Source organism: Emys orbicularis, chromosome 1, assembly GCF_028017835.1.
Source record: "Emys orbicularis isolate rEmyOrb1 chromosome 1, rEmyOrb1.hap1, whole genome shotgun sequence".
NCBI classification, from domain to species: Eukaryota; Metazoa; Chordata; order Testudines; family Emydidae; genus Emys; species Emys orbicularis.
Genome location: NC_088683.1, coordinates 126,607,597 through 126,895,954, shown reverse-complemented (window position 1 = coordinate 126,895,954; position 288,358 = coordinate 126,607,597). Strand labels below are relative to the sequence as shown.

General features: G+C 42.7%; 1 protein-coding gene across 1 annotated transcript; it reads right to left on the bottom strand.

Annotated features, from left to right (window-relative positions):
• Positions 1-84,581: 84,581 nt before the first annotated feature.
• On the bottom strand, positions 84,582-251,617 carry ST8SIA1 (ST8 alpha-N-acetyl-neuraminide alpha-2,8-sialyltransferase 1). Its single transcript, XM_065423402.1, has 5 exons — positions 251,229-251,617; positions 192,683-192,827; positions 140,211-140,320; positions 131,885-131,977; positions 84,582-85,068 (listed from the first exon to the last, which is right to left on the bottom strand). Exons 1-5 carry the CDS (start codon positions 251,615-251,617, stop codon positions 84,582-84,584), a joined length of 1,224 nt encoding a protein of 407 aa, XP_065279474.1.
• Between the last annotated feature and the right edge of the window lie 36,741 nt (positions 251,618-288,358).

Here is a 288,358-nt window from a genome sequence, read left to right as displayed (position 1 = left end):
ACCTCTAAAGCGAACCTCAGTTAGGATAGGTTAAATTTCATGTGCCAGTGAAGGATCTATGCCTTAAGGCTGACGTATACTAAACCTGATTGTCACAGTTTCAGGTGAACTGCATCTTTATTCCTCCTTTGTTGTGCACCACTCTAGGCCTCCCAAACATTATCTATCTTGAGTGGAGACCTGTTTCATTCTCTCCTAACTGGGCATTTTAAGGCTGCACAGTTCCCTCCCTTATGCTGTGGTATCCCCAGTAAGCCAGACAGCCTGGAAGACCAGCACCTGCACTTTCTCTCTGAGGGCTATGACCCATGCATTGCCTACAGTTATAAATCACAGAGCTTCTTCTAAGCAAGCACACTTATTCTCAAGGTAAAAGCATTACAGAAAAAAGAACATTTAAACAATAAAAGAACCTCCATGCATGATAAAATGCTTTCTTGAAGGAGCCCTACATCAATTTCCCATACCTTGACTGATGACAGATCCTTGTTCTCCCCCATAGGGTGGTGGGGGGGGGGAGGAAGACTTGAATCAGTGGTCTCCCATATCCCAGCTACATACCTTAATCACCAGCCTAAAAGTTGGGAGGAAGGTGGTCCTCTTTTTCCTCCGCCTCCCCCCAATTTGCCCCAAGCCATTTTGTGTGAGCTCTGAGTCTGCTTACTGGATTGGGCCCCGCAGGCGTATTATGTACACCTATCTTCCCCTCGTTTGGGCATCCCTTTGTGGCTTATGCATGCAGATGCCTAGAGTGAGTTTGCAGAGCACATGCACAGAGTTAGTAGCATAGGTACCTAGGGAATTTCTACTGCAAAAGTTTAGGTGCCAAGTGAGTTGAGAGGGTTTGGCAGCAGCGGCAGTGGGGTATTGTGAATCCCTGCCTGATTCTGGGATGTAGGAGCCTACATGCATTTGTTAACATAGCCCTTTATCCATTCAGCTTTGTTTCATGAGAAAATGCACGATGAAATGTTTCACTAGATGTTGGAAACTCTTGAGAATTGAAAAAAAAAAAAGAAAAATTCTCAGAACACCCCTGAAAACAGAAGCAATCTACTTTCACGCAGCTCTCATGCCCGTAAATTTCACAGAAACAGGCAGTGTAGTACAGAGGCATAAACTGAACACACCTAAATAAAACACACCTGGCCTTCACAATAAATGCAGCATGAGGTTAGAAACTATCTGTAAAAGGATTTCACCTCCCCCCCCCAAAAAAACCCAGTACTGCAGTGTAAGCTGTTTGTTTACACCATAAACAAACTACTAGATAAAAACAAATAAAAAAAGCTTGCATTACACTCTCTTCAACAGTCTAATTCAGCAAAGAGAGTGAAGTCTAGGGCACAATTTTAATGGCCAGCTTGACAGACTAAAACAAAACCCAAATAGAAACCCTCCAACAATAATTTGGCAAACCAATCAATGTGCACAGTAACTCCACCAATAGTGGCTGCAGAACTAAGAGGACAATTCCGCCTCCTCAGCCAACATCCAAAAAAACCCCACATCATCAGACAGCTGAACCTCAACCAAAGCAGCACCCACTCTCCAAACCAAAGCAATAGGAGATTAAAAATTCAAAACCAGGCAAGATATAACATCAACCCTAAATTCTCAACAACCCTAATCTCTAGACCAGTGGAATAAACAACCTCACCTACAACAGTGATGCTTGGAGCACTAAACCAAAACTTAACGTGGGTCACTCGAGAACAGATAAGCGAACAATAAACTGTGCTGCTAGCAGATGCTTTGGTAAACTAATCTGCTAGCATGAAAGGGAAATGTGCAAATTTAGGCAGCCTTCTTCCAAATATATAATTGGTTTCCATAAACCAGTTGAGACAAGAGACACACATACAAAGCACATAGCAAACTCAGAGGAAGAGCTATAAAATTGAGCTTGGAACAGATGCTTTCTGCTCCCAAGTCCAAAAGACGTTGGGCCAAAAAGTTCATTCCCCAAATGACCAGAAATGACAAGAGTTTATATTAAAATTCAATTTGGGGGGAAAAAACTGCACACCCCTCAGAGAAATGAAAGAACTGGTTTTGTGTTATAGCAACCTGCCACGGAATCAGAAATAGGAAATAAGAAGCTTTATCTTAGGTCATCCGTGCAACAAGCTGCTTAATGGAGCTACACGATTAGGACTATTTGAAAGTCAGGTGACCTGTGTTCTAGTCCCAGCTTTGCCACTGACTCCCTGTGTGATCTTGGGCAAATCACTTAACCTTTGTGTGCCTCAAGTTCTTCGTTTATTAAATACAGAGCCCAACCTATCCTTTGGGGCAAAGGGGTCATCCAATTGTCCCATAGAGCTACAGGAGAACTCTCCCTTTGCCATCCTTTGAATCCCTTACTGGCAAAGACCTAGTGTTGCAGCTCTTTACCTCCCTCCCCTTGAAGCTTCCAGTATACAGGGAGTGGGTGGAGTAAAAAGGGCAGTGCTTTACTTTAGCTATTCCCAGCTGCCGGAATGGCCCCTCGGCCCAAGTTGGACACTATTGAAGCTATTTTTACTTACGCTGGAGGCTGACCTTGTCCCCAGCCAAACCCAGAATAAAGGAAGCCCAGAAGTGGGGTAAAGACACCTTTCCCTTCACTTCTATTCTGATGCTGAGCTGAGGGAACCCTGTTTGCAAAAGAATTACCAAAATAATCTAGGAACTGCAGGCTACCCTAGACTTTGCATGTTGCTGTCAGAGCTAAGGTCATAAAACTTCTGGAAAAGAATTTTGGATATCAGCAATTCCTACATTTACTTTCATGTCACATTTCTGCAGACAGCAGACAGCTGTATCTCTCATAGTGTGCTACATTATAGGGTTGCCAGGTGTCCGGTTTTCACCTGGAACACCCAGTCGAAAAGGGACCCTGGCAGCTTTGGTCAGCACAGCAAACCAGGCAGCTAAAAGTCCAGTTGGCAGCAGCGAGGCAAGGCAGGCTCTGTGCCCGGCTCCGTGTGCCTCCCAGGAAGCAGTGGCATGTTCAGCTCCTAGGTGGAGGAGCGTCCAGGGGAGCTCCGTGTGCTGCCCCTGCCTGCAGGTGCTGCCCCAAGCACCGGCTCTGCAGCTCCCATTGGCTGGGAATCCGCAGCGGGCGCAAATCCAGGACGCCACAGCTGCGGCCAATGGGAGCTGTGGAGCTGGCCCTCAGGGCGGTGCCTGTGGTTGGGGACAGCAGGCAGGGCCCCTGTGGCTGCTCCTCAGCCTACGAGTTGGACGTGACGTCGCTTCCCGGGAGCCGTGCATACTTCCTTTGTCCCCAGGAAATGCTGGGGCAGCACTGGTGTGGCTGCTAAGTGACCGCCTGAGTCAGCACCTCCTGGAGCCCCAGAAAACCGCACCAGCAAGAGCTAGCCGGAGCCCACACCCTGAACCCCCTCCCATGCCCCAATCCCCTGCACCCCAAATCCCTCAGCCCTGGCCCCTCCCCAGAGCCTTCACCCCCAGATGGAGCTCTCACCCCCTTCCACACCCCAACCCCCTGCCCCCTCCTGGACCCCAAACCTCTCATCCCAGGCCCCACCCCAGAGTCTGCACCCCCAGATGGAGCCCTCATCCTCATCCCCACCCACACTCCAACCTCCTGCACCCCAAACTCCTCATCCCTGGCCACACCCCAAAGCATGTACCCCCAGATGGAGCCCTCACCCCCTCCCACGCCCAGGGCCGGCTCCAGCATTTCTGCCGCCCCAAGCAAAAAAAAAAAAAAAAAAGCTGCGATCGGCGGCGGCAATTGGGAAAAAAAAAAAAAAAAGCCGCGATTGCGATTGGCGGCGGCAATTGGGGGGAAAAAAAAGCCGCGATTGGCGGTGGCAGTTCAGCGGCAGATCCTTCGCTCCTAGAGGGAGTGAAGGACCTGCCGCCCCCGAATTGCCGTAGGTGCCACCCCTCTCCCTTGGCCGCCCCAAGCACCTGCTTGTTAAGCTGGTGCCTGGAGACGGCCCTGCCCACGCCCCAATGCCCTGCCCCAGCCTGGAGCTCCCTCCCACCTTCCAAATCCCTCAGCCCCAGCCCAGAGCCCACACCCTCCCACCCTCCAACCCCCTGTCCCAGCTCCCTCCTGGATCCCAACTCCCTCATCCCTGGCCCCATCCCAGAGCCCACACCCTCTCCCGCACCCCCGTCCCCCAGCCTGCACCCTGCTCCCCGTACTCCCTCCCATACCACCAGCCCCAATTACCCTTCTGCTCTTCCTAGGAGCCGCCCCAGCTAGGTGGCCCTGCTCCCCACAAGTGGCCGGTGGCTGCTTGGGGAAGGCGGTGTCAGGTGAAGATTCTCCAAATTTGTGGCTCCATCCCCTGGTAGTCCCTACCCTGGAGCCTCCACTTCATCCCCTCTGCACTCGCTAGGGTATGTCTACACTGCAATTCAGCACCATGCTGGCCTGGCTCAGTGGACTGGGGCTGTACCATTACTGTGCAGACATTTGGGCTCTCTGAGTCCCTCCCGCCTCGGAGGTCTCAGAGCTTGGGGTTCAGCTAACCCAAACACAGCCCCACAGTGAGCTCCAGTCAGGGGCGGCTCCAGGCACCAGCGCAGCAAACGCGTGCCTGGGGCGGCAAGCCGCGGGGGGCAGCCTGCCGGTTGCTGTGAGGGCGGCAGTCAGGCAGCCTTCCGCAGCGTGCCTGTGGGAGGTCCGCCGGTCCCGTTTTTCGGCGGCAATTCGGCGGCAGGTACGCCAAAGCTGCGGGACCGGCAGATCACCCGGAGAAATGCTGCCGAATCCGCGTGACCGCGGATCGCCTGCAGGCATCCTGCCGAAGGCCACCTGACTGCCGTGCTTGGGGTGGCAAAAAGCATAGATCCGCCCCGGCCCCAGTCAGCATACTGGGAGCAGCCAGCGTTAATTGCTGTGTAGACACACACCCCCACACCCCCTCCCAGCAAGTGGGACACAGCAGCTGCTAGCCTAGGTGGCTGTGCAGGCCACAGAGGTTAGTGTGGTTTTGGGCGTCTCTGGCAGTGCATCCAGGGGCAGTGCACTGGGGCTGGGCTGGCCTCTGCCACTGATGTAGCCACTGCAACCCACCCAGCCAACAGGGCACATCGGGAGCCACGCCAGCAGCCAGACATTGCTGTGCACAAAACCTGTCACTTTGCACTGGTGGGTGCTCACCGGAGTCTGCAAAAATTAATTGGGTCATATGGGCTGATGGTGCGAACACCACGGGCAGCACAAAAGGGGCCTGGCAACAGGGAATGCATAGCTTCACTAGGACTGATGTTCCTGAAACAGAAGAGCTAATCCCTGGCTATTGTAATCTCCCTCACACCCATATACAGACCCTTTATGTATCGAATAAAGGACAATTTGGAAATTATAGGAGAAAGTTGATGTGTAAGGGCACCTCTCCAATGATTTATTTGTGACACACACGCATATACAAATAAATAACACATTGTATTACAGTGTACGCTCCTTTGCATGATTATTGATGTATACAAGACAATATTTATTGATCTGATGTGTAATGTGGAACAGTGGGCACCGAACGAAGGACAGGTGGTCACGCTGTGTGTGACATTCTAGCATATTTCCTCTCAACCTGCTTTGGGACAAATCTGGGACACAGTACAGGTGAAAAAACTTTGAAACGAAGAACACTAGAAAATCTGTTGGTTAGCAGGATGGTAAAATAGGGAGGGATCAGTTTCTGCAGCATGAATTACATTTTATGCAATCTCACCTTCTTAACATTAAAGAGATATGATGAATTCATAAAATAACATCAATGCAATATTAAGGTGATATATTCAAACATTAGTATCAGGAAATATTAACATTTAAGACTCCTATGACATTAATTTGTCCACATTGCATGTATTGTCTCTTAAAGCATACATTTAAATAATTTACCTAGTCATTAACCATGGAACAGTATAACTTTCCCCCCTGCTATATAGTTCATTGTCAGGTAGGGAAGGAGTCAGTCAGTGGCTGCAGCACTACTGGAGCCCCTACCAGGACAGTTGGGTGAAGGCAAGAAAAATTAAGCTCCTGCAATAGTCTCTTTAGTCTCGCTCATTGCGAGTGAGTGGGACTCTTTTGAGGGGCAATTAATTTTACAATAGTGTTTAAAATCTCTCCCTGGTGAGGTGAAGAGTAATTGAATGACACATTCCATCTCCCACATTCAAACTGTTGCAGCTCCTGGCCTTCTCCTGGTGCCTGCTTGGGCCCTGCAGTGAAAATGAGCATGTGACCGAGGGTCGGGGACAGCGAGCAACAACGGAGGGAGGGCAATGGAGTGAGCGGGGGTTGGGCCTCGGGGAAAGGGCAGGATGGGCGGGGCATCGGGGAAGGGGCAGGACAGAGAGTGTGGCAAGGGTGTTTGGTTTTCTGCAATTAGAAAGTTGGCAACCCTAATTATACACTATAGGAAATGAATTTATAAAATCAGTCATCTGTACAAGCTGCTAAATGTATGTACACCCTTAAGAATAAAACAGAGATGAAGGGCCAACTTCTGATCTCAATGTGTGTCTGGCTCAAATGATGTCAATGGGAGCTTACTTGCATGTGCTGGAGGGCAGGATTTGGCCTTCTATGGTTGCATCTACTTTACTATGAAGAGCAAGGGAAATTAAAACAACCACCACCACATGTGATAGGCAGGAGAGAAGTACTCATCACATGAACCCCTCACTATTCAGTTCTCCCTTTAGAGAAGGGGGAAGAAATCCTTTGCTTTCCCCCCAGGACTGAGGAGACCTAGACACTTCTCCACAGCAGATATTTACTTTACTGTCCAGTTTGCATGACAGATTCACAGAATCAACAGATTTGTCTTGCAGAACAGATCTGAGCTTCATCAGTCATGGACCTGAAACTCAGAGGCAGGGACTTCTTTCAGTCTCATAATCTCAAATGAGAACAGCTACATGGAGGAGAGGGGAAAGGCTAGGGGTGGAGGAAGAGTTTTTCATCCTCTGCTCTCAAAGGTCTGGTGCCTCCAATGGCAGAGTCATTACAGATGGCTCAGATGCTCTAAATAAAGAAAAAGATGCATGCTATAAGGGTAACTGAAGCAGGCTGCTCATTACATATGAAGGACAGAAAAAACAGCTCTTGATGCAATCATGGAGGAAGAGCTGATACAACCTTTAATAGCCAGCCAGCTATGTTATTTTAAAAAGCTAAGCTAGACCATTGCATACAATGTGATTTTATATATTTCAAGATAGGACATAAGAACAATACTTACCCATGTTAAATGTCTTCTCTTACTCCACTGGGTACACTGCAGATTCAGTTGAGGTCAATGGAGCCTAATGATTATACAGAACCAAATGATAAGCAGGGATGATAAATGGAGCCTAATAGTGATAAGTCTGAGACAACACGCGTTAAAGAGAATGTAACTGTTGCCGCTGCTGCTTGCTTTGCTGACTTATGTGGGGAAGCATGCCAAGTAACTATTTCAAACCAGGAATATGAGATATGAACCATCAAATATGTGATGGCATGAAACATGTCTGGCTAACACCATTTTATTAAAGAATGCTAACAGCCTGCTTGACTCACACTCACACACACACACACACGGCAGAAAGGCAGAGTGTTTACTTTATTGCAGTGACTCTGGGGCAGCAGTGATATAGCACCTAAAGCTTCAGTAAACCACCAGCATCAAAGTTTCCTTTACATCCAAACAGCACTGTCACTTCTGCTGTGATTTGTGCTGCCAAAGGTCCTCTTTAAAGGTTTTATGTTATATATTAAACTTCAGACCATTTGCTTCGGTTTTGTATTTATTATATGCAGGATAATTTTCAAAAATGTGTAAGCAGAGTCAGGATAAGCTCTACCCTGACATCTGGTGGTGAATTATGGTGAGGGTTGAAAAGAACTTCAGGGGCTGACCTTGTTTGCATAGGCACACCTACCCGCCTAGCCTGGGACAACAACAACTGAAAGTGGTTACTTTGGCTGGTGTGGGATCCCCAGTTTCTCTGTTATTGGGGCAGGAAGAATAAAGTGTTGTTACCCTGATTCGGTGAATCAAGGCCAGTGGAACTGTTGTATGACAGAGAGACTCACCAGTAATTAAGTAGCACTTGCTAGACAAGGGGCATGGGTTACAAAACCCAGTGAATTGAGAGAGGATGGGGACAGGTATTTGTATCTGATAGTATGGGTCCTCTTTAAGGGCTCAAAACACCAATTGCACCACCTCCTCTCTCCACTGTTGAATGTCAGAGCTAACTTTACTAGATTCCATTAGGAGTCTAGTTACAGACTGCTGAGCTGAATTCACTTTGGGCCAATGGTGCACCAGCACTGGGGCTCCCCTACTAAGAGCTGCAATCACAAAAGAGCTAAAGTTATTAAGAGCTGAGATCACTGAGTGCTGTGTTAAATAGTGGGGGAGCCTGAAGCTATATTGCTAAGAGGCTGGCGGAGCAAGTTTGCGGGGACGGCTGGAGGAGCGGCGCGGAGCCTTGCGGGGACAGAAGGAATGGCGAGCGGAGCTGTTTGCGGGGACGGCTGGAGGGGCTCACAGGTCGGTGAGCCGAGCCATTTGCGGAGACAGCTGGAGCGGCTCACAGGTCGGTGAGCGGAGCGGAGCAGCTCGTAGAGCAGAGCAGTTCGTGGGACGGCAGGAAGTGGACTGGCTCATGGTGAAGGCTGCGGAGAGATGGCCGGCCGGCCTCGGATCACGTAAGGTGCCCCTTAACACCTTGCATGCCCCCCCTTTTACTCTGGGGCTGCACTGACCAGGGACAGAGACTTTGGGGGTTGTTGGACTTTTGGGACTTTGGGTGGTTGCTGGACCCAAGAGACTTTGGGGGTGTTGGACTTTGAGGACTCTGGGTGATTTTTGGGTTGCTGGATTCAAGAACCAAAGGGAAAGGACACAGCCCAATTTGCTGGGGTGGGTCTTTTGCTCCTGGTTTGTGTTATGAATCCTGTTTGTGGTGTTTTTCCAATTTAATGCTGATGTCGTCTACCTCATGTTATTAAACATTTTCTGCTACACTCAGACTCCGTGCTTGCGAGAGGGGAAGTATTGCCTCCTAGAGGCACCTGGGGGGGTGGTATATAATTGTCCCAGGTCACTGGGTGGGGGCTCGAGCCGGTTTTGCATTGCGTTATTGAAACGGAACCCCTAGATACAGAATCCGGCCCTTGTTGCTGCCAACTTAGATGGGCAGAAGGGTTACAAATGTAACAAATTTTCCCCAGAGATAGGAGAGGATAAGAACAAATACAGAGGGAGGCACACAAAATTATAGGACGTTAAACTGCAATATATACACTCTAGCCTATGGCAGGAGACGTTTGAGGTTTATGAAATAGCATAGACCAATCTCACGCAAAAAAAGCCTTAGCTGAGGCCCAGTGAAGTCAATAGGGCTCTTTGCACTGACTTCACTGAGATCAGGTCCCATAAGAGTTTAAATAAAAGTGAATTAGGCTTTCCAAAAGCTCATCTGGTATTATAATAAATGGCGCCATGTGTTTAGCTTCATAGAAAAGTCTGACAGTCCCAACCAGGCATTATTAGAATAGTGCAACATAATTCTATTTGACCAATGAACAGGAGCGGCTAACAGGGGACTTTAGAGGGAGAACCTGAGGTGGGGGCTAGATACACTTAACATTCCTTAAATTTAAAACCAAAACCACCCCCTGATAAAAACAAAACAACAACAAAGGAAAGAGCTTCAAGGAGTAAAAAGAGAATGCAGGCAGAAGTCAAGCAACAGGGTGGGACCTATCCAGTTTATTGGACCCTGTCATAACTATAAAGGGGAAGGGTAACAGCTCTCCTGTGTACAGTACTATAAAATCCCTCCTGGCCAGAGACTCCAAAATCCTTTTCCCTGTAAAGGGTTAAGAAGCTCAGGTAACCTGGCTGACACCTGACCCAAAGGACCAATAAGGGGACAAGATACTTTCAAATCTTGGGGGGGGGGGGAAGGCTTTTGTTTGTGCTCTTTGTTTGGGAGGTTGTTCGCTCTTGGGACTGAGAGGGACCAGACATCAATCCAGGTTCTCCAAATCTTTCTGAACAAGTCTCTCATATTTCAAACTTGTAAGTAAACAGCCAGGCAAGGCGTGTTAGTTTATCTTTGTTTTCTCAACTTGTAAATGTACCTTTTACTAGAGTGTTTATCTCTGTTTGCTGTACTTTGAACCTGATGCTAGAGGGGGGTCCTCTGAGCTCTTTAAGTTTGATTACCCTGTAAAGTTATTTTCCCATCCTGATTTTACAGAGATGATTTTTACCTTTTTCTTTAATTAAAAGCCTTCTTTTTAAGAACCTGATTGATTTTTCCTTGTTTTTAGATCCAAGGAGGTTGGATCTTGATCCACCAGGAGTTGGTGGGAGGAAGGAGGGGGGATGGTTAATTTCTCCTTGTTTTAAGATCCAAGTGGTTTGGATCTGTATTCACCAGGGAATTGGTGAAGGTCTCTCAAGGCTACCCAGGGAAGGGAATTAGCTTTGGGATGGTGGCAGCGGACCAGATCTAAGCTGGTAGTTAAGCTTAGAAGTTTTCATGCAGGCCCCCACATTTGTACCCTAAAGTTCAAAGTGGGGAAGCAGCCTTGACATGGTGGCAGAGCGGTGGGATCATTTTAAACCAAAAGCCAGTAAGATTTTTTTTTCTCCTTCTAGCTGCTTGGAAAGCAGAGCTGAAGGTAGATGCATATTTTATCTCTCCTTGCCTGGAAGCAGAGGTGTTAAGTTTTTTTAACAAGGGTCTTTGTTAAGAGAAGGGTTCAATCAGTGAGCAAACAACTGGTAAAAGGAATTTACAAGCTGAATTGTTTTTTTTTTTCTTTCTACTCGGGGATAGCCAGTTAGAAAGTCTCTGTTACCTCAGCAGCAGCCTGAGCTGAGTGCATCCCAGTTTCAGTCAACTGCAGAGGGGTGTGGCCCAGCACAAGAAAACAGGAAAATGACTACCAAAGAAGTAGCTAACAAAATAGAACTGGCCAGACTAGAAGCAGAAGAAAATGAAAAAAAACATCAGAGACTGCTTCAATTAAAAAAACTTGAGCAAGAAGCTGAAGAGAAAGCCAAAGAGGAGGCCCACAAGAGAGCTATGGAGCTGAAAGAAAAAGAGATGGAGCAGAGAGAAAGAGAAGAGAAAGCCAAAGAGGAGTCCCACAAGAGAACTATGGAGCTAAGAGAAAAAGAGATGGAGCATGAACTGGAATTAGCACAGGCTAGGCCGGCTATACCAGCCAATTCTAACAACCCCTCTCCAGGTACCCTTTCCCATCCCAGAAAATTCCCCACCTACAAGGCAGGCGATGATACTGAGGCCTTCTTAGAAAATTTTGAAAGGGCCTGCCTTGGATACAGCATTACTACAGACCAGTACATGGTAGAGCTGAGGCCGCAGCTCAGTGGACCCTTAGCAGAGGTGGCGGCTGAAATGCCTAAGGAACACATGAACAGTTATGAACTTTTTAAAAACAAGGCCAGACTCAGAATGGGGCTAACACCCGAGCATGCCCGTCGGCGGTTCAGAGCCCTAAGGTGGAAACCAGACGTGTCATTTACCCGACATGCCTACCACATTGACAAAAATTGTGATGCCTGGGTATCAGGAGCAAATGTTAAATCTCTGGAAGATCTGGTTTCCCTAGTAAAAATGGAGCAGTTTTTAGAGGGTGTTCCTGAGGAAATAGAAAGGTACATCCTAGATGGGAAGCCCAAAACTGTAACCGAGGCGGGGGAGATTGGAGCCAAATGGGTGGAGGTGGCAGAAAAGAAAAAAACTAGTAGCAGTTGGAGCGAATATCAGAAGGGGCAAGCCGAAACAAAACCTTACCACCAGGGACAACCCAAGGCCCCACCCACATCCCAAGGGAAACCCCAGACGCCTTCTCACCCCACCACACCAGTCTCCACCAACCAACATCGCCCCAGTGATACCTTAGCAGGGCGATGTTTTAAATGTAATGAACTGGGACATATAAAGGCTCACTGCCCCAAGAACCCCAACCGATTACAGTTCATTACACCACAATCACACCAAAGATCCCCAGACCCAGATGCCTCTCTCATACCCTCAGAGTGAAGGGAAACCTTGAGAGTGGGCGGAAAGAAGGTTATTGCTTGGCGGGACACTAGGGCACAAGTGTCAACTATCCACCAATCCCTAGTGGACCCCAAACTCATCAACCCGGAGGTTCCAGTGACAATTCAACCCTTCATGTCACAGTCTGTAACCTTGCCTACAGCCAAGTTGCCTGTCCAGTACAAGGGCTGGTCAGGAATGTGGACTTTTGCAGTCTATGACAATTATCCCATCCCCATGCTGCTGGGGGAAGACTTGGCCAACCATGTGAAGCTAGCCAAGAGGGTGGGAATAGTCACCCGCAGCCAGACTAAGCAAGCTTTCACCCCCATCCCTGTTCCTGAGCCGTCCACCAGGGCCCCGTTTGTGTTACCAGAGACCCAAACAAAGGTGGTGGAACCAGATCCCCTGACAACAACTGCAACAGCCGTAGTGGATCCAATCCCAGAGACCCAGCCAAAGCCAGTCCCAGAACCGGAACTGGCAACGCGACCAGCAACAGAACCATTGCCAGCACTGAGTCCAGCGCTTGCAAACCTGTCTACCACTCCAACGCCAGAGGGCACCAGCGAGCCTGAACTGGCAGAAGCAGCAGATAACCCTACCCAAGAGGCTCAGCCAGAGCCTGAAATACCACATAGTGCACCAGCGGACAGCGGTTCACAGTCAATGGAAACAGCCCCAGCACCTGCATCGCTTCCAGAGGGACCGAGCCCCAGTCCACAGTCCAAGGAGGAACTGATGTCTCCAGCATCAAGGGAACAGTTCCAGGCCGAGCAGGAAGCAGATGACAGCCTTCAGAAAGCTTGGGCGGCGGCACGGAGCATCCCACCGCCTCTCAGCTCTTCTAACCGATCCCGGTTTGTTGTAGAACAAGGACTTTTATACAAGGAGACTCTTTCTGGTGGGCACCAGGAAGACTGGCATCCTCAAAGACAGTTGGTAGTTCCCACTAAGTATCGGGTAAAGCTCTTGAGCTTAGCCCATGATCATCCCAGTGGCCATTCTGGGGTGAACAGAACCAAAGACCGGTTGGGGAAGTCCTTCCACTGGGAGGGAATGGGCAAGGACGTTGCTAATTATGTCCGGTCTTGTGAGGTGTGCCAACGAGTGGGAAAGCCCCAAGACCAGGTTAAAGCCCCTCTCCAGCCACTACCCATAACTGAAGTCCCATTTCAGCGAGTAGCTGTAGATATTCTGGGTCCTTTCCCAAAGAAGACCCCCAGAGGAAAGCAGTACATACTGACTTTCATGGATTTTGCTACCCGATGGCCGGAAGCAGTACCCTTAAGCAACACCAGGGCTAAAAGTGTGTGCCAGGCATTAGCAGACATTTTTGCCAGAGTAGGTTGGCCCTCCGACATCCTTACCGATTCGGGAACTAATTTCCTGGCAGGGAACATGAAAAACCTGTGGGAAGCTCATGGGGTGAATCACTTGGTTGCCACCCCTTACCACCATCAAACCAATGGCCTGGTGGAAAGGTTTAATGGAACTTTGGGGGCCATGATACGTAAATTCGTAAATGAACACTCCAATGATTGGGACCTAGTGTTGCAGCAGTTGCTTTTTGCCAACAGGGCTGTACCACATCCCAGTTTAGGGTTTTCACCATTTGAACTTGTGTATGGCCGCGAGGTTAAGGGGCCATTACAGTTGGTGAAGCAGCAATGGGAGGGGTGTACGCCTTCTCCAGGAACTAACATTCTAGACTTTGTAAGCAACCTACAAAGCACCCTCCGACACTCTTTAGCCCTTGCTAAAGAAAACCTAAAGGATGCTCAGGAAGAGCAAAAGGCCTGGTATGATAAACATTCCAGAGAACGGTCCTTCAAAGTAGGAGACCAAGTCATGGTCTTCAATGCGCTCCAGGCCCATAAAATGGAAGCGTCGTGGGAAGGACCATTCACGGTCCAGGAGCGCCTAGGAGCTGTTAACTATCTCATAGCCTCCCCCACCTCCAACATAAAGCCTAAGGTATACCATGTTAATTCTCTTAAGCCCTTTTATTCCAGAGAATTAAACGTTTGCCAGTTTACAGCCCAGGAAACAGATGACGCGGAGTGGCCTGAAGGTGTCTACTACGAAGGAAAAAGGAATGGTGGTGTGGAAGAGGTGAACCTCTCCACGACCCTTGGACGTCTGCAGCGACAGCAGATCAAGGAGCTGTGCACAAGCTTTGCACCAATTTTCTCAGCCACTCCAGGACGGACCGAACGGGCATACCACTCCATTGACACAGGTAATGCTCACCCAATTAGAACCCCACCCTACCGGGAGTCACCTCATGCCCAAACTGCTATACAAAGGGAGATCCAGGACATGCTACAGATGGGTATAATCCGCCCCTCTAATAGTGCATGGGCATCTCCAGTGGTTCTAGTTCCCAAACCAGATGGGGAAATACGCTTTTGTGTGGACTACCGTAAGCTAAATGCTGTAACTCGTCCTAACAACTATCCAATGCCATGCACAGATGAGCTATTGGAGAAATTGGGACATGCCCAATTCATCTCTACTTTAGACTTAACCAAAGGGTACTGGCAAGTACCACTAGATGAATCCGCTAAGGAAAGGTCAGCCTTCATCACCCAGGCAGGGGTGTATGAATTCAATGTACTCCCTTTCGGGTTGCGAAATGCACCCGCCACCTTCCAAAGACTTGTAGATGGTCTCCTAGCGGGATTGGGAGAATCTGCAGTTGCCTACCTCGATGATGTGGCCATTTTTTCTAATTCACGGACAGAACACCTGGAGCACCTGGAAAAAGTCTTCGAGTGCATCCGGCAGGCAGGACTAACTGTTAAGGCTAAAAAGTGTCAAATAGGCCAAAACAGAGTGACTTACCTGGGGCACCAGGTGGGTCAAGGAACTATAAATCCCCTACAGGACAAAGTGGATGCTATCCAAAAGTGGCCGGTTCCAAAGTCAAAGAAACAGGTCCAATCCTTCTTAGGCTTGGCCGGATATTATAGGCGATTTGTACCACACTACAGCCAAATCGCCGCCCCGCTGACAGACCTAACCAGAAAGAAACAGCCAAATGCAGTTCAGTGGACTGATGAGTGTCAAAAGGCCTTTCACCAGCTTAAGGCAACACTCATGTCTGACCCTGTGCTAAGGGCCCCAGACTTTGACAAACCGTTCCTAGTAACCACAGATGCGTCCGAGCGAGGCGTGGGAGCAGTTTTAATGCAGGAAGGACCGGATCAAGAATTCCATCCTGTCGTGTTTCTCAGCAAGAAACTGTCTGAGAGGGAAAGCCACTGGTCAATCAGCGAAAAGGAATGCTACGCCATTGTGTACGCGCTGGAAAAGCTACGCCCATATGTTTGGGGACGGCGTTTCCAACTACAAACAGACCATGCTGCGCTACAGTGGCTTCATACCACCAAGGGGAATAACAAAAAACTTCTTCGGTGGAGTTTAGCTCTCCAAGATTTTAATTTTAAAATACAACACATTTCAGGGGCTTCTAACAAAGTGGCTGATGCACTCTCCCGGGAAAGTTTCCCAGAATCAACTGGTTAAAAATTGTTCTTGAAATGTGGAACATATTGTTAGTTTTTATATAATCAGTAGTATGTCTAAAGGTGCATGTGTCTTATTAACTCTGTTTTCTCCTAGAGCTCCAGGAAGAAATCACAGCCAGTGTGGAACCGGCTGTCCAACACTATCTGTGATTTGGGGGGCGTGTCATAACTATAAAGGGGAAGGGTAACAGCTCTCCTGTGTACAGTACTATAAAATCTCTCCTGGCCAGAGACTCCAAAATCCTTTTCCCTGTAAAGGGTTAAGAAGCTCAGGTAACCTGGCTGACACCTGACCCAAAGGACCAATAAGGGGACAAGATACTTTCAAATCTTGGGGGGGGGGGGGAAGGCTTTTGTTTGTGCTCTTTGTTTGGGAGGTTGTTCGCTCTTGGGACTGAGAGGGACCAGACATCAATCCAGGTTCTCCAAATCTTTCTGAACAAGTCTCTCATATTTCAAACTTGTAAGTAAACAGCCAGGCAAGGCGTGTTAGTTTTTATCTTTGTTTTCTCAACTTGTAAATGTACCTTTTACTAGAGTGTTTATCTCTGTTTGCTGTACTTTGAACCTGAGACTAGAGGGGGGTCCTCTGAGCTCTTTAAGTTTGATTACCCTGTAAAGTTATTTTCCCATCCTGATTTTACAGAGAGGATTTTTACCTTTTTCTTTAATTAAAAGCCTTCTTTTTAAGAACCTGATTGATTTTTCCTTGTTTTAAGATCCAAGGGGTTTGGATCTTGATCCACCAGGAGTTGGTGGGAGAAAGGAGGGGGATGGTTAATTTCTCCTTGTTTTAAGATCCAAGTGGTTTGGATCTGTATTCACCAGGGAATTGGTGAAGGTCTCTCAAGGCTACCCAGGGAAGGGAATTAGCTTTGGGATGGTGGCAGCGGACCAGATCTAAGCTGGTAGTTAAGCTTAGAAGTTTTCATGCAGGCCCCCACATTTGTACCCTAAAGTTCAAAGTGGGGAAGCAGCCTTGACACACCCGCTGCAGCATGTATGATTACCTGCCCTATGGGCAGGTGGTGTACGTGTGCATTCGGTGCAAGGAGCTCCTGGCCCTCAGAGACCGTGTATGGGCTTTGGAGACTGGAGTGGCTGAACTGGAGGAGCTAAAGGACAGAGAAATAAATAGATGAGACTTTCCAGGACACAGTGGAACAGTCCCTCCCCTGGTCTGACAGTCTCTATGCTGTTGAGGAGGATGCAAGTCTCAGGGAAGGAGAACATCCAACTGGAACAGAGGGAAACAATCCCATCATCTGGAAGGGACCCTCCTTCCAGATGATGTTGTGGTATCCTTTCGCACTGAGGATACCTCTCCCTTCCCACCCAGTTTGTGTATTCAGGGTATTGCCTCACTGCCATGTTGCACTTGGCCATCTGTGCTCCATCCAGACAGTTTGCTACCTAACTTTGTGTGCCCAGGGCTGTGGCTCGTGATCCAAATGAAGAGAAGAACCAGCTGGTCACATGGATTCAATTATGTAACAGGAGTTGGAATCAAAGATAAGCAATGGGCACAGAAAGAGGAGTGATTGATTGTTGACTCTGCTCACTGATCCATTAGAAGCCAAATGCAGCCAGAGAGGTGTTCTAGAATGGGGGTCACTGATAATGGGTGGAGAGGGAAAAACTCCCTGCATATGAACACATACCCAAAAGTCATCAGAGGAGATCAGATGACAAGGCAGCAAACATGCCAAGTAGCCAAACATCTACCTTATGGCCACCACAAATAGTTTCAATTATTGTTTTTTTTTTTATAAAGTGCAAATTGGACAAATTCTTCTTACCAACTACAACCAAATGTTAGAAACCTGGGTGCTTATGAATAAATATTTAGGTACTTGAGTAGAATTAGTCTGATTTTTCAGAAGTGCTGAGGACTTGCGGCTCCTAATCGTGCCGAAACATAGATTTAAAAGCTTAACTTTTAAACATCCAGCTTTGAAAATGTCGGCCTATGAGAACAATGTTCTACCATACTGGATGGATAAATAAATATAACACAAATTGGTCTTCACAGATTACTCTTTGTGGATGTTATAAGAAAATCAAAATGGGTAACCCCCCCCCAAAATGTGCTCAATAATATTGCATCCATATTGCAAGACTCAGATGTGAGAAAATTCTAATATAGGACATCAAACCATTCCAACCTATGATTAGATTAAAGGCCAAGGCCCTGATCCTGAAATGAGCTCCGCATGGGTGGACTCCTGTATTCACGCGGAGTATCACTTCTGCAGGACTCCGTGCAGGCTCTGGGGTCCATCCATGCAGATCTCATTGCAGGATCAGGGCATACGTACGGAAAGTTACCCAAAATTGATTTAATAGAAGGTACTCAAGCACACATCCACACCATGACGTAACTAATAGACTTTTCGTACATGTAAATGGAGTATCAACAGAAGAAAGTAATTTGGCAAGTGTTGAAAAAGATCAATATGGTCAATGAAGATTTGCATTAGCTACACAAACATATCGGTTAGTATGAAGACAGAGCACCCCTTGCTGATCTTATCTTGCCCATAGAGGATGCAACAGTACCTTAGACAAAATCATTATTCAAAAATTGATTAGTCTCATGGAGCAAATGTACAATGAGTATAACAGACAACTCCCAGCATTAAAGCCCCGATAGGGGACAACATGAATTTGTACTCAGTGAGACAGGTAACTAATTAACCACTCAGTACTTGGAAGAAAGCTTGCAGTTTGAGATTTCTTTCCATAGGTAGAGTAGAACAAAATGATAAGGAAATTGACAGTCTAATTCTGCATATCCAACATCCAGACTTTTCCCCCCCATGTATGTTCAACGTGTACAATACTGTCAAAGTCAGACTCGGGACTCACAATTTGTCAGACCACTCTCTTTATTAGCAAAAGTGCTCTGCTAATACACCCAGATAATGTGAGTGCCATGCAAGGCCCAAACTATCTTATTTATACAGATAAAAAGGGCGTGAACTTAACAAGATGACAAAGGGAGCAGAACTGATAAGTTTACCTGGGGTTAGACACACACAATTCTTATTTCCTTATTAACTTTTACGGATCTCCTGTTAATGTTCCACCATCAGCTTAAGTGGACCCATTGTTCAATACCTTAATGTTTCTCTTCCTGTCAACTTTATCTCAACATTCCTCATTCCTGCTTAAAGGAACATACAGCATTTCTTTAATCCATTCTACTTTTACAATATAATTCATTCTACTTTCATAATACCCTTTCTACTTGCTGTGGGTAAATGATAGCTATGGAAGTTTTCATTGCAAATGAGATGAGCTTGGTGTCAAACTTCATGTTTGCATGTATACTCCTTCAGCTGCAAACATCAGAAAGTATGTTATTTATCCACAAACAAATTCTCCTGCTTGAATGATGACATAATGCAGTAAATCCCTGTGAATGGAAAGCCAATATTTAAACTGCTCATATCTAAAGTTAGCAAGAATCTACAGGTAGCACAGGAAATATAGACCATAGGCAACTTTTTTTACATATAAAAAGCTCACCCAAAATGTGTCAGTCCAGTGATCTATACTATGCCAAACTGTTAAAACAAACGAGAATTGGAACCTTTACTAAAACGGCTTTGCTCTTTATAATCAAAGAGATGGAAACCACAGGTTGCAATTGTACAATATTTACAATTCTTGGTAGTGAGGATAGCTTTTCTGTTTGTCAAAAGTGCCTATTAAAATCCTATTGTCATTTTGATAAGAGAACACCACGGTACAAAAAGCATTAACAAACTAGATGCTGAGTATTTTACAGACACAATCATTCAGTAAGCTGAGCAAAAAAAAATATTGCACTTCCACAATAAATCTGAAAACAATATTTAAACCCGCCCAAAAAGTATCATGTGTTGCTAAAACAAGAATACTAGGACTGGTCAGTGGTCCAATGGGAACAATTTAAAATTTCCAAACTAGACCAAAAAACACATCAGCAGAGGGTGTTAACACAATTCAGCAATATTTCCCATCAAGGATCGAGGTAAAGTTTCAACTGTTGTGTGTCCTCTTTGTGATTGGACAACAGTTTCTGTTAACAGCATCGTACTTGGGGCTGGATTGTGATCTTTGGGGCTAACAGGAAGAAGCAGATTGACAGAGGCCGTTTTTGCTGAGAAAGGATAGAGGGCAGCTATTGAGAAGAAAGACATTCACTAGTCTCCTGCTGTCTGAATGTCACCAGGATCCCAGAGGGTCCTGTGGCACCTTTAAGACTAACAGAAGTATTGGGAGCATAAGCTTTCGTGGGTAAGAACCTCACTTCTTCAGATGCAAGTAATGGAAATCTCCAGAGGCAGGTATAAATCAGTATGGAGATAACGAGGTTAGTTCAATCAGGGAGGGTGAGGTGCTCTGCTAGCAGTTGAGGTGTGAACACCAAGGGAGGAGAAACTGCTTCTGTAGTTGGATAGCCATTCACAGTCTTTGTTTAATCCTGATCTGATGGTGTCAAATTTGCAAATGAACTGGAGCTCAGCAGTTTCTCTTTGGAGTCTGGTCCTGAAGTTTTTTTGCTGTAAGATGGCTACCTTTACATCTGCTATTGTGTAAGGATCCCAGACACAGTGAACCTCAGGCACAGGTCCAATTCCAGGGGATTCAGAGCTGGTTACAAACCTTTCAAACAGCGCTAATAACTCATGTAGCAGAGTGATAACATATGTTTAGAAACATTTTGTTTCAAGTAATATCACCACACTGCACACAAAGATTTTTCACCTCGGTTTTAGCAGATGGCTCTTGCTGTTCTATAACTATCTTTTTCTTTCTCTTTATTTTTCAAGATTTAGAAACATGAAGTCTTTAGGGACCAGATGACCTGTACTTTCCTGAAATGCTTTATTTGTACAATTGGCAGTCTAGCCGTCAGCTAAGGTAGGTTAGAGCATTAGCAGAAATAGACACACACCAAAAAATCTGAATAGAAAATGCCATCTACTTTGAAGTCAGGGCAAAAAAGTATGTATAAATAAATAAAAATGCAGCAATCATCCATATTAAAATACATGGGGGCTGTGCTGAATGCATTTTAAATTTAATGGAATCCAACTGGAAAGTTATGCTGACTGTTACACAAATTTAGACTGATCCTAATGGGCTGCAAGTTCAGCTGTCACTGTCAAGCTGACATTCAGATTTGAATGTTACAAACCTCACTGACACCCCTACATTGCACATTACCTCTGCAAGTTTAAACTCAGAAGGCCAGATCTTCAGCTGATATCAGTTTAAATCCATTGAAGGCAATGGAGCTATATTCATTTACATCAGATGAAGATCTGACCTAGAGTTTTCCCAGGTATAATTGGCCTCCTAATATTTTTTATCCTTCTTGCCACAAAAAGCAGGGACTAGTCAAAGAGTATTAAAGCTGGAAAGACTTCAGAATACTTTAAGTAACTTGTTCTATGTTGAATGTACTTCTTCACAGTATTACTGCAAACTAGTGTGGGGGAGAATTCGGCTGGCTCTATTAGGGTGGGCTTCTGCGTGCTTGACCTGGGCCTGCCTTACAGCCAAACCGGCCCCAGACCTCTGGCTAAGCTAATAGTTGAACTCCGGCAGCTACGGTTGGGACACTGGGGGAGCCTGGGGGAGGCGATGAAAAACCCCAAAAGCAAATGTTATTTGCAATATGTGCCTAATGCTTTTGAAATATATAACTGCTTCTGTGAAGCAATTAATGAAAATGGATGTAGCGCGTGATTCCCCTATACCAATTGTATAACCACCCCCCATTGTGTAACTGTATCATGTAATGGACAATTGTGTAATTAGCACCCCATAAATGGCAAGGTTGTAACCGCATTGGAAAGTACCAAAAAGACCATAACTCAAATTGCACCCATCCCGGGCAAAGTTGCAAAAGAATGCTGGAAAGTACCAAAAGATCCTAAGGCTCTTATTCCTAATAAGGTCACTATTACTCAATATGGTTATCATTACTTAACTGTGTGTAATTTGTTTGTGCTTTTAAGCTTTAAAAATCTCTGTGTGCTTTGTATCGGGGGAGCAGTTCCTAATGGCTGCTACCCCCAATGCGTTGGTGTGTATTCAATAAACGGGCCTCAGGCTTGAGTCTCTGAACTAAAATCAATGCATGGGTGACTTTTTCCACCACACTAGTTAAGTACTTTCCAAATAATGTAATTAGTTCTGGACTTAAAATTCATTTCCATCATTGGGTGTCCTCAATCCTAGATAATGTTCTCTGATTTCCAGACATCAACCTGTTTGAATACTTTCAGGTGCGAAGTATGAAGAAAAGTATAGCAGTCACTTATGATAAAGTATTATTGTAGTTGTTGAGAATAAATATGCCCTCTGAAAATGTCTAGGAAGTAGAAAGCTCTCTAGATACTTAGCGTATGTGCTCACTTTCCAAAGTATTTTTCTATACTTAGTGGTTACACTGGATCACTTTTCTTTTGTTCATTGCATGGCTTATCTTGAAATATGAAAGAAACTAAGATGATAAACTCTTGATGATGATAGCAAAGCATTCTTACTATATGTGAGTTCTCTGTTCTCCAAGACCAAAAGAGATGGGTCTTTCCCAAAATGCTGGTCTACTTAAGATCCAGATAAGACTTTTGTTTTAGGCTGACTTTGTGAAGAACCACTACTCTTGGGAAATGGAAAAGTAATCTCCAGAAAGATCTGAGTGCTTTTTAGAAAAGTTTCCTAGAAAAAGCCAATTCAGTAAAACCCAATCCTATTCCAAGGTAGATCAATGGGAGCTTTTCCATTGACTTCAGTAGAACCAGGATCCGACTCTTACTTAGCACTGTTGCAGCGACAGGCACTTGTGTGACTAATTTTTTTGGCCACTTTTTAGCTCTTCCTAATTCCAATGAATAGTGTTTCAATAGTGATCATTTATTATCCTCACCTTGTACATTACGATCAAGCATCCAACGCACATTTCCTCTTTTTGGCCTGCTACTTAGACTGACTTCAGAAAGTAATGTTTATTGGATGGAACAGCAATGCAAAAGTTACTGTGGGTATAAGGTTATATTTAATTTTTTTTAAATTGCAATAAAACTGAACCAGAAATTGTCAGGAGGTTAGGTTTCCTTGTGAGATTTATGGCAAATCCCTTCCTAATAGTGACACTATATAAAAACAATCAATTACTTCATATCAAGTTTAATGTGAAAGTTTCCCCATGCTGCCTTGCTGATGTACCTCAAACCTGACCTGGTGGGACCACCTCTAGGAGCAAGAGGAGTCTCCAGGCATATTCACACTCTGGCTTCTCTACTGAGACTCACAATGGTGCCAATTACTGAGGTGTCTTTCGTTTTTCTGATGTTGGCACCTGTCCACTAGGAGCTGGACTGTGGCCAGATACTAATTTCACATTAGTGAGCTCCAGAAGTGAAAGGCCACAACTGAATACATGGAAATTAGGCTGGCAAGAAGTTAAAAATCATGAAGCAGTATTATCACAAAGAAGAATATCCTTAAGGATAACGTATTCATTTCGTACTTACACTTAATGACCTGGGCAGAGTTTTCCTGCTTCTCCATGCCATCTGTTGTGTCTAGTTTATTACAATTAATGGTGGTGGGACTCATTGCCATAAGGGGTGCAGATTAGTTTGCATTAATTATTATTAATATTGTGGTAGTGCCTAAGAGTTCCAGTCATGGACCAGGACCCCATTGTGTTAGGTGCTGTACAAAGACAGAACAAAAAGGCTGTCTCTGTTTCCACAAGTTCCTAATCATTTCAGCTGTTCTTGAGTAATGGGAGAGTGGGGAAAATATACCACATTTTTCTGTTTGGAAGAAAAAATAATGTAACTGTGCTTTCTAGATATAGGTGCAGCAAAAATGGCTGAAATATGACATGGGTGTAACTGTGATTGAAGGCCAGTGCCGTTGTTTGGCCTGGGGATGGAGGAAATGTAGAAGTAGTTCTAAGCATCTAAAAAATCACTTCTAAGTTTGCTCCATAGGCATCTGCTAAGAGACCATCACTGCACAGTCTCCCCGACTGTCTTGAGCAGGGGGTTGGGCAGTGTTGCTGGGATGGCGTGCCCTTTTGGGATGGGGTGAGAGTTTTTAGAACTCCTAGTCTAAATGTGCACAATCACTCTGGGTCCCGGGATAATGTGACCTAATGGCCTAAGTTAATATGGCTTCTTTCTCCTTCCGGGCTGTGTGGCCCAAAGGCCAAAGTCAATATGGCTGCCCTTCTGCTGGGGTGGGATGGCCTTATAGCTGGAGTCAATATAGCTGCCCTCCCTATCAGGGCAGGGTGGCCTAACAGCCAGAGTCAATATCTCTGCATGGCCTAGCGAGCAAAGTCAATATGGCTGCTCTCTTCAGCCGGGCTGAGTGGCCTAGTGGCAAGCTGGGGGAGTGGGCCATCACTTAGGGGTGGGTGGAAGCCACGGTAGGGGGACCTGAGCCCTCCCTGCTCCACCAGGTCCCAGCTCAGGGCCCTGGCAGTGACAAGCATGCTCAGCATTGAGTCAGCAGGGAATCCAACTAAAACAAGCCAATGCCACCCAGCACAATGACTAATCCCCCTGTGCTATTTCCTACCCTGTCCCTGGTGCAGTCATCCAGACATCTCCAGGGTCTCTGGGCTCCTCAATCTGTGCAGCTCTCAGCAACTCCAACACTCTTTGGGCATCCGCAGGTGCTTGGGCATTTATCTGCCTGGGTTTCAGCACCATGTTGCAAGCTCCAGCCCGGGGCCTCAGCAGTTTCGGGGCTGGAGCCTGCAACATGCATCCTCCCTCCTCGGTGGTCAGCCCTCAATGAGCTGGTCTGCTCCCTTTCATACCTGATCTCCAGCCGAAGCATGCCCAGCAGGGCCGAGGGGGCGTGGCCTTCTTGGCCCAAAGGGAGGAGTTAACCCCTGCAGTACCAGTGTGGGGCAGGCACGTCCCATCACAGGCAGAGACAGGGACTGCTGCTGGGAAAAATTGCATTGCAAATGTCTCATAGACACATAGTCCCACCTTGTATTTAGTTTGGACCCTCTGGTTACTTTCTCCAGTCCTGAAGAAGAGCTCTGAGAAGCTCAAAAGCTCATCCTTTCCACTAACAGAAGTTGGTCCTCACCTACCTTGTCTCTCTCATAGAGCCCCAAATCAGAATATTGCCTTAACGTTAGTGGCAGGAGAAAATAGTGAGCACCTAAATAAATAAATATCACGTATCCAGTGATTTTTAGGGTCGGTCTTGTCTAATCTGTCATCCATTCAAATTTTAAAAGACATTATGCTGGCTTCCAATTTGCTTTTTGGGTACAATTCAAGGTGTTGGCATTGATCCATAAAGCCTATATTATAGGACTCCCAACAGTATAATGAAAGCTTGACTTCAGTGAACTTTGGATCAGTCCCTTAGCACACTGCAGTTATCTGTAACAGAGACTGGTCTCCAGAAGAACAGAACAAGTTCAAGAAACAGAGCACAGTGGAACAGTGACTGGAAGCATCTTTGAAGAGGGCGTGAGCTTCATGAAGTTCTTGCTCTTCTAAAGCTAAAGCTTTGTAGGCAGCACGGAGACACATATTTGCTTCCTAGAGTGCCATTTTCCAAGTGGAATATATTGGCTCAGTTACAGAACTAAAGAGTGGATTTTTATTAAAGCCGGAATACTTTGTAAACATTTCTAGTTGGAAAATCCTGTTGTTTAGAAATGTTTTAGTGGATGTGCAAATCAAAATCAGGGTTCATAAAAATGATTAGAAAGTACAATTGCATGGTATTGTGCTGGGGAAGGCTAATAATACATAGTTCTTTTCATCAGTAGATCTCAAGGTGCTTTACAAAGGAGGTTAATATCACTGATGCATTCCACGGATTGGGAAACTGAGGCACGGCGATTTACCCAAGGTCACCGAGCAGTCCAGTGGCAAATCCAGGAATAGAATGCAGGTCACCTGAATCCTGGTCCAATACTCTATCCTCTAGGCCACACCAGCGTTTCATAAAACTGGAGTTTGTAACATTGAGGTGTACCCTTAAACACTGGCATTTTGGGTTTCTACAGCATTGTCATTCTAGGCTGCTAAAGCATTTTATAGATAATTAAGAGAGGGATTTTCAAAAGCACAAATGTGCGTTAAGCACCCACTGCCCATTAACTTTCAATGGAAGTTGGGTGCCTTGCTGCACTTTGTGCCTTTTTGAAAAATTTCCTCCGAAAGATCATAGCCCCAAGGTGAGGAAGATATTTTAGAGACTGAGGCATAAATAATAACTTGTCCAAAGCCACACAGTGAGACATTGGCCTTAGCAGGGAAAGAATCCAAAAAGATTTCTGGCTCCTGGCTCCTTGATCTACCAATAAGACAACACTTCTTTCCTTTAATGTAATGTACATTTCTTTAACCTCATTAGATAAGAGCCAGTTCTTACCATCAATGGAAACTAAATAACTAGCAGATTTTTTATGATGCTCGTGATGCTGTGCTAGTGGCATGGCTGACACACATTTGCATATTGTGCTGTCGCAGCAAGCAAAGCGTTTTAGGTTGTAAAGCAGCATGAGGAGAAAACAGTTTGGGAGGCTAGTGCAATGCTATATTATCAAGAGAAAACAGCACCGCAAGAACAGGTGACAGTTTTGCATAATGTTGCTTTGTATTCTATCAAGCAGGCAAGAAGTCATTCTGACAGGGAGACACAAAATTATGCTAGAATGGTTGTATTAGAAAAAGTGGGGTAAAAACAGAATTAGGAAACAATGTATAACCAATGTACACACACAAACACAGAGAAAGAGAGAGATGCTGGCTGAGGTTTTTGGCACAATGTGTGTAAGTCGTTAGGGGTCCATTGAAGTTAATAAAGCGATGCTGATTTACAGCAGCTGAGGAGCCGGCCTGACATACGGTACGGCAGAACTGCAGGGGTCAGAGTCTTCAGAAGTAGAGCGCAGAACTCACAGCCCAGGAGGAGGATGAGGAATGAAGGTGACTTTAGGCCGCCTTTATGCCCTCACAATTCTGGGCTGCTCTAAAGGGCCAAAAGAGCCCACAGTGTAAGTTAGACAGCCTGCAGGAGCTGCCAAAATTCTGCCAGCCCATCCCTACCTGTCTATGGGTGATTACAATAATCAGAGTCCCCACACCATTGTACGCTGTAGCCCTCCACAGCACAAACCTCCTGGCCCTGTCCTCCTGAAATGCTTGCTGTACTGAGGCTTGCAGGGGGTAGCAGTGGTCCTCTGAAAAGAGCCTGTTCCTGTCTTCCTTAGTCTCACATCGGGGAAGTTCTCCTCCAGCCGGATCCAGGGCTTTTAGAGCCCCTTTATGCTGCAGTGGCTCCTTTGTCCAGCACACAGGGGCTGGAGCAAGGATGAGAATCTCACCCAATGTACTCAGCACCACTACTTTTAATAGTCCCTAAATGTAAATTTAGGTACCTACGTTTGAATATCCCTGGGCTAATTTTTGTTCTGTCAGGTTCAGAAATGTGAGAAGAGTAAGTCGTTTTAGCATTTATTATCCATGGTCCATAATAGTCAGATATTAAATATTGAATTGTGTGTTATCTGAGGCTGATTAGAAGATGAAAAGTATCTATGGATCAGAGTGGATGTTTAACTGAATATTGTCACAAAAGAAGATAAATGCTCTTTGTGTTGTATCAACAGGAGTACCACATATAAAACAAGCATGGTAATTAGTTGCTCTTCTTGGTTTGCCATCAGACTACCTATTGCATTCAGTTCTGGGCACCTCACGTTAACAGAGACAAACGAGAGAGAGAGAGAGATCAGAGCAGAGCAGAGGAACAAATATGAAAAAAGGCACAGAACATGGGCCCTTTCGGAAAGGACTGAGGATTTTCAGTTGGCAGAAGACTGAAGGGAGAGATTAACATTTTACTAATGTATAAAAGGATACTTTAGAGAGGACCAGGATCAGTCTCTCTCATTAGCAATGAGAATAGATCAAGAATAATGAGCTTCAGCTGCAGCAGGGAAAATTTAGGTTGAATGTAAGTAAAAACTTCATAACCAAGCTGCTAAGGGAGGCTGCGAAATCACTAAAACATGAAGCTATTTAAGTCTAAAATAAACATACATCTGTTAGAGATGGGATGCCCAGATATTGTCACACTGAAAACCGCTTTGGCAACAATGGTTTGCACCTCATTTGTAGATAAACTTACACACTTGTAAATAAAAAACTAAATGCACACCACCATAGCACTTACCTGCATTTGAAACTCCTTTGATTGAGTACACAGCAATAAGTATTTCCTGTTTATTAACAAAGAGGAAATTCTTTATATCTCACACATAACTACCCTTATGGAAAAGTCCTATATAATGTATTAAAACTGATTTATTTTCTACAGGATTTTATATCTAACGTGCCTTATAAAGTTTAATGGAAGATTTTATCCGTGCTGGATGATTCTATACAATGGTGCAAAGGAACCTATAGCAAGGACTCCATTTTCTTTCATTCTTTAGGTTTTCAGATTACTTTCTGTAGAACCCTATTACATTCTATAGAACTCTTGCATAAAGGAAATTCTTCCTCTTCATGTAGAAAATTCTTGATAATTGAATCACATTGGTGGGAACCTGTAGGAGGGAAAGTTTTAGTCACAGGAAAACTAGATTTGTGAATTTTTTCTGGTTTGTGCTCCTTCAAACTACTACCCAAAAATGTAGGGCAAAACTCAGTCTTGTGTTATACTGTTGAAACCTTTCAGCCTGCAACTTGTGCTACAAGCCCTGAAAAAGTGAACATGACCATTACCACCACCCATCTCCAAACCAGCAATAAGTCAACCAACCTGTGAACAAACGCAAGATATCCCAGCAATTCTACATCTATATAGCATATTCACAGTCTGTTGTTGCCAACTTGACTGACAGCACATTTAAAGGCAGCCTGTAATTTACACTGTAGAATATTACTTTATTTCCCCTGTAGAGCATGTTCGCCATATATTATCTGTTCTTTCTGTACTGTATTAAAATTAACACATTGTTGGCAAAGCAATTGGCAATAGCAAGCTTATCAGAACAACCCACTCTATCGTACAACAAAGTCCTTCACAGCCTCGCTAGTACATCCGGGATGACTTGTGTCTGAATTTCTCATCTTGCACTTCTGTCTAGCTCATCTTCATTAGGGAAGTGCCTGATGGTGTCTCATGAAAATGGATTACTTGGATACAGACTACAAGATGATGCCAAACAACTGCACAGCTATAACTAAATAAGACGCACCCATTAGTTACCTTCATCGTTTCTGGAGATTGTTATGAGGTAGGCTGAAAAAATTCTCCAAGGTGACATGGAAATCTCTGTGATTTTTAAGGGAAAATATTGGTCCTGGATTTGCCAATACTTGGCAGTCCCCGTCCTACTCCTGCCCTCCAGAGCTCCTGCCACCACTGGCTTTTACAGTTCTAGCTTCTAGCAGCCAGTTTATATTTCACTTACACTTCAGCAGGCTTTGTGTGCATCCCTGTCCATCACCATTAGAGTAGCAACATGCAAAGCAAGTGGAATAAAAGCTAGTTATCAGGAGCTGGGACTAACTATGACAACTACGAGGTAGAATCTCTGGTCACCAAAGGCTGGGAGGTTGAGGAGAAGAATGCATAACTGGTGGGAAAATAGAAGGAGAATGTTTTTGTTTTTTAATTTCTTATTTCTGTGACCTCTGCTGCCTGCTGCAGAAAAGATGAAAACTGTGTTAAATGATCAGGAATTTGTGACTGCCATGCACTCCAAGCTAGACTCGCTCCCCCAATTAAAAGCTGTGAAAGCTGAGTTGTAAGGTTAGATGGCAGATGCAACTCTGCCAAAACACTGCTGCACTTTTGAATATCAGGCCACATAGTCCCTGATTCAGTTAAGTACCTAAGCATGTGACTAGCTAAGCATATGAGGAGTCATATGGGCTTTGGGAATGGCAGAATATAATATGGGGCCCTTAAGCTTAATGTGTGCAATAATAATACATAATGATCAATACGGTGCTCTTATGGCATGGCCTATTAACCTAAGGCATTCCAAAGTCTGTATTGATTAATCAATCACCATAGTACTCATCGTGTGTGGTATTACACCTATTGCTTGGTGGGTAAATTGGCACACAGGTAAATTGAGTGAATTATCCATGTTCTTATCTATAGTTAGAGGAAGAATCAGGGATAAATCCCAGGAGTTCTTACTTCAAGGTCCCTATTTTAACCACTAAACAACATTTCTTCTCCGTTTAGGTTGTCTGAGTGTGACAGTTATTGTTCCCAGATTTCTGTGCTAACAAGGAAAGAAGGAACTTATAAGTTTTGTATCTGTCTGGTTCTCATTTTTACATCCCTTTGATATGATTAGCTGGGAAAATTCAAATCAGCTGCTACTGCTATGTCATATATTTTGAACTGAGTGGGAGCTCTATTTCTCTGGATCATATCCCAGAAATGCAACTACTTCCTATTAAAATCAAACCAGAATCAGATGAGCTGTATTTTGCTCATATGTCTAAGTAATAACTCTTTCATCTCAAGTTAAATCTGCAGTTTGACTGAACCTCCACTACAGTATGATTGGACTTGTACAAAGTAACCTGTACAAAAAATTCTACATGAAGTGGCCAGATTCCTTCTCATCTTATACATATATCAGGAGTGTGTTAGGAGAAACAAGCTAATTACTTAGAGTTGGTTAAAAATTTCCTGTTGAAACTTTGCCAAAAAATGGCCTTTTTTCCCACCCAAAATACGGTGTCCATGAAATTTTTATTTAATTCAAAATGGAACTACATTAAAAACCAGAAATTTTTAGCAAAATGTTTTGGAAAAAACCCGTGAAACTTTTCAGTTCTTTTGACATTTTGTGTGGAAAATACTTACTATGTTCCTATCAGAAGTAGCAGTTACACATATTGACCCTTCATAACTGTTAGTTTCCCCATATATAAAGTTTATTTGCTCTCTACCTGCCTCTGGATCCAGCAGAGGAACTCTCTGAAATGCAAAATGACAAAGGTTGGCAGTACAATGAAGATCCCTTATAAATATTACAGATAAAAACGAATAAATGTTTAATTAAGTATAAATTCTCTTTGTCCCAGATCATTTATATGTCTTGCAGCTGTTAAAAATAACTCTCACATGCATAAAATGGATACAGTGATTTTGTAAAACCCTTTATTCACTTGGAGAAATATGTGATTCTCCAAATCACACTTTTCACACAAAATCCTTCCTACTGTGGAAAATTGGGTCACATTGCAGCCCTTTCAACTGGGAATTTATTTTAAAGGCAAATTTTCAAAGGTGCTGTAATCAACAGAAGCCATAGGTTCTCAACATCTATCACTGGCCAGATTTTCAATTAGACTGTGCAAAATTCAGATTCAAACCTGTATCTGAACTTCTGAAAAATCAGCCTACTAACAACTAACTATCCATAACTAACTTGGAATTAAAATTAAACTTCCAACTCTTTTAGCCATATGCAATTCACTTGCAATTCACTTTCCCACAGCTTTACTGTTCACAAGAAGTATGAGCACAGTGGAAGCCAATTCTTTTAAGGGGAAAATGTTTCTGCACCACTGAGCCAGCACGGTTTAACTACACAACCTCAGCCTTGCATTATGCTAGTGTTTTGCATTAATTTATTCTAAATCAGCTATAACTCTGTGATGCCATTTCTTTCATCTCTTATTCCCCTTTTGTCATTCCCCCATCACTACTTTTGATATTGCACGTTCTGATTAGCTGTCCATTTAAATAATAAAGGCCAACCAATCAAATAGTGAAAAGTCAAGGTTCCATTGTGAGCCACACTAATATACTTCTGTACTTGGCAGATGACAGCGGGCATTATGATCCATATGACAAAGATTAACATAAGGAGGAAATAGGACATTTTATCTGTTCTTTGTGACAATGATTCTAACTGAAGTGGGAAATATTCCAAAGTGGAACTCTTAGTCAAAAGGGTGTAATCTTTCTGTGGGTATCTGGTAGTGGTGTATCGACACTTCACTAATTTACATGTCAGATGAACATATATGATATGAGATTGAAGAAAGATTGAGTTGTTGCATCACATGGCTGAAAGAGTTGGAAGTTTAATTTTAAATAAAGTTTGAGAGATTTTAGTGCTTTTTCAGCCAGTTGTACAAACTGATTGTTCTCTTCTTTTAGCCCAGGACACAGTCTCTGGCCAGCTTGTCTTCGTTAACAAGTTTGCATAAATCCATACAAAAATAACTATTAAAGATTTCATGTTAGAATCTCCAGGAGTCTATTAACAAGAGGGGAATTACAGCTGACTCATAGAACTTTTCCTCATCAAACAGACAAACATCTGGTACGCAGCAGATGAACAGGCTTTTGAAGGATGAGAGTTTACATGTACAGCAAATCAGCAGGAAATTAGCAGGTCAAGATAGACCAAACTGGAACCAGAAATCCAAAACCCTTCAAAAAGGTGATTCAGATCTGAACTTTCCAGATAGAATTCATCCCTACAGGATAGATTCCAGGTCAGATCTAAAATCAGAAAAGGCTGTTTTCTAGTTCTGGTTTGGATACCATAATTCTCATGAGACTTTGACCCATGAATACAGAAGTCTTTTTTTTCCCTTCTCCACAGAATCTGAATCCAATCTATAGCCCTGACTTGCCTCAAAACCAAATCCAAAGCTTAGCCTAAATCTAGTCAAGCTCCCAACACTGCATAGCTGGCTGTTCTATTATGCTCCTAAAAACCTAAAGGGTTATACATGTACTATTGTCCTCAATACAGAAAAGGACTACACAATAGAAATGCTTTACTAGATTATTTAAGAGAGGTGCTTTATCAACCGGCTTAATGTGGACTTATCATAATGGACCAGTTGTACTGGTTGTATAAATACTTTTTGCCACCACTACCACCTCTTCTCTACTTTTTCTCTTCTAGCTATCAAGGGTGGCTTGTACCCATCATGGTAGCATTCTAGTGGAGAGAATCATTTTGACAAGTTTATTTTTCCCACAAAAAAGGTCACATTCTCTGTCACTTGGCATCGTTTCCAGTTCACCTTGTCTATTTCCACACTCCTTGCAGACAATTAGAGCACCTAAGAACAGCCATACTGGTTCAGACCAAAGGGCCATCAAGCCCAATATCCTGTCTTCCGACAGTGGCCAATGCCAGGTACCCCAGAGGGAATGAACAGAACAGGTAATCATCAAGTGATCCATTCCCTGTTGCCCATTCCCATCTACTGACAAACAGAGGCTAGGGGCACCATCCCGGCCCATCTTGGCTAATAGCCATTGATGGACCTGTCCTCCATGAATGTATCTAGTTCTTTTTTGAACCCTGTTATTGTCTTGGCCTTCACAACATCCTCTGGCAAGGAGTTCCACCGGTTGACTGTGTGTTGTGTGAAGAAATACTTCCTTTTGTTTGTTTTAAACCTGCTGCCTATTCGTTTCATTTGGTGACCCCTAGTTCTTGTGTTATAAGAAGGAGTAAATAAGACTTCCTTATTTACTTTCTCCACACCAGCCATGATTTTATAGACCTCTATCATCTCCCCCCTTAGTCGTCACTTTTCTAAGCTGAAAATTCCAAGTCTTATTAATCTCTTCTCATACGGCAGCCGTTCCATACCCCAATCATTTTTGTTGCCCTTTTCCAAACCTTTTCCAATTCTAATATATCTTTTTTGAGATGGGGCAACCACATCTGCACGCAGCATTCAAGATGTGAGCGTACCATGGATTTATATAGAGGCAATATGATATTTTCTGTCTTATTATCTATCCCTTTCTTAAAGATTCCAAACATTCTGTTTGTTTTTTTGACTGCCACTGCGCAGTCAGTGGATGTTTTCAGAGAACTATCCAAAATAACTCCAAGATCTCTCTCTTGAATGATAACAGCTAATTTAGACCCCATCGTTTTATATGTATAGTTGGGATAATGTTTTCCAATGTGCATTACTTTGGATTTATCAATATTGAATTTCATCTGCCATTTTGTTGCCCAGTCACGCAGTTTTGAGAGATCCTTTTGTAGCTCTTCGCAGTCTGCCTGGGACTTAACTATCTTGAGTAGTTTTGTATCATCTGCAAATTTTGCCACCTCACTGTTTACCCCTTTTTCCAGATCATTTATGAATATGTTGAATAGGACTGGTCCCAGCACAGACCCCTGGGGGACCCCACTATTTACCTCTCTCCATTCTGAAAACTGACCATTTATTCCTCCCCTTTGTTTCCTATCTTTTAACCAGTTACCAATCCATGAGCGGACCTTCCCTCTTATCCCATGACAGCTTACTTTGCTTAAGAATCTTCGGTGAGGGACCTTATCAAAGGCTTTCTGAAAATCTAAGTACACTATATCCACTGGATGCCCCTTGTCCACATGCTTTTTGACCCCCTCAAAGAATTCTAGCAGATTGGCGAGGCATGATTTCCCTTTACAAAAACCATGTTGTCTCTTCCCCAACAAATTATGTTCATCTATGTGTCTGACAATTTTGTTCTTCACTATAGTTTCAACCAGTTTTCCCGGTACTTATGTCAGACTTACTGGCCTGTAATTGTCAGGATCAACTCTGGAGCCCTTTTTATTTATTTGTTTATTTATTTATTTCAGTCATCAGATGCTGCAGATAAAACCCCTGTTTTCTGTCATCACCTGGAAGTGCCTGAAGTGGAAATATAATAAAGTGCCAGGGATGGGTTGTTTGGTTTTGGTAAGAAAAACCTTCCCTGCTACTCCTTTCTTTCGGTGTCTAGTTTAAAGCCTAATGAGCCTTGTTAGTAAAATAACGACATGGCATCATTGTCATTTTGGCAGGTGTCATAGCTTTGTATAACAGTAATGTCTAGAGGCCTCCGCTAAGCTCACACTCCACTGGGCTAGGTGCTGTACCCATGTCTAGTAAGAGTCCCTGCCCAAAAGAGGTCACACTCTAGACAAGAGAGACAAAGAGCAGGAGGAGAAACAGAGAGAAGTGAATTACTTAAGATCACGCAGCAGGTCAGTGGCAGACCCAGTCCATGGCTCTAGCCCCTAGACCACACTGTCTCTCAATCAGCTTGTCCCTGACACAGTGTGATATTTACAGGGTGGTGACAGTGGTGGATACTGACTTTATCATCATACTCATCATCAGCATTGATAATCACTGTGCTCCTCTGTATAAAACAGTTTCTTCCAGAATGGAAGTGATGACCTGGCTTCTTTCAATGCCAAAACAGGGGTTCTATAGTGACAGAAGTTGAACCGAGGGGCAGGAGAGGAAGAGAAGGGCAGGAGGGAAGTGTAATAATTAGACATGTAAAGCTTTCTTTCAGCAGCCTAGATTAAGATTTAGAAGATCTATTGTAGATGTAAATATCTTCAGTTATAGGCCTGTTTCCAGTGACAGTAAAACCTTTAAAAACATACACCACAAATGAATCATGTCCCCCCATGCTATTAAGTTACATTATGTTTAGGACCCTACCAAATTCATGGTCCGTTTTTATCAATTTCATAGCCAGAGGGTTTTTTAATTGGTCAATTTCACGTTTTCAGATTTTTACATCTGAAATTTCATGGTGTTCTAACCGTGGGGGTCCCTGGTACCTGGAGGTGAGTCTGATCACGACCACCCCAGAGCAGCCGGGTAGGGGAAGGACAAGTCCTGTCCCTGGCTGGGACTTGCAGCTAGGAGCCCCCTGGCTGGGGCGCTCCCAGCAGGACAGGTGAGATCGGACCCATCTCCACAAGCCTCTTCTGACTTCAGGAACTGCCGGGGCTGCTGCCCAGCCCCAGAAATTTGTGAAGCAGGGGGAGGCACTCAGAGGTGAGTCTGATCTCCCCCCGAGAGTGGCCTTGCAGGGGAAGGACAAGTCCTGTCCCTCCCCAGCCCGGCCAGGACTCGCAGCCAGGAGCCCCTGGCTGGGGCACTACAAGCAGCACAGGGGAGATCAGATTTCACCGAGAAGGACTTATTTCATGGTCCATGACACATTTTTTATGGCCGTGAAATTGGTAGGGCCCTAATTATGCTGCTCTAGTGAAATGAATGCTTTGTAATGATATTATTTAGCTTTAAACAATCAAGACAATTTCCATTATATTTTATGTAAAAATAAGTTATTAAGCAGTAGTGATTTAAAGCACTGTAAGCATTTATTTATTTATTTTACTCCTGGGGGGTTCTGCACCACTGCGCAATGCTGAATTAGCGCAGAATTAACGTTCTGCACAGAATTCCCTTTTTCCCTGCAGAATTGGTGCTGCAGAGCTGCTGGCCACCACGAGGGGCCATTGGACCAAGCAGAGTCCACAAATTGAAGATTGCCAGAGAGGTTGGGGATGAGAAGCTGGAGGGTTCCCAGCAGCTGCAGTTCCCAGAACGCCCTGAAGAAAGGAGACGGCATGCGGGTAACTCTGTATAAACCAGGGACCCAGCATTAGGCTGTTTCTCTCTCTGGATCCCTGAGCTCTGGGGACTAGGGGGTGTGAGAGTCTGGGCTGGGGGACACCCTGCAGCTGGGCTCTTGGGGCAGGAGGTGTCTGGCCCTCCGGCTGGGCTCTGGAGGGGAGAGGGCAAAGAAACAGGAACTGGGTTGTTGTAGGGGTTTCTTTAACTCTCTACTCCTCGGGGAAATTTTTGTTATTGTCTGTATTGTTGTCTGTATTGTCACAGACATAGCTGCTGACAGGTATTTTGAAATAAATTACCAAAATCATTGTAACTGGTGTGATTATATTCTGTTATTTTGACCAATAAAATACGCAGAATTTTGCAGAATTTTAAAATATGGTGCCCATAATTTTTAATTTTTTGGTGCAGAATTCTCCAGAATATCCAAATTCCCCCAAATATCCAAGAATATTAGAGAGACAAGGTGGGTGAGGGAATATCTTTTATTGGACCAACTTCTTTTAGAGAAAGAGACAAGCTTTTGAGTTTACACAGAGCTCTTCTTCAGGTCAGAGCTCTGAATAAGCTTGAAAGGGTGTCTCTTTCACCAACAGAAGATAGTCCAATAAAAGATACTAGTATTATGATCTTTTGATAGTAACACAAGCAAAACATTGTTGTGTATAAGACTTAAATCAATTTTGGAGCTTAGGTATAGCCCTGTACGCTAAAGACTTGAACCTACAAGATGCTGATTGACCTCCACACCCACTTGGTTAAATGGGAATGGAGGGCACTAGCATCCCCCAAAGTATTCAGCACTCTACAGGATTGGGCCCTTCGTACCAAATTCTGGTCCCACTGAAACCAATGATAAAATTGATGCTGAAATAAGGTCTATTGAGAAAAGACTTAATAAAAAAAACTAGCAGCCAACATCAGCCAAGATGCTCTTCTTCATGAGCAGATGTACAAGGTTTAGGACAGTGAACTGTGTGAAGCAGGGAGGTCTGTTGCATATGAGCAGATAACCTAGTAATTTTATTATTACGTGATCTATAATTCTTACCAGTTCAATTGCACGAAGTTTTGTGCTAATCCTATTACTTCATCCTTATGAACTCTTAATCCGAAAGCTAGGCAAAATCAAACTCTAGAAGAATTCCTGTGCACATGGGTGTCTTCTGGATAGCTCAATATACAGCATTTGAAGGCTGCAAGAAAGAATTTATAAATGAATTATCCAGGGGCATGTTAGTCTCACATATCTATTTTAACAGAATGGAAGGATTTTATAATACTAGCATTTCACTCAGGCATGGGGGGGAGGGGGAAGTCTGAACTCAAGCATAAAGGAAAAAGAAGAATATATAATGTTATGGGAATGAGCATTGACATCGAACTTACGTGTGTGCGGATAGGAAACATGACTGTTCAGACCAGTACGTGTACCATGCTACTTGTTGGGCAGATATTGGATGGGACTAATCATCTACATCGCTGAACTCTAGCCACCAGCTGCTGATTTTTTTTTTTTTTAAAGGAAAAGGCTACCCAGCTGTAAACATTCATAGACTGTTGAATAGAAGGGGCCATTAAATCACCTAGTCTGACCTCCTGTATTACACAGGAGGTAGCATTTCATCCAGTTACTCCTATATTGCGCCCAATAACTTGTGTTGGCTAAAGCCTATCTGCGAGAAGAAACATCAAGAGATGGAGAATTCACCATTTCCCTGGTAGTCAGTGCGATTCATCGTGATTAATTTTTTTGATCACAGTTAATTTTTTTGAGTTAATCGTGTGAATTAACTGCGATTAATCGACAGTCCTACCAAAAGCATTTGCTAAAGCCCTAGCTTGGAGACAATTAAATTAGTTAGATACACATCTATCTGCACTCTTCGTGAGCAGGACAATCACTTTGTTTAAACTGCACTGCATAAACATGTAGGCTTGCTGTCACAGCTGGTGACACTCTTCTATTTTAAAATGGCTTAACACACACTCTTGATAAATGCGGTTAACATAAACCCCATTGGAAATTTCTCTCCTCAGAGGAATCTCTCTCTCATAATACATTAATAACTGCAATAAAACAAATGCTATGGAGGGGGTATTGTCCAGAGGTGTTAAAAGTTGTCTTTGCAAGGGTTTTCAGCAAGATATTATTTAGAGGGGCATAGCTCCAAAACATTCTAGGTGCTTTTTAAGTACAATGAGTGGACTACATCCTCCTAAAATCAGGTTGTGCCCAACTGGTGCATGAGACTGCAGGGGGAGGGCACAACAAGCTAGGAACAGTCACATGTCCTGCACTTCCTGAGCACAGGGACTGTTCCCTCCTAGCATCTCTACGGCACCAGCTACCCCAAAGGTGGTGGGAAGGGTCATAGAGTTTAAGGCCAGAAGGGACCACCAGATTATCTAGTCTGACCTCCTGTATATCACAGGCCACCAACACCACCCAGCACCTACACACTAACCCCAACAACCAAAATTAGACCAAAGTATTACAGCCCACAGGAGACTAGGCTTTTATGTGCCACAGGCAGCAAATAGGAGAAACTGAGGCCCCTGCAGTGGCAAGGAAATGATTACCTGAGACATACCCAGATAACCCTGACAAGTGACCCACAGCTGCATACTGCAGAGGAAGGAAAAATATCCCCCAAGGTCACTGCCAATCTGTCCTGGGGGAAAATTCCTTCCATCCCCACATAAGGCTACATTAGAGAGCTCTGAAAGACAAGGCGCTCCTGCTGAGGCAGTTTAGCTCCGCTCCAGCGCCAACCTCCACAGCAAAAGGCAAGTGAGTGCAATTGCCACAGTCTTCCAAAGCAGAGACTGATTTTCGAGAAACGTTAATCGGCTTAGTGTGTGTGTCTGCTCATTGCACAAAAAGGAAAGAAGAATGATACAGATTGTGTCAACTGCACATATAACTCGGAGTCCCTTTGTTCTCACCTGTGATGGAGGTGACCCCTAAAACCAGTTGCGGCAGTACGTTACATCAGTCAAGCTGTAACAAGGGCCATTAAAATATTTACATCTCTATAACAAGGAGAATAAGGTAGCTAAAGGCTGGATTTGCAAGTTGGCTGGGTTAGACTGCTTAGGGCAGTGATTTAAAATTCTAGTAGGAGGGTCTATAAGACTTGGGGTTTTGGGGTAAAATAAAATGTAAATATTATTCCTAGGGTTACCATATTTCAAGGTCCCAAATAGAGGACACTGCTGGGGAGAGGAGGAGCTGGAGGGAGTTGGGGGTGCAGTTTCTACTGTACAGTTTATTTCTACTTTGAATATCTAACATTTATAAATAAGTGTAATAGTCTCAAAAATAAATGTAGATATACCATTTTACATGCAGTCAGTCCTTTCCTACTGCACTTCTTTCTGTTGTGCCCATGCATATTTTTCCGTAGTCATATCTTTCTCAGCAGCTGTTGATTGCTCATCAAGTAGCCATGGAAGTCTTTGTCAGATGTGTGCCTGACGTTGTACTGTACAAGCAGGATCCCGTTCAGTGACTCAACAGTCAATACCAGGCCACGTTTACTTCTGCACCACTGCTGGCGGCGGCGCTGGCTTTGTAAGGGTGGCAAACCAGTAAACAGGCATGCCACTATTAGGGCACACCGGGAATCGTAGTTCTACTAGAATCAATGTTGGGAAAAGGACGACCAAGTTAAAATCACAGGCATTTGTTCATATTTCAAAAATCTGTCCAGATGGAGATTGGAGGACCAAAAAAGAGGTCATGGCCAGGAAAACCTGGACAGATGGTAACCCTAATTATTGGAATATTTAATATATGGAACCCCAAGTTCCTTTTGTCATAATATTAAAACCTTTTTATCCCTGCAAGCCCTCAAGTTCAATGTATGGCCCCATACTTCATCTGCAAGCTTCTGTTTATTAGACTTATTAGACTAGATAATTGTAATATATTAGTTTAGTTTATTTTTCAATATTACCAGATTATACATAGACACAGGAATGATAATCAAGGCTCCCAGAACTTGAGCTCTTAGTAATCATCAGCGAGCACAGAAGCCCTACTCTATCGTCTTTGCTGTTTACAGCCTCTGCAAAAAGATCTGGGTTATAAAATCACAGATGGACGGTCCACTTTCTATGCAGACTTCTGAGTAAGAACAGTGTAATATTTTGCTAAATCAAAAATTATCACTGTACAGGGAATGCAGCAGTGAGCAGAAAGATTTGGGACTGAACGCTTCAGCTGGTTCACAAATAAGAAATGAGGGATTCTTTTAGGGAACTGTTTCAGAGTAGCAGCCGTGTTAGTCTGTATCCGCAAAAATAACAGGAGTACTTGTGGCACCTTAGAGACTAACAAATTTATTAGAGCATAAGCTTTCGTGGGCTACAACCCACTTGAGCAACTCAATGTTCACAGCTGTGAACAGTCTTCAGCAGTGGCTCTGACAGGGGAGATCTTCTCTCTCATTGGGGTGTTAACTCTATAGTTTAATTATGCCATTTTAAATAGCAACATTAACTATTTCATTGGGAGTTGTTAGAAAATGGAATTGCACAGGAGAAAAAGGATCAAAGACCTCATCTACATGGGAAAGTTACACCAGTCATACCGGCATAAGCCCCTTGGGAGGCACTTTATTCTAGTCAGAGTGGCTTTTTTAAAAATTTAGCTTAAACCCCTTACAAGTGACCTTAGCTGAACAAAACAAAACAAAACAAAAAACCACAGAAAAACAAACAAACAAAAAAAGCAGCCCACAACAACACACCATTCTTCTACCAGAAGAAGAGTGTCTGCATGGTTTTTCTTTACCAGTTTAACTATATCAGGTTAAATTCATACCTTAACTTCTACTGAAATATTTTTGGCCGTGTAAACAAAGACAGGAAAAGGGAAGAGAAACAAAGAAAGGAGGGTTTAGAAGGCAGAGAACCAAAGGGCAGAAATCGTGGTGGTGACATTGGCACTTAGCAAACACTAAGGGTATGTCTACACAGCAAAAGCAGTGCACGGGGGCCTACCTGAGCTAGCTTGAATCCAGCTTCTGCAGGTAACAACAATAGTGAAGACAGAACAGCACAGGCTTCAGAATGGGCTAGCAAATCCAATACCTACCCCGGGTCCATGCCGGGTTTGTAGTATCCACTCTGAAACCTGCACTGTGCTATTACTGTGAATCATGCTAGCTGTATAGACATAATCTAAGGGTCAGATGCTCCCCTGCTTACTCATCAGTAGCACCGTACTCCACAAGCAATTCCTTGAAATCAGAAACACTTAGCCACCTTTGTAAAGTGCTTCCAGACCTTCTCATGAAAGGTGCTGCAGTATACAAGATGAAGGCCCAGCCAGGGCTGCCAAACCCTGAATTGTGGAGTGGTGGTGTTGCCACCCCCTGCCACTTCAGAGGCCCTAGGACACATGCAATATCCCACCTCCCCAGAAGCTACAAAGACTTAGGGGAAAAAGAAATTCCAAGGAGGAGCCTGCTCTGGGAGCCAGAGAAACTCACCAGTCAGCAGGCACAGTCAGTCAGCCGGTGCTCTATGACACTGATGACGTCATTGAATGATTTCCACAGTTTTCAGTCCAAAGAGTCTCTTCCCTGCACTGATTGGCTGATCTCCCTTTCAGGGCTGTTCAGGAACTAAAATTCAGCTTGGTTCCTATGTGGGGCTCACAAGAAGTTATTTATTCTGTCCCGCCCACTAAATACCTGCATACGGGCCAAGAAGAAACTGGTTATTAGCTGGAGAGAACCTGATATGTCAGTGCACTATTGAAATGGTTACTGATGTTCTGACAAGGGTCACAAGTATTGAATAACCCTCATCTAGCCACCTGAACCTACCCAAACCTCAGCGAGTTTATGTTTGCACTATAGGTTTGCATCATCCCATTGCAATGCCAGATCAGAAGAGCTCTGTGCTTCAGGAGCTCAATATTGAAAAGAATTTGGGTTCAGTTTGCCATCCCATGTGGGTAGAGCCCAAACTTCTCATTTCACCGCTCCTCACGATGACATCCTTCTGCTTTATAATAGCATGACATGAGGGAACTTAAACTTTTTCTTATGGACCAAAACTCATCAGATTGAACAGCGACTCCACCTTCTTCACCAGGTTAGTTCAGAGCCTTTGTATTGCCAGTTATTGCAACATTGATATTTGGAATTCTTTTTAAGAAGGGAATAGAGTAAGTGCCTCAAACAGTAATTCTGGTGTGGATTTGCTGCACTGAGTCTGGGACTGTATCAGTGTCCCCTATGTGGCATTTCAGTAGCACCCTAGACAACTACAGCTACCTCTGCTATCACAATCATAATATCACAGGCAACCTGGGCCTGTAGCAAGTTCTGTCTCACAAGACTTCTCTTGGAGTGTATCAAAACCACTTTTCACCACAGTGTTTCCACTGCTCGGCTCTACCCAACAGAACAAAGTAAACCACGATGGATCACAAATGATTTAACTCTGCCTTCTAGGTAATTGTTCATTGTGTAAGGATTCGTTTAGAATAATGATCGCCTCTGGCTGCTTCTGTTTCTGCCTGAGTCACATACAGTATCTCCTAATGTCACGTTTCATACCAATCCTGGTAGGAAAAGCAGATACCCACATCACACGGGTAGCTGCTCTAGCAGTCTCCGCTCTGTATCATTGACTGCAGATTATGATAGCTCAGTCTTTACAACCTTTGAAGTAACCCCATCCCTTCTCCCTTATTGATATTTGTTTTTAGCAATAAATGTGTTGAGCCACAGATAATTGGTGTAGCCTGCATACTGGAGCACCAGAAGGTCAGTGACATTCACAGCCATCACAGAGACTCTGTTTGCCTTTCTGCTATCAACAGAGCCTCGCTAAACTACACCATCTGGTAGTGCATCTGCTTTAAGCAGAAATGCCTCCAACAGACCTTGCGCTTGGAACAAATCTTTCAGAGCATGACCTCAGGTCCACCGTGCAGTGGGCTGCCTTGAGGGATTATTTCACTCTAATCAATTATTCATAGGTGGCCTGAGCAGAGCAGTGCATCTCTCCCATTGTCAGACTCAGCAGACATTCAGAGATCAGATTAGAGGGCTGGCGATGGGATGGAGAGGTGGTGTCTGGGTTAGGATAGGCTAGGGTGTACTCCCCTCTTTGGAATACAAAGTGTAGCTAGGGATTGGATATATTGATACAGAAATCTCACGAGTTGTTCTTATGGAATGTTTGGACCCTCATCAGGTGAGAATTATTCCATCTTGAATATGCATATCAGATTTTTCTTTTTTTTAAACTAGGCCCTTTCAGGTTTTGGACCCAAGGGAGGGGGTTGAATTTGAGTTTTCAATTGGGGTCCCATCTCTAATTGTTATTCTTCATTTGTCAAGATGCAATATAGTGCCCTCATAAAGGGGCCTCGCCATTTATAGCACCATTCAAGCAATCATGCCTCTCACTACCCGAAAGCCCCATGGTAGGTTCCCTCCACAACACCTTCAGTCAGTAAGAACCACTTTTGACAGACTAAAGTTGCCATGAATTCCTGTACTCAAAGCAGCAGTGCAAACTTTAGTGAAATGTCTGTTAACATATGCAGTTTGGAAAGTTTCCTCATATCATACGATTTTTACTTAAACTGAACCCGGTGAAGGTGCTGGCTGTACTATGGTTTGAACCACGGAGGTACAATGATGTTTGTAAAAGGTTATCGAGCACAGTTATGATCAGAGGTGAACCGGGCCAGGAACATGTGAAATGCCAAAAGCATCTTGACCTGTCTTGTAAATGTTCAGGAAAGGTGCCTGGCTAGTGGCTGTTGTTAAGTTCTAATAGTCCCCAGACAGGCAAAACATAGGCCATTTATCAGACAATAGAAGGGGGCCACTGGTGGGCATGGACTGCTTACATGTCCAAAGGCTGGTAATGGGCTTAAAGGGGCATAGAGATGGGCACTGGGAGGAGGCTGACTGGAGAGCTTGAGGGGATTGGGATCTGGTGAGGCAATATGTGTGGTAAGGCTTGCAACTCAATCGTGGGCTAAGAGAACATGACTGTAGTTTTCAAATATGGTTGTAACTAACAGTCATAGAATGGATAGTACATGGCTTCCCCTGTGCCATAAAGACAGGGTGTGTCTTTTTATTAAATAATCTTGCTCCACACTTCTCTTCTAAGTACACACCTACCCTGATATAACGCTGTCCTCGGGAGCCAAAAAATCTTACAGCGTTATAGCTGAAACTGCATTATATCGAACTTGCTTTGATCCACCGGAGTGCGCAGCCTCCCCCCCCCCCCCAGAGCGCTGCTTTACCGTGTTATATCCGAATTCATGTTATATCGGGTCGCGTTATATCGGGGTAGAGGTGTACTATCGTCGGTCACACAATGTCTTCATACATTTTAATTGGGGTTCAGTAGGAAACCCTAATGTGGAAAGACCATAAGACTGATTGCTGTTTGCCCAATTAACATCTGACATCTACAAGTTCAATGAAGCCAACAGACTTGGGAATATTAAAGTAATTGTCCAAACAGGTTTGGATAATCAAGGGAATTCGTTGCACATTAGGGAACATGGCTTTGTTTCAGATGAAGGAGATTTGGGGGAGAAAAATCAAGGTTTGGATAATTGAGATCTGACCGCATAGCACTAGCTTTGTACATACTACACTTTTTTTGCTGGGGGGGAGAGGCGGGATCTACAAAACATTTTACTTTGAGGTGCTAGCTAATTTAGCCACAGTTTGATGGTAAAATTGTAATTCTGGTACTATCCACAGCTGAGCAATCATGAAAGCTTCAAGTAACTGTAGGGAACAATAAACAGACTTACAATAGATCAGAATGAGTAAGACATAAGAAAAAAAAGATAAATCAATAGGACTATAAAATAAAACAAACATGGTACTCATATTGAAAAGCATAAAATATCCCTGTTAAACCAAGAGACATAGCAAAACAGATATGGGTAACATTAAAAGAATGGGGTGAAAAACAGCAATTATACAGTGTAATAGAATGGGTATAGTAGCAGAAATATATAAGAAGCAGCAGACTAGCTGTGACATGTCACTGAAAAGTCACAGGAGGGAGACTATTGGGTCAGAGAATTTGTAATGGAGTACATGATCTATCATTGCTTGTTTGCAAGTCTGAATCCAGACCAAGTCTCTGCCCCTGCAGTCTGATCCAGGTGGGTGCATCCTTGTGTCTCTACAGAGACCATTGACTTCGTAGGCTCCCCACAGGCATATGAATTTAACTCATGCAGATTTGATGGCAGGATGAGGGGCCAAATTGCTAGTAACAGTAAAATAATCCTATCTGATGCTTCTCTGGAGACCTACTGCTTTGTGAAATAAGCTGGTGGTTCCAAATGCTCTTCCCAGTGTATGGGTTACAAAAAGCCGCACACCACTAGTGCTACTGATTTGCAGTGTGAGTACAGAGGCCAAAGATTGCTTGGCCATGGAGATTGATCTATTCTTCCAGCCTCAGCTGGTCCTGCCAAGACAGGAACATTGCAAGAAATATGAAGCGTATACAGCTGCTGCCTGTGCTCCATCAGCTCTTTGGATAGAAGACCAGGACTCTAGGGTTGATGTTCTGACTCTTCTCATATGAAATAAATTCACATTTATAAAAATAAAAATAAACCAAGCCTGAAGCAAAAAAGAATAAAGAAAATAGCAAAGCAAATGTTGACAGCAGCAGTATGTGCATAAAATATCAAACTAAAATGAGGATACACCATGGTGCATCAAAATGTGGGGTAACTAATTTTAGACAATTCTCAGCTACTACTAGTGTAGAACCAATGAAGTCAATGTTACACTGGCATAAAATTGGTGTAACAGAGCAGAGAATCAGGCCCATTATTCAATCTCTAAATATTCTAGCAAGAGCTTTCTGAAATTACTAATTATGCCTCTCAGCAGTAGAGTGCACTTCCTACCGTTATTCACATTTATTCATCAATATCAGTGGTTACAAGTTGGTTAAAGAAATCTTTGCTGATGTTTTCACTGTTCATGCTGATTTATGTAGTCGTTGTAGAATGAAATTAAAAAACATTTCCCAGAAGCCTTAAGTCCAGAGCTAAACCATCACTTTAGAAAGCTTCATGTTCTTCTATATTGCAAGGGTCAGAATGTTATTTTAAAAGATCAGACAAGAATTAGAGAGAGTAATTCTTTTAATAATCTAAAATTGCCCTTGGATAGAGTTAGAGTACCTAATATAATATAGGATCATTCAAAGTGTTTAGAATTGTGAACTATTTGTATTCCCCTGTGAAATGTTGTAAAAACATTGACACAAACATTCAGATACCAAATAACTGAGCCAAATATTCTAGTGAGTGTTAGGATATTTACGACAACATGAATGTAGGGCCTAAGTTTTCAACAGAATCTAGTGCTATGGGAGGTAAAATTTTTGGGTTCCCAACTTAGGACTCCTTAAAACAACCTGATTTTCAGAAAGGCTGCTCGGCACTTTCTTTTATTCAAGCCCCTGTTTTTTCCTGAAAGATTTCTCATCCAAATTTTGATTTTTTTGGAAAAATTGCCACCATCCTCTAAGCTGGTTGGGAAACAGCAACAATTTTTTATGAAACATTTCAGTAACATTTGTTGAAAGTTCAAACATTCAAAATTGTTGCCCAGCTCTGTCCGTCCCATTACTATAGATTACTATAGTATTTTTAAGTAAAGGAGGGGGAGGGGGAGAGCCTATTATCAAACTTCCAAAAATGTATTGTCTTCTGCCATATTTTCTTTGGTGGAACAAATATCTTACAGCCAGATTCTTCTCCCATTGAAGTCAATGGCAAAAATTCCTATTGACTCCAATGGTGCAGGATCTTGTCTTCTATATGTAATGTTTCAAACATATATTTTGTAATCAGAAGATTTTCCCTACAGGACCAGACCATTAGTGCACCAAGTCCAGTATTTTATCTCCATGAGAGACCAACACTGGATGCCTCAGTGGCAGTTGATAATTTCTGTGACACGCTTTCATTATTGGGGAATATTGTACAAAGGAATGGAGAGGATTCTCGTCTGATCTCTGAAAGTGATTGGCCTCTTTTCAATAAAGAAATCCAACCACGGCATTTGAATCAGTGACTACCTGCTGCAAAGAATTGCATATGTGCCCAGAAATACATCCTGGTCGCAAGGGGATTTTCAATACAAATGTAAACTTGCTTTTTTCTACACAATTAACTTGTGGAACTTGTTATCACTACATATCATCGTGGTTAAGAGCTAAGTAGGATTTCAGCACACAAAATTCCCACCAATTCCAATGTTGGTACTGCTCCCACAGCCAGAACTGGTTTCGACGACTATTTTGATTAGACTTGACATTTTGCTGGTTAGCAGGTTTAACAAAAATGGGTCCCACATGTGGGACCAATATTAACACCAGTTCACCTGAACAAGATTTTTGGATACATTTCCCCACTGTAGACACAGCCTCCCTTTCTATACTTTTCATGTTGAATGTTTGCCTTTGGATTTTTAGTGAACTCAGCTTGAACTCAGCTGACATTTTTATTAAGACTGTGTAATTTCCTCACAAATCCTACTACTCATCTCTTTTAATCCAAATCATCTGTCTCATTGTCTGACAGAAAAATGAACTCTTCTTACTCATCAGTTTCACACGGTTGGTAGATCAATTTGAAATCGGAAAAATCTGGCTTTTATTCTATTGATTGCATTTTGAGTATCGTACATGCTATATGTAATTGATTATAATATGAATACATTTCCTCTAATTGCATTGTATTTTGAGACATTTCAAATTAGAGACATCATTTGTTAATGGGAAACGGCAAGAAAGAAAATTTATCCTAAAAATGTGTAAAATAATCACAACAACAAAAGGTGTCTTATCAAATGCCCAATATCCCAGCAAGCTACAAGAAGAGTTTTGCATACTCCTGAATTCTGTATGCTGAGTTCCTTCCCCCTTACAGAGAATTGCTGAGTGCTTTCAACTCCCATGACCTTTAGTGTAAGTTGAAGGCATACCGCACCTCTGAGGATATAGGCACTCAATATCCTGCAAGACTGGATCAAAAACTCAAGCATGCTAAAAAATTTAAAAGACAGGTCTCTTTTCATTAAAGCTGTGATTTTCAAAGTAATGAGCTGCTTACCTCCCACTGACTCCTCTGAAAAAGAAGATCTCAGGATCAAATAGAAAAGGAATCAAAGTTTGGATGAAGAACCAGATCAGTTCTTAATTTATCCAAGCTTGGAATGGCTCCACATCAAAGCAGTTTTAGACATTCAAAAAAGTTAAACAAACATTTTTAATAGTGTTGCCCCTTTTTGACCAAAGCAACTAGTCAAAGTTGGGGGCCTTGTAGATTGTTCTAATTGGGAATAGAAATTGATGGTCTGGTATTTTCTTTGATGCAATCTTGTTTATTTGCAAGGAATGTACAGAAAACCAAAAACAAAAGGAGTAGCTTTTTAGCTTACAGGCCCAAGCTCCTTTCAGCCAGCCCCTGCACCCAGAACATCTCCCTACTTTGCTCCCAAGGTTACCGTGATTACAGGCCGTTGCTTGGCTTTTTTGTTCTCTCTCCAAGTCTCTCTTAGTTTCTTTTCTGCGCCACTCCCAGCTAGTCTCTTTTCCACAGCCCCACTCTCTCTCTCTGACACACACACACACACACACACCCCCCACCAGGTCAGAACAATACCTAGTAGAACCCCATCCTCCCACATGGTGCTATTTTCTAGGCAAATTCCATTATGCCTTGTTTAAGGTCTGGCACCTTGACTATCTCCTACAGCTATCTTAAATGAATGGCATGTTCAGACCCATCCATTTCAATGAATGTTTAACCCAGCTCATAATATATAGTTTTCCTAGTTCCATCTGGGACAATAATTTGAAATGCCAAATAACTAAGAAGTGATTCTTGCAATATTTCCAGTCCAAACAGGAAGCATGACATGTAAGAAATCTTATGAAAGAGCCTGTTCTCCTGAGACTTCCAGCCCAAAACCTCGATTCTGCGAACACTTATGCACATGCTTAACTTTAAGTACATGAATAGTCCCATTGGCATGATTAAAGCCAAGCAGATGGCGATGGGATTGCAGGATCAAGGTGCTGATTTGCCTAGTCAAGAGGACTGGAGTTCAAATAGTTTGGATAAGCAGCTGAAATTTTGGTACTTATCTGAAGAGAACCTCAGAACTCTTTGGATATGTCTATACTGCAATTAAAAACCCATGGCTGGCCGGTGCCAGCTGATTCAGGCTAAGAGGTATGGGCTAAGAAGCTATGTAATTGTGGTGTAGACATTTGGGCTCGGGCTAGAGCCTGGTTCTAGGACCATGTGAAGTCCCAGAGCTCAAACTGCAACCTGAGCCTGAATGTCTACACTGCAGTTAAACAGCCCATTAGCCCGAACCCCGTGAACCCAAATCAGCTGACGCGGGCCAGCCACAGGTGTCTAATTGCAGTATAGACGTACCCTTTGAAGTTCACCCATGACAAAGGGTTATGTTTTGGCTAATAGAGCTGATCAACATTTAATTTTTGAAATCGATTAAAAAAATTGAGGACAAATGTTTGCAATTTTTTAATCAGCTTATGGAACTGGTTGAAGTGTTTTGAAAATTTGATTTAATATTTTATATACTCTAATGACTGACATGGAAGTGGTAGCATAATCTGCACTCCCAAAAAAGTGAACAGAGAAATGGGACCCCCATTTTCAATGCCAATTCAAAAATTAAGGGAGAGCAAAAGGAAACCCACTAGAACTCCTGGATAATAAGAATTTTTACTTTAGTCTGCATCCATATTTGATGAAATGTGTCCTCTTTTCCTTATCCACATCAGCAAATGAGCTTCAAGAAATTGTTTAGCTTGGTTATGTGAGAAGTGTTGGTGGCATCAGTCCAATTCTTAATCAGCATATGTACTCATTACAGTTGTCTCTCGTTGGTTGTGATGGCAGAGAAGCCAAGGAGTGAATGGATGTGGAGAATGACCAAGAAAGGAATTTTGGAGGATGCTTGCATAACTACTGCTGTGGGTAATTAGGGGATTTCAGAACCCAAGACTATTAATCCAGCTCAAGCACTAAATGCACACAATGGTAGGATGATATATATTTTTTTAATTAAAACAAGAAAAACATACAAAGACTTTCTTGCAGTTACTGTTGCATTATCAAGAGATTGCTGATGCAATAAAACAAAAATGACTTTTTACATATCCAGTATGGCAAGAGCTCAGATACCATGGTGAGGTGCTCAGCGATGGTAGCAGTATAAAAACCTGGATATAAAGCAAGGAAAGCCTAAGAGGCAACAGCAGTAGCACAACATGCTACAGCATCAGAGCTTCTCTGTACTGAAGTTTTTCTATTTTAGGTCATATAATCTCAGTCGGTTGCTAGCAGGTCAATAGTTTAATTTTAAAAGAAATGGACTAGCTAGACGTGCAAATAATGCAAAAACTATTTTAGGCCATAGAACCAGCCAGTAGAGCCAAGAATGACCATGGATGGAACCCAGTTTCATTTTACTGAATTTGCAGAACTACTCATCATTATTTCCTGTTCACTAATGACTTAGGGCAGGTCTACACTAGAAGCGCGACATTGGCGACAGCTGCACCGTTGTAGCGAGTCTGGTGAAGATGCTCTATGCTGATGGGAGAGCGCTCTCCTGTCGGCATAATTACTCCACCTTTGGAAGAAGTGAAAGCTATGTTGCTGGGAGAGCATCTACTGCCAGCATAGCACCAATGTGGACAGCGCTTAGGTCGCTGTAACTTGTGTTGCTCAGGAGGGTGTCTTTTTCACACCCCTGAGCAATGTAAGTTAGATCGACTTAAGCAGTCGTGTAGACCTGCCCTTAGACTCAGAGTCGGACTTTAAGGCCAGAAGGACCATCATGATCATCTAGTCTGACCTCCTGTGCATTGCAGGCCACAGAACCTCACCCACCCACTCCTGTAATAGACCCATAACCTCTGGCTGAGTCACTGAAGTCCTCAAATCATGATTGAAAGACTTCACGTTATGGAGAATCCATTTACACTAGTTTAAACCCTGCAAGTGACCTATGCCCCATTCTGCAGAGAAAGGCAAAAAAACCAACAACAAAAACACAACAACAGGGTCTCTGCCAATCTGACCCAGGGGAAAATTCCTACCCAGTCCCAAATATGGCGATCAGTTGGACTCTGAGCATGCGGGCAAGATCCACCAGCCAGACACCTGGGAAATAAAAAAGTAACTCAGAGCCCTCCCCATATAGTGTCCCTTCTCTGGCCATTGGGGATATTTGCTACTAACAGTCACAGATGGGGACACATTGTAGTCTCCCCTTTAACTAGTTCCTTATCCACCATTCAATTCTCCTCTTAATCCCCATCTCCAATTTAACTAAAAATTTCCCATGTGGAACTGAGTTACTGAAATCCAGGTAGATTAGATGTACTTCATTTCCTTTGTCTAAAAAAATCAGTTATCTTCTCAAAGAAAGATCAGATTAATCTTTCACAATCTACCTTTTGTAAAACCAAGTTGTATTTTATCCCAATTACTGTTTACTTTCTCTTTTAAAATTTGATTCAAGACCTTGTGTACAATTGAGGTCAAATTAACAGGCCTGTAGTTTCCCTGATCACTTGTTTTCCCTTTTCTTAAAAATAGGAACTATATTAGCAATTCTCCAGTCAGAGGGTACAACCCCCGAGTTTACAGACTCATTAATAATCCTTCCTATTGGGCTTTCAATTTCTTGGGCTGGTTTCTTTAACATTTTTTGATGCAGATTATCCAGGCCCCCCCGATTTGGTCCCATTAAGCTGTGAGTGTAGGGCCGGCGCAACCCATTAGGCGACCTAGGCGGTCGCCTAGGGCACTACAATTTGGGGGGCAGCAACCATGGCAGTATTTCGGCGGCAGGACCTTCCGCCACCTCTGTGGGGGGTGGCATTTTGGGGCGGGACCTTCCACCGCCTAGTGCGGCAGAAAAGCTGGCGGCGCTCCTGTGTAGGTGTTTGACTTCCACCTCAGCTGTGGTAATTTCTACTTCCAGATCCTCATAGCCACCCTTCCACTACTCCTAAAATCCTTATTACTCTAATTAAAAAGTGAAGCAAAATATTTCTTTAAGTGTTGTGATTATCTTTAATCTCCACCTCATCCTCAGTGCTTAGTGGTCCCACTTCTTTCCACTGTCTGAGGTTGTAATATTATTGCATTCCTTCGAGTATATTCTAACCGTGTATATTTTTATTGATTGCGATTATATGTCCTCCAGCCATCCCATGTCATCATGACTAACAGCCCCAAAGTGAAAAGTAAAGGTTGTGAAGGAGGACTCCCTGGCATTTTGTAAGATACAAAGGGGCAGAGGGAGAATTCCTTTGTAGTTTTTTAAGGGGTGCATAGCAGGCAGCCTAGCCCTGAGAATACCTTTGGCCTAGATCCTCAGAGATATTTAGGTGCCTAATTCCCATTTGAGGCTCAGGGCCTTTACAGCAATGCTGTATCCTTCAAGGGGCCAAGTACTGTGGCCCCCATGTAGCAAAACGTTAAAGCAAGTGAATCACTTCAAGAAGCACACAACTAGTTCAGATGGCTTCAGTGGGACAACTCATAGGAACAGGACTTTCCAACAGGCAAATGGTTCCTTAAGTACTACTCCAGAGTTTTTTGCATCTTCATGTGAAGTAACTGGTACTGTCCACTGTGGTCAGAGGTTAGTGCATTGGATGGATCACTTGGCCGATCCCACGTGGCAATGCTTTTGTTCCCAAGCTTAACCTCTCAGTCTTCATGCTCCCTTCATTTAATTTACTTAGATAGATCAAAGGACATTGTCAGCAAACCGATTTGTTTCCCACTAATCCAAGGATGTAATGAATAAAACGAACAAATAGTGTCCAGAGCATTGAACTTGGATTCAGGAGACCTGGGAGCTATTCCTGGCTCTGCCACTAGTTTAATGTGTGACCTTGGACACATCATTTCACCTGTGCCTCAGTTTCTCCAGCAGTTAAAAATAGGGATACTGATACTACCGGCTTTGTAAAGTGGTTTGAGCTCCATGGATGAGAAGCACTGTCTAAAGTTAGGTGTTGCTATCATCACTGACTCTATTTCCCTATGTAACATGCTTTCAGCAACAAGCACAGGAAATCAAGGCAAATTTTCTTTAAGGAAGTTGGTATAAAGTTGTTACTGATTCAGCAGGTACCAAAGTCAGTTTTCCAGGGGCCTTATGTACAGTAAGACATGCAGGTCCTACCCTCAAGTTCCCTCCCTAGCCTGGGATAACATCCTGCGATGTAGACATCTGCCTGCGTACTCACAATGAAACTGTATATGCCATGGCTGCTGGGGTGTAAATATCTACCTGTATGCCAAGAGCACCGGAAGTGAAGCAGGGAGGGGAGCTGGTGGGAAAGTTCTCTGGCATGGTGCCAGACTGCAGATGGGCAAGGAAGAACGTCTGAGCAGTGAGGAAGGGCTGCAGGGTGCTGAGAAAGTGTGTGATCATTGGTGGCCCTATTACTCTAGCTCTGAGCTGTTTAGCAGTGACCTGTTGCACAAGACTTTGTGTGAACGCATAAGCCCAAGGCCACCACTGACTGTAAAACACACATGCAAAGCCGGCTATACAGCTCTGAGGAACACAGAGGGGTTGAGAGAATGTTTAACTCAATCTTGAAGTGAGCATTGTTCGATGACCATGAGTTGAATCTAACCAAGTTTACTGATCTGTAATTAGGTTATATAAGAATAATTACATGGCTCGTGCACTTAAGATGGAAGGATGTATTTGTCCCTGTAGGTTTCAAAAAAGGGAACATTAATACTACCTCTGTATTTAATTAGTACAGTACCTGTAGGGTATTTGCCTGTTGGCCCTGCAAATTAGCCATTGTATTTTGACATTAATCCTAATGTGGCTGGACATCTGGGAATGATGTAGCAGTGTCAATCAGGGCTGATGTGTATTGTGACATCCCTCTCGAACGAATTGCTTTAAGGGGTAATTCAGCTGGCAATGCACACCGGTTCACAGACAGGTCACTCACAAATTCAGAAATACATGATTTACGATAATCCTGCTCCTGGCATCCTAAAGAGGGGCCAGGAACACACATTCTTACATAGAGCAGAGGGAATTCTCTGGGTACCTGGCAGATCAGCTCTTTACGTACAAAAATCATGCAATAATAACTTGCACGTTACAGGGCCTGATTCTGCAACTATTTTGTTGAATGATATTTATTCATGGCAGTAATTCCTTTCTGCCCGCTCGGACTATGTTCATGTGAATAAGTACTGGAGATGGTTAGAAAATTACAGAAATTTATATGAAAATGAAGGAAAAAAGCTTGCAAAATATTTTTTTTCTGTAGCACAGAGAACAAGAGGGACCGAGATGTACCAATGCTCATGGCCCCTACATTGGCAAGGAAACAATTGAGTGAAGTATATGCAGATGATCCTGGAAAGTGACCTGCACCCCACACTGCAGAGGAAGGCCAAAAACCCCAAAGGTCACTACCAAGCTGACCTGGGGGAGATTCCTTCCTGACCCCACATATGGTGATCAGTTAGACCCAGAGAATGTAAGCACCAGCCAGATGAACATATGAAAGATAGAATGCATGGTATCCCCTCTGAGACCTGGCCCATCTAAGTCCAGCATCCCATCTCCTGCTAGGGTCATCTCTGATGCTTCAGAGGAAGGAGACCAAAAAACCCAGAATACATTGTGCAGGATGGGGGTGGGACATCCTTTCTTGATCCCTGGAGGTTAGTGGCTGAACCCCTGAAGCATGAGCTATTAGGGACATAAAATAATCTGAAAAGGACACCAAAGTATGATGAGCCCTACCCTGCTACCATCACAAACAATCCAGTCATACAATCCCACTCATAAATGTATCCAGCTCCCTTAAATCTAACTAAGTTGTTTGCGCCAACACCACCTACTGGGATGCTTTTCCAGAACCTCACTTCTCTAACGGTTAGACACTTCCTTCTAGTTTCCAATCTGAATTTATTCGTTGGCAGTTTATTTGTTCTTATTAGTCCTTCACCCACTATGGTGTTTACCTCCTTGATCTGTTTACAGAGAGTAGTCATATCCCGTCTCACACTTGCTTTTGCTAGGCTAAATAAGCCAAGTTCTTCTCTCATAAGATAGGCACTCCATTCTCCTGAGCATCCTAGTAGCTCTTCTCTGCACCTGTTCCAGTTGGAATTCATCTTTCTTGAAGATGGGTGACCAGACTTGTACACAGTATTCCAAATGAGGTCTTACCCATACCTTGTACAATGGCATTAATATTTCTCTATCTCTGCTGGAAATGCGTCGCCTGATACATCCTAGCATTGCATTTGTCTTTTTCTCAGCCATATCACATTAATGGCTCATAATTATCCTGAGATCAACCAAGACACCCAGGTCTCTCTCCTTTTCCTCTGTCGCTTCCAGCTGATGAGCCCACAGCTTGTAGCAGAAATTCATATTGTAAGACCACAAGTGCATGACCTTGCAATTTGTACTACTGTATTTCATCGGATTTCTGTCATTCCAGTCTTCCAGCTCTGCCTGTACAATATTCTGATCCTCCTCTGTATTGGTGATACCTCCCAACATTGTATCATCAGCAGATTTCATTAGCACTCCCCTACTTTGTGTGCCAAGGTCATTAATAAAAATATTGAATAATACTGGTTCCAAGACCGATCCTTGAGGGACTCATCTGATACCATCCCTCTAGTCCAACAGTTCACCTTTCAGCACAATCCGCCACCGTCTCCTCTTTAGCCAGTTCTTTGTCCATCTTACAGTTCTTCTACCAATCCCCATCTTCTCTAATATAACTAACAGTTTCCCATGTAGTACCATGTAAAATGCTTAGGCCAAAGGGACAACTTTATTTGAGTTATTAATAAAGCCAAACTGCAGGTAAGGAAGAGTTTGGATTACATGCCATGGATAGAATACTGGTCTCATTGAAGTCAATGGCAAAACTCCTATTGACTTCAGTAGGGCCAGGATGTCATCTCCTGTGGATATTCTGCTCAGAGCAGAGTGGGACTTGAGACTCTACCTGTTTACAAACACTTAGAGCAGGGATGGGCAATGGTGACCAGAGGGCTGCATCCAGCCTGCCAGATCATTTTATTTGGCCTTCCACAGCCGATCTTGGGGCAAGTGACCCAGTGGTGCCAGGGCAAGGCAGGGGGTGGGGCATCACAGTGGGAGGGTCCCGCTCACATGACACAATGACAAGAGCCAATGGGCTGGAGCAGGAACCTGGGAACAGGACAGAAGCTGCCACTGTGGGGTAGTGTGGGGCAGGCTCGCTCTCCAACCCCCTCCCCAAGGTCTCCCATTCACCAGGATTTAGTTCATTGTGTGGCCTTCTAATACCTTAAATTTTCCCATCTCGGACTTAGAGCAAAAGATTTATGGACTGAAACAGTAGTTTTTATAACAGGGCATGGAAAGGATTAACAGAAGGGAGAGCAGCACGTTCTGAGCCATTTATTTGACTCCACCCACAAATCAAGCTTCTGTTAATAGCAATAGCAATTCCATTCCTGCACTGGAGGAAATGTATGGCCTTTTTCTGGGTTAGAGAGAGGGCACAGAGTTTGGTATTGCTTGAGTGATCACTAGGGTGACCAGATAGCAAGTGTGAAAAATCAGGATGGGGTGGGGAATAGGCACCTATAGAAGAAAAAGCCCCAAATATCGGGACTATCCCTATAAAATCAGGACATCTGGTCACCCTAGTGATCAACGCCCTCGAATGGAAGGGTTTTTTTCCCCCCTCTGCGAAAGACACAAATCAAAGAGATGAGGCTCAAATACTCACCCTACCCACAAAGTTTTTGGTGAGTATCAGACTAAAGAATGTAATCAAACGAACCAGGATGTGGATTTTGCCACGCAGCTGATTTCACAGTTCGTCCCTGGAGTTAGCAGGCTGAGATATACAGAATGGGCTGATGAAAGATTTACTGTGAGATAGCTTGAGGTTTCACTTTAAATCTCAAGTTCCGTTGTGGTAACTGTAATTACTGCCTGTCACTAATGAAGCAGACATTTTGAGTTTTACAGTGCAATGACAAGCTGAATATAGACAGCACCATGAGAACTTTTTTCTCTCCATAGTTTTTCCATCTCTCTCCCTGCTTTCCTAGCGTCTTTAACGGATAAGATCAACAACAGGATTTGCCAGTTGGATAAAGACAGCCCAGTTCTGGGTTTGCTCTCTTTACCCCTCACAGCTGAGGGGGAAATTGCTACCACTCAAGGTGGCACGTTGAAACTTAATAGTTCCAACAAATCCAATTTCTAAAAATGTTGACTGGGGAGAGATTAAATTATTCCTAGAGTCAGCAAAGATGATGATGATTCAGATTACCTGCTCTCAAAAGGTACCTGATCTGCTGGTTGCCTGCCAAAATTTTGAATCTGATTCTGTCTAAGGGTTTTATCCTGCCATATCAGGTTAGTATCTGAGCACCTTTCACAGAAAATAGCAATCGATCCCAAGTATAGAATCCAAAGATGTTTTATTTGCCTCTCAAGATGTCATATTTCTCCATGTCCCAATAGCTGGTGTACGATTTTGTACTGGGAGCAGTTTATTTTCGATAGTTTGAATATGAATTGAGCTTTATAAGACAATGACATTTGGATGGTCATAGTGCTGCCCTTTAAAGCATCTGTTTTGTAAGATTCTACCATTTTGAGAGATATCCCCTCTATTTAAAATTGAGAAACTACTGCTGCCAGCAATAGCTCTCATAATGGAAGAAATTTGTAAATATGACCACTGTCCATTATGTTATGTCATCTTATGACATGTTAGTATTATTTATAGTACACTAGCACCGAGCCCTCAACTGAAATTAGAGCCCCTTTGCACTAGCCTTGCACATACACCTATCGAGAGGCAATCTGTGCCCTGAAGAGTTTACAATCTAAATAGACAGACAAAAGGTGAGAGAAAGGAAGATGGGGAACTGCTCACAGTTAGGTTACCATACAGCTCTTCTTAAGCAAGCATGTTTATTCTTAAGGTGAAAGCATTACAGAGAAAACATATGAAAACAATTAACCTACACACATGCTAATAACAAACATGCTAACGACCTTACCAGACAATAAGACTTGCCCACGGTAGTGCAGGGAGTCTGGGGCAGAGCTGGGAACTGAACCCAGAACTCTTGCATCTCATTCCATAGCCCTAATCATATCTTTTCTCTCTCATGTGCTGACATGTGAGAGCTTGTAATATGTGGTTATTTATTCAATAAACATACAGCATTTAATTGGATCCCAATCCTGCAAGATGCCAAGTATTTCCTGCAAGGTCGGAAATTCCTTTAATTTCCATTAACTTCCCTGGGAGTTGGAAGACACTCCGCACTTCACAAGAGACCCTTGCTACCATGCAGAATTGGATTGTTTATGACTATTAACAGTGCTTATTGTGGAGGTATCTGGGTGCCCTTCACTGACTAGAAAGGATCTTTATATTAAAACAAGATTCTGAAACAAAATACTTGAAGGTTTGTAAGTTATTCCCCAATTGCAAGAACTTGGTAAAATAACTCTTTGGTTTTATTTTTTTAAATGTAAATATTTGGAAATTTCCAGTTAAGACCATCATGCCCTCAGGGAGCTTTCTGGTTCATGTTTAGATAACTTGGGGTGATTAAACTATCTTTTAAAAATTGAATCTAGTTGGCCAAGTTGAGGGACAGGTTACAGGGATTTATGTCTTTAATCAGGTCAGTCTATCTCAGTGGAGGTGGTAGATAACTGGCATCTTTGATGAGACTATCAAACTGTCCCAGGTGGACAAAGACAGTGCTGTAGGAGGGAATGAAGACTTATGTAAAGTTAATCTTATTTACTCTGACTTTCTTTGAAAATTTCATCATCTCTTTCCTTCATGTGCCAGCCCTCCATTCAGTATAAGAGCCATGAAAGCTCCTTGTCACAGCTTCAGGATAACTACACCTTTGTATCTGCTCTGTGGTCCCTCCAGGGAACTCATTTAAGGTTTCTGGCTCCCAGTCATCACTGCTCTTTGGTGGAAACCCATGTCTGTCTCCCTTCTAATCGGGGTATATCCAGGCTCCAGAGTTTCCTGCCTACACTGTGAATTCCCCAGCAAGTCTGATTGCCTAAGCAGGCCTGCTTTGCATTTTCCTTAGAGGCTACAAACAGTGTAATTGCTCACAGTTAGGTTACCATACAGCTCTTCTTAAGCAAGCATGTTTATTCTTAAGGTGAAAGCATTACAAAAAAAACATATTAAAACAATTAACCTACACACATGCTAATAATCTTACCAGATGTCACCCCAACTCTGACAAGGTCTCTGGTAGGAGTCAGTCCTTCAAACCCCACCAAGGGGTTTTTCTGTGAGCACAAGTTCATAATTGCCTTGGCTCAGAACAAGAACACCCGTGAATCTAAGAGTTACTCCTTTATATAGCGTGAGCCTCTGATCTCATCTTCATGTAACAGGTGATCAGCTGGCAAATGTTCCCTGCTCAGGGCAGAGCGTCTTTCATATCGGAGGGATTACTTTGCATACACCACCCTCTAGAGGTTTCCTGGGAACCCTGACCTAACTTCAAAAGTTCATTATTGTCTGACACATTGTTTGAAGCTCATAACACTTCCCAGGGTTTACATTAATCATGACTCCCCTGCAGAGACGTTACATACAGTCCCACGGTAATACATAAACATGTATTTTTAATGCAATGAACTCCTCAGATACTTAATTCAGAAAGATTTAATATAATTCAGTAAGGTTTGTCCAGGATATTTCAGGGAATTGCAATATCTGTCACACCCCTGACATTTTCAAACCTGCCACTCAGCTGCCGCCTAATCCCTTAGACACCTAAGCTTCCACTGATAGGCATTCGCCAAGCTGCACAAGTGGTGATGCCACCCCACAGCTAACTAGCAAGGGCCCCAAACTGCTCAAGCCAAAGCCTGGGAGGTCTGAAAGGGGATTCTCAAACTAGGCTGGGGAACACCTCTCTCTCTAGTAGGTCCTGATCCCTTAGGCATGCTCTGGGCATGCCAAGGACCTGATACCTATCGGACCCATTAGTGGGAGGCTGGATACAGGCTATTGATGGGGCTGGGAGACAGGGAAGACAGCAGTACAGCACCCACACAGGAGACAACCAAGTGTCCCGGGAAACAAAGGGAGAACGTGAGAGAGGTATCAAGCATGAGCAAGAGAGAGAGAGAGACTGTTTCACCTGCCATGTGACCTGCTTTGGTGCCTAATTCCAGGAGAGGATTTGTAGCTGAGGATACCAAGCAGAGAGAGGCACCTATCTCTGGCCCACCCCCACCACCAGGTGCAACAGGACAGCTGTTTAGGTGCCTCAGACCCCTTGTCAGTATTTCACACCTCGCTAGCTTAGGTGGCTCCCTAATCATTTTGCTGGCTTCTAAAGAGCCCTTTCTCAGGTGCCCAAATCTCCCCGTTCATGGTATGGGGAGCCTGGGCACCTAGTTCAGGGCTGGGGATTCCACTAAGGGGAAGACCACCCACAGGTTAGGCATTGCAACACTGACTTGACCAACACTTAACTACCTCTGAGACAGAGATATTAACACCTATATGGTCAAAAGTTTCCACTGACTTTGGGTGCCCAATTTGAGATTACTAGAATCTGATTTCTTAGCGTTATACAGCACTTGATATGTTCAAAGTATGGCTCCCAATGACTTCAGTTGCAGCTGTGAGTGCTCTGCACTTCTGCAAATCAGACTCCAGGGTCTCCAGGCAGGCACCCAGAAAATGAGCAAGGTGCAATTAGTCACCACCTATGAAAAGTTTAGTTTAAGTCACTTGCCCAGCATCACACAGGAACTCCTTACCAGAAGCAGGCATGAAATCTAGTTCTCAAGGCAGCTTTCAACTGCCTTAATCTCAAGACTGTCTGGGACAGGCTCACTTCTGGGGTCATGGCCAACCACTACTAGGTTCTCAGTCAGGCACACAAGGAAAAGGCTGTTACCGCCTTCAAGCAGGGCATCACCTGCAGCAGTGTGACCCCTACAATAACACACAAGGCACTAGTAGCAAAATCAAACAATACACAGCCATGATTCAGTCCCAGATCACTATTCATCCTGTGCACTGAATGAGGCAGTGGGCTTGTGTGTGTGGGGGGGGGGGGGAAGTATGCAATCATATAATTAAAGACTGTCTTGTAATGCATATGCCTCATGGGGCTGAATTAAGGTTCTAGAGGCCACCTTAATGCTGGCATTTCCTAACCTTTGAATGCTTGACTTTGCAATTTTAATGTTCTTCTAACCTAGTTTAAAAAATAACTGAAATTCTATCCTATGGAACCATATTATCCACAAACTTGAGGCATGAGTAAGACTTTTGATCCATAGTACAAACTTCTTCCACTTGAGCTAGCAGAATAATGGTTATAGTAGCTGGTGGTTGTCCTCTGTGTGGACCTATCATGAGAGGAAGGATGAGATATACACTTTGCAAGTGGGATTTACAGCTATTTGCTGAGAGCAGAGCAATATAGACACTCAGGATTTGTGGGTTTGATTCCAGGCTCTGGAGGGGAGTGTGATCTAGTGCAGTGGTTCTCTACCTGGGGTACATGTAACCCCTGGGGATATGCAGAGGTCTTCCACAGGGTACATCAACTTCTCTAGATATTTGCCTATTTTACAACAGGCTACACAAAAAGCACTAGTGAAGCAGTACAAATTACAATTTCATACAGTCAATGACTTCTTTATACTGCTCTATATACTATACACTGAATGTAAGTACAATATTTATATTCCAATTGATTTATGTTATAATTATATGGTAAAAATGAGAAAGTTAGCAATTTTTCAGTAATAGTGTGCTGGGACACTTGTATTTTTATGTCTGACTTTGTAAGCAAGTAGTTTTTAAGAGAGGTGTAACTTGGGGGTACACAAGACAAATTGGACTTCTGAAAGGGGTACGGTAGTCTGGGAAGGTTGAGAGTCACTGATCTAATTGTAATAGACTCTTCTTCCCCTGTACTACCCAAGCCTATCTCTATCCCCATCCCCTACCATCATCTCCTGCCCTCTTCTCCCTGGATCATGCTCCCTAGTCATCTCTCAGCTCCTTCCCCTTTACTCCTATTCACTCCCCACCTCTGTCTCCCTGCCCCTTCTCCTCTGATTCACCCTCTCAACTTGACCCCAAGCTTTTCAACTAAGCAGTTGTCAGTATGTTTAACATGGGCAAAAGAATATCTATTTCCCTAATGTTGGTCTCAGAAACTGCTGAACCGTTTTACCTGAAACCTCAAAAATAAATAAATAAAAATTATCCAGAGGCAGATACCAAGCATGGAAAATTTCAGCCAGAATGGTTAAGGTTTGGCAAAGTTATAAGCAACTGAAAACAGGGTCTTATAATGGAAAGTGTTGAGCAACCTTAACGATAGCATTATAGGTGGAGCTCGTAACATCATCTATCACTTAACTTTCCTCCACCCCTTCTGGTGAATGGCTTTCACTACTAGGCTGTAATACTGGATCCCCATAGAAGAGATTTACCCCTACTGACCTTACCAGCTAAACTTTTCTTCTTAATACCAGCCTTGAGCAAAGGAAAATGTAGACTGACTAATAGGAAACGATGCAAAACACCTTAAGTCCACTCAACTGATAAATGGTCTCACAGGGGAAATAACGGCAGCTCCAACACATGAGTTGTTTAAAAATAGACTGGACAAAGGTATTGAAGGAGCCAACCCTACATTAGACTCAGCTGGAATAGAAACGATTACTTAGTAGGTCTGTTCAACCATGTCTAGTCATTGCAGTCATATTATTAACACAGTATATTCATTCTAGTCAACTGCAAACAACTCATGAGTGACATGGAAGAGCAGGTTCTCTCACCACAGTTTCTCTCATTTAGCCAGGACATGTCAGATACCACAGGGAAAAGAGGCTAAAACGTCATTGAGTAACATGTTCCAAGTTTCACCATTGGGAACCTGCACTCCACACCACACAGGGATTGTGTTGCCATTTGTATCATTTGCGCATACAATTATTAATCTAGACATTTAATCACTAGCAGCCAAACACATTTGACGGACCACACATAATTGAGTCATGTCTGTCAGTGAACCCATGGGCAGGTCACTGTCACACACTCTTTCCTTTTGTATTATGTTGTCATTCTGCCCCAGCCCCTGGACATGTCTGGTCTGTCACCAACAGTGGTTCTTCTGCATGTAGCATCTGTCAGCAGCAAGTGAGTGTATCCAATAGTTGTGAGTTGAAGATTGTTGTGATGTGTGGTGTGTGTATAAAGCATGCTATTAACTTATAGGGAGAAAACAGGAGCAGAAAACTTTGATCACACTTTCAGCATATGAAGCAAATAGGTGAGCAGTGAAAGCCAGATGTGTTTATTTCAAAAAGTATAAGATTGGGTCTGATTCACCACCACGTTACTTTAGTCTGGCACTGGTGTAACTTTGCTGAATCAAGACAAGTATGTGCACATACGTATCTGTGGTCCTGAACTTACTCCCATTGAAGGCAATGGTACAACCCTCACTGACTTCAGAGAGTGTATAATCAGACTGGAGCATTGCACCTGAGGGAATTGTTAAAAATTAGTAGAAATTAGTGCATACTTCCACCTCTCTACCTTCATTAGCTGTAAACCAAATGTCTACAATGGCAATAGTCCTTGTTATGGACTAATGACATGATTAACACCCATTGAATTGTTTCCTTTGACTTCAGTGCATGTTGGATTTGGCCCTTGTGACGTTATGAATGCAATATAATATTTCATTGGAAGGTGACAGGGTCAGAAAGAGTTAATTAACTCACAAACTGACCTGACCCATGGGTGAACCTTAAGGACTGGTAAGGAAGATATGTAAATGAATAGAGCTTTGAAATGCAAGTCTGCATTGTTAGAGATCTCAAGGGTAAATGTTTGCTCAGGTCTTGTGATGTAAGCAAACAAGTCTTGTCTATTGCTATAACTTTAATTCAAAGATCAAAAAAGGAATATTAACATTTATGATAATACTTGAGTGAAATAGTATTATTGTCTATATGTCTCTTTGAAGGTTGTGGTAACCTGTATCTGAACTGTTTAATGGATAAATTACCCTGTGCTAATTGCCAGGATGTTTGGAAGGAGAGTTAAGCCTATTGTTTTCTCAGGCCAAAAGGCTGCTGGAAATGTATAAGAACCCTGGGACACGATCCTACTTCATCTCAGATCTGCTTTGGGTTTCAAGAGGGGGAAACCTTAAACTATAAGGATTGAGATCCCCAGTCATCGACTGGGGCCACCCTGAATATGGACATCGGACTATAACCTATGGACTATTTCTACAAGGACTTTTGGCAACTACAAGCTCACCTCTGCTATGTATCTGAACCTCAAGAATTGAATTCAAGTCTGTCTGTATATTGATCTTTTAACCAACACTCTCTCTCTTTTCTTGTTTAATAAATTTTAGCTTAATTAATAAGAATTAACTATAGCATGTATTTTGGGTAAGATCTAAGTTATAATTGAACCTGGGTATGTGGCTGATCCTTTGGGATTGGAAGAACCTTTTCTTTTATATGATGAGATAAGATTTTCAGTAATCATCATCATATCTGATGTGTGTGTCTGGACGGAGGCCTGAGGCTGGGTACTTTAAGGGAACTGCGTTGTTTGGACTTCTGAGTAACCAGTAAGGTACTATAGAAGCTGTTTTGTGCTGGCTTGGTAAACCTAAGTATTGGAATATCCACCAGCTTTTGGGGTTTGTCTGCCCCATTTTGTTTGCAGTTCACCCTAATTGAATGACCTCAGCAGGCTCCTACGGGCAGCACCGTCACAGCCCTACATTTTGTTGGCTTTTTTTAAAAATAATCAATCCAAAGAGAACTATTTGAGTGATGTAAGTTGATAAAGGGCATCAGAAAAGTGTTTTAACTGATAAAATTACATTTGTATACATAGAGATACCAAAACTATTCTAATGGAATTATGTTCAGCTTTCTCTTCCCTTTCCTATACCTGGCCACAGGGAGAGAAAATGCCCTGCCTGCTTGCCAGGAAGTGCTGCAGTCAACTGCTTCTCAAATACTTTCTTTCATTTTAAAACTCACTTATTTCTAATATTTGAACTCCAGGCATAGTCTGTCAGTCATTTGGGATCATACACAGTTTCAGTTCATTTTTTAAAGCATTTCAGATCACCTCTGAACATAAATTCTGAATGTTTGTTCACTGTTACCTACAACGTTGACACTGTAGTACAGTTAGCTAATACATTAAAATAAGCTTCAGTATCCTTTATACTAACTCATGGATCAAATTTCTCTGTATAATAATGTATCTATTGGTAAATTTTAACAGGTACATTTGTTATTATTACTACTATTATTTCTAAATGGCTCCTCGTAATCTGAGTACATACCCCATTTGAAAATTTGCTCTTTTTTGCAATACTCCTTTGGCAGCATATGCAACATGCACATGACTAATGTATTCTGCACTTTATCTACATTGCTGGTATTTATTGTTCATGAACAAGTCCATTTAATTAAATGCATTTACTTGATAAGTATATGAGAAGGAGTAAAAGTACCTAGCAGGTGAATGGATAGATCAGGGAACTGGAAATAGGTCAGAGGATCAAATCCAGCTTGAGTGGTAGTGACTGAAAATTGTTAGCACTTGATGGCTGTTCAGTGCGTATGTGAAATAAGTCTTTAGTTTGAACTGAGTTCCTAATGGACTAGTATCTTCATCAGAATTGCAGTTATTAGTATTATCAGAAGGGAGGTCAGACGGACTGGTCATCTGACTTGACCAACGCCTCTTTAAATCAATGGAAAGACTTCTGTTTACTTCAGTAGGGATTGGGATTAAAGTTGTTGAGACTGAACTGATATATAACCCCGGGGGGTTCCTTCCACAATAGGAATGGGGCAATGTTAACTTTGCAGGATATTTTCTGTTGATTTTTTAAGAATGTTTGCTCTATGGTAAAATTGTTAAAAGCAGCCAGTGACTTAGAAGCCTACGTCAATGGAACAGAGGATCCTAAGTGCCTATGTCACTTTTTAAAATGGGTTTTAGGCTTCTAAGGCATTTAGGCACTTTTGAAAATTTTAGCTTAGAGCTTTACCACCTCTCACAAGAAATGGGTTAATTTAAAAATAACTATATGGAGACAAGGTACCAATTGTAAAACAACTTACTTTAAAGTACCGGGGCACAAAAAGTCAAACACAAAGTTGTTTTCAGATTCACCAGAACTTCATTTAAATTAACCCAAACATCCTCAAGATTACTCGCTTTTGTAACATTTTAAGTTTTAGTATTGCAGATGCACAACGGGTAAATCACGTTTGTTTTGAGGCTTGAAAATCAGAATCAGCAGTCTCGTAACATTGCTCTATATTATATGTAGTATGTCAGGCTACATGTTCAATACAAAGAGTTGCAAGCCTTATCATTATGTTAAAGACCAGACTGATCTAAGGATAATACTAGTATTTTGATACTTAGACATTAGTCCATAAATGATTCTATCTGGAGATAGGCCAGAGCCAGAACCCCACAGTCAAACCACCTGCAAGTTGGGAGAAAGGAGGGTTGAATTCTAAACCCTGATCTGAATTTTAGAACTGTCCCTTTTCTCTAAAGGCCCTGTCCAGACCCTAGATTCAAACACCCACAAATTGTGGAGTGAAAACCCTTATTTGATCTGAATTTGTACTTTGCATCCATCTTAATTTACTTCTAAGTAGCCAGGCATTAAATCTCCATTCATTTTTTTTTTCTATAGAATTTGGCCTTTCTGCTCTTTTGCTCAAACTGAGCTCTAGGCACTTAACTTTATTCTACTTCTCTTTGCTTACAAACATTCAGCTAAGTACCTTTTTGTCTATTCTCAAAATGATTAGCAAACTTATTTCCATACTTTAAGATCTCTTAATGGAAACATTTTGCTGGGTTCTCCTGAGAAAACTGTCCAGTCATATGCTGGAAGATGATCAAACCAAGCAGAGTTGTGGTTTTCATTATGTGATGCATGACCAGAAAGAGTTAAGCATCCTGCAGAATAAATGACCCAAATTCAACCTTTAGAGACATTTTAGAAAAGTATGTAAATTGTAATTAGGGCCATTCCATGTTAGATAGGCTAGAACTTTGAAATGCAAACCTGTATTGTTAGAGAATTAGAAGTGATACTGATTGTATGTGTTTACTTATATCTTGTTAGATGTTAGCCATGTAAACAGACAGTTCCTGTCTATTACTATAGCTATTGATTCAGAGCTCAAAAGGGAATATTAACATTTAGATGAATCTTGGGTGAAATAGTATTGTTTATATGTCTCTTTAAAACTGTATATGAGCTACTTAATGGATAAATTAACGTATGTTAATGCATGTGGTTGATTACCAGTGATGTTTGGGAAACAGAAGGTTACATCAAAAGCCTATTGTTCACCCAGGACTGTATGGTCAAGAGGCTGCTAGAAAACTGTATAAAAGACTCTTGGGTCCTGATCCTTTTTATTTCAGATCTGCTTGATGCTTGATGCAGGGGAAGCTTAAATCATAAGAGGACATTGGACTATGACCTATGGACTAATTCTGAAAGAACTCTTTGCAACTGCAAAGCTCACCATCTCTACTATGAATCTGATCGCAGCACTGTACTCATGTCTGTATGTATACTGATCTTTTAACTAATACGCTCTCTCTTTTCTTTTTTAATAAATTTTCGTTTAGTTAATAAGGATTGGTTGTAAGCGTGTATTTGGCTAAGTTCTGGAATATTCCTTAACCTGGGAGGTAATGTGTCCGATCCTTTGGGATTGGTAGAACTTTCTTATATGATGAATAAGATTTTCAGTAATCCCCATCATATTTGACTTGGGTGTCTGGGTGGAGGCCTGAGGCTGGGTGGCTTTAAGGAAACTGTGTTGTTGGCTTCTGGGTAACTAGTAAGGTACTACAGAAGCTGATTTGTGCTGACTTGGTAAATCTAAGTATTGGAATATCCACCAGCTCTGGGGATTGTCTCCCCCATTCTTTGCAGTTTACCCTAATTGAGTAACTTCAGTGTGGCTCCCCAGGACTGCCGTCACACATTATATAACTGAAACAGCAAATACAACACCTGAGAGCGTGAGAGATATCTGAACTGCAAGGCCAGAATCTAATCACCACTCTATATACTCCCCAGCACTGAAAGGACAATGCAGGGGAAATCGCACTGGCAAAGCATGAAACTAATCAAGACAGAGTTAATGCAGCTGTGCATAGATGTGGTCTACGTTAGCTCTCTCTGGCTAGATATGGTAAAATTGATTGCCATGCTGACCTCTGTGGCATTCAGTCATGGATTCACTTGTGTGTGAAACGGCTTATACCTCTTAGAGTCAAGGTCCCCTCTGTTAATACTTCTACATCTTCTTTCATCTGAGGATTTCAAAGTGCTTTAAAAATATTTAGCTTCAGTGTCTGTAAGATAGGTAAGTATTATTCATGTCTGATAGATGGAGCAGCTCAGGCACAAAGAGGTGAAGTGACTTGCTCAAGAATATACAGGATATGCAGAGCCAGAAATAGCACCTTCACCTCCTGACTCCCATTTGTGGAAACTGTTCTTCCAACTTGGTATTCATGCTATACTTGGAATGCCTCATCATCAGTCATTTGCATGGCAGCATTTTCTGTGCACCTGCTTCTTATTTGTTAATATGTCTAGGAACTTTATTGGGCATATCAAAGTTCCCATTTTAGATCCTCTCTGTGAAAAGCAGGAGCAGTTTGGTTCCTGTACTTCAGCATTCAGGATTAGACCCTCAGCTGATGTAAATCAGCATAGTTCTATTGAAGTCAATGTTGCTATGGCAATTTATACTGACCGGGAATCTTTACCACAAACTATAGGTTGTAACATACTCTGCAATGTCTAAACTGGAGTTCTTATGTCTGTGCCACGGTAAATCTCTTAATTTTGGATTGTCTCCTTCATTTGACCTCCAGTCTCTGCTTACGAGAGCGATGGAAATGATACCTTAGGGAATTATACTTCCATTCAGTTAGCATGCCATGGAGATAGAGGCTGTGTAACTACTTTTAGATTAGACAAACAGGCGTTCAAAGATTAGAATACTTAACCAACCTATCCAAGCCAATAAGTCTTCAAAATTGGGCTGGGAAATCTTGGGAGACCAGGATCTCATGTGGGATATCTAACACTTCCCGTGTCTGTCAAGGCTGTTCTTGCAATATTTTCAGCCTATGATATTCTAGCATCTCCATTTCTGATTCTGATTCAGATTGAAGAAGCATAGAGAAACCCTCTACTACTGCTACTGCTGGCACTTTGCATTTCTATAGATAACTTTCATAAAGGATTCAAACCACTTTACAGATATTAAAATCCTTACAACAGCTCGGTGAGGTGTTATCCCCATTTTACAGATGGGGAAAATGAGGCACAGAGAGGTTAAATGACTTGATTTTAAGATCACACAAGGAATCAACATCAGAGCTCATGGAACAAGCAAGTGGAGCACACAGTCAGAATTTTCAACTAACACTCATCTAGGTGAGTGTTGAATCTAGCTACAAGGAGTTGCCATTTTGTTTTGCAACTTATTTGTATTGCTGTAGCAACTAGGGGCCCCAGGCAGGGACTATGTCTCCAAATGTGCTAGGCACTGTACAAACATAAAACAAAAAAAGAGCCTCTGCCCTGAAGAGCCTCTACAATCTATTGAACACTCAATTGACAAGAGTGCTGAACTGAATGGCGTTCTCAACCAAACATGCCCCCAACTCACATGCACATCTGACACAGACACTCTCTCTTTGGTATAAATAGACAAGTATAGAAAATTAGTAGGTGATCAAAGGTGTTGGAGACAGTACACTGAAAACTGAAAAATTAAAAAAAAAAAAGCAAAGTGGGCAATCCTGGTTTCTCATCAGTGAGGGAAGTCAATTTTGGGAGTCTGATCTTGACACAAAGCCAGGGAAAAGTGACACATCTCGGACACAGCACATCTTCTGGGTAATTTCTAAACAAATTAACACACACCTCATTGCAAGGGCTAGAGTCTCAGATGATGTAAGTCATCTTATTTCCATCGACTTCATTGATTTACATCTAAACATGAGTAACTGAAACATTGGTTTTAGTAGGCTGCTTTCTGGATAAGGCCATGCTGTCCCTTCAGGAATTAAAGAAAAGGGAACTTTTCTCCTTTCCTACCCATAGAGATCAGCACCTTTGCTGAGCCATGGTGTTCCAGTAGGTGTCAAATGGGGATGAACAAAGATGGTTAATTCCTTACTTCCAGCAGGTTCAAAAATCTCAGGAACTTTGCATCAATGAAGTGGGGCCTATCTGGAAAGCATGTTGCTGTGCTGACTATCACCAGCAGCCAGTTTATGAGAGGATTAGACTGTCTGGCAAACTGTGGGCAAAGGCTTAAAGGAATGGGATTTCTGGGGAGGATTAGGGGAAGCAGTGTGCTCAGGGCAGCAATGAGACACATATTGGCTGGAAGGCAGAAAGTGGCAAACTGATGTTCAAAGTGGCCATTTTAAATCTGCTTGTTTTGCCTGCATGTAAAGGCCCAGAAAATACATGCAAAGAAAGACCCCTGTAAAAAGACATGAACTAGGGTGAGAGGTCAGTTGTAACCAGCTAAACAGAGACATGACTGGTCAGTACTTTTGAGAGAAGCTCCTGTCAGGTATTGAACACCCTCAACTCCTGCTGAACTTTTTGAAGAGTTCTGGGCCCAACCCTGCTGTCCTTCTGAATCCAAATCTCACACTTGCTTCAGTAAAAGTTTTGTGTGTGTGCAAAGACTGCCGGGCTGTAGGCCTAAATTCCCAAAACTTAATCCAGAATTTGGATGGCCAACTTCAAACCCCTTGAAGGGACCTGGTCTCCAGAAAGTGCTGAGCACCTGGCCTTAGAAAATGTGATCCCTTTAAGGGGTTGCATGTTGGGTACCCAAAAGTCCAGATACCCGGAATCACTGGTGACTTTTGGAAATGTACGGCTGTGTGTGATTTTTAGTACCTTTGGCCCTGATCCTGTAATCTGATCCATGCAGGCAGACCACTGACCAGCACCCATACACGCTGATCCAACTGCAGGATCAGGACCTTTTTCTATCCATTTAGTTGTATCTCACTGGAATTTTGTGTTCATCTGAAGTGGTTTGGTGGGTTTTCCCTGTTAACTAAGTGCCTGATTGAACTCCTATGAAAGGCAGCAGAAAAACTCCCACTGAGCCAAATTCAGCTCTGGTTAGTCAATTAAATTACACCAGGGTTGCATTTGTCCCATTTACTTTGGTGAGTGTTGGATCAGGCACTAACCTACAAAGGAATGAAAAAAAAAATAGATAAAATAGTAGAGATGACGAATATCAAATGGGGACAATGGATGCAAATCTTAGCAGAACAACAAACTATGCAGAACATAAAGAGGAAGTGGAAATGGCCTTGATCTATTGAGCATATAGAGACAGATGATGGAGAAAAGAAGAAAAAGAAGTCCCACAAATAATACTTTCATTTTTGAAAATGGAGATATTTATTGTTAAGTTAAATAAATCCAAATTATAAATAACGTAACATTTATTTCTGAAAAAGTTCCATCAAAATTAAACAAAACAATGAACTTGTTCCTTCTGATCATGCATGTTATGACTCAGGCTATGAAAAAAAGGCATGGAGTCCTATAAAATCTAGGTCCGTTATCGAATATTACAAATGGGACTTCGCTAAAAATCACAAGAAATGCTTATGGTATGTTTTGTAAAACGCGACTAGAAAAAAGACAACAAAATACGGTTGTTCAATAAGTTCTATCACAAAGAACTCTTTGCTACATTAAGTCGTCTAGACATTGTTTGGGCACAGTCACCATAGCCATCTTGAAGGTAGACATTCTTTAAATCAGCACAGCACGCTACTCGAAAATAAATCGATTATACTGAAAGAACAGAACATATGTTATTGCCAGGCAAAGAAAGGTTATACTTTAGTCCTTGTAACAGTTTTAGCCATCAGCAAATATTTGCTACATTGGAAAGGATTAGATTTAAGCCCTAATCACAAGACTCTAAACAACAACACATTTTGTGATGTTTGAACACTTTGCACAAGTACTTTTGCCCGAGCGTGCCAAAATGATGCTGATTCAAGGAGATAGTCACCCAAGCATTCATGTCATTCTGACACAGCATCCAGCTTGTAAAGGTTACATACATTATAAATGACGCAATAAATATTACATTTCATTCACAGGGGGGAAATGAATCCATGGCATTATACAATCTCAGAGGCATAATTGTTTGCTTATCCACTTTAAATACCATGCCAAGAATATGAAATATTCCATTACCATCACACTTTTCAATGAATTGGGCAAAACAGGAAGGAATGCAAATCCACCAATGATTACAATGGGAGTGTGAAATTAAGCACTGTGCATAATATTGAAGATCCACATAACTCTGCCCCTTTGGGAATGGCTAGTATCACTAACCCGGAACTCTTGTTCTGTGTGAACGAGCAAGTACTGCAATTGTGGCCAGCCCCTAATGGCCAGATACAAGAAGAGGGAGGCTCCCTGCACCAATAGTCCCTTTCCCTTGTGTATAAGATATCAGCCGCAAACTGGTCCAGGTCAGCTCATCTTGTACCATTGTAACCACACACTACATTCCTGCTGACTAAAAATATGCAAAATTTCAAATCAAGCTTCAAAAGTACTCAAAATCAGCCTTGGTTTGAGTTTTGCCTGCATTCATGCTCTGTAAAGTTCCACAAATAAGGACTATGATTGTTCACCCAGCTGGGAGGTTGGTGAAATCCTTCTCCATCTAGTCAACCCTATTTCATTGCCATCATTGGGACACCCCTCTGCAAATACATTAAACTAAAAAGCAGAAAGTCCAAGGCTTGTTGAAAGGCAAAAAAGAGGCTGGAGGCAGGGATGGCTGTGGAGAGAGTCCCCTGGTAGGTTAGAGTTCACAGAATTCAAATCTACAAAGAAACCTTTATGGGCTGTTTCACGTCTAGCTCCTGAGGGCCAAATTGCACTGTTTAGTTCACAAACAGAACACAGCGTGGGTCACACAGCCCTGTCACTGATCTCAGTGGGCCTTCTGTGCAGCGTAATCACCAAGAGCAGAACTGTTTCCATTAAAATCAACGGAAGGTAGGAACTTTTGAAGATTTGGGCCTTAATCATATTTGAAAAAAATCTTGGCCCCGGTTCATTTGACAACAGTGACACATTTTTGCCTTTACCTGAATTCACAAATTCTTACCAGATTTATGGTTGCGTATACAAAATATCTATAATGAAAACACAAATTGTTGATCTGTTTTACCTTTCAATTTGGTTTACTTACTAGAAGCCACTAACAATGCCTATTTGCATTCACTTATTTCCCATCCCTAGAATAGAATACTTGATTCTATGTACTCAAAATATACAGTATGGAATTGTTGTGATTATGTTTAGACAGAGGCCTGAGTACAAAAAATAAACAAAAAAACAACAACATGTTGTCTCGTGTCCATCTAATTTGTCTAACATGATACAATCTCAGGCCCGCGAGATTTTAGAAATACAAGAAATACAAGATTTTAGAAATACAATAACCATAAAGAAACTTGCAAGGAAAACAGATAATCTCTTCAGAAAGTAAACACACTTGTTTCCTGCCTTAGAAATGCCTTTTCTAAGGCAGGAAACAAGTGTGTTTACTTTCTGAAGAGATTATCTGTTTTCCTTGCAAGTTTCTTTATGGTTATAAAGAAAAAGCTTACGTTGCAATCTCCAGAACCATGGCAGGTGTCATGGAGAAAAAGGTAAATGGCCTGAATTGTAGTCCATTTTCAAAAATTGCTAAAAGAAATCTTTCCTTCCTCATTTAACCTCTCTTTTCAGTATTGTTACAAAATAGCCCAGCTCATGGGCACAACAGTTTTAACAATCACGTACAATCTTTTACATTCATCATCATCATCCACATGCTAAATTTCACATTTCATTATTTAAGTGGCTTGCCACTATTTCTTTTATGTTAAATTTTTTTTAAAAATCACTAGGCACCTTTAATCTGCCCTGTTTGTTTTTCACCATGGGCTTTCAGTGATAGCCAGAGGAAATCAGTAGTGACACATTACAAAATACAAGCATAAAGAAAATATATTGTACATATATCTAACTGAACAATTTAGAAGGCCTTAAAGTTACACATATTTTCCACGAGATTACATGTCACCACTACTACTGTTTAAAACCGGGGAAAGTAGAAAATGACTTACAAATGCAGATCTCATTTTTCTGATTTAGGAATAAGTGCTTATTCTTCAAATGCAAAATAAACAAAAATCTAGGTCTCTGAGCGACTGAAAATTTGTAGCATTTCTGTGCTATACTGGGTACTGTTTCATGGTTTTCAGCACTTTGACCACATAATACACTTCCTGATTTTTAAGTGTCTGGAAACACATGGGAATGCTTTGAATCTTCTTCAACCCCACTTGTAACAAAAAAATATTTGTAGTCCCCATGTGACTGCTACACTTTAAGTTTCTTCTGTTTTGAAAGAATCAACCTGTTTCAGGGATATTCCCTGAGCCAGATTCTCTGACTCAGTTCTGACCACATGGTGCTCCCTTAGTAGCACAAATAACCCAGAATCGAGTCACAGCTGGCTGGATCGGAATTCCTTAGAGAGCTCCACAGGTGTAAAGCTGGCCAAGCCAGTTCCTATGCCAACTGCCTCTCCACTCTGGCACAGGGAGGATGTCAGGAAAGGGAAGGGCAGGGATGGACCAGAGTGCAGCTCTGCTAATTCACAGCTGGTGGTGTATGAATAGTCTAGGATCTATTGCTGGTTGTCATAAATAAGACTAGCCATTGGGTACTCAAAACTTATGCTGGGGAAGTTTGAGAATCAGGCAGCAGTAATTGACTCCTTCTGTTCCTGTGCCATGTGGATCTCAGTGGACGAGATAATCCAAATTTATTCAAAATGCAGAATTATTGGTTATCTCCTTTAGATCAGTAGAAGCTTTATAAGGTGCATCTACTGTGTATAAACAGCATATATTTTATCTATTGGACACGCATACGACATATATAAACTCACACGTGAAAAACTATGAAAATATTTCTTTCATATATTATACTCCACACAGATACTTTACACACATAAAAACTTGGCAGCATGCTAACGATGTCTATGAAACATGGCTTTCCACAAAGGACCTAGGGAGGTACTTGCAGAGACTGATGCAAAATAAAAGAGATCCAAACAACAGAAAAAAGATGCCAAGAGTAGAAAAACATACAATAAAACCAGGCAAGGTAACTAGAATAGACAGAACAGAGGATGGATAGGAATTATGATGAGCTGTACAATAATAATCAACAATGTTTTTCTATTTCCAGTATTATAGACTATCGTTAAGTCAAGTTTATAAAGGAGGCCTAGATCTTTTCCCCAGAACTTTTGAAATTGACTTGCATTTCACTGATGCCGTATTGACTGTGAGTACATTATGATTATTATACAGATTCACTATTTGGTTGCACTCAGTCAAGGCTAAAACCAAGGACTATGTTACAGCCAGTCTATTTTCTAGTTCCTGATGAACACTGGTACTCAATGATCAAAACTAATTCCGGAGGTCCAGGGTCTATCGCCATACATTAGTATTGTGATGAAGAGAAATGGCACAGAGCACGGGAAGAACAAACAGCAATTATATTTTCAAGACAAGTAGCATCTGAGATTAGAATTGGACCTTTGATATAAATTACAGAAAGAACTTCCTAAACAATAAGTTTATTGCATGCAAAAGTAACCAGAAAAGGGGAAAAACACCTCCCCTCCCCCAAAAGCAAACAGTTAGGTACTAGAAAAAACGATAATTGCCTCATTAAATTCTAACAAAGTCTTTTGACAATGAGTGGAAAACATTAGCATGATTTGAATTCATCAGAGACAATCTCTTATTTGAGGGTATGTATTTCTGTGAAACAGGTATTTATTGGTAAGTCTTCATTGCTATGATGAAGGTTTTTGTCTTTTTACTTGGTTCATAGAAACTTTATTTTTAACATTTTTTTCACCTCATGCACGATACAGTACTTGAATACACAGAATATTGTATGCTCCATTTATTTTACATATATATTGAAATAGGGCCTCATATTGGAAAACACATCCTGTCCCACTCAAAGTATGATTTGTTTTTGCACTATCATACCTTGATGTGGCAGAATTGTAAATTGCAATAACATGTCTGCTTCACAGTTGCAACCAACATATACTCATCCAAAGGAGCCACTTGTTCTTTGTATTTATGGAAAACTAGTTTACAGAAAAGTACCTTTAACTAAATAGCATCATCTTAGAATAGTTTAAAAACGTATGAGTTTGAAAGGTTTGTAGGCTTATTTCCATCAATTTTATAACTGTACAGCCAGACCCTTGGCTGGTTGAAATCTGCATAGCTCTATTGAAATGAAGGGAGCTACAATGATTTATGCCAGCTGAGAATCTAGCTCATAATTTGCTTTTGTGTTTTATTTGGACTTTCTTTTTTCCATTAAAAAGCAAAAACGGTCACTTGCTGAGAGGGGTGGAAAACCCATATGGTCTGTTAAAATCTCTGACAGTCTGAAGGCAGTATCCTCACTGTACCCTAAAAGTTAGGGTGGTTCTTAACCAGGAAGGGTGAACTGGCTGTTATCAAATAGGAATGATCTAAATTGCCCACAAAAACATCAACCAACTTTTTTTAATTTTCAAAATAGTTAATTCTTGCCATTGCCCACTCCCTGGTTCTGATCAGAATGGAAGTGCTGAAATAATAAATCAGTCATTTGTATCGTGATTTTCATTTTTAAAGCACTTCACAAACATCAACTAATTAATGCTTCAAACACTTCTAAGGCAGGTAAAATATTATTGCCATATTCCAGGGTGGGATACCCCAGCACAGAGGCAGGTCAGTGTCAGAACTGGGATTAGAAAGGAGAAGTTTGTGGCTCTGATGTAATCATGCCCCTCTCTCTGCATTACTAGCTGTATTTCCAGATTGACTGATAGCGGAAGGACATGAAATCTCACATGGAAGCTTTTTCTTGCAAATTTCCAGCTCTATCTAATTAAACCTGAATCTTTTCCAGTGTGACTATCACTATTTCTAGATTTAGGGCCTGGACCAAAGCCCACTGAAGTCAATGGAACATCGGCTTTGGATCAGCCCCTTACTGAAATGCTTTTGAGCATCTTTCTTAGCTGTTATGGTGCCACTGTGATGTTTGCTGACGAGATGAGAAGTTAACTGCTCTGGGGAGGAAAAGACAGCTGGTAGTCTTTGACTAATTTAGGCCCTGATTCAGCAAAGCATTTAAGCATCTGTGTATGCCCCATTGCCTTACTGTGTCATCATATATGTTTAACTCCACTACAATCCTGACTGGAATCTTTCTTTGCTACTGCAAGACAGTATATATAATGGTAATGGATGTTCAGTGCCAGGGAAGGAGGATCAGGACCACAGAAGAGAAGTTATCATTGACCAACATTTGAATTGTTCAACTTTTAGATTGCACCCGGGGGAACAAAGCAGGTTTTCCATTATCCTGTGCATGTCATTTTGCATAGAGAGGCCCCAATCCAATAGGCAAAACTCCTAATTATTTAAATGAGACTAAAATCCTTACTTGTCTCAGTCTCAAGAAGCGCTTCAGAGCAACAAAGAAGCTAATTTTCATAGGTGATAAGCTACTACCTCTCCTATTGATCTCAGGAGGAGCTGTGGTTTCTTAACATCTGTGAAAGTCAAGACAACAAAAAATATATTGTGACAAGTTCCTCCTCTATCTTGGTGGGTCCTTACTGGCGGATTTTCTTGCCTTAGAGATTCACCATGTGGGTTGGGGAACAGCCCAGAGACCTTCCCCTCTGGAAGAACCCATAGTCCAGGTCAATTGGGAGGTTTGGGGGGAACCCGGGCCCGCCCTCTACTCCGGGTTCCAGCCCAGGGCCCTGTGGACTGCAGCTGTCTATAGTGCCTCCTGTAACAGCTGCATGACAGCTACAACTCCCTGGGCTACTTCCCCATGGCCTCCTCCAAACACCTTCCTTATTCTCACCACAGGACCTTCCTCCTGGTGTCTGATAACGCTTGTGCTCCTCAGTCCTCCAGCAGCACACCCTCTCACTCTCGGCACCTTGCACCTCTTGCTCCCAGCTCCACACTCTCACCCCACAAACTGAAGTGAGCTCCTTTTAAAACCCAGGTGCCCTGATTAGCCTGCCTTAATTGATTCTAGCAGCTTCTTTTTAATTGGCTCCAGGTGTCCTAATTAGCCTGCCTGCCTTAACTGGTTCAAGCAGGTTCCTGATTACTCTAGTGCAGCCCCTGCTCTGGTCACTCAGGGGACAGAAAACTACTCATCCAGTGACCAGTATATTTGCCCTCTACCAGACTCCTGTACCCCATTGGTCTGGGTCTGTCACAATATATTAACCTTGCAGTCACTGTATACTTTATAATACTGGTGGTAAATTAGGATCTGGTATAATATGCTGGTTGCAGAGGTGTGGTGAAAGCGGGGCTAGCTCCAGCCACTAAGGTCACCCAATTCCCAGAAGCACTCAATGGAAGCGGGGCTTGTATGGTGCCATCCTGAGGCTGTAATTAACCCATACTCCCTTTGAATCAGGCCAAACATTTTCACACTGTTGTGCAGAGAACAAGGAATGCTGTTTCAATGTTCACAGAGTTCCCCATGTGGTTTGCTGGTTGGAGATACTATACCACAGCTTCATTTAGACATACTATTACTTTTTATTTTCAAATGTCCACCATTTTGGAGATAGTCCTACCAGGGTCAATATAGCCCAGTGAAAACAATTAACAGAAATCAGATAGCAAATGATATTCTGTCTTCCAGTAGTTGTATACCGTGTATAAACAAAAGGGAGTAAGTATAACTTCCTTTTGATATTTGAGGTTCTTTTAGGAACATTTGCCAGTTTATGTTTATTAAACAGGCTAGTAAATTTGTTAGTAATTTTATAATTTTCAACTATCAAAATCCTGTTTCAATTACATTTTTAAAGAATTCACTGTACAAATGCCCGATGTCAACTGCCAAAGAGCAGTCCTAGTGACAAAACATTCTTGCCAGCATAAAACATTAAAATAATGGAAATAAATTTAAAACTAATACAAAAATATATCTGGAATTCCCCAGAAATCACCTAGAAATTATTTTAAAATAATATCCTCTATGAAACATAGTCTCAATACATGCTACTTTATAGCCAAATTCTCCATTTGCTCCAATCATATTAACGGGCGTAAGTCAGCACAGAATTTGGACCGTCATCACCAAAATCCAGCCTTTGGTTAGTTGGTAAGATTTAGAATGGATGATAACATCATTTATAAAAAGGTATGATTTAAAATGGCAGTTATTTATGTAGATATTTTTCCAAACTCATTTTATTATTATTTATTATTTTAAAAATCATAATAAAAAGAGTTTGGAAAAATCTGACTTCAAGAAGGTGACTGCACGGGAAAAAAAGTGGAGGATTCCTTTAGAAAACCTTTACTTCTTAGTGAACCCAGACATGACAAGGAAATCTCTCAGACAAGAGGCCACGTCTACACTACCTGCTGTATTGGCGGGTAGTAATCAATCTATCGGGGATCGATTTATCACATCTCGTCTAGACGCGATAAATCGATCCCTGAATCGATGCCCGTACTCCACCTCGGCAGGAGGAGTAAGCGGAGTCGACGGGGGAGTCGTGGCGGTCGACTTGCCGCCGTGAGGATGGCCATACTCCACCTCGGCAGGAGGAGTAAGCGGAGTCGACGGGGGAGTCGTGGCGGTCGACTTGCCGCCGTGAGGATGGCCAGGTAAGTCAAACTAAGATACTTCGACTTCAGCTTTGTGAATAGCGTAACTGAAGTTGTGTATCTTAGATCGATTCCCCCCTCTCCAGTGTAGACCAGCCCAGAGAGATTAAAACCTGGGCATCCAGAGAGGGAAAGTCTGTACAGAAGCAGGAAGGGAACAGCATCACATGGCATCCAGAGCCATCATTCCATAAAGGGCCATAGTGGTAGGTAACATAGCCCAAAAAATGGATGGCACTGGACACAGTGGTGTGGCCAGGGCACTCTGAGGATATGCCAAATTCAGCACATCTCCCAGGAAGTATTTGCCAACAGGACTCCCACGGAGCCCCAGCAACAACTTAAAGCTGCCCTCCCATGGAGAAATTACTGGGTGAAGGCAGCAGTGCAAATGTCACCTATCCAGTGGAGTGAATGAAGCCTATAGTGGTGCATCTGAGACATCACATTCTATTCCCGGAGCCATGACTGTGATGTTACAAACTCCTTGTTGACTAATTGCAGACTCAAGCAGAAGGTGGCAATGAGCTAAAATGAAGATATCCCAAATATTCTTTATAATACATACGGCAATACTGTAGAGTAATGGTCCAAAACACTACAGCTTACAAAAGGGATGCTGCAGAATTTGGGGATATTCATTATAAGCATACTCTGATATCTAGATGAAATGGCAAAGAAAATGATGGAAAACATGAGCGAGAAATAAAGGTTCATATTGTTACTATGATACTTTAAAATGTTCTCCACTTTATATATTTCGGACCTGATCCAATGCCCATTGCAGTCAATGGAAACACTCCCTTTGCCTTTAGTAGGCATTGGATCAGGCCCTTAAATAGGAAAACAGTAGATCTGCATAACCTGTACTGTAAATTTATACAGATCATCTGAAAAAACAAGACTCAGACTGCACTGCAGATTGTTTTTAGTGCCAGACTAGTGCTTCCCACAGCTCCCATTGGCCGGGAACGGTAAACCGCGGCCACTGGGAGCTGCAGGGGGCCGTGCCTGCAGATGGTAAATGTAAACAAAATGTCTCACGGCCCACCAGCCGATTACCCTGATGGGCCGCATGCCGAAGGTTGCCGACCCCTGCAATAGAGTTCCTCCCTGCAGAACCAAGAGGAGAAGTTTGTTCTGTGCCTCTGAAGTTATGTTGTCCCTATTTCCCGAAACCACAAACTACTGAAACTTTAAAGCAACTTAAAAGAGAGTTCCTTAGAGAGACAGTCTACCCTTAATCCATAGTGGCATCAACAGGAACTCTATGTGAGCTCTCCCAAACCTCACCAACTGAGCAAAACTGTGTGACAAGGAGGCCCTCACTTTTACAAATACCAAGTGCAATGGCCTAACAAGATTCTACCATCCACAAGAGAGCTCTTGCTGCAGAGACATAGTGTAGTTATCTAGGGGAAGAAGGGTGGAATGCTTTCTTCTTCATCACCACCATCTACCTAAAGCATGAAGTTGCCTTCATGAAGGAGACAGTAACACAGGATATTAGCTTGTTGGAGGTGATATATGAGGGGGGACCTAGGATTTCATCAACTTCTTCATTGTGGCATGACTTCCCTTTCTGTTATAAACCTCTGCTCTCCTCTCACACAGCAGCTGCAGCAACCATGTTTTCCTTTCTTCCACTGGGACAGTGACAGGTAGCTTTTCCCGCAACATGGCAGCTTTCTGCCTGGTCACTACAAAAACACAAACAAACCCATGCAGCCTAAAATAGGAAGTCTATATCTGGAATTCTGAACTTTAATTATGCTTCAGGGTAGATCAAAAGCACATGAGGGAGCTTTTAGTGCACTGCAGCAGGGTCTACGTGGACACTTAGTGTGCGTCGGGTTAGCGGGGGATAGATTCACAGGCCAGCTCGTTGTGAACTAAGTGTTCATGTAGATAAGCCTTTAGAAATTTATGGGTAGAGATATTACTGGGTCCAGCAATATTCCTTATTCTTAAATAGGGAATACAGCTAGAACTGGTTAATAGTCCCAGTACCAGAATGAAGATTTTAAGTGTACCAAGTGTACCTTGGGCCTCCCTGGTTCCCTCAGCATTTTATAGGAGATCTCTCAGGATTCAGTATGATAGATTTCAAATGTCAGGAAGGACCCATAGAGATCATTAGAAAAAGATTCAGTAAGTCTGCTGCTTTAATAAAAACAGAGAGGGAATGGGATGTCCCCCATGTACAAGACAATTGCTGAGGATCCCATCGGTAGCTCCAAGCCATAAGGTACGAACCACCATACTAAGTTTTCCAGTGAAGATACTGATTTTCTCATGACCCTGATCAGATTATTTCCCCAAAGCATGGGAGAACAGAATTCCAAACTGTTTCACGTTCCTACAGACAGCAATTTCTCAAGAAATACTTGGCAGTCCTGACATGTACAATAAAACGACAGTTATCTATTCTGGTCCAAGAAAAAAACAGCTTCATAACATTTGCTACAACTTGCAGTAAAGAAACTATTTGATTCTCTGAAATCCTTCCTTACTGAATACCCTTGCATAAATAAAATGAACAGGTCCATGATGAAAGAATTACCAGGTTATGTAGCATTCTATCAGATTTGTTGATTGTATCTTCTTAATATAGACAAAGATAAAGCAAAATATAGAACCCAGTCAAATTTGATCATACAAATTTCTAAAACACTATGTAAGCCAAATAATCCCCCACCTTCTTTTAGGACTGTAAACCTAAATAATGATGCCCATTTCATGTTCTGGAATATTAATCTTTAAGATGATTTTATTCTGAAAGGTACAGTTAAAAATTTCAGAAGTGTGAAGACTTCTCTGTTTCTGTCCTACACAGACATTTGAGGGATTTTTAAACCATTATTTCCATATTGCAGGCAGCTGACACTAAAAATAAAAACATCATCAAAGCATGCTAGGACATAGCCCCCCATCCCCCAAACCAAAGCGTTGCCTGTTTGGAACTAATATGTATAGCACAGGAAATACTTGTGGCAAGCCAATGTCTGTTGTTCTCGTTTTTTGCTGTTTTGACAGTTTGTAGCTGCTAGTGATGGAGTAGAGCGCAACAAGGATGCAGATCTGAATTTAAAAGGCTAATCTTGCAGCCGAAATTGCAACAAAGATGACGTTCCAATATTTTATTTTTGTCACAGTCCTAAAAATCAGAGTACTAACTTACACTGCATTAGAAAGGTTCCAGGACCATGGGCCAGCTGAGAAATAAACAAAATGAAAACTGTCTGTGAAGCGATGAAAAGGCTAGAGCAGCCTAAGTGAAATGTACACACTTACATAACTCACTGATTTCAAGGACAGTGACTGTGTTACGTAAGCACCTGACAGGGTCATTTACTCTTTGCTCACTATGTAGTTTTTAAAGAGTGCTCCCAAGGGCTGGGTTTTTTTTTTTTTTTTTTCAAACAATGTCTTGGACCAGAGATGATCTGGGGAGAAAAATAAAAAATAAGACTTTACGGCCAGCATTGCAAACAGGAAGGGATCTAATCGCAGAAACAGAACATCGCTTCAAGGAAAAAGGATTTTCATTGTTTTAACAAATTTTAAAAGACACCTGTACTCACTGTGTACCGTCTGTGCTACAAGTAAATTAAGAACCTGGGCCCGCATACCTTTGTGTGCCTCAAACTCCCATTGAGATCACTGAGCATTTGACATAAGAAGGAATACAGAATGAGACCCAAAGAATGTACAGTAAATTGGTCAGGAGCAGCCCTTATTACAAAACTTACTATTCTACAACAATAGGCCAAAACCAAGCTACTTGAATTGTTTTTAGCTTCAACATTTCCCAAAGAATTTGCCAGTGTTTCATTAAAATGTATTACCATTTTTCAACCATCTCTAGTCCATAATACTACATTGACATGGTTGTAAATTGCAGAGTTCTGGACTACCACTGCTAAATACTGTGGTTAGGTAGGGGTTTTCCAATATTCCCAATAGGGATTGCTCTATTACAAAAACTGGGCACAGTTTCACTAGAGTCTAAGCACCCTTAGCTCTGTCCCTTGAAGTCCCTGGGAGCTGGTGACACTCAGCACTCCTGGCTTGAAGGAAGGTAGTAAGAAAGGAAGGAAAGAAAGGGGGTCGTGCTAATCTGGAATTAAATGGACTTTCAACAGCGAGTAGCATTTAGCACAGTCGGCCTCCATCCAATCCTTAATGCCCCTTTTAAATCGATCTTTTAAAATGGGAACCAATCAAGTTCAGGGGTGCTGCTTCCAATAGTAATTTCATAATTATGTGGTAGTGAATTCCATGAGAGCTACTTATTTCTCCATAACACTGTGTGTAAGGACATGTCTCTTGTTTGGCCTTCACGTTATCAATGGAACAAGTAGCATCTTTAAGGTCTCTGCAAATCCATAAATATTTTCCCCTTTCTCTTTTAATTTTCTTTTTGGAGAATATGGAAATTATAACGAGGAGGATTCCCCCATGCCCTTCCTTATGGTCCTTAAGCAGAGGACTGGAGTAAAGGGGCCTCACACTGTTCTAGCTGCATTCTCAATACACCATTTTTATGAAGAAACCAGAGCTGTAGAAACTCCTCTGGCATGGCATGGAACCAAGAATCAGGCAACACGTTGTCATAGTAATGATGGCTGATAAACCTCCCATGCAGGTCCACTGAAAAAGGCCAGAAGCCATAGATGGTTACTTCTTCGCACAGACCTAGGGCTGCGCTGGCAAGGAAGAGACCTGTTGAAAGCCGCTTGGCATGGATTCCTCTGCTCTTCCAAAACTTGCCAATGTCACGGAGGAAGTTGGGATTGGCAAAGAGCACCGTTTGGTTGGCACCAAAGTCCTCCAGGGTGTAGTAAACCCGTAGGGATGGCTCTGTCCCCGTCTTCATAGAGAAGGCTGGCATATAGATGTAGCTATGGTTATAGACTTTAACACTATCCACAAAGGTTTTTCTAGACCAAAGCAGATTCTGGAATCTGTGAAAACAAAACAAAGGCATGGGGGTTACATATATTTTCCTGTTCATTTCAGAATCCAGCTCAAAGCTAACCTTCCTGTATTTTCAACTATGCGTGGATTTTCTCTAGCCAACCGTGTGGACTGTTTCTGCCATCGTGCCTATCCATTCCCTTTGCTTGTTAACACTGGTCTCCTCTGTCCCTTTCTCCAGTGTCATCTGGACCTGTCTTCCTGTATGTCTCCATTCCAACTCTTCACTTCTTTTCAAATCTCATGTGAAAACGTACCTTTTCTCTCTTTCTTGTGCCTCTGAATTTCTCTGTCCCTCTGCTATTGTTTATTATTTAGCTCCAGGAGAAAAAATGGGTTTGCAGTTGAGGCACTGGACTGTGACTCAGGAGAGCAGAGTTTGGTTCTTAGCTCTGCTAAAGATTAGATTTCCTGTGTGACTCTGGGCAAATCACTGAGGGTGTGTCTACACTGCAATAAAGAACCTGTGGCTCCGAGTCTCAGAGCCCAGGTGAATTGACTCAGGCTTGCAGGGATTGGGCTGCAGGGCTAAAAATTGCAATGTCGATGTTCAGACTCAGGCTGAAGTCTAGGCTCTGAGATCCTCCCGCCTCGTGGAGTCTCAGAGCCCAGGCTCCAGCATGAGCCCGAACATTGACATCTCAATTTTTAGCCTCCGCAACCTGGGGCCCATGAGCCCGAGTCAGCTGACCCGGGCCAGCCATGGCCATGTTGTAGTGTAGATGTACTCCCAATCTCTGTACCTTAATTCCTCCTCTGTAACATAGGATACTTCTGTGCCTCCAAGGCTTTGTAAGGAAAAATCCATTACTGTTTGTGAGGCACTCAAGTACTACAGTAATGAGGGACATAAGTCAGGTATAGGTATAACTGAAATATGAAAAGCATTTTGGGATAGGGTTTATACAAAAGAAATGAAAAATAAGCAAGTATATTGTAGCAATGGGTTGTACCTGTTTAGAGAAGAATTAGATCCAGTCAAATTTTTTTTTTTACCCTGTGAAAACTGACAAATTTTATTGAAAATTTTAGCAGAAAGTTAACATTTCACTAAAAATGTTTTGGTTTTTTAGCTGAATTGTCAAAAACTGAAGAGTTTTCAGTTTTCTAAGGGTGGGGGTGAGGGGTGAGGATTTTTCAGGAAAACAGATATTTTCTTTTTACCCAAAACCCAATTTTCTGTCTGAAAACTTTTGGACAAAGAATTTTTTTTTACCAGCCTTAGTAAAAATCCTTGTTGTTCTGGCTCCTTAATAGTGCTTAAAATTAAATTAAAAGGATCTCAGTCAGATTCTACATCAGCAGCAGTAAGAAATATTTATATAACCAAAATGCATATATAAAGCCACAAGACATCATTTGTTTCTGTTATATCTTTATGATTGCTTAAATATGGTGTTAGAGGTTAACATTCTGTTTCTGGAACTACATGGACTCTTAGGACCTAGCACTTAGCAAAAACAAGTCGCATGGAAACCAATGTGTTGTTTAGGATAAATGGCACCACAGACCAAACAGACTGAGCTGAACTCCAAATTAATGTACAAGATGGAGCAATGTTGTTAAGTGGGTTTAAAGGTCACTTATATTTCTAGATTATAAGTTAAGGAGCCAGAAAAAGGTACAAGTTAAAGTAAAAAGGCTCCTGTTGGCAGCTCCCAGGATGGTTTAAAATGGTGTAGATTTTTATTCTGCTAAACCACTCCTCTGACCTTTTGGCATTAGACTTTTAAACCACTGACAAACACTTATTGATGAGTAAAGTTCACATCACCTTTGACTTCCACCCAGGGTATCTATTCCAAAGTACTATTCTTTGATGAAAAGTAACCTCTCTATACTGAGGAATTAAATACTTCCAGAGATGCAAGATGAATGGTGACTGGCAGAAAATTCTAGGTTAGTTTTGGAACTCGCATCCACTCACCATGGCTCACAGTGGCAAAGTACTGTTGTTTGACACTGAATAATGCCACTGAAATGCCCTACTGAGGCATTCTGACAGGTCAGGGACTTTTCATGGATGATATTCAGGACCCAGTGGAAAAACCTGTTTAATTACAGGAGTCACTTGCTTGGTGTGGGAATCTGGACTGCACTGCTAGGATTCCTCCCTTCATCAGGGAGTCACCATAAACTCTTGATAACTTACATTTGCTCTCTCCTCAGAGTCATAGGCACCTAAGTTGTGCCAGTAAAAGATCTTGTTGTCTTTATCAGCATCCCATAGTGCCTATGTCTTGTCTTCTACATGAATTCTAATTGTCTCAGGACAGAGTAAAATTTTTTCTGCACAGACCTCAGAGAAAGCAGCCCTAATATTACCTCCTTTTCTAACAGCTGGGTTATTTTCTCTCTCACACACAGGCACCCTATATACATAAAAGCTATTGCTGATATTTTCTCAGAGGCAGAATTGATATTGTCTTCTCTCTACCACTTATAGCACCCTACCCCTCTCAAACACTGAGCAGTCTTAAAAGTGTTATATTATATAGGAATGACATATCAGGTCCAGTTTAATACTGGCATTGTATAAGACTCCGAACAGCAGAAAAACTAGGATTCCTGATTACTCTTCCTCACTCTGCCACGGATATACTGCAAATCACAATCTTTGTGCCTGAAAGATGGGTGTAAAAACATCTCCTTCACAAGGGTATTAAGAGATCTAATTTTGTGTAAACAGCTTTGGAATGAGAGGCACTACACGAGCATACAAACAAACAAACAAAACCCATTGGTCTGAATATGAAACTAGCTGACCTGGAGCAGTTGATTAACAGATCTTATCAGATAGGGCTACCTAAACATGGATCCTCCATGGGCACCAACATTGTGACTGCATTTGAGCCTAATTCTAAAAGGAAATCACTTTCTTTTGAGCATTTACCACTTAGTTGTTTGTCTAGCAATGGGGTTAAGCACAACCGAAATAAACAAATAGGACAATAAATTCATTGAATAACTTATTGCATTTGGCAGCCCCTGATAAAGCATGTGAAGATCAGCCAGGACTGAAGTGTACTGGCAGAGGAGTGCAAAGCGGAGTTGCATTTACCTTTACACACTGATGTGCACAATAATGATTTGTAAAAGCCAGTATCCAGTGCTATTAGTTCTTTGTTTTCATGAGTAAAGTGCAAGCCTCCCTGAATGAGGGTTCACCTGCTGCCCATGTGGAAAAGCAAGAATCCTGGCCAGTTTTGGAACATTTGGGCTGATACATTTTGAGGCAAAAAAAATAAATAAATTCCCCTTACAAGCACAAGCTCATGTAGGTAGAAGTGCAAACCCCACGATCCCAGTGCGAGCTTTGGGAAGCATTGCATATTGTCCATCCAGGATGCAGGGGAAACACACCTCCTGCTACAACCTCACAGGGGCAGAGTGTGCACTTCCCCAGTTCTGCTAGCCATTGCAGAGGGAGGGGTGGGGACATGTCTTCTCCTTGCTCCTTTTAGGGATTCTAGCAGCACCAGTGTTGCTAACCTAGTGCAGGCGTTGAGCTCAGGTGAGCCCAAGAATGCATTTGTGGCCAGCCCCTGCACACCCATGAGGAACTGGCCACACATTCTGCATCTAAACTGCACCAGATACAATAGGGGCAGCAAGGTTGGCAAACGCTGACTGAGACTCCTGATATAAACAAATGGCTGCATTGTTTACCTCTGCAACACTTTGATCTAACAAAGCAGAGCCAGCTAGGGATTAGCTTATTTCCCAACCAGCTATGCAGCTCCTCCCCTTACACAGCCACCCACTGTTGTTACTTTCTCCCCAAAATGGCAGCTCTGACTTCAGCATCAAAAAGGTAAAACATCATATCAAGAGCTGGAGATACAGCTGCATCACTGGAAGGGCTGAGCTTTCACACACGCCCTACCCAAGTATGATTCAGCACTGAACAAGAGCAACCGCTTCTGGGGTCAGCAGATTTTTCAGTCTCCATACACATTCAATTCTTGACTCCTCTGCTGGAATTTCTATATGAATGGAACCCCTGCTTTCTCAAAGCTGCCTACCTTCCTAAGGATGGAGTTGGAGTTTTCCTGTGCATTAGTTCTTTTAGAACCACCTTCCTTGACAGTGTTGAAAGCATGCTGTACAATCTCTCTCTCCATGTGGTTAAGCTGCCAAGCTTCCTCCTCAAGAACTTGTACAGTCAGTACTTCCCTGGAATTGCTACAGCTAGATCATCATCACCAAAATATAGACAAAGGAAGGATGGGTGAGCCATGAGGAGCTGGAGGTTTTTCAAATCTCAAACGATCCTGACTTTGGCAAATCACTTTGAGTTCAGAAACCTTTTTCCCCCCTCTTATAATTGTATTCAAGAGGGATACAATATAAAAAAAAACAATCAAACTAAAAGCTTTTATTTGAGCTAAAGGGAAGCTGGAACTATATATTAGAACAACCTCCCGCCTCCAAGCCAGACTGGAAGTGAGTGCCCACTGTGTGATGTACAACACCATATTTCTTAGCCAAGCAATGTCCCACACTCAACCTGACAGCATTTCTCTGTCTGTATGCAATGAGATCATTTTTGAAAACTGCATCCAATAATTTCTTCAGTTTCAGGGAATGTTCTAGGTACCAATGGCCAGAAACGTACTGATTTTGGTAACAATTAGAAAACCAGAAAAGCCTGATTTCCACTAAAATCAGGCCCATAGAGTGCCCATTTGGTCCTGCAAACTGATGATCTCTAACACCCTCTACTGTGGCCTGCACGTATCACAGGCAGCCCTTACTCAGGATCATATAGAGTTCCCTGTTTATGTCGGCTGAGCTGTACATCCCGCAGGACCCCTGGCCCCACTACATTCCCTCTCCCCACCCAGGCAACTTGCCCCCCAGTTCCGGCCAATCCCCCGGCCACGCGTCCATTTGCACTTGAAAAGTTGGATAACACACAGAGCTCGGCCTACAGGAGCAATGGTGTGAACCCATTTGGGTTTTTTCTTTCTCCTGCAAAGATCCATACATTTGGATACATAGTATCTTACCTTACATGGTAGCTAAGGCCTCTGACTCTACATGTGCAGGAATATGAAAAATAGTCTGAGTAAAATGTTTAAAGCCTCTCTAAACCAATGTGTTTTCTCTGAAATATGAGGCATGTTGAGAATGGTGTGATAAAAAGGTTTTATTGGCTTTCACTTAGGATGATCTGTATAAATCAGCTGTGATTTCACCATGTACACGTACACGTACACACACACACACACACACACACACACACATATAACCCATCTCTGTTTGAGGTTTGAAAGAGGACAGATACTGTATTAAAAACAGAGGGTTACAAGAATAATAGATGTTCCTGTTCCTATGCCCTTCCATAATAATATCTTGTTGTAGGCATCATAATTAGTTACCAGGGAATCAGATAGTACACAACAAACTGTTTCCTAGACTATAGAATGTATGCAGCCATTTCTAACATGTCTCTAAATCTTAAAGCCAGGGGATCAGATCCTTGGTAAATTGTTCATATTAACGCCAGCTGAGGATCTGTCCCAGAATAAATAAAAGAATATTTGGCCATACCCTATTAGTCTGATAATACTTTACCCTATATCGGCTTTATATTTAGATCTCTGTGCAACAGAAGGTTGAATGGGTTTGCTACCATACTATCAGGGCCGGCTCCAGGTTTTCTGCCACCCCAAGCGGCGGGGGGGGGGGGGGGAAAGCCGATCGGCGGCACTTCGCGCCGCTCCATTCTTCGGCGGCAGTTCGGCGACGGGTCCTTCACTCCCTCTCTTCCTCTTCGGCGGCACTTCAGCAGCAGCTCAAAGAGGAAGAGAGGGACCCGCCACCGAATTCCCGCCGAAGACCCGGACGTGCCGCCCCAATAGCGGACGGAGTGCCGCCCCTTTTTATTGGCCACCCCAAGCACCTGCTTCCTTAGCTGGTGCCTGGAGCCGGCCCTGCATACTATGCCAGCACCTTACTAATGGTACTTGGTGATTTTCCTATCTCATGATTACACTGTACAATGCTTATTGTTCAGTATTAAAAATACAGACTCAATCAATTACCTTCAGCCAAATTATTATGATTGTGCTTGGCACTATCCAAACAAATAGAAAATCAAAGCCTCTGTCCCAGAGTTTATAATCTAAAAGAGAGGATATACACGTGGCTCAGTGTTGGGAGAGTGGGGAAGACAGGAACAAAAATAACAATGTGTGCAATACTTGCCAATCAGGAGCCGTTATCATGATGGATGATTCTTGGGGTGGGAGAAGGATCTTATCATAGACAACACCTTGCCCCTTCCTATTTAAATCACAGGGCTGCTAGCTCCAGTGCCTTTGCCGCTTGCAATCAGGTTGTCATCTCATGGGTTGTCCTTGAGTTAGTCAGATTCCAAAGCATTTAACGATTTATAGATTAAAACCAGATTCTTAAATCCCACCCAAAAGTTGATTAAACATTACTGCAGGCTTGAGAGTACAAGTGCTGGCCAGTCTTCAGCAGGCAGCCCACCCTTCCTCTCTCTGCTACAGCAGAACAACCATTAACCCCTCTGCCAGGTTCCAGTCTCTTGGGCTTCCCTAATACTAGCACCCAAGAATGCTCTATGTTACTGTGAAACACAAGATGCTGCGTGATTTCAAAAGCCTCAGTGTCAGCTGGGAAAAAAAAGTTGCAGCCGCAGAGGGAGGTCGGTCTGCCTCACAGCAAGTCTGTCTGCCTCTACTGAGTCTACTGAGGCCTGGTTTACACTAACCCCCCAAATCGAACTAAGATACGCAACCTCAGCTACGTGAAGAACCTTACCTTACCTTAGTTCGAACTTACCGCAGTCCAGACGCAGCAGGCAGGCTCCCCCGTCGATGCCGTGTACTCCTCTCGCCGAGCTGGAGTACCGGCGTCGACGGCGAGCACTTCCGGGATCGATTTATCGCGTCTAGACAAGACGCGATAAATTGATCCCAGAAGATCGATTGCCTGCCGCCGAACCAGCGGGTAAGTGTAGACATACCCTGAGTCACAGAACAAGTACAGCAAGAGCAGTACCCGTGCAACCTGCTCAGAAGTGACCTGCCAACGTTTTTGAAACCGGAACAGAACTGAGAAGCAGATTTTGTCACTGTGTCCACTCAGTCGTATGCTGAGACAGCTAGGAAGGCGGAAAGTGGGGAAAGTAGCTGTGTGTGATATGTACGTCTATCATGAAAATGGGTGAAAAAATGTGGTCGAAATCTATTTCTGGCAAGAAATGCATATTCAGTGGCATCCAAACATTTAGCAAATTTGTGCCAATTTCACGGAATGGTTCATGTGGAAAAAAATCAGAAAAAAATGTCAATGTTTGTTTAAACATTTTCTAAAAGAAACATTTCAATTTTTCAGTTTGAAACGACTTCTCATTTCAAAGTTTCCATTCATTTTATTTTTAAAAAACAAAAGATGTTTTTAAATGGTTAGAAGTGAAAATGCTTAGTTTCCCCCAGACCTTCAAAAGTTTCAACTTTTTGACTCACCAAAAATTTCAATTTTTTTTTATTTTGGTCTGACTTAAAATGAATAGTTCAACATTGCCAATGATGAAAAATCCAATACTCGCCCAGCTCTACTCTGTGCTATTTATTCTACTCAGTTCCCTATATAATGCACCAGGAATTGGACTGAAGTTGCAATTAATATCGCATAGGCCACTGAGGAGCCATTACATGGTAATTAGTAGGAAGAGTGGGATTTGAAACAACAACCTACAGGTAAAAAGCCTTGGATGCTCTTAACAGTCCCTTCTGCCATGTGTTCTCCTCCCATAGGAACAAACACTCCATCAGCCTCTATGAACGACATTTCAGATGCTCACATTTTGAATGCTTGGGAAAACAAATTCTCATAATTTACAGAATAGGAAAGGGATTTTCTAATTCGTATAGCACAAAGAATCATCTGGCCCCCACTAATGGTCTGCGTAATTAATACTGAATTACAGCAGAAATTCTATCAAAGTACTTAGGACAATCATATTAATACTAAATGAGTTCCACATGCTTAATGCTATTACAATAAATGACCAAGAACTGAACAAAGGTTAGGTCATTCTTTTAAAGCACTGCTCAATAAGCAAAGAGGAATAAAAGCCACCCATTAGCAGTTCTTATCTCTTGTCTCTCTGACACAGTGGTAACCAGTCACATGGAAAAGACCACAGAGAAGGCCCTGATCCTCACCTGTGTGCGGAGTACACAGTTAGGGTTACCATACGTCCGGATTTTCCCGGACATGTCCGGCTTTTCAGCAATCAAACCCCCGTCCGGGGGGAATTGCCAAAAAGCCGAACATGTCCGGGAAAAATACCGGCCGGGCACTTCCTCTCCCGCGGCTGCTCTGCTCCTCCCCTGACTCAGACTTCGGCTCTGTTTAAGAGCCAAGCTGCCCGAGCCAGCGCTACCGGCTTCGGGCAGCCCCCGTGCCTCCGGACCCCAGCCGCCGGCCGGGCACTTCTCCTCCACGGCTCCAGCTGCTCTGCTCCTCCCCGGACTCAGACTTCGGCTCTGTTTAAGAGCCAAGCTGCCCGAGCCAGTGCTACCGGCTTCGGGCAGCCCCCCTTGCCTCCGGACCCAAGCCGCCGGAGCAGAGCAGCTGGAGCCGGGGAGGAGAAGTGCCCGGCTGGGGGCGCAGGGTCCGGAGGCATAGGGGCTGCCCGAAGCCCGAGTGCTACCGGCTTCATGGTTTGCCGGGCAGCCTCCAGACCCTGCGCCCCCGGCTGGGCGCTTCCCCTCCCGGGCTCCAGCTGTGCTGGGGAAGCGCCGGCCGGGGGCGCAGGGTCTGGAGGCTGCCCGGCAAACCGTAAAGCCGGTAGCGCTCGGGCAGCCCTTTTCGCGTGGCTGGGAGGGAGGAGGGGGAGTTAGGGCGGGGACTTTGGGGAAGGGGCGGGGAAAGGGCGGAGTTGGGGCGGGGCCGGGGGTGGGAAAGGGGCGGGGCCAAGGCCCGTGGAGTGTCCTCTTTTTTTATTTTTTAAATATGGTAACCCTAACACAGTACAACTCGGAAGAGGGAATGCAAAGTGGTTTTAAGCCGCCATTATGCTTCTCTGCTCCTGAGCTAACTGGCTTGAAGGCTTCTCTGAATGACACCATTAGGGATCACTGATGCACAGGATAGCCACTGCCATGCTCACTAACTCACCTCGCCACCCTGAGTGACACAGGCTGCTGGGAGAGATGGCGGGACAGAAGCAATTACACTAACATTATGCTTCTGAAGTATCATCCAATGGTAGTTATGTTGGCTGCACAGCCTGTCACAGCAGAGCAGGGCAAATAGCACAAAGGCAGCTGAGTATCAGGACAGTAGACTTGACTGTTAGCATTTCATTCAACAGGAACAGTCCATAATACATCTTAAAATAGCGATGCATCTGGGGTTCTTGCAGTACCTTACTGAAGTTCCCTTTTGTTTTACATACAAAGATGTGGTATGGGCAGTGGCGGGAGAGAGACTACAGGCGGAAGGGGTGAAGAGTGGCCCCCACTTGCTCTGGCCCAGGGCCCCACAAAACCCTAATCTGCCTCTGGGTGTGGGAGGGGAACAGAGGCATTTTTACATTATTAAACTCTGTCTCGAAGCCAGCCTTGTCTTGCTTGACTGCTGCCAAGCCAGCATGCTGCTGTGTGCATTCCATGAGGTTTATTGGCTGCTTTGTATTGTCAGAGCAGTGCAAAGAACCCTGAGCATTCTGATGAATCTGTCCCTTAACTTGAAACACTAACAGAGAGGGGATTGTTAGTTAGAAAACGCAGGAGCTTTCTTCGCCCTCTCCCCTCCTAGAAAATTAATATTTTTTAAATGTTAAAGCATTTTTCATAATGCAAAATCAAGTCAGAAAATGTTATAGTTACAATTCAGGGCTAGTGTAAATCAGCCTCGCTCCTCTGGAGCTACACTGATTTAAATACACTGAGGATCTGGCCCTCAGTCTATAATTACAAGATCCAAGTTATTTTAGAGATATTCATAAGTATCTAAAATTGTAGAACACACTCTACTACATTGTATTATCTGAGAAGCAATTTGTGAACATGTACTAAAAGCCTGTACCATAATGCATGCACACAAAGGAGTGTTCATTCAATGTTAACATTTACAATTCCTGAGTGCTTAACTAGACTACTAGACAGCAGAAATGTGAAATGGCAATGACAGAACTGAAGCATGAAGTGAGGAAAAATATAGGGGCCATCACAAGGAAGTTGAATGTGTGCCAGATGTTCCACTGGGTTATTTCTCATGCCTTTCTCTGCAGTTTTAGGTGCTAAAGTACTAAGTGCATGCAAAGCAGGTGTCCAATATATTGCACCTGCAATACACCGCCAGAACCAATCAGGAGATCAGCAATTTCTTCTTAAAGGTGACCTGCAAGTTGTTTACACAAAATTCCCTCACCTGCAACAATATGCCCTGAAGCTGCCCAACAGCCAGGAGAACATTATTGGTTTAAAACTATTTTCCCTTTATATCTCATAATATTCAAACCTCAGCCCAACCCTTGACTCCCACCCCACTGCAACACCCATTTTAGATCTGTGCTAAACTCAATGGTTTCAGCTGGCAGGACTTTGTGCAAACCTTGTGTTTGGTTTTGACCTGCACCACATCATGCCACTTAATTTCAAGCTTCAAAGCCAAAGGCAGGCAAAATTGTCTTCACTACTACCACGTTTCATATGGTATCCATATGAAACCATGAATGAGCCCAGAATTGCTTTGAAATCACAGGGAACCTGGGCTGAGCTTTGCACAGTATCGGCAGGAGCGCCGCCAGCTTTTTTGCTGCCCTAGGCAGCGGAAGGTCCCGCCCCCGAAATACCGACGACGACCAGGGTGGCCGAAGATCCGGCCACCGCAGTCGCCGCCCCCCAAATGTTAGCGCCCTAGGCGACTGCCTAGGTCGCCTAATGGGTTGCGCCGGCCCTGAGTATCAGGTAAAACATTGAGAATTTTGCAGAGTATAATCTGTTAGGTACCACAGCAATGGTGTCACATCAGCAATAGGTTTCTGCTGAGAGAACTATCCCCTTATGGTCTGGTTTAAGTGCTCAGGTAAATAGTTTTGCAATTCTAAAAAAACGGGGATTTTTTAAACTTTAATTATTGCACACGCTTTGAAGTATGAAATTCTAACAGGGTACATTATGCCATTGTCTTACTCAGCCAAGCAGGGGAGTAGGACCCCTCTGCATTCCCATGCTGAGCCTGCTGGGAATCTTAGGTCCAAGCCTGATACAGAGCCCTGCCCCCGCTCTCCAGATCCTCCTCCTGGCAAGCAAGTGGGCAGGAAATGAGCAGGGAGGGGTGAGGAGTAGACAGAGCATTGCTCTCTGGACAGGAACAAGGAGGGAAAGTAAGCTGTTCCCTTTGAAGGGCTGCAGTAACTTGTTTCACTCCGGAGCAAGACGGGAGCAAGGGAGGAATTGTGACTCTCTGTGAATAAGTATTAATCCCAGAGCTCTTGAGGCAGAGCAATTACTTGGCCCAATCTAACCTAATATTAACAATACCAATTTTTTGATAACTTCTCCTGGTACGGTCCTTCCATATAGATTACCTTCTTTCAGTTATTCAAACCTTTCCAAAGCTCGGAAATTTTTCATGTTTGGTCTCAGCCTGAACTTTATTTCCCTTCCTCCCTTGGGTAAATCTGTGCAAAATCCATGTAGCCACTTTTCATTTACAATATTGAGAAAAACAAAAATACCTTCTTCCACAACCAAATTTTGAAACCTCTAAGCTGACATATAAATAGTCCTCACCAAGGAGTGGATGCTTTCTACATTTGAAAAATACGGATGCTAAAATACCAAAGCTATATGAAAGTTTGCATTTGCACAGTAGACAGTTTTAAGTCTATGCTACGCCTTCTAAATAGGGGGTAAAATTTTCAAAATTCAGAACACACTGAGTAACTTCAGTGCATAAGAGTAGTTTAAATCATACAACATTTTCCTTCACACTTATCCAGCTCCTTCATTGGCATAAGAACCATAAGAATTTGTATTGCTATTTATTCATTAGGTGACAGATGACTGGTTACAACAACTAGTGAGGTAAATGCTAACAAAGAGCTGATGTAAAAGTTAACAGGATCATTCTAGTGTACTTTCTGTTCATATTCTCTTTGTGACCAACAGGACATAATTTGATTATTCAAGAAAACAAAACAGTGTTTAATCAATTTCTCCACCCACCTGCTCTGCCTGTAGAGCATTATCATTGTTAATTTATTTACTACTGGCAGCATTCAGTGAGTGGGCTTAATTTCCACTTGTTATTTCTTACTGAAGGAATTCTTCCATGAGAACGACCTACACTCTCCTCCATTAATCTGCACTATGCACAATAACACTTTGATTTTCTTCAGCTCATTCTTTTTTTTCATAGCGCAGATTTGTTCTGCCCCAGTGAAACGATGGCATTTGCCAAGTTTCAGTTTTCTTCTGCAACAAAAAAAGCTATTATGAATAAAGACTGGTCAAAGTACAAGCAAATCAGTTTAGCTATTTAACCTTATCCAAGGGTATGCATATATCTTTGGTCTGGAAATCTCAGTGATCTCAAGATTTCCAGCATCCCTGCTTTCAGCAAGCCAGAAATAGGAGAATAGTCTTTTCTGAGGTATTTTGGTGGTACTTTTCCACATTCTAATCTAATTCTATTTAGGTTCTTATCTCTGAGGTGTCTGAGCACAATCCAGACCTGGATGAAACCAAACTTTCACAGACCTAGTTGAGCTTTGTGCAAAAAAGTTCATGTGAGTAGTTATGTTACTCAAACCAATACACTCATAACTAAATGTGTTGGCTTTCCATCAAGCCTGTGTAACCTACAGTAGTCTCTCTATAAAAGTCAGTATTTGCTAACTGTTACCATAGAGTGATATTTGAAATGCCACCGTTTTTTCTCTGATATTTAAAAAAGAAAATAATTATAGTACTGTCACTGTTAGCTCACCTTAACTTTTTAATAATGATCACATTCTGTTTATTTTATGAATGGCTGCATCTAAGTTTATATTGGTACCATGATACCAGTTCTGTTATCACATAATACTGATCCTGAGTATCAACTGGTCCATAAAACTAAACTGCTAAGCCACAGAGACTTACTAAGTAGCACTGTGGTACCAAAGGACAATATTATCGTAATGTTATTTATGATAAGGAGGATGCTGGCCCTCTCTCTGGAGAATTTTTATTATTTGAATAACATTTTGTCTTTTTGTATGTTTGCTATTGGTTGCTGACTTTTCTGCCTTTTTAAGGTCCACTTGAATTTAAAATGCAAAATCCCAGGCCAGTCACACTTACAAAATTTTTCCTCCACAGAGGTAAAGGATCAACCTCTTCATCTTTACTAGCGCTTCATTCAAACTGCTGTTCCAAACCATGGCACCACAACACTTGCTACCAAACCTGTCACACCAGAAGTAATAGCAAGGAGGCATTCAGATATATATGTATGGATGGGGATCAGGGTCATGCTGATCAGCTGCCATGGACACAGGACTTAGGTGAGTGGACATGATACCAGCAGTTAGAGTTGATGTTCCCAAAACCAATATGATTTTAGACACTTTTTTTTCTGTAGTTCAGTACCGTAAAGGGTATCCCATAAGGAAGTACTAAGATGACACTATGTCTAAGATCACTGATATATGCCATGTACACCCCATGAACAATAATATATTACTAACTATACTTTATTCTGTAATGCTTTATCCAGTATGTCAAGATGGCTAAGATATTAACTTAATCATTATTTATCAATGTTACTGTAGCAGGGTGGACACCTGCTCCGGCCTGGAAGGGCCTGAGATAGCCCAGGGAGAAGGCAGCTTGAAAGCTGAGCTGATTGGGGGAAGTGGCTGCAGCTGGGGCCACGCCCCAAACAGACTCAGTTGGTCCTATAAAGGCAGGGAGCCAGGAGCTCAGACACAGACTCTCTCTCTGGCTGTAGAAAGAGGAGGACTTGGCTGCAGGGAGCTAGACACAGGGTACCTGAGTGGAGCAGGGCTGGGGAAAGACAGAGGAGCTGGGGAGCTCCTGCCTGGAAAGCCCCAGGCTGCGGCCTAGGAGAAGGCCAAGGGGTACTGGGGGTTGCAGAGGGCAGCCCAGGACTAGGCCAAGGCAGATGGTCCAAACCCAACCTTGCCGATGATGAGTGGCCTATACTGCAGTCTGCCCCAGGGAGCGGGGGCTAGTTGGTGACTGGCAGTGGCCTTATCCTGAAGCAAGGTGGGGATAGTGGGTGGGGGTTCCCTGGGGAGGGGAAACCCAGAGAAAGGGGTTCTGCCAGGGGGCAGCCCCCCAGATAAGGGCACCAGGGTCCTGGGAGGGACATGGGGGCCAGAAGAGGCAAGGTGGATCACCGGCCTGCAGAGGGCGCTCCGGAGGCTGGATCGAGCTAATTCCCTGAGAGACCAGCAGGAGGCGCCGCAGGGGTGAGTCTGACCCCTTACAGAGTAGTGGAGAATGCGGGCATAAGCGGTACGCACCTGATAAAAAGGGCAAGGCAAGGACTGGGGTATTGCCTGTACATTAAGGTGGAGAAACTGAGGAACAGGACAATGGATCCCATATACACCGGGGTATATTATGCAGAGACCCTGGGGGTTGTCCCTGGGTGGGGCCCAGCGTCAGCGGCCCAGTGGAAGGGGGCTGACGGCCTGAAGGGAACCCGAGAGACCCAGGACAGACTGTGGGAGGCGCTATGGGCCCTCCAGGTGCAGGTCGGCCAGCTGGCGGAGGAGCAGCAGGCCGTGCAAACACTCCTGAGGAGGGAGTATAAAAGATACCGCGGAGGGTGTGGGACACAGAGTGCCAGGGCCAGGAGGCCCGTAGCGAAGGCCTGTGGTCGGGCCGGACATTTAAAACGGGACTGTCCCGATGGGGCTGGAGGCGGGGGACCTCACCCCAAAACGAGACAGTGCCTGATCCCTCAAGTAGGCCGTGGGGGGAGGGAACCTCGGCGGCTGAGGGCATGTTGGGCCTGTGGGCTCAGGGGGCACCTGAAGCGGGAGTGCCCCGGCTGCAGGAATATGGCCCAGGGCAACCCAGGGAGGGTTGGCCCGGCGAAGGACAAAAGAAAAATACCAAGGCCCGGGGCGGCACGGAGGTGGGATGCCTGCTGGGGCTTCAGGGAGCCCGGGCATATAAGGAGGCACTGCCCCCTCAGAAGAACCGAGAGAGCGGAGGAGGTGCCTGTAGGCCCAGGAGGGTCAGGACTGGAAGTAGAGGCGGAAGCCGGGATGGAGGGGATCCCGAAGAAGGTCGAGGCCCAGACCGTCGCTGGGCCGGCCTCCAGTGAGGAGACCCAGACTGACTGGGCCCAGCACGAGGCCGGGACCCAGTCTGTAGTGGGGCAGGTCACTGTGGGAGTCGGGCTTGCGTGCACAGCTGGAGGCTGCAGAGCGGGCCCTCCGCGAGGCCAAAGCGAGAGCCTTGGACCTCGCTAAGGAGTATGAGGCTGTCGTCGAGGAGGAGACCTACGTGCGGAAGCGGCTAGAAGACAGCGAGAAGAAGCGGGCAGCTCTGGAGGCGCACGGGCAATTGGCCCAGGCCAGGAGACACCCCTACCCCCAGGGGTGGTGATCTTGAGGGGGGGGATGTAGCAGGGTGGATATGCCTTATCCTGAGGCAAGGTGAGGATAGTGGGTGGGGGTTCCCTGGGGAGGGGAAACCCAGAGAAAGGGGTTCTGCCAGGGGGCAGCCCCCCCCCCCCAGATAAGGGCACCAGGGTCCTGGGAGGGACACGGGGGCCAGAAGAGGCCAGGCGGATCACCGGCCTGCATAGGACGCTCCGGAGGTTGGATGGAGCTAATTACCTGAGAGACCAGCAGGAGGCGCCGCAGGGGTGAGTCCGACCCCTTACAGTTCTTACTTAAAATCAAAGCATGATAGCAAAGGCCTGTCAGTCAGGTTGGGGATAACTAAAGTGTTCAGCTGATACTGTAGGAGCATCTTGTAAACCATTCACTGATGGAAAATAACACTCAGTGAAACTGTAATTAAAGAAAAACAATTCTTACCTGTCATTCCAGATTACAGGAAAGCTCACCACAGAGGCATGGGAGGAAGGCACAATGCTCTCAGTTTTGTTCCAAGTGTGCTGAGTAACCTCTAAGTATATGCAATACAATATACCTCTAACCACTGCTCTTGAGGACACTGTGTGCAACAGAGCCTGGGAGATCTTAAAGGGAACATAAGAATGGCTATAGTGGGTCAGACCAAAGGTCCATCTAGCCCAGTATCCTGTCTTCTGACTGTGGCCAATGCCAGGTCCTTTGGAGGGAATGAACAGAACAGGTAATCATGAAGTGATCCATCCCTAGTCACCCATTCCCAGAATCTGGCAAACAGAGGCTACGGACACCATCCCTGCCCATCCTGGCTAATAGCCACTGCTGGACCTATCCTCCATTAATTTATCTGGTTCTTTTTTGAACCCTGTTATAGTCTTGGCCTTCACAACATCCTCTAGCAAAGAGTTCCACATGCTGACTGTGTATTGTGTGAAGAAATACTTCCTTTTGTTTGTTTTAAACCTGCTGTCTAATAATTTCATTTGGTGACCCCCTAGTTCTTGTGTTATGAGAAGGAGTAAATAACACGTCCTTATTTACTTTCCCCATACCAGTCATGATTTTATAGACCTCTATCATATCCCCTCCAATCTCTTTTCCAAGTTGAAAAGTTCGTCTTATTAATCTCTCCTCAAATGGCAGCCGTTCCATACCCCTAATCATTTTTGTTGCCCTTTTCTGTACCTTTTCCAATTCCAATGTATCTTTTTAGAGATGGGGCGACCACATCTGCACGCAGTATTCAAAATGTGGGCCTACCATGGATTTATATAGAGGCAATATGATATTTTCGGTCTTATCTATCCCTTTCCTAATGATTCCCAACATTCTATTAGCTTTTTTGACTGCCGCTGCACATTGAGTGGATGTTGTCGAAAAACTATCCACAATCACTCCAAGATCTCTTTCATGAGTGGTAACAGCTAATTGAGACCCCGTCACTTTATATGTATAGTTGGGATTATATTTTCCAAAGTAAAGAAATATTTTACCTCTGCCTTTACTCCATCAAATGCTTTTGCTGGCATGAATCATTAAGGCAAAGCTAGAGAGGTTTGCTCATGTTACGGAGCACCCAAGATGGAATTATAGCCTTAAAAGTGCAATTCTACCCAAAAAAGTGAGCGTACATAAAAACAGTAACTTATTATTCAACAGACTGGCTGTATTTAGAGCCATAGCTACTGATTTTAAGGACAAAGTTAAGTTTTTATTGCTTGTTTACTCCTGTTGGCCCTGAAAATCACACATCTGAGAGGGAATGCACTGGATTCTATTACACTTTGTGCATCATCAACATTACTGATAAGGGATTGATCTAGCTCCCATTGACATCGCTGAACACTGGACCAGACTGTCGCTGCAATCAGTTATGTCTGTTGAAGGGAATCAGAAGAGAGCAAAAATTATCAATCCACTCTTTATATCCTTGAAAGCACAGGATACTGAATTCACTGTGTTTTAAATATCCAACAGTGACGAACAATCTTATATTGAGATGGGTGGAGGTGTCTAGCAGGGCAGCACAGCATTTGTGATTTGGAAGAGAGGATAAATGGTGACATTTCCAAGTGGTATTAAATTTGGATGAGTGTCACTAGGACAGAGAAATAATACAAAGGCACCTAAAGAGTTTAGAAATATGAGCAAAAATTAACAATTCAATGCAGACATTTCCTGAGGGGGAGAAACACAGAAAGGAGAAATGGCAAAGGAGACCATGGAAATCAGAAACATATATAATTCTTAGTGCTGTCTATTTTGTAATGAGTTTAGTTCTTAAAGATACAGACATGCACTTCTGATACTTCCTACCAGAATGACCTTATAACAGTCTTAGGAAATGAGGTTACAACGCAGAATATTTCCACTAACATTCTTCCTTTTGAGTTTGTCTGTTATCATCTTTGCCACCCAATGTTATTTCCTCTCTCTTCCCCAGTCTGTTTTGTCTCAGCTGCTTCTTCCTTTCTTTCTTTCTGATGGTTCTGGAACAAATTGCACATTAATGCCTTTCTCCTTACATTCCCTCCCCCAACATACGTGTGTGTGTGTGTGTGTGTGTGTGTGAGAGAGAGAGATCTATGTACTCCTTCAACAAATACCTTAACAACTAGCTCCTTGCAGAAAGATTCTCTTCACTAAAACTTATAAGTGATGCTACAGGACTTACTCTTTAAAATGCCAATCATTTTCCATACAGTACAGATAAACGAAAGGCTTTGCATTTGTTTTACATGTAGAGAAAGAAATAGAAAAACAAAGCAAAATAATTTGAACGGGCTACATTCTTGAGTATTAGAGATTACTAACAAGAGGTTTTAGATCCTGCAAATGTCCTTTCTATGACACGGAGAACCCCACTTACAAACACAGGACATGCAAATATTACATTTGGATGTTCAAAGGGATAGGGAAATTATGTAAAATGACCATGCATGTAGAGTTCCACAAATTGTTTTGATAAAAACCTAAAAAAACATTGTGCAAAAATCTAAATGTTTTGTGTGGACTTTTTTTTTTTAAACCAAATATTTCAATTTGAAACAACTTTTTGTTTCAAAATTTAAAGGTAATTGTGTTTTTTTTTAATTTTTGAAAAAGAAAATCTCAAAATAGAAACAAAACATTTTGTTTTGACTCAAACAAAACATTTAATAGGACCCAAAATTAATTATTTTTCAACTTTTCGATTTGTCAAACATTTCATTTTCAGGTTGACCTAAAATGATTTTTTTTTAAAGTGCTAGTGAACTGAAAAATTCATTATTCACACAGCTCTACTAGAAACATGTATTTAAAAAAAAAAAAAGTTTGGGCCCAGGGCTGCAGGCTTCCCCTATCTAAAGGCTGGCTCTGCCAAGTCATACAGTTATTAATTGACTCTCCTCTGTGGTACTGTACCTGAAAAGCAAAGGCATAAGAGAGGATAGAAGGGGATACAGTCATGAAAATTAGAATGACAAAGGTTATGCTGAGACACAAAGGATAATGGGGCTTGAAATGACAGAAAAAAAACATGGAGCTGAGAAAGGGATGAGCACAGAAGAGTCAGTGAAATACACACAGGAAGCCCGACAATCCCACCATGCATACAACATGCACCAGTGAGGAACATGTAACACACGTGCCATCCTGCAAAACAAAATTAGATGTGGCACAAAACAACGAGTGTTGCTCTGCCAGGCAACACCAGGTCAGCCTGTGCACAGATGATGCTCATACAAGGAGAATAATCAGGAGCCCAGCCAGCATGTCATGCTCAGAAGGTGGGCTTCAGTGCAGAACCCTGAAAAATATGTGCATCCCCAGGCAGGAAATTGTGTATAAACTAAAAAAAAAAAACCCCAAAAACCCAAACCCCAACATCAGGCATCTTTAAAATGCACATCATGCTGCTGGGACCCAGGGGAGCATGAACAACAGAATCAAGCCAGATGTGCACAGCAGCTGGTGGGATCTGTAAGTGAGGTGCACATCCCTGATGGATTCTCTGTGTACAGACGTTGTTCGTGAGGGAGTTGTCACTATAATCCTGAGCAGGGCCCAGTTGCATGCTCTGAGTTGTGAGCTTGGTTTTCTCTCTCTTCTGTCCCCTCAATTATCCCCACTCCATAGTGGGGACAGATAATAATATTTAGATCTTAGACAGTGCTATATATCTTCAAAGCACTGAGAGACAGCTATAATGAGATATAGGGATGGGACCAGAAGAGGCAGGGAAATACACACACACGACAGGTGGAAACTTGGAAAATACAGCAATGGTGCACTTAAAAAGATACAGCCAGAGGAGAAAAGATATGACAAAAAAACAACTACCTACTCCTGATCTCATAAAATTCAATGGCAAGACTGTCATTGTGCAGGAAGAAGTAGCACAAATGCAATATATCATAACACTATTTGAGGAAACTGAAATGATCTTCACTTGATAAGAGTGGATTCATTATACACTTGTACGTCTACTGCAAAAGAAAATTCACTGAGTGATGGAGTTATCCCAACCCAGCAAAGATTAATTCAGTATCGTCATGATACTTATCCCATGTGTATGTACTTCACAGAGGATATATATTAGCTTAGCTTGAGGTATGGCATTTATCTCCATAAATTTAAGGGATGATGTATAGTGCACTAATGGTGTACTTGCAAGTGTGCTGTGACAAGAAATCTTCTAGCAGGCAAAGAATAATGCGCTATCTATGGCTAAAAATCTTACACAGGATGAAACGGTTATTCGACAGAATTATTAAAAATGACAAAGGCTGCCAGTGAAAATATTGACCACATACAAGGTACTATGCTGTATATAAATTGCTGAGAACACACTAAAAGTATTGAAATATTTCAACACAAAGGTATATTATATTATTTCAGAGCTGTGGAACTGTACTATGTTCAAAGAATACTGGACCGAATTCTCTCTTCCTGGCATAACTCTATTGATGTCATGTCTAACATCAACAAAGTTACTCCAGTAGAGAATTTGGCTTAATATGTTTTAATCAGTTTATCTGCAGAAGTTATGTAACACCTGCCCTGTTGGAGAGGAGGAGAGAAAAGAACACCTTTTATAGGGCCTAATCCAAAACCCATAGGAGTCAATGGACATTTTTGCATTGACTTCAGTGGGCTTTGAATTGGGCCCCTTGATAATAGAAATAGAAACTGGGAGTGTGTGTTTGTGTACAATAGTTAGAGAAGAGTGATAAAAGGCTATAAAAATGAACACACAGCCATCAGTTTTTTTAAAATAAACACCACGGTCACAATCTCTAAGAGAAACAAAGCTCCATAATCATAATCTGACAGCCCACTTGTGAAGCAGGAGTATAGGTGGTCACACACCATGTATAATACGTCATACCATTTTTAATTTCCTCAGGCAACATTTCCTATTGCAGCTGGCAACTTCTCTTTGTTCTTCATTACTTACACACATTGCTTGATCTCTTTATCTCACTGTCCTCACTGCATGCATTGGGATCACTCACACAAAGCCATATCTACCATGGAAAATTATGGGTATGTTATGAATTGAAGTTGCAGCACAGACTGACGTTAGCCAGGATATATAGGTAATTCAGATTTCTACCTACACCCTTGTTGTGAGGGCAGGGGTTGGAACATAATGAGGGAGTGCAGAAGGTAGAGACACTAAAGACATATCTAGGGGGTGCCTGAGGTCATAGCCAGAAAAAAGTCGTTTTTGAGAAATGCAGGCTAGAGGCAGAGAAGAGAAACTTCCCAATGTATCATCAAAAAGTGGTGAGGTCAGAATTAAAGTATGAAACTAGTGATGGGAAAACTCTGTATGATTCAGAGTTCAGTCCGGGCCAAATAAGGGAAGGCAGAAGGACAAAAGTGACTTCAAAACATTTCAGCTATTTTTGAACAGAGGCTTGATTCAAAACCCAGTGAAAGCAATTGGTGGGAGGAAGGGTTTTCTGCTGCCTTCACTGGTTGGATAAGGCACTAACTGTCCAAATGTTTCAGAGTTTATCTGAACATCCAAACTTCTTGTGGTTTGTTCATCGCTATTTATAAGATATTTATCTCCTAGCTCTGATAAGCATTGATTGGGCAGTTTACTGTAAAATCATTATCTCTATAAACTACATAAGGGCATCACCCACCCACTGAACAGTCCCATGATCAAGCACCTTCTGACTTCATTAAACTGAATCTCAAGACTCATCAGCTGATGACAGTATAATTATGTACAGTATGTGCCTTCACCAGTACAGCCTTATGCGGCAACATACAATTGGAAATAAACTTCCCCCTTAGCCCACTCTTCATGGAGGGGAGAACAAGATCTACCATCCAAGGATCCTGTATCCCCTAGACCCACCAGCCTCTCCCTTGCACTTCTCTCCTGTCCTTTTAACTTCACAGGTTGATTGCTCACATTAGCTCATCAGCCTCCTGCCTAATTAAACCACTGAGCACCCATCACCCCAATTAAATCCACTTGAGGGGCCAAATAGCTAGTACCTTAGTGACCAGAGAGCTGGGTCATCTCTAGGCTGCTAGCACTCTGTCACAAAGTGGCATAAAGAGGCCTCAGTGTAAATGAGAATCTGGCCCTTAATGTTCGGTTCTGACCGGCACTGAAAATACTCTCTCGAGCATGCTTACTCAGCTATTCCTCCATTGGAGAGATCAGTATTTCCTGCACTGAAAGCAGGGGAAGTAAGAACAGCTTCTCCCAAGCAACCGTCATCCATGGAGGCCAATAGAGTTTGTCTACTAATTAAAAAACCTTGATCAATGCCCTGGGCATACTAAGTTGCACGATCAGGTCCAAACCAACCAGGAATAGATAAACCATCAATAAGTCACCACCACTAACACCATACATTTTATGTTGTTCTGATTTTTTGGGCCAGATCCTCAGCGTAAATCAGCACAACCCTGTTTTTTTCCCCTCACCATTGTGCTTTTTATGTTATTTTAAGGGGACTTTGAAAAATGTTTTTCATGCACCTGCAGTTGCAGATGGTGCAATTTTCATCCTTAAAACAAAACAGACATGATGCATTGCATATAAGTCCTGTTCAAAGAGAGCTATTCATATCCACCTGTACTCATTAGGCATTATCTGATAGCTCATCTGCCTGTAATTGAACTGGAATGAATTAAAATTTTATTATTCCTCTAAAGAAGGAAACAATTTCTCTGTTGTAATCTCCATCTTCACAGGAACGGCAAAATATGGTGGAGCAGATCTTCAGCTGTCATCACTATGGAGAGCTAGAACAATTTGCACCAGCTGAGGATCTGCCCCTATATGTCTCTGTTTGGGCATCTCCTTAAGGAAGTATCCATCTGTGCGAGTGTTACTTAGTGGTTACAGTGGTGGCCTAGTCTAGTCAGGTGCTGCACATCTCTTGAAAGTTACTGACCACCCTTCACTCCCATTAATTTCACTGGAAGTGGAGAGCATTTAGCACACTATAGGAGATGCTCAGCACTTTCCAGAATTGCACCCGCTGGACACAAGTAGTGCATTAGAGAGGAATGTTCAAAACAGCAAATAAAGTCTGAGTGGTATTGTATTTTAAACGCTGCACAAAAGATGGGTGGTTCAGGAGTTTTCTGGAGAGAAAGGAGGAGAGTGAGAATTGAATATCCCTTAGGAGGCTAATTGAAAGAAAAGTTGCTGTAAGAAGAAGGTTGAAGGTCAGGGGTCATCAAAGGAGACAAAAAGGCTGGTCCAGGGGAATGGGGGCGTAGGATTGTTTTGGAGCTGGGAAGGGGGGGCCATTGGATCCATTTTTGTGTTTTTTAACTACTGATTTCTTTAAAAAGAAAACTGTACAGTACCTAGGTGTTTTGATGACAAATGCTTAATAAACCATATAAACAAATAAAAGTAACACCTGCGTTTTTGCACATTTTATTACCATAATGAGAGTTGTTTTTTAGTGGGGCCAAATATTTCCTGCTGACAACTTTACATTTATACAGTATAGAACAACAGGCCTAAATAAGGTTATTGGAGCAGTGCATCTAAAAATCAATAGTCTCTCTACTGTAAATTCAAGAGAACTGATTTCTAAATTTATAGATAAGATTTGCCATTCATAGTAAGAGTAAAGGGAGAAAAAAGGAGAGAGTCCATCTTCAGATCTGAGTTTTCAAACCCACCTAATTTCAACTACAGAGCCATAATCAATCAATATTTTGTGTGTGTCTATTCAACCAAGTACACTTAGACATAACTAATCATTACTTTATGCATGTATTCATTCATCCACTATTTCTTCTTTCACCATGGTTGTATCTGAGCACCTTTCTTCTCCAACCCCTCAAACAAGCCCCAGGAAATACCCTACTTCTCAGCTTAGATGTGTCTGAGGTGAGAGGGGTCATCCTGGGAATTGTTTCAGGTGGAGGGGGAAAGCTGATTATAGAGGGGGTTGGCTATTGATGTATTTCCTTGGAGATTCAAGTTGGTGAAATGTGAAACTCCAGCTGAATCTGCCAGGGCTGATTCACTTCCAATTTCAAACCTCCAAGCAACTTTCACTGGCTTCTTATGTTAGTGAAAATCATCCTCTGCCCACTGAACTTTCATGTGCATAGACTGAGGCTCATGACTGCATCCAATCTCAGACCCAAGGGTCAATTCAAGTGGATTGAAGTTCTGCAAAAAACAGTCGCATAGCTCAAGAAGAAATAACTGAACCAACAGTGAAATCACTGGACTCACTATTATTCAAGGGTGTCTAGTTCTGCTTTGCTGAGATTTATGAATATGTAAATAACACCGTTATTTTATTTCTCACATTTAATTCAATCAGAAATGCGAGTTACAGCCAGCAATGTAGCAAACATTTGTTTTTCTTATGGGAACATTAGCAAAGTAATAATTAAACCCTGACAGTTTGATAATATGTTTTTCCCTTTGGGAATGCTCATCAACTGCATTCAGATACAAAATACAATCTGGTAATGTCTCCTTACAGAATAAAATATAACAAGCTGGTACCAAGGAAAAATTCATGGAGCTGTGATGATATTGGTAGTTTTCCCTTCTCCTTTCCTCCTCATCTTCCCTATTCATCCTCATACATTGCTTAATGAATAGTTTATATCAGGGGTCGGCAACCTTTCAGAAGTGGTGTGCCGAGTCTTCATTTATTCACTCTAATTTAAGGTTTCGCGTGCCAGTAAAACATGTTAACATTTTTAGAAGGTCTCTTTCTATAAGTCTATAATACATAACTAAACTATTGTTGTATGTAAAGTAAATAAGATTTTTAAAATGTTTAAGAAGCTTCATTTAAAATTAAATTGAAATGCAGAGCCACCCGGACCAGTGGCCAGTACCCGGGCAGTGTGAGTGCCACTGAAAATCAGCTCGCGTGCCGCCTTCGGCACGCATGCCATAGGTTGCCTACCCCTGGTTTATATGCTCTTCTCCTTCTACCCATTTCTCTCCCCCCACACCCAACACTTTTTTTCTTTCCCTCTTTGTTCTCTTCCTACATTTATTTGCATAGTGAAGTCCTACTGGAAATAAAGCAAATAATTTCCTGATTTACATACTGCAATCATATTGGCTGCAATTAAATAAGACAGCAAACAACAACAGTGAGCAGCCTAACTGACATATTCCTTATTGGCTGCATGCACACATGGGTATTTTTAGTTCTCCCCAGTAAATAATACACCACAGGAACCAACATATGGTTTAAAGAAAATGAAATGATCATTTTCAAGCTCATAGAAAATGGTTTCCCTCATCAACTCCCTTATGCATACATTTCCTCTCCATAGAACCTCTTTCTATTTCATTCACACTCAGAAGAAAAAGCAGGTGCTGAACAAAATCTAGAAAGCCAAATACTCTTATCGGCTTAAACAACAAGGAGTCTGGTGGCACCTTAAAGACTAACAGATTTATTTGGGCATAAACTTTCATGGATAAAAACCTCACTTCTTCAGATGCATAGAGTGAAAGTTACAGATGCAGGCATTATATACTGACACATGGAGAGCAGGGAGTTACTTCGCAAGTGGAGAACCAGTGTTGACAGGGCCAATTCAATCAGGGTGGATGTAGTCCACTCCCAATAATAGATGAGGAGGTGTCAATTCCAGGAGAGGAAAAGCTGCTTCTGTAATGAGCCAGCCACTCCCAGTCCCTATTCAAACCCAGATTAATGGTGTTAAATTTGCAAACGAATTTTAGTTCTGCTGTTTCTCTTTGAAGTCTGTTTCTGAAGTTTTTTTGTTCAATGATAGTGACTTTTAAATCTGTAATAGAATGACCAGGGAGATTGAAATGCTCACTTACTGGCTTATGGCTTCATAGTCATCTTTGAACTGTTGCACAGAATACTTTTTTACTTGTGACGGATCTATAATTAAAAAGCAAGGTATGTGAAACAAGGTGCTATATTGCCATTGCCTCTGCAAAAATATGCCTGAGCATCTCGGTCCAGATTGTTGTTAGCCCTGTGCGGGGAGCAAGAGATAGGGAGGCCATACAAGGAGACCATCGCCCTTCTTCTGATCCTGTTCCAGTCCTTCAACTTCCTGAATTGTGCCAGACTTGATCTGGATACAACAAATAGGAGAGTCTAGCACCACCAGCAGCACAACGACCCTATGCTGGCAAAGAAGGGTAATGAAAGCCAGGATCATGGTTCTGCCTTCATCTTTTCAAACTAGCCACCAAAAATGAATAGTCTGAGATGTGCACAAAGCAGCCTCCCGAAGGGTACTGCAGCCCCTGTTCTGGGATAGTCTCATGCAGTTTCCTCAGAGAAACTGGTTGATGCCTTCAGAGCTTCTGCTTATGGAGATCTTCTCACCCATGCAGGCTGTGACATACATAGTTCAGTGGTCTGAGCATTGGCCTGCTAAACCCAGCGTTGTGAGTTCAATCCTTGAGGGGGCCACTCAGGGATCTCGGGCAAAAATCAGTACTTGGTCCTGATAGTGAAGGCAGGGGGCTGGACTTGATGACCTTTCAGGGTCCCTTCCAGTTATAGGAGATGGGTATATCTCCATATATATAAATAAAAAGTATCTCAGTTCCCCCCCCCCCCCACCTGCAAGATAGATAGGATTATAGCTGCTTTTGGTTCACAAGGTGACCAGTTCTGCAGTCCTTGTACCATCAAAACTCCTATTGACTTCAGAGACTCAACCCCCCAATCTTCTTGTTCACTAGATTTTTCTATTTTTTTGCATTTCTGGTAATAGAAGTAATGAAAAATTGAAAAATAAATTGATGTAATCAAAAAATGGAGGAACTGCTTATGTCAAGAAGTACTCTGCTGACACTGCTACTGACCTTCACCTGGATCTGGGGAGGAGGGATGTCTTTTTGTAAAGTCAATGAACTGAGATTCAGGAGGTCTGAGTTCAATTTCCTTGGATCTACCACAGACTTCCTGTTTGACCTTGGGCAAATTATTTAATCTCTGTGTCTCAGTTCCCTATTCATTAAAAAAAAATGGGTTAATAGTACTTCCTTTGTCTGGCTTGTCTATTTGGATTGCAAACTCTTTGAGCAAGGACCATAGAATCAGAGAACTGAATCATAGAACTGGAAGGAACTTTGACAGGTCATCTAGTCCAGTCCCCTGCACTCATGGCAGGATGAAATATTATCTATATATTATCTTGACAGGTGTTTGTCTAAACTGCTCTTAAAAATCTCCAGTGACAGAGATTCCACAAAGTCCCTAGGCAATTTATTCCTGTGTTTAACTACCCTGACAGTTAGGAAGTTTTTCCTAATGTCCAAGCTAAACTGCCCTTGCTGTAATTTGAGCCCATTGCTTCTTGTCCTAGCCCCAGAGGTTAAGGAGAACAATTTTTCTCCCTCCTTCTGGTAACAATCTCTTATGTACTTGAAAACTGTTATGTCCCCTCTCAGTCTTCTCTTCTCCAGACTAACCAAACCCAATTTTTTCAACCTTTCCTCACAGGGAAGGACTTTAATAATTTTTCTTGATCTTCTCTGGACATTCTCCAATTTGTCCACTGGACTTTCTCCAATTTTTCCACATCTTTGCTGATATGTGGCACCCAGAACTGGACACAATACTCCAGTTGAGGCCATATCAGCATGGAGTAGAGCAGAAGAATTACTTCTCACGTCTTGCTTACAACATTCCTGCTGATACATCCCAGAGTGATGTTTGCTTTTTTTGCAGCACTGTTGCACTGTTGACTCATATTTAGCTTGTGGTCCACTATGACCCACAGATTCCTTTCCGCAGTACTCCTTCCTAGGCAGTTATTTCCTATTTTGTATGTGTGCAACTGATTGTTCCTTTTGCATTTGTCTTTATTGAATTTCATCCTATTTACTTCAGATCATTTCTCCAGTTTGTCCTGATCATTTTGAATTTTAATCCTATCCTCTAAAGCACTTGCAACCCCTCCCAGCTTGGTATCATCCGCAAACTGTATAAGTGTACTCTCTGCGCCATTATCTAAATCACTGGTGAAGATATTGAACAGAACTGGGCCCAGAACTGATCCCTGCAGGAGCACACTTGATATGCTCTTCTACTGATAACTACTCTCTAGGAATGGTTTTCTAACTAGGTTTGCACCCACCTTATAGTAGCGCCATCTAGGTTGCATTTCCCTAGTTTGTTTATGAGAAGGTCATAAGAGACAGAATCAAAAGCCTTACTAAAGTCAAGATATATCACATCAACCCCTTCCTCACTATCCACAAGGCTTGTTACCCTGTCAAAGAAAGCTATTAGGTTGGTTCGACATAATTTGTTCTTGACAAATCCATGCTGTTACTTATCACCTTATTATCTTCTCAGATGCTTGCAAATCGATTGCTTAGTTATTTGCTCCATTATTTTTCCGGTGTCAGAGGGGTAGCCGTGTTAGTCTGTATCCACAAAAACAACAAGGAGTCCGGTGGCACCTTAAAGACTAACAAATCTATTTGGGCATAAACTTTCATGGGTAAAAACCCCATTTCTTCAGATGCATGGAGTGAAAATTACAGATGCAGGCATTATTATACTGACCAGTGCTACTTCTGCCGTTTCCACATTTCTTGTTATTGTTCCTCCCTCCCCCATTGAGTAAAGGGCCTACCCTGTCCTGGGTCTTCCTCTTGCTTCTAATGTATTTGTAGAATTTTCTTGTTACCCTTTATGTCCCTAGCGAGTTTACTCTCGTTTTGTGCCTTGGCCTTTCTAATTTTGTCCCTACATACTTGTGTTATTTGTTTATATTCAACCTTTGTAATTTGACCGAGTTTCTACTTTTTATAGGACTCTTTCTTGAGTGTTAAATAATTGAAGATCTCCTGGTTAAGCCAGGGTGATCTCTTGCCATACTTCCTATCTTTCCTACATGGGGGGATAATTTGCTCTTGTGCCCTTAATAATGTCTCTTTGAAAAACTGCCAACTCTCTTGAACTGTTTTTCCCTTTAGACTTGCTTCCCGTGGGATCTTTCCTACCAACATTTCTTGTATATGTATATGTACAACACCAAACAATCTCAAGGTGCTACTGTAATACAAATGATTAATAATGCACTAGATGCTGGAGTGCTGTTGTCATTTGATAATCATCTTTTTGCTTTTGCTGGCTCAGGTAAGCAATCATTGTGAGGTTTCACTTATACGTAAAAATTGGTGAAGGTGAAACGGATACATTTATGACACTCATTGAAAAATACAGTCATTTTGCACTGTTTGCAGTTGTACACAATAACATCGCTTCTAGAGGTAGGGTCAGGGGCTGCCCTTGCCTCGTGTACTTAAATCCCACTGAATGACTGTACATCTGATTTTTGTGTAAACAACACACCTCTTAGCATTAACCATTACTTGTTTGTTTATTTGAATATATTTCAGGATTTTTTTTTCCAAATTGCTGATTAATGCTGTAAGAGAAACTGATGTCAATGGAGGTAAGTTCGCAGTCAAGGACAGCAAATTCAACAGTAACAGGACAGCTTCTCTGTTTGGTGTCTGATAGCAAGGGGGAAAATATATGTATGTTTAAAGGTGATTAGAATATGTTTAGGAAGGGTGACTAGAAACACTGGCCCCAAATCTCAGTTTCACTAAGCCTCTTTTATAATGCCCTATGCTAGGTAGAGCTTTAAGATGATAAAGCCAGGACCAAAGCTAAGGCCAATTACTGTATTCAATCTTTTTAGTCAGTGCATAACCCATTAGAAGAAAGCATATTGTGAATGAAATCTTTTATGGGAGCCTGCAAATGCATTATGATGACCTCTAGCCATTCACAGAAAAAGCACAACGCAGGCAGTAGCAGAGCAAATTGCCCAAAATGGTAGCTCTGATGTGGCCTAGAGCCCTAGCCTTAACCAAAACCAATCCAAATTGGGATCCCAATCCCAATTTATCACCTTCTCTTTTACTTTTTATCATGATTATTTAAATGGTGCTAGTGTCTAGAGGCCTCAGTCATGGACTAGGACTGCATTGTGGCACTGTGCAAATTACATAAAAAAAGACAGTTCTTGCTCCTAAGAGTTTAAAGTCTAGGTAATCTCTAGTCAGTACAAACCGAGGTTGGATTTGAACAGGTAAAAGTGATAAGACCCAGGGCTTTTCATCTCCTCAAGCCATCCAGTCACCTATTTGAAAAATGTTTGATACACAAATGGCAGCTGCTTTCAAATGTTACAAATAATTCCAGATAAACAAATTCAGTCCGAAGTAATAGTACTATTCATTGTCATTCAAAAGCTTACTAGATGTGTCTCATCATGCGCTTGCCACCAGCTTACAAACTGAAAATCTCTTTTTTAAAAGCATTAGAATGATTTTAGAAAGAGAATCACAATTCAGATACAGCTACAGATACAGATCTAGCTACAGTAGATGAACATAACTATTGAATGAAGCATGTCTATTCACTGGCTCATGAAGCTCAAGGTTAATATTTTCTCTGTTTTTAAACATATGTTAAAAAAATCATCAAAAACTTAACATAAATGAGAATATCCTTGACATTTACTGTACAACCACAATCCTGCTTCCACTAAGTCAATGGGAGTTTTGCCATTGACCTAACTAGACATTAGAGAAGAAACAATTAATATTTCTATTATTGTGATTCACATTTACTGATTTTATAAAAGACCCTTGCACAAGCATCAAAGCACTTCACAGAAGGTGACATTTTCAAAACTGCCTAAGTGACTTAGGACCCTATGTCCCATTTTCAAAAGTGACTTGGGCACTAAGTCCCATGGAGTTTCAAGAGTCTTTGGCTGCCAAGTACCTAAGACATTTTTGAAAATGGGACTTAGAAGCCTAAGTCTCCTAGGCACGTTTAGAAATTTTACCCAGCATTGCAAACTAATATAACTTAAGCACTTGCCTAAATGCTTTACTGAATGTAAGCAAAAAGGCCCAGTCCTGTAAGGTGCTGAGTGGATCCCCACAAGGTGTTGAGATTCCACTGAAGTCAATGAGAATCAAAGCTGCTCAGCTTCTCACAGGAAGCATTAGCTACCTTGTAGGATTGGACCTTAAAATGTAGTGTTTCTGGTGTCACTTCCTGTCAGTTCTTTCTCTGCTTCCACAACAGGAAGTGAAGAATATCATATGGAAATGGAACTGCAATGAGAATTTAATAAGGCAGAAGGTAATTTACCCAGGCCTTGATTTGTCAGTGTATTTTTTCGGTTTTATTCTGGTGTTACTGCTGTGGTGAATCAGATCCTAAACTGGTAATTAACTAAGAAGCTAGGAATAATAAACCTCTTGCAAAACCTTCATAGTGTTCCCTAGTATACTGTGTCTTTAAAGACTATGGGTCTGATTCTCCACTGCCTTGTGTAGTCATTTATATCTGGTCATGTTGGTTGTAAATCTCTACCACTGATGGTAGCAGTTTACCCCCAAATTGCAGTCAACTTGCACAGACGTAAATGACTACACAAGGTGAAAGGCCACAGAGAATCAGTCCCCATTAGATCCTTGGTTTTACATTTTGAAATAGTCTTATCAAAATACGAAATTCAGATCCTCTTTTACTTACCTATCAAAATGTGAATGCAGCATTTTTTGCATTTTCCCTGAAACAGATGATAAAAACACAAGCGCCTAAAGTATTTTGGGTCTGAACCCGCAAAGCATCAGCTTCGGAGAAAGCACTCAGCATCCTGGTAGGAAACTCCCAGGACCACACAGAACTGAGCTTATTGCCTACACCCTATTTCAGGTGTAAGGGATGCCATCAAGTATAGCAGAAGAAACACAAAGGCCTGAGCTCACATGTTGGCAGGAGAGAAAAAAGAGTCAGGGGGCTAGATACTCACCTGGTATAAATTAGCATAGCTCCACTGGTTTCAATGGCCCTATACAGATATATATCAGGTGAGAATCTGACCCATTAGCTGTAATTTGTGCTGTGCCTGCATTTCTAGTCCAATTGAATCCTCAAGTCCAGACTAGTTGAGAAAGAAGCAGATTGTAATATGCAATTGAATATGAAAAAGAAAACATATAATTGCTGCCCAAACTTACAGGGACTAGAGCTGGGCAAATAATTCAGAGCAAATAATTGACAACTTATGTTACGTTTTTCAGTTTTTGAGTTGGTCACAGACAGATTGAGATTTTTTCAAATATATTGATTATTCAAAGTTATTATTAAAAATTATTCCTGTCTGCAAATAATTATTTGTCCATATCTTGCTAGAGAGCAATTCACTGTGAGTATTGGATATTAAAAATTCAAGCTATTTTGAAGCCACAATGGTGGTTTTTCATTCCCTAAGTATGGGGGTTGATCTACATTTTCTGTTGACATCATACACACACTGACTTCAGTGGGCTTTGAATCAGACCCCAAGAAAGCAGAACTCTTTGACACTGGTTTCTTGTGCAGATATTTAAATTGTGAATTCAGTATTCACTTTTCATTAGTATTCTTCACTATTCACTTAAAAGTTACTGATTCAGTGAAAACTCCTGCCAATAAATATGAATATTTGTGGAAAGTGAAAGCAAACAAGACACAAACATTGTCTGGGTGAATTTGTTAAAAAAATTGAATGAATATTCACAGAAATATTGTCACAACGTTTGCCCAACTCCATTACTGACCCTCCTTCCTGAACACAGCCTGCATAGCTTGGTGTATTAAGATGTCTTTTACTTTGAGGCAGTGAGGTACTGTCATGACAGCTGACTGAGATGTTTGCACTTCACAAATGCTTTGTGCGTACAACTGTTCATTCACTTTGCAGGACTCAAACTGCTGGCAAACTATGTAAAAGTAAGATGCATAGATGTGCTGATCCATCCCAGCCAGTGGAGGAAGGGTGATGATCACTCCAGTCTACATAACATATGGAGAAGCACAAGGCTAGCTCTCAGCAGAGACATATGGTAACTGTGTTGCAACCCTTTCTCTGGTTAGGTTTCACTTCCAGCATGCCATCCTTTCATTGCCAAGTTATCGAAAAAGAAGCAACTTTGAACTTACATTTGTAAGAGTTGTTTGGGTGCTTGTTTTGGACTTCTTTTGATACCCAGTTCAGCTTGTGGTTGTTGAAAAATCTGGCAACCCTCTGTAGCCTCGTGGGTGGGACTAATGGGGTCAGATGACAGCCTGATGAACACATGGGCCTTATAAAAAGGGTGGAGAAAATTCATGGAGACAACCTACAGGAAGCAGGTTAGGCTCATGTGGAAGGTCCTGAGGTAGGGTATGCAGGATACAGGGAACACCAATGAGTGATAGATTGCAAGAGGAACTTCAGGGAAAGCAGCATAGGAGTCAGCACTCTGTGACAGAACAAGGAAAGATTTAAAGGTAGCTCAGGAGGGGCAGAAAAATCTTTTGGATATTTGGCTGGACTTTTGTTACCCTGAAAGGGGTTAAATTTGCTTAGTAACTTGGATGGGGGTCCAAACTACATCATGAACACCTTTCCATGTGAGAAAGGCCAAAGGGACACACCTTGGAGAAGGGGAAATGAGGCAGGAAGCACCTGCAAATGTCATGTTTGTCCAGAAGGGGTGCAATGGGATGACATATAGTGTAAAGAGTGTATAGTGTACTATGACCTGTCAGGATAGCAAAAGAAAAATCATTCACAGAATATGTAATAATACTTATGCAATGCATTCAAGGACTTGAACATTTGTTTTAAAAAATCCACTCTCATGCCAGAAAATATAATTGTTAACCCGTTTTCTAAATGTGTAATTTGAAGTGAAGGTGGGCTTGTCCACGGTCATACACCTAGTGAATGACACAGTTGGGAATGGCTTGATTCCCAGCTCCCTGTCCTAACCATTAGACAACATTCCCTCTGCTTGCAGCAACAAATGTAATACAGTAATTGGAAGAAACTTTCTGAATTTTTCATACCTCTAAAACAAAATTAAATTGAAAATGTTGAACCACATCCTCATGTGACATAATTCACAGTTAAGATGATTTAAACCAGCTGAAGATGATTACACCCTCCAAGACATGGCATGGCTTCTGGTCAAAAATCATCGGAGGGTGGAATCTGTCCTTTAAAATACAGTTCTCCCTAAGGAACAAAATTATGCTTTGTAACAAATAAGTGCAAAATAAAAAAGGACATTAATATCTTATGCCCATCTTGTGGTTGTTTCTTAGTCTAAATGCAAATACATTCATCACCACCAATCAATTTTTTTTTACTCCAGTTTCCAGGGCTGCAACTTCAGGTGGTTATTTAAGCTTTTAAGTATGAGAAATTTGCCAGATAGGATGACCAAGGGCAATATGTAAGGAAGTAAAAATACTACAGAACTGAGCTGACCCAGCAATATATAGAAACACTGGCACAGAAAACAAGAAGGATGTTCAAGGTCTTTCAAAAGGACTCCCCACTGCTCTCAGTGATTGTGGAAAATTGCCAGAATTGAGTACTCTCCCCTGAGCCTAATGGATAATCCCTACTCCACAGGAAAGTGAAAACCACAAGGTCCCTGCCAATATGTGCTGGAGGGAAAATTCCTTCTGACCACAGATTTGCTGAATGATGTAACCCTGTGCACATGGGCAAAGGAGCACCATGGATAAGAATCTAATGCCACTGTGCCTTGCCATAGCATTGGTATCTGACAGTCAACAGCAGCTGGCAGCTTTTCAGACAACATGGGATCTGTAAGTTAACAGCATCCATCTAAAATTCTGTATGTGAATTTAGTGCTGAATAACTATGCTGGATGGACAGGCCTGGACATGGAAGTCTATTGAGAACAGGTACAGTGGCCAGCTGTGGTCCAATGAATTGAGCATTGGGTTAGGGGCCAGGACGATTCTATTCTGGACTGTAACAGAGACTCGTTATGTGACCTCGCACAAGTCACGTAACTTCTTTGTGCCTCTGTTACCCCATTTGAAAAATGAGGATGATGTTGCTTACCCACCTTTCCAAAGCACTTACACCCCATACTGGCTTGCCCCCGCCGCCGAATTGCCGCCAAAGACCCGGCACTTCGGCGGCGGGTCCCGGGGCGGAAGGCCCCCCCGCCGCGGGTCTTCAGGGCACCTCGGCGACGGGTCCTGGAGCGGAAGGACCCCCCCGCTGCCGAACTGCCGCCGAAGACCCGGAGCGGAAGAAGCTCCGGGGGCCCGGGAGCGAGTAAAGGACCCCGCTCCACGGGCCCCGAAAAACTCTCGTGGGGGCCCCTGCGGGGCCTGAGGCAAATTGCCCCACTTGCTCCCCCCCTCTGGGCGGCCCTGCCACCACCCTCCACTAAGGTCTGAAGATGCCACTGTCCCCCAGCAACTCTCCTGCTAATAGTCTGATACCCATCCTAAAGTCCAGCCATCAACTCCTGGCTGAGTTACAGCACCCCAGTACTGAACTCACCCACACACATCTTCCCTGAGATTACTTTATACCTGACAAAGAAACATGGAAGCAGCTTAAATAATCATATAATGAAAGATCAGACTGTTGTAATTCATGTGTGCCTTAGGAGAGGATGGACATGAGCAAGAAGACAAGGTTAAACCCGGTGAAGCAAATTTAGCACTGAATCTCATGTTCCAATGTTTTTTTTAAAATTAGCTTTCAGATGCTGTAGTACTAAGCGAAGGTGAAATCGTTCACAACCTCAACTGTGCTTTCATGCGGTTTGTAGTCAATGGGCTAAATTCACTCCAAGTTTACACTAGCTTCTGCCTGACTAGATCATGGTGCAGGGTCCCCCTCAGAGGAAATCTGCAAGGAAGGATTTGCAGTGCCACCCCCTCTTTGCTGGGAGGTGTTAAAAACAGAGTGCTGCCCCAAAATGGGGGGTGCTGGTGGTGAAGGAGGAATGACTTGGACTCCCTGAGGATGTGTCCATTCAACACATCTGCATTTCAGCCTCCAGCTGCAGGATTCTTTAGGTGTTTCTGATGAAAACTAAAGCTACCTGCCCCTGGCAGAACTCGAGAGAGGACAAAAGTAGAACTCCCTGCCATTCCCCTGTGGAGAATCATCCAGAGCATAACAGGCTTCATTGGCCCATGAAGTAGTGTTTTACACCCAGCAGTGTATGTGTGAGGGTAGGGGGTAGGGAAGACCCTGGCCCTGTATATACAGTGTGATCAAATTCTTATTTAACTGCTCTGCTCTCTTTACTCCTGACCTTTTCAGTTTTACAAGGCCATCATCCAGGCTATTCATCCTGTGTATCTTCCACAAACAATGAAAACTAAGAATAGCTCTGGTGCTGAGTCAGAATCCATGCTTTAGCTGGTAGCCTTTAATGGTGGGTCTCAATGGGATGCTCTCTCAGCTTCTGGGAGTGTTTCCTCACAACTAGCAGGGGAAGGCCAGTGTGGGAATAAACACTGGAAATGAATGAGCAAATAAGAATGAACCATTTGAAGGGACACCAATAATGGGTCAAATTTCCCCTAACAGAGCCAGCAATGAATTTGGCCCAGCGTATTTAAGAACGAAAACCTCTCTTTGCCACATTGAAGTGTAAGTGGCATCTCAAAGTGAAAGACATTTAAAAAAAATACTTTTCACCACATATGTTGCTTGCTACCTTTTGTCTTTCATTCAGTTTTGAGAGTGACATTCTGTTTATACTGAATTTCAATTTATTTCTGGTTCTGATCTGCCAGTGCAGTGTTATTTAGCTTCCAATCCAACAGGGAAATGAATAATACACTCCCGCTGCAAACCCGAAAACTTAAAACTAAAACCTTCCCGACTGTCATTGGGAAAAAAAAGGGATGAAAATATTTCTATATGTATTAAGACTGACTTAAATAAAAGCAAAATCTTTAAACAAAACAGACCTTAAATTTCAGAACAAATGGATAGTGTCCCTTTAATGTGTGTACAGGAAGTGGGCAGAAGAGTGGGCATGAAGAAAGAGGCAGAGGCTGTTATGCAGAGACCAAAAATGAAGTTTAAAATCTCAAAAGAAAAAACCTCTAGTTTTATAAAGAAACAGTAGATAGAGAATCAATCTAGCTAAGCCCTCATCAGACCCCAATCACTGTAGTGTCTGAGCACTTCACAAATATTAACGCATATATCCAAACCACACCTTTGTGAGGTAGGGAATTTTGATTATCGGATTAGGAACAGAGGCACAGAGAGAGATTACAACCAAGATTCTTCCGTGTCCTGTACCTTGTGTAGTCATTTAAACCTGTGCAAAGTGGAATCGGATTGGATAACATTTGATTGGTGACCATTCTGATTGGATAGTATTTTACAGCCACTTTCCAAAGGTGTTATTACACAAGGTGCAAGACAGTAGGAAATCAGGACCCAAGGCCCAGATCCTTAAAGGTGTTTAGGTGCCTAACTCTCATTGATTTCAGTTGAAGATGAGGGCCTAAATGATTTGCACAAGGTCACAGAGGAATTCTGTGACAAAGGTTGGACTTGAACTCTGATCTCGCAGTCCCAGGACAATTTCTTAACCACAAGGCACAAACAGGGGGCTTGATCCTCCACTCTGTTACACAGATTTTATACCAAAATAATTCCACTGAAGTCACTATACTACCATAAAACCAGCATGACAGCGGAAAATCAGGCCCAGAGTGTTTTCAAGTAGAACATAAGAATGTGCATACTGGGTCAGACCAAAGGTCCATCTAGCCCAGTATCCTGTCTTCCAACAGTGGTCAATACCCGATGCCCCACAAGAAGAGGATGTTGTGAAGGCCAACACTATAACAGGGTTCTAAAAAGAACTAGATAAATTCATGGAGGATAGGTCCATCAATGGCTATTAGCCAAAATGGGCAGGGATGGTCTCCCTAGAGTCTGTTTGCCAGAAGCTAGGAATGAGCGACAGGGAATGGATCACTTTGATGATTACCTGTTCATTCCCTCTGGGGCACCTGGCATTGGCCACTGTCAGAAGACAGGATACTGGGCTATATGGACCTTTGGTCTGACCCAGTATGGCTGTTCTTATGTTATGTTCACAACATCCTCTGGCAAGGAGTTCCACAGGTTGACTGTGCATTGTGTGAAAAAATACTTCCTTTTGTTTAAAACCTGTTGCCTATTAATTTCATTTGGTGACCCATAGTTCTTGTGTTATGAGAAGGAGTAAATAACACTTCCTTATTTACTTTCTCCACACCAGTCATGATTTTATAGACCTCTATCATATCCCCCCTTAGTCATCTCTTTTCCAAGCTGAAAAGTCCCACTTTTATTAATCTCTCCTCATATGGTATCTGTTCCATACCCCGAATCATTTTTGTTGCCCTTTTCCGAATCTTTCCCAATTCCAATATATCTTTTTTGAGCTGGGGCGATCACATCTGCACGCAGTATTCAAGATGTGGGCATACCAGGGATTTATATAGAGGCAATATGATATTTTCTGTCTTATTATCTATCCCTTTCTTAATGATTCCCAACATTCTGTTTGCTTTTTTGACTGCCGCTGCACATTGAGTGGATGTTTTCAGAGAACTATCCACAATGACGCCAAGATCTTTTTTGGGTGGTAACAGCTAATTTAGACCCCATCATCTGATATGTATAGTTGGGATTATGTTTGCCAATGTGCATTACTTTGCATTTATCAACATTGAATGTCATCTGTCATTTTGTTGCCCAGCCAGCCAGTTTTGTGAGAACTTTCTGTGGCTCTTCGCAGTCTGCCTGGGACTTAACTATCTTGAGTAGTTTTGTATCATCTGCAAATTTTGTATCATCTGTTTACCCCTTTTTCCAGATCATTTATGAATATGTTGAATAGGACATATGTGAGATAGTTTAATTTGGGGAAAATGTATTTAATTTTTCTTTAAAGATATTTACAAGTATAAACATTCTACACCTCCAAAGAAAAGGAAGTCCTAGAACTTTGTAACCTGAATTTTCTCCTACCTTCCCTTTCTGAGGATGCAACATGGGGCAAAAATAATTTTAAAATATTCAAGTATAGATGATTTTATGTGCTCCAAATTGTTATAACATCAGCTATTAAGTAATTGAAAATCATTCATGTATGACACATTTTAAAATAGCTTACATTAGGATGGAAAAATGTAAACTTAAAAGCCTGATCTTGCAAATATTTACACAAGTAGCCCCAAAAATTTCAGTGAAACTCTTTCACATAGGTAAAGTTACTCATGTGCATAAGCATTTGCCAGATGGGGCTCTAAAGTTGTCCATTTAAGTACCCAAAAGTCAAAAAATGACAGTGGTAAAGTTGTATGCTGTGTTTTTGTAGTCCCGTCAGTCCCAGGATATTAAGTGATAAGGTGAGTAAGGTAATATCTTTTATTGGACCAACTTCTATTGGTGAGAGTGTCAAGCTTTCGAGCTTACTCAGAGCTCTTCTTCAGATCTGGGAAACGTATTCAGAGGGTATGTCTACATAGCAATATAAGGCTCAAACCTAACCCCCCTTCCATCCACACACCAATTGTGTTAACCTAGGGCTCGAACCAATGGTCCCAGGACCCTGCAGGGCTGGAGGGTGTGAGCCTGTGTTAAGCTGGGACCAAGGGTCTGAGCCCTATTGCTTTCCTGTATGCACGAGGCCCCAACTTGACTCAGGTCCTAGAAGTCCTCTGACTGTATCCCATAGTTCCTTGGGGCAACGTCCTTAATCCTCTCTATGCTGACAATCATGGTGCAGTGTATTGCACTCTATTGCAAATGGAAGCCACACGTGTCTTTGCAAATTGCAGCAGCTGAGGTCAGCATGAACCCATTATCTGCAGAACACCAGTCTGCAAGCACACTATCAGAGAGCCTGCAGGGTTTTCAAAGGACAGCGATCAGAAGCTTTTTGCAAAGAGAGCTGCTTCCTGGTCACAAGAGCACAGCCAGATTTTGGTGCATGCTTCCTGGGCAACCCTGCACATGCAGCTCCAGGGAGCACCACGATAGGGTGAGGGGGGTGGAAGAACCTGAGAGCAGAGTGGGGACTAAGCCATGGCCCTGCAGCTCTCGGCTCAGCACAGCTGGGGGAGGGATGACCCCCAACACCCTGGCCACTCCCCCTCCCGCAGGGCAACCATTTGGTCCTGCTGCACTCTCTCTCCCTGGGTCCTGGGTCACCTCCCCCTTCAGGGGCTACATGTGCAGAGGCGCCTGGCCAGCATGCACCGTGAGGGTGGTGAGTGGGAGCCAGCCCCAAAACTTCCCCATTGCCTCCCAGGGATCCCTTATCTGCCGAGGCACTTCACCACTCCGCAGCCAGCGGCAGCAGGCGAGGGGTGGGGGTTTTCCTCTGAAACCTACATTTTATATCAAACTTCAAAACAAACAGACAAAAATCAATACAAAAACAACCCAACAAAAACACCTTCATCGAACATCCCATTTTAAAAAAGCACTGCAGTTTTGTTTTAATAGTTGACAGCTCTGGAGACTGATGTCTAGAGCCCTGCGGATATCAGCTTTATATCTGCAGACATCCACATCCACGGATGCGGATATCCACAGATCATTTTTGCAGATCGGATGCGGATACAAATTTTGTATCTGTGCAGGGCTCTACTGATGTCTTAAATATCCTCAAAACAAGGGCAGCTGGGCATTTTCCTGCCATTGTGACTCAGCCTAGAGATGGAGAGCCCAGTTCTCAGATTAGATGGTAGGCTTCTCAAACTGTGCAGTCATAGGCCTAAAACACTTGGGCGGGAGGGGGGGTGCTAGCCACTCTGGGATAGGGTTACTTTGACTCGGGTCTGTACACTGCAGTGTGGACGCCAGAGTCCTAGGTTCAAGCACGGGTCAGAAAATCCTTAATCTAGGGTTAAAATGCAGTGTAGATGCTCAAGCCCAGGGTTCCCTGACACTGGTCAGCTGACTCAAGTCCCACGAACTAGAGGCTTACATTGCTGTGTAGGTTTCAGAGTGGTAGCCGTGTTAGTCTGTATCAGCAAAAAGAACGAGGAGTACTTGTGGCACCTTAGAGACTAACAAATTTATTTGGGAATAAGCTTTTGTGGGCTATTGATTACTCTTGTTATAGTTAGTATGGCAACACCCATTTTTTCATGTTCTCTGTATATATATATATACCTTCCTACTGTATTTTCCACTGCACGCATCCGATGAAGTGGGCTGTAGCCCACGAAAGCTTATGCCCAAATAAATTTGTTAGTCTCTAAGGTGCCACAAGTACTCCTGTTCTTATTGCTGTGTAGGCATACCCTGAGCGTCACAGCTAAATACAAGGTGGAACAGATTGTTTAGCATAAGTAGTTAACACATATTTGAAGGGACCATTCAAGGTAAAGTGGCCTGTTAGCACCCCTACAGTCATAGGCGGGAATGAAGGGTGGGGAAAAGGCAACTGGAGGGCAGCGGTTGTTAGTGGTTTATAGATTCTTGTAATCCAGCGTCTCTATTCAGTCCATGATTTTAAGTCTAGCAAATATATGAATTTAAGCTCCCGCGCTCGTCTTTTGAAAGTGTTGTGCAGGTTTCCTTTGAGGATGAGGACTGATAGGTCAGATATAGAGAGTGATCAGGATTAGGGCTGAGGAGGTCCCAGAGAGGGCACAGAGCCTATGTGCTGATGACCCTTTCTCTTCTGAAGATACCAGAGATCTGCAGATTTCAGGGACTGAATCCACCACTTGTCTGAGGAGGAAGACCAAACCCACCACAAGATGAATGAATCAGGAGGAAACTAGTTTTGTTAGTTTCCTTTGTTAAGGGAATATTGTAGGATTTTCTTGCCCACTGCAACTCCTCCAGTTGTTTTTTCCATTAAAGGGTATGATAGGCTCACATGTTATTAAGTTCCTCATTTTCACGCATATTAGATTCAGTCACAGATTTAATTAACTCACAAAAAGAAAAGGGCAATTGAAGAAAGAAATTAATCTTCACTAGGCATATGTTTATGTCTATAACATATAATGTTACTCTGATGTGCTTGCTACCAAGAGATTGAAAAAGAGAGTGTGTGGGTTTTTTATTCTCTCAGTTTGTAAGGAGCATAAAACACAATTATGCCTGCAATACATTTCAGAACATTTTTTCCAATGACCTTTTAGGGCACAGTAAAAAAATTTTGTAGGTAGAGCTGGTTGAGATGCGTTTTTTTGGGGGGGGGGGGGGAGGGGGACACAAAATATATATTCTGAAGTTTTCAAAATAAGATTTTTATTTGGGGGGGGGGAAATCATGAATTATTAAACAACACAGGCACTAATGCAGAATCTTGAAGCACCTCACTGTTCACCTTTCGCCACGATAAAAGTTGACCATTCAAATCCAACTTTTTGTTGCCTGTCTCCTACCCAGTTCTGGATCCATAACTATACTTTGTCTTTAGCCCCATGACTACTTAGTTCCCTTAGTAGCCTGTTGTGAGGTATTTTGTCAAAGGCCTTTTGAAAGTTTAAATAAATTATATCAGCTGGTTTTCCTTAAACACCTACTTTATCGATCCATTTGAAAGACTTTCCTTTGCAGAAAATGTACTGGTTATACCCTACCATGACCTTCCAGGTTTTTAATTCTACTTTTTGTTATAATTTCTACCAATTTCTCTGGTACAGATATAAGGGCTTATTTGTCTATTTTTCAGGATCACCCCTAGAGTTTTTTTAAAAATACATGTACATTTGCTTCCCCTCACCGCTTTCCTATAGCAGCAGTAAGAGAGAAATTAAGAGACATAGATTTTCTCTTAACATACTGTGACAGCTCATGACAGAGCCCCAGGCCAATTCACTTGTGTATTAGAATAGATCAAAGTGATTATTAAATGTATAAGAGTATTTGATGTTTAAACTTCATGAAAACTAGTGGGATGTTTCTTGCATCCTTTTCACTTATCTGGATCCCATTATAATGTAGTAGCAATAATAATGATAATTCTCCTTTCCTTTTCTTTTAGCTAATAAACCTTAGTTAGTTTACTACAGAATTGGCTGCCAGTGTTGTCTTTGATGTAAGACCCCAGATTAATTGGTACTCTAGATAAGTGACTGGTCTTTTGGGACTGGAAGCTACCTAAATATGGTGTGATTTTTGGTTTAAGTAACCTTTTATCACAAAGTCCTGTTTGTCTGGGTGACAAGACAGGCTGAAGAGTCTAAGGCAGTGGTGGGCAATCTGCGGCCCATACGTGGCGTGGGCCTGGCTGCCACTTCCTGCTGCTCCCATTGGCCGGGAATTGTGAACCGAGGCCACTGGGAACTGTGGGCAGCCATGCAAATGTAAACAAATGGTCTGGCGGCCCACCAGCGGCTGGCCCGCAGTCCGCAAGTTGCCCACCACTGGTCTAAGGAGACTGTCTGTGACTCCATAGTAAGACTGATATAGCGTTTCTCTGGATTGAGGCCAGAGATCTCAGCACATTGCAGAATCAAACCCTACAATAAGAAAATGAGGGGAGGGTGTGGGGGAGGGAGAAATCACAATCTTTTTCCAAAACATTCCAAAACATGAAAACCCTCCTGTTTCACAAACCTAATAAGGGAAATCATGCAGCAAGTTATGTTACTAAGAAAGGTTTCAAAGTAGCAGCCGTGTTAGTCTGTATCCGCAAAAAGAACAGGAGTACTTGTGGCACCTTGGAGACTAACACATTTATTTCAGCATAAGCTTTCGTGGGCTATAGCTCACTTCTTCAGATGCATAGAGTGAAACACACAGACAGAAGATATTTATACATACAGAGAACATGAAAAGGTGGAAGTACGCATACCAATTGTAAGAGGCCAATCAATTGAGATGAGCTATCAGTAGCAGCAGAAGAAAAAACCAGTGGGAGAACACTTCAACCTCTCTAATCACTCAGTGACAGACTTGAAGGTGTCAGTTTTGCAACAAAAAAACTTCAAAAACAGACTCCAAAGAGAGACTGCTGAACTCGAATTAATATGCAAATTAGACACAATTAACTTAGGTCTAAACAGAGACTGGGAATGGTTTGGTCATTACACTAATTGAATTTTTTTCCCCCATGTTAAGTTCTCCTCACACCTTCTATGGGTCATCTCGATTATCACTTCAAAGGTTTTTTTTTTCTTCTGCTGCTACTGATAGCTCATCTCAATTGATTGGCCTCTTTCAATTGGTAAGCGTACTTCCACCTTTTCATGTTCTCTGTATGTATAAATATCTTCTGTCTGTGTATTTCACTCTATGCATCTGATGAAGTGAGCTGTAGCCCAGGAAAGCTTATGCTGAAATAAATTTGTTAGTCTCTAAGGTGCCACAAGTACTCCTGTTCTTGTTACTAAGAAAGTTTGTTTGGTTTTGCCAGCTGTCTCTTCAATACAGTCTCTGGAGGAGACAGCGGGAAACAAGTTTTCCTGCTACAGTTTGCCAGCAAAATGAAAACGTGAGAAAGTGACAATGAAAAAGAGCACATATGGGCGATAGCGATGAATTTGCTAAGACAAAAATTTGCATTTAAAAAACAACGCCTTTTCCACTAGTGATTACTATTATGATCACTATCAAACCCCCTAATTTAAATGTGTGTGAGACATACATACACATAAAATACATGTATTTATTCATACAAAAACTACATTAAAATAACCCCTAAATCAGGAAATTCCATGGACAGACTTAATCCTGCTTTACAACAGTCAAAAATTAGATGCTACTGTTCAACTAACAGAAGATCACACAATACTTCCTACAACCTTAGATATACATGTGGGGAATCTTGAAATACTACAATTAAAAACAGAATAAAAGTAATTTATTATCAGAATGGTTCACTATATCATTACGCCATAGACATGGTATATGATAAGTTAACTTCTCTCTTAGGTAAGTGACTTGCTCAAAGTCACACAGGAAATCTATGGCAGGGATAGGAATTCAACCTAGATCTCCTGAGACCCCTTCCCGTACCTTTATCACGAGATCATCCATAGATGGGTATTCAGACACTTTTGTTAGCATCCATTTACTATATATTTTCTTTGCAACAAGCAGTGCAGCGTCTTTAGGTGCAAGTTAGCCAGTTAAGAACATAAGAAAGAACATAAGAAAGGCCGTACCGGGTCAGACCAAAGGTCCATCTAGCCCAGTATCCTGTCTACCAACAGTGGCCAATGCCAGGAGCCCCAGAGGGAGTGAACCTAACAGGCAATGATCAAGTGATCTCTCTCCTGCCATCCATCTCCATCCTCTGACAGACAGAGGCTAGGGACACCATTCCTTACCCGTCCTGGCTAATAGCCATTAATGGACTTAACCACCATGAATTTATCCAGTTCTCTTTTAAACTCTGTTATAGTCCTAGCCTTCACAACCTCCTCAGGTAAGGAGTTCCACAAGTTGACTGTGCGCTGCGTGAAGAAGAACTTCCTTTTATTTGTTTTAAACCTGCTGCCTATTAATTTCATTTGATGACCTCTAGTTCTTGTATTATGGGAATAAGTAAATAACTTTTCCTTATCCACTTTCTCCACATCACTCATGATTTTATATACCTCTTACAAAGTTACAAAGCTAACTTAGCTGTGAATTGAGGTGGTCAATATGCCAGCAAATTGACATATAGGTTGTATGTCACATATAGGTTGTATAAGTAATGTTCATGGTGTCCTTGCCATACAGTATAAATGACTTTCTCTGATTGTCTGGCACTCACAGAGCAGTAGGTGATACTGCAAGAAACTGTCCCTAGGTAACTAAAGCTGAAAAAAAAAATATGATGTTATATTGAATGTTAATAGTAGTATGTGGGCATGAAATTGAAGTAAGAATTATAATGTACTGCAAATACAAAAGGGTGCAGAGTCCAAGTCTGCACTTGCAATGTTAACTTTGTTACTTCCTAACTTTTGAGCACTTCATGGTTCAATAGCAATGTTCTCATTTCAAAGCTTGACTGGCTTGCAAAAACTATCAATAGCGCATGAAGGGCCTAATCTTTGGATGCTGTAAGTCAGCATAGGTCCCTTGACTTCATTGGAGCTATGTCGCTTTACATCAACTGAGGATCTGTCCCATAGAATCCATTGTCTGGGACGGTTTGATTAGATACCACTGAAAGACTCTGTCCAGTGTGTCTTAGGAGGACCACAGGAGGGAGCCCCTCTCCTGCAGAGCCAGAAAGTGGAAAGACATTACAGAGTGCCATTAAAGCCAAAGCCTGCAACATTTTAAAGGATAAACCTCATAAACCCATGTATTAAGAGGGTAGAAGGAAAACATGAAGGAGCGGTTTGTTTACTCCTACTTCTTTTGTTTCATCCATTTAAAATAGGGCTTGATCCAGCCCCCATTGGTAAATGGGGATGGGGGAGTGAGTGGGATCAGACAATGTAAAACTTCCGTTACTTAAATGGGGCAAGACTAGGCTCATAATATGGCAAAGTGACTTTCATCTACTTTTTATGGATGAGATTTCAGTTATTCACCAAGTAGATGCATGATGATGACATCATCAAAGAGTCCTAATCGGAACATGGCCTGGTTCTGGCCCTGAGTGTTTGCACCCCTATGCTCATACACTGTAAAGTGAATCAGGAATTTGGGGTTCTATTCCTGGTTCTGCTTCTGGCTTGCTGACCTGGGGCAATTCACCTTTATCTCTGTGCCTAAATTTCCTCATCTGTTAAAGTGAGTACAAGAATATGTATTCCTCACAGAATTATTCCTAGGCTCGAGAACCTCATATTGAAAATATTTAAAGAACATAACTCTGTCACATCAACATCTATGATATAGATGAAACCTTCTCCTTGCTGAACAAGAAAGAATGTGCTTTCTACCTTTTCTCAATTATACTGGGATTAGCCGTCACCAGCTGGGTCTTGGATCCAACATCCTTGGTGTATTCACTGGACAGAGGAGGAAGGTTGCATCTGCAGAAACAAAGACATCCAAGATTTTTAATTGTCATGTTCCAGTTTCAGACTGTCATGTTTAATTGTCATGTTCCAGTTTGCACATAAGGTCATGCAAGCTGACAGAAAATTTACAATACTAATACTGGGCCAAATGACAACATGATTATGGGCTAAATCTTCAGAATTGCTTACACTTTATTTAAGCATCAAACTCTCCCAATATGTGTATCTACAAAAGGGTATTTTTGCACTAAAATGTGGGTAAGTGCAAATTTATGCACTTTTGAAGAGATGGTCCTATATCAGTGTATTGACAGTAAACTCTGAAGCAAATAATGAAAAGTGCCTAGATTTATATATTGAATGTCCCTGCTAATAGGCTACAGGCAAAAGGGGACATTATGCACAGAAAGACATTTCAGCTAACTTTTTTAAAATTCCATTCCCCTCTGTACTTTTCCTTGTTGGCTGACTGTGTCCCAGAATGCATCATTCTGTGACATCACAACCATCATGGACTACATATCTTGCAAACTATGAAACACGTGGTATTTTTGATGTCACGTTCTGAAATCTCTTCAGTGGAACAGAAAGTACCAACTGGACTCCAAAGGTGGAGGAAAAAAATATTTGTTAGTGGTTACTTAACATGAATTTCTGTGTTTGAATGCATCCCACAACCTGGCTGCAGGAGACATTAAGTACACTACTCTACTTTGCAGGTCATTTTTAGGAAAGAATGACTGCCTTAGATAAAGGGGAACACTGAGAGAAACAAAGTGACAGAAACTACTGTCACTGAAACTAGACCCAACTGCTCCACAATGAAGAGATGGAAAGTGGAAATAATGCTAAATGTAGACCAAAGTGCACCAACATCCATGCATTGTTATAATCCCTATGAATACAGCCTGTGCAGAACCATGTCACTTGCCTGCTTCACTCACTGAAACTGCAGCATAGGGAAACAGAGTATGATCTAAGGCAGCATTTCTCAAGCTGGAGGTCCTGACCCAAAAGGGGGTTACAAGCCTATTGTAGGGGGGTTACGGTATTGCCACCCTTACTTCTGTGCTGCCTTCAGAGCTGGACGGCCGTAGAGCGCTGGCGGCTGCCTAGGCACCCAGCTCTGAAGACAGTGCCGCTGCCAGCAGCAGTGCAGAAGTAAGGGTGGCCTGGTCTGCGGGAAGATGGTCACTTCTTTTGGGGGGAGGTCATCATAGCCTGAAATATTTTCAAAGAGGGTCCCAACAAAAAAGGTTTGAGAACCCCTGATCTAAGGGAAGGAAAGGGGGCATGGCCAACTGTAAAGCCCTGCTTATTATGCTCCCCCCAAAAGTGCGTGCTCAGAAGAGGTGCAAGCCAAGCCAAAAGTAAAACAGCCTCTGGCTGTTTTAACCTACACAGGCAACTGCACTCAACCCAGTGGCTATGGGGACTCAAAAGTCAAGCAGGGCAGGCTCCAGCATAGACAGCAACATCATTTCATATTCATTCCCTTTTCTCCTGTTACCAGGATGACACAGATTTCTTTGGCCCAATTCAGATCCTCTTGCTCCTGTGAAAATCTACCTTTTTTGTGGCACTATACTCTTCCCCAACTCTCTTTAGCTCCCCTTTCCTGGATGTCCTGTGTTTATAGGACTGACCAGATATAAAAGTGTGCTCCACCAATCTGTTCCTTTGTGCACTACTTCCAGGAAATAGGTGTCATGTACCTGCAATGAACACTGGTTGCTCATTCCAAGTATCAACTAGATTCAAATTGCATGGAGCCTATAGCCTGCCTCAGTAAAAGGTGGGAATTTGGGGGAATAGGGAACGGAATGAGCTCAGTTTCTGTGCCAATTTCTAGTATTACCGTAGAAAGGATTAATGCTGTAATGTTCACAAATTCTAAAGACCAGAAGGGTCATCTAGTCAGACCTCCAGAATAACACAGGCCATAGAACTTCCCTGAAATAATTCCCGTTTGAGCTAGAGCATCTCTTAGAAAAACATCCAATCTTGATTTAAAATTTGCCAATGATGAATAGTCCACCAGGATCCTTGGTAAATTGCTCCAGAGTTTAATTACCCTCACTGTGAAAAATTTTGCACCTTATTTCCAGTCTGAAAGGTTGTATGCTGTAGTACGCATTCATTGCAGAGTGTCAATCAGGGCCAAGTAACAAGGGATGCTATTACCATCGCAGTCTGACTGCTGTCCTTGGCAAGTGTTTTCACTGCATTCAATGAACAGCCCCAAACCCTTATAACGAGGAGGAAGTACTGTGGCTGATCCCTTCTGCAATCCATACTGACCATGTGTGCAGTGTGTTATGTCCAGAGTTGGTGGGTGGGAGGATATATCTGTGTGCCCATTACACCACATTGTTTCTGTGCAATTTCAAGCATATTTATTACTAATGCAAATCTGCCAACATCCTCTAACAAAAACAGGACTGTGCAAATTTGCATATATTTGCATAAATTTAGATACAAGCCATCAGAAGCATGGGTTTATATTCAGGCTATCCAAAAATTCCAAGGTGAGAAGATAGTGTAAGTCATTTGTAGAGAGCCACGTGTCCCTATTGTTTTCTCTTTTTCATGGTTGCAATTCTTAAAAAGAAGAAAAGGGGAATATTGACCCTTGAGCTGGCTGGGTTTTTGTTTGTTTTGATAATTGTTTTCTCATTAAAAAAGGGGGTTCAATAACAACATTTTTCTTGGAAAAATTTCTCTGTCAACATTTTTCAATGACATTCCAAACAAAGAATTTCAATAAACATTTTTTTAAATGTTTCAAAACTTTCATGTCAAAACCAGCAGGAAAATCCCACTCTGTCTTTCACTTTTTTGAAGTGGGAAGTAGAGGGGTATAAAAAGAGAGAAAGTGTGAAATGCAAGATTTCATGAACTTTTTAATTACATGGAAAATCTTGGGGTTTGGGGTCGGCGGGTTTCTTAATTTTCTATAAAATATACGTACGTCCTTGTAAACAAACTCTAATACCCCTTAGTTATTATTTCATCGCTCAAAAAAATCCCAACAAATGTAGAAAATCAAGCCACTTTCAACCCTCTGTAGTGGTGCTTTCAGAAGATCTGGTAACATATTAATAGATGCTAGGACCACCAGGAATGAAAAAAAATGTTATCTCCTTTTATTTTCTCAAACATTTTTCTGTGCAGCTGCTGTGGATTTTGTCTGATGACAGAGAGCAAATTTAAGACCTGAATAAAATGAAATCTTAACTATGAGGAAAGCATCATTAACAACAAGATAAATATTTGCTTACATTTCTGTCTCGCAAGGGAATCTGGGGAACTTGGATTTTGGATTATATAATGATGACAGAAGTCAAGTAAACAGAAGGTGACTTGGAGACATTTTAGTACCAGAGCTAATTCTTAACTCTCACAAATCACTTTCAAATTGCGTGCGAGCCCTCCATCAGGTCAAGTTCTGCCACCCTCATTGATGTTGCATAATATCTTAGCAGAGCAATGCGACTGCTTGAAAAGTAAGGTAATTACTCAGTGTGAGTAAGGGTGGCAAAATGGAGCCCCAACTGAGCACCAAGCACATCAAAAGAAATAATAGATTGCTCCAGTTTCCCGGTAAACCTAGTCATCTGTTGTTACAGGGAAATACAACAGATTGGCAATCCAGCTAATGGACTTTTTGCATTTGGGAGGATAAGTCTCAGTATCTTTATATTTAAACACACATGCACAGGCAGGTCAAGTTTTCACTGAATCAAGGTACACTCTCTCTCAATGCTTGTTTAAATCATTGTCCTTTATAATTGCATCGCCATAACTTTATCACCCAAACATATGAATAAATACGCCTGCTTTTATAAACCAGCCCCAGATGCATCATTTAAAATCAAGTTCCCTTCATCCGTAAATCTCTCTCCCAGCTTGTGCTGCAGCATGGAACATTAAGAAATTGGCTGAGGACCCAGCTGGAAATTCAGCAAGAAGCCAGCTGGTCAGCAGAAGCCCCTTTGCTTTTTTCAATTATTTTTTAGGCTGGTTTGCACAATGCCAAGTCCCAGACAGGTGTTGGACAGACTGTGAAGTGGAAGTTTCATACTAGCGAGGAGCATGCATTTTTAATTATACCACAACCACTTATTAGTCATTTAATGAATCTTTTGGTCTTGGGCAGGGGAAGGGAGAGAAAAGAATTTCTTGAGGCCAAGAGCTTATATAAATCCTCTGACTGTTGGCCTCTACGCAATATGGATTTGAATACACTGGTATCTGTTGTATCTTCTCACTGAAACCAAGGCAATAGAAAAAATGTGATCAACATGCAGAGTTCCCTATGAGGTGGTACCTGTTTCACAGCTGAGACCCTCATGCTCTATAGGTAGCTGGTGAATCAAGAGGAAACATAAAACTACCCAAGGCAGTAAGAACTGTACTATGCTTATCCCACAAAGAAGTCACTCTTTCCATATCTTACTGGTAATTCTTACAATATTTGTTCTCTGTACTCCAAAATCTAGATGGGTGCATTGACCATAGAGAGGCACTGGGTGTAATTCTTTAGACAGGATTAGAGGCTTCACTGAGATTTAAAATTCTTGTTTTCAAAGCATGGTCTTTTTGCCTTTCAATTATTAAACAGATGGAGGAGCAGCCAGGCCAAACCTGAGTGGCACTGTGACCCCAAGCGCCAGGTCGTAAGCGCCAATCTTTCAAATTTGGCTTGGTGCCATTCCCCTCCTGCTGTCATGATGGAGGGGCAGCTGGGCCAGACCTAAGAGCTGCTGTGACCCTTCACACCAGGTCACAACATATGGAGCAGGGAGCGAAGCTCAACCCCACAGGGCAGGAGCTGCTGCTGCAGGGTGAGTTTATTAAAATCATGGAGACAAACAGGAAAAGCACAGTATCCAAGAAATTTTCACCACTGTAATAAACCTGCATCCCTAATGGTAGTTAATGATACTATATGGTACTATATAGTCTTACGCTCCTGGAGGAGCCATTGTAGGTGGACCCTGCCAGGGGGACAGCTCTTATTACGAAACCAGCTCAGATAAACTCAATTGGTTGGCTCACTTTTGGACAGGCCAAGTAACTGTCTTGCAAATTAGGCTTCAGGTGCACAGGTAGAGTTGAAGAAGGGAGCAGAAAGGGTTGCACAGAAATTGATGCAGTATATTTGGTTCCATCTACAGTTCTTTAATAAGCACCAAATTTAGCAAAATTTAGCTGGGGATGGGAAATGTAGCAAATAGCAAATGCACACAGTGCTTAGCAAACTTATTTTTATCGGGTGGCCATGCTCACTACTTCATTCTCTAGATAATCAAATGAAGAACAATGATTGTCTTGAGTCCTTGCAAGAGATCATTTAACCCATTTTCCCCCTTTGAGTGACCATGCAGAGGACAAGTACAATCATGATTACTTTTCCAAAAGACTTTCAGGGTGTTCCCCTATTTTCAGGCTACTAAGCAGCATAATAAAGCAAGAACAGGAAACTGGTGATTGATTGGCTTTATGATCAAGATGCTTACACATCACTCAAACCAGCAAGGAACCATATTGAGGGGAAACGATATAATTATTATGGATATGGATGGGCAATGGCAAGCTGATGTGGTAGACAAGCACGATGGTGTATAATCTGTATATCTGTAGAGGGATAAATGTGCTGTCAATCTGGCTGGAGGTCAAAAGGACAAATCTGAATTTTTAAATGAAAAAATGTGTTTGAAAATGTTCATTTATGTTCTTTATTCTAATGCACTGATCCACAACTGTAGTACACATACCACTAGTCACTAGTGGAACAAAAGCCACCAACAGGTGGCACCTAGGTTGGTTTAAAGCAGTGATTCTCAACTGGTGGGTCACGACCCCCTGAAGCAGCTACGAAAGTGATCATGGTGCATTGAAAATTTTATTTCAACCTAAAGCAAAAAAAAAATAAAACCCAAACCACCTCACTCCCCTTCTGCTGCCATGCACGCTTTCCCTTCAAGGTCAAGTACTCTCTGTCAACATCTCAAAACACAAACACAAATAAATTATATAGGCTTATTGTTATCACTGATATAATTTCTACTCTTACTCTTACAGTAAACTTAAGGTAGGGTCACAAAAATGTGGTCTTCAAATAAGGGGTGGCAAATCTGAAAAGGTTCAGAAACACTGGTTTAAGGTATATTGTCAAAATAAGAATCCATAATGACTACCCTGAGTACAATTATGAAGGTGATATGCCAAATACTTTTGAGTTTTAGGTGTGGTGGGCTACATCTTAAAGACTGAGATCTGCTGCTCTAATGCAATCTTTGTATTACTGCAACATTATTTAGTGTATGTTCAAGCAACTGAATGTGTTTAAACTCCTCCATTTTCCACATCACTGTGTAATTAACTAACTTCAGTGATTACAATATATCAAAGAATATAATTGTAATCTTGTGACAGAGTTTATAGGAGGTGGATAGCAACTGAATAAATTTAAAATAAAGACATTTTGAACAGGAAAAAACAGCAATATGTTTAAAATCGGTGTAATATTTGATGTTATTGAAGAGATATTTTAAAGGAAGCTGCACCAAGATCTCTTATTAGCAAGCTGAAGCAACTTCATGTAATTTTTGGAGTCATTACCAAGTAAAATATATATATATTTTACACTCAAGTATAGAATTACAGCAATTAGATATGGAAAAGGCCAATTAAATCTAACTTACTCCACCTGCTAATGAAAAGCATTTTACCACCTGTATATTATCCAGTACACTTAAAAGATCTTAAACCTTTCCCCACAAATATGACAGTGTATGACTAATGCAATCCTGCCTGCAATCAGCTGCTAGACTTTGCAGGATTTCCCCTTACCACTTCTATCCAACTCACAATACACTAAAAATAGCCTATGGCCAAGTTCCCCTTTTGGTATTGGAAAATGTTTTCCTATCAGTCTACAAGAGATGCCCTTAAAATTTTCTAATTGTCTTTGTAACTAATTTTAATTACTGAAGCATTCCTTAGGTATTCCATAAACTAAGTATAAGGAACTTTAGGGAATACTGCAATAATGTTATCTAGTTGCAAATGCAACATTTAAATGTTTTAAGAGCAACCATGCACCGTCTCCCTCCGTGCCTATTTTTTTTCCTGTATATATTTTAAGTGTACAGTACATATTTCCTTTGTCTGTAGTTTACTTCTCTGTTCTATTAAGGAAGGTATTTGGTCTCTTGGGTGCAAACCAGAATTATGGTAACAATGTTTGTTTTTTCACAAATTAGTACAGTTTTATAATGAGCCATCAAAATCTGATCAGGGAACTCTTAGAAGTGGGAGTTAATTTTGAATCCATTTCAAAGCCATGAAAAACTCCTATAGAGATGAGAAATGGAATGCTTAGCTTTCCTTCCTCCTCCCCTCCCCCCTACAACGTTTTTCTTGTTCATGTTTAACAAAGAGGAACTAATTTCTTCCCCCCCTCCAATATCTAGAGTGCAGATCTAGACAGTGCCAAATTCAATCAAGAAAGCACTATATAGCACAACATCCTGCTTGACAGATCCTAATACCTTCAGAAAGGCAGGAGCAAAAAGAGAACGAGGGGAGTTTAAAGAAAACTGTGTCAAGGAAAGAAGTCTGCTCTATTTTCAGATGGTCAGAACTGAATCTTAGGGGAGAAAAATCACAGGAAAACATTTTAGCCCGCTCTGTCTCATTTTTGGGTCTCTCCCTATCAAGTGCTATCTACTCAGATTGACTTCAATGGGGTGGGGATGAGGATATGAGTTTCAAAAGAGGACACTCAGCACCTCGTAGGATCAGACCCTGCCTAATGTAATTAGAAAGCAAAAGAAAAGGCAGCTTTCTCTCTCACTGCCATTGTGTTTGTCAGGCTAACATCTAATTAATAGGATTCATCCATCTATAAATCTCCCAGAGATAAGCTTCTGCATAGCCAGGGAGGGCATATAAATCTGCCACTGCTGCCCTCCCCTAAGGTGAACAGACAGCAAATGTGAAAAATTGGGACAGGAGTGGGGGATAATCTAAGAAAAAGACCCAAAAATCGGGACTGTCCCTATAAAATCGGGACATCTGGTCAGCCTACCCTCCCCCCAAATCACTTGTGTAAATCACCCTGAAAAAGAAAAAAAGGCAAGATACAACTGATTAATCACAAACAAACAGCTTTGAAGGGTCGTAGACTTAGCGGGGGTGGGGGAGGAGGCAGTGCTGCAGCAGGGTTCTGTCTTACCGCATGACAAAATCTGCTTGATCTATTTGTCTGCCACAGCCACTCTTCTTCAGAATCCCACCATTTCCCACCACGGAGCATTTCTTCAATGGGAGCTGGAATGGGGTAGCCTAGCAACAGAAAACAAGGCCAGTTTTTACAGAGGAGAACACACAATCTTTGTTTGTAGCAGCCACTCCTGAGGCCTATCGGGAACTAGGGAGGGGTTAGGTCTTGGGATAGGGACAAGAAAAGGGGAAAGAGGAGGGCGAATTAAGCTTGGAAATTAGTCCAAAGTATGAGCAGTCTGATTCCCACCCCCATTCCCAAAAGCAGACTCCATCACTATCCAGCACTAGGATAATGTAGTTATTATATGAAGCAGAATTTCCGAGTTACGAATTCCTGGTGTTCACAAACAGTTGTGCAATGGGATGTATTTTCTATTCAAATTACCAGGGCAGAGTACAATAGAAGGAACACAAAAAAATATGAGAGAGACAAGGTGGGTGAGGTAATATATTTTATCAGCCAACTTCGCTTGGTGGAAGAGACAAGTTTTTGAGCTTCACGGAGCTCTTCTTCAGGTTTGGAAAAGTTAACAAGAGTGTCATAGCTATATACAAGGTGGGACCGATTGTTAAGCATAAGGGTTTAACACAGGTTGCAAGAAACCACTTAAAACAAAGTGGGCAATTAACACCTCTGCAATCATAAGATAAGGAAGGGTTAAGTAGGTTGCAAATTGTTGTAATGAGCCATAAAACCAGTGTCTTTGTTGTTACCATGATTTTTAGTGTCTAGCAGAATTATGAGTTTAAATTCCCAAACTCGTCTTTTGAAGGAGTTGGGCAGGTTTCCTGTAAGGATGAGGACTGAGAGGTCAGATATCGAGTGATCACTTTGCGAAAAATGTTTGCCCATGGATGATAGGGTGTTTTTCTCTTTTATTTTTCTGTGGGCGTTCATTTGAGAGCATAGTGATTGTCTGGTTTCACCTACATAGTTGTTGTTGGGGCCTTAGATGCACTGGATGAAGTACACCGCATGCTGTGATAAGCATGTGTAGGACCCATGGATCTTGAAAGGTTGTCTCTTCCACCAACAGAAGTTGGTCCAATCAAAGATATTACCTCACCCACCTTGTCTCTCATATCCTGGGACCAACACAGTTACAACACTACAAACCAAATAATATTAAAGGCACCTTCATGAGATTATACACAAAAGACACATGGGGGGAAAGGAATAAATGAGGAAGAAGTGTAGTTAGAGCAGGGTACTGGCAGCCAGGGCTCCTCCTAAATTCGATTCCTGGCCCTAGCACTGATCATTCTGTGGCCTCAGGCAAGATATTTAGGGGTTGACTGCAGCTCCCTAAAACCTGAGCCAATCAATCCTGGCATAAATTAAAACTGCGGAGGAACAGCCTTTATTTACCACTGGTTTAAGATCCCTCCTAGCACTTTCACAGTGGATCACAATGAAGAGTCAAGGTATCATGACGATGCTATGTGTTAACATTGCAGCAGTGCATGACAATGATAACGTAGTACATATAGACTAGTAGCTGAAAGTGCTCTCACATAGGTGTAATTCTTAAAGTCATGTGTGTGCAAAAGCCAAACATGGGGGCATGCATGGTGTTCTAGTGAGCAACGTTGCTGTGGGAACATGTTCCCCAAATTTTTTTGCACAGAACTGCCCCCTGGCTGGAGGCACAACCACCTGTTTGTTACCCATGCAACTGTTACTCCCACTTCCTCTGATCAGCTGTCATGTTCCAACTGCCACGGAACCTTCGGATGCCAACATTCCATCTGGTTCTCACAGGGCCCAGTGATGACTGAACCTGACGATATTCTGAACAAAACCAAGCTTGTAGTTGTTTCATGCTGACTCAAAAGACATTCTAGGCTTCAGAGTGACATACAGAGTAACAATCCTGGAATCTTATTACATATTTCCTTTCATTCAGAAGGAAACTAAACTACATGTAGAAGAGGTCTTTCATCTGCCTCTGAAATACATCCACCTGTGGGATCAGTTGTGATAGTCATTTAAACAGCACACAGTAGCACTATCAATCAGTTTAGCACAGGAAATAAAAAATACTGCATTGAATTGAAAATACCTGGGGAATTCAAAGTAGGTAGGATGAAGTTACCATTAATAGAATTGGTCCAGAAAACTTGGGTTAATATTCCCATAAAAAAATGTGCAAGGATTTTTATCTACCAAAGTTGTCAGAACCTCACTCTACAATAAAGACAGAATCATTCTATGCATCATCCTATGTGAACGCAAATGTCATGGTGCTGTGATGGAGCTTCACAAGACAATTATTCTTCCCTTCAGGACAAATCAAAATGGTGGCAGTACTTATACTTGCCTAAGTATTGGAGGGGATGTATAGTGCAACATTATGCATTGTGCTAATATCTCCATAATGCACACACCAGGCATAACAGTATAGTGAAGTACAGATAACCGACCCAGAGTTTCAGTCTGAATTATGAATGTGTCAGGCTTTTATGTTTTAAATCCATTATTTAGTTTCTTCCCTGCAATTAGCTTTTTTGCCCTCAGCAAACTGGATTCTATTCAGCTGGTTATAAAGCCATCGCCTACTTTTTAATGAAGTATATCAAAATGATTTGTGTATGTTAATCCTGGATTACAATATGTTAAGGAAGAAAAATATGTTTTGGTTTATTGATGTCTGGCTACTGCTAGGAACACAGTGATAGCACAGAAAAGTGACACTAAGTATGCAACCATGTTCTTGCTTGTGCATCTGCTTTCTCAAGAACATTTTTTAATTTACACATTTATTGAACTAGGAATGTATCTCACTTCAAAGGTGACCCTGACCAAATGACATCCTGCAGGCTGATTGAAAAAACATGTATAGAAATTTAGAATTGAAATTGTTAGTTTTATTTAAATAGCAGTGCCTTTCTTACTCAAGGTATCTCACAGCCCTTTACAAGACAATTAGTTAAATAATGATCACTCAGTGATGGTGTATAGGCAAAATGCAGCAACCATTAACTCTTCATTTTTAAGAGCTGTGAAAGACTTCATTACATAATTCCTGTTTTAATACATGTCACGGGGCTTAATCTTAAATTATAGTGAAAATCTAGGAGTTTTCTAAATGTTTAGCAATAGACTGTAGATCAGTCTTTCCAAAAGTGCAGTCCTTGGACTCCTAGGGTCCACTGTGGGTTATGCAGGGGCCCTTGTGCCAAGGCCAGATTGCACCAGAACAGCATTCTGGCAGTTTTGCCACATGGCAGCTGCCATTTTGTTTTCTGCACAGTGTGACCTCATACTCACCATACGTGAGAGGTCACTCTGGCAGGGATGTTACAGTAGTACTGGAAATGAAAGTGGTCCAGGATATTTAGTCAGATACCAAAGGGGTCCTTTGGCTGAAAAAAGTTTGGGAACCACTGCTGTAGATTATAGTCTGCCCTGACATTCAAACCTATTTTATCGAGGTGGATTGTTGGCCAACACACAGGGGTTTTCACTTACTGTGTCTAAAAGCAACAGTAATGTTTTACATTTGAATAACACTTTTTATTTCAAAATGCTTTATAAATGTCACCTACCACTGAAACACAGTGGTGAGGGAGAAATTTTGGCCAAAGACACCAGGGCAGACCCTTAGTTACAAAGAATGCCATGAGACCTTTAACATCCACGCAAGCCAGATAGATCCCCCAGTTTGACATTATCAAAGGAGACTAGGGGATTGGCCACATAAACTCCCTTCGAAATCAATGAGGCTATAATCCCCTTGGAAAAGCTCATCCTCAGTTTTTAAGGCCTGATCTGAAAGAACCCCGCATGGTAAACTGAATAGATTTCAAGACCCAAGAAGGACAAATGGGTAAGACTGAAGCACCAGGATAGCAGTCTGTGTTTCCAGGGAGTCCAATAAAAGAGTAGAGAGGTGTGTGTGGGAGGCAAGACATGGCTGCGCCCTTCTGCACCAGCCTGCAGAAGAGGTCAGTCACACCATCCAAGGAGGGAAGGGAGCAGGTGATGCTTTTCCTAAATGATGGAGGAGGATTTTGTGGAGAAGCTGTGGAATTCCACTTAGCTAATTGAGGCAAAATCCCTCCTCATGCTCCCCATGTTTGCACCATTCCACGCACTAAATGTGTGGTGTCATGTTATTTGACATACCTTGTGAAGGCATTGTACAAAACACCTGACTTCAACACCTCAGAGATGGGAGTGTTTATGAAGAGCTGAGGATTAAGTGTCCCTGCTGTTCTGAGGTATTTAAGATATTCTTTAGCTTAATGAAGAGCAGTTGCTTGCTTAGGAAACTCCAGGAGAAACCTCTCTTTCTTGTCATACACATGACTTTCCTTCATAAATAGTTTATATTACAGGCCTGTATTATTGTTCAATTTGTAGAGTCTTTTGAGGGTCTCTGGTGTTAGCCTGTTGGTACAGAAAAGCCCATCTGTTCATATAAATATCATACAAATCAAAATGTTGTCCATCACACAGTATGAAAAACAGTTTCTTGGTTTCTATACACAGGCAATTTTATTTTTCATCTCAAAGAAATGGGTTATAGGGCATAAGGTTAAACTTTGAAACCATATTTATGTGACCCCATCAACATGAAGTCTATTTAGAATTAGTGTAAGCATCCCCACTGTAAGGTGTCAGTATGAGTGCTGTGCTATCCCTAGATGTCTGGTGGCATACTTCCTGCACCACTAGCTTGGAGACAAGTACTGTAGCTGCTCCAAGAACTAGGCTTTAGCCATCAATAGGTTCCCAGGCTCTGAATACTCCATTTTCAGACCATTCCTTCCTTTGGGCTGCCAAAAATACAAGGTACAAATGCTCTAGGAACAATTAATTTAAGCTACAACATAAAGATCAAAACAACAGTTCCTAGTCCAGTCCCAAGGGGTACTCCAGTAAAAGGGCATACAGGTCAGAGCCTCCTTTCAACCCTTCCACTGCACCATCTTACTTGCAGGCTGCTTCCTGCATCCTTCTGCTCCAGCTACCGCTGGCCCCTTGTCAGCAACAAGATGAGTCTCTGTCCAGCTCTCAGGCCACCTTCTACCAGTCAGCTGCCTCTATTTGACTGCTCCTGTTCTCATGCAACCTTCAACAACCTCATCAGCTTGGTCTCCCCTCACCTAAAACTGTTCTTTTTCCTCTCCTGGAGGGATTAGAGAGCCCTCTCCCAGCTGGACATTGAACTGGGTAATCCACTAGGTCCATTCCAATAGCTTCAAGCACTACACCTGCCCTATGTCAATGTTTGTGTTTTTACAATCATGTTTTCCTAATTTTGATAAATGTTTTTACCTCCCTTTGTTGCCGCATGAAAGACCCACACAAACAGCAGGGGAAATTGACTAGAGCCCCAATTCTGTAACAGATCCCACCAAATCAGTAGATTTATTGGAGCTCCGTGGGGGCACATGGGTCAGCTAAAATGAAAAAAATCATGATTTTTATGCCAATCTCATGATTTTTTAATGCTCAGAGTCAACAATACTAAGCGTGTACAGTGAAAATGGAAATACAAATGGCCATGAATTTAAATTAAGCAGTTTTTCCGTCATAGTAATCTCAGGTGTTACTTGTAACTTTGGTAGATAGATAACAAAAATTTAAACAGAATGTTGATATTTAAGTTGATGGTGTCCCTTTAAAGGGAAAATGACAAGTAGAACGCATGTAGTGTAGTTCTAGCTGTATCAGTCTCAGGACCAACTTTATTGGACCAACTTCTATGGGTGAGAGAGAGACAAGCTTTTGAGCCACACAGAGCTCTTCTTCGGGTCTGGGAAAAGTACTCCGAGCGTACCTTTCCCAGACCTGAAGAAGAGCTCTGTGTGGCTCAAAGCTGGTTTCTCTCACCAACAGAAGTTGGTTCAATAAAAGATATTACCTCACCAACTTTGTATCTCAAATAGAACACATTTGTTTGTTTTAAATTCCAAATCTATTTTGCTAACAGCACCAAACACATTAACAACAAACCCCACAGAAATTAAAAGCAAAAACAAAAAACACCACATGGATTTCCACCATTTATGCTCCATATTTTACTTGTTGCATTTCACTCATGGAGATAGCAAAACTTGACTGCTCAGTTCTCAGCCAATTTCACTTAAGTTCTCATGTACTAAGGAGCCTGATTTTCAGAAGAGTTGAGTTCTCACAATTACAGTTTAAGTCAATAGGAACTCTGTGTACTTAGAACATCTAAAAAAATTACCCCTAGTTGCTCTTCGTTTTGGGTATCCAAAAGGGCAAGGGATAAGCTTCATTTTAAATATACAGTTACAAAATCATGAAAGTACTCATATTAAAATTACTCTTCTAAAACTCTCATTTAATTTTTGTAAACTAAAAAAACCTAAATGTTGGGACTAATCTATCGGACTTCCCTTTAAACAAGGTATCCATAGTAGAAAAAATATATTTGACATCAGAAACACAGAAGGCCTGGTCTTTCCCACTGGTTCAAAACCAATGGAATCAGTGAAGTTTCTTTGATTTACCCTAGCGTAAGCATGAGAAAAATCAGGTCCAGAATGTCTAATGACAAGCAAGCACACAAAACAGTTCATTAAGAGACTCCCATTCAATCTGGGGCTAATTTCACAAAGCCTCTATCCAGCAATTCACCAATTAGCTTCTTCATTCATCTAGCAAAAATAAATCATTGTCATCCGTTTAAAGAATTATGATAAAACCCAGAGAATGTTACACACTACTAAGGAAATAGAATTCATATTAGATAAGGCTAGTCCAATTCACTTCAGTTTCATTGTTATTTTGTTAAAACATTAATTTTTGTCCACTCACTGATAAAGACTTTACCCAGCAGCCAGAGCCTTGAGGGGAAAATAAGAAATACTAACATATTATGCAAACTCTCTGTCTTAACAGGGAAGAAGTTAAAAGTATCGGGAACATAAATGACAATAGAAAGGGTTTCTTTTTAATAAACATGGTTATAGAATTTGCAAATGATGCTGCATTTTACTCTGTCCCTGGTGAGAAGCCAGCATCCTTATGAAAATAAGAAATTTCAAGTTGTTTCCTTTAGGGCCTGCTCCTATTGAAATCAATGGCAACACTTCCCTTGCATTAAGTGGGAGCAGAATTCAGCCCTTAGTTCTATTTTTCCTGCTCATTCGCTGAAAGAGAAATAAATGATACCTTTAATGAGAATTCTCTTTCTCCTGGTGTCTACACCATTTGACATGGCTTTAGTCCTTACACCTTCCTGTCAGACTTCCTTCCCCTCTTATTGTTTAGGAATAATCTTCAGTCTGATGGGCCCTTTGTTTCCTGTGGCAGAGCGTCAACCAGGGAGAAGTGACAACTTTAGGCTGATTGGCCCTTATAAAAAAAAATGTTCCTAGCTAAAAATGTCAATCAGGGACAGCATATTCCCCATTTGGGAATGTCGAGAGTAGTTTAGGCTATGCTCAGTGGGTCCCTCCAGTGTCATTCTTAGCCAAACTGCCATTGTACTATATATTAATTGCACAGGGCCACAGGGCTGGCCCTAAGGAAAACTACAGGAGACTCTATAACAATCATTCTGGGATTTCACAGCCACTCTTGTGAGGAATTCCCCCCTTCCCTCCTTTCGGAATAGTAACTCCACAGTTACTGGCCTGGGAGGTAGGCTGAGTAGAGCCGGTCAAAATTTTTCATTCAAAATGTTTTTTTGATTAAAAATGACTTTTGAGTCAAAACAAATGTTTCTACAGAAAAAGTACATTTGACATGCACCCTTAACTAGAGATGTCTCATATTTGGTGACTTGTGTCTGATACTCAAATCCTTTTTGTATTGAACTCCACTTTTTAGTCTCACTTTCTAATTTTGCAATAGTGATTGAAATAAATACTGGGAGTATTAAATACAGCCAGTAAGACATATATAAGCAATAAACAAGATCTCGTATTTTTGTGTGAAAAACAGAAGTGATGTGGGGTAGAAAGAAAATGTACTTCTCGGAATGCTAGGGAGGGAGAAGAGGTTTTCTACATGACAAAATCATGCATCTTCCAGCCCACCATTTGACAATACATTATTAGTCACCAGTAACACAAAACGCATTATCATTTTAGCATCCTCATAAACAGCTATTATCTCTATTTCACAGAGAAACAAGAAGACCAAACAGCCGCTGAATTTGAAATTCCTCCTGGAGTTTTGAAAGATTCCTATAATGATTCTCCAGTTAAAGACTTTTTTTCTTAATTGTGCCAGTGATCTTTAAAAGGCATTGACTGACAGCTCTAGGTATCTGAAACACTCTGATTATGCACAGAACAAAAACAATACAGGCAAAAGCTTCCCTGTACTTTCAGGCTACAGTGTTTCAGCTATGACCTGGAGTATCCATATTAGGGGGCGAGGATAGTAAAGTCTTCAAATCAGTTTAATCCTTGTGTTCTCCAGAGACTGTTAAGTTATTGCCATTTATGGTGCTAATTTTTATGATCCTTAGGGGCAAAAACAGGAATTTAGGCGGGAAGGCTATGACAGGTACAGAGGTAGCAGTGGTTGTGACCAAAGCCATGGAAGAGACATTGAAGATGACCGGATGTGGAAGCTGCGGGATGTATATGATCCTAGAGCAGGTAATCTGAAAAGAGCTTCATTTGTATGAAGTGCCGCCTGATAGAGCTGATGGAACAGAAAATCTAAGGCTTGGAGATGCAGGTGGAAACTATGGTTGAGTTTTGAAGGGGGTTCCAGCAGATGATGAAGCAAAGGCAAGAGGAGGCTGAAGGGAAAAGTCAAGACTCGCAGATGCAAACTGGACTGAAGAACTCAGAGGGGAGACTGCTGGGTGAGGGAAGTGGCCAGAGAAAGCATGTGACTACAAAAACCAGGCAGAGGAAAAGACCGGCTAGTGAATGAGAAATAGAACTCAGGAACAGGTTTGCTGAGTTGGAAAATGAAGGAGCAGCACAGCAGGCTGTAACCAAAGGAGGGAAGGCAAGGAAGACGACAAAAGCAGCTACCTATAAGAAGAAAAGAGCCAATTGAGATATACAGAGTTCAGAGCCCCAGGAGGATACAGTATGACTCACAGAACATTGCAAGACAGAATAAAAGACAAGAGGACATGCAGCCAGAAAGAACAGGAGGAAGGCAAGATAATCACACCATCGCCAGAAAAAGGCAGATCTACATGACTGGGGACTCCCTACTAAGAAGAACAGACAGGCCTGTCACCAGAGCTGATCCCAAGAACAGAAGGATGTGCTGTCTGCCAGGAGCTAAGATACTGGAGGCTGAATGGGAGCAGGAAAGTATCCACTGATAGTCCTTCATGTGGGAACAAATGACACAGCTAGATTCTCGCTGGAACACATCTACGGAGACTATGCCAGCCTGAGGAAGACGTTTAAGGAAATGAAGGATCAGGTGATCTTCAGTGGGATTCTGCCTGTCCCTAGAGGAAGAGAGTGAAGGCGAGACAAGATTATGATCAACAGATGGCTCAGGCAGTGGTGTTATAAGGAGGGCTTTGGGATGTTTGACCACGGGAGGCATTCATGGACAGAAGACAGTTCTCATAGGATCGGCTCCCCCTGAGTTGGGAGGGAAATAGATTTATGGGTTGGAGGTTGGCACAACTCATTAAAAGAGCTTTAAACTTGGAACTCAGGAGAGACCATTGGGAGATGTTAATGTAATCTCCACCACTAATTTTAACTTGAAAGGGAGGAAAATCGAGTAAGAAAGGATACAGCAATGGAGAAAGGAACAGCAGTGGGAGGAGAATGGACATTAAGAGGAAGGATAGTGCTGATACCAGTCAGACAGGCGACACTGGCAGTAGAATGATTGTACCCAATTGGGCAAGGAATGTGGGTGAAGCCAAGCAGCAAGAGTTAAGATGTTTGTACCAATGCAAGGAGCCTGGGTAACAAAAATGAGGAACAAGAACTACTGGTATAGGACATGAAACCATATATTATAGGGATAACAGAAACATGGTGGAATAGTAGTTTTGACTGGAGTACTTAAGCAAAGTAAGCAATCATGGGATAAGAGGGAAGGTCCTCTCATGGATTGGTAACTGGTTAAAATATAGGAAACAAAGGGTAGGAATAAATGGTCAGTTTTCAGAATGGAGAAAGGTAAATAGTGGTGTCCCCAAGGGGTCTGTATTGGGACCAGTCCTATTCAACATATTCATAAATGATCTGGAAAAAGTGGTAAACAGTGAGGTGGCAAAATTTGCAGATGAAACAAAACTACTCAAGATAGTTAAGTCCCAGGCAGACTGCAAAGAGCTACAAAAGGATCTCTCAAAACTGGGTGATTGGGCAACAAAATGGCAGATGAAAGTCAATGTTGACAAATGCCAAGTAATGCACACTGGAAAACATAATCCCAACTATACATATAAAATGATGGGGTCTAAATTAACTTTTACCACTCAAGAAAGATCTTGGAGTCATTGTGGATAGTTCTCTGAAAACATCCACTCAATGTGCAGCGGCAGTCAAAAAAGCGAACAGAATGTTGGGAATCATTAAGAAAGGGATACATAATAAGACAAAAAATATCATATTGCCACTACATAAATCCATGGTACGCCCACATCTTGAATATTGCATGCAGATGTGGTCACCCCAGCTCAAAAAAGATATATTGGAATTGGAAAAAGGTCAGAAAAGGGCAACAAAAATTATTAGGGACAGCTTCTGTATGAGGAAAGATTAATAAGACTGGGACTTTTCATCGTGGAAAAGAGACAAGGGGCGATATGATTGTGGTCTATAAAATCATGATTGGTGTGGAGAAAGTAAATAAGGAAGTGTTATTTACTCCTTCTCATAACACAAGAACTAGGGGTCACCAAATGAAATTAATAGGCAGCAGGTTTAAAACAAACAAAAGGAAGCATTTTTTCACACAACGCACAGTCTGTGGAACTCTTTGCCAGAGGATGTTGTGAAGGCCAAAACTATAACAGGGTTCAAAAAACAACTAGATAAATTCATGGAGGATAGGTTGATCAGTGGCTATTAGCCAGGATGGGCAGGGATGGTGTCCCTAGCCTCTGTTTGCCAGAACTGGGAATGAGTGACAGGGGATGGATCACTTGATGATTACCTGTTCTGTTCATTCCCTCTGGGGCACCTGGCATTGGCCACTGTCGGAAGACAGGATATTGGGTAGATGGACCTTTGATCTGACACAGTATGGCCGTTCTTATGTTCTTATCAGTTGGTAGCGATAGAGGAGGAGAAAGACCTGTGCGTATTGGTTGATCATAAGATAGCTATGAGCAGTCAATGTGATGCAGCTGTGAAAAAAGCTTATGTAGTCCTAGGATGTATCAGGCAAGGTATTTCCAGCAGAGACAGGGAAGTGTTAGTACCATTATACAAGGCACTGGTGAGACCTCATCTGGAATAGTGTGTGCAATTCTGGTCTCCCATGTTTAAGAAAGATGAATTCAAACTGGAACAGGTGCAGAGAAGGGCTTTACCTTCCTGGCCTAGGATTAGATTTTTATTGGTAAAGGTTAGTTAATGCTGACTTCACCATATGCACACAAACGGATGAAAAAATATTTCCATAGATGATGACTGAAATTTACAGATAGACAAAATACGAGAAATGCTGCTTGAAAACTTACTAGAGTTTGATTTAAAAATATTTCCTTTTATATATTGATATGTGATGTTGACAATGTGTTTTAAAAGTTATCAAGCTTTTAAAGTTCTGAGGGAGTTCTGAGGGAGCTTAAGTAAAGTGGCTGAGCTAACAAGAATAAGCAATCTCATTTTTAAAACAGCCACTGTTCCAGAGGATTGGAGGTTAACAAATTATGTACCTATATTTAAAAAGGCTCCAGAGGTGAATAACAGACTACCAAACCTTATATCTGTACCAAGCAAAATGGGTGAAACTATCATTAAAAATAGAACAACAAAACATCTGGAAAATCCTAACCAGCACAGATTCTACAAAACAAAATCACCTTTCACTAATCTACAATTCTTTGAGCATGCCAAAGTAGCAGATAAAGTAGACCTCAATTTATTTAGGCTTTCAAAAGGCCTTTGACAGGGTCCATCATAAGAGACTACTAAAAAAGGCAAGTAGTCATGAGGAGAAAGATAGTATTGTCATGGATCAAAAACTGGCTAGCAGACAGAAAACAAATAATAGGATTTAATGGTCAATTTTCATCGTGGCAAAAGGTTAACAGCTGGGTGCCTGAAGATTCTATACTAGGTCCTGTGTTGTTTAATAGAATTATTAATACTTTGGAAAGGTGGGTGAGAGGTAAAGTAGAAGAATTTGCAGATAGTTATTTAGGTTAGCTAGGACTAGAGAGGACCATGAGGAATTTCAGAGACACAAAACAAGCTAGTGACCGGGCAATACAATGGTAAATTAAATTAAATGTCTAAAAATGAAAAGTAATGCACATTGGAGGGGGAAAAATTAAACTATTAATACACCTTACAAGGTTCTAAATTAACAGGATCAGCTCAAGAAAGGGACCTGGGTGTCATTATTCCCACACAGCTCAATTAAGACCTTGGTTCAGTGTGCACCTGTTGTCAAAAAAAACCCAAAGAAGATGTTAGGTTGCATACTGAATGGGATGGTGAATAATACAGAATGCAGTAAGAGTTTTTGTTATCCGGCATGTTGGGGGAATGGTGCATGCTGGTTAATCAAATATTCCAGTTAACTGAGAGATATACTTTTACCAATGGAATACCAATTTTCGAAGACTTAGAATACAATAAAATGAATAAAATATAAAATACAGTAGTAAAGTAAACAAGTGTTCACCAATCCAGTAGTAGTACTGCATTGCAGAGTGGTTGGTTTCTTGAAGCACTTAGATGTATACAGGTAATGTTTTCTATACAGTAGGTTATCTTATGACACTACATATCACTATGGGCAGCGCATGGCGTGCACCCAGATCACTAAAAATACACTTAACACTAAAATTATACTGAACATAATTTAATCTTTCTTTGATGATTCAGAAGGCACTTCAGGATCTTGCAGTGCCTCAGGGTCATCATTATCAATCTCAATTATCATTGTAGATACAAAAGGTGTAGGAGATTGGGCTGAATCTGTAATGACCCTATGACACATCCTGGAAGCTGCTTTTTTGAATAAATCCCTGATATCAGCTTGTTTACTTGTCTTCTGCTTCTTTTGCATAAAAGTAGAGGGCAGTTGCATAACCTCCTGGGCAGTATACTAGATTTGTATGGGGAGATATCAGAAATAACATTTAATAGATTTTTCTGGTTGATAAAGTGTCGGATAACACAGCTTTTACTGTATAAAGATTTTATATAAAAGAATGGTGTGGCCTCATCTGGAATACTATATGCAGTGCTGGTCACCCCACCTCACAAAGGATTACAGGGGTTCAGAGAAGGGTGACAAGAAAGATCAAGGGGCTGGAAAAACTCTCCTGTGAAGAGAGATTGAAAAGATTGGGATTGTTTACCTCAGAAAATAGAAAAATATGAGAGGACTTGTTAAAAATATATAAAACAATGAATGGTCTATAGAATGTAGATTGGGAACTTCTGTTCTCCCTGTCTCATAATGCAAGAACTAAAGTATAGTCAAAAAATTAAAAGATGGGAAATTCAGAAATAAAAAAGGAAATAATTTTTCACATGAGTACTGTAATTAAACTGTGGAACTTGTTACCACAGGAAATCATTGAGGCCAAGAACTTAACAAAGATTCAAAAAGGGGGTGGACTTTTATTTTGATATCAAGAATATCCACAATTATCATAATTAATGTTAACAAAACATTCATGCTTCAGGTCATAAGCCAATCTCTAACGATCAGGATGAGACCTAATGTGGGGGAGGGGAACAGATAACTACACATTTGCCTATGTCTGAAACGCCTGGTGCTGGCCTAGGTCAAAGAGGGGGTATTGGACTAGATGGACCTTGGGTCTGATCAGTACAGCAACTCCCATGTTTCTAACTGGACCACACAAATCAACAATATCCCTAGATTAGTACATCAGAGGACTGGAAGCAGGATATTCTTTGTGGTGGGATCACAACTATGGAATTTGTTTCACTCATTACTCCAAAGAAGTCCATATCTGTTGATCTACATAGTGCACGGAAAAGTACATCTATTCACTCAGACTCATTCTGAGGACAAAGCCTTAGTTGGTGGAGAGGAGTGGGGAGAGGAGGGTTTTTTTCAGTCTCATTTAGCTGTTAAATTATTTCAGTTATTTACAGTATTTAAAGGTTTTTTACTGTTCGTTCATCTGCAGAACTGCTCATGGGGGTATACTGTGGAAAGTGAAAGAATACATAAAAAGTTGTAAAGCAAAAATATGGTTTTTGTTGAATTTTACAAAGCCTAGAAAGAAAAGAGACAGTTTAATGGATTTCTATTCTCCCCGCAGTATTGGAAACACACATTTTAACTGAGTTATGTTAGTGTATAAAAAGTTATAAGAAAAACTGAATTTTACCACAGATCCATTCCTGCATACTTTGATCATCTGCAACTCCCAGGGAAGTTGAGGGGCCTGAGGACACATCTTTCAAGGTGCTGAGCATAGTCAGCGCCCACTGAATTGAAAGGGTCTGCCTGTGTGGATCAGCTTTCAGGAACGAGGACTTAATTCGTAAGCTCCTTCTTCTATATCTGGTAGAACACCAAAAACCCTTTGAACTTCACAGATAACAGTAATGGCAAGTGCCAAACTAAACCCAGAGCAAGAAAAGGTTTTTAATTTTAATAAATTAGCCTAAATATGTTATTAGTGATACAGGTAAGGAGGTTTTTTTAAATGTGATTTTTATCAGGACAGGGATCCTTTAAGACATAGGGAGGATTCTCCTCTCTGTACAAGCCAAGTACACCACTGCAGCAGTGGACAGGGACCATAAAAGCCCTAACCGACTGAAGGAAAATTCTCTGGTGCAGATATGAAAGCTGCCATCTTGGCTGACTGTACACATGAAGGACTGAACTTGGGTCTGCCAAAGCTAAAAGAATGAGCTACTACAACTCAAGATAAAGAGACAAGGCTCTTTTGCTGGAATTGTAACAGATTCAGCCTCTGTCAATTGAGCAAAGAAGAGGACGTGTAGTGCACCCTCGTCATCATCGGGTTACAGGGGCAATACACAGAACAGCCAGAGGATGCCCTAATGCAAACCTCTTCTAAGTCTTAACTTAGGGGACATGCCAGGAATGGAGCTGGAGAGAAGAGGACATATCAGGGTCATTCTACAGTGCATGCTGAGGGGCAACTCCAGGTTACAGAGCTGGGCATAGGCAACCCAGTGAGCTACTCTAAGTTATACTGGAGGCTGTTTTAGCCCCCAGCCAGTCCAGAAATGGGAGGGTTCACAGATGACTTTGCCTCCCATCGCCTGGGACTGCAATTGTGTGTGCTGCCCTAGAGGAACAGCCCACAATCTCACCCAGAGTGGATAAAGGGCAAATATAATGTGTCAATTCCCTCAAAAATACCCTGGCCATATTTTTTTAAAATGTATTTCTAGAAGTAGGTTCCTAAATTCATGCATTTAAGCACCTGAATAACTAGCCTGATTTTGAAATATGCTGAGCACTCTGGAGTGCCCACTGACTTCAGTGTTTGAACACAGGAGCCTAACTTTCAGCATCCATTTTTGAAAAGCTTGGCCCTGCTCTCTTCTAAACCTGTCCTATGCCTCAGCTGAACAGATAATGCTAACTATATCAAACTGTATTTGATGTTATGCTGATTTAGCACCCTAAGCTCAAGCTGAAGCCATAAAGTTCATTTTACTACGTTTGGCTTCAAAATGTGTATTTCAGGGAAATTGAGTCAGGAAACTACATTATCATTACTAGTCAACACTGGTTCTCCACTTGTAAGGTAACTCCCTTCTCGGCATGTGTCGGTATATTTATGCCTGCATCTGTAATTTTCACTCCATGCATCTGAAGAAGTGGATTTTTTACCCACAAAAGTTTATGCCCAAATAAATCTGTTAGTCTTTAAGGTGCCACCGGACTCCTCGTTGTTTTTGTGGATACAGACTAACACGGCTATCCTAATACATTATCATCAGTTCAGAAAAAAACATTTTTTGGTTTTTATTTTAATGTCATGATATTAAGTAAATAGCAAAATACAGTATCCTTTTGTGTATGTACCTTAAATGGTGTTATTTTTAGGCCTGGAAAAATCTAGTTAGAAATAGAAAACATTAAAAATAAAAGAATTAAATCCATTTCATTGCAGCATTGGATTTTCCTAAAGAACCAAGTTACCACAGATGGGCTAAAACAATTTTAACTAGTAACACTTTCAGAGATGGCAGTCACTGTTAAAATTAATAACTAATATATTCAGTTAGGGCATAAAGACACAAAAACTAATTGCATAATCATCCAAATACAGTTTCCTCTAACTCTTAATGTATTTTCTACCTCAGTGATTACCGAAGAACAGTAATAAGCTCAAATCAAAACAGCCTGGAGAAGTTTGCCACATATCTGCTTTGCTGTACCTGTTATATGAATAAATAGAAAATGCAATCTTATGTGGCGCTAATCTCTTGTGAGAGCACGAGAATGCCAATACAGACAACACATTGTCAGCTAAGGCAACAAAATATTTGGAAACTCTGTAAGACTGACTGTTGGCTGGTAAAAGCTGCAATTTACTTATTTTCGCAGAGAAACAAAGGACCAGGAGAAAGGTCTTCATACATTCATAAGATTACTACCCAGAACACATGGTCACTTACACATTTAGGGCCCAATCCTGGCCCCATGGAAGTCGATGGCAAAACTCCCATTGACTTCAATGGCACAAGATCACCTCTAGTTCCTACAGTGTCACAACTAGAATTCACAAGAAGTCTGTGAATAGTGTAGCAATTCAGAAGATCGGTACGGAACAGATTTTCCTCCCTCAAGCCACTGAACAGTTTGGCACAGCCCTATTTAAAAGCCTTCTGCTCTTGAGCAACAAGATGAAGATTATATACATATAAAGTAAATTTAAAGTAAATGTTGCGAGTAAGGAAGCTACTCCAGTTGGATAGTTGTTGTTTAAAACACCCCTATGTAATAAAACCAGGCCTGGAAATTATTTCCCCAGAGTTCCAGGTTAATACATGTGCTAATTGGTGGAAATGCATTCTTGAAGCATGAGAGTTGCCCTGTTGTACATGAACAGACATATTCCTCTATGGAAATGTGCGTGGAACATATTCACAAGCATGAAAGCCTCTGATGGCATTCTCTTACAGTCAAAGGCAAGCAAGCTATACAAGCAAGCTGAGAATAGTAATCAACGTGTTTCCAAAATCAATTACAATCATTTTCAAAGTAATAATTGTGTAAAAATAAGGGCAATACATACTGGGCCAGATTCTTTCTAGACCCAAATCTGCCTCGTACATGAAAGAAGGTGCCCCACGGGGAGCCATTTATGAATCCCTGGCTCTCTGCCCTGCACAGCTGTGGCCCCAGTATAGGTCCCCAAGGTAACTTCCAAAAGCTAAGAATTGTAGGAACACAGCTGTGTTCTGATCACACCCCACCAGCCACTTCCAGTTATTTCACTCTCACTCCACCTAAGAGCTCCCCTTCAACTAGGGGAAAATCTCAGCTGGCTAAATGCAATCAGTACAACCAGAGCCACACAAAGGGGCCAGATCAGTGGAGAGAGTTTGACCTATTGTTTCTATTTCAAAATAACAAAAAAAGAAAAATAAACATCATTATATTTAACGCATTCTGGAGCCCATAAAAAATTGAACAGTTTGCTTTTTCTCATGCAATAGAAGGTTTGTATGTCGAAGTAATTGACTCTCATATGCAAGAGTCCAAGGTAGTTAGTTTGAGAATTGGAATAAATCATAAATTAACCTCAGTGGCACTCTTGTGTGCAGTGAATTGAAGAAGAGGGGCCTAAATATTGATTGAGGAGTTTATATTTAGGCTTCTAATGTTGAAAATATTGGCCATGATGGGTCTGATCCACTGTACATCCTTTGACACCAATATGATTCCTCCTGATAGATATATACAATTGGCACCAGAATCAGGCCATTTTTTCTTGTATTTTAGAAATTATACATAAAATGAAAGAATGTAATCTTGTAAATTTTTAATGTTTGCACTTATAGAATTAATATCATATTCAAATAATTAGATGCAATGTTATACAAATATTGCTGGATGCTTTATATATGTTTGTAAATATGGGATACATTTGCTAAACATTTTGTAGAAAGCACCTGAATCACTCTAGCAACTCAGAACCAGAACAAAATGTAGGTGGAAGGGCATCAATATTAGAATATTAAATGAAAACACAAAAATTGTGGTCCATTTACGTTAATGTCAGATTTCTGGTCTGTCCAGCTGTGCCAGATGTTGCATGCGTGAGTGTGTCATAGCTGAACAGACCAGAACATGTATTGGGTCAAGTGAAAAGTCTAAGTGTATCAAAACATAATTGTTTTTCCAGAACAATGGGTTTGGGTTTTTATAAAATTGTGTTAGGAATATTATCCAGTCTATATTGAATAATATAGTACAATGCCAGCAGAGAGATCAGGTCCAGGAACTGCCTTTAATTAAACCATAGCCTAGGGATATTTAGTGATTGTGACAGAATTAGAAATGTAGAAGATATGTCTGGTTTCTAACTGGAAAGGTGTGTGAATATGAACAAATATTATGTCATAGCACAAGGAGTTTTCAGTAAAAATTTTATCAGTGTACATAAAACTGTTAATTACTTCCAGGATGCTGAATGGTGTTGTAAATGCATTAGCTTATACAGTATAATATCAAAATTCCACATGGCTCAGTGAAGTATAATCTCAGAAGAGCAAGAATGGGAGGTATATTTAAAAAAGGTCTGTTGTGGCTGGAGCTAAGGAGCTGTGTGGAGTTGCATCTAACTGAAGTGAGATAACAGGTTAAAAATAACTGAAGAGATATTGAAATAACATGCATAATAAGAAGAGTTACAGAGTTGTCACTGGTGACCCTCTAGGTGAGGTGATATCGTACAGTGTTGGTACTAAACACAAGAGGTCCTGATTATCATTTGCACAAAGTATAAATGTAACTTACACCTGCTTATGCTGCCTGTGACAGAGTGGACTAGGCCCAGAGGGCCTCAGGGTCATGCCACAGCCATTTCAGGAAAGGAGCAGTGGAACTAAGTCCTCTGAGCAGCCTAGAGAGACTGCGCAGGAAGCAGCCAATCAGGGCCCAATCAGAGACAGTCAGTTCCTTGCTGGAGCCAGAGAAGTAGATCAGCGGTCCCCAAACTGTGGGCTGCGCTCACCTAAGGGGGCATGAAGGAACATTCGGGGGGGGCATGGTGTTTAGGCGTGATGTTTAGGTTTGGGGGGGCCAGGAGGGAGTGCCACTCAGCCCCACTCTGCCCCCAGCCCTGGCCTCAGCCCCAGCCACAGCCCTGGCCTTGCCTCCTGTCCCCAGGCTCAGCTCCCAACCACAGCCCCCAACCCCAGCCACAGCTTTTGCCTTGCCTCCCAGCCCCAACCCACGGCTCCAGCCCCACTCCCAACCGTGGCCCCCGACCAGGCATGGACAGGTTCTGTTATGGGTAAGGAGGGAGGACAGAAAAAGGTTGGGAACCATTGGTGTAGATGGTGCTCTTGGCTGGCCAAAAGGAACTGCAGTACCATGGACAGCTCAGTGCTGGCATGGAACAAGAGAGCAAGAGAGAACTCCTGGCTGGCTGCTGAACCTAAACACAGAGGAGCCCTGAGCTAATGAAGCATCAGTGAAGGCTGGGGCCACGGGGATGTGGCCCAGGGAACTGAAAGCAATTTCATTAAAGGGACACAGCGGCATGTGGCTGCTATTCTTAGGGTCCCTGGGCTGGGACCTAGAGTAGTGGGTGGGTCCAGGTCCCCCCATAGACCACTGGGGAAGTGGCCTACAATTGGACAGTGATTAAACCCCCAGAAGGGGATCTGAACTACTTACTGGATGAGCTGGGGCCAGGAGAGCCCAGACAGTGCGAAACCAGGGAGGAAGCCCTGGGGGTATGGCCTGATACCAGGGCCAGGACTGTTTAAAGAGGGGCAGACACATACCCGGCCAGGGGGTGCTTGCGAGAGGTGGGTGCCATGCCATTACATTGACAGAGGGTGATAAAGGGCCTTAGTATAAATGAGAATCTGGCCCAGGAGTGTTTCAATTATTCAGACAAGCAGCTTTGCAGACAGGAAGAGGAATTAAAATATTTTCTGCATAGAGTTATATTTACTATCAGTATGGTTTCTATAATTAACTTTTGTTACATTATATGGCAATGACAGACTCATTTCTCAATGCATGGTATCCATGTTGAATGTGTGCGTTGTTTCTTAATTCAAGTCATTCATATTTTGATTGTTTATATGTCAGTGAATTTGCCAGGTTATTTCTAATATAGTCACATATTTTATCCAGGAGGCCTGCAAGGCAAACATATTAAACTGCGCAGGTCAGAAACTGAAAGTTTCAAGGTTTTAAAATTTGGTGACATGTTCGAGTATCACCAGAGCTTGTCAGGTAAAGTTGGCAGTTGTTCTCCTACATTTATACTTGTCATCTGAGGTAGTTTTCAAACTGAAAATAAGACAAAGATTTTTAATAACGAGGGCTATTAATCACAGAAACAGATTAACAAGGGATGTGGTAAACCCTCCATCATGAGGAGTCTTTTAGAAAGATATCCAGTGGAAATTAAATATATGCTCTAATTCAACCACTAGTTGCTGGGCTAAATGCTGGAATTGTTAGATGATATTCTATGGCTTGTGTTATGCAGGTCAGACTGGATCACAATGTTCCCTTTGGGCCTTAAAATATATTAAATCAATGGCGATAACAATTTCTCTTGTAAAATACTTTGAGATCTACAGATGCAAAGCTGTATGTAAGAGCTACCTAGCAGTAGTATAGTCTGTATGTAAGAGCTACCTAGTAGTAGTATAAACTGATGGGCCTGATCCTAGGTATATTCTGTTCACACCATGTCCAATGAAGTCAATGGGAACTCCATAGCAACAAAGCTTAGGTAGGATCAGGCCCACAACAGAAAGTACCGGTATATTATAACTGGTTTTCTATGTCTCTCATAAAATGAATTCCAAATTATCCTACAAATGCAACCATCACATGTAATTTCCTACATTTTCTTAAATTTAACTTGCAGCACAGTGTTATCAATAGTCCCTGTAATTTCCATTTAACAACTTTCTAAAATTAAATCTAAAACTCATTTTTACAGAGAAGGTATTTCCTTCCCTCTCCCCACCCCCACTAAGTAGCGGGGAGAGGGAAGGAAACACCTTCTCTGTAAAAATGTAAAAAAACAATACCACAGCTGATGTCTGTGAAAGAAATATCTGGAGATATGACAATCAAACAAATTTAAAAGTTAAAGCCCTGGTTTTGAAATAGACTCCTTCTGACAGGCATTTGTACCTGCACTGCCAGTGAACAATGGCTGTGCATATTTAGCAAAACATAGAATGCCCTGGAAACACAACTTCAAGAAAAATATTGTTCCTCTCTTTTAAAGAAGACTTAAGAAATATTTCCCATCAGAACTCATAATACACATGCACCTCTCACATTTTTGCATATTAATATACTGTATCTTGTTTATATGGAAATACAACAGCATTGTATGAGAGTTCAACCCCATTTGCCTGACGATCTTAAGGAACATCCTTAAACCTTCAGATAAATGGGCTTTTGGATGAATGGGAAGCCTGCACGTAAGGACTGCCACCCATTCTGGATTTTCTAGGTTCACGCAACATTTTAAAGGGATTTGGGCATCTTGCAGTACCAGTCCTGCAAACAGGACACAGAGTCATCTTGATTTTTATGAGGTTTTCAGAAGTGCTACTTGCAGGATATTAAAGTAGTTCCTAAACCACTTTGAATTCCCATAGAGAAATTCATGCAGTATTTGTTTACTGACAATGTGCTTAACCCTGTACAAGTCAAATAGGAGGCACAAACACTGCCCCGGGTAATTTTGCAATCTAAGCAGACAAAAAGTAGACACAGAAACACGTTGATACAACCAGAGGAGGAAGCTGATAACATGTATATATTTTTAGATGATGATTAACGCCATGGAGTGATGCTACAATGTTGCAATGCTGTATCTGAATGTGCCAAAGAAATGCACTGACATAATATTATACCATAAAACTCAACCAGATGCCAATTTTGGAGAAATAAACCAAAAGAAAAACATAACTCAGCTTTAGATAGGCAAACCCCAACTAATCAAACTTCCTGCCTGTGTGCTGTTATTCTGTACAATGAAAATCATTTTGCTTTTGATTTTCTATAATTAAATCTTTTACTATACCTATTATAACTTTAAATTGTTTGATGGCATTTAGAAACAAGTCTGTTGCATTTTAGAGTTTTGTTGGCTATGTACAGTCGATGTTCTTAAAAAGTTCCACCAGTTTGAAAGAAACAGCAGACTCTTTCAGACTTGTGGACCTTTTCAAAGGTTATTCTTTTGTTACTGTATTTTACTATATGTACTGGGCAAAACTGGAAGCCAAGTAAGTTAAATGGGTGCAAATGAGCGTAGAATTCTGCCAATTCTACGCTCTGAATTCATGATCTGAATATTTATAGATACATTATTGTGTCCCAAAGAAACAGTGTAATAGGAAGGAAGTGTGGCCTATTGGCTAGCGCAGTGGACTGGCATTTAGGAGACCTGGGTTCGAGTCTCAGTTCTGCCAATGACCTTGGGCAAGTCAGTTCCTCTCTCACTTTGCCTTAGTTTCCCATCTGTAAAACAGAGATTATGATGTGACCTCCATTGTCAAGTGCTTTGAGATCTATGGGTAAAAAGCACTCTAAGTGCCACGTATTATTATTGTATACAGTATTATAGCAAAAAAACTAATACCAGATAATAAAAAAATCATTAATCAAATTAATCAGTTAATTGAAAGTTCCTAAACAACAAAGTGTTGGTAAGGTGCTGAGGTCTCCAGCACAAGGATTTTCTTCCCTATTTACCCAAAGTCCTATTTCTTAAAACATTTTGGATGTCCCCAGGGAGGCAATAATTTTTTGGTCACGGGACTGGGAGTCCAGATTCTTGGGCTCTGTCCCAGCTCTAATATTGATCTTCAACAAGTCATTTAACCTTTCTATGCCTCTTTACAGTTCACAAAGTAAGCATGAAAATAGGTAACTCAGTGGGTTATTTAATGTTTCTATGGCACTTTGAATTCCACTACAGAAGTGCAAATCATTCTTACAGTTTTTGACAACTGGGCTTGCACTGGATTGGAAGAGCACTGTCCTTCCCTTCTTTGTGCCTCATTCAAATCTCACTTACACTTGCGTAAATCAGGCGTAACTTCGTAGAAGCCAGTGGAGCTACACCAATATAAAACTGGGGAGGGATTAGAATCAGGCCCTTCATCCTTATACTTATAATGGCTGTTGGTAGTTTTTCTTTCTTAAGAAATAATACTTGAAATATGTTTGAGATTTCTTGTTTGTTTATTAAGTACAGAAGAGTTAATTCCCACCTTTCCCCCGGGTTGTTCATAGTTTAAAAAATCTGTTGGGTTGACAGAGAGGAGATTAAAGTCCCGCTACTGCTACTATCAAAGAGTACATGACACTGTGGGATATTGCTTTTATTCCCTCTCAGTGGGCTGCCAGATCAAATTTCAGTTTACAACTGAAGAGTTTATTTTTCTTTTCCAATTGACAACTTTCAAACTCCAACTGGGACCTGAAAGTAAAGTTTTGCTCTTTCTGGTTCACACGGACCCTCAGCAGCAGAGGAAAGAATCTGCTATTGGAACTTGTAACATTTTAAATCAAAGATCTCCCCCAGTGCATCTGGTCCCATCGAGGTCTGCCTTGCAAACTGTAAACAGCTTGGGGCAGGTAACTGTGTCTTGTACAAAGTCATTTTTATTATTTATTTGTCAAGTGCTGAGTAAGCTGGCAATTCTGCTTAGGAGAGAGGCAACATAAAATCCAGCTTGCTCTTCCCTAGTTGAATGAGCTATGCAGAGTTGACTGGAGTGAAAATTTTCTTTTGGTAGTAGAATGAGCAGATATGGCAGGGGGTGGGAGGGGGGCACACAAAGGAGAAGTTCTGTTGCGTGAGAAGGTGCCATTTTTACAGTCACATTTCTGAGCATAACTGCCCTCCTATGTGACTTAGTGTGATAAATGTAAGGGGGGGTAGCTCCCTTTTATGGACACCCAGCCAGTTAGCTAGCTATAAAATCCCTCTTAGTAGTCGTTCTCTACTTACTTTACCTGTAAAGGGTTAAAAAGTCTCTCTACATAGGTAAAAGGAAGGGAGTGGGCATCTGACCAAAAGAGCCAATGGGAAGGCTAGAACTTTTTAAAATTGGGAAAAAACTTCCCCTTTGTCTGTCTGTGTGGTTCTCCCGGAGAGAAGGGACAGAGCAGCTATGCTGTAAGAAGCTTGGGCCAGGTAGGAAAAATCATCAGATCATACCTAGAAATTACTCATTTAAAACCCTAGATACGTAAGTAGAATCAGGAAATGTCTGGGAAGACGCTATTAGGTTTATCTCTTTTTTTATTTCTTTATGGCTTGTGGAGGCCTCTGTGCTAACCCCAAATGCTTGTGTTTTGCTTGTAACCTTTAAGCTGGACCTCAAGAAAACCATTCTTGATGCTTAATTATTGTATTTGCTCTTTTTAATAGCCTAAGTTTTCAAATGTATGTATTTCTTTTTGTTTTTAGTAAAATTTACCTTTTTTAAGAACAGGATTGGATTTTGTGTCCTAAGAGGTTTGTGCATGTTGTTTAATTAGCCGGTGGCAACAGCTGATTTCCTTTGTTTTCTTTCTCAGCTCTTCCCCAGAAGGGGGGGAGGTAAAAGGGCTTGAGGGTATCCCACAGGAAGGAATTCCCAAGTGTACCTCCCTGAGTTCTCAAAGGGGTTTTTGCACTTGGGTGGTAGCAGCATCTACCCATCCAAGGTCAGAGAGAAGCTGCAACCTTGGGAGTTTAATACAAGCCTGGAGTGGCCAGTATTAATTTTTAGAATCCTTGCAGGCCCCCACCTTCTGCACTCGAAGTGCCAGAGTGGGAAATTAGCCTTGACACTTGGTTAATATCCCTCAGTGAGTGCGTGTTAGACAAATGCCTTTCAACTCAAGCACTCTGATTCCCAGCATTTTGATCGTCACTAGACCTCACTGCTCAGAGACAGGCAGCCATTGCTGCCTTTGTCAGGTTAAATCCAGTCTTAATCTTATCTTACATCTGGTTATTTGTCTATTGATAAATGTTACCCCCCACATAAAACCAGTAAAGACAACCATTACTTCCAGAGCAAACACAGCAATACAAGAAGACAGTGAGAATGGAGGGAAGGATAGTGAGACTTCAAAGAGCAGTTAACACACATCACACTTAAACCAAGCCAATATGAAAATCCAGTTTGCAGGTTTAAAAGGAGTTAGTTAATGGAGGATACAGCTGGGATTTTCAATTTCTGAGTGCCTCAAAAAGTGGAAAGGTGGGTTTGACGCTAAGCACCCATGTATTCACACCCTACACTCTGTTGTAATAATCTTGGTAAAAATAAGGCTTGTGAGTTATCATTTAAAAATTAATAACTCACAAATCACTAATATTCTTGCAAGATGTATGTACCTGGTGGATAAAGGGTTATAGATATAGGACAGAATTATAACTAAAGTGTGTTTAAATCAGGCATACCAGGGGATTCGTACACAGGTCTGCACTAGACAAAGGAATGTGTTGACCCTATATGGGAGTTACTTCCAAAATACTTTGAAAATTAATGAAAATGTATTTTCATATCACATAAACAGACCCATCAAGCTAACAAGGGTTGAAGGCAAACCTCACACAAACAAGTGGGAGAGAAGATGGCATGGCATGTACCCCCAACAGGCGACAGAAGCTTGGGCTCAGTTTTACTTCTCAGATAATACATTGCAAAGGTTTATTGGTCTGTAATGACAGGGAAGGCTGAACTTCAAGTAATATGTAAGACTGTCAAATGATTTTTTTTAAATCGCAATTAATCGTGAGATTAAAAAATAGTCATGATTAATTGCCATTTTAATCGCACCGGTAAACTATAATAGAATACCAATTTATTATAAATATTTTGGATGTTTTTCTATACTTTCAAATATACTGATTTCAATTACAACACAGAATACAAAGTGTACAGCGCTCACTTTATACTATTATTTTGGATTACAAATATTTGCACTGTAAAAAAGATAAACAAAAGAAATAGTATTTTTCAATTCACCTCATACAAGTCCACTCAGTCCTACTTCTTGTTTAGCCAATCACTAAGAAAAACAAGTTTGTTTACATTTGTAGGAGATAATGCTGCCTGCTTCTTATTTACAATGTCACATGAACGTGAGACGAGGTGTTTGCATGGCACTGTTGTAGCCGGCGTTGCAAAGTATTTACATGCCAGATATGCTAAACATTCGTATGCCCCTTCATGCTTTGACTTGTAGGCTCTAAAGTTTTACATTTTTTTACATGACTGCACTCAAAAACAAAACAAATAATTCTACATCTGTAAGTTGCACTTTCACAATAAAGAGATTGCACTGCAGTATTTGCATGAGGTGAATTTGTTTTGCAATAATTTCATGCATTAACTGCAATTGATAGGCCTGTAAATAAGCAATTGAATCATATGATTTTATATAATATTACTGTATTATAAGACTGTATAGAGTAAGGTTTCTTCTGAAAGCTAATGATACTCATGTATAATAGCATTGTGAAATGTATGTATTAACATTATATAAGGAGTTATGGATATTCACTGATATTAGGCTATACAGTCTGTACAGGAGGGAATGTCAAGCTGTCTACCTGTCTCCTCTGTAAATGAAGTATGGTATGACCTGAAATAATGGAAGCTCCATTCACACAGAAGTCAGCAGTGGGATGGGAAGACAACAGGAAGGGAAAAGCACCATGAGGTCATCATGCCTCTTGAAACAAAGTCACTGAACTTTGGAAGATATGAGCAAAGACAGAAGCTCTTTAGCATTCATCACTAGACAGACCCAAGAAGCCAGAGCTCTTGCAAGGAGAGAAAGATGAGTTCTTCAACCAAGGTGGGGAAGGGTGTTGAAGTCTCTGGAACTGAACATAGTTGAGAAATCTGTTTAGGTAAAGATCTTTCACCCGACAAGGGAAGCCAGCATGTTGTATTTTTGTGGAAAGTCCTGACTGAAGGAAAGTCAGCCACGGCTGGGAAGAAGAATGACTAGTCAGAGAAATCATTTTGAATAAAGCCTGTATCTTGCTGGATTAAGTTTTAGACTTTCACATGCTTGTTTTCACTTTTATTTGCTTATAAGCCTTTCTGACTGTATTCCTTTTACTTAGGTTAGTGATGCTATGTCCTATTGTAAATACATTTACTATAAACCGACTCAGTGCTGTGTTAAAAGGGAAGGGTGTATTTACCCACAGTTAAGTTAATAAATTGTGATGTCATTTTGTCTCTTTACTGGAGCAACGTACCTTATTATTTCTCTGAGCTGTCCAGGAGATGGCTGGACACTTCAGGGCACCCTGTTTTGGGGAAATTCAGTACTAGCCATGTGTTGGTTACAACCAGCAAGATGAACCCAAGGCTGGGGCTGTAGACAGACTGCTAGGGTCAGAGCTGCTGAACCAGGGCAGTCTAAGTACACAGACACTTAGGATGTGACCCGCATGCTTGTAGGCTGGAGTGAGTGGCCAAGATTGGGATCTACAGTAGCAAAGCATTGTGAGGCACCCAGGGTTACAGGGTAAGTGGTCACACAACCTCTCACTGGTCTGGATTGCCCCCCAAAAGGCTGTCACAGTGGGTACTTCAGCTCCCTTACCCCCAACCCATACCATCTTATTGCAGAAATGAAACTGATGTGCTTGTTCCTTTCAAGCCTAGTGATTGTGTACTTTTAAAAGGCTATTTATGGGCTAGACGCTTGCATTTTTAGTCATTTATTTTTAAATGAAAGTGAGTTTCTCCTTTAGATTTCCAGTTACCCTAAATCAGGAGACCAACAGCTGTGGTCATTGCAGGGCCTAAATGTCAGCTCTGAAACAACATACCATAAACCAATCAGAGAGAAAAAAACACAAAAGACTTCCTTAATCCAGGGTTGGGGAGGTATCACTGATGGTAGAGGATGTCTGTGGAGTCAAGGAGATGAAGTTCCTGGTCTGCAGTAGAGAAGGTTTTTGTTGGGTTGAGCTCATTCTGTGAGGGTAAGCTTCAAGCACACAACATTTGAAATGCTTACTGGGACCAGACATCAATCTTTGAAGAGGATCACCCATCTACCACAACATAGCTTTTGTTAGTATTTCTTTTCTCCTCTCTCATATAAATTCACTGGCTGTTCTTGATCACTCCCTGTACATAAAATCCTCTTGGATTCTACTTCTCCTTTGGATTTCAGCCCTGCCTTACAGGCTAAAAAAGAGTGCATTTTTCATTTGCATTAGTCAAGTTATCTTAACAAGTCTGTAAAGCCCCATCAAGATGCAGGCAAATACAACTGAACAGCACACTCTTTTTGCCCATCAAGATGGGGCCTGAGAAACTAACCTACGCATCCTTAGCAGAATTTTGGGATAGATGCTCAGTGAGACGGTACTATGGATGAAATCCTGACCCTTCTGAAATCAGAGTTTTGCCACTGACTTTGGTGGGGTGAGGATTTAATGCTATGTCTCTTGTAGTACAGCATTAGTGCTAATCTTCCTACAGTGTTTCCATTCGGTTAATAATATAGCATCAACAGTTTCTTGCTCAGTGAATGCAATGAATCCTCATGGAACACACTAAAAATATGGGTGGTGTTAACATGCTACTTATTCACAGCAAGAAAGAGAGAAAGAGGGGAATGGCTGTTCCCTTTCTTGGAAGTCTGCTTGCCACCGAGGAGAAGGGGTTTGTGGTTCTTTTTTTCCCCCCCCTTAGGCACGGAAAGTGTTACAAACACTCTTTTCAATCGTCTCTAGAGATTTATAAGCTTTTAACTGTGCAACAATACCCTGCATTTGGATTTTAATGTCCGTAAATTGCTTAGAGATGTTAGTCTTAAAGGCATTGTAGCAGTATAAAGCATTATCTAGCTTTGCTTTTCTATTTCTTCTTTATGGCACAAAGATTAAAATCCCTGTAGTGGATTTTTGTGGCATACATCTGGCATTTGAGTGTACACTCTCTTTTCACCTATACTCTCATTTTAAGCCTAACCCTGCCTCTTTAATTTGTGGCACTGTGCTTGTCTCAATAAATTGAATTGTGCGTAAACCAAGCCTTACTGTTAGAGAAAAGGAAGTAAGAAAAACCAATTGGCTTTGGATTAAGGAGGAAGAAGATGATGGGCATTCCCCCGTACACCTGTAGGGCCCTGCAAAGAATTAGCTATGTTAATCATTTGATGGCTTACCCCAATATTGCAACCCATCCTTCTTTTCAGCAAGTCCAATGCAATATTCATAGACAAATAATTGTGTTAATAATGTCAGGTTGCCTGGTGCTCTCTCATGCCCTTCCAGAACACTGACTTCAGCTAAGCTCTAACCCTCTGAAAATAGAAAGGAATACAGTGTTACGGTACATGCCAATGCAACCTTAATTCTGCCACCCTGGAGCTGGCAATAGCCATTGGGAGTTACATGCATGCATTCCAGCTACGTACATTGTGTTAGGCATAGCTGTATGTAATGGTGAAGGGATTCATTGGAGAAGCTTGGCAGAGTATTGATAATAATATAAGGAGATTGGTGGGAGGCAACGCTGCCCCTCTGGGTAGCTCCGAACCCCACTTACTATCCTTCCTCCCATGCATGTGATCAAAGGAAAGAGGTGTGTGTATATCTTGAGGGATCCAGTATGCCTCATTTTGGCCCTGAGTTCTGTAGGTTTCATCAGCACTGGTGCATGGGGTCTCTTTGCCATGAACATTTTCAGAAGTCAGGTGGGATATGAGAGTGGTCTGTGGCTTAAGTGATGGATAAATGAAAGCATAGTGTTAGATGGAATCCTGTGCATAAGGTGGAGGGGTAAAATGGAGTGAAGAGGTTGTAAAATTTAGCAGATGTGATGATGTTCCCATGGTGAAGGGTCAGTGGTTAAGTGTAGGACAGATGTAGGTAGTTTTTGTTCAGCGTACCTCACCTAAACACAAGTTTTGCCTAACCAAAGAGAATACATTAGAATTTGTTCTAGAGAATACATTAGAATTTGTTCTACAGTGGTCATGTGCTCTGTTATCTGAGTGTTCTGCATTATCTGCAAAAGCAAAGGACAAGAATCTTATGGGCGTGTTGAGTCATCGCTCAGTGTTGGCGGAATTAGGGTTACGCTGGCACATACCTTAACACTGGATTTTCTGCACCATAAGAATGAGATGTTATGTCAGTGCAACAGTGTCTAACATCAGTGTATGAGGGTGTATGGTGTTTTTTATTTTTAACAGTAATTTTTAGCCCTAACTGTGGGCCAGAAAAAGGCCAGGCTATTAGGTAACTTTGTAAATGGTATTTTCTGGGCACTGTATCTTAGGATTGTGTACTGAGGTTGACCACACTTGTCTCTATTGTCTTCCTACTAGGAAGAATATATGTAGGAACTGTGGTAGGTGGGTTAAGGATTTTGCTCTTTCATTGAGTAAATTATATTTGCTCTTAAAAGAGCCATTTTTCATGCCATGATGTTCAGATCGTAAACTATTGATCACCTTACTTAAAAGAGAACCTATGATTTCTAAAAAAATCCCTGGTCCTCTCTCTAATAAATGGACACCATCTGCATACAAATGGCTAGGCCCCCCAACTTGGAGTAACTCCGTGCCGTACACTGAACACTTTTCTTCCTGTCAGGAAACCTCCAATCTCACAGTTAACATTTCTCCAGCTTTTATTAATTCCTGCCATATTACTGCTGCAGTGATTATTCCTATGCTCAGCCAAATCAGACAAGAAAAAAATCCCACCACTACTCCTGGGCACAAATGTATGATGCTGTCCAAATCTGCCTTTATGGCTTTAATGAGCTGTACTCTTGGGTTACAACCCAGACTATTTCCTCCTGAGTTAATGGCTGCTAGCTCAGTGCCCCTAACGTGAGCACTTAGACTCTGCAAAGTGAAAAAAATTAATCCAATACATGCCATCTCACGTGAATCAAAAGATCTTGCGACCAGAAATCTCCATATCATGCTCTATACTTTGCTGCTCTGCAAAGTTCTTCAACCACATGATCCAGGAGTCCCTCAGAATCCAGACATTTCAAACATTGGTTGTGTATGTTTCTCTTCAATGTCCTACCATCTCCCGACTTCAAGTTCCATGGGCACTCACTCTCACAGCTGAACCTTAACTTTCTGGAAATATGTTTAAACTACATACTGTCAACAGAGATACTGAACTGACCACTCCAGCCCTCCCAAATGCTGTTGCCAAAATTCACCAGCCAATCCCAAGGCTGGTATCTTTCCTCCTTTCAAAGATCAACTAATGGATCTGAGTGTATAAATTCCCAAAACTTTTCAGAGTCCCTTTTAATCCATTTTTAGTGGTTGAACTTCGTTCAGAATTTTACAGTGCCCATTCTTGTTAGAGTGCCTTGCTGTGCACTATGGAGGGTTTTGTTTGTTTTGCACAATCTTGATTATGGGAGCCTCCTGGACCCAACAACTGAAGCAGCCATCAACCATGAAATGTCCCTTGACATCATGGTGCCCATCTGAGCAAGTTGCAGAGTTTTGAAAAGCCTACACTGAACATCTATACAACTTCATTCTAGCAGTCCACCTCCAGATCTCATAGTGATACACAGCAGAACCTCAAGTACTATCATCAAGATGTCAACTGGCTATACAGTCAGGCCAATATTGTGGGATCTGGCTCATCTTCAGCAGCAGTATCTAGATACTAAGTTCATTCTGTCCAGTATGGTGGAGACTACCACACCAGGGAAAGGAATGCTGCAGCTCTGAATTGGACAGGAGGCAAATCAACGCTATGCTTGCTGAGCATTTCAGCATGTGGCATGTCTGGCACTGAAACACCACCACCAGGGACCCTTTACTGTGTGAAGCAAGTGAAATTCAGCTCTTGGAGAAAGACGGGTTACTTCTTAGCTGGCATTCGGGATCTTGTTATCAAACCTGGATTGTTGGGTTTTTTTGTTAGTTTCCCCCTCTCTCTGCCAGAAAAAAAGGGGGGCTGAATCTCTCCATATCACTGATCCAGTACACATCACTTCAGACATATTCACCCAATCCACTCTCTCAGTATTTTGGCACCCATTCTGGAGACAATGCACCTCGCTTCCCCTTCCCCACCCCCATTTCCCCTCCTGCAATCCCCACATATTTCCTCCTGGCACCTTAACAGCCTACATCACAGAACAGTAGGAAATCCCCGCACTGTCTCATGCTCACGATATACTACACCCATGAGCATTTCCACACTGTTGTTAATGTCAGACCTCCTGTTTTCTGGCTTCTACATGCTGGAGCTAGGAAAGCTGGCACAGATCACGATATCAGAGCACCAGCTAAGTGTAATACAGCTGGAGGTGTGGGAACCATAATGGGAAACACTAGGGTTGCTGGAGAGTGAGAAAGATGCTGAGAAGCTAAATTACATTTAAATTACTGAATTCACAGAGCAATCTTCATGTGGACCTATTATAAACACTCTGCTGATACAGCAGAACCTCAGCGTTATGAACACCTTGGGAATGGAGGTTGTGCATAACTCTGAAATGTTTGTAACTCTGAACAAAACGTGATGGTTGTTGTTTCAAAAGTTTACAACTGACAACTGATTTAATATAGCTTTGAAACTTTGCTATGCAGAAGAAAAATGCTGCTTTTTCACCATCTTAATTTAAATGAAGCAAGCACAGAAACAGCTTGTCAAATCTTTTTTTTAAAACTTTCCCTTTTTTTACTAGTTTACATTTAACACAGTACTGTACTGTATTTGGTTTTGGTTGGGTTTTTGTTTTGTTTTTTTGCCTCTGCTGCTGCCTGATTGCGTACTTCCGGTTCCAAATGAGGTGTGGGGTCGACTGGTCAGTTCGTTACTCTGAGGTTCTACTGTATGCCAAAAATCCCCCTAACTCTGTACTCAGCGGTTGTGAGTGACTTTCCACCCAGGTATGAAGTGTTCACTTTGGGGATCATGCACAAAACTTTGCAGGCAATAGTGTCAGCACCGGCAGCTGCACTAGCCCCAGACTCTTCCACTTTGCAAACATGTCCACAGCCCCCATGAAGAAGAAGAATCCACCTGTCACAGCCCCCACGTGAACTACCCCTCCCCCCCCCCCACTCACAAAGAAAGAGGCCACCACTCAAGATCTTGGAAACAGATTATTACAAAGCAGATGACAAATTGTCTGATATTGAAGAGATGTCCTTTGGTCACCATGAAAAGCCATTCTACAATCATAGCTACTGGAAAGTATGTAGCCTTCCCTGCACCAGTAGAAGTTCAAATACCTGCAGCTCCAATCCAGACTAAGACTACTATCTGTCCAGCCACAGTACAGACTACAGGAATTACAGTGACTATTGAACAAACCAGGAAACCGAATTCTCCTAGGTGGATTTCCACTAGAGACAGTCTCTTTTAAGAGCCACCACATTTCTCCTGGAAAAAGCTGGTTTTTGAATACTTCCAGACTGTGGGATTCCTTCTTACAATAGTCCTCTCCACAAACCACTACAGCAAACACAATAATTGCCCCAGCACAGCATTACCAACAAGGTAGCTGCAGCTTTCCCCCATGCTAACTGTCTCACACATATTACCCCATAGAATTTTTTACTTTAATCCAGATATAAGCCCCCCTCTCTCGCTCTTGTATGGCTCATCATCCCTTTGGAGCAGTGTAGAAAAGTGTCTCTGAGTGTACGAACACGGCACCATGTGGCTTTACAGAAAGTAAATATAGAACTACACCAAGCAGAGGTTGGCCATACACACTGCAGCCTGAGACCTGTGTTGGATCAGCACTTATACATTTCTATTACCAAAAAAATTGGTTACAGATAAAATACTCTCTCCTTCAGAACTCTATACATTGTGATCGCTCTTGACTGTATGGAAAAAGACCACCTGCCCTTTTGCTGTAGAGATGCCAAAGACTGCATTGCTGCTGACCCATATCCCTCATCTTTTCTCCTCTCGATCTAATGTAAAACTGGTTGTAGACTATGCTCTGGCTAGCTAATTAGGGTGAGTATCCAATCTGTGACATGCCCAGTGTCCTCTTTCAGAAGCTATAAAAGCAAAGGACACATGTCACTCCTCACACTACAACCATTAGAACTGTCAGATTCACTTTTTTTCTTGTAAATGTCCAAAGGAAACTCCCAGGTGTATACAGGGCCGGCTCTAGGCACAATTTCAGGGGCGGCACTCCAGCCACCTTTTTTGGGTTTTTTTTTTTTTTTTTGCTTCAGCAGTTGCGCTCTCAGAGGGTTTTTTTGTTTGTTTGTTTTTGTTTCGGCAGTTGTGCTCCCAGAGGGTGGTTTTTTGTTTGTTTGTTTTTTGCTTGAGGCGGCAAAAAACCTAGAGCCGGCCCTGGGTGTATACACATCCTGGAGACTCCTTTAAGAAGAATCCATCGGCCACAAGACAAACCCCCAAGAAATAAAAAGCAGCTCCAGATCTTGACAGACACCACCAGCAGGACAGAGGAGACTCTAATGTCCCCTCCCCCAAAGACAGACAGACTACAAGTCTGAGAATGAATCCTGTGACACTGAAGAAGTCATTTCCTGTCACCGTGTTTCACAGCATTTCTGTCAGTACAGAAGGCCATTTGGATACATAAGTGCACCTCATGGGAGTAGTTTGGCTGGTGAAAGCCACTGCCACATGGCCCTTCCCTACATCAGACCAGAGCAATGCCTGCTATAGTAACCCTGAATCAATCATGCTGGATTACATCAGTCACATCCTTGAGTCATAGTGCAGCAGATCCAAACCTTCTTATAGCAGACCTCATATCCTCCCTATGCAAAAAGACACGCAGGCAATTTCAAGAACCACTACATAATCTTGCAGATGAACTGTGTCCATAATTCCCTCTGTGGCAGGGTGCTGCTAGAGAGGCCTTAATCAACTCCTGCCACTCCAGCCCCTATCAGGGGGATTGGATTGGGGCTGGTAGATAGCCTGATGCCAGCCTCGTTAGCAGGAGCTATAAGGCTGGGAGGAAATGAGTGCAAGAGGGGGGTGGAGACCAGGAGGGGAGGTCAGGCTCAGAGGAAGGTGGGAGTCTCCTAGTCTGTTGCTGGCCAGGCCTGTGGTAGGCCAAGCTGTGATAAAAAGCCTGTATATAGTTGGAAACTGGTGGTGGGGACTTGATCACAAATAAAGACCACGGGTGTTGAACCAGCCTGAAGTGTCTCTGAGAAGAGGGGGAGAAGGGCCGGACTGGAGGGGCATCGCGTGCGCCCCGTTACACCCTCACTAACACCTCCATAGCCAAAAGAAACCTTCACAACCATTTTGGAGTCTACAAACTCAGCTAGAATAAAGCACACAAAGTCCTACCCTACCTATAGTCCACACACAATGCCTAACTCCTCTGTGCCTCTCCCCCACATCCTCCACCACCTCACTCCTTTGTGAAATAGAGAGAATGTGTGGGGGTTGTTTGTTTTAGGTGGGAACCATAGGCTCCTTGGGTGCTCTGGGGCTCAAGCACCTACCAAAAAAAATAAGGGGGTGCTCACAACCATAGGGCCAGATTAATCTTTTGTGGGCCCCGGTGTCCGGACCATGGCCCTGTCCCCGCTCTGCCCTGAGGCCCTGCCCCTGCTTGGCCTCTTCCCCCTGAGGCCCCACCCACCACTTTCATGGCACGGGGGGAGCAGAGAGGAGCACCCATAGGCAAAAACAAAAGTCAGCACCTGTGGTGGGAATGCTACATCAGGAATGGACGCATGTTTAAAGAGGAGAGGGAAGCTGCATTATTCTTGACAATGGCACACTTTTGGGGCATAAGCTGATCTCCACATGTCTGAGCACTTCCCTGCAGTACAAGATTTGAATGCACGGTCAATGAGTATGACTGGAGTTCAGTCTCTAGAGGGCACCACATGGAGCTACTCCATGACTGTGACATCAAATGGGCTTCCACAGAGTCTTCCCCATCTCAACAAAGTGCAGCACTGTTTCACTTTGACGAGTCAGTGTTTGCTCTGTTCCCATATTTGCTTTGGAAACTTTGGTTTGGGAAATTCCTCACCATCAAGTTTGTTTGCCCACTGCTAAGACACCACGCACAGCATTGCAGTATTCAGAGCCGTAGTGTAGCTTGAAATACTCATAGAGCCTTCTAAATTAGCTGTGCTACTGGAAGCTACTTCCCAAACCGTGTTGAAAACAGTGGCCCTTCTGTCTTACCTGTACTACTCAGGGCATATTGCCCAAAAGTATGAACCCCGGCCCCTTGACAAAGGGAGATTGTCATAAGTCCATTGATCACTCACAGAATTCAGTCAATGGTAGGGTTTGAATTCACAGTGCATAGTTGGGGCTCAGGTTCAGTGATCACAGCACACCCCCTTGAGCCAGCCAGTCACTGTGGCAATGGGCTGCCTGAAAGCCTTTGGACCTCATATGGCTGAACATTAACATTTCAAGCTCTTTGGTGCATGAGTTTTGGCACATTCCATTTCAGAAAGCTAAACTCTTCTTTTATCAACTTTTTCAGTAATTCCTCCCTCAAAGGGCAGTAGATGCAATGCAGCAGCTGAGATAAATGTCAAGCAAGCAAGATCCGTTGGGGATGATTCAAGCCAGAATTTTAACCTCAACTGTGAGGGTTAAAAAAAAAAAAGGTTATAAGAACGGGTTGATTTTGTAAAGTGCTATGAGGTTTTTTTGGGGGGAGGAGGGGACTTTCATCTCAGTGAGCACTTGAGGAAATTACCCCAAATTTGGGCCATTAACCCTATCCCACCTTCCCTGCATCATAGCAAATTTTAAGACCATTCTAATAAGCTTGCAGATTTGAGATGACTGAGAAAGTACTGCTCAACCTTAACTATAGCAGAGTGTGCCCTCTGCTACAAGAAATCTAGCCTGAAGGAGCTGATCACAATGCCCCATATTTCTTACTCTCTCATTATTGATCAGTAACCCTCACAACCTGAAAGCTGAGCCGCCTGACCACCTCCAGGACTCCATGTACCAGACCTCCTCCATCACTCATGAAGTAAAAGGAAAGGAAACTTTGCATCTACCAAAACGGGGCCTCTAAAGGGTGCAGGGGAGAATCTTAAAGCACATTCCAAAACACTGGTACTCACAGCAGCATTCAAGGGAGTGGGTGGCTCAGGGGATTAGTTATTATAAACTCAAGGCTATTTAGGTTTTAATCCAGCACGGACTGGTAACAGGGATGGGACTGATCTCCAGTATTTAGAATGCTGAGAGCATCATGAGCTGTCTAGAAAATGCACCAACATTGCAGGAACACCAAACATTTATGGCTGGTGGGAGGACACTTCTGTTACATAGGAAAGAAAATGATCAACACAAGTCACTCTCCATAATTGCTTTTCAAATCTGCGTTACACACAACAGAACATGGTGTTGTGGGCATAGGATTAAAGCTATCATTCTTTGCCTTTTGGCCAAGTTGACACTTTTCAACCTAATCCCCTCTTTCCCCCTCTCCTCCCTCCCTGCTCCCACACAAATCTCCGCCACCTCTATTGCATTTGGAAAGATCAATACTTATTTATGTATTTGCATTAACTGAGTTAAACCAAATTTGTCATTTGCGTTGTTGCAGATAAATTCCAGAGGAACAGGAGAAAACAAATACACTATGACAAAGCAGCTCATCTGACTAGGTTTTTACAAGCCTAATCAAGACAACACATACAAGGGTTTTGATCAACCAATACTCCCACTCTCACCCCTGCTGTAGCCTGGCTTTGAGAGTTTTCTGCTTTATGAACCGCAACTTTATGAACAACAACGATCTTATGAATGACCGGTTATATGAACCATTTTTCTGCCACAGAATGTGACTTCAATCCTTCAGCCAACATTTGAGCGGCTGCACGGGTGTGACAGTGCCATAGACACCAATGAGATCATGGACCGCCAGTCTGACCAGGACTCTGAGAATGGGGAGATGTCTTTGGAAAGCCAGGATTACTTCCCTACATAAAAGCCTTTCTCCTTTCTCCTAGCCAACCGTTCTGTAAAAGGCTTCATAATTAATGTCCATTGTGATCATGGGAGCAAAGGTTCCATTTTTCATTAGAGAAAACAGACATGAGTTTTGAAAGATCCTAACATCAAGGACCTTTCCAGACCACCACACATTAATATTAATGAATCTGCCATGGTGATCAAGCAGGCTTTGGAGCACCATGGAAGCACCATGGAGCAACTTTCTGTTTATGAATGCTGAGGTTTGGTGTGGAGGGCAGAGAACAGGCACATGGGTCAATCAGTGACCCCAATACAATTTGGAAACCCTACTCACGCAAAGCTGTCAGTAATCTCCTGTGCATTGCCAAGCTTTATGACCCGTGTCACATCACCTTCTTTAGAGCAGTGCACACATCCATGACAATAGCCTCAACAGTCAATCTACCAAACCGGTTAGCTTCTGACCAGCAGCAGTCAGGACTGGTGACCTACCAGATGGCAATGGCCACATGTTTCTCCATGCAGAGGGGAGCTGTCATATTGGTGTGATGCAGCTGCAGATCTAGGGTGAGTTCCACACAAATCTCTAATAAAATGCCCTTTGTCATCCTGAAATTCTGCTGCCACTGCTGGCCATCCCAGGATCACAACACTATCCAATAGTCACCACTAGTTTTCCGATTCCAGAAATGTACTGCACCACATGAAGCTGCTCCAGGAAAAGATCAACCACAAATAGATGCTCAACTTCACCCTCCTTCTCCTCCTCCTTTAGCCAATCTGGCTCAGCAGTGTGACAGTTGGCCTCCAAGTACAAAGCCACCCAAGTGACATGATCTCAAATACATGTGCAGTAGCCTCTGTGTATTAGCAATCCCCAAAATCATGGCATGCAGAAGTGTCCTCTCCATGTTGGCTGACAGCAGTTTGAAAATGGCACCAGCTCACAAAAGAGAGATGAATCATGGGACACCACGAGAAAAATCATGGGAATCGGTAAGTATACCAAGTCTCGGAATTCCAGTGGCTTCCGGCAAGTATCCCACAGTGTGCAGGAGAAATGTCCCAGAATGCACAAGAGCCCATCAGTGGGACAAAGCACCATGGGACACCTGCCCAAAATGCTGAGCTTATTTTGAAAAAAGTCAGTGCCACATGTATGCACACGTTCTGAAGGAAGTAGGTGACCGCTGGTTGTGTGGACGCAATTATTTCAGAATAGTTATTCCGCAACAGTTTGTTCACAAAATGATAATTAGCAAAAGCCCTCCCATGTAGACAAGCCTTTACCCAGTGTTAAACAAGAGAAGATTCAGGCTCTATAAGTGGGAATTTGGAGTGTCTGATCTTTATGGGTTATTTATGTCTCAGTCTAAGACTAGTATCATTTCTGGATAAGATACAGATACATCCTCTCTTGTCTTAATAAACAAAATATGATCTCGTGTTTCTAATTATAAATCTTTTAAATGATTCTCCTTTCAAGTATATAGATATATCTCCACTCCAGGACAAAATAAAATGTGGACCATCACTGGATAGCCCATCTTCATAACGGTCTGATGAGAAAAGAAACATCAACAAAGCACAGAAAAAGTTTGGGGGCAATACTAACTAATATTCATTAAATGCAGCTCAAAAAAGTCACCAGACTACTATATGTAGATGAAAGTTAAGGGTAGTAAGGAGAACCCTAACTATCTGGGTATGTCTTCACTACCCGCCGGATCGGCGGGTAGCGATCGATCCAGCGGGGATCAATTTATCGTGTCTAGTCTAGACACGATAAATTGACCCCCGAGCACTCTCCTGTCAACTCCTGTACTCCAGCGCCCATGAGAGGCACAAGCAGAGTCGATGGGGGAGCAGCAGCAGTCGACTCACCATGATGAAGACACCAAGGTAAGTCGATCTGAAGTTACGTAACTTAAATCAATCCGCGCCCTCCCCCTCCTCCCAGTGTAGACCAGGGCTAAGAAAGAGCCTAGTCAAAGAGGAGGAGCAAACTGTCACACAAAAGGAGAAAATTACAGATCTTACATACAATTCCTTTTCCAAATCAGCATTTTCTGAATGTATTTTCAATTGACTGTACAAATGGCATGCCATGAACAGGCCCATAGGATTTGCCATACTGGATCAAACTATTTGATCATCTAGTCCAATTTCAGAGAAAGACAATAAAACTCTAGCTAATTAAAGAATACTGTAAATGTTTAGGGGAATTAAAAGTCCTTCCAGACCTCTGTTAATGCCCTGAATTAAGGAAATGTGTTCCCCATATTTTCATAGCTACAATTATTAGTGCTCATAAACTTATTCAGTGCTATTACATATCCAGCCACAATATATTTCTTGGTAGCCACCTGGGGCAGAGAATTCCAGAGGTTTCCCATACACTGCATTATTTAAAAAGTGTTACCTTTTATTTGTTCAAAATGTACAGACCTTTAACTTCACTTGATGTAAAGTTGGATGAATCATTTGTTAAATGTTACCTTTTTCCTATTGGCTAATTAGCCAGGAACAACTTTTCTCAAATCCATCTGTGGTTTGAAATTATTCACTGGACATCTCTAGCAAATATTTCTTGGCCTGTAGATTATTCACAACAGTCAATATTCAAAACTCAAGCATGTGTTTTGATTGGACATAGAAGTTGCATGATAAGTTTTTGTACCCTGATTGAACAGACATTCTGAGCATCATATTTATGGTGTGAAAACTTGTTTGGGGGAGTTTAAAATTCTCTTTCTGCAAATATCTGTAAAAGTGGGCTTTTTCCAGTCACTGGCCTCAAAGCAGACTACTTCTAATTCACTTTTGTCCCTCAGAGTTTTGAGTTATATCTCAGCTATTTTCTTGAGCTGAACCAAGTTTGCTTAATCTTTCAAAAAACTCCTGTCAGAGAGTAAAAAATATATTGCCAGTCTCCTTTCAGTCCAGTCAAACAATAAAGGGCAGGAAATGCCAGCTACCCCTTACTACATACAGCTTCATCCCTAACAGAGGGTTCCTCAGTCCCTGCAGAATCTAACAAGCATTTTCTTGTCCCAAGTTCTGTGGGTTCCTTTGATTTGTGCTGAATTAGGCCCTGGCTCTTACTGAAAGTGTCCTGCCCCTAAGGAGAGCCCCTTTCTTCTGAGAGACAATTCTTATCTGCTGGAATATTCCTGTTTCCCTCTGATTTAACCCCTGTTGTGGCAAGCTGCATGCAGGATTTATACTCTTCCTCACATGCTTGCAGTTAATGTTTCCTAAGAGGAACTCAAAAGTGCAGAGCCTGTCAGTATACCAACAGTCTAGACAATTTTTTCCCCAGTGTGTTTGACCTTGCATTTATTCAAGTTGAAGTTCAGTTATCATCATGTTCCCCATTCTCCCAAAGTATTTAGGTCCACCTGGAGTTACCTCAGGGTATGTCTACACTACGAGAGTAGTTCGATTTTACTTAAATCGAATATGTAGAATCGATATTACAAAGTCGAACGTGTGTGTCCACACTAAGGACAGTAATTCGACTTTGTGAGTCCACACTAACGGGGCAAGCGTCGACATTGGAAGCGGTGCACTGTGGGCAGCTATCCCACAGTTCCCGCAGTCCCCGCTGCCCATTGGAATTCTGGGTCGAGCCGCCAATGCCTTCTGGGTAAAAAAATGTGTCGAGGGTGCTTTTGGGTAACTGTCGTCATCCAACCGTCACCACCGCCCTCCCTCCCTGAAAGCGCCGGCGGGAAATCAGTTCGTGCACTTTTCTGGTCAGTGACAGCGCGGACGCCACAGCACTGCGAGCATGGAGCCCGCTGCGACCATCGCTGCAGTTATGGCCGTTGTCAACACCTCGCACCTTATCATCCACCTTTCCCAGAGGCAGATGCTGAGAAATCGGGCGAGGAGGCTACGGCAGCGCGGTGAGGACCTGAAGTCTGAGAGTGGCACAGACCTGTCACAAAGCACGGGACCCCGCGCCGAGGACATCATGGTGGCAATGGGTCATGTTGATGTTGTGGAACGGCGATTCTGGGCCCGGGAAACAAGCACGGACTGGTGGGACCGCATAGTGCTGCAGGTCTGGGATGAATCACAGTGGCTGCGAAACTTTCGCATGCGGAAGGGGACTTTCATGGAACTTTGTGAGTTGCTGTCCCCTGCCCTGAAGCGCAATGACACCCGGATGCGAGCAGCCCTGAGTGTCCAGAAGCGAGTGGCCATAGCCCTCTGGAAGCTTGCAACGCCGGACAGCTACCGGTCAATCGCGAACCACTTTGGCGTGGGCAAATCTACCATGGGGGTTGTTGTCATGCAAGTAGCCAACGCAATCGTTGAGCTACTGCTCTCAAAGGTAGTGACCCTGGGAAACGCGCAGGTCATCATAGATGGCTTCGCCGCGATGGGATTCCCAAACTGCGGTGGGGCTATAGATGGAACTCACATCCCTATCCTGGGACCGGACCACCAGGCCAGCCAGTACATTAACAGAAAGGGCTACTTTTCAATGGTGCTGCAAGCACTGGTGGACCATAGGGGACGTTTTACAAACATCAACGTCGGATGGCCGGGCAAGGTTCATGACGCTCGTGTTTTCAGGAACTCTGGTCTGTTTAGACGGCTGCAGGAAGGTATTTACTTCCCGGACCACAAAATAACTCTTGGGGATGTGGAGATGCCTATAGTCATCCTCGGGGACCCAGCCTACCCGCTAATGCCCTGGCTCATGAAGCCCTATACTGGCGCCCTGGACACTGAAAAAGAACTCTTCAACTACCGGCTGAGCAAGTGCAGAATGGTGGTGGAGTGTGCTTTTGGATGTCTCAAGGGGAGATGGAGAACCTTACTGACTCGCTGTGATCTCAGCGAAACCAATATCCCCATTGTTATTGCAGCTTGCTGTGTGCTCCACAATCTCTGTGAGAGCAAGGGGGAGACCTTTATGGCGGGGTGGGAGGTTGAGGCAAATAGCCTGGCTGCTGATTACGCCCAGCCAGACAGCCGGGCGATTAGAAGAGCCCAGCGGGACGCGCTGTGCATCCGGGAGGCTTTGAAAGCTAGGTTCCTGAGTGAGCAGGGTAACCTGTGACTATTAAGTTTGTTTACAGAGAAGCTGAACCTGCCCCCGTTTCTTTACCCAGTAAATGTTCACTATCCTCTCCAGTTACATACCCCGTTCACCCCATTCCCCCCCTTCCAACACACGTTTAAAAATAAAATCACTTGAATTTTGTTAATGAACACCGTTTTCTTTATTACTGTTTTCTCGGTAAAGTGTTGAACCTGGGACGCAGACTGTGGTGGGGAGCGGGTGTAGTGTAGTGATGCAAAGGACGCTTCTAAACTCCAGGAATGACAGGCTCCGCACTGGTGGACTGGTTGTTTCAACGGAGCCTGCCACCCCTCCTGTTCGGGACTCTGTGTGTGGGGGCTATGTGACTTTGTGGCAGGGGGAGGACGGTTACAGATCCCCTGCTGCGTGGCTCTGTGATCCAGGATAAGGACCGCTGCATAAGATCTCTAACCGCCCTCCCCCGCCACAAAGTCACATAGCCCCCCCCCACACACACAGAACATGAAAACCACCTCCCAGACTGACCAGGGTAACTAGTGACTGCAATGTGTGTGTGCCCTGCTGCTGAACCTGCCCCCGCCTCTGTACCCTGGTAAAGGTGACTGTCCTGTCCAATTACCAACCCCTTTCCCCCCCTTCAGACAGACTCTCCTCTAAAAGAACATGATGGAAACAGTAATTAACAGAAATGTATTTTTTATTAACAACTACACATGAAACTGGGGGATGAAACTTGGACAGGGGCTTGGGTGAGGCGGGAAGGAAAGGACTTATCAAATTTTGGGGAATGAGAGCCTTCTGGTACTTGAGCAGTCTGCAGGGGTGGAGTGAGAGTTTTCACGGACTCTGCCGCCCCTCCTTCTTGGGACTTTGGGTGAGGGGGGTATGGGACTTGGTGGCGGGGGAGGGCGGTTACAGATAGACTGCAGCGGGGCTCTGTCCTCCTGCCTCCGGTCCTGCAGAACATCAACAAGGCGCCGGAGCGTGTCCGTTTGCTCCCTCATTAGTCCAAGCAGCGTTTGAGTCGCCTGCTGGTCTTCCTGCCGCCACCTCTCCTCCCGTTCCATGTGTGATCGGTGCATTTGGGACAAGTTCTCCCTCCACTGGGTCTGCTGGGCTGCCTGGGCTCGGGAGCAGTCCATAAGTTCTGAGAACATGTCCTCCCGTGTCCTCTTCTTCCTACGCCTAATCTGCGCTAGCCTCTGGGAGTGTGATGCCAGGCTAGGTCGGGAGACAGTCACAGCTGTGGGATGGGAAAAAGGGAGTGAATTCCTCAGAAAGATAAATTTAGTTGTGAACAAAGAACATAGTCTTTCTCTGTGAACAAGACCATGCACAGCACCTATCACATGCCCACTCAGGACAAGGTCGAATTTTCGGCCTTCGCATTCAGTGCCTGGGGTCTTGCAGTGCAGATCAGAGAATTTGTGTAGCAGGCTGACATGGTAATCCGTAGACTTGTGGCTGCTTAAAACTTTAATAATAGCACTGGCCTCCTTTCACGGTCAAAGCAATGCCAGTCCCTGCTGCCAGCAATCCGGCAAGCATGAACTCTGCCCCTGTCCCACCCCCTCGCGGCTGTCCCAGGGAAAGATCCCTGTATGCTGCCCCTCTCCCGCCTCCACCGCGTGGCTGTTAACCGCCGGTTACAGTTCTGTAAAGGAACAGGCAAGCAGTCCCAATACTAACATTCCCCTACCTAATTCAAAGCAGGTCACCATGAGCGACATCACTCTGATGAGGATTTCAGAGACGGAGAAAGAACGGATGCTTCGGGAAAGCCTGCAAAGACCAGGGCCGTGTGCCGCCATGCTCTGCAAGGCAATGATACCCGAGTACTTGCTTGTCTCCTGGCGCGGAAACGTTTCCTACTACGGAGGACCCAATAAGGCCGCTCTCCCAAGGAACCTGATGCAAAGGCTTTCCAATTACCTCCAGGAGAGCTTCGTGGAGATGTCCCTGGAGGATTTCAGCTCTATCCCCGGACATATAGACCGGATTTTACTGTACCTGCACTGGCAGGGACTAAACAGTAGAGCGGCTAGGGCAGAACAATCATGCTAAACCGGACATTGTTAGATTTTTTTTCAGTAGTTGCACTGCCAAGGACTGAAACGTTAAGCGCCTAGGGCAATCTAATCATGAAAAACCCATTGTTAATATTGTTAATATTCCTGTTCTGTTAAAAATAAATGTTTACATGTTTAAAACACTTACTGACTGATCCTTCCCCTGATTCTGTGTCCGGGTTAACGCCTGGGGACGGTTGGTAGGGGATCTCTGTAAGGGTGATGAAGAGATCCTGGCTGTCGGGGAAATCAGCGTTGTAAGCGCTGTCGACTGCCTCGTCCTCCTCATCTCCTTCCTCATCTTCCCCGTCCGCTAACATGTCCGAGGAACCGGCCGTTGACAATATCCCATCCTCAGAGTCCACGGTCAGTGGCGGGGTAGTGGTGGCGGCCGCACCTAGGATGGAATGCAGTGCCTCGTAGAAACGGGATGTCTGGGGCTGGGATCCGGAGCGTCCGTTTGCCTCTTTGGTCTTCTGGTAGCCTTGTCTCAGCTCCTTAATTTTCACGCGGCACTGCGTTGCATCCCGGCTGTATCCTCTCTCTGCCATGGCTTTAGAGATCTTCTCGTAGATCTTTGCATTCCGTCTTTTCGATCGCAGCTCGGAAAGCACGGACTCATCGCCCCACACAGCGATCAGATCCAAGACTTCCCGATCAGTCCAAGCTGGGGCCCTCTTTCTATTCTGAGATTGCATGGCCATCTCTGCTGGAGAGCTCTGCATCGTTGCCAGTGCTGCTGAGCTCGCCACGATGTCCAAACAGGAAATGAGATTCAAACTGCCCAGACAGGAAAAGGAATTCAAATTTTCCCAGGGCTTTTCCTATGTGGCTGGTCAGAGCATCCGATCTCGGACTGCTGTCCAGAGCGTCAACAGAGTGGTGCACTGTGGGATAGCTCCCGGAGCTATTACCGTCGATTTCCATCCACACCTAGCCTAATTCGACATGGCCATGTCCAATTTAGTGCTACTCCCCTCGTTGGGGAGGAGTACAGAAGTCGAATTTAAGAGACCTCTATGTCGAACTAAATAGCTTCGTGGTGTGGACGGGTGCAGAGTTAATTCGATGTAACGGTGCTAAATTCGACATAAACTCCTAGTGTAGACCAGGCCTCACAATCCTCTGCAGATATTACTAACTGAAATAACTTTGCATCAGTACCAAATTTCAACAGCTTTCTCTTAACTACCATCTCCAAGGTATCAGATATATTAAAGAAAACAGATCCCAGTGCCAAAACCCCACCATTAACTTCTCCACTGCTCTGTTTCCTATAATTTTTATAACCTGCTTTCCATCCATGACAAGAGTTTCATCCCTTACCCTGTCACCACATGGGACTTTATCAAAGGCTTTTTGAAAATCCCAGTGTATTATGTCTCTTGGGTCGCCATTATCTATTAACTTTTTCAAAGAAACAGGTTAGATATCTTCTGTGATGGAAACCCACTACAGAAGAGGACTACAGCTGTACCCTCCAGAAAATGCACTGGTGTGACCTGATCAAGTTATGCTAACATCCATCCTCACTGATAGTATGCGTGTTACCTATTCTGTCTCAGATAACTCCTGTGTCTTCACATTAAAGTTCAGGCAAACAGTATGAATTAATTTCTTTAAAAGTGAACTGAAATCTTTAAAAGAACCCTGGACCAACCATAATATAACATACCACTGGATGTGCAAAGATCAGCAGCTACATCACAGAAAGAAAACTACATTTTAAATGCTGCATCCTCTCCCTTTGCACTGCAGGGATCCCACTTAACTAAGCTGTCCCAGCATGCACTGTCTTAGTATCATCGGTATACTCTGTGATCAGCTCTGGAGCAGGGAGTCTGCTTGCCAGTCAGTTTTTCACTCAACAGTCTGTGGATTGCTTAAAACTTAATATTTTTACTTTCTATTCCTCAGAGGGCACCTGGGCAGCAATCCGGAGTACAGCACAGGGAGTGTGCCTCAGTGCACAAGAGGAAGGCAAATGGTGGTGGATCAGGAGAGTGACCATAGGACCTGCTGAGGTCCTCTGTCCTGCCCAGAACAAACACACAGAGGGCCACTTCAGCTAATGGGCTGGAGCGTGGTAGCCTCAGAAGATCAACTCTGCAACTGCTTGTTCTATGTGGGTCTGACTCCTGCCCATTCCTGCCATCATCATCATCATCATCATCACAGAAGCCCAACCCCACCTTTTAGGCCACAGACTTGGCCAATAGTGAAAAAAGAAGATTAGGCCAACATTTTCAGAAGCGGTCACTGGAAAATTTTTGACCAGCTCTAGGGATGAGTTTGTCTACAGGTATTACAGAAAAGCAAACATTCTACCAAGTTAGGTAATACAATAATTTTTATATCAATGGCCTGAGAGCATTTAAATTACATTTATATCAGTATCCATTACTGCTTAATTTTTATGCATTTTATTTTGTGTGTGTATGTATATTATATATGTACGTCTGTGTACATATAATCACTAAAAGTCAGTTTATTCTAATGCATCAAGTATGGCAAGTTCCCTATTTGGGCTGTGAGTTAGTTCCTACTGCAAACCAATGACTTGGTCATGATTTGAGGAGTGAAGTCTTTTGCAAGCCCGGAATGGCTTAGCACAGCAGACGGATGGTGATGGAGTGTTTTTATTCATCCTGGAGGAAATATTTCTAAGATTATATCAACATAGCTGTGGTCCTTTACATTCCTGCTATATCCACTGAGCATTTCAGAGTATTACCCATATTTTATAAAGTGGTTTTTAAGCTTCTGAAGACTTCTGAAAGGAATATTCATCTTTAGCTCACTAGCAACTGGCAAGCAATTTTCGTAATGGATGTCATTCTTCAAAGTAGGGGTTTGAAGTATTTAGTCCAAGGTTTTGCCTGAAATATGAAGCTAGAGAAATACTTTATTTATGAATTCACTATAAATAAACCTTCCTAGGCTTTTAAGACCAGTGGGGTTTCATCTGATAAAGGTTTATGAAATTCCTCTGTGGCAAAATGCACAGGGATAGCAAACCAAGTTACAGATGTTGCCAGAGTTGTGAGTTTTGTTCCTCTATGTTTTCCTTTAGTTTTTCTTCCTCCTTTCCCTTTATGGTATGCTTACTGAGTGAGACTATACATATTAATCATCTATAGACTTGATAAGTAGATATCAAATTTGGTCAGAAAAATTCCAATGAAATATTTTTTGCTGGAAATTGCTGATTCATAAAAATGTCGCATGGAGATGATTTGATTTCAGCAGAATTCCAAAAGAACCAAGGAGGGGTCCAATGGATCCCTGCCTGCCAGGGTTTCCATCAGCCTAGTTTCCTGTTGGCTCACCTGCCTGTATCCTCAGTAACTTGGGCTTTGAGACTCCCAGCTCCTCAGCAGCTCATGTAGCCAGCTCTGGGGAGCTGGGAGGCCCAGTTCCCAAACTCACAGACCCTTGGCAACCCAAGCTCCAAGGGCTTCCTGGGACCGTGGTTCCAGGGCTGTCAACTAGGCAGACTGCCCCATTGGCAAGGCTCCACTCCCTTTGACAGAGAAATTTGAAATTTTAGGTTTTCATTCTGAATCGTAACGGAACCAAATCTGAAAATATCGAAATCTTCCCCAAAAGGGAATTGCCTCTCTCTGCCCAGTTCTGGTAGATATATGTTTAAAATCAATATGGCTATCTTTTTTAAAATGTTAAAAAAAAGAGTGGTTGTGATTGCTACAAAATTAGCATTTTTTTAAATGAAGAAAGCTGTGAAGATTCAGCACAGCTTAGAAGGCTTAACAATGCAAAATGGTTCACATTCAAGCTGCTCGCACCATTACTGACAGAAGCGAGTATGTCTAAAACCAAGCTGACCTATCCAGGAATATATCGGTGCCTTGAAGAGAATCTCTAAAAATCAAACTGACATATCCAGGAATGTATTGATGTCTTAATTTGAATCCATAGCAATTTACAATATCTCTGCACCAAAGAATGACAGAAGTCAATATAATAAACTGTCTCTCTAACAAATACAATTTGTTTATTAATCCAGTAAAATATGTAACAACCTTAGATCAATGTTACAAATTCTATGGGCATTCAGAATTCAATAGGTATTTTTCTTTTTTTCCCCCAACATATTTTCCAGACAAAAATAAAATAAATCTTAATAAACAACAAACTAACAACAACAAAAATCAATCGAAGGAGCCTGTTAGGCGTTTTTCAAATCACATGATGGGCTGTGCTTTGTAGTTTGTAATTTAACAGTAGAGTCCCAGAAAAGAGAGTTGCCAAGAAGTGAATAACCGGTAAGTGGAAGTCGGCATTGAGGGTGAAATCCTGGCCCCCTTAAATCAATGGAAGTTTTGCCATTGATTTCCATACAGTCAAGATTTCACTGTAAGTCTTTATGGGGAAAACTAACCATTTCTTATTATATTTACTAACTTCATCCTATTTCAAATACACCCATCAATTCTGGTTACAAATACAAAATTTATCAATAATAGGGTGACCAGACAGCAAGTGTGAAAAATCGGGACAGGGGGTGGGGGGTAATAGGAGCCTATATAAGAAAAAGACCCAAAAATCGGGACTGTCCCTATAAAATCGAGACATCGGTTCACCCTAATCAATAACAAAACCATAAACAGTATGATGAGGCCAAAGTCCCAAAATGAATTACCTTTGTGATACCCCCTAACCAAAACTCTCTCCTCACCCCAGTCTATCAATCCATCCCTCTCCACCAGAAAACAAAAACAAAACAAAAACAAACAAAACTGGCACAACAGAGAAGCTCTGTAGTGTGACCATTAGTGTGTTAAGGCCAGATTCTGATACTGTGGATCAACTTTACTCAGGATGAATAGCTCCTTATTCCACAAGAAGTCCCATTAACTTCAGTGGAACTATTTGTGGAGCAAGGTGTTACTAACTATGGTAAGTGACACACAATTTGGCTCTTTGACTCTGTAGGATCAGCAGGGGAACCAGAATTCAATACGTATTTACAGAATTCTTCAGCAAGTCCTGAGGTTGAAGGCCTCATACACTGATGGTGCCCTACCTCCAACAGAAATGAGGAGGTGGCCCCAAAAGGATCCCAGTGAAGAAAGTAATTACACACAGGAGGTCATAGGACCAGGAGCAACTGGAGGAAAAGAGGCTTTCTGGGAGAAATGGAGTAGGGTGTTCCTTTGGAGATCTGAGTTGTCAAGCTAACAGCTAAGAGAATTTGGAGGCACTGGTTGATGGCCAGCCTCTCGCAAATGAAATCACAGGGTTCAACTCACAAACAACACAGGCCTCTACCCAGGAAAGTACTTACACATGTGTTTCAGTCTTAGTGACTTCAGTAGGATTACTCACATACATAAAATTAAGCACATTTAATTGTGCTGCTGGATCATGCTTAGCTCAGAAAGTTCATACAGCCCTAGCTCCAAATGTATCACTCTAATTGATCCAAAGGGGTTGTTAATCCCTTTTGTACCATTTAGAACAGAAAATTTTACTCAGCAGTTTAGTAAATTCCTCCATCATTTTTCACCATATCAAAATGAGATCAATTAAAAAAAATATTTGACCACGGGACACTTTGGCACTTCACTATTAATATTACTTAAGTGGAAAGAAAGATCTCTGGGGTTTCATTTACACTGGAACTCAATTTATCAATATACATTTTTCATAAGAGAATAAGAATCAGTTGCCAAATTTTGAAATGCAGAAATCTAAGTTGCAGCTGCAAAACACAATATATGTAAACCTATTATACTTGCAAATCCCATGTTTGTGCTTGTAAGCAGTTAGGTAGGTGCACAAATACCCAATTTGAAAATGCAAATGCCTGTTTTTTATGGCTCATTTATTTATTGTTGGGTTGTGTGTGCCCACATGCTCCACAATCCTTTTCTGGAAACTGTGCTCCAATTGTCCTTAATAATAGCCTCTGGTGATGGTAGGCTAGTTGTTTAGGGCCCAATCTTGCAGTCCTTAAGACCTGAATGACAATTTTGTTTTCTTAGGGAATCCAGAATTGAGCCCTTGAAAATAAATAGCCAGAATATCTTTTTTTATAACTACGTCGTGGACCATCTGCTATACTCAGTCAAACTGATGACAATCTAAAGTAACATCAGAATTTGGAAGAATTGAGGTGTTACTCCAGATTTAGACCCATGTAACTGAGATCAGAATCTAGCCCATCATATATATTTTGGGGTCTTTTAATTTAAATGCTATGGACTAAACTTATCAATAATGTAAATGGGTGAAATTCCAGTGACTTTAACGGAACTGCTCCTGTTAACACCAGCTGTGAATCTGGGTCTAAATATTATAGGCCAGAAGCGGTCCTTTTGGAGGATGGGGGGAACAAAAGGCTTAAGCCAAAAGTATTGGCAAATCTCTGCATGCTGTATAAGCAAGGAGAACTTTAAGATTCTTCACTGTATGTTTTGTAGTGTTGCCAACTCCCGTGATTTTATCACTAGTCTTGACATATTTGAGGTTTTATTTAAAGCTCCAGCTTCTGGAAATGTGAGAATTTAAGCCTTTATTTATTTAATGTAAGTTCCTAGCCCTCATGGTTAAATAGAAACGGTTGAAAATAAAACCTGAGTGCTCCCTGAGGGCTCAAAACCCAATAGGCAAATAAAAGGATCCGATACATTTATTTTTTAAAATATCATAATTTTTATGTTAATCTCATGATCATTTGGGTCCTGACTCATGATTTGTAAACTTTTGGGGTGGGCAATACTGAGAAGTGGCCATGGGAGGAATTCAAACTATAGCTACCCCCTGATACTTGAAATATGACTAGTCTTCCTGCTGTATATGCAATTGGTGGTGGGGGGAAGAGAGAGAGGTTTGCAATGCCTCTGGCTAAAAAAAAGGATTACAAGAAAACATTTATCATGAAGAAGTGAAGTTACAGATTACTCCTTACAACTAGCCTTTTAGCCAGCCTGATTTAACATGTACAGTTTTATTGTCTGGAGAAGAAATAGAGGGGGGAAATGAAAAGAACAAGACAGTTACTGACCTGTGGGAAAAGGGAGTAAGTTGCATTGTCAATAGTGACAGAATGTAAAAATTCCCCATCAAACCAGAGGTTCTTTCCCAGCGGAGAGTTCTGTTTTGTCATAGCAAAGAGCTGACCGGGGTCACAACAGTCTTCCAGCTGTTTCCTAATAAAGAGAGAAAGGAAGAAATGTATTAATTAGGGCTCAGTTATGGAAATCTCATAGTGACACTTCCCATCTTTACTTGAATCTCCACCCAGCTGAGACTATGTAGATGCTGTTAAGTCAAGCCTCTTCTACTAATAAAGAGCCAAATAATAGGAGATTTCTACTCATTAGTATGATAAATTTCATAGAATATCAGGGTTGGAAGGGACCTCAGGAGATCATCTATTCCAACCTGCTGCTCAGAGCAGGACCAATCCCTAGATAGATTTTTGCTCTAGATCCCTAGGTGGCCCCCTCAAGGATTGAGCTCACAACCCTGGGTTTAGCAGGCCAATGCTCAAACCACTGAGCTATCCCTCCGCCCTGCACTTATGGAGGAACTAATCATTGTGATTTTGTTGTTGGCATTCTTAGCAAAAGCTAATCCAAAATTTTCCATCTTTTTTTTTTTATATAAAAATGGGAACAATTTTTAGCAAAAAATATGCCCATTTTCAGCTAGTTCTAATTAGTAAACATAAAAACCACAGGTCTCTGGTACCCTTTTAAGAGTCACAGGCATGGAAATTAAAGAAGCAGTTTTTAAAACTATGATTTAATTACATAAAGGTTAAATGAAATGTTGTATTGTTTATTACCAGGCCTATACAAAACCCCACAACTGAATACTCCCAAACTTTGGGAAAGTTGAGACCCAACTCCTAATTTATCAGTTCAGGTTTATTTCTAGTTACTAAAAATCCTTCTGCTACTTTTTCACAGCTCCTGCAACCTGACTGAAGTTGGATAATTGCATTCTGCTATATTATATATGCCATGTAGTTTTAATGGGATTGGGCATTCTCCTTTCCTCTCCTATAAATTGTTGTATCATTGTGCACTATTAAACAAATGTTGTGTTCCACCCAAGAGGCAGTTGTTTTTTTATGAGAGGACAAGGTTTCCTATGTACGGTATATGGGCCCAATTCTGAAAGTGTCAAAAAGAGTAAACCTTACTGATAGGATTGGAGGATTACTCCCATGAGGCAGGCTCTCCAGTATTGGTGCCACAGTTTGCAATAGTGTTGTTGGGCACTTTGAGCAGAACCGATGTCACAAAATTGCACATCAGAGCAGGATCTGCTGGCGTGGGCTTCTCTGCATTGAAGCAGACAGGCAGAGAGCTCTAATTTCTATTCTAATTAGATTGTAAAGTCTTCGGGGTAGAGACTCTCTCTTAGAGGAACTAGCACAACGAGACCCAATCTCATTTGGGACCTTTAAGAGCTACTATATTACAAAAAATAATGGGCCAGAGCCTGCAGTTCTCATCTTCAGTGGAAATCTGGCCTGAGCACCAACTGCAATTAGAATAGATATGTTCATCAGTGAAAACCAGCTATGAAATGTTTTATACTCATTGGCCAGATCCTCAGCCAGTGTAAACTGGTGTAGTTCCATTGCCTTCAGAGGAGTTACACTGATTTATACCAGCTGAGGATCTGGCCTTCATAGACATTTTTCCTCACCATTTGAATACAGTCATGTACATAAAGTTTCTGTAGGAGTCATCTTCCCAAAAGAACTGCTGTTGTAGCGTATCTTGTTAGAACTGGAAGACCTGAAAAATGCTAGCTGTGTTGCATATGTTATTAAAGCCTTCCATTCTTATTATCTTGTTCAGTACATAAGAAATTACCCATTCCTCTGCCAACACCGTGTCTTGACTATAACTAAGCATTGTGTTGTAACAAAATGTTTTTAGAGAGACAAACGTTACAAGCAACTTTATGCGTAAAATGAAACCCTACTGGCAACAACTTATATGAAAATCCTGCATCTGACAGGGGAAAAAATCCTCTTCCACAGAGTCTAGAGCCTGAACTTTTGGTTTACAGTGAGTTTTCTGAACCTTTTGTTTCTGTTTCAGTTTACACTGGCTTGAACCCAAAGCAAAACTCAGAAAGTTGAAATGAATCTAAAACTCAGAAAAATATAAATGTAAAATTAGAATATTTTCCAAGGTTATAAGTCAAAACCATAAATCCCTTCCATGCATTAAGATGACTTGTGGGCATAACTGAGGTCAAGGTATGGGTGGGCTCTTGGGCTTCAACAGGAAAGGATTACTAAGCTCTACTTGAACTGCACCACCTAATCACGTCCATCTAATCATTACACAAACACGGAAGTGCAGACATACTGGTAGGCTGTCTGACTATCTTTGTTAACTGAATATCGAATGGGGGACTGTTGGGATGGTGCTGGATTGATGTGGCCATACTGAATGAATGGTGAGAACATGGCTTGACATGACTGAACTGCAAAAGAGGATTCTGGGAGCAGAATCCTTCTCATAGCATCAGGCAGATGCCAGAGGTGAGACTGATTAGCTCCATGCTGTGTGTATCATCAATACTGGTCTTTGAGTCAGCAAATATGTCCACTTGAAAGCAAACAACATGTGTAGAACATCCTGAGTGGAGCATGGGCTGACTCATCATGCAGGGGGCTGAAGTGAATGATTGATAAGGGAGTGAATGTGGGGTAATGTTCAGTTGGCACCACTCTGCAGTCTCCTCCTAAAGTATTAATTCAGTAAAAATCAGTAGCCACATGCCCACTGGGCATGCTTTTAAGACATGTGACTCCTTTGAGGAGAAAGAGTATAAAAATCAAGCAAATTATATTACTGTTGGGGGAATTCCTTAATTGATGCTTGAAGACGCTGCTAGACAGAGAAGCCAAAACCCTGCTCCATGGGCTCAAGTAGAACTGTGACCAGAGGGGTTTCCAGGCAGCCAAGGCCTGGCCTCGAGGGAATCCGAGACAGACCAGAGGGCTGAGGAGACCAGACCTGGAGAGAAGAAGTCGTCCATAGAATTTGGTAACCACCTTCTCTATTTGCCAAGCAGGAACTGTGTGAGGCTAGCACAGGGCCCGTTTGTGTACATTTGTGAAAGAAAGGGTCACTAAGAGGAATGTATAGCTCTTACTGTATAGTTCTTTAATGTCTAACATAGGAGTTATGTGCTTAATGTAACCCTTTACCATTTGTGTAATTCCTTCTCAAATAAACTACAGTGTATGCAAGTTAATTACTGTGAACCTTTTTCACTGGTATGACAGTAATCTGCTCTACTGGGAGCCATTAAAGATCCATTCGGGGTAGTAGCCCCCTGGTGCCAACATTTGGTAGCAGAGGATGGTTACTGTCGTGTCCAAGAAAAAAAGGTCTTTAAACTGAATCAAACTGTTTTCTGAACTGGTGGCCTTTGAGGAGCTTGGTATCCTGAATCACTGGTGTTAACCAACTAATTTAAATACTGTTCTGAATCAGTTCTGACTTATATTAATTTTAGCTCAGGGGACCAGATTTAGTTACAGTACACAGAGAGGGAAATATACCAGTGAGCAGGGTTGTATTGGTCGTTCCTAGAGTCGATGATGTTTCACAAACGCAGACAGGGAAGCGTTGTCGAACCGGAGGACAAGGGAGACACCCCGAATCCACCGTGTGTGGTTGATGAGTGTTTGTTAAGACAGGTGTTTAAAAGCTTGGGGTCTGATCCATGTCTGGCTGATGCCGTCCCCACACTGCATGAGAAAGTTTTGGACAACTTGCTGTTGAGGTACTGAAAGGGTTACACTCCCGAGAAAGCCCAAACAGAAGCTCGTGTCATCTGTGCCATGTATTGTGCTATAGATAAGCTTGTAAAGGAGCGAGATGTTGTGCAAGAAAGTTTGGAACAGGAACTGGATAAACTAAAATTGCAGAACGAAAATCTGAAACGCGACTTGCAAACTGCTGTAGCACAAAATGTAACCAAGGCTCAGCAGATAACAGCTTTAACCCATACATGTCTGGAAAGAATAAATATACAGGTGGAAGAGAAAGAGAAGCCCCTGCCAGTCCCCCGGCAGCCCAGTCGGTAGTGATAGCAAAAATGCCTCAGCCTTCACGGCAAATAGGAGAAGGAGTAAATCGTCCTCTGACTGAAACTAAAAACAGGCACTGGCTAAACAAATGGACTCTTTGACTAAGAGAACATGTTTGTCTTGGCTGTTGGAATACATGGTTAGAAAACATTTAGATCTTGAAGATTTAAAAGAACTGATAATAACTTGTGCTGGCCCTACGGAAGGAACGGCTTTGTTGGCAGAAATCGAGGCAGAGTTAAACAAAGGTGACTGAGATGGTGTTATCCTGAAGGTAGCCCAATACTTTCTGACCCCCTCTGAATTGAGGAGGACAACTTTGTTGATACATCAGAAGGAAGGAGAATCTGTTATGACTTCTTGTACTAGGCTGTTGTTGGTATGCTCTCTGGCTGAAATCGAGGAGAAACAGCTGACAGATTTAATCTTTGATGGTTTAAGGAAACCTATTAAGGTGTTCATAGGATCCTGGATGGATTTAGATCAGTTTGAACTGATTAAAGCAGCTCAGGAGGCAGAAAGGGTAGTAAGTGGAGCAGGTAGTTCTTCTCAGAAAGTGATTAGTGAGGCTCCTGACAGCAATCAAGCAGGCTATAATGGCGCCAACCACACTGATATGGGACGTGGTAGTTGCAATGAAATAGGACAAGGCTGAGGACGGTATGGTAGGAGACGTGGAGTGTTTAGTGGGGGATCATTGTGAGCACAGATGGGCTCAACTTCAGGAAAGAGGGGCAGATATGGCCCGTTTGGATGGGCAACTTCTGAAGACTTTGCTAACTGCTTTAAGTGATTTGATGGCAAGGACTAGATCACAGTCATTGCTGCAGCCAGGAGATAAGGCTGTTGAGGCCGTGGGAACAGGTACAGAAGATCTGCCGGTGAGTTCTTATGGCTTGTTATCCCCTGTCAGGGTGGCCCCACATTTCAGTAAAAATGCTTCGCCCTTAGCAACCCCTGTCCTCAAAGGTAAATGTTAGTAGCCAAATTACAGCCCCACATAATTGGTAAATCTTACGTGGAAGAGGGGACAGAAGGAAACATATAATGGTTCCTTACATTAATTAATACAGGAGCAAAGGCAACTTTAAGTATTAAAACATCTGCCGTGGGCAGTAGATCAAACTACATTTTAAATAAATACAGTGGTCTGTAACAGCATAACTGAAAAAGCTATATTAAAAGTAGATATGGTGCAACTGGAAAAGTGAATGATTAATTTGGCAGAAAGGTTGTGAAGAAAGAGACTGTAAATAATCAGGTTGTTTCAGAAGGATTAAGAAAGTGAGCCTGTAAAGCTATGGCAGCTGTGGCACTGCCAGACAATAAGTGAATAAGGGAAATTTCTCATGATTTGGGCTAGAAAGAAAAGGCAGTGATAAAGATAGCGGGGGGGAAAATGTGTAAAGCAGCTCCTCAGTGTTCCTATCCAGCATAAGCTGTTCCCCACATTAAAAAAAAAACCTTGTTGCAGGATCTAAAAGCACAAGGGGTAGTAGTAAAGTGTCAATGCCCCTGCAACTCTGCCATCTGGCTTGTACAGAAACCAGATGGCAGATGACATGCCATAATATTATAAAAACATAATTGTAAATCTACCCTTGTTGTAGCCAACCTTCCAACTATAATGGCCAGAGCAGTGGCCAAGGCTAAACGGTTCTCTATACTGAATTTGTTCATTGTTTCCTTGTTATGTTATTAACCTCTTTGAATTAATAACAGGCTAAATTATAAGAACTCCTGAGTTCCTGTTAACACCAAAGAAACAAATGCCTGAGCAGGTACAGAAGAAGATCTGGGTAGCAAATTTGATGCAAACGATGGAAAACATTTGGACAGAGAAATCAACACAAACAAAAGGAAGAGCAAAGGAATCATTAAAATATCAATGAAAAATAGAAAACACAGTGATGCTTACAATTGGTAAACAAAGGTAAAAAATAATCCCTATATAAAGGAAACCCTTTCCAGTTAACAGATAAGTATATGGCCGGTCCTGTGGCAGTTTTAGTTACCACTCCGGATGAAGACGTGTAAAACATTCTGATCAAATCCAATTATACTTGCCAGAAAATATAACAATTTTCAGAAATGAATGCACAGTATGTACTAACCTATAAGGTCCGGTCAGAGGCCTTGTGTGTTTTGTTTTTGTTTTGGTTGCTTATGTTTTTGCAGGTTAATCTATAAATTTAGAGTCTGTTTTGGACTTGACTATCTTGAGGTTTTGTGTCATCTGCAAATTTTTGCCACTTTATTGTTTGCCTTTTTAATATTGACAGTATTACCTTTTCCCTGTACAGACCCCTGGAAACGCTACTGTTTACCTCTCTCCATTCTAAAAACTAACCAGTTATTCTTGCCTTTTGTCTCTTATCTTTTAACCAGTTATTGATCCATAAAGAACTTTCTCTCTTATCCTATAACAGCTCACCTTGCCTTAAAACCTTCAGTAAGGGTTCAAAGACTTTCTGAAGATCTGAATACACTATATTCACTAAATCACCTTGTCTATATCCTTGTTAATCCTCTCAAAGAATTCTAGTAAGCTAATCTTTAACTGTAAAAGATAAATGCAAATTTCTTTAGTTCTTCTACATTGGCTTTATTCTTCTTGGGCATTCCAAGGTGCTAAAGAGACCTTAATTACCCCGTGGCCTCACTGGTTCTGTAGTAGGCTTCCTGCTTTTGATATACTATCAGTATAGAAAAATCTCAAAATCTGAAAGCAGCCTCCAGGTTTAATTCTCTGAAGAGGAGAAAGTTGTTGTTGTTTTTTAAAGCTTTTGGAAAGTCTAAATTCCAGTATTGGGATAGATAACAGTGCAGATTTATTCAAAGTCCTAGCCAAAGTAAACCTTACTGTGGGCAATAACTTGAAGCTAACCTCCGCAAAATGTCCTGTACAAAAGTCATGTTAAAGTTGTTTCCCTGATAATGTTTACTCTAGCTGCATTTAAAAAAAAAAAAGGCTAAAAGAAAGCAAAGTAAAAGGGAATAAAAAAATTCTATCCCGGTAACTGATTTTCCAGTACAAAAGCTCTCCACAACTCAATAAAGGAATATCAAGTTGCTAAACCCGGTAAAAGGGATGATAAGAAGGAAGAATGTGGAAGATGGGGAAATCTGGCACTCTATGGTAACAGAATCTGCCATTCCCTTTGAGGCCATAAAAGACACTCAGGGAATGTGGACATTCCATGTACCAAATAAGGCATGTATTTCTGTGTGGGTACAGGGATTAACATCCAAGATATTAACAAAAGGGTGGCAAGAAGCTTCAGTAAAACATGCATTAATTAGTAGTTAAGAGGTAATATAATCCAACTAACAAAAGGTGGTTAGGGATCTCAAGTGTAATGAATGGTGCATTTGCATTGGGGGCCAACGTATCCCAAGCAATTAATACCAAAACTGGGGAATTGTGGGACCCACATAAGCCACATTAAAAAAAAACCCTCAGACACACCAACATCGTCGTAAAAAAGCACCCAAAGAATACATAATTCAAGGGGCTTGGGTTTAAAAATAAAACTAAAATTCCAGTCATAAATATAGAATCAACTGTAAAATTGTATAACATCACTGAGAATATAAAAATGTGTCAATAAAGATGTAATTGGTGCACATAGAACACATGTTTACGGGGGTATGGTAATAAATCTGTATTTAAAGTGTCCAAACAAAAGTACCCTAATATAAATGTGCTTTAAGATGCCATACCTCATATGGGGACAATATGTAATATATGGAAAGATAAACATGGGTTAATGTAACCTAATCAACACAAAGACGTCACAATGTTCCTAAATGTATAAAATGGTTAATTCGAAATTGTAATCATAGTGTATACACACACACACACACACCAGGAATCTAAATTTAAGATTTCTGTAATCTTAGTTCCTGAGGAATGGATAATCAACAGTCTGTCACAGAGTCACCAGGCTAATGCTCTAAAACTGATCTCTAAAAAGCCAGTCAAAACCCTGGTGAGGCATGCCTCCCCTCACACTGCTGCCGGGGCAAAAAAAGCCTAAGTGGTCTTGGTCTTCCTGTGTCTGACCTCAGGGAATTTAGCATCCCTGCAGTGAGTCTGCCTGGGCATGGCTCCTGGGGAGCCAAAGAGTAACTCTTAGCCAACATGGTAAAACAGAGGGTTTATTAATTAACAGGTACACAGCGTGGAACAGGCTTGTTGGCACGGGAATCAGTAACTTTTATCCAAATCCATCTTGGACCCCCCGCCTCTCTCCCAATCATAGACTGCTCAGCTTCTAGCAACCCGACCTCCAACACACCCATCGCCCTTCCTCCTGGTCTTTGGCTCACTTCCCAGGCAAAGTGGCACCTGGTCGCATCCCCCCCTCGTAGGTTTTAGGTTATGAGGGACACCTTCTATAGCTTACATGTAGGCAACTGGAGTAGCCTTACCTGCCCTCAAGGGTCTTAGCAAGTCACATGCCCTTGTTCCTACCACCTATGCATTGGTGCAACAGGAAAACTAAGGCACCACACAGTATTTATGCAAAACAGTCAAAACTCACGTAGACTCACTTACAACAAAAAATGTACCAGGTAATATATGCCAGCACCTGGAAAATAAAACAGGGTACTATGGAATAGTAGGAAATGGATTATGGTTAATACCCAAAGAGAAATTATACAAATTGGGATATGAAAATATAAACTAATCAAGGCACACTAGACCAAACAGAACAGTCAACTAGACTGATAATATCTATAAAAGGTATGCTAGCTCGAAAATATAAAATTGTTTTAAAAGCTGTAGGAAAAATAAGATCTCAAATGTGTGCTTGGTATAATGATGTATGTCAAGTAACAGCATAAAATGGAGTTAAATGGGCAATGTTATTTTAAATTTCTGAAACTGCAGCATTATTCCTTGTATGTTTCTGTTTTGAATACCAAATGTGTAAGCAATATAAGAAAAAACAAGCTTTACGGAAAACTTATAAGATTGAGCTGTTGGATTATGCTACTAAAATCATAAAATAATGCTTTAAGTTTTATAAAAACCAGAAAAGGAGACACACGATCTAATAGCGTACAAATTGCGGGTATGATTGATGCGATATTACAATTATCTCAAGGGAATCCGAGACAGACCAGGGGGCTGAGGAGACCAGACCTGGAAAGAAGAAGTCGTCCATAGAATTTGGCACAGGGCCTGTTTGTGTATGTTTGTGAAAGAGGGGCTCACTAAGAGGAATGTATAGCTCTTACTGTATAGTTCTTTAATGTGTAACATAGGAGTTATGTGCTTAATGTAACCCTTTACCATTTGTGTAATTCCTTCTCAAATAAACTACAGTGTATGCAAGTTAATTACTGTGGACCTTTTTCACTGGTATGACAGTAATCTGCTCTCCTGGGAGTCATTAAAGATCCATTCAGGGGTAGTAGCCCCCTGGGGCCAACAGGACTCACTCAAAAGGACCCCAGCAAGAGCCTAAACCAATAATGGCATAGGCACAATTAAACAAAATATCTTACTCTCCTGACTTTGAGTGCTCTAATGTGTTTCTGTAAGGCCACCATACAGCTGTAACCAGAGAACCCCAGCACCGCTAGAATCAGTCAATAGGACATAAATTTATCGTAAAAGACAATATGGTGCCCGACAGGCTTATTTTTAGCATTCAAGAGCCAAAAACCAACCCAATTCAATGGTTTATGGATTTGGGACTGATCTGAGTTGAGGATTACAAGGGTTTCAGACACCTTTTCTAGATTTTGTATCCTTGGTCCCCAACATGAAAGTCCCTCTTCCTCCAATAAGAAGTAAACACTACCACCCAAATTCTTTAGCAAAAAGAACTAACCCGAAAATTAACCCCACTCTGTCAGCCACCCAGGTTGGAGGTGTTCAACAATATAGCACAGAATCGCCGCTCCTACAGGGTTCATAGACTATGAAGTCAAAAGGAACCATTTTGATCACCTAGTCTGAGAAGCTGCATAACACGGCCATAAGATTTCCCTCAATTAATTCCTGTTTGAGCTAGAGCATATCTTTTTGAAAAAACATCCAATCTTGATTTTAAAGATTGCAAGCAATGTAGAATTCACCACAAACTTGGTAAATTGTTCCAATGGTTAATTACTCTGTTAAAAATGTTAACCTTATTTCCAGACTGAATTTGTCTAGCTTCATCTTCCAGCCATTACACGGTGCTATACCTTTCTCAGCTAGACTGAAGAGATTTCTCTATGGTGCACTATTCTGGGACTGACTTAGCTAACTTTGATCAGCTTCTTAAGATTTTGGAAATACTATATGTGACAGAACAACAATGTTTCTTTTTCAGAAACGTTCAATGTATCACAAAGTTTTTTAAAAAGCCAATTTAGTGCTCCAAATTTCTGCAGGCTGAAGTCTTCCATTCATACACAGAAAATATACAGCATCAATATGAGTTTCCCAACAAAACCCCATCCATATGCCTCATCTCTGATCTACAGGGGCCACTTCTCAAGATGAAATAGTTATAGCCCTTGGCTTCTGGCCCTTCGGATAACTCCTGATTGTTTTATCTATGGCACAGACTTAGGGTATGTCTACACTACGAGAGTAGTTCGATTTTAGTTAAATCGAATATGTGGAATCGATATTACAAAGTCGAACGTGTGTGTCCACACTAAGGACAGTAATTCGACTTTGTGAGTCCACACTAACGGGGCAAGCGTCGACATTGGAAGCGGTGCACTGTGGGCAGCTATCCCACAGTTCCCGCAGTCCCCGCTGCCCATTGGAATTCTGGGTCGAGCCGCCATTGCCTTCTGGGTAAAAAAATATGTCGAGGGTGCTTTTGGGTAACTGTCGTCATCCAACCGTCACTCCCGCCCTCCCTCCCTGAAAGCGCCGGCGGGAAATCAGTTCGCGCACTTTTCTGGTCAGTGACAGCGCGGACGCCACAGCACTGCGAGCATGGATCCCGCTGTGACCATCGCTGCAGTTGTGGCCGTTGTCAACGCATCGCAGCTCATCATCGACCTTTCACTGAGGCAGATAGAGAGAAATCAGGCGAGGAGGCTACGGCACCGGGGTCAGGACCTGAACTCCGAGAGTAGCACACGCCTGTCTGAAACCACGACACCCAGTGCCGAGGACATCACGGTGGCAATGGGTCTTGTGGATACTGTGGAACGGCGATTCTGGGCCCGTGAAACAAGCACGGACTGGTGGGACCGCATAGTGCTTCAGGTCTGGGATGAATCCCAGTGGCTGCGAAACTTTCGCATGCGGAAGGGGACTTTCCTCGAACTTTGTGAGTTGCTGTCCCCTGCCCTGAAGCGCAAGGACACCCGGATGCGAGCAGCCCTGACTGTCCAGAAGCGAGTGGCCATAGCCCTCTGGAAGCTCACAACGCCGGACAGCTACCGGTCAGTCGCGAACCAGTTTGGCGTGGGCAAGTCTACCGTGGGGGTTGTTGTCATGCAAGTAGCCAAGGCAATCGTGAAGGTACTGCTGTCAAAGGTAGTGACCCTGGGAAACGCGCAGGCCATCATAGATGGCTTCGCCGCGATGGGATTCCCAAACTGCGGTGGGGCTATAGATGGGACTCACATCCCTATCCTGGGACCGGACCACCAGGCCAGCCAGTACATCAACCGAAAGGGCTACTTTTCAATGGTGCTGCAAGCACTGGTGGACCATAAGGGACGTTTTACTAACATCAACGTCGGATGGCCGGGCAACGTTCATGACGCTCGCGTGTTCAGGAACTCTGGTCTGTTTAGAAGGCTGCAGGAAGGTATTTACTTCCCGGACCACAAAATAACTCTTGGGGATGTGGAGATGCCTACAGTGATCCTCGGGGACCCAGCATACCCGCTAATGCCCTGGCTCATGAAGCCCTATACTGGCGCCCTGGACACAGAAAAAGAACTGTTCAACTACCGGCTCAGCAAGTGCAGAATGGTGGTGGAGTGTGCTTTTGGCCGTCTCAAGGGGAGATGGAGAAGCTTACTGACTCGCTGTGATCTCAGCGAAACCAATATCCCCATTGTTATTGCAGCTTGCTGTGTGCTCCACAATCTCTGTGAGAGCAAGGGGGAGACCTTTATGGTGGGGTGGGAGGTTGAGGCAAATCGCCTGGCTGCTGATTACTCCCAGCCAGACAGCCGGGAGATTAGAAGAGCCCAGCGGGACGCACTGTGCATCCGGGAGGCTTTGAAAGACAGTTTCCAGACTGAGCAGGGTCACCAGTGAATTTTAAGTTTGTGGACTCAGAACCTGAACTTGCCACCGTTTCTTTACCCAGTTACCGTTGACTATCCTCTCCAGTTACATACCCCCTTCACCCCCTTCCCAAAAAATAAAATCTGTTCTGTTTTGTTAATGAACACCGTTGTCTTTATTACTGTTTTCGCGGGAATGTTTTAAACCTGGGACGCAGACTGTGGCGGGGTGCGGGTTTACTGTTGTGATGCAAATGATGCTTCTAAACTCCAGGAATGACGGGTTCCGCAGTGGTGCACTGGTTGTTTCAACAGAGCCTGCCAGCCCTCCTGGGCGGGACAGCGTGTATGTGTCGGCTATGTGACTGTCTGGCAGGGGGAGGAGGGTTACAGCTCCCCTGCTGCGGGGCTCTGTGATGCATTAGATCTGTAACTGCCCTCCCCCGCCACAAAGTCACAGAGCAACCCCCCCCCCCACAGAACATGAAAACCACCTCCCAGATTGAACAGGGTCACTAGTCACTGCACTGGGTATGTGTCCTGATCCTGGACCTGACCCCGCCTCTGTACCCTGGTAAAGGTGACTGTCCTGTCCAATTACCATGCCCCTTCCCCTCGTTCAGACAGACTCTCCTCCAAAATAAAATCATGGAAACAGTAATTAACAGAAACGAATATTTTATTATGAACCAGACATGAAACGTGGGGGTTGAAACTTGCACGGGGGCTTCTGTGAGGTGTGTAGGAAAGGACTTTTAAAATTTTGGGGAATGAGAGCCTTCTAGTGCTAGAGCAGTCTGCAGGGGTTGACTGAAAGTTTTAACGGCCCTTGCCGCCCCTCCTTCTTTGTACTTTGGGTGAGGGGGGTGTGGGACTTGGTGGCGGGGGAGGGCGGTTAGAGATAGACTGCAGCGGGGCTCTGTCCTCCTGCCTCCGGTCTTGCAGAACATCCACAAGGCGCCGGAGCGTGTCCGTTTGCTCCCTCAGAAGTCCAAGCAGCTTTTCAGTAGCCTGCTGGTCCTCCTGACGCCACCTCTCCTCCCGTTCCATGACTGCTCGGTGCATTTGGGACAAGTTCTCCCTCCACTGTGTCTGCTGGGCTGCCTGGGCTAGGGAACAGCTCATTAGTTCTGAGAACATGTCCTCCCGCGTCTTCTTCTTCCTCCTCCTAATCTGCGCTAGCCTCTGGGACTGTGCTGACAGGCTGGGTTGGGAGACAGTCGCAGATGTGTCTGTGTGAATGGGAAAAATGGAGTGAATTCCTGAGACAGATAAATGAAGTTGTGTACAAAGAACCTAGTCTTTCTCTGTGAACAAGACCATGCACTGCACCTCTCACATGCGCACTCAGGACAAGGTCGAATTTTCGGCCATCGCCTTCAGTGCCTGGGGTCCTGCAGTGGTCTTGCAGTTATCTGAGAAGCGTGGCAGGACACCTGAACTTCTGTAGCGTGCAATCATGGTAAGCCGTAGACTTCTGGCTGCTTAAAACTGTACTAGTAGCACTGGCCTCCTTTCACATTGAAAGCAATGCCAGTCTCTGCTGCCAGCAATCAGGACAGCATGAACTATGCCCCTGTCCCACCCCCTCGCGGCTGTTCCAGGGAAAGATCCCTGTATGCTGCCCCTCTCCCTCCACCGCGTGGCTGTAAAGCAGTCCCAATACTAACATTCCCCTCCCTAATTCAAAGCAGGGCGTAATGAGCGACATCACCCTGCTGAGGATCTCGGAGTCCCAGAGGGAAAGGATGTTTCGAGAAAGCCTTCAGAAACCAGGGCCGTTTGCCGCTATGCTCTGCAGGGCGATGATACCAGAGTATCTGATGGTGTCGTGGCGCGGTAACGTGTCCTACCACGGAGGGCCCACTAAGATCGCCCTACCCAGGAACCTGATGAACAGACTGGAAATTTACCTTCATGAGACCTACGAGGAGTTCTCCTATGAGGATTTCGCCTCCATCCCCGGCCATATTGACCGGATTTTCGCGTAGGTGCACTGGGACTAAAGAGTGGAGCGTCTTGGGCAGCATAATCATGACTTACCGGACATTGTAAAAAAATTTTTAAATACTTGGGACTAAATTGTGAAGAGCCTAAGGCAGACAAATCATGAAAAACCCTTTGTTACTATTGTAAATATTCCAGTTTTTTTGCAGATAATTGTTTACATGTTTAAGCACTTTAATAAACAGCCATTGTTAATATTATAAATATTCCAGTTCTTGTAAAAATAAATGTTTAGATATTTAAAGCACTCACTGCTTGATCCTTCCCCTGATTCTGTCTCCGGGGTAAGGGATGGGGACGGTTGGTAGGGGATCTCGGTAAGGGTGATGAAGAGCTCCTGGCTGTCGGGGAAATCAGCGGTGCCAGCGCTGTCGACTGCCTCGTCCTCCTCATCTCCTTCTTCATCTTCCCCGTCCGCTAACATGTCCGACGAGGAACCTGCCGCGGACAATATCCCATCCTCAGAGTCCACGGTCAGTGGTGGGGTAGTGGTGGCGGCCGCACCTAGGATGGAATGCAGTGCCTCGTAGAAACGGGATGTGTGGGGATGGGATCCGGAGCGTCCGTTTGCCTCTTTGGTTTTTTGGTAGCCTTGTCTCAGCTCCTTGATTTTCACGCGGCACTGCGTTGCATCCCGGCTGTATCCTCTCTCTGCCATGGCTTTAGAGATCTTCTCGTAGATCTTTGCATTCCGTCTTTTGGAGCGCAGCTCTGAAAGCATGGACTCATCGCCCCACACAGCGATGAGATCCAAGACTTCCCGATCAGTCCATGCTGGGGCCCTCCTTCTATTAGATTGCACGGCCATCTCTGCTGGAGAGCTCTGCATCGTTGCCAGTGCTGCTGAGCTCGCCACGCTGTCCAAACAGGGAATGAGATTCAAACTGCTCAGACAGGAAAAGGAATTCAAATTTTCCCGGGGCTTTTCCTGTGTGGCTGATCAGAGCATCCGAGCTCGGACTGCTGTCCAGAGCGTCAACAGAGTGGTGCACTGTGGGATAGCTCCCGGAGCTATTACCGTCGATTTCCATCCACACCTAGCCTAATTCGATATGGCCATTTCGAATTTAGCGCTACTCCTCTCGTTTTGGAGGAGTACAGAAGTCGAATTTAAGAGAGCTCTATGTCGAACTAAATAGCTTCGTGGTGTGGACGGGTGCAGGGTTAATTCGATGTAACGGCGCTAAATTCGACATAAAAGCCTAGTGTAGACCAGGCCTTAGAAACTTGTCTATACCTTGAATCACTGTACTGCAAGACCGGGTGTGAATCTGCAGTGCACAAGCTTGCCATGTGTGAACATTGCTACAGCCAAGCCATACTCCAGGACTTTCAATGTTCACAGCAGTGTTCACACAGGATGTTACTGCGCAGCAAGTTAGCACACTATAGATTGCTGGCTTGCCACACAGTAATTCAATGTTTAGCCAAGCCCTGAGTTTCTTGGGAGCTGTGGGAGGAGTGGGGAGAAGGGTGTTTAAACTTAAATTTCTCATACTATAATAAAAGAGCTGGATTTATTTCAGTGATGATGCTCTCTCGCTGTGATCAAAGTTCTCTATTAAAAAAAAAAGTAAATTAAGGGACAAATTTCCCACCTATGTAAATAGATGAAACGTCATTGGCTTAAACAGAGTTGCACCCACTTACACTACTGCTGAATTTGAATTAATCTCACAGGTGCAACAGAGAGAGAGAATTTCTAGACACTAAAATTGTACAGGTACAGCTGAGGCCACAGTTTGCCATACAGTATCTGCTTTATTATTAATAAAGATGCATGAGCCACAAAGAACCCAGCTTGTGTCTCTGACCCTGTGCTAAATTTGCGGAGCAGGAAATTACTAATCTCCTTTTCTACCAACCTTTTTAGTTCTGAACTGAGCAAGTTTGATCTGGAAGCCACTGAGAGAATAAATATGGAACCCCACGGTGTAATTGTTAGACTCACTTTTCAGAGCAGAATCACACTCTAATATACTTTGATTTTGATGTAGTTTATTCCTACAAGTCTGTTTTAAACTGCTGTGTACAAAGAGTGCTTATGAGCTTTTGAAATATGAATTACAACGCATGAATTCTAATTCAATTCATTACTAGGCTAGATAAAGCTTTTCCTAAATTGTTATGTCAGACAGATAAAGGGCAAAAAACTTCCTTCGGAAAAAAAAATCACAGTAATTTTTAGCCATAGCTCAAGAACCCTATGGCAGCACCATTTTAGGCCTTGATTTTCCAGTGAAATCCACTAGAATGAAGCTATACATGCAGGTGGAGTCCCACTGAAGTCAATGGGACTTTATGTAGATTCAGGGATATATGCTAATAGAGCCTGATAAAGCACCTAAAGCTTAACTTGTAGCAGTTAGGGCCATGATGCACACAAGATAGATCTGAGAAATCAGTTTCTCTCTGCTATAAAGGAGAAATAGGGCTTCACCAGATATTTCTATATTTCAAATAAAAGGCCTCTGCAAGTATCTTACAGCATATCAATGTTGACCTCAAGAGCTCTCAGGCTCTGATACAAAGCCCATTGAAGTCAACAGGAGTCTTTCCACTGTCTTCAGTTGGTTTTAGATCAGGCCCCTGAAGAGAACAGGGACTGGCCAAAAGGAGGTGGTTTTGTACCCGGCACCACTAGCACAGACTTTAGCATCTTGAAATCTGTGAAAACTCAGGCTCTCCACCACACGCATGCATGCACACACACAATCCTGCTGGGGTGAAGTGAAGAAACAGATTGACAGAGCCAGAAGGGTACCCAGAAGTTCAAGTCAGCAACTACAGGACAGGCCCAACAAGGAAAGTAACAGAACACCACTGGCCATCACCTACAGCCCCCAACTAAAACCTCTCCAGCGCATCATCAAGGATCTACAACCTATCCTGAAGGACAATCCCTCACTCTCACAGACCTTGGGAGACAGGCCTGTCCTCGCTTACAGACAGCCCCCCAACCTGAAGCAAATACTCAGCAGCACCTACACACCACACCACAGAAACACTAACCAAGGAACCAACTCTGTTGCCAACTCTGTCTGCATATCTATTCAAGGGACACCATCATAGGATCTAATCACATCAGCCACACCATCATGGGCTTGTTCACCTGCACATCTACCAGTGTGATATATGCCATCATGTGCCAGCAATGCCCCTCTGCCATGTACATTGGCCAAACCGGACAGTCTCTACGCAAAAGAATAAATGGACACAAATCAGACATCAAGAATTGTAACATTCAAAAACCAGTAGGAGAGCACTTCAATCTCCCTGGACACTCAATAACAGACTTAAAAGTGGCAATTCTTCAACATCAAAACTTCAAAAACAGACTTCAACGAGAAACTACAGAACAGGAATTAATTTGCAAACTGGACACCATCAAATTAGGCCTGAATAAAGACTGGGAGTGGATGGGTCACTACAAAAAGTAATTTTCCCTCTGCTGATACTCACACCTTCTTGTCAACTGTTGGAAATGGGCGACGTCCACCTTGATTGCATTGGCCTCGTTAGCACTACAAACGTAATTTTCCCTCTGTTGATATTCACCCCTTCTTGTCAACTGTTGAGAATAGGCCACTTCCACCTTAATTGAATTGGCCTCGTTAGCACTGACCCCCAACTTGATAAGGCAACTCCCATCTTTTCATGTGCTGTAATATATATACTGCTTACTGTATTTTTCACTCCATGCATCTGATGAAGTGGGTTTTAGCCCACGAAAGCTTATGCCCAAATAAATTTGTTAGTCTCTAAGGTGCCACAAGGACTCCTCGTTGTTTTTGCTTATACAGACTAACATGGCTACCACTCTGAAACCTAACTCCTTTCATTGCTTCTACAGAGGCATAGATATGCGAAAGCTAGGTGGTCATATGTCTGTACGTGTAGTATAGAGAAGAAAATGTTAAATTATCAAGTGAACAGTCTATAATAACCATATGTTTTCATGGGCAGACAGCTGGGTGCTTGGGAGAGTTTTATCCACCCACGCCCGCCCGCCAAAATGCATTAATAAAAAAAGAAACACTGAATCTGGAACAAAAGCTCATTTATTATTTCACTTTTAGTAAAGTGGGAAAAATTAGCCACAGTATAAAATTACAGATGAAAGCATTACTTTTTAAAATATGAGTAAAAGGAATGACTGAAAAAATTCCAAACAATGATCTTCATCCTGGGTATCTTGAAATGAACTATTCTGCAACATCTGTAAGCTGTGAATCATCAGTCATGTCCTCATGTACATATAAAATCATACACCGGCTGAGCTGTGATTGCCCCATATTGGATTGAATCCATATTTTAATACAATGTAGAGCACTGAAACTATGCTCACTTACCGTAGTGGTTGCTGGTACCACTAAAGTCATCTGATTCAACTTCAGCACTTCGGAAGACAGCTGACATTTGGTATAGCTGAGCAAATAGAGATATTTCCGACTGGACTTCAGTGATCTTTCCTTAAAGTGACAGTTGGCTTGCAACAGAGGAAGCTGAGTATTCAGTCAATTATGGTTGAAGTTGTAACCATACACCTGAAGCATGTCTTGAACTTGCATTTCTGTTACGTTCGGGGTTATGAAAGTTTGAAGATTTTGAAAAACCTTGTAGCCTTTCTATTCAAATCTCAATTGAATACTGGACATTGTAAAATCAATTACTTCAACATAGATGTACATATAAAATTCCTTTGCTGAATTTGGGTAGCTGGGTCCCTCTTTGCATTTTCTTGGGAATTTTCTTTCTTGGAAGCTCTGGCTTTCCAACTCTCTCCAACTTTAAACTTTTCTGGTGGATTTGCTCCCAGAATAAGTTGCAGCTTTCATCCGATCAGAGGGACTGAAGTGAATTACATGTCATTTTCATGAGAGATTGGCCATCTGTTGCTAAAATATCTGACCCTTGCAGAGTTTAGGACAGGTTGTCTACGATGTTTAGGACTTGTCGACCTAGTTCAATGTCAAAGAGGAAGTCAGACTGTTCCATTTAATTTGCAATGCCAGCAATTTGAGCTCTCATTTCAGGATCTTTTGTTGCATCCTTCACAACCTCTCAAGTTGCACACACTGCATGGCAGTTCTTAGAAACTGAAGCCAATGCTTCTGCATGGAGAGTCCAGATGCCTGGTAACCTACTTAACATTTCATATTTTATATCCTGAAATATAGCATCTCATTTGGGCGATTTTTCAGTTAATTTAGTGATTTCCTAAACAGTTTCATGAGTATCTCTTAGGAGAGTGGTTTTTTTAATAGTGTCCTGGCATACCAAATTCAAAGCATGCCCATAGTAATGAGTATATGCAGTTCATGGTTCCTCCTGTTGCAGTCTGGTTTCTACACCTGATACTAAGCCTGTCATATTAGTGACATCATCATAGTATTGTACACAAAGGTTGTTGCTCCTCACATTTAGAGTCAATAATAACTTTCGTTACTGAGATGATTACCTCTGCTGATGTACAGGCTACATTATACAGAGCAGTGAACTCTTCATAAACATCCACTTATCACAGACATAAAAAGACTAGCTCTTTGTTAGAGGAGTCTGTTGTTTCGTCTACCATAACAGAAATTTTCTTAGATCTCTCTCTCACACACAATTTTAAGAGCCATGACTTTCCATGATCTCATTTTGAATAAGTGTACTTACGAATTTGCCTTGACTGTTTTTCAGCCACTTTGAAACATCAGGATCATATTCTTCCAAACAAAACAGTTGAATAAAGTTGCAGTCAACTATTCCACTTATGGGCATAATTTCAGATCATTCAGTATGATGGCATTGTAGTGCAAGTCCTTGTCTGGAAAGATAACATATACTGCTTAGTATTTCCTTTAGGATCTTCCTGCTTTCTTTGGGAAAATACTGCAAACTCAGCATGTTCTTTGCTATCTTTTGAAGAGTATCAACTTGCTGCCTCTCAAATCTGTCTCAAGTCTTTTTCCAATTAGACAATCCAGACTGTATGAAGTGTCATCTGTGTAATTAGTCAAAAGTAGCTTGCATCTAAAAGTAGAAACTAAGTATGTCTCTAACAGCCACTAGCTTCAGAATAATGGAGTCTTTGAGTCATCATACCAGGATGAGTTGCAAGAATAGCCTTGTTTTCCAAGGTTACACACAGAGAAAGGTTTAAGTCCTGGTTGATAAGATGTCTCAGAAATGCTAACAGTATCAGGCAACTGGTGTTTGGTTCCTTCTTGGTGCAGGTGATGGTGGAGACAGCTCAGTACTACAATCAGTAGAAGTTGACCCACTCCTTGTTGGAAGTTTAGTTTCCTCCTTTCTATTAGCCATGGTTTTAAGTGATGTTATTTTTGAAAATATACAATTTATTTTTCTACTTCACTCAGTCACTACTCACTTAGTAAGAATGGTGTAGGATTGCTGAATTAAAACACACCCTCTTCCCCACTCTCTGACAAAACCAAAACATTTGGCCTCTTGGCTTTAAATAATCACTGCGTTCTTTGCAGAATGATCTAGAATGTGGCAAAATGAAGAAAGTGAACAGCCCCTGATTCGTTGATTACACTAGAAAATGATTGCTTTTATGTTTTGCTTATGTAACCCTCTGGGTTCCTCTCTCACTCAGACTCTGACAAATAAAATGGCAGCTGGAAGTCCTTTGACCCTCAGGCATGATGGAACTGGGATAAGAGTCTACAAAACAACACCCAAAGAATCACAGCCTCCATGATGTCTGAGTTCCCCTTCCCTTTGTGAAAAAAGCACACGACACTCGGGGAGGAGGCGGGCAGAGGAAAGAAGAGAAGAGCTAATCAGGAGGCTCTGGGGGTAATCCCCAGAGGACTGACAGGTGGCTGGATGATCCCAGGTCTCCCGGGGGGGGGGGTGAGAGGGGCTCAGCAGTCCTTGTGCACAGAGAAGGGGGGAATCAGTAGCCCTTGAGAGAGAAGGGAGGGAAACAACCAGATAGTTGCAGAAATAATGGAAGCAGCACAGACAGGTGAGCCTAACCCAGGTACACCGAGTTCCCCTTCACAAGGAGACCCTGCTTCCTGAGTCAATTCCCAGCCAGGGTAGAAAAGAACCAAAGCCTGCTGCAGGAAAGACCTTCCACCTGTCCCTGGCTACCAAGAGCTGCTGATCCCTGCAGGGAAAGAGGGATTTCAAGCAGTAAGGACCATCAGAGAACTGGGCCCTCCTTGTGCTGAACAAACTGAGTTATTAGGGGACTGCCCCCCTACAATAATTAGATAGCGTATTAAACAGCTTTTATTATTTATGAACTACACACACACACACACACACAAATGCACCCGCGGTTTTAACAAGCATATTTCGTCTTGAACAATGGCAGAGTTCATGGACAAGAACCAGTCACTTATCCCACTGAGCCTAGCCAACATCCTTTCAATCATGTTACTGAAAAGGACATTTCAACCCTTAAACAGAGGCCCTGAATCTCCTCTCACTTACAGCAATATAAATCAGGTATAATTCCATTTAAATCACTGGGGTGATGCCAATGTAAAACTCTTGCAAGTGCAAAGAGAATTAGGCCCAGGAACTTTTAACACTATAATGTCTGAGTCTTGACTTTCTTAAGGCCTGATCCAAAGCCCACCGAAGTCAATGGCAAGACTCTCATTGACTTCAGTGGACTTTGGATCAGGACCTCAGAGTCCAGTCTAACAGTGGACATCAGCTTGAGTGCTTTGGTTAACAATCCCATTATATGAATTGTGGGAGCTGGAGGCAGGGTGCAGTCAGTGACGGTAATTTGCTTCCCTTGTTGGTCCCATGACCCAAAGTTTGTTGACCCTCAGGGCACACTGCAAGACCTCTCTTTTGATTCAGGTTCTTGCCTGAGGGGATGACTTCAGGAAGCTGAATTTCTTTCATAGTCTGGGAAGTTTCTGAGTCAACATTCTCTCATCCTGGTGTCCATTAATGTGTGATGCTTTGAAACTGATGCATATGCACCAAGAGGCTTCAATAGGCAGGCATTATTGATGTATTTATTCATTCATCCTTCATATACATCTATATTAAACTCTAGGTGCAGCGCATAGAATATAAAACACAAGCCTTGGCCAAATAAAAAAAATAAAAATACATCCATAAAACTTCAGTGGAACTGAAAGCTTAAAAGGAGAGAAAAAAATTTTAGAGGAAAAAAAGTAACTCTCATGGACACCAGGGATGGCTCCATCATGGCTTTAGTCAGAACTTCTCATCCATCCCATGCCACCGCCCACCCACACCATGAAAAGCATAGCAATAATTACAATTTTGAAAGGATGAAAATCTCTAAAGGGCAAAAGCATTTAAATAGAAAAACAAAATCCACTTACAATGTACAAGTGAGAACAGACGGCTCCAGAGAGAATCAGACAGAAGTTCCTTTTCATCTCCACTGTCATTCAAACACATGATGCAATCAGAAAAGCCTGCCAAATTTTTTCAGCAACTACTTTATTCACCAAAAAATGCTTCAGTTGACCTGAAACGATTTGCAATTTATGTCAAGTTCGCCAAATAGTTTTGACTGAACCAAAAATCTGAAATGTTTCAGAAATGTTGAAATGAAACATTTCATTTTCACCCAACCTGAAATATTTTGTTTCGGAATCAAGCATTTTGAAAAAAAGCAAAGGAGGACTAGATTCATAACATGACAGCGATCTCACTTGTAATCTTTAGCCCAGTGGTTAGGGAACTCATCCAGAATGTAGGAGAACCCAGTTCAGTTCTGCCTTTTGCGGTGAAGAGATTTGAGCACAGGTGTCCCATACTGCAGGATAGTGCCCTAGCCACCAGGCTATGGGATATTCTTGGATGGGTCTTTCTCAGTCTCCTCTGTTGAAGCTGTTCTACTTTCTATAAATAATGAAATAGTTATTGGAGCAGGGACTCTGGTCTCCCACATCCTAGGTAAGTACCCTATAAGGCTATAGAGTCATTCTCACACTTTCTCTCTCTGACCCAATGACTATGCATTGTCAATATGAATTGCCACTATAAACGGCAGTGAAGTTCTCCTCCTTTGATCTGGTCAAAATACCTGAAAACAAAACAAAAAATGTCAAGTCAAAATGAAACATTTCAGCCTGACTCAAAATTGTTTTCACTGTTTGAGTCACCAAAAATTTGGGGGCGGGGGGGGAAATTGACCCAAAATGTAACTTTTTTTTTATTCTATTTTGGAATTGCTAGTGAACTAAAATAATCTATTATTCACCCAGCTTTAGACAGAGCCCCTTAAATACATTACAGTCTGCTTCTACTTTGAAGTGGTGTAGGGCTGAGGGTTTTGGTTTTGTGGAACATTGGTCCACCTTCTATGGGGATAGGAAGCTGCATAGTTTGAATGGCCTCCACCTCAGTAGATGGGGAACCAACTTCCTTGGGGAAAGGCCAACTAGAGTAGTCCAGAGGGGGTTAAACTAATAGAAAAAGGGGAGGTTGACAAACATGAGCACTCAGCACAAATTTGAGAGGTTGAGAACAAAGGACTTGAAGAGAATAATTTCTGAATTGCTATACACCAATGCTAGGACCCTGGGTAACAAACAAGAAGAACTGGAATTGCTCATTTCTGAGTATAAATTTGATCTAGTTGGTATTACTGAAATTGATGGGACAATTCACACAACTGAAATCTTAAAATCAATGGTAATAACCTATTTAGAAAGGATTGAGTGGTCAGAAGGAGAGGGGGAGTGGCGCTATGTGAAAAATGGCATTACCTGTTTCCAAGTCACTGATAACTCAGAAGAAAGTGCTCTTGAATGCTCATGGATCAATGTCCTAACAGACAAAACACAAGACTGGATACTAATTGGTGTCTGCTACAGGCCACCAAATCAAACTAGGAAACAGGATGATTGGCTCTTTACACACTTATTGACAGTGTGTAGGGGGGGAAAAAGCTGTGTGGTCATGGGGGACTGCAATTTGAGTGACATATGCTGGAGGTCTCAGCTTCCAGTACTAAAATATCCAACATAAGAGAATTCTATATTAGACCTTGTCTTGACAGATAAAGAGGAAGTAAATCACAGAACTAAAAATTAATGGTACAAGTGATCATGACTTGATCATGTTTACAATGTGGAAATATAATAAAGTCCAGACAAGTAATATATATTCTTGGTTCTTCAATAGGGCCAATTTCTCAAAGCTGAAAAACAATAATCTGGAAGGAAGAATTTATATCAGAAAAAGTGTGAATGATAATTGGGAATCATTTCTGGAAAACCTTACTAGAAGCCACAATCCTACAATCAAGGAAAAACACTGTACTGGTTAAAAACTGGCCTGGTTTAGAGGGGAAGCGACGGCAACTGTAAAAAAAAAAAGTCTATATTACATAAAAATCAGAAGTTAGGAATTGTAAAAAATTGATAAGGGAAGTCAAGGGATACAAGGAAAAATACATGGCCAGCAAAGTTAAGAACAATAAGAAGAGGTTTTTTTAAATATATTAGGAACAAGAAGAATGCTGACAATGGTACTGATCCATTACTAGATGGAAATTGTAATATTATCAATAATAATGCAGAAAAGGCAGAAGTGTTCAATAAATATTTCTCTTTTGTATCTCGGGAAAAACAGATGGTATAGTCTCATCATATGGTGAAGATAACACTCTTTCCATTCCACTAGTATCTCAGGAGGATGTTAAACTGAATCTACTGAAGTTAAACATTTTTAAATCAGCAGGTCCAGAGAGCTTGCATCCAAGAGTTTTAAAAGAACTGGCTGAGGAGCTCACTGGACCATTAATGTTGATTTTCAATATGTCTTGGATCACTGGGGAAGTTCCAGAGGACTGGAAGAAAGTTAACGTTGTGACAATTTTTTAAAAGGGTAAATGAGATAACCTGGGTAATTATAGGTCTGTCAGCCAGGCAAGATAATGGAGCAGTTGATACAGGATTCATTTAATAAAGAATTAAAGAAGGGTATGGAAAATAGATCTTGTCAAATTAACTTGATATCTTTTTTTAAATGGGATTATAAGCTTGGTTGGTAAAGGTAATAGTGTTGACATAATACTTAGACTTTGGTAAGGCATTTGACTTTGTATTGAATGACATTTTGATTGAAAAACTAGAACAATATAAAATAAACATGGGTGCACGTTAAATGGATTAAAAACTGGCTAACTGATAGGTCTCAAAATGTAACTGTAAACAGTGAATCATCATCAAGCGGGTGTGTTTCCAGTGGGGTCCTGCAGGAATTGGTTCTTGGCCCTATGCTATTTAACATTTTTATCAATGACCTGGAGGAAAAGATAAAAACACCACTTATAAAGTTTGCAGGTGACACAAAAATTGGGGGACTGGTAAATAACAAAGAGGACAAGTTACTGATTCAGTGTAATCTGGTTCACTTGATCAACTGGGCACAAGCAAACAAGATGCATTTTAATATGGCTAAATGTAAATGTATACATCTAGGAACAAAGAATGTAGCCCAGGCTTACAGGATGGGGGGATTCAATTTGAGGAAGCAGCGACTCTGAATAAGTTTTGGTGGTCCTATGGGGTGGGAGGGTCCCAGAGCTTGAGCTCCAGCCCAAGCCTGGAAGTCTATACACCAGTGAAACAGCTCCACAGGCCAAACCTCACGAGCCCAAGTCAACTGGCACAGGCCAGCTGCACGTTTTTCTTTGCTCTGTTGACATGCCCTTAGGAGGCCCCAGCCACAAAAATACAACAAAGAAACAGGCCCTGTCCCAAATAGCTTACAGTCTGTTGATCCGGCTCCTATACTCTGAGATATGGAGTCTTTTATATCTCTATTTAAGTCTGGCTAAATTCAGCAGTGACTATAAATCATTATTATCTATTGTCTATTCAGTTGCTTATGTGATAGGAGCTGATGGCCTCAAAGCAGTTCCTTTTGGACATATGTCTACATCACAAAATACCAGCACAACTGACCCTTTTCTAGATTCCCAGCAGAGGGGACAAAGTGTCATTACGGAAGCATCAATTCACAAACTACAATACTGCCAACCTTAGAGAACACAGTAAATATGCCCATAAGATACGTTTCCAAATTGAACATGCACAAACCCATTCCCAGTATTTATACATCTGTCTTGTGCATGTTTGTTGCTAGGAGCATCATGTCCTATAAAGGACTGGAACATTACAGGAAAATAGTGTAAGAACAGTCAATTTTGAATTCCCTCTTTGCCAGTTGAGTTATATTGTTTCCAATTCACATCATCTCCTCACCAGCAACTATATATGGAACAACTCTCTTTTGCGGGTCTGCAATCCCAGTTAGTCCCTAGCCCAACTTTATGCTTTTGCAATTGTCAGGAAGTGCATATAACTTCCTGGAAGAGAATTAGATGACCCTAGACCTAAGTTACCATTATTTCCCCCAGAATCCCAGGAAGAAAAACATTCTATTCCCATTCGGGGGAGGGATAGCTCAGTGGTTTGAGCATTAATCTGCTAAACCCAGAGTTGTAAATTCAATCCTTGAAGGGGCCACTTAGGGATCTGGGGCAAAATCAGTAGTTGGTCCTGCTAGTGAAGGCAGGGGGCTGGACTCAATGACCTTTCAGGGTCCCTTCCAGCTCTATGAGATAGGTATATCTCCATATTTTTTTTTTTTAATTATTTTTTTATCTTTGTTTTGTTTTAAATGATATACACATGCATATCTGAGAGACGCTAGCACTGAATCCCAGCTTATAGGATTCCCCCACACACACTTCACTTGACCAAATTTATATTGATTTCCCAGGCCTGAGGGCACTAAGAATAACCATGTAGTTAGATGTTGATAGATGTTTGGCTGCACGTGTGTGCGTTCACTGTGTGTGCTGGCCCAGCCCTGAGCGGACAGCTGACAGACCTTGAGCGAACCGCCCAATGACCACAAGACCCATTAAGGGACAAAGGCACCCAGCCAGGTTTATTGACGACGAAGCACAGTACTAGTATCCCGCAGACTCTAGCGGACCAGTAATATATGTATGCCAGTAACAATGGACCAGCTCAGTGAATTGCGGGACTTTCTGTTCCTCCCTAGGCTAGACAAAGATACTCCCTCTGAGATGCATCTTTATACCCCGATACAAACAAGTTAGTACTGCTCCTCTGACATAGTCACTGCCCCCTGACATGGCTACTTATTACCAACCTTGTACATGTTGTTTCGTTAAAACATCTCTACTACGTACTGTCATCCTGACCTTATCTTTTAGGAGGGGTCAGTGTGTTCCTGTTATCCTTGGGGAATGTTTTTGTACCATCCTTGATATCGGGATGTTCTGGTACCACTCGATATGGGGATGTATTTGCGTGAGTACTCTGTGACTGGCACTTCTTAGGAATGTGTATTTCTGCAATATCAGCCCTGTTCTTGCCAGGTTCTGTGAGCAGGTCCGGTCTCATACCAGGCCTCTGATACAAGGGCTTATGTCTCAGGCTCTACCATCTACAAACCATGATCTACTGCAACCAGAGAACATAAGCCTGGCTTTTCAGGGCAGATGTTCAACTGGAACTGAAGGTGGAAACAGTAAGGCAAGCTTCAGACCTCTCTCAAACTTTCAAAATAGCCCTGGTTTTCACAGGCATATCCCACATCCTGCCAGGGCTCTTAAATATTTTCTAACATAATCCAGCCTTAAAATCAGAACACAGCATCAACCACCTGCATCACCACACTTTAACATTAGGCTACAGCACCCCACACAGAATGTTGCCCTTAGCGTGACTTTTTTTACATATATAATATGTAATTATTAACTGTTTATATCCCAAAGCAGCCTAAAGGGAAGGTACAAACACTGCAGCACCGCAGCACTGCTATTTGGTCTGTCAAGACAGAGAGGATAAAGGGAGAATCCCTATGCAAGCAGCTGCTGGCATAGGAGTAGGTGAAGTACCACCAACCACATTCTATTCTACTCTAGTCCAGTCTACATAGGCTCTTATACCATGCTCATCACTGATTACCCAGAGCAATAAAACAGCTTCCCTGTGAATAAACCTGAATCATCTAGGATGTCTGTTTGGATCTGAAAACCTGAAGTGAAAGCAGCATATTTAGCTTTGCCTCCTCTATCCAACGTGACCTTTACAAGTTAACACTAAAGAGAAGAGAATATAAAATTGCACCAATTACTACATGCTGCCACTTCTGCTTAGCCTTGTTGAGATGCTCATTTGCCATCTACCTTCTCACCCACTGCCATCTGCTGAAGATGGCCTCTGCTATGTAATTTCTTTCCCTGCCCCCTCCACACAGCAATTTGTTGGCATTTTATGGTTCCAGTTCTGTGAAATGGCCTTCCTGTGGCTATTGGAAACACTCCTCCTCACAGAATACAATTTTGGAATTTTCTTTCCCCTTCCCACATTAGAGTCACATTTTCGCATTTCTTAGACCCAGAAGACAGGAAGATGCTGTCAGTGGGATGATAATCTGTGAGTTGTTGTTGTTTAGTTGGCTGCCTGGCATGCTACATTAATGCGAAACATGCTACCGTGTAACGCTTGAGAGAATGTATATTGTGGCGCATTAATGAAATGCCAAATAAAAAACGAACCTGAAGTGTTTGACACATACAGCCGTACGCATCACAGAAAACCACCTTTGCCTGAAGGATCCCTGCAATCCTGTATATAATTAGCTGCTGTGCTCTAGCTTTCACACAATCTATAACCCAAATAACCGAGCATCAAATGCTGAAGTTTGGTTTGTAATGGGACTGGGATAATTTATAAACCGATATGACCATTATTTGTAACTATGAGAGAAAGGGTAAATGATCCTGCAGCCACCTCCATGACAGGTCTCCCTGGCACTAGAACTAATGTGGGTCTGCAGTATGGGAAAGGATAGGATTTGAGCAGCTGCTCAAAGGTTGTGCTGACCTTGAGGCCCAGTCAACACCATTCTTCTGCATAGCAGTGCTAGGGGTCTGACTGGGGTCAGGAGAGCCACCATTGCTCAGATCTTCTTGTCTTCCATCGCCATCTCACAGCAGGCATTCATGAGGAAGACAGACAGTTACTTCAACTGGTGATGTCTTAATTAGCCTCTGTGGAGCAGCTCTTTATCAGCTGTTTGGCCTAGGCAGGGAGATTCTTCTCCAACCCCATCCATTCTCCCCACACACACACACACACACACACACACATACACACACACCGGCCCCAGCATCCAGTTCAACTTACTCATGCTGGACGCTGTATTGAGCAATTCCTATCCTCCTCTGGCCCATGCATAGATCACAGATCTGAGTTTTCTGTTATGTGGGTGTCTGTCCCCTGCCACAGTATGATTGAATATTCTGAGATGCTGCTGGCGATGGAAGTTTCCTGACTGGTCTGGTATTTATACTGGAAATGTATGGGGTGACAGTATCCTGCAATAACACATTATTGTCTAGGTCCAGCCAGGAATCAGCCCCATTATGTTAGACACTGTACAGATGCATAGCAAAAAAGAGACCAAAGAGCTTATTATCTGGTGTTCATTCCTTCCCTGCAATATTTCTCCAACAGGCATGTGACTGATGTGATGAATTGTCCATATCCATCCAATCAGTATATGCAAATCCAGTATGGCTCCTGGGTCTGTGAGTGTTCTTTCTATTATCCAGTGGCCATCACAAACATTTCTTGACATCCTGATGAATGGTAAAGTATGAGAGCAGTGCAGGAACCCTTTTACATTTTGGAGCCATGAGGCACAGCAGTAGTTGAGTGCCACAAATTAATGCAACAGCTACCCTTTGAGAATTCCTGAGGTTGAGCATTTAGGTAGATTCACGGCCCCCAAAGCAGATGAGGCAGCCAGAGCAGGAGTCACTGTTTTCAGGACTTCCACCCACAGCTTTGAAAATTCTCCTGATTTTTAAGAGCATTCAATAACTAAGCACTCTGATTCCCTGCTGCATACACCTTTGAAACTTGTCCTGCACAAGGTCACATCTCATCGTGATGTTCACTTTTCTTTGAAAAAAAGGATGTACAGCAGTGTATCTTCACAGGAGAGTCCTTTTCTAGGTTTCTACCAGATATTCAGATAGTTAATTATTTAATAATGACAATCATATTTCAGCAGCAATAGTTGCACTTTTAAGAGCATTAATCTGATTTCTTCTGTGGCTAAGGCCTGGTCTACACTATGACTTTAATTTAGATTTAGCAGCATTAAATCGAATTAACCCTGCACCCGTCCACACAATGAAGCCATTTATTTCGAAATAAAGGGCTCTTAAAATCAATTTCTGTACTCCACCCCGACGAGCGGAGTAGCGCCAAAATCGATATTGTCATTTCGAATTAGGGTTAGTGTGGCCGCAATTCGATGGTATTGGCCTCCGGGAGCTATCCCACTGTGCACCATTGTGACCGCTCTGGACAGCAATCTGAACTCGGATGCACTGGCCAGGTAGACAGGAAAAGCCCCGCGAACATTTGAATTTCATTTCCTGTTTGCCCAGCGTGGAGAGCACAGGTGACCACAGATAGCTCATCAGCACAGGTAACCATGCAGGCCGAGAATCGAAAAAGAGCACCAGCATGGACCGTACGGGAGGTACTGGATCTGATCGCTATATGGGGAGAGGATTCGGTGCTAGCAGAACTTCGTTCGAAAAGACGAAATGCCAAAACTTTTGAAAAAATCTCCAAGGGCATGATGGAGAGAGGCCACAGTAGGGACTCAGATCAGTGCCGCGTGAAAGTCAAGGAGCTCAGACAAGCCTATCAAAAAACAAAGAAGGCAAACGGTCGCTCCGGGTCAGAGCCGCGGACATGCCGCTTCTACGCCGAGCTGCATGCAGTTCTAGGGGGGGCTGCCACCACTACCCCACCTCTGACCGTGGATTCCGAGGCGGGGATAATCTCATCAGCTACACCTGAGGATTCTGCAGATGGGGAAGAGGAGGAGGAGGAGGAGGACGAGCTTGCGGAGAGCACCCAGCACTCCGTTCTCCCCAACAGCCAGGATCTTTTTCTCAGCCTGACTGAAGTACCCTCCCAACCCTCCCAAGCCAGTATCCAAGACCACGACCCCATGGAAGGGACCTCAGGTGAGTTTACCTTTTAAAATATAAAACTTGTTTTAAAAGCAAGCGTTTTTAAATGATTACTTTGCCCTGAGGACTTGGGATGCATTCGCGGCCAGTACAGCTACTGGAAAAGTCTGTTAACGTGTCTGGGGATGGAGCGGAAATCCTCCAGGGACATCTCCATGAAGCTCTCCTGGAGGTACTCCAAAAGCCTTGCCACAAGGTTTCTGGGCAGTGCAGCCTTATTCCGTCCTCCATGGTAGGACACTTGACCGCGCCATGCTTGCAGCAAGTAATCTGGTATCATTGCATGACAAAGCCTGGCAGCGTATGGTCCCGGTGTTTGCTGGCATTCAAGCAACATCCGTTCTTTATCTCGCTGTGTAATCCTCAGGAGAGTGATATCACTCATGGTAACCTGGTTGAAATACGGGAATTTAATTAAGGGGACAGAGGTGGCTGTTCCTACTGGGCTGTTTGCCTGTGGCTGAAAAGAAATCCTTCCCTGCAGTTAGCCAAGCGCAGGGTGAGGGGGGGAATTGGCCCAGAGCTTTTCGCGTTTGGCTAGCAGGGATCTTCCCTGATACCAGCCACGCGGTGGGGGGAGGGGTAAAGCGATCATCCCAGAGAATTCATGGCGGGGTGGGGGGTGTTAGTTTGGTTCCTGCAGGGATCTTCCCTGATACCAGCCACGCGGTGGGGGGGAGGGATAACGCGATCATCCAGAGAATTGGATGGGGGGGGTAGTTTGTTTTCTGCTGCTGAAGGTTAACAGGAAAACCGCAGCACTCAACGGGCTTTGCTTGGTACGTGGGAAAGGAGGGCGCAGAAGCCGAAAGACAATGGCTTACCATGGCCGCATGCAAGCCGAATTCTGTTGCCCGGACCTGCGTCTGTGATCTCTAGCAGCAAAGCCACAGGCACTCAATATTAAGAGGCAAAATGCGACCTTGCACAGAAATCACATGTGCTATGTAATGTGAATAGTGTTGGTCACCGTGAAAGAGTATAAGCATTGTTCTGCAAAATGTATCTTTTTAAAAAATTCTCTTTTTTCCCTCCCTCCAGCAGCTGCAAATTCTTCAAGCCTCCCTCCTCCGTCCCGAAGGCTATCTCAGATAAGGCGTCGGAAAAAGAAGACGCGAGACGAGATATTCGCAGAAATCATGGAATCCACCCGCAGTGAAAGAGCTCATCTGAATGAGTGGAAGGACACGGTTTCAAAGTATAGGAAAGAAGCCAGTGAACGTGAGGACAGGAGGGACCAACGTGAGGACATGAGGGACCAACATGAGGAGAGGAGAGACGCTCGAGATGAGAGGTGGCGGCAGGAAGATCAGAGGAGGCAGGATGCAACGCTAAGGCTGCTGCGTGAGCAAACAGACATGCTCCAGCATCTGGTGTAGCTTCAGGAACGGCAGCAGGATAACAGAGTGCCGCTACAGCCCCTGTATAACCCCCCTCCCCCCTCACCATGTTCCATAGCCTCCTCACCCAGACATGTAAGAACGCGGGCGGGGGGGAGGCTCCATACACCCTCCCATTTCACCCCAGTGGACAGCCCAAGCAAAAGGCTGTCATTTTTTTAACCTTTTTTTAGTGGCCTTTTCCTTCCCGCCGATCCTCCTCCCAAACCCCACCCGGGTTCTCTCCCTCTTTTTATAATCAATTAATAAAGAATAAATGATTTTTAAACGATAGTGACTTTATTTCCTTTGAACGCAAGCTGGGGGAAGGGGGAGGGTGGGTTCCTTACAGAGAATGAGTCAATAAAGGGGGCGGGTTTTCATGAAGGAGAAACAAACAGAAATTTCACACTGTAGCCTGGCCAGTCATGAAACTGGTTTTCAAAGCTTCTCTGATGCACAGCGTTTCCTGGTGTGCTCTTCTAATCGCCCTGGTGTTTGGCTGCACGTAATCAGCAGCCAGGCGATTTGCCTCAGCCTCCCACCCCGCCATAAAGGTCTCCCCCTTACTTTCACAGAGATTGTGGAGCACACAGCAAGCAGAAATAACAATGGGGATATTGGTTTGGCTGAGGTCTGAGCGAGTCAGTAACGATCGCCAGCGACCTTTTAAACGGCCAAATGCACATTCTACCACCATTCTGCACTTGCTCAGCCTGTAGTTGAACAGCTCCTGACTCCTGTCCAGGCTGCCTGTGTATGGCTTCATGAGCCATGGCATTAAGGGGTAGGCTGGGTCCCCAAGAATAACTATTGGCATTTCAACATCCCCAACAGTTATTTTCTGGTCTGGGAAGTAAGTCCCTTGCTGCAGCCATTTAAACAGAGTAGTGTTCCTGAAGACGCGAGCATCATGAACCCTTCCCGGCCAGCCCACGTTGATGTTGGTGAAACGTCCCTTGTGATCCACAAGTGCTTGCAGCACCATTGAAAAGTACCCCTTGCGGTTTATGTACTGGGTACCCTGGTGCTCCGGTGCCAAGATAGGGATATGGGTTCCATCTATCGCCCCACCACAGTTAGGGAATCCCATTGCAGCAAAGCCATCCACTATGACCTGCACATTTCCCAGAGTCACTACCTTTCGTAGCAGCACCTCCATGATTGCTTTGGCTACTTGCATCACAGCAGCCCCCACAGTAGATTTGCCCACTCCAAATTGATTCCCGACTGACCAGTAGCTGTCTGGCATTGCAAGCTTCCACAGGGCTATCACCACTCGCTTCTCAACTGTGAGGGCTGCTCTCATCTTGGTATTCTGGCGTTTCAGGGCAGGGGACAGCAAGTCACAAAGTTCCATGAAAGTGCCCTTACGCATGCGAAAGTTTTGCAGCCACTGGGAATCGTCCCACACCTGCAACACTATGCGGTCCCACCAGTCTGTGCTTGTTTCCCGGGCCCAGAATCGGCGTTCCATGGATAGAACCTGCCCCATTAACAACATGATCTCCAAAGCACCGGGGCCCGCGGTTTGAGAGAATTCTGTGTCCATGTCCATGTCCATGTCCTCATCACGCTTGTCGCTGCGCTGCCATCGCCGCCGCCTCCTCGCCTTGTTTTTCTGGTCCTGGCTCAGCATAAACTGCACAAGAACACGCGAGGTGTTTACAATGTTCATGACTGCTGTCTTGAGCTGAGCGGGCTCCATGCTTGCCGTGGTATGGAGTCTGCAGTGTTCACCCAGGAAAAAAGGCGCGAAATGGTTGTCTGCCGTTGCTTTCATGGAGGGAGGGGTGAGGCTGTACCCAGAACCACCTGCGACAATGTTTTTTGCCCCATCAGGCACTGGGATCTCAACCCAGAATTTCAATGGGCGGGGGAGACTGCGGGAACTATGGGATAGCTATGGGATAGCTACCCACAGTGCAACGCTCCGGAAATCGACGCTAGCCCCGGTACATGGATGCACACCGCCGAATTAATGTGCTTAGTGTGGCCGCATACATTCGACTTTATACAATCTGTTTCCAAAATTCGAATTATATAAATTCGGATTAATCCCGTAGTGTAGACATACCCTAAGTCATTTAGCTCAGAGAGTGAGCTGCATTATTATTTTTTGGCAGAGAAGATAGTACTTTTTCGGATGGAATGCTACAAAAAGTGTTAATATGAACAAGATTTTCTTATAAGTTTGAAAAATAAGTAATTTACCAAACAAGGAGATGTGAGACAGAGAAAAGAGAAAGCAGCAGTCTAAGAACAGAATGTATACCTTTTACAAATGTTAAGGAGGACCAGAATCCAAGTATTCCTGAATTTGAAAACTAATCCTAACAAGATTCAAATAGGGATTGGTTACTCATGTGGATTCCAATAATATCTAGTGTTGGCATAATTAATATTGACAAATTTTGAAAGAGATGATAAACCTTGTGCTTCAGGGCTTAAGCCAAACAACAACAAGAGACTGTGATGTTGAGTTTATGTGGGGAGGGAGGGGAGATTATCCCACATCTGCCCTCTGTGGGAACAGAATACTGCAGAACAATGGAAGTGAGAGAACATTTTGGGCAGTGTCATAACCACACCATTCCTCTGAGCCTCCTCCATGCTTAGAGATCAGCTTAGAAATGGTGAATTTGGGGATATGCCCTGTGGAATTGTGGAAGTTTGACCTCTCCTCTCACAATTCCCCTGCCCTCCTAAAGGTATTTCATTATTCAGAACAAAAATTACCCAGAATGCAATAGGCCTGGGAGCATTGCCAGGAATTCTGGGATACTAACCTAGACAGCAATGGACCAGAATCAAGACAGCACAGTGCAGCCTGACACATACCACAAATATGATGAAGATTACGTTGCTGCAGCCCTAACAGTGAATAAACAACCAGTTTAAGGTACATCAGTGTAATGATATCAATGCATATGACACTGCCGGAGTGTTTTAATGTCGATGATGCCTTACTAAAAGTGCTGCGGTCTCTTTAAAATCCACACAGATCACCAAATAGGACCTCAATTTTAAAGTCCTGTTTGAAAGTTGTGGTAACTCGCCTACGTATTGGATTTGAGAAATCAAGAGTAGTATTATATACTGTAATATCATGCCCAAGTATAAGCTCCAGGTATTCCAGGGGATTGTCCACACCTCAGGGAGCATAATCAGCAGGACACAAGTATTGTGACTTGTCCACTTGGGCACATTTAATCACAGATTGAAAAAGCAGGGCAACTAATGTTACAGTTATTTATCTGTCTTAAAGATGAACATACGGACATGTTCCCCGCCCCAATTCTTAAGTAGGACAGATACCAGAGACAACAACAGGGCCTGGGCACAAATCCACTTATTTCTTTCTGCTTGCTGATGTCACTGCTTTAACGGAAACCACTGAGGTCAGTGGATACGGTATCCCTTGCCACATGACAGGGAACTGCCCTCTTCTTTTGCAATTTCAACTGGTAATTTGCAGCATCCTCATTTATACACTCTTTATACAGCCTGCTGAGCCTGGCCACTTAATTACCTGAGTGGATTAATTATGATAATTGATAATTAATTTACCTAATGAATCTGTTCCCAATGAATTGCCTGATTGCCTATTGTTCTTCATTGATTCTTACAACTCACTTTAATTTTATTTATTATTTAATGTAATCAATTATTACCTCTCAATCATCTTGCCCAATGATCTGACCCTTAAATGACTAATTTTATTGATTATTCCATATCTGTCCTGCTCTTAATTGATTTTGTTTGATGGGTAGTAAATCAGAAAAGCAGTTTCCTAATCATGGTCCCTTTTTTTTTTTTTTTTTTTTGCTGCCCTCATGTATCACTCTATTGCTTCTCAGTGTTATTGTCTGCTCTAGCCCCCTCCTTTCCTGATCCCCCATCTCCTCTCTCTTTTTACTTCTCCATCCCCCACCCCCACTGCTGTTCCCTCTCTCTCTACCTCCCTCCCCCCAAATCTTTACTTCCTACTTGCCTCTGGTGATATCTTCCTTCCAATCCAACACCCATCCCTAGCACAATCTGCATCCCAGTCCCTCCCTCATCAACCTCACCCCAGACTCCTCCCCTGGCCCCCCCCCACATCCCTTACCTTCTGCTACCCTCTCTGGAATGCCAACTCCCGCTCTAAACAAGTTCACCACCATCCAGAACCCCTTCATCTATCACTCCTTTCATCTTGGACCAGCTGAAAAATTTCCATCAATGCTTTTTTTAAAGGGAAACATGGGTTTTCATCAAAACAAATTTGAATGGCAAACACATGCTTTCCTGGAAAACGATTTTTTCTTTTTAATCAAAGAACCCTAAACCTACAGTGTTTGGATTTTTGACAAGTTGATGTTTTTCTATTGGGGGGAAAGAAAAGCTGTTTTCCAGACAGCTCTCCTTTCATCTCCTCATACTTGCAGTATATCTACTTCCTCTTGCTCCTGCTACTTCCAGCCCCTTCTTTGCCACGCTCACCTTCTTCAAATAATACTCCATGCAACAACTTCTCTCTCTCCAGGTAGCTGCCTACTGACCCCATTTTGACTCCTCCCTTGCGGTCTTCCTCTCTGATTTTGAGACCTGGCTTTCCCTTTCTTTAACGTCCCATCCTCATCCTTGTTCTTTTCATTCAATCCTTTGGCCTCTCATTTGATTTCAAGCTCTGAAGCAACTCTCCCATTCACCAAATCAGCCAGTCTCTCAACCTTGTTGCTGCTGAACACTGTTTCCTCCCAGTGCCTCATCTCTTTCATCATCACCGCTTCTTCCTTCACACTTCTAAATCCCATCCTCTCTTTCTACCCCAAGCCCCCAGATCTTTCCTCCAGGCCTCTTCATCCCTGGTCTACTACTATTGTTACCTCCCCCTCACCAGCCTCTCAAGCACCCCATCACTCATCTCAAGACCAGATAAAATGCAGCTGCCAAAACAACCTCTCCTCAAGACTCACCGTTGCCATGGCATCTATGAGAAGGTACCCAATTAATGATGGAGGTTGAGGGACATACAGGGATAGTTGGCAGTTAGCTTATCCATTTATAATTTCAAAATATAGAAATTCTTATACCAATTGCATAGATTTGATTGTATGCTTCTGGCCACTGTCCTTTATCACTGGTCTACTTAGACTGTAATAATGCCTTTGTAAAAACTGACACGAGTTAGGCTGTTGGTGTGCAGAGACCACAGCTTAGCATGCTGACTAATATTGTTTCCTTGTATTCCTCCATCTGTCCATAGCCATCTGTTTCTCTTGTCCTATACTTCCACCGTTAAGTCCCTTGGTGCAGAGACAGCCTTTTTGTTCTGAGTTCGTTGGGCTAGTTGCTATAGAGTCTCGGTCCATGACTGGGGCTCTGAGGTGCTACAAATAAATAAATTCATAGTAATAATAATTATAAGTTCTCTTGGGCCAGGACCATATTTTCTTGTGTGTCTGGGTAATGAGGCCCCAAGTCCTGAATGAGGCCTCTCAAGTAAGTATTTAAGAAGTAGGAGTCAAATGCTGTCAGTCAATGAGCACACATTATGAATAGTGACATTTAACTGCTATGACATTTCAACAAAGTAGTCACAGTTTCATCATTACAATTAATAGGCATAAATAGATGCAATAAAAAAAAGAGTTCTTGTTGAAAAGTCACCATGTCATAACAATGTAATTTTAACCTTCTCAAAAAGCCTCTCCTTCCATCTGACTCACCCAGATAGACCCTGTCTAGCTGCCAGCCAGTCCTGCCAGCATTCTTTTACACAGCCCCCAGCTGGGCTTGCTTCAAAATGGGATGCATTTTTCTCTAAACGTGGGAAAGAAATAAAAATATTCATTTATGAAATTTCACAAAAATCTTCATTTTTTTCATAAAAACAATTCTAGAGGAAAGAAGAGTTCATTCTCAGTTTTGGCTCCCCTTTTTTCCTTCTCCATTAAAAGGTTTGGGGGAGGGGAATCCAAAATGCCCAAAAGTTTTCATTTTGAATGAAATAAAAAAAATGGTGTCAATAGACATTTTTTTAAAGATACTGGAAAGTATTTAGGGAGCCTACTTTCCCACTCCTCATCTATTTAGACAATGATATGATATTTCATTCATTCCCATTTTGGTACAGAGCGTAACTAATAGTTCATACTAGGATTAACTTTCAGAAAGATGAGTAAAATTTCAAGCAACACACACACACTTGAGAAATTTGTGATCTGTTTCTGAATAATTACTGATCACAAACAGAAGCAAAAATCAAATAAAATTGTTGTGAATTATTTGCCCAAATTTTATTATGTATTTGGCACAAATAGGGAAATGATTTTTAAAAAGCATTTATTTGAATGCCAAAAATTCAGACAACACATTGCATTTATGTGGTGTGATGCTATCCATCAGCATGAACGAGTACTGTTCTTTAAATCTGTAGCAGGTAGCAGACATGACAGGGTTGGGAAGGTTTTAGGCAGGTTCATTGCAAATTCAGTTAAGCAACCTTAATTGTTAATACCCTCTGGATAGCTAGCTCACAATTCCTGGCTTAGATCCCAGAAGTAAAGCATTGTGGGAGGGTTCTCAAGGCCACTGATGCATTGTGGGACTTATAGAACATTTTTATTTTAAAACATTTGTTTTCATTTACATTGGCAAATGGCATAAAACAGTTCAGAATGAAACAAGTTTTAGCCATTTATTAAACTTGAAGAAAGATAGTCTCTTTCAACCAGTTATTATAAGCCATCTGTAGATTGGGGTGGTTCATGTGTGGAAGCAAAGTGTTTTACAAATTTTCTAGGGCCTTTCATTGGTTTAATTTTTCTAGTGTAAACTAAGCCACAAGGGTTAAGCCAAAAGGTCACATGAAGTCTGAAGAAGAGCCAGCAACAGAACCCAGGAACAGCGCAGACTTGCTACAATAATGCAATCTCAAACCAAAAGAAACCTGTGTTTTGAGGTTGGGTGACAAACCCAAAACTCAAGGCTAGGTTTGCCAAGGTCTAATGAGCCTTAGGCAAGTTCCATGCTCAGATGGGCTGAGGTACGGCTTGAGCTGAATGCACGTGAAACCCAGAGGTGTTTGGAAGCAATCAAAATTTGGCAGATTTAACTCCATTTTGATCTGAATATTTCAGCTGATTCAAACCTCAAATTCAAAGTCTCTGAGTCTAGGTGACCCAAAACTGAGAAAAGGTTTGCACAAACCCCTGTAAACAGGAAACACCAACATATGCACAATTCTAGTCCTGCTACATAGCAGACTGCCCTAACCAATGCAGACCCTGGCCCCAACTCCACTCTCAATTACCCCAGTGCTGGCATAAAACAAGGATAATTCCACTGATTTCAATGGAAACCTCTGGATTTACACCACTGCAAATGAGAATAGACATTTGTCCCAATAAAAAAACCTATCAAACTGGCATATGATATTTTACATTCAGATCAGCCTGTGTAATTTTCTACAGATGCAAAAAAAAACCCACAAAAAAACAACAAACGAACGGCTAAACACTTACACAAACCCTTATGAGTCTCTCTGACTACATTTTAAGCAAGTTCACATCTAAATACTTTCACTGACTGTGACTGGTTTAATAAGTGAAGCCAAAAATGATTTTAAAGTGGAATTAGGAAATCCTGTAAGCTGATTAATCAAATGCCAAGGCAAAACCTTGGTATGATATCAGAAGCTGGGCCCATTTGTATTTACCGAACTAGAACACACTAAATCTTTGCACTTTCACAGAACATTGGCTAAACTGAGCCATCGAGACACAATATTCCAATGACTGATCACTATCTTTAGGCACTCTTGCATCAACTGGCATACATTGCACATCCAGTTTATTCCCCCATGCAGCTGAACATGGGTTGTGACAAATAAACTATGGCTTTGTCTACACTACAGGGGAAATTTGATCTAAGCTACACAATTTGAGTTACGTGAATAGCGTAACTCAAATCGACATAGCTTAGAACTACTTACCGCGGGATCCACACTACGCAATGTCGACGGGAGATGCTCCCTCTACTCTTCTCAATCCGGTGGAGTACAGAAGTCAACAGGAGAGCGATTATAACGCTGACAGACCCCAGTCGTTGGCAGGTGGGATCGAACCAGGGGTCTCTGGAGCTTAGTGCATTAGCCTCTACCACATGAGCTAAAAGCCAACTGGCTCTTAACTAAGGCTGTAGAGCAAACTCATTAGTCTCTTTCTCTCTCACTCAGTGGTCTCGGTGCCACTAGGTGGGACAGAGCACTATAACCAGGAGGTTTGCAGGTTACACGATCTGCAGTCAATTTAGCGGGTCTTCACTAGACCCGCTAAATCGACCGCCGATGCATCGATCACCACTTGTCAATCCCCTGGTAAGTGTAGACAAACCCTAAATCTCCACCCCACATTTCTAGTTCTTCTCTGATCCAGTCTTTCCCTCCACTGTCCGATGCTTTTAGCTTCTACACCCAATCCCATATATTGTTGTCACCACCACTCTGAGGCCCACTCTCTCTCACCTTTTATACTAACATTTACACAGAAGAGTTATATGTTGCACAAGCAGGAGACTGCCAATAGGATTTGGAGCCCTTACCAATAGTGACCAAAGGCTATGTGGTAGCTGGAGGACTAATGACGTTTGTTTATGTTCTACAGTACACAGTGGGGTTTACTCAGGCTCTGTAAATTACAGAGAATATTTTGCAAGGGATGGTGGCTGACCCAGTTGACTCTGGGTTACTGCTCTCAGCATTCTGCTCCATCCCATCTTTTTACTGGCTTCCTGGGGTTGCTCTCGTTGGCCGGGCAGATTATCATCAATTATGTTTATTCAGAAGTGACTAGGCACCAACCAAGAATACCACCCATTGTGCTCGGCCCTGCACAACACACAGTAGTAGATAGTTCATACCCTGAAGAGCTTAGAATCCAACAGACAAGACAGACATAGGGTGGGGGAAGAGTAGAACACACAAACAGAATAAACAAGGTGATTGTAGCAAATGTCACATTAGTGCCCTGAAGAGTGTGGGGATGGGAGGTTTCAGTTAGGAGTGGATAGACTAAGCAGAAAGAATAGTGAAGAGAGTGAGGTCACTAAAAGGAAGGGGTGAGGGGAACAGGGCAGGGAAGAAGACATGGGTAATAAATAAATAACAATAATACAACTTATATAGCACTTTTCATCAGTAGATCTCAAAGCACTTCCCAAAGGAGGTTAGTATCATTAATCCTATTATACGTCTGGGGAAACAGTGTCTTGCCCAAGGTCACCCAGCAGGCAAGTAGCAAAGGCAGAAATAGACCCTAGGTCTCCTCAGTCCCCGTCCTCTAGCCACAAGTGGGAAAGGTGTGGTGGGAGGCTGAGATGAAGAGACTGTGAGGGAGGGGGCTGGACAGCCAATCAACAAACGGCAAAGAAAATCCTGTCCAAACTTGACAATTCTCTGACTTCAGTGTCTTTTGGTGCCTGCTTTAGCTGTTCCTGTGACTGCTTCTACTGCCTTCAGTTCATGGCTGGCTCCTCCAGTTTTTCCCCAAGGCCACATTGCTGGAAGGGAGAGGAGAGGGGCACATTACATTGGTCTTAGTACCCCAAGTGGAGTGGCGGGGGAGTCTCCCCTGCACAGTTCTGGGTCCAGGGAATGCTATGGAGAAAAGATGACCCCAAGGAGCAGATGGAACAGGTGTTTACTTATTTCATGGACTCAACATAAAGGTCTTTTCATAGCAGTACCCTTTAAAGCTAATGCCAAACCGTTCTAGTGGGAACCCCAGGCCTTTAAGAGAGGTTGATGGTGGCACAAGGAACAACTGTATGTTTAAAGTATCAGAGGGGTAGCCGTGTTAGTCTGGATCTGTAAAAAGCGACAAAGAGTCCTGTGGCACCTTATAGACTAACAGGCGTATTGGAGCATAAGCTTTCGTGGGTACATGCATCTGACGAAGTGGGTATTCACCCAAGAAAGCTTATGCTCCAATACGTCTGTTAGTCTGTATGTTTAAAGATGACGGGTAAATTTTTCCAAAGCACTTAAGTCACTTAGAGCCTTTTGAAAATGGGATTTAGGTGCTGTATTTGAATACTGAACCCAGCAAAGTCTATATTGTATAGGACTATACAGCCATTTGATTTCTGGGGAGGAAGGTGAGTCAATATTTTTCCACCAAGGATTTTAATGTGCTTTACAAACATTAATAAATTTCCCATATATATTATCATCTCCATTTTACATATGGGGGAAAATGAGCCACAAAGTATGTAACAGAGCCACACAGGAAATCTATTCCCGACTGATAGTCCTGTGTTTTAAATAAAAGACCTGCACATGTCCCCATTTAAGCAGATAACATGCCCCAAAAGCAGCAGCAGAAACAGGACAGTTACAGATTTACCAGTGAGCAACTAGGGTCTCCGGGCTGTGACAGCAGTGGAAGGATAGATCATTAAGAATATAAGAACAGCCATACTGAGTCAGACCAATGGTCCATCTAGCCCAGTTTCCTGTCTTCTGACAGTGGCCAATGCCAGGTGCTTCAGAGCGAATGAACAGAACAGGTCAATTGTATGATCCATTCCATGTTATCCAGTCCCAGCACCTGGCAATCAGAAGCTTAGGGATGCCCAGAGCATGGGATTGCATCTCTGACCCAAAAGAATTAAAGCCTGTGCAAACCCACAGCACAACCACTTTGCATCATTCTTCTAGAGAGCACAACAAGCCATTAACAGACAGCCCAGGTATTTCTCTATGATAAAAACTGTACTAAAACCATCTGAGAAATGAAGGGAAAAATAATTCTATCATTCGGAGCTGCTAATATGTGTACTGGGGCCGTACGTTGCTATTTATCTTCTTAAACTGCAAGCACTTCGGGACGAGGAACATGTCTCACTTCCTGTCAAGCAGAATGTAAATTTATGGCACTGCATAAATGATCATTGTTAATAATCATCTAGCTTTATATAGAACTCCCCACTGATTTTCAATGGGGAAATCAACATGGAGATCAATTGCACGATGTGGCCATGTACGTAAGACTAAAATTATTCTATTATCTTATATTTATAAAGCCAAATGTGGCACTGGTCCCTAGTCTACCCTAACAATTTTTTAAATGGTCAACTTTTGTGAAATACCTAAGTGACTCCTCCAACCATGTCATAAATGGTGCCAAATTCCTGGGGGGAGGGGAGGGGAATGGCCAAAATTATTTGGCATATTTACATCAAGTTAATAAATAGTTTCAGGTTTACCAGAACTCAGTTTTTGGATGAGTAAACCACTTAGGAGCAACTTATGCATGTTATCAAGAGTTTGGGATATTGAAACCTAAATTTCTTAAGAGTAAAACTGAGATGGTTTATCATGCACACACACACACACATTCACAGTATTATACTATAATATCTTCATTAAAATATCCTCCAATTTGCTGGTTATAAAGTAGCCAGCACACCTTTTCATGATAATAAAGACTTCTTATGAGGACATATTATGTACACAACATATATCTTGTGATGATTTACACATATGACAAATTATAGTTTCATGGGATACTTTTCGTGCACCTATGAGCTGAAGGGGGGCCGCTGCGCCAGAAGTGGAACAGGCAACAGGAGAAAGCAGATGGCTGGATTGTTGCACTGCTAGAAGTGAGCAGCTTTACAATCTGGCTGGAGCTCCACCATCTGGGGAAGGTGCTGACATCTCCCAGCTTACTTGACCTGCCCTTTCCTGCCCTTCATAGGCCCATCCCCACCTACTTTTGAGTCTTTACCAACCAGCTCCAGCCCTCACGCCAAGGAGCAGGGCTTGTGGGCTTTAACTGCCACTGTATCTCCACTCCTGGTGGATTTGGGGGGGGCTAAAATTCACAGAGAGAATCTGGCCCCCTCTTGAAATTTTATGGATGGTGTTTACAGTGGGCCAAACCAAGCCCCTAGTTCCACTTTCTCTCCCTCCACACAAAATAGAATCCCCCCACTCACAGGCGTTGAAAGAAGCCACCACTACTTCTCCCAAAAGTTGAACTTCATAATCTCCACCCAGCTCTCAAGGCCAGTGGCCCCCTTCTTATCCTTGCCATAGCTGCTTGCCAGTACTTCTCTGCCTCCTGATCTGACTAACCTCCCCCCACCAGTTCCTGGCCTGAAAGGCAGCTTAGGATCATAATATAGGAATGCTTAGCAAGCAAACATTCATTCAGAAGTGACCTCCTCTTTCTCGGATGGACTTCTAGCATCACCTAGCCTGACCAGCAGCTGTTCCCATGTTAAAAACATTGAATAGGAAATAAACTTTAATTTTTAGTCCCTGGTTCAGGAAATCACCCATCTCAGGAAAATACGTAAAGCACACGCTCAATTTTAAACACCTGCTTCAACGCTTTCCAGTCTCAAATCTTGAGGTACTTCTGTGAGTGAGGTTAAGGATATACAAAGTTTACTCCATCACCTAGTTCAGGGGTGTAATCCACAGAGCACACAGTGATGTTATGTAACAATTTAGGACTGGGAATGCAGCAGAATATAATTTCTAACTGAAACTTCAGGACGCATTTAATCAGACTGAATGCAATTACTAGAGTTGAAATTTGGCCAAGGCACCACTCAATTTTTTCCTAAGATATCTGTACTGATAAAAAGGATTTTGTGGTTTGTTTTTATTAATCTTGCAGAGGACTAGAGAGCAGTTCTTCAATTACTACAATGATGGGCATGCTAGGCATGGCAAAAATAGGCAAGAGAGACTTCTTTCAGGAAAATGAGGGAAGCACCTGATCTGCTTTCCTAGCATTCCTTTAAATATGTGCAAGTGAGAAGTTAGACACCTTTTAAATTACAGCTCACTGTGCATCGTGGAATATAAAAGTCCTGATAAGTACAGACTTTATCTAACTGCTATCTAAAGCAACAGTTTGTGTGTTTTCTTGACAGTCTGATAAACGGCAATCTGACATTTAAGGAATGGACAGTGACAGATACACTGAGCAGTCAGCAGTAGCTGCAGGGCTTTGAAGGTGACTGGTGACTCTGTGAGAGAGGGAGATAAAGAGGTAAAACAGTCTTACCACAACTTGTCTACAGCACTACTTTATATGACAATTCGAGCTAGGAATGTGTGTTTTGAAGTGGAGAATATGTGCCCAGTGAATATAAAGGAACCACCACTAGAGTTCAAGGGCAGCCAGAAAGCTAAGAGAGGCCTAAAGAGACAAGGTGGGTGAAGGGGATATCTTTTATTGGACCAACTTCTGTTGGTAAGAGAGGCAAGCTATCGAGCTACACAGAGCTCTTCTTCAGGTCTGGCAAGAAGAGCTTTATGTAAGCTCAAAAGTCTGTGTCTCACCAACAGAAGTTGGTCCTATAAAACAGGGGTTCTCAACCTTTTACTTTCTGAGCCGAGCCGCGCCCCACCATGCTATAAAAACTCCACAGCCCACCTGTGCCACAATAACGGGTTTTCTGCATATAAAAAGGTGACATACTGTACCTCGGGGGAACACCCTACACCCCCATTTTATCCTTATAAAATGATGGTGTGGTATCCAATGCAAAGTTTGTCATGTTGGGTGTCTTCGGAAGGCTCATGATGCACTGAGCATTGTTGTTACGTAATGTTATAGGTTATAATTTCATGTATATAGTTATGAGGCTGAAAATGTATCCTCATGGCTTAAAGTAACCCCAGGCAAAAACTCGCCAAAAGCCAAGAGGGGCAGTTCACACCTCATCAAGGCATGTATGGGACAAACCCAGCCCAACCTCACATGAACAAAGGACGCTGGCCTAGGCAGCAACAAAAGGATCTGTTGGACTCTTAAGTGAGTTAACCCCCTTCCTTTGGTCAGTTTGGGACTGCGATGAGGTAATGCTCACCTGACCCTGATGGGGGGGGGAGTGGTGGCAAAGCCAAGAGGGAAAAAAGAACATGATAAAAGGGAGAGACATTTGCCATGCTCTTCTTCTCTCCTCCACCTACATCTACAGACACTGCACCAAACGACTGAAGCGCTGATCAAAGGGGAGAGCCTGGCTGAAGAGCAACCAGCCAGCCTGTGGTGAGAAGCATCTAAGTTTGTAAGGGCACTGAAAGTGTTAAGATCATCTTAGAATGCGTTTTGCTTTTATTTCATTTTACCAAATCTGACTTGTTATGCTTTGACTTATAATCACTTAAAATCTATCTTTGTAGTTAATAAATCTGTTTGTTTATTCTACCTGAAGCAGTGCGTTTGGTTTGAAGCATGTCAGAAGCTCCCCTTGGGATAAAAAGCCGGGTACATATCCATTTCTTTGTTAAATTGATGAACTCATATTAGCTTGCAGTGTCCAGTGGGCATAACAGGACACTGCAAGATGGAGGTTCCTAGGGTTGTGTCTTGGACCGGAGATATTGGCTAGTGTCATTTGGTTGCACAATCCAAGGAGCAGCTTACATGCCAGAGGCTGTGCGTGAGCAGCCCAGGAGGGGGGTTCTCACAGCAGAGCAGGGTAAGGCTGGCTCCCAGAGTCAAGGATTGAAGTGACCTAGCAGATCATTGGTCCGGATAACACCAGAAGGGAATGTCACAAAAAGCCAGGGCTGGCATTAGGGGGTAGCAAGCAGGCAAATTACTTGGGGGCCCTCATGTCACAGGAGCCCCCGCAAAGCTACATTGCTCAGGCTTCAGCTTCAGCCTTGGGTGGCAGGGCTCAGGGCCTGGGTTTCAACCCCATGTGGCAGGGCTTCAGCTTTCTCCCCTGGGCCCTAGCAAATCTAACACTAGCCCTGCTTGGAAGCCGCCCCGAAACCTGCTCACAGCCCCCCAGGGTGCCTCGGACCCCTGGTTGAGAACCACTGCTATAAAAGATATTCTCCTCACCGACCTTGACTGTCTAATATCTTGGTACCAACATGGCTACAACAACAATACTGCAAACAAGAGAGGCCTAAAGAAGATGAAGGATGAGCAAAGCCAGAGAGATTTAAAGCAGCCACACAGGAGATGCAATGATTCTCGAAGCAAATAAGGAAGTAAAGCTTTATGTAACCTGGAGCAGCTGTATAGAAAAGGTTGGAGGATTCACTGCAGTCTGCTTAAAAATCTATAAAAACAATGGTCAGAAGGCAGTCTTCTAGGCTGGTGTGCACTCTGTTGTGGAGGGCAAAATCAATATAATCTGATTATGTTTTTACTTTGAAAAACTGTAGTGGAAATTCTGCTGCCTATTATCTCCTGTCTTACAGGAGAGCAGAGTTCTCACTTTAAAGTGAATGTTGTACAGAAGAATCTGCTTTCACATCCCCTTTACATCTTTGTTCCTGAAAGGGACATTAGGGAAAAATCATTCTAAACATCCTTGTTAGTCTTTAGATTTCCCCTCCTCCATCTTATTCATCCCACTATTCATCCCAAATATACTTCTGGTCAAAGCTAATAGGACAGGTCATTTTGGAGCTCAGAACCTCTGCCATATTTATTCCCAAACAACAATCTTTATTACGGTTAAGTACCTTAAGGGCTCCTTTTCCCCTCCCAAACTTTCTCCATCTTGTCAGGTTATATACTATAAACTCTTTGAGGTAAGGATTGTTTTTTATTACACATTTGTAAAGAGTCTAGCCCAATGGGGCCCTGATCTCAGCAGGGGCCTCTGTGATCTAATTGTAATAGCGATAATTCGTACAAAAGCGCTGTAAAATAATTATTTTAAAACAACAATTAAAAGCCAGAAACAGAGTTAAGGTTACATTTAGAAAAAACAAAGCATTTAAAAGTCTGGAAATTCACAGTTAAAGAGAGACACAACTTTACATCTAGTCAATTTTAAAAAATGAGGCAAAAGTATTTCAGTATTAAACCTGAAGACCGGAAATCGAACTTGATCTAGAGGCCAAGGCAGGCCTGTTTACATTTCAGATCTTTCTATGTGTAGCTGTTTGTGCAGGTTTTGCCTCCATTTTCAGCATATGAGTTCTTAGGCTAAATTTCTCAAACTTGAGTGCTTAAAGTTAGGAACCTAACCCCAAATTTAGGCACATCAGTAAAAGTGGCCTAATTTCCAGAGGTGCTGAACACTTGCAGCTCCTACTGACTTCGTGGGAGATGCAGGTTGTTCAGCAGTTCAGTAATAATGTCATGATTTCCAGATGTGCCTTAATATGAATTTAACTTTATGTACCCACATTTGACTATTTTAGCTTATGCATTTTATGTAAAAACTTGAGTATCGTCTTTATACCCTAGGATCTGTATGTACCACACAGAGAGAGGTAGAAATAGATACACAGAAAGATTTAAAATTAAGTATATTTAGTGCTTGGGAAACCAGTACAGCACAGATTACAGCAGTACAAACAACTTCCCCACATGATTGAGCCTTAATGTATCGGAATAAATTCTAGAGGCAAAAGGATAATTCATAATCCCTGGCCCTTTTGGTTTGATCACATGTCCAAGAGAAACTAGACTGAAATCACTAACTCTGAACAGCTATCAGATGATAACAACTTTCAGTCTCTGCTGAACAGAGTTGGATTCAACAGAGTTGCCAATGAAATCAATGGCAACACCATGGAAATCAATGGCAAATTATTGCTTTGCAGATTACTGAGTCCTGGATTCACGCAGTCTCCATGCAAAAAAAAGGAAACACACACACACACACAATAAAACATATAGAGGACATTAAGCATCAAATTCTAGCATGAACGAAGACAGCACAGTTGTCAAAGCAATAAATATTTCACAAATCTAAAGAAAAATGACATTGCAAAACTGCAAAAGTAGATTTTAGAATTAAAGTTCATTATTGTATGTGAGCCGTGTATAGGAACATATAGAATCAAAGGAAATACTACTAAGGGAGCAGATAGGAAGGATGATTACAGCTGTGGACTGGAACTTGAAAGTTCTGGTTTCAGTTCCTGGCCCTGTTGCAGTTCTTCCTGTGTGACCTTGCATAAGCCAGTAAATCTCTCTATAGTTCATTTTCCCTTCTCACCCCCTTTGTCTGTCTTTTCACTTTAGCTCATACACACCTAACACAATGGATTAAAAATATTACCACCAAATGCAGATGACCTATCACATCACTGAGCCCCCACTCTTCTGTTGGGGAAGGATACTGTTCATGATAGTAGATGTATCAAATATACTAATCAAGATACCTATTATGGACTATGTTTTCATGCCCCTTTTGTATTTACTTTCTGTGAATATCAATCAGAAACAATTCATTTAAAATGTGAATATTAACAGAAAATATTGTACAGGATTTACCGCCGAGTAGTCCCATTTGATGAGTAAAATGAACAGGATCTTGCCCTTTGAAAATGCAAAATATGAATATTTTTGATGTAGTTAGAAAATTGTCACCAGACCCTGAAGCAGTGCTGTCCTAGTCTAGTATTTTCCAGCTGTAAATACTTTCAAATACATTTTATCCACTCTGCTCACACAAAAAAAGCACAATTAGTTGCTCTGTAAAATAATTTAATCATTGGTTAAACTTAACTAATCAACATGAGCAACATGCAGTTTAACCTCACATTTACCTTGAAACACACCTTCAGAGGAGTAACAGTTATGCAACTAGCATAGATTGCATCGAAGGGTTGTCTATGCTTAAAATGCTGCGCTGATGCAGCTGTGCCACTATAGTCGGCAACAGGACCGTCTCTACCATTTTTGCCGCCCCAAGCAAAAAAAGAAAAAGAAAAAAAAGCCGCTCGGACTGCCGCCCAAACTGCCGAAACAAACAAACAAACAAAAAGCCGCCCGGACTGTGCCGCCCCAATAATGGACTGAATGCCGCCCCTTAGCATGTGCCGCCCTAGGCACGTGCTTCCTCCACTGGTGCCTGGAGCCGGCTCTGGTCGGCGATTCCTCATAGTTTGAGGGTGATAGACAGTTATCGCTGCTGGATCTGCAGATGGCTAACGAGATTGATCCACAGATCTTGTCACCGTTGGGGCAAACATTTCCCAGTGAAAGGGGCAGATCTGGCTTATTGAGTCAGGATGCACCAGCGCATTGTCAATGTCAGCTTTCTGTGACAGAGGGCTGCAGAGGTAAAAGGAAGACTGCGCCACTGTAGTGCTTCAATCTTGACTTTAGCAAAGCTTTTGATATGGTCTCCCACAGTATTCTTGCCAGCAAGTTAAAAAAGTATGGATTGGATGAATGGACTATAAGGTGGATAGAAAGCTGGCTAGATTGTCGTGCTCAACGGGTAGTGATGAACGACTCAATGTCTAGTTGGCAGACGGTATCAAGCGGAGTGCCCCAGGAGTCGGTCCTGGGGCCGGTTTTGTTCAACATCTTTATCAATGATCTGGATGATGGGATTAATTGCACCCTCAGCAAGTTCGCACATGACACTAAAATGGGGGGAGAGGTAGATACGCTGGAGCGTAGGGATAGGGTCCAGAGTGACCTAGACAAATTGGAGGATTGGGCCAAAAGAAATCTGATGAGGTTCAACAAGGACAAGTGCAGAATCCTGCACTTAGGACAGAAGAATCCATGCATCGCTACAGGCTGCGGACTGACTGGCTAAGCATCAGTTCTGCAGAAAAGGACTGGTGATTACAGTGGACGAGAAGCTAGATATGAGTCAGCACTGTGACCTCGTTGCCAAGAAGGCCAACGGCATATTGGGCTGCATTAGTAGGAGCACTGCCAGCAGATTGAGGGACGTGATTATTCCCCTCTATTCGGCACTGGTGAGGCCACACCTCGAGTATTGCGTCCAGTTTTGGTCCCCCCACTACAGGAGGGATGTGGACAAATTGGAGAGGGTCCCGCGGAGGACAATGAAAATGATTAGGGGGCTGGGGCACATGACTTATGAGGAGAGGCTGAGGGAACTGGGGTTATTTAGTCTGCAGAAAAGAAGAATGAGGGGGGATTTGATAGCAGCCTTCAACTACCTGAAGGGGGTTCCAAAGAGGATGGAGCTAGTCTGTTCTCAGTGGTGGCAGATGACAGAACAAGGAGCAATGGTCTCAAGTTGCAGTGGGGGAGGTCTAGGTTGGATATTAGGAAAAACTATTTCACTAGGAGAGTGGTGAAGCACTGGAATGGATTACCTAAGGAGGTGGCGGAATCTCTGTCCTTAGAGGTTTTTAAGGTCAGGCTTGACAAAACCCAGGCTGGAATGATTTAATTGGGGTTGGTCCTGCTTTGAGCAGGGGGTTGGACTAGATGACCTCCTGAGGTCTCTTCCAACCCTAATATCCTATGATTCTATGAAGACACTACCTACGCTGACAGGAGGGCTTCTTCTGTCAGTGTAGGTAATCCACCTCCTGGAAAGCCAGTAGTTATGTTGATGGGAGAAGCCCTTCCATCGACATAGCACTGTCTACACTGGGTGTTAGGTCAGTATAACTGAATCACTCAGGGGTGTGCATTCCCTCACCCCTGCGCGATGTAGTTATACCAGTATAAGTTAGTAGTGTAGACCAAGCCTGAAGGACAAATATTGGCAAATGGGGCTAAAGAGAATCTTCACTGATTTGATGTTAACATTTGTATTGCACACTAAAAAGAGAATGTTGCTTTAAATACTATATTTAATAAAAAACATGGAATGTAGAAAGATTTACTGCAAGTTATAGTCTTTAATGACATGATCACATACTATTTTTCCCCCAGGACCCCTGCCTCATTCATTGCACAGTATGGATGGTGCTAACTGAATTACCAGCTGTTCTATAGTTTGTTTTATCCTCGTTCAGTGTGTGTCCACAGACTTTATTGATTGCACACTATTCAAACCCTGCTCTGAAGATAAAATTATTAATCTCCTCATGGGCTCTCCTGTGGCACTCATCACTGTAGTATCTGAGTGCTTCACAAATACTGAATTTATCTTAACTCGCCTGGGAGGTGAGGAAGGAAAGGTATTGTTCCCCATCTGCAAAATAGGGAATTTTGAGTATGTCTACACTTACAATGCTACAGTGTAGAACTACCTATGCCAGTGGGAGAATCACTCCCATCAGTGTAGGTCAGGGGTCTCAAACTCAAATGACGACGAGGGCCACATGAGAACTAGTACATTGGCCCGAGGGCTGCATTACTGACACCTCCCCCCGCGCCGCCCTCGGCCCCGCCCCCACTCCACCCCTTCCATGAGGGCCCACCCATTCCCTGCCCCCATTCCAACCCCTTCCCCAAAATCCCCACCCCAACTCTGCCCCCTCCCTGCCCCCAGGGGGTACAAGAGGGGTGTGGCAGGGGCTCAGGGCAGGGAGTTGGGGTGTGGGGTGCAGGAGGGGTGAGGGGTGCGGCAGGGGGTCAGGGTCCAGGAGGGGTGTGGCAGGGGGCTCAGGGCAGTGGGGGGGAGCTGTGTGGGGTGCAGCAGGGGGTTCAGGGCAGGGGGTCAGAGTGCAAGGTGCGGCATGGCGTTCAGGGCAGGCAGGCAGGGAGCCTGCCCTGCCCCCGCTGTGCGTTGGGCCCGAGCCGCTCTAGGTAAACGCGGGGGGGGGGGGGGCAAGGAGCTCGCGGGCCGCAGAAAATAACCCCGCGGGCCGCATGTGGCCCCCGGGCCACGTGTTTGAGACCCCTGGTGTAGGTAATCCACCTCCCCAAGCTGTCAACTGAAGAATTCTTCCATCCACCTAGTGCTGTTTATACCGGGGGTTCGGTATTTTTCACACCCCTAACAGATGAAGTTATACCAAAGTAAATTCCTAGTGTAGACCAGGACTGAGGCAAGAAAGATTAAGGTCAAAAGTTTCCACTACTTTGGATGCCCAATCTGACATGCCTAGGACCTGATTTTTCAGAGTAGTTTATACAGTACTTGATACATTCAATGAAAAGCTCTGATTGACTTCAGATGCAGCTCTGTGTGCTCAGCACTTCTGCAAATCAGGCCCTGGCATATGGTGTCAGGCACCCAGAAAATGATGAACATGCAATTAATAACCACATGTGAAAAGTTTGGTTTAAGTGACTTGCCCAGCATCACATAAGAATTGTGAAGAGGCAGGAGACAATTCCAGCTCTCCAGAGCATCTTTCTCTTTCTGCAGTCCTCTGCCTCATTCACTACAAACCTTCCAACTTCTGCCACAAATGAAACAGGGTTCCTATAGGCAACAGCCGCCTTCACTACACAACCCTGATTCATTCCCCCAAATAGCTACATCCTGTGCACTGAATGAAGCAGAAAGTCTGGCAACCTTAACAATAGGTGGTGCTACCAGCCCTGCCTATAACTATACATAGCACTTTGGATTTTTAGATGCTTAGTGATGCTGAGTATTAGTAATAGTTTTGTCCTCAGGAGCAGATCAAATGTGGGAATAGATCTTTTCATTATTTGCAATAACTTTAAGTGAAATAATCCTACAAAAAAAGAGAAAGGAAAACGTAGTCTTTTATTTTGTTTACCTAAGTAATAACAAAGGAAGCAGTTTGGAGGAGTACCATAGTTAGTAGGAGTTTTGCCTAAATAAGGACTGCAGGACTGAGCCCTTAAAAAACTGAACAAGCCACAAAACAAGTGGGATGTAATATTAAACCCCACAGGAAAAAGACGAGTCATTATTAATTAGTGACTGTGTAATGACTTTGTCTCATACCTATAAATAGTATTTTTGCCACCATATAATCTGAGAAGTATAAGAGTAAACAGTTTTCCACTTGACTGACTGAAAGTTACTCATGGTTTGTCAGAGATCAGCAGAGATTGTTCCATGGCAGTCACGTTGGCTATTCTCAGGGTACGTCCAGACTACCCGCCGTATCGGCGGGTAGTGATCGATTTATCGGGGATCGATATATCGCATCTCATTAAGACATGATATATCAATCCCCGAACATGCTCCCCGTCGACTCCGGAACTCCACCAGAGCGAGCGGCGGTAGCGGAGTCGACGGGGGAGCCGCGGCCGTCGATCCCGCGCCGTGAGGACCCAAGGTAAATCGATCTAATATATTTCGACTTCAGCTATGCTATTCACGTAGCGGAAGTTGCGAATCTTAGATCGATCCCCTCCCCCCCCCCAGTGTAGACCAGCCCTCAGTCACTAACATCTTTAAACTGCAAGAATTATGGTAATGGTAGGCAGCTATTTGGCTCTTCTTAATGAGATCAAACTCCCATTGACTTCAAAAGAAGGTGTATCTAAATAAGGAATGCTGGATCAGACCCAATCTCAGTAAACTAAAATTATACCTTAGTAATGAAGGGTATTACTGCTGATGTGCATGTAAAGATTACTCACCTAGGTGAGGTTTGCAGAATAAAGCCTAAAATATGTGCCTAAAATATGTAGTCATCTCAATGTACCAGATCAAAGGCCTGACCCTGCAACTATTACTACTGGCATGAGCAGTCCTTACTTATGCATGTAGCCCCATTGAAAGCCAATGGGACAACACAGATAGGGAGCTAAAATACTGAGCCCCACAAGAGTGACACTTCTGTATTTATAAGAGGTAAATTCTCACTTGGGAACTGATTCTGCAAAACCTCATACAGGCAAGTAGTCCTGATGGGAGTAGTTCCACTAGTGTGCTTTGAGTACAGATTATTTGCACAAGGAGGGGGTTGTGTTGAGGAAAGAGCTAGATCATGTATCAAGTGCTTTCGGAACATGGCGCACAGAGGGTAGTTTTGTGGCTAAGGTTTTGGACAATGACTTAAGAGGTCTAGGTTCAATTCCCAGATAGTCCCAGAAGACATCTGTGGCATCAGTTAATTACTCAATCTGCCTCACTTCCTGCTACCCCCAGTCAAGAGCAAAGGAGTCTTTTATTCACAGCCTCAGTTGGTTTCCAGTAAGAATTGAAATGAGGGGCTCTAAGCACACCTTCCCCTAAATATAAAACTGAATGATTCTTGAGTTTCCATGTAAAACAAAGGCCTCCTTATTTTAGTTAATACTTTCACAATATAGACAAAATTACCTGTCATGGGTTTAACATGATATCCTGCCACCAAAATTAACAAGACCAAATGCACACAGGAAAAATGTAAAGTTTAATTTTCTGTGGCACAATCACTTGATTATTTTGGTATAGTTTCTATTTATAATTTCCAATACAAACGTCCCCATTAGCTTCCTGTCTCCAGAAGCAACAACTTCTTTTATTTGGAGAGTTTCTTCCTTTCAAAGAAACAACTTTGCGATAATCAGTATGCGTAGGGGTTTGTGGGAAAATGCAAGAGTAAATGGAGTAAGTGGAGGAGCCACCTAAAGCTGGTGTTTGTAAACAGTCTGAGGGAAATGGCTAAATATTAAGGTTAAATTTGAAAGTTGTAGCACCAGTGCAGTCGTCAAACCAGCTGTTGGTTTATAAAACTGAAAAGTCATATAGCAAATTATTTCCCACATCACCTATCCAAGGACCCCACAAAAAATAGTCACCCAAACAAGGAACTGGGAGCCTGTAGCATAGAGGGGATGAAGAGGAACCTGCATCTGGAAAGATCAGCCTTGTTTGTTGCAGACTGAAGCATTTTCGAATTTATGCTCCCCTCAATAGTATGGGACAAAGTCCTCTGCAGCTGCTTGGCTGTAATTGCTAGCTCCGCATTAAAGAAGGCGCTTCTGTCATGCCTAGCCAGTGAACCGATATTAACATATACCCCCCAATCACCCGAGATTGGTTATAGTCCCTGAAAGCCTCAGAGGATCAGAATCTGATTTTAAGGAATTAAATGATTGGTAAGGTTTTTGTTATTGCGGCAGACAGGACCTAAAGTAATTGCATCCTAGGGTACGTCTTCACTTACATCCGGGTCCGGATGTAAGCAATCGATTTTCTGAGTTCGATTTATCGCGTCTGGTTAAGACGCGATAAATCGATCCCGGATCGATCCCGGAAGTGCCCCGGATCGATCCCGGAAGTGCTCGTCTTCGACGCTGGTACTCCAGCTCGGCGAGCGGAGTACGCAGCATCGACGGGGGAGCCTTCCTGCCGCGTCTGGACCGCGGTAACGTCGGACTAAGGTACTTCGAATTCAGCTACGTTATTAACGTAGCTGAATTTGCGTACCTTAGTCCGAAGTGGGGGGGTTAGTGTAGACCAGCCCCTAGACTGGCTCCAGTATAGGGGCTGGTCTACACTAACCCCCCCACTTCGGACTAAGGTACGCAAATTCAGCTACGTTAATAACGTAGCTGAATTCGAAGTACCTTAGTCCGACGTTACCGCGGTCCAGACGCGGCAGGAAGGCTCCCCCGTCGATGCTGCGTACTCCGCTCGCCGAGCTGGAGTACCAGCGTCGAAGACGAGCACTTCCGGGATCGATCCGGGGCACTTCCGGGATCGATCCGGGATCGATTTATCGCGTCTTAACCAGACGCGATAAATCGAACTCAGAAAATCGATTGCTTACATCCGGACCCGGATGTAAGTGAAGACGTACCCTAAGATTTCAGAAAGTCGAATTACATCCAAAAATCGTTCAAGGATGCAGTGCTTAATTTGTGCCAGGGGTTGCCAGGGCTTGGCAGTTCATAGCCCCAGCATCTCTGGGCTTGCCACATCAGTTATGAAAGTAAAAAAAAAATTGCTAAAGCCCCTGCACCTAATTGGTTGAGCCCAGGCATCTCTTTCAGTACAAATTAAGCACTGCAAGCATTATGTCATAGAAAACAATTCAGTATTCTGAAAAAAAGAGTTACTTGACATTCAAACATGATTTGTTCTGGCACTCACTACAGAAAGAGGGCATTTGGAGGGAAATTGACTGCTACTCCCTCTTACCTTCCATTTGCTACTAAGAGGAAAGGAAGAAAGCCAGATGATGGGGGGCATAGGTGCTGGAACTAGTGATGCTGGGGGTGCTGCTGCACCCTCTGGCTTGAAGTGGTTTCCATCATATACGGGGTTTACAGTTTGGTTAAATGGCTCCCAGCACCCCCACTATACAAATTGTTCCAGCACCCCTAGGAGATGGGTGGAAGAGGGAGAAAAGAAAGAAGTCAGGCTATATATTCCCAAAGATCATATGATTAGTCAATAGATGGGAGTGTTTTTCAAGGCACCGCAGACCTACATTGTATCTAGTTTCAAACCAGACTCATTGGAAAATCCTCTGAGTAGCAGGAGCCTGGTCCTTCAATGAGTCCTAACTGCAGCATTCCCCTTTCCCGTTGCAGCTGGAGAAGATGAAATTTACACTTTGATGAGCCGGCTCTGGAGATGCACAGACATGGACAAAAAAAAACCCAGCAGACTCTCCACATGTTCTGCATAATAAAGTGCACGGGAAGGGTCTCCTTGCAGCTTTGATTTCAAAATTGGGGGAGCTGCTCAATGCTTACAGATCTCCCCTTCCAACACCTGGAAACACATTCGGGTGTCTCAGGCACATCTTGAAAAATCAAAAGCCAGGGGAGCATGAAGGTCTTTTTCTTTGTTAGGGACCAAAAGGCATCACTGCAGCGTGGCATGATCCCAGGGTACAGCCAAGCCCGCAACAGCCAGAGAAGTGAGAGCGCCCGTTGCGCTTTCCCGGGAGAGACCTCGGTGTTGGTTTTATTTGTATAAAAAAATGAAAGAAACATGGTTCGTCCTTTAGCCCACCCCCACTGCCCACACAGGATCCCAAAGGTACCAAACCACTACCCCCAAAAACACTTTTCATAGCAGAAGGGTCTGGCCAGCCCCCCACTAGTTAAAGCCGCTACGAGTTTGTATCTGAACTCTTGGGGTGGGGGGTAAAGATCAATATTTGAGTGTGACAAATAAAGTTCGTCTTTATTTATTTGGGGGGGGGCTGTACACGGGGCGCACCTCGCTCTGCTCCGCCTGTCCCTGGCTGCCCTTGGGCTACCCCTGGGCATGGGGCAGGGAGGCTGGGTACCTGAAGCCGGTGACTGCGGTCTGGTTGCTCCTCCACGCCTTGCCCTGCTGCAGCAGCACCCCCTGCACGACCTCCTTCTCGTCGGGCAGCCGGTACACGGGGAAGATGTAGAGCCAGCAAAGGACAAAGACACACAAGGCACTGGCCCCCCCCACGGGCAACCGGGTCCGGGGACACTTACACACCGGCCCCGCCGCCGCCATCCTCCTCCTCCTCCCCCGGCAGATCTTCCTCCGGGCCGGGCTGCAGTCACTCATCAGTCCCGGCGAGCGGCAGCCGGAGCGCCAAAGCCCCCCATGCAACAGACACAGAGCCGCCGCCGCGATGGTGAGCCCGCTCCCCCGGGGGCTCCCCGCCGGCCGCCCCGCTGCTTTAGGGACTGGGGCCATCCTGAAGACCAGCGGCGGATGCCATCGCAGCCCAGCTAGCCGGGGGAGCGGCTGCCCGCTGCTCGCAGCTCAAGCCAGGGATCGGCAGGGCTCAGCCGCTTCCTCTCTCGGTAGCGGCTGCTGCCTCGCTTCCTCCCAGTCATTTGGTCCTCTGCTCCCCCCCCCCCTCCCCTTCCCCCCGCCAGGCACACAGCACCCGGGGAGCTGTCACTGCAGCAAGTCCTTGTACATTTCCATTCTGCCGCCAGTTCCTGGGCTTCCCTCCTGCTCCCCAAATCCGATGGGAACAAAGAGCTGCCCCTCCCCCCTCGCCCCAGGAGCTGTCAGCAACCTTCTCCTGCACCCCTGAAATCGGGGAGATGGGGGGAGGGACGCGACACGACAGCAGGGTGACCGGAAATCAGGGCTTTTTTTCCCCCGCAGGAAAAGAAAATATCTCCTTTGACCCGTTCAGATCAGCGCCTCCTGGATTGGAGCTGGCAGCAGGTTTAGCTTTTTTGCTCGCCTTCAGTAAAAGGGGGGGGGGGAGAAATCAGGCTGAGCCGGGCAATGGCAGGAGACTTACATGATCCCCCTACCCCCAAAGTCCCCGCCCACCCCGCCACCCCCCAGCTGCTGTGACACTGCATCAGTCACACGCACAAAGCAGCCTCCTTCCTCCACTCGCCTCGCCGAGGATTCCCAGCGCGCCGAGCCGAGAGCCCCGCAGAGATCGCGCCACCCTTCCCCCGCCCCCAAACATCAGTCCACCCTGCAGCCTCCCTTCACCCCACACCGCTATTCCCCAGGGGCTTCCACCCTCAATCGCCTCGGCAGGATCCCCCGCCCCCCCCCCCCCCCCCACCACACACACACACACACGCATTCACAGTACATAACTCCCCACCCCCACTCCCCAGCACACCCAAACAAACCCAGGATCTCACTAGTCTCAGGCGATTCCCATCCAAGCCTACCCCGCCCCCATCCTAAATAACCCGGCGGGATGCCACTCACACCGCCTTATCCCCATGCCCAGGACAGGATTCCCGCCCCATCCCCAATCAACCACCCTGCTAAACCCCGGATCTCACTGGCACATAGGGACATGGCTCCGGTACATGCCCCCCGCCGCCCCGTTCCCCGCGCTCCCGGCAGTAAATGACGCCACACCGGCAGGATCCTGGATCCAGGCTCGCTCTCTCTCACACACACCCTCCTCCTCTTATATACTGCACCCAGATGTGCAAGCAGCTGGGATCCAGCCGGACACAGACATCAGCCTCATGGCGCAGAGCCTTTGCTGCGACCATTTCTACTCATTGTTTATATTGGGAAATCACGTTCCCCCATTAAACCCTCCATCCCGAAACCCTTTTAAAATGTCAGCCGGGGCCATTCGTATACAGGGATCTCGCCCGAAAACCGTCCATCCTTCCCAGCCACCAGAGTACTGCAAAGTGGGAAAGCCCAGCATCACACCTCCCATCCCGCTCCTCATTCTGCATCGCTCTTCAGCACGCCCTTGCGGCTGACTTGCCTAGCTGCATACAGCTAAATTGTCAGCATATTGTGCTCCAGGGCTAGAGCTAGCTGTGAAGAATGACAAAATATAGGACAAACTGAGAGACTGGATTTCATGTGGATTAGCCTGGTCGTTCCTCTCCCCCCCCCACACACACACGTTTTTGCCCCTTTCCAATGCTAGCCTGTTTGATACGGGGGCGGCACACTCCTTTTTTAACCCCACAGATCACTCAGTTTGAAGACAAGCTACACTAACTAGCCAAAGCATACCAGTTGTGCATGGACTTTTACTAGCAACCTGAGACTCTGTTAGTTATTTACCTCCCTCAAACTGCCAGCCACTAGGAATTAGACTGAATCCACCATCTCCATCTCACATATGCCACTGTATGGGAACTAGATGATAGTATTTTGTGGTCAGCGCTGAAGTCTGATGGATTCAAACCACTATCCTAGAAACAGGGGCTGGATTGCCAGTCTCTTGTGCTGTGCCACTGACATCATAGCAACTATAAAGATATTTTTGGATGATACAACATATTAAGCTAGTGGCATTGGGAAACCTGAATTAAGGATCGTCTCTCTCTGAGGCAGCCACACTCTCTTAATTAACTTCTCTAAGTGTTTCGTACAATTGTGTTTGATCTTTAGAGGCAAAGCACTTTTATCAAGGCAAACTATTTTGCTGCTACACAGTTGTCAGTGTATTTTAAAATAGTTTTGATATGTTGTAAAATAAAGACAATTTTTACTTACATTAAGGGCCAAATTCCTCAATATCTGTGTGTATGAAGTTTCAGGAAAATGAGAGAAACTGATCCCAGAGCTCGAATGTAGGAAACTGGGGATGCACCCATGGCTGAAATTCCTCCAATAATGTTAGTATATGCTGAGTTACAGTATCATGAGTCTCTTTAATAACATGTTGTAAGGACTTAGTGTCTTCAGACAAACACTTTTGTGTGTTAGCCAAAAGTTGCCTGACAAATGCTAGAACTACATGAATACCTCCACCTGGTTCACTCCATTTAACAAATGAATAACATTTCAGAGCACTCAGAGCCTCAAATGCTGAAGATGAGCCACATCAGAGCACAGTTGCTTTGCTTACCAGCAAGCATTCGATCTGCAGTACAAGCCTCCGAATCAACAAGAAGTTCTAGTAATCCTGCTTCTCCCAAAAAATTCCCACTACATGCAATAAAACAGCACAGGATGTGAAAACCACCCAGGTGAATCACATTGGTACCAAGTTCATTGCAGAGATCAATTTCACTTGCTGAGCAACAGCATAGAGCTGCTGAAATTACCTTAATTTCAGCACTGTAGTATAGACTGTGGCCAGGGGAGCTGGTTTGGCATCCACAGTAGGTACATATGCAACTGCTGGGTAGGTGCTCTTTGTTGCAAGCTTCTGGTTGAAACCAGTCCAGAAGTGTGAACAATATCAACCTCATTTGATATTGGTAGGATATCACAAGGTAGTTGTCTTAAAAGACACCAGCGGAGATCTCTGATAACGTTCATTTGTAGGTGACAAGAGTTTATTTTCTCAAGTACTTTTTCATGACAAGTCAGTTCTGGACATGGGCTAGGTTTTTCAAACGCTGCAAACTGGATAAGACACTGATTGCCCAGGGAGAGTAAGTGACATTTCTTTCCCATGCTTCAGTAATATTTCTTGTGAAGCTGGACTAACTGCAGACTGTTCTTGGAATACCACTCTAGCCATCGATTGGAAGGTATTCTTTCCATCAATGGTCTCTACATTTATGTCTCTATCATCTCCTTCATGGATGAGATTTCCACCAGCATGAATTGATACAATTCTGTTTGGAATGAATATACCTCACTGGAGTCTTTCTACTTCCGTTTTTTGCAGCACTTGTGATGAACCACCTCAACTCATAATTGATGCAGAATTCATGAAGGCGTAGTATGTCAATTAAACTATGTGACCAACTATGGTGTAGCAGCGTGATAATTTTGGAAATATTAAATAGTCTGCAGCTGAGAGGCACCTTCTTTGAATGTCTTCTGAATGAGGATACTCATTGCTGGCTGAATTATGTGCCTCATTATCTAACCACCAAGGGACAAACTCCTTTACCAACTGGTGCACAAAAGTAACTGACCTCTAAACTACAATCACCTTTGGACAATATTCTGAGATTATCATTTTGCCTGTTTCAGACCGAAGGATTGAAGCATAATTATAGAAAACTTGTTCACTTGAAAGCTGTTCATCAGACTCACTCACCTGAAGAGCATCCACAAAACATTTAGATGACTTAAGTTTCTGTTTCAGGTTACTAGCAACTTGGATAGTGTCAGCTAATGTTATTACACTACATAGAACAATGGTAGACTTGCCTTGTCCATGCTGTGCATGGAATTAAATTGCAGAACTGTAGTGTTTTTCTAATCTTGCCTGTAATTTGTTACAGGAACAGCTTGCAATTTCTGCATCTGAGGGAAGCAGGGTTTTATATCTTTGTAGCAGTTTGGACAGAAGAAGAGCTTTATTATTATACATAAGCCATTGTCTCTTCAATCTGCTGATAAAATGCAATGTATTGTTGCCGTTAACTAGATTCATTTTACTCATGTAGAAAAAAAAAGGCATATTGAATGATAAACTGCATCCTTCGCAATCACATCTTCCACAGATGTTCTGCAAATGTCATCATCACCTCTCTTAGATTGGCTGCTCTCTCAAATGCTTCTATTTTGTCAAGTTTCTCATCTTGTGTTCAATACAACTCTGACCTACCAAATTGGACTTGTGTGTATATTTCTGAAGCAATCCCTGTGATAGAGTATTGGTGGCATGTCATCTAAACTAGAAAACTCATCCAATAGCCACCAGTACAATTCATCTCTCCTGGCTACTGCTGCCAGCATCACAGAATTCTGTCCAGCACTGGTGGCTTTTGACAGTTTTGCATTCTTGCGATTTTCTTGACAAATAAGCACATTTTTCAAGGTTTGTGAAGACTCTTCTTCTCTGATGAAAGCTTTAGAGGACTTGTATCCCCAATATCTTCACATAGTGTACCTTGTGTAGAGGTAAGATTCCCAAAGTACATCTCTACCTTGATATAACGCGACCCGATATAACACAGATTCGGATATAACGCGGTAAAGCAGTGTTCCAGGGGGGCGGGGCTGCGCACTCCGGCAGATCAAAGCAAGTTCGATATAACGCGGTTTCACCTATAATGCGGTAAGATTTTTGGCTCCCGAGGACAGCGTTATATCGAGGTAGAGGTGTATATTGTTAGATCTACATATTAGTATTAACATTGCCATTTTGTTTAGTGAGCATTGTGACTGAAACCCAATATGAAGCTGGGTACTGTCATCTCTAACATTAATATCGACCTGTGCATAAGTGACACTGAATTAAAAAGCTAATTTCTAGAATATTTCAAAGGCTAGTACTGCATGCATAGGCAACAACAAATTAAAACCTTCTACCAGGTAGACTAGATGCTACATTATATGTACAAAAGCTTGCAAATGGAGAAGCATTACATTAGGAATTCGCATACATTTATATCTATTCACTGTGCAGTACAAACTATGGGCATGTTACATACTGCTACTAGTGTACAACTGTCAGTGAGAGACTGATCTGGTCAGAACATTTCAATTGAAAATATAGAAAACTATAATAGTCACTTGTTAGATACTTTGACAATTAAGAATATGTGATGTGAAAACATATAATGTTAGTATATTGCAAAATGTTATTTGCCATTTTTGCCACATGCTAAACACTTTCATCATTTCTGGGGGGGAAAAATCTTGCCCATGCAGAATCTATAAAAATCTTTTAATACATTGTCATTTGGTAGTTTTGACCAATAAAACACCCTATTAAGGTACTGAATTTCACAGTAAAATCTGTAGTCCTAATCGTGTTGCAGTGTTTCTGGAACTGTGCAAAAAAACAATCAAACAAACAAACAAAAAAAGATGACACTCATTTTGGATACCATTGTTTCACCTCATCTACAGGCTTACAACATCACATGTCAGCTCTGCATCATACGTCATCTAAATGAACATAAAATAAGCTTTCTAATGATTCATGATGTGGGTGTGTGTAGGGTGGGTACATTGAACTCCAAAAATATGGCCCTTTTTGGAGAACTGGTATGTGTCCATGAGAACAATAGTATCCTGCCAGTTTCCAGGCTACTCACAAAGTGACCCCTACTTTGTGGGAGTGGAGTTGCTTTAAAAGATCTTGGCATTAATTTCTAAAAGGTTGCAAGTGCTTGCAGGTAGGCTCCTAAGCCCATGTTTAGGTACCTTAGCTTTCTCTCTCTCTCTCTCTCTCTCTCACACACACACACACACACACACACACACACACACACACACACACACACACCCCAACAAAGGATGGGGGCTTTTCCCCTCAACTTCAACAGCCCAATTCATGACAAATCTCTCTCTCTCTTCTGTTTTGCAGGTTTCCGTGTGGGCTGAATATCTTTGAATTTATGCAAGCCACCATGCTGGAATGTAAATCTTCAATAATCTAAGTGCACCCAGCTCTGCCTGCCTAATAAAATAACTTACTTTATGCAATGACCTCTTGATGTCTACTCTTTAGTGTTCAAGTATTAGAGCAGGGCCAGCCCACAACATTTTGGCACCTGAGGCGGGGAGCTCAAATGACGCCCCCAGGCCCCTTGCTTGGGCCAAAACTTTGAAAGGTCTCAATTCTGCCTTCTTCCTGTTCTACTCCTCTCATGGTACTGCTCTGCTACCTACCCCAATAAAGGAGAACCAACAACTTAAAATGCCTTGTTCAAAAATTTTAAGTAACACTTAACTTTCGAACAGCAAATGTCACTTTTCTTGTCTGCATAGTAAACACTGGCGTTTTTATCTGTTTGAATAATCAAAGTGCTGCTTTCCGTGCCTTCTTGGTTGCAAAGATTTGAACTGCTTCCTGAAGGTTCACAGTCTGGGCCAGCTCATGCTTTATTGAGATGGTTGCAAGGCCGACCAGCCTCTCCTGTGTCATTGTGGAGCGTAGATGTGTTTTTATGAACTTCAGCATGGAGAAGCTACATTTTCCACTGGCAACTGTTACAGGAAGTGTTAGAAGTATGTGCAGAGCAACAAAAGCATTTGGAAAGAGGATGGTCATCTGATTTGTGCACTGCACATATATTCCAGAACAGCCTTTAGAGTTGATCCTGCTGAAATGTATCTTGAAAGGGCTTTCAGTTCATCACCTAAATCACTCGCATCAATATTGCTCATGTCATCATGTGTCAACACTGTCTTTAGTGCCCTGCATTGCTGGTGTAGGTCTTCTTCAGGTATAGTGAGGAGTTTTGGAATATCATACAACATCCCAAATATACTGCTGTGTTCCTTGAGCTACATGAAACGTTCTTCAACTGACTGTATTGCACAATCTAGCACCTGGTTAAAGAATTCAACTTTGAATTGTTGTTTGGGGTCTCTTATGGGATTATCCCGTGCCTCGTTATCAAAATATCTTCTTCTTCGGTGACTCTTGTATTCTTGAATGGGTGGGGAAATAGCTTCAGTGTGAAGTTCCTCTGCCAACTTCTGTGCACTCTTCAGAACATTTTGAAATCCCTCATCTGACCGGTAAGACTGTAGGTATGACTTTGCTTTGTCCAGTTGTTCCATTGCTCCACATATATCAAAGTCAACACCTTGGAGTCTCTTGCTTACAACATTTATTTCAAACAGTATGTCATGCCACAGCACTAAACCACACAGAAATTTGAAGTTAAGGATGTTTCTGGCGATTCCATTTCCCTCTGCCACTGTTCTCCCATGAACAGTTCCTGTCATAGCATTATCCTCCATAATGGCAACTATGGTATCATCTATCTTCCCACTTCATTGCCTCCACTTGACTTCACTTGTGGCACTCAGTGGTTTCAGTATCAGAGACGATGTTCCCAGATGTTGCTTCAAAATTTGCCATCGATGAGTTGATGCAGAGAAAAATATATAGATGCTGTGAATTACATTAAAAAATTCAGCAGCCTCACTAGAAGCTGATGCTGCATCACTGACCACCAAGTTCAATGAATGAGAACTGCATGGGACAAAAAAGGCTCAAGGGTTTAACTCTTGGATCCATGTCTGCACTCCTCTGTTCTTTCCTCTCATGTTGGCACCATTATTGTAGCCCTGACCTCTCATGTCAGCTATCACAATTCCCGTATCTTTCAGCTTTTTAAGAAGCACATTTGTCATACCAGCTCCTGTAGTATCATCAATGTCAATAAATTCTAGAAAATGCTCTCTGACAGTCACCATTGCAGGGACATTTTCATTAGTTTCTGTTGTTGTTACAAAACGCACCATTAAAGTCATTTGTTCTGTATGGCTGATGTCAGGTGTGCAGTCCAGAATAACAGAGTAATATCTTGCTGACGTCAGAGCTGCCATAATCTTCTGTTTGACTTTTGTTGCCAGTAACGGTATGATCTCATTTTGAAGTGTTTTTCCAAGGTAGTGGTGTGTGTACATTTCTTGGGTGGTGACTCTTCTTAGATGCTCCTGGAGTACAGCATCAAACTCAGCCATCAGCTCCACAATTTTAAGGAAGTTTCCATTGTTTGGCACATACAGCTGATCTGAAGTGTCACGCACTGCTAGGTTTTGGGTAGCAAACATTTTCACAATGGCAATGAGCCTTTTCAGAACATTTTGCCAGTAAAGAGACTCTGATGCAATCTTCTCTTGATGCTGATCATCTATGATGGCCTTTAACCTTAGTCTCATCTCAAGCTCTTTCCACCTATGGAATGCTCTCTGGTGATTTGCTGCCTTCTCATAGCATGCCAGATTTCTAGCCAGATTTGTCCAGTCCTTTGTTCCTGGAACATTAGACTGGAAGAGTTTGCAACAAAAACAGTATGCAGCATTCTGGGTTTTTGAGTACATAAGCCATGGCCTCTCCACTTTGTCACCATTGGGGATTTCACGCCAGTAATGTGTTAGATGGAAACTTCTATTTTCATTGTCTTTGGGGAACATGAAGTTTTTCACTTGCTGTGGCCCATGCAGTACAAGGAAGTCCCTCAGGCTACTACTCAAGTGAGTCCATAGTCCTGGATCATCTAGACTTAAGGAACTAAACTCAGCAGCAGTTGTTTCTTGTGCCTCCACCACACCCTTCTCTGATCTACACTTTTCTTCAGAAATGTGCATGCTTACATCCATTTGAGATGGAGATATGGATGCTGCAGTAGCTGCCAGGTCACCTGCACTCTGACTAACTGGAAGATCAGGCATCTCCTCACCACTCACATCCTCACTGGGGCCGGAAGGCTCACCATGAACATTTGTGTTTATGTATCTCAGGCGAGCTCCTTCCTGCTTAAATAGAAAAGCTTCCTTTGCTTTCTTTCTTTTTCTGAATGCTGCCCCAGAGGGGCGTTTTCTTCTTTCACTCATGACTGCTGTTCTGTGCCAGCTATATTGGCTCTCAACACTCAATTGAAGGGGACAAATAACAGGCTGGTAGCAGGGCCTGAGTGAGGGAAAATATCAGCGTCTTAAGGGCCTAACTGGCTCCTACTACTTCAGTTGACTGCCTGTTCTCTTCAAGTGGGTTCAGGGAAGCAGCAGGAAACAGGAAGCTCTCTGAGAAGCTGGTGTTAATCAGTCCAGGCTCCTGGGGGTGCTAGAGAGGTATATAAGAGGCTCCTCCTCCTCTCTCTCCCTGCAGCTCCTGCTGCTTTCTGTTATCCCCTCTCACCTTTTCTCCTGCCTGCCTGTTATGTCTCTTGTGCCCTCCTTCCTCCAGCACAGCACTCCACCATCTCTGTGCATCTAGAGCAGAGAGAATACATATGCACCAGCAGCAGACACAATTTTCTACACTCTGGGTCCAAGTGGCGCCACCCCCCAGTCTGGCACCTGAGGCAGCCGCCTCAGTTCACCTCATGGTAAGGTCAGCCCTGTAGCAGAGGATTAATTTTTTTTTTTTTTTTTTAAGGATTTTTGCCTAACAAACTGATGGGGCAAAACTGCTAGTGTTCCATGTATATCTGTATCCCTTGAAATGTGTTTAGAGGATTTATAGGTGCAGTGAATATGTATCCTGGCTAAGTATTCAATAGCTAAATATTCAGATCTCTTCATCTAAAACAATACCTTGTTGTGATGGATGAATTTTTGCATTATATCACCATTAAGTATTCTTGGTTTGAATGATTCCTGTATTTCTTGCCCTTTAATTACTAATTTACTCCAATAAATTGCCATCTTAGAAATAGCTTGGCTACTACAAGGCATACAAATATATTTGTGACTATACAAAGTTTTGTTGGGAGATTCTACCAACTCTTCCTCTGTCAGATTTCTCTGCACAGAGCTGCAAAAACAGTTTACAGATGTGTATTCAGACTGATAAGACATTCAAAGGCCTTGCTATGACAGACATTCATATATAATCCTCTTGGAGAGGAAGAATTACAATTGCAGCCAAGTACAATATTAAACAAGTGTACCAATATTTATGGTAACATTTTCAGCTGCAGGGAGGCAGGGGAGAAACACACACAGTACAATATGGTAAAATGAGGGAAAGGATCAAAAGATCTTTAAAGAAAGCATTAATTCTCTAAAGGGCCTGACCTTGCAGCATTTAACCATAAATCAATAGGAGTTTTGCCTGCACTGGTGCTGTAAGATCAGTCACTAAATGTCAGGCTAAGTCTGTCATATAGATTCAATTTTTGCTTCCCTTACTCTCAAAAGTCATCTTACTGAAGGAACCTAAGTATATAATAGAAGTGCTCTAGTGCCTTCATAGTGAAGGGTTGGGTTAAGCTTTCTACTTAGGGAGGTTGTTAAATTCTTTAGTTATCTCTGAAATCAGTCTCAGATATGGATTATTTTAAGGAGCATCGTCAAAAGTCACATACTTGACATTTCACACAGGGCTACATTCCACAGGGAAGCTGAAGCATAGAATCATAGGGTTGGAAGGGTCCTCAGGAGGTCATCTAGTCCAACCCCCTGCTCAAAGCAGGACCTAATCCTCAACTAAATCATCACAGCCAGGGCTTTGTGAAGCCTGACCTTAAAAACCTCTAAAGGAGGAGATTCTACCACCTCCCTAGGTAACCCATTCCAGTGCTTCACCACCTTCCTAGTGAAAAAGTTTTTCCTAATATCCAGCCTAAACCTCCCTCACTGCAACTTGAGACCATTACTCCTTATTCTATCATCTGGTACCACTCAGAACAGTCTAGATCCATCCTCTTTGGAACCCCCTTTCAGGTAGTTGAAAGCAGCTATCAAATCCCCCCTCATTCTTCTTTTCTGCAGACTAAAAATCCCAGTTCCCTCAGCCTCTCCTCATAAGTCATGTGCTCCAGCCTCCTAATCATTTTTGTTGCCCTCCGCTGGACTCTTTCCAATTTTTCCACATCCTTCTTGTAGTGTGGGGCCCAAAACTGGACACAGTACTCCAGATGAGGCCTCACCAATGCCGAATAGAGGGGAATGATCACGTCCCTCGATCTGCTGGCAGTGCTCCTACTTATACAGCCCAAAATGCCGTTAACCTTCTTGGCAACAAGGGCACACTGTTGACTCATATCCAGTTTCTCATCCACTGTAACCCCTAGGTCCTTTTCTGTAGAACTGCTGCCCAGCCAATCGGTCCCTAGTCTGTAGCAGTGTATGGGATTCTCCCATCATAAGTGCAGGACTCTGCACTTCTCCTTGTTGAACTCATCAGATTTCTTTTGGCCCAATCCTCTAATTTGTCTAGGTCCCTCTGTATCCTATCCCTACCCTCCAGCGTATCTACCATTCCTCACAGTTTAGTGTCATCTGCAAACTTGCTGAGGGTGCAATCCACACCATCCTCCAGATCATTAATAAAGATATTGAACAAAACCAGCCCCAGGACTGACCCTTGGGGCACTCTGCTTGATACCGGCTGCCAAGTAGACATGGAGCCATTGGGTATATGGAGATATACCTATCTCAAAGAGCTGGAAGGGACCTCGAGTCCAGTCCCCTGCCTTCACAGCAGAGCAAGTACCATCCCTGACAGATTTTTACCCCAGATCCCTAAATGGCCCCCTCAAGGATCGAGCTCACAACCCTGGGTTTAGCAGGCCAATGCTCAAACCACTGAGCTATCCCTACCTGTTGAGCCCAGCAATCTAGCCAGCTTTCTATCCACCTTATAGTCCATTCATCCAGCCCATACCTCTTTAACTTGCTCGCAAGAAAACTGTGGGAGACCGTATCAAAAGCTTTGCTAAAGTCAAGGAATAACACATCCACTGCTTTCCCCTCATCCACAGAGCTAGTTATCTCCTCATAGAAGGCAATTAGGTTAGTCAGGCATGACTTGCCCTTGGTGAATCCATGCTGGCTGTTCCTGATCACTTTCTTCTCCTCAAAGTACTTCAAAATTGATTCCTTGAGGACCTGCTCCATGATTTTTCCAGGTGCTAAGGTGAGGCTGACTGGCCTGTAGTTCCCCGGATCCTCCTTCTTCCCTTTTTTAAAGATGGGCACTACATTAGCCTTTTTCCAGTCATCCGGGACCTCCCCCAATCGCCATGCGTTTTCAAAGATGATGGCCAATGGCTCTGCAATCACATCCGCCAACTCCTTTAGCACCCTCGGATGCAGTGCATCCGCCCCATGGACTTGTGCTCGTCCAGTTTTTCTAAATAGTCCCGAACCACTTCTTTCTCCACGGAGGGCTGGTCACCTCCTCCCCATGCTGTGCTGCCCAGTGCAATAGTCTGGGAGCTGACCTTGTTCATGAAGACGGAGGCAAAAAAAGCATTGAGTACATTAGCTTTTTCCACATCCTCTGTCACTAGGTTGCCTCCCCCATTCAGTAAGGGGCCCACACTTTCCTTGACTTTCTTCTTGTTGCTACCTGTAGAAACCCTTCTTGGTACGCTTAACATCCCTTGCTAGCTGCAACTCCAAGTGTGATTTGGCCTTCCTGATTTCATTCCTGCATGCCTGAGCAATATTTTTATACTCCTCTCTGGTCATTTGTCCAATCTTCCACTTCTTGTAAGCTTCTTTTTTGTGTTTAAGATCAGCAAGGATTTCACTGTTAAGCCAAGCTGGTCACCTGCCATATTTACTGTTCTTTCTACACATTGGGATGGTTTGTTCCTGCAACCTCAATAAGGATTCTTTAAAATACAGCCAGTTCTCCTGGACTCCTTTCCCCCTCATGTTATTCTCCCAGGGGATCCTGCCCATCAGTTCCCTGAGGGAGTCAAAGTCTGCTTTTCTGAAGTCCAGGGTCCATGTTCTGCTGCTCTCTTTTCTTCCTTGTGTCAGGATCCTGAATTCAACCATCTCATTGTCACTGCCTCCCAGGTTCCCATCCACTTTTGCTTCCCCTACTAATTCTTCCCTGTTTGTGAGCAGCAGGTCACACAGGGCAATTTTTAAAAATATACAACTAAGAATGCAAACTTTTGACTTTTTCACCTTAACTTTTATTTTTCACCATGGAGGTTTACAGAATATGAAATCTTCATGGAGAACTTCTATTCTCCAACACTGTCTCCCTAGGTCCCCAGCCCTGGGATGTTTGTTCTGGGCTTAACATATTCCAAAAAGGCTATGTAAAATGCATACGTGTGAGAGCTTGCATGCCATCAGGGGGCTCGGGGTAGGGCTGAGAAGTGGAATTCCTGTCTTACTCCCTGCCTTGTACACTAACAAACTCACTTTGAAATCCAACATAGAATCACCCACAATGCACACATCCAAATCTGCCATATCACATTCAAAACAACAAGTTTAACACATTTGATTTAATCCACCATCTCTCCCACTGCAAGTATGACTGTAGGCAACATCTCTTCATCTAGCTAGGGTCTGAGTTAAAGTACTTTTGAGTGGAACTGGATGGATGCTTTGTTAGCGGTCAGAAAGTGAATTTGTTGTGGAGCCATGGAATCAGAGCATGTGTTCAGGTGCTAAGGTATGTGACCGGAGGTTGGCCTGGATATTAATGTGTGCTTAAATGGAGATTTCCCTTATATTTTTTTTAAACAGATGGTGTAGTTGGAAATGCACTGGAAAATCTTTAATTTTGCGTTAATAACGTGTGTATATGTTGGAGTATATTGGAAGCTTGTGTATCTTAAATTGCAATTTAGCATCCATTTCCCATATTTACAAAGGTTTTAGAGATGCAAGATACACTGAGGATAACACAAGAAAACATCTGGCCTTGGAACCAGTGGGTGTGTTTGCGAAGGAGGTATAATTATTATATATCCCAAAGAGTATGACCTTAAGCACATTAGGGGCAGCGAGAGAGGAATCTGATTTCAGCCCACCAGCTGCCACTGCAATATTTATTACATTAATTTGCAGGGCACTGAAGGCTGGAAGAGACATTCCCTCCAAACAAAGAGACCAGTTGCAAATAATAGTTATAAACTCAAAGACGGACACCACACAAACACTCACTGTACTGGTGGTAAGACATATTTATTCCAGTTCTCCAGGAAGACTATTTCCTTAAAAAAAATTGCTGTCATACTCATACTATTAAGAACTGGAATGATCCTTACATGAGTAGTCCTTACTGACAAAAACAGTCTGCATCGAAGTCAGTGGGATCCCTCTCAAAGATAAGCACCACACACATGAGTATGGGTTTGCAGACTTGGGTGCTGTTTTTGTACAAGGTACTTAACATGTACTGTTACACCCAAGCTACTATGGTTGTACTATGATATAGATCCTATCCATTACTTACTGTCGTAATAGATGTATAAACTTAAAATGCCTACCCATAAACACACATGAGCTTTGCCTTAGGGAGAAGTAAGCGGCTATTTTACTAGTGGAGCTACTTTTCCCTTCGGGAGGCAGACAGCTTCTGACCTCATGTCTGCCATTAAATGAGATTTCAGTCTCTGTTCACTATAGTTGCTATCACCGAGCCATCATTCATAATTTAGCATTGTTTAAGAGTGTCTGCTCATGTGAAGGTCATGTTTGATTTCGAAGGGAATATAATAAATTCATTCTTTTAAAAGACCAGGATGCAGCTTACTGTGAAAAAGCCAGGGGGAGCTCATTTACATTGTGGCTGTATCTTTTATGCAATGAATGAACTCTAGTAGTCATTACAGAGAGGTATGACTTTTCATAAAGGACTTAGAGGTTCCCTCACTGTTCCTCAGACTGGTGGACAGGTGACTGCATGGTGACCTGTAGCTTTGTGTTAAAGGCCATGCACTATTCTCTTCTATGGTCAAACCCAGAGCAGAAGTCTGCAAGGATCTCAGCGTGTTTAAATATGAGGGGTTTCAGCCACAATTCCCCACCCAAAGAAGGGTTTAAGCCTCTGTGTAGCAAGTAGGACTGCAACTTTCAAATCCCATAGAGCCTAAGGATCTATGGCAAGAATACCACAGCTGTGCACTGAATTGGCCATGTCCCCTTGGGGCAGCTCCAGTGCCAACAGCCAAGGTGGGAGGGAGGCCAGCCCTCCAGAACCCCACTGTCTCCCAGCCTCTTCCTGTGCTATCAAATCAGTAGTTGGAAGGGCTCCCTTTTCCCCAAACTGCTGAAGGTGCATTTTAGGGCTTTCCCTTCCCCCAGCTACTGCCAGTCTGGGGCTGGTGAAGAGGGAAGAACTGCCAGGACTCCCCGCTGTCCCTCTTCCTTCCACCCTCCCTTGCTAATACAGCAAATGAATATAAACACACACGTAGACACATCTAGGATGGAGGCTGGGGTAGATCAGGGTTATTCTGCCTCTCTCTGGCCATCTGTCAGCAACTTTTATCTCCAGTGGTAGAGGACTATGTTTCTGGAGGAGAATGTTCTACATTCTCTCCCTATCACATCTATGAATTTCACACGGCCAAGGTATGAAGCACAGTCGAGACAACTAGACGGAGCTAAATAGTACGAAAAGCGATTACTACAAACTGCATTTGCTCTACAACCTCTGGGGTCACAGCATTTGTCCCAGTATGGGTGCAGAATGGATCAGTACAGTATTTCTGAACAGATTCACAGCTGCACAAAGTTCCACAAAACCACACAGATGAGTATTCTTCTGAAAAATCATACATTTGTCATTCACTATTTTTCTGTTCAAAAAGTGTCTGCCATCCATTCACAGACAATCCAAAGACTGGAATTTGTTCATATTCATCAAATGGTTTATACCTACAGATAGTTACAGTAATTGTAAAAGTTTGGCTTGATTTACAAGTGAAAAAGGGGGCTACACATTTAAATTATATATGGTGAAAAATATTCAGTGCTACCAGCTTTAGTGACAACTGTGAAGTCTCAGCTGGCCACAGCTTTTACAATATTTGTTTTCCCGCCTCCATATATATTATATATCAAAATATATTTTATGTACATAAAATACACACACATATATGTACATATATTTAAATACATACCGCAAGTGGCACCAACTGTGCATATTTATTTATTTAAATTAAAATAAATAAAGATGCTTATACAAATGTCTAAATGCCCTGACATTTAATTAATACTACAACAAAACCCCAAAAGCATTAAAATAACTATTCAAAAAGGAGCTCTAACCTAGGATTTGATTCAGCCCTAGCCAGTCAAGTTCAGGTAATCTGGTTTGTGAACAACCACTAGGTTCTGAGTTGTTTCTTCTAAAATCCGTATTACAAGGGAGGGAGTCTTTGCTTGGCACTAGGTATTTAGGGATTGTTCACTTTGAGATAATAGTTATAAAACACTGGAAGGTCAATTAGGAAAAGGACACCTAAGAGGACTCCTTCCCTCACAAGATGCTGAGTCACAACACAATTACCCAGTGAAATAAGACAGAAGAGTTACATCAGGATATTCACTGGCTGTCCAGGGATTCTGAGGCATCCAAAAATTCTGTAGTATTGGCCCAAAACATTGCAGTATCATTACTGCAAACTTTAGTGTCATGGGCCAATAGTAAAGTACTTCTATAGTGCTTTGCTGAACTTCAGTCCGTCTTTGGAGAGTTAATTATTTCTTTCATGGATATCATTCAGTAGTGGTGATCCCTCTATTCTTACCCAGATGAGATAGCATTTGGACTCCACCTACTCTACTTCAATTCTGGAAATATATTTTGTTCAGGCCTGTCCGCACTTTCAACACTTTCTCTGAAGGAACACAGCTACTTTTTACACTCTGTTGTACAGGTAGTTGTACAGAAAGGCTTTCCAAATGTTTTCAAGACAAAGAAATAAGATGCTTCTCCTTTGAAAAGGAAAGGGGAAGACGGATTGCTTTGTCTCACAAAACACCAGTCTGTAAAGTCGGTCACATGATAAAGCTGAGACAAGAAGAGGCACATTTCACAAATCATTAATTAGACCAGCTGGTGGTATAAAAGTCTAATAAACAACATAAGTCTGTTGGGGAAAATAAACATCAACAAATCCTTTTTGAAGACACAATATACATTTCAATGTATGTATAGATTTGCTGTAATATCAGCAAACAGCTTTTTCCATATATATAACTGTTGCTGCAGACATACCACACACAAATAATCATTCTGAGGGTCAGGAGCGGCTAAGGAAGAGTTGGTGATATATGAGAATGGAAGCTAATCGCAAAATCTTTAGCCCACTAATAAACAGGCATCTGCTTTTTTTGCCCCCAAGATCAGTGGTTCAATTATTGTCTTTTAGATATCTAAGTCACTGATTTTGTAGGTTCAATCAGGCATTGAGACATTAAAATGACCTGAACTAAACTCAGTTCTTTTGAAGAACAATTTGTGGTGCTAAAACAGAGGCTGGTGTTTAAAACTAGAGTGTTTCCCAAACAGTTCAAATAACTCCTTATGAAGTGGCATAAAAAAATACCATAAGTGTGCATTTTAAAAATTCTTCTGTTTTTTTAAGGAGTAGCTGCTGATAGACTTGTACCCAGAAATGGACCATCAGGCTTTATGATTTTGAGTGAGTTGGGAGCTAGTCTGTTTTAACTCCAGTACACTGCCCCCGGGAGGTGGTTTTCCTGAAGTCGCTGTTGAAGTCCCAAAGCATTCCGTGTTCCCCTTTCTGCTTCCCACTGAATTTTGTTTACTATTAGGCTACTTTTTTTTTTCTTTTTAGCTAGCCCACAGGCTTAAATGCAGCCCCAGGCTTAGAGACTTAATTGACAGCTGTTTGGTGGCCTATATGAAATTATTTTCATAGTCTCAGTCCAGTTCCCAGTGGACAGGTGTCTACAGCAGATATTGGTACTGATCAGCACAGTCTTTGACCTCTCTGCTGGGGATGTTAGGACTGAATGTGACATGGAGATTTCACTATATCATCACTCCTTATGGTGGGCCTTCCAGGTGCAAAAGTGGCAATATATAGCAGATCATACTGGAGATACTATTCAGTATGCGGGAAATCCACTCCCGGGCAGGGCCAACACAAGGCCAGTGCATCAGTTACATCCAGTTTCAGCACTTTTGTGAGAACATACGTGGGATTTAAGTGGCGTATATCAGTGGTGCCAATTGGCGGAGGTTTTTGCACTTGCTTAAGTGCAAGTTCCATAGGCTGCAGGGCTGGGGGACAAGGGGATACAACCTGACTGCTTTTAAGCAGTGGTCCCATGCAAAATAAGTACTGCCATTGCCAAAGCATTCCTCCTGCTGCATGGTTGCAAAACCTCTGAAATTTGACCCAGCTGCCCCTCTGTACAGATGGAGAGATGGCCAGGCCAAAATATCAGTGAGTGGCATTATGACTTGGGACATCGCTCAAATTTGGCCCGGTCACCCAGATGAAGAAGTGGCTGAGCCAAATGATGTTGTGATCTACGTGGCACACAGGGAGCCTGTTCTTGTATGGTGGAGCACAGGGGACTCTCTGAGAATTCAACTCCTGTTGGCACCAGCTCATACACAATGTGGGTAAAAGAGGAAAGACTCCCCAGCTGAGGTAGACCTGGGGTTTCTGCGGATAAAAGGAGGGGAGAGATGAGTGGGGACTGAAATGAGGTCCCTAATTGGGGGACACACACCAGAATTTGTCACTCCCCCACAACCACAAGAAATATCTGAATTGGTGCCACTGCATATATACCTTGTGCTAGCTCTCTACATAGAGGAGAGTTTCACCTTATTGACCAGATTTCAATACCTTTACTCACAGTGAGTAAGTAGTACTGGATTCCTTGTGAAGTCCCATTGACAACAATGGAACTATTAGCAGAGTAAGGTACTACCAAGCATGAGTAAGGGTATCATAGTTTGGTCCTGTGTAAAGAAGTGGTGGGCACAATAAAAGATGTTTAATAGCAAAAATTGTTTATGCTTAAGAGATCTGACACAAACTTGAAATTCTTATTAAAAAGAAAACATAACTCCTACCTATGCATAGATCTGATTGTCAAAATACTTCCCACGACTGGGAACTGGAGTAGAAGGCATTTACTTTATTGATGCTTAGACTTGTTATTAGAACAAATACTAGGTCTGTATTTTGCACTTATAGTAATTAGAAATGTCAAACGTTTTGCAAATTCTGCATTTCTCCTCTGCTGAGTTTCAAACCTGAGAAATGCTGAATAGACAGAGAAACTCTCTGCTGGAAAACTGGGAGTTTTGGTTTCATATGTTTGCATTTTTAGAAAGATACAACAGCTTCTGAGGTTGGATACAAAATGAATGCATAGAATCATAGAATATCAGGGTTGGAAGGGACCTCAGGAGGTCATCTAGTCCAACCCCCTGCTCAAAGCAGGACCAATCCCCAACTAAATCATCCCAGCTAGGGCATTGTCAAGCCTGACCTTAAAAACCACTAAGGAAGGAGATTTCACCACCTCCCGAGTTAACCCATTCTACCACTCCTTCCAGTTTAGTGTCATCTGCAAACTTGCTGAGAGTGCAGTCCACGCCATCCTCCAGATCATTAATGAAGATATTGAACAAAACCGGCCCCAGGACCGACCCTTGGGGCACTCCGCTTGATACTGGGTGCCAACTAGATATGCAGCCATTGATCACTACCCGTTGAGCCCGACAATCTAGCCAGCTTTCTATCCACCTCATAGTCCATTCATCCAGTTGATACTTCTTTAACATTCCAGCAAGAATACTGTTGGAGACCGTATCATAAGCTTTGCTAAAGTCAAGGAATAACAAGTCCACTGCTTTCCTCTCATCCAAGGCACTACATTAGCCTTTTTCCAGTCATCTGGGACCTCCCCCAATCGCCATGAGTTTTCAAGGATAATGACCAATGGCTCTGCAATCACATCCGCCAACTCCTTTAGCACCATCGGATGCAGCGCATCCGGCCCCATTGATTTGTGCTCATCCAGCTTTTCTAAATAGTCCTGAACCACTTCTTTCTCCACAGAGGGCTGGTCACCTCCTCCCCATGCTATGCTGGCCAGTACAGTAGTCTGGGAGCTGACCTTGTTCGTGAAGACGGAGGCAAAAAAAGCATTGAGTACATTAGCTTTTTCCACATCCATTGTCACTAGGTTGCCTCCCCCATTCAGTAAGGGGCCCACACTTTCCCTCACCTTCTTCTTGTTGCTAACATACCTGAAGAAACCCTTCTTGTTATTCTTAACATCCCTTGCTAGCTGCAACTCCAAGCGTGATTTGGCCTTCCTGATTTCACTCCTGCATGCCTGAGCAATATTTTTATACTCCTCCCTGGTCATTTATCCAATCTTCCACTTCTTGTAAGCTTCTTTTTTTATGTTTAAGATCAGCAAGATCAGCCAAGCTGGTCACCTGCCATATTTACTGTTCTTTCTACACATTGGGATGGTTTGTTCCTGCAACCTCAATAAGGATTCTTTAAAATACAGCCAGTTCTCCTGGACTCCTATCCCCCTCATGTTATTCTCCCAGGGGATCCTGCCCATCAGTTCCCTGAGGGAGTCAAAGTCTGCTTTTCTGAAGTCCAAGGTCCATGTTCTGCTGCTCTCTTTTCTTCCTTGTGTCAGGATCCTGAACTCAACCATCTCATTGTCACTGCCTCCCAGGTTCCCATCCACTTTTTCTTCCCCTACTAATTCTTCCCTGTTTGTGAGCAGTAGGTCAAGAACAGCTCTGCCCCTAGTTGGTTCCTCCAGCACTTGCACCAGGAAATTGTCCCCTACATTTTCCAAAAACTTCCTGAATTGTCTGTGCATCACTGTATTGCTCTCCCAGCAGATATCAGGGTGATTAAAGTCTCCCATGAGAACCAGGGCCTGTGATCTGGTAACTTCTGTTAGTTGCCAAAATAAAGCCTCGTCTACCTCATCCCCTTGGTCTGGTGGTCTATAGCAGACTCCCACCACAACATCACCCTTGTTGCTCACACTTCTAAACTTAATCCAGAGACTCTCAGGTTTTTCTACAGTTTCATACTGGAGCTCTGAGCAGTCATACTGCTCTCTTACATACAATGCAACTCCCCCACCTTTTCTGCCCTCCCTGTCCTTCCTGAACAATTTATATCCATCCATGACAGTACTCCAGTCATGTGAGTTATCCCACCAAGTCTCTGTTATTCCAATCACATCATAATTCCCTGAATGTGCCAGGAGTTCCAGTTCTCACTGCTTGTTTCCCAGGCTTCTTGCATTTGTGTATAGGCATTTAAGATAACTCGCTGATTGTCCTGCTTTCTCAGTATGAGGCAGGAGTCCTCCCCTCTTGTGCTCTCCTGCTCGTGCTTCCTCTCGGTATCCCACTTCCCCACTTAACTCAGGGCTTTGGTCTCCTTTCCCCGGTGAACTTAGTTTAAAGCCCTCCTCACTAGGTTAGCCAGCCTGCTTGCGAAGATGCTCTTCCCTCTCTTCGTTAGGTGGAGCCCATCTCTGCCTAGCACTCCTCCTTCTTGGAACACCATCCCATGGTCAAAGAATCCAAAGCCTTCTCTCCAACACCACCTGTGTAGCCATTCGTTGACTTCCACGATTCGACGGTCTCTGCCCAGGCTTTTTCCTTCCACAGGGAGGATGGACGAGAACACCACTTGCGCCTCAAACTCCTTTATCCTTCTTCCCAGAGCCACGTAGTCTGCAGTGATCCGCTCAAGGTCATTCTTGGCAGTATCATTGGTGTCCACATGGAGAAGCAGGAAGGGGTAGCGATCCGAGGGCTTGATGAGTCTTAGCAGTCTCTCCATCACATTGGAATTTCTAAATATATCTTTGAATAATATTACGTAGGAAGAGCTGAACTGGTCTACAAAGAATCCAACCACAGTGTTGCTAAGGCCTGCCCTGATATAGCATTTTAGCATTGAGTGCAAGAGAAAGGACTACAGTCCAGCAACATTTCAGTGCTAGGATTTCATGTCAGATTATTTCTTGCTATCTAGCCTTGCATTGCAGTTATAGGTTTACTCAGCTACTGCTGATCGTCCTATATGTCAAGGCTCAGAGACATATATAACTGGGTTTTCATCTGAGTAGTAGCAATAGCCCAGACAGTATCCAAAATTTTCAAACATGGACATGGTGTTTAATGCCTCAATTTGAGTAGTCAGCTTGAGACACCTGTGGGCCAGGTTTTCAGAAGTGCTGACTCTACAACTCTAAGTAAAGTCTATCAGAGTTGCTGTTGCTCAGCACCTCTGAAAATTAGGCCTAATGGTGTTTCCAGATAGATACCCAAAAACTAGACACACCAAAAATCAGTGGTCATTTGAAAATTTTGGACTAAACCCCTCCCAAATGGAATGTATAGACACTGAAGTGCAACTGATCCAGGACAAGCTCCTGGGGGGATACCGCAAGTGATCCAAAGAGATCCCAAGTACAGGTCAAAGAGAATTCATCCAATTTCACTAAAATTGTCCTTTCAGGTATGACCAGAAGCAATTCAGTACAGTTCTGGTCACACTTTCAACAGGGTCTTATGATCTACTACAGCAGATGTTGCTGATATTTCCAATACTTCCACCCTGACAATCTCTACGCTTTGTGAGAGCACTATGACTGACCAGGGCAATTTCAGGTAGTGTCCCTAATAAATCCAACCTGCAATTTTTCATTTAATTTGTTACTGTTCAGAAGTTTCAGCAGCTGCACTGCCACCACCTTTCAGGAACATTGGACAAATATGTCAAGTTTGAAACTAGTACATAGTTGCTGGAAACTTAATTGAGTTAAGTAAGGTCTTCAAGATCTGCTTCACTGCTTTGAGAGTCTTGTCCTTCAAAGCCAATGGCAACTCTATAATTATAAGCAAGACAGGCATCTAAACTTCCCACCATTCCAAAAGGAATTGTGTTTTGTCCATATTCCAGACCACAGGAAGGCAAGATGAAATCCAGCAATTCAATGAGATGGTTCAGAAATGAAAACCAGTCTGACATCCCCATCAACCCATCCAACAAAATGACTGAGATCTAAGAACCTATTAGCATTTTCAGGCACATAAATACTGTTTGGGAAAAAAAATTGAGATATTTGTAAAGTTTACAAACACAAGCCAGTCAATTTAAAGTATTCTTAAAGGATCCTGTTTGTCTAAATTGTATTATTTTTGAAGAATACTGTACCATATCCTGATTGCAGTATATTTACCAACATAACTACTAGCTATGTCAGCCCAGACATCTTCAGTAAGCCCAGAAACTTCACTCCATTCCTTCTGGATTTCGATGTGGTCAAACAGCTTTATGGGACACAATGGAATTCTGGGACCTGCACTGACGTTACTGTGAGCAGCCAGGAATTGTTACTACCAATCCATTAATTTACCCTACAGTAGGTCTCAATTATCAGTATTGGTGTCTGACATTCAAACAAATGGACCTGGCCCAGGCTTACATTCTATGGAATGAAGTGCTTTAAAAATCAAACAACTACCCCACATCAATGATTCACTGTCTTAAATCTCAACTCTTGCAATCCTGCTTTCTTTTGTGTTGTCCTTGTAGCAGAGACTCTTGCTTATTTTGCAGTATCTGCCTTAATTTTCATAATCTGATGATTACGTCTCTTGGCTACTATTTTAGCCATGAGGCAGCTGAATAAGCACTTCCACATCTCACATAATCTTGAAATGTGTTTACTTCTTATTAACAAAATGGATAATCTACATTTTATTGACTAGGTCCACCAAACCAGGCAGATGTATATTCATAGTTTGATCAGAATTCCTACAGCAATTTGGCAGGTGTACATCTTGCCATACGATGCAAGTGTGCATGTATATAATTACATACAAAAATGACATGTGGGTGTGCGATCCATGTGATAAATTACAGAGCTCTGGAATCAAATAAATGTTTGTGTGTGTTTCACCACCTCACTGTCTTGGAAAACTATTAGAGCCAAAACTGCAGAGATAAAGTTTTCAAAAGCACCTATGTGGATTTAGGAGCCTAAGTCCAACTGAAAAATCATTTCTCCTCTATGTCATGCCTCTCTCTCTCTAACATTCCATATCACTACATATTCTGTTTATTAACCCGTCTCCCCCAGGACTTTCTAACAATCCAAACCCCCAAGTAGCTTCAACCTCTGCCGTTAGTTTTTAAACCACCTATTACAGAATAGTTTCCTATTTCTTCCAACAAATTTTGAGTTTGTGATATATTCGAGAATGACCACTGGCCAGAAACATTTGTATTTCTCACCTTTGCAGAAGAATCAGAGAGAACATAAGATAAAACTATTTTTGGGAGGGGGAAAAAATAAAGAATTCACTAACAGTCTGCAATAGCAGTGGGACCTGGATTTAATTTAGTTTCTGCTTCTCTTCATAATCCCTTCTATTTGTTTTAGGGGCAGGTAAGAGCAGCACAATCAGACAGCAATCTGCACTGCTCTGCTGTTCATTAGCTTTGGTTAGGTTACATTTACCTCCTCCTTTCCTGCTGCCTGTCTATAAATTACTTTAAGTCTGACATATTTTCTTTGCCTTCAGTCTATTTCATTGGCTGCCAACTCAGCCTTCTGTTTCTGGCACTTATATTTGTATTCAAGAAGGAAGGCAGCATGATGAAAATTAATATCATAATTACAATGTTCAAACAGATGATATGAATTAAATCTGTGTGTAGCTGCCCCAAAATAGCTTTGGTTGTCAGTGGAGTGCACCATTTGTATCTCCTAGAACAGAATCAGAAGAGAGTTGTTAGCTTGTTCCCATGTGATTATGTCACACTGAACAATTACCCTCCAAACTGAGAGCAAGCACCTAATTTGTACTTTTAAAAGAACTTATTTTTCCTGTTATTCTGTGCGTCAAATCTCTTGAACCTGAGGCATGTTGGTGTGTTGCATATATTCAAAACAATATTTTAAAAATTCTAACCAAACAACAGTGCTGCAACAACAGCCATCGTCTCAATTATTACTCCACCCTGCAGGCCGGAAAGGGCCCCACAGTGAAGCAAATGCCTGGCTGAAATGATGAGCCTTACTTCACTATGAAGGCCAGAAAAATTCAGTTCTCTGACACATAGTTCCACCTCAAAAAGAACATGCTGCGTAGAAAGCTTTTCTCATGCTGACTTGCGATATTTGTTTGGATCCAAGTTCCTATTGATTCGTAATAATAATCTTTATTTGATTACAGCATAAAGGACACTCAGATTTCTTCAAAAATCTGTATTGTCTTGTAGCTTTTACATTGATCTTCTATATATTGAGGCAGAGCCTCAACTGGAATAAACTATCATAGCTCTGTCAATTTCAAAAAGATGCAGCTGACCATATATTCATAGTTGACATAGATGATCATTTTAAAATAGTGCAAATATTAAGAATATTTTTAAATTCAGTCCAAAAATATTGAATTGACCATTTTTTCACAATTATCTTAATCAGAGCACAAGTCTGCCTAAACCCTTGATCAGTAAAATAATCACCCCAACAACCTGTTAAAAGTAAAATGGACAAAGTCAGTCCTGGGGTAAATCAGGTTACACCAGAGTTGAATCCGGAATATACAATTTTAAGCATACATGAATGGTTGACTGATCAAATGACAGAGAGAAGTAAAAATAATGATGGATTTGTAGCTAAGCCCTTCATCAGAAAATTGGTTATCTCCATTCCAGAGTCTGGAAAAGCATGGATATAGCATATCAGAATTGAAGTTCATTGCCTGCATTATGTGAAAAAACTTGCAGTCATTGAATAAATGGGAATCACTTGTCATGGGCAACATACGTTTTTCAGCTGCAAGCAACCCCGTTTGATTTGTTCTAATAATAAATTATGTCACCTGAAACTAACCTTAATGTTGTATATGTAGAATTAAAATGCTAATGGTAGCTGCTCATCCTTTCAGCTCAGACATGAATGTTTATGAAGACAAAGGATCATCTGTTCAAAGAGTCAGGTAGCTATTTAGTTGATTCATTCAGACTGCAGGAATGTGAAGTTCACCTTGAATTTCTCTTCAGACAGCTACATGAATGCAGAAGGAAAGACTTATTAGCTTCCAATTCTCCATGTGCAGTAGTGGAATACAAAGCAGATCTCAAATTCCAGAATGATATTTAGGCTACTTAAAAGGCTTCAGATATTTCATCAAAGACACTAAATTTCCATCCATCTCAATAATTCAGAAGGAAAGGAGAATGGAAAATAAGAAAGTAATGCACATTTGAAAACATAATCCCAACTATACATATAAAATGATGGGGTCTAAATTAGCTGCTACCAATCAAGAAAGAGATCTTGGAGTTGTTGTGGATAGTTCTCTGAAAACATCTGCTCAATGTGCAGCGGCAGTCAAAAAAGTGAACAGAATGTTGGGAATCATTAGGAAAGGGATAGATAAGAAGACAGAAAATATATTACCTCTATATAAATCCCACATCTTTAATACTGCATGCAGATCTGGTCACCCCATCTCAAAAGAGATATATTGGAATTGGAAAAGGTACAGAAAAGGGCAACAAAAATTATTAGGAATATGGAACAGTTTCCATATGAGGAGAGATTAATAAGATTGGGACTTTTCAGCTTGGAAAAGAGATGTCTAACGGTGGATATGATAGAGGTCTAGAAAATCATGACTGGTGGGGAGAAAGTGAATAAGGAAGTGTTATTTACTCCTTCACATAACACAAGAACTAGGGGTCACCAAATGAAATAGGCAGCAGGTTAAAAAAACAACAAAAGGAAGTATTTCTCCACACAACACACAGTCTACCTGTGGAACTCTTTGCCAGAGGATGTTGTGAAGGCCAAGACTATAACAGAGTTCAAAAAAGAACCAGATAAGTTCCTGGAAGATAGGTCCATCAATGGCTATTAGCCAGGATGGGCAGGGATGCAAAACCATGCTCTGAAGTGTCCCTAGCCTCTGTTTGCCAGAAGCTGGGAATGGGTGACAGGGGATGGATCACTTGATGATTACCTGATCTGTTCATTCCCTCTGAAGAACCTGGTATTGGTTGGAAGACAGGATACTGGGCTAGAAAGACCACTGGTGTGAGCCAGTATGGCCATTCTTTTGTTCTTAAAGAAAACAAGGTCATACAAATAGAACTGCTTCCTGAGGACCAATTGTGATTTGTCATGTTTGGATTATTTTAAAATAGCCCTGCTATGTTGGAAGACAGGATAAAATAGCCCTGCTATGTCAATGTTTATAGTCCTTTTGTTATCACATTAGCACATACACTAATTTTAAAGGGAAACTGCAGTAATTGGTCCTAACGCCTAAGGCCTTGTCTTGATGGCAAAAGGCAACATTAGCTGTGACTTGATGGGTCGTGTATCAGTCAAGCTAACACATTTGACACTATGGGGGAGGGATAGCTCAGTGGTTTGAGCATTGGCCTGCTAAACCCAGAGTTGTGAGTTCAGTCCTTGAGGGAGCCACTTAGCGATCAGGGCAAAATCAAGTACTTGGTCCTGCTAGTGAAGGCAGGGGGCTGGACTCGATGACCCTTCGGGGCCCCTTCCAGCTCTTTGAGATAGGTATATCTCCATATATTTATATGGATCCTATCTTGCTTAAAACAAGGCCAGTTAACACAGCTTCAAACCTGGTAGCATAGGCAGAAGGTATAATAGGCCAGGGGAGGCTAAGCCTCCTCTGTGGTGCAGCCACCAAGCTGCTGCCTTTGAGAGCACGGACACCTGGGCTGTGGTGGTCCTGCCTGTGCTCTGCCTCTCCCCGAGACCCCACCGAGTCCCTCCCCCGAGCCCCGCACTGCTCAACACTTGCTGAGTCCTTCACCCTCCCTTCCCCAAGGTCCTCCCCACCCGGTGTTCGCTGAGTCCCTCTGTGGGAGAGCTACCCAAGACAAGACACCAGGCCAGCCTTATGTTCTATGCAGTCAGTGGGTGCGATTTTCCCTCCCTTCCAAGCCACTGCAGGGCTGGATCACTCAGTGTGCAGCAAGCACCACCATGCTGCCCTCAGGGCAATGCCAGCTAAGCTGGGTGGCTGCTGAGCAATACAGACTGCAATGGCCAGGATCCCCCTGCCACCTCCACCTGGCCCAGAACCCTTCGACGCATTCCTGGTAAGCAGAAGTGGCAATTAGGGGTACATGGGGGCAGTGAATGCTCCTACCCCATTTTTGTACTTGCTCAAGTTCCACGATGGGTGGGGGGAGCGCTCAGCTCAGGGAGGGGTGGAGAGCCCGAGCGGCAGGGGCCTCAGGGTGGGGTGGGGGGTGGAGGAGAGGAGGGGCTCAGTGAGTGGGGCGGGTCTCTGGAGTGGTGGGGTGGAGGGACCCAGCAAGCGGCAGGTGTGGGGGCCTTGGAGGAAGGGAGGTGGAGGAGTGGAGCGACTCAGTGAGCGGCAAAGGCCTCGGGGGAGCGGGGGTGGAGGGACTCAGCGAGCGGTGGGCAAGGGGGCCTTGGGGGAGGGGGCCAAGCATGAGCGGGGCCTGGGGCAGAGCAGGGACAGGTCCTGGCCCTCAGGGCAGAGCCATGATCCGGGCACTAGGGGAGCTTCCAGTGCTCAGGCCAGCCTCCCCAAATGCCGTAGCCACCTGCTGCCCAGGCCTGGTAGCATGCATCCAGACAGGACTTTTAAATCAAGTTGTTCTAACTCAATTGAGCTACCACAACTAAAATATCCACCCACCCACCCACCCCACTGCCACCTTTTGCTCAGCAAGACAGGGTTTGGTAGCAAAAGGTTCAGAGTAAATAAAATTAGTTTTCAGATTTTTTTTTAAAATACAAATTTCTGCCTCTCTTTAACACCTCCCACGCCCGAGCTGTGAATCTCTCAGGGCTTGTCTAGATTAGGATAAGGGATGAACATTTAAAAACCCACTGTAGGTTGGGCACATTGTATCGTAACACACTTAGCTGGTAGAGTTTGCTAACATTTTAAAAATACATCTTTCATCCTTGTCTAGACAACCCCTCGGCAAAAGCTACCATTGTGCAGACACATCCTAGGAGAAGCCCAGTAAGGTCTGACCCTAAGAGATGCTGTATCTGGCCCTTATAGAAGAGGATTTGGAAAATGCAGAACTCTTTTGAATACTTGACAAAAAAGGAACTGTTAATTTCTAGTCAATTGGAGAAGTTTTTAATAAGTTGAGGATGTGGAGATAGGAGAGCTGTGCTCAGATATCAGTAATGGGCATATTCAAAAGATTTTACATCTATTTACATCTATTTCAAAGTGCCATAGTAAAGCAATTAGTGTCTCATTTAATTTAACAGACGTAAAGGCATTACCTTTTCATACAATTATAAGGTATATAACATAAACAGCTAATCTTCCTTGGCTTATACTTAAGAGAAATTCCTTTGACAGGAAATAACTTATTTGAGACCCTTTAAAGAAGTTGCCCAGACATTTAGGAAGTCTGACACAAGATGCTTCAAATAATTAATAGCTTCAGTGGTTTAGCTGTAGATTTATTTCATACCAAACAGCAGGAGTGTGAAAAATAACTACCTGAATGTCTTTAATTTTTCTGTAGTTCATTCTGTCAAAAAGTTATATGGTTTACAGGCAAAAAACTGCCCTCTGAATTTTTTCCCCTCTCTCTTTCTCTCCTTTTCTTTTGGTTTGAAGAATAAGCTATAATTTTAAGCAGTGGAATTAAATGAGCATACACAGGCCACATTAAAATTATTTCATTTTGCATACAGTGTAATTGCCACATTTATAAGCAGAGAACAGTAAAATCGTCAGAAGTCAATTCCATCAAAATCACGTGCTAACTATGTTTTGGTCCCACACTTAAGCTTCCGCATTGAAGCCAATAAAAGTTTTGTCCTGATCCTACAATCAGAACCTTTTGAGTGGACCATAGAGTTTGCATGGAATATAGTTTAGCCTGGGCACTTGAGAGGAACTTTCTGTAGAAAGTTATTTTAAAATATTAAATTCTTTGAAATAGCTAGAACATCGGTTTAGGAAGTATGTATAACATTTAAAAATAATCAAATGGGAAGCTGTATCTCAGCAGTCTGTTGTGCAGAAAATGCAAACTCCATATGAATGCACAACATCTTCAGCTGTTTAAAGGTAAGTTCCAATGATTAATGGGGGGAAATGATTAATTTAACAACATCAAAAAAATGTTACATTCTGAAAAGGACCAAATCTGAAGGCTGGTCTACATAAGAAAGTGGTACCAGTTTAACTTAAAGAGTGTGAAAACTGATTATACTGGTGCAAAATCCTGGATAATTTACTGGTGGGAAAACTCTTTGATTTTAGAGTGACTTAAATTTATTTAGCTTAAGTCATTCCATTCCATACTCACTTGAACTAAATCCAAAGGGCCACTCTTAAACCAAAATACAGCATCTACACAGGGTTTTGCACCAAATTAAATCAGTCTAAAAAACCCATGCCATTAGTTAAACCAGAGCAAGTTTGTTTCCAGACAAGGCCTTACACTTTAAAGAGTGCTGTGTTTCTATCTACATAGAGTAAAACCAGATGTTTCCTGCTGAAAAGTACAAGTATACCAAGAACAGTTCTGAATAGAGAAATTACTATGTACCACACTTTAGAGAACTTATCAGAAGCTTAGGCCAGAATTCAATAAGTATTCAGGGAGAAATACCCTCTCTCCAGTTAGAAACTGAATCCTTTTTAGATAGTCTCTTTCTTTATCCTCCTGCATCCTCAGGTGTGTGCGGAGTCCACCAGTTTCTGCCATTTATTTTGGTCTCGTGCTGGACAGTTCTGGCTTCTGAGTGTTATGTTGATGGATCTTGCTTCTTTCTCTATTATTTTGCATAATGTTTCTCTAGGACACCCTCTATTTCTCTTCCCAGGTGGTGTCCATATTATCACTTGTCATGGAAATCATGCTGGTGGCATCCTTAAAGCATATCCTAAATACGTCCATCATCATCATCTTATATTTGATGCTTTAGGTTGGTTTACTCTACTTAGAATGTCTGATGTTGCAAGAAACTCTTTTCAGTGGATTCTGAAAATCTTCCACAGCCATTTACGAGTATCGTACTTCAGAATGATTTGATCTTGTTTTCAATTTTTGCTCCATAAAGGACAGGCACTAGGGCATTAAAAATTCATATTTTTGTATCGGTGCCACTCTGGCTACTTTTCCAAGTCTTTCAAGTTTATGAAAGTTGTTTGCTACTTTTGATATTCATTGCTTGACATCTACGATGTCCCCATCATTGCACATATGACTCCCTAAATAGGTAAAACGACCTACTTCTTCTAGAGTTTCTCCATTTATTTTGATGTTTGCTTATGGGACATTAATAGCCATATATTTTTGTCTTCCCCTTTTGATAACTAATCCAACTTGTTTGCTATGTTGGTCAACAGCTGGGTCTTTTCTTCCACTAAGTGATGTGTTAAACTAAGGAGGACAATGTCATCAGCAAAAACGAGGTCATCCAACTGTGCTTTATCATTTGTCCATAAAATTCTTTGGTTACCTTCTGCGATTACTTTCCTCATAACATAGTCAATGACCAGTGCAAACAATAATAGGGACATAATACAATTATCAGTGTTGTATATGGACTAAGGCCAGGGTGTCTCATAACTTTTCTAGCCAGAGCCTGCCGAAATAGTTTTGCTGACCCAGCCAGAATGCCTTCAGGAACATGGTGGGAGTGAACAGCAGAGCAGGAGACCTTGAAAGGGAACAGCATACATCCTTCTATGTGCCAGCCTGGCTTTTTCAGTGTACATGATTATGGGCATGGAATGAGAAGCTCCCAGTATCTGTACACCAGATACTGAATTCAGCATCCACTGAAGTGAATGGAGAAACTCCAGTTGACTTCAGTGGGGTCAGGAGTGCAAAGACCAAGATGTGGCTAGTTCACATGCAAATAAGCAAGAGGTGAAATGGAAAGTCAGTTTGTTCCTTCCTCCTCCACTTCTTGCACACCAAGGCAGAGGGAGCTGCAATCTCGCCCTGAGTGTACAAAACAATAGTGCCTCCACGAATATTTGTGTCATCCCAGTGGGTAGTAATTTAAAACAAACAAACCACTTTATGTCAATAGAGAATGGGTAGCTGTTAAATGGGTACAGTTATAGTAGGTGTGTTTCATATTTACCAAGTAACCTATTGTCTGCGAAATACATAGTTTGAGCCTTCAGAAACTGAAAAGCTGCCTACCAGCATTCCAGAGTGCCCTAGGAAAACTGGGGTAACATGTTCCAGAATATCCTCTTATCTTAATCCACTACTTCTATAGTTACAATATTTAACCAGAGAAGAGAATATTACACACACACACACACACACACACACACACACACACACGAATGCACACTACACACATATTTGCAAGTGTGGTTCATTCACACATCTACAGCTAAGTGAACACAACATCTGTAGGAACCTATCTTTTAGCTTTCACAAGTCATTCGGTATAACTGCTCTTTCCACTGCTTTGTACATAACTAGTGAGTGGCAACTAACCTTCCATTGCCTGCTAAAGAGAAAATATCAATAAAATATGCCAGCTATGCATCCAGCATGTGTGCCCTTCAAACCTCTGAAAAAGAAATATTTTCTGTATATTTGTGTATTATTACAAAATACACGGCCAACTTTATGAGATAAGCCAACAATAACATACTTCTGGGACAATCTCATGTCACAAAATACTGATCTGACACAGAAGAATCATCCTCTGGTGTACAGTGAAGTCACCAGGCACAATCATCTCTGACTCCAATACTACTCCACTGAGAAACTGAACACACTCAACTCGGGCTTCTGAAGGGCAACTGTTGCAAGAGCACTAGCCCCACCTTAACCTCTCTCTCTCACACACACACAAGTGTGGCATGGAAGATAAGAAGCACAGTCACATCACCTTCCCACTCCTCCTTGCCTTATGCTGAGGTGTGCAACGTTATGCAGTTGGTTTTCTGTCAGACATGCAAAAATCAGGGACCTCTTCAGATAAAACCTGGACAGCAGTGGCTGTGTTAGACACCACCCTTCCATTATACAGCATGAAGCAAAGAACTAGATCCCGGCTTACTGACATCTGTGTTTTGTACAGTTATTACAGGGTGAAATGAATGGATTTAAGATGAATGTATGAGATGAGGAACCAGGGAGCCTTGGCAAGTTGCCAAGTCTGCTAATTTAACCAGGTAGGGTCACTGGATTGGATTCAAGTGACCTGGGTTTGTTCCCAGCTCAGCCACTAGCCTGTGGAATGACCTTGGGCAAGTGACTTCTCCTCTGTGCCTCAGTTTCCCCATCTGTAAAATGGGGATATGGTACTGACCTCCTTTGTAAATCACTATAATATCTACTGACAAAAAGTACTGTATAAAAGCTAGGTATTATTATTACTGCAGCAATGCTGTATTTTTAACATGTTCCATGTTTGTTTTGGGTGGGGACTCATTTTTCTCTTCCTAAACTTCACTTTCATTCTACCATTTCACTAACAGCTGTTTTCCAGACACTAGACTTTCTATATATATTTTTCTTTTTAGATGTTTCATCTCGTTCATTTTGCCCTTTTTCTTTAAGGGGTTCTGCCTTTCCTCATTTGCCTTCTCTATTTTACCTTCCATTTATTTTCCCTCCCTTCCCAGCCTCTCTCCACTACTATCAAAATTCCCTACCTCCCTATAACAACTGGCTGACTGGAACCCTGTGCCAGGACGTTCCAGTCACTGCTAGAATAGTGCATCCTCCTGGTCACTCTGGGGAATAGGAATAGCTCACGAGGTTGACACCCACTCCTATGGTTGCATGCCGTCCTCTGCCTCTCTCAATCTGCAGCCCCCCTTTCACTCCACAGGCTCCTGCTGCTTCTGCCCTCCAGCCAGGTCACTATACACATTTTTCCCCTTTCACAGCACCAAAGTCTTTCTCCCTAGCCGTCCCAGTGGCTGGCAGGGGTGTAGATATGGTAATGTATAATTTCAAGTGTACACACACATGAGTAACGGGGATCATAGACGTTAGTGATGGAAAAGGCCTACTGACTACTGAGTCTGTCCCACTCAAAGGACATACTAGACACAGGTCAACACCCATTAACCAAACTCCAGTTCACTGAAACTCCAGAATGGCCAGAATTTGGTTATGTTACCTAGCAGCTGAACGGTAGTAGTTCAGGGCCAGGGCAAAGACAGCAAGCAGGGAAACTGCAGCACAAGACAGGATGCTGGTAAAGGAGGGTGCCAGCCAGACAGGGAGCACAATGGAGGCTGGACAGGGGATGGAAAAGAACAGGAGGAAGAGTTGTGCTGTCTGTGAGCCAACTAAAGCTGCCACCAGCTATGCCTCCACTTGGCTTCACCAAGTCTAGAGTGCAGAACAGAACTCCATTTCTTCAAAGCTTAGAAGATTTTCAGTCTGACATAACTTAAGAGTTCTTCAGAGCAGAAGCTCCCAGGTGCGTAAGCTCCAGTTATCCAAAAATTTCAGAAGTTCCCCAAGATCTCCAGATAAGGTTTTACCTTGATTAAAATGATACAGCACTTGGTCTTAAAAATAAAACAAAACCAAAAACATTGGCTTCCCAACCCATAATTTAAGGGCATGTTTATATACACAGCAATGATAATCACTACACATTTTTATTTGCTGAGATAGCAATCTGGTGGTAACATACAGGTTTATATTAAACATTTACAAATAGACACATGAAAGCAGTTTACATAATACATACAAACAATGTAAAGCCCTGGCTCCCACACATATACATAGTGTTCACTGATTTATGCATTAGACTCAAATCTCAGGTAAACTGTTAGCTTGTACCCTATAAGGTCCATTTTTCATGCAGTGTATTAACCAAGAAGCTAGAATGACAGCAGATGCAATATCACAGACCATTCCATTCAGCAGACTTAGTATCATTTTTAGCACAGTATCCTGTTGTACAGCTGTTTTGTTTTGAAATGTACAGTGCATAAGAGGGAAAGCATGCCTGGGCATTTCTATTATACCAGGCAGAGTCTCTATAGACTTACTAGGTTTGGCAAGGAAGCCAGAATGTATTTGGAATAAAGGATTCAGAGTTTCAGAAATTGGGAAGTTCACATTTTCCTCTTGCAAGAGAATGCCTGAAACTTGACAACTGGTTACTCCTCATGTAAATTACATGGAAGGAGGGGCTTGTGGTTAAGGCACTGGAATGGGATTCAGTTCCCAACTCTGTCACACATCCTTGTTTGGCCAATCAGAATTCTTGTGCCTCCATTTCCTCATCTATAAAATGGAGATGATAATACTTCCTTTCTCCTTGCCTTTGTCTGTCTTGTTTATTTACACTATACGCTCTCTGAGGCAAGGACTGTCTCTTACTGTGTGTTTGTACAGCACCTAGCACAACAGAGCCCTGATCTCAGGCCCCCCACTGAGCGCTACTGTAGTACACTATTATTTGCTAAGAGTTTCGCCAATAAAATCCTTAGTGATTCAGACTAGAAAGCTTCCATGTATCACTGTCTAAGAACTGAAAGGAAGCACTCTCTCCGTAGCCAGCACAGTCCCAGAACCATCACACACTTGGCATTTGCCTTTTTTATATTGCATGTGTCTACCTTCTTCTTACACTTGGATCTCTCATTAAGTTGCTAGATGTGCCATTTGTGTGCTTTGATGCCCTTCAGGCTGATGAAATCAAGCCAGATCTAGAGAGGCTTAATGTTCTAGCAAAGACCAAATAAGGCAATACATGCTTGGCCATAGCCAACATCAACTCTAGAGGAATCAATAGATTACAATGAGAATAATATTTTGCTCTTCCATAGCATCCTTCATCTGTGCACATTAAAATGTTTTCAAAAGTTTAAAACTTCACAAACCCTTGCAGATGCGTATACTGAGGCAGAAAGGCAAGTAATTTACCCACCACCTTTACAAGGTTTGGAGACAAAATCTGGTGGGGCATAGTTCCTGAAAGCCCAGGAATAGGGCAGGTTGGGACTCTGAGCTGGAGGAGTTTTCTACACAACTTGTCTCCTATCCTGATCACTAGGTTGGAGATGAGCAGTGGATATCATGGGAGCAGATATCTGTGTAGACCTGCCCCTTGAGTCAACAAAAGCTTCAAGTTCCATTAGCTCCCACGTCCTCACCAGTCTGTAGGTGCTGAGAGTGGAGCAGAGCAGGGATGTCAGAGAAGCAGACAGCTGACCTGAAATTCTATTTTAAAGTTGCATACTTCCCAATTATACTGTGCTCTGCTCAATGTTTAAGCTAAGAGCAGGGGCCACTCTATATAATACTGCTCCCTAATCTGAGCAGCAGCTTTTTTGATTCAGTCACAAGTACAGTCACAACAACAATTTACTTATAAAAGTGTCTGTGGGGGGGGGGAATGGCTATGATTTCCTGATTAGTCAGACACCTGAATCCATGCTTGAGCACCAACAAGGGACCTGACTTTCAGATATTCTGAGCTCATTGATGTGTTTGAACTTTCCAAGCTGTTGGTGGAAGTTTCCCTTTGAACATAATCTCTTCTTTAGGGATTGTTTCTGATACAAACTCAGGAAAGAAGAAGAAGGGAAGGAATGTGCACAAATGCAATTAAGTTCTAGTGTAAGCGTACTTACAGTTCATTCATTTGTTCCCTCTCTTTAGTCACTGCAACTATCCCTGCTTGTGAGTTTCTCCTGTTTTTGATTTGCATTCTTTGCTTTATCAGAAGAGCTCAGGAGGAGACAACACAGGCAGCTTGGCCCGCACCTCAGAGGTATCTTGAAATGTTTTCCCCCCATCTTCTAGCAAAAAGGAGAACATTTGATTTAGTTAGTCAAGGATCCCTTCAGTTAAGCTAGAGCTGGCTTGCTTAGGGTAAAAGTAATAG

What these genes read in the sequence shown, in the direction of transcription:
- ST8SIA1 (XM_065423402.1), bottom strand. Translation starts at nt 251,617, where the DNA reads ATGGCCCCAGTCCCTAAAGCAGCGGGGCGGCCGGCGGGGAGCCCCCGG. An exon ending in CTTACTCCCTTTTCCCACAG is followed by an intron (nt 140,321 to 192,682) that starts GTCAGTAACTGT and finishes TTCTGTTGCTAG; the next exon opens with GCTACCCCATTCCAGCTCCC. An exon ending in CAAGCAGATTTTGTCATGCG is followed by an intron (nt 131,978 to 140,210) that starts GTAAGACAGAAC and finishes TTGTTTCTGCAG; the next exon opens with ATGCAACCTTCCTCCTCTGT.